Here is a 288,358-nt window from a genome sequence, read left to right on the forward strand (position 1 = left end):
CTGTAAGGTATGGCCATGAGTTTTCCATCTGGCCAAGAAGCAGGAGCAGTGCAACAGACCTTACCAGGCAGCTGGCACATGCCCTTCATCCTTTCCCTTTTCTGCTGGTTTGGAATACACAAGTGGTAGCTAAAGCTCAAACATCCATCTCTGTCCCCAAGGTGCACAGGAAGTACAGTGGAAAGGCAAGATGGGCATATGGGTACATAGGGGTCCCTGTGATTGATAGTACAGCTGCCATACCTGGTTGGCTAACCTCTGCACTCCCACGCCTTAGAAAGAAATGTCTCGACACTTCCCTGGTGGCGCAGTGGTTAAGAATCTGCCTGCCAGTGCAGGGGACACGGGTTCAAGCCCTGGTCTGGGAAGATCCCACATGCCGCGGAGCAAATAAGCCCGTGCGCCACAACTACTGAGCCTGCACTCTAGAGCCCACGAGCCACAACTACTGAGCCTGTGTGCCTAGAGCCCGTGCTCTGCAACAAGAGAAGCCACCGCAATGAGAAGCCCGCGCACCGCAACGAAGAGTAGCCACTGTTTGCTGCCACTAGAGAAAGTCCGCGCGCAGCAACGAAGACCCAACGCAGCCAAAAACAAAAATAAATAAATAAATAAATAAATAAATAAGAAATGTCTCATTTGGACCACTTTTTTTCCCCATTACAAGAAGCTGTATTTCCCTCTCTCCTACTGCTACTACCACCCCAATTCCAGCCAGTAAGCTCCCAGAGAGCAAAACTCAAAAACCACAGGCAATGTTTTAATTATGAAGTTTTGTTCCTTTCAAATACCTGCATTCCTGTTTTGTATGTGTTTTAGGCTAAGTATTACAGGTTAGAATTTAGCCCAGAGTAGGTAGAGGTTTTAAAGCTACTCTACCCCCTGGGAAAAGATTTTAAACACTACTAGATAATTCAGTTTTCTTTAAAAACTCTTTAATGTCACATTCAACACACAAGAAAACAAAAGTTAGGTGATTTTTAATTTAAAAGTTACCTGAATTATGGCTGCACAAAGTTTAATTCTAAATGAGCCCCATTACTGCTAAGACCCTGAATGTCAGGAAATAAAGAAGGCTCAGTAGTCACCACAATCATGCAAGTCAACCTTCACTGCAGAACCATCGCAGTTCAGTTCTACTACATCAGCAAGGAACTCTCTCAGCTTCTCTACATTACCACATATGTGCCGCAGCCTGGGACAAGCAATGATTCTCTCTAGGGGTACATAAAACTTATCTCCAATACAGAAGGGTTGGGGAGTCATCTCCATGGCTTTGTCTGCCTCTCTGAGTACTGGAACTGGAAGGTCTGAGATGAATTTTCTTGTTGGGTTGCCAGGGTCTGCGGACTCAGGTTCCAACTCATGCTGTCTCAGACTCACTTGACATCTCCGTTTCATTCTGTGCACCTCTCGGTACACTAGATAAGTCACTACACGTCTACAGTAATTCATTTGCTGTAAACTCGGGTATGAGGTCGTATAAATCTGAAGAGAAAAAAATGCAAAAGACTGGAAATAGAAGAAAATTTTCAAAACCACTAGTAACCTAGTTACCACATAACCTAGTAACTAGTTACCACATTAGAATTAACTGTACATACAGATAAGCATACATACATGACAAACCCTACCCGTTGTGAATGCTACAGTTATAATGGGAGTCCAAAACTATTGACATAGACACTTTTCACCATATTCTTCATCATACATACCTCCCAAAACCAAAAGGGTCTGACAAGCTTGGAGGCTCAATTTCATGTCATTTCCCTAACCAAGCTATAGAGAAACTGCTAATCCTAACAGATTACAAAAGCGGGAGGGTGGTTTGCTGGAGCAAACAGCCTGGAAGTATTTCTAAGACAACAGCAGATCATTCTCTGTAACATGCTTTGAGACACTATGGGGCATGGGATTCTCCTCAAAAAAGGTCACTTACACTTCTCAATAGTAGGGACTCATTTCACCATCCCAATAAATGAACTTGCTCTCAGAGCCACAGAGAATACTCACAACTTCATAAACATGTTCGCCATGGTGCTCCAGAACAGCAGATTCAGTTGCCTTTGCTTTTTTCCGGAAGACCCCTATCTGGGTACAACATCCAACATCCTCAGCTCCTGCTGGTGGTTCTCCCACACCAGTAAACTCCACAGAGTAACTGTAGCGATTGGCCACGTCTAAAGCCCTAAAGTCAAAACAAAGAGAAAAATCATTTTTCTAAACTATTGTTAAACAACCATGTCCAGTAGAATAGAACATGAAACTTACAAGACAAAACAAGCTGCAATTCCTACAACACCACCTAATGCCATATCACGGGGTTTGCTTATTTCTGTTAAGAGCGTTAAGGCAATGACAGTGTCAGTTTCCCAGTAACCACAAGAATATGGAGCAGTATGCAGGGATGGACAAGGAAACCAGAAGGGCTATAATCCCAACTCCTATCTGCGTTTGCAATTATGCCAGAACATGACCATCTGTCATGCTCCTGGGAGATAACTCCTGATACCTTCACGTGAAAGGTACCTGCTGCCCACACACCCTTTCCACACGTGCCTGCCTGTGGGACCTGACAGAGAAAATAATGCCCAAATGTCGTGGTTTCTTAATGATTATATGCAAAGTTGCACTTTGGGAATCAATTTTATTGGAATAAAATAAGAAATAATTGTAGATAATAAGATTTACTTCATAGGGTTTAAAACTCCAGCACAGTCACAAAAAAACAAAAACACTTAAGAACTCACCAGGTCTGAAACTGCATTCTACTCCACTCAAATTTGTGATCTGAATCTCTGAAGGCTGTAGATGGAAACAGGGAATTGAAATCAGAGTTCGGTGTGCTGATGACAATCATGGCTGGAGACATGTACCCAAATACAACTTCAGGAAACTTCGCCAGATCTTCTGAATCAAAATGTTCTATTCTAAAGTGGTAAGTGAGAAAGATATAAGGAAACCTAGCTTCACTTGCAAGTAGTTTCCTAATTGATTTTGCAAAACAACTTCTAAGCATGGACCTCTCAGACCAGATAAGAGAAATATGGTTCAGCATTATTCACAATAGCCAAAAGGTGGCTGTAAACAGATGAACGGATAAGCAAACTGTGACACATACAATGGAATATTCAGCCTTAAAAAGGAAATTCAGACCCGGGCTGCACACGGATGACACTTATCATTGCTCCTTGTCTCTTTAACCAATGCTCTAATGTTCTCCATAAGTAATTTCAAACATTAGGCACCTACTACGTGCCAGGCAACAGGAAATACAAAAGAGAAACACTCTGCTCTAGAGAACACATTACTAAAAACTGGAAATCTGAACACAGTACCAGGTAAACTGACCCCAGAATAAGACCCTTAACTACTATTAAAAGGTCATTAAGAGACATCTTGGTTTCTGAATACCATTTCCCATTAAAAGGAACCAGAAATGGCAGACTGGGAAGGAAAAGTAGACAACCAGCCTGGTACCTCTTGCTACGCCAGAAATAAAGTGCTCAAAAAAGGACAGACATATCACAAGGACACAGGAGTCAGCTTGAAGGGACCCCCACTGACCAATCTTGGGAATATCTGAGCAGCAAAATACAGTAAGTTACAAACCATTAAAAAAAAACAGAAATTCATGAGTTCATACTGATGATAAATAAGTGAGGTGGGAGGGCTCTTGACTAGTAAATACAGAGAAGTGCTGAAATTGCAAAAACCATTTGCCACCATATAATATAGGGAAATTTTGGGGGGAAATACGGATGAGTAACAAGATATGTGTATGGTCTGCAGTCTCCAGACTGCTTATCAGTTGTCAGGGGTGAGGGGGATGAGGGGGAGTAGTAATTGTACAGCTAAGCAACCACACCTTGTCTGGGAAGATCAAAATTAACCTCCCCAAGGACAAACGGATATTGGTGCCTCCAGATGGAATGACCCGAGGATCCAAATAACATCTTCAGTGCTCTACTGTGTTCCAGGAATGCATAGCCTGAGTCTAATCATTAAAAGCCAAAAATGAAAAATATTCTTATTAAAAATAAAGGGAAGGGCTTCTCTGGTGGCGCAGGGGTTAAGAATCCGCCTGCCAATGCAGGGGACACAGGTTCGAGCCCTGGCCCGGGAAGATCCTACATGCCACGGAGCAACTAAGCCCGTGCGCCACAACTACTGAAGCCCGCGCTCCTAGAGCCCGTGCTCCGCAACAAGAGAAGCCACCGTGATGAGAAGCCCGCACACCGCAACGAAGCCCCCACTCGCCGCAACTAGAGAAAGCCCGCGCGCAGCAACAAAGACCCAACGCAGCCAAAAATAAATAAATAAATAAATAAATTTTAAAAGTAAAAAAAATAAAGGGAACTGGGGAATTCCCTGGTGGTCCAGTGGTTAGGACTGAGAGCTTTCACTGGGTTCGATCCAGGGTCGGGGGACCAAGATCCCGCAAGCCTCGAGGCGTGGCCAAAAAAGAAAAGAAAAAAACAGCAACTGGTTATTTAATACTGAATTTATTAGGGGCAAAGGGTAAAACCTACCCTTAAATGGTTCAGAAAAAAAAAAATGTGTGGAGGGAGAGGGAGACAGCAGGAGAGCACATATACACAAGATAAAATAAAGAAAATGTAAAAAAAAAAAAAAAAAAAGAAAGAAAATGTTAATCTGTGAATCAGGATAAAGGATATGGGTGTTCCTGGTACTTTATACATTTTGCATCTTACTTATAAACTTGAAATCATTTCCAAACAAAAAGTTGAAAAAGGCCAGTAAAAAGCTAATCCCAGCTGACAAGCAATTTTATTTACAAATAACTCAGATTATGACAAATATTTAGGACACTAAGTTTACTGAGACTAATTTATTCCGATTTTTCAAATGAATGTATACAGTAAGAATCAGTTTAATACTTACAATTCAATACATGCTACCAAATCAAATCCAAGCAAACGACAGTCTTTCTCCAAAACAGAGCCGTGATACAAGGTAATAACTAAATCCAGCTCTCGAGGATCCAGATGATCCCCCATGCATGGGGACAGCCTAGACCTGCAGAAGCATTATTGCAGAAGGAACATTTGAACACATATAATCTATTTGGAATATCTTACCAGCTACAGAAACTCTGATCCTCTGATAAATTATCTTCTGCCTACATTGGTAAGTCTGACATGGCCTATTTCCATGACTTGCTGTATTAAGCACAAGGTCATAGGTAACTTCCTCTCTCATAGGGCATTTTTTTTAATACATCTTTATTGGAGTATAATTGCTTCACAACGTTGTGTTAGTTTCTGTTGTACAACAAAGTGAATCAGCCATATGCATACATATATCCCCATATCCCCTCCCTCCCTCCCTCCCTATCCCACCCCCCCTGAGCTGATCTCCCTGTGCTATGCGGCTGCTTCCCACTAGCTATCTAGTTTACATTTGGTAGTGTGTATATGTCAATGCACTCTCACTTCGCCCCAGCTTCCCCTTCCTCCCCAGCCCCCCGTATCCTCAGGTCCATTCTCTATGTCTGTGTCTTTATTCCTGCCCTGCCACTAGTTCATCAGTACCATTTTTTTTTTTTTAGATTCCACATATATGTGTTAGCATACAGTATTTGTTTTTCTTTTCTGACTTACTTCACTCTGTATGACAGACTCTAGGTCCATCCACTTCACTACAAATAACTCAATTTCATTTCTTTTTGTGGCTTGAGTAATATTCCATTGCATATATGTGCCACATCTTTTTTATCCATTCATCTGTCGATGGACATTTAGGTTGCTTCCATGTCCTGGCTATTGTAAATAGTGCTGCAATGAACATTGTGGTACATGACTCTTTTTGAATTATCTCATAGGGCATTAAATGGCCAATGAGAACAAGATTTTTAATATTTGATATTCCTCTCATTATTAATACTTTTGGTTCTCTCACCTCACTTTGGATCAGTGATTTTCAATTTTTTGTTCTTTAGAAGAAAAACATTCTTAAAACAATCTGTGGAAGTCATATATGAGTGAGACTCATTCAAACTGAAGGAGGCCTCAGGCTTCTACCCAGGTGCTGTGGCAATTTAAATCCTCTGCTATAAGTTATCTTGGTGTTCAGCATTAGACTTTGCCGTTTGAAATTGAATTTGCAATGCTTTGATTGCTATAATTACTGAATTGAAGCTATACTTTCTACATAGGTAGAAGCAAAACTTCTAGGTATTATTCACAACATACAGGCAAATCACTGTCATGGTAAAGGCATTATTTGGCGAGCCTGGGGCTCTCATAGTGCCTCCCTTTAAACAAGTTATAAAGAACTTGTATAAAAAACACTTCAAAAAAAAAAAAAACAAACAAACACTTCATCTGGGTATAGAGAAGAAACGTTATGAACACCAAGGGTGGGGAAAGTGGCAGGGGGGTGGTGGTGGTGTGATGAATTGGGAGATTGGGATTGACATGTATACACTAATATGTATAAAGTAGACAATAAGAGCCTGCTGTATAAAAAAATAAATTAAATTTTTTTAAAAACCACTTTATCTGGGAATTCCCTGGCGATCCAGTGGTTAGGACTCCGCGCTTTCACTGCCGAGGGCCCAGGTCCAATCCCTGGTCGCAGAACTAAGATCCCACAAGCCGCATGGCCATAAAAAAAATTTTTTTTTAATTTAAAAAAAAAAAACCACTTCATCTAACGATAATTAATAGTGCCACTAGTTTTACAACATCATAAAGCAACTATACTCCAATAAGAATTAATTTTTTTAAAAAGTGCCACTAGTTTTAGACTAATGCATAATTATTTTAGAAACTCAGTATTACCCATTCCATTTAAGTCTCCCTTCATTGATATCCACTCCAACAAGCTCTTCAATGCACTTTTGGTATTTTAATATCACTAGGAGGCAAACATCACCACACCCCAAGTCTGCAACCTGTAGATGAGAAAGAATGTTATTTCAAAGACATTATAGCCAGAAGTCACATATGATCAACCATGTTTTTTTTTTTTCCAGAAGGAGTGGGTATCAAAAGAATTATACAGTATCTTTTTGGTAGAAAAAATAAACAAAAAGGAAATTAACCCGAAACATTGTAAACCCCAGGGGAAAAAAATAAGGCCTGTTAACCTCCCATGACCTACTAGAGTGTTTGGACAATAAACTAACTCAGGTATCAAGGTATATCCTAGGGGCCTGGCACAGGGAGAGCACACTTGACAGGCAAGTGTGCTAAGAGGAATCTGTGCCTCTGAGAACCTTCAACAAGACTTAGAAAAGGATGCTGACCGAACATACCAGGATATAGCTTGATCTTGTTAATCTAATCCCCTTAATACATATTCACACATTCTTAAAGATTTTTATTAAATTTGTTTTCTTCATCACACAACAGTCTTCATTAACCACAGGTGAGTTACCTATATATTTCTGAACCCCACTTTAGGTGAAAAGGGCAAATGAACATAACTCATGACAGACACTTAAAAGTACCCACACCCAAAAAGATGTGCAATCTAAGTTGCACCCATGGTTATTCAGTAATTTTCCTCTTTTGAGGCAGGCACATTTATGGGATGGTGGAAGAAGGGGAACACAGAATTGAAAAATGAAAATCTAGTTTCAGAAAGCAAATCACTGGAAGCAATGAACTGTACTAATTTTTAAACAGTATACCCAATTTTCTTCCAAGCAGGAATTGAGCTGAAACTATATTAAGGATACATGAGCCCCATCACTACCTACAAACTACATAGCGAAAAGAAGTTTGTAGAGTTTAACTTTACAAAACTCATGAGAGAAACCACCATTTTCCTTAAGAAGTCTATCATCCTTTAGCCTGTAACTGACCCTATAGACTTCAGATATTCACTGGGGCTAGCCAGCTCCCTTGGTCCTATGAAATCCAAATACTGACACAGAAGGGAGGTGTTACCCAGACAGAATCCAGTGCCAGCACTGATCATGAACCTTTGCTACAAAGGGAAAGCGAATAAATGCCAAGGGCTCCTTGCCTTTCCCCCACCATTATTATCTAATTAAAAAGAACCACAGTACCCATGTCCACAAGACTAGTCTGCTTGATGTTTGGACTAAATGCTCTAGAAATGTGGAACACATAAAGATCACATCCAATGGTAAAATGTCAAGATTTTCTTCACATCTGAAACTGGCAATGTTGAATTTTACCGGAGCTCTGTGCGCCTGGTAAACAGGTTAAAGGTATCCACCTATGCTTTGTATTTCCAGAAAGGGCTTTCAGAAGGTACCATATTCCCCCCACACTCACAGATGCTGCCTAGTGTTCCCATTCTTTGCCTTGAATGATTACCTTGACTACTTGTCCCAAAATTCTCCTCCCTCCAGGCCCCTGAACATTGGACTGTATTTAGCTAAGGATCCCTCCCAGAAAATAGGCTGGTTTCAGGGTTCACACATTCCACTGTCCAATCATACCACCCTTGTATCCCACTTCCGCTCATCCTCCTCTCTATAAAAGAAAAATCCTTTTTGCCCATTAAGACAGATGCTCTCCCTATGCAACCCTTTCCCTCCTTGCAAAAGTCTTTTTGCATAGTCTCTGCTTACTTGCTAAGTCCTTACTAAGATTTTTTTATTTGACAAAGCATTACATAAGGCATTATTAACAAATGTTTGGAAAGAGAATACCTACCTTCTTGGGTTGATGTTGCTCCACTAAATTTTTAACGAATTGGTAACGCTGTTTGTATAATGGAGGATTAAACTTAATTATCTTCTTGTTGGGGACTTCTTCAACATTACCATCAACCACACTATTGCACTGAAAGTTTACAAACAAAATAAAAGGGGGGGTGGGGGTGGGGGAAGTGTTCTGATCATTCATGACTTCAGGAATTAAATAAGAAGAACGTTTTATGTCCCCCAACCACTTCACAGAACACATAGGCCCTTGAACCATCTCAAGTCCTAAGATCAGGTGGCACTGTGCTTCCTCCACACTTCATTTCATTTAAGCCTCCTCTCATGTCTTTTAAGTGATTATCTGGCTTTAATTCTCCCTATAGCCTAGAGTCGGCTGAAGAGAAAATTACTTATGAATGCACTTAATAAAACAATTGGATGTCTCCTAGCCACATGGGACTTTTAGTGGAGTGAACTGCCAAAGCCTGGGGTCCAGGTTGGCAGGAGGCTAGAAGCTGTATATAACTGACAAAGACTCTCCTTAACCAAACTGAAGTCAGACTGAGCCCTTTTTTTTTTTTTTAATTAATTTTTATTGGAGTATCGTTGCTTTACAGTGTTGTGTTAGTGTCTGCTGTACAGCAAAGTGAATCATGGGCCCTCTGTTGACTACACCTACCTGGACCCTGTCCTATCTTTGGCTGGCCTGGCCCAGTTTTAGCAGGAATCCTGCTAAGTCACCCACACTTGATATGTGCTCAATCTGTATCTGATCAAACACCTCATCCCCCGCCCTCAATGTATGATCAAGCTGGCCCACCTTCAGAAGCCTATCAAGTAGGTTTAGCAAGAACCCCATACCCTTGATGGGGTTCTCCTCTCTTTTCCATCCACTGATTCCCTCACTCTACTCATATGCTATAAATCCCCCCCTCACCGTCTATTGCATGGATTTGGGCCCCACCCCTCTCCCCTACTGCAATGCTCTTATTGCAATAGTCCTAAGCAGTTTTCCTTTTTAATAGTCTTATTTGGAGCCTTTTACAAATGTCAAAATTTCCTTGACATGACCCCAGTAGAAAATAATGTCATGATTAACCCATAACTGCTGTTACTGGTGTTCCTAAATACTAGTCTTATAAAGGAATACAGTCCAAAAGGCACTAGAGCATTGCTGTCCAATAGAAATATGCAAATATGCAACCTTCTCATAGCCTATTTTTAATGTTTTTAAGAAGGTATAATTATATTAACCAATATATCTGAAATATTTCAAGATAAAATCAGAAATGCTTGATCTGTATTTGAATTTCAAAAAAAAAGGTACATTTAAAAAGATTCACATACCCAAGTTACTCCAAACATATTAAATGTTTTCTAATAATGAAATTTTTTAAAACTAATTTTAAAGTCAAGTGAAGTTCCGTTCCTCTGTTCAAGCCACATCTCAAGTATTCAATAACCATGTGTAATATAACCATTTTATATTGTAAAAAGGACTTGAGCATCCGCGAGTTTTGGTGTGCACGGGGCGTCCTAGAACCAATACCCCAGGGATACGAAGGGAGGGCTGTACCTCACAGTACATCGCGGGGATGACTCTTCCGAGTCATACAGCAGGTCACGAAGGGAAGCCTTACCTCTATGTTGTTTTCTGCCATTGTTTTCAAGTTTCGTTGAGACAAAAATGCAGATGTCTCCTTCAATCCCTAGGAATCAGCAACGACTAGGCTGTAAATACAATATATCAGTTTTTGTAGAAGAGAAGCCTGGACTGAATAGCTGCCTAGATCACTGAGAAGGAAGAGAGGGAGCTTTCTTCTTTCTCTTTACATTTAATCCACAGAATTTATCCAGGAAGTTCTGTTTCAGACAATATCAAAGAGGCTCAGGAAGCCTAAGTAACTTTCCGCCACGCCAAACACATGCAATAACACCCATTCTTTCCTTTTACTATTAGTTTAATACAAACTGAGCAATTCTATCAGTTGTGACTCATTAGAGCCCTCAACCTCACTCAAATTGCTTTCAACTACTCTTTCACACATGGTCGAAATGAAATTTAAAGAGAAAAGTGTCCTAAGCAAGTGATAAACTAAAGATGCTCCGGCATATATCCAATTCACTACTGGCCTTGAATTTAAGTTTTAGTTCTCTATTACACATCTGCCTCTATCAACTAGAACTCAGTCTAAAAAGTAGACATGTCAATCTAACTTTTGAGTTATTCTCTAAATCTAACTCCGAAACCCTCCTCAAGCGAGACAGCGTTAAGGCATTTATAGAGCATGGGTCGATGCAACTATTACCTTCGAGTAAGAAGTACCTCCAAATGCACAAGCAAAGCGCGGAGGCGACCAGCAGATACTGCAGAGAAGTGCTCTGCAGAGAAGAGTGGTTCCCTCAGAGCGGCGGCCGCGTCTAACTCCGGGCCCCGCCCTTGACACCTGCGCACGCGCCGCCTCGCCACGTGACGTTACCCGCCCGCCGCCACGCCGGCGCTCTCCGCACCTGCGCCGTCGGCCTGGCCCAGGGGCACCCTACTCCTCCGCCCGAGGCGTCCAGAGCCCAGCCCGGGGACCAGCCCTATTCCTCTAGGCTCCCGGCTCCAAGACGTCGGTTTTGTGTCTCTTAACGACCGCTGTGGCGCATGCCCCAAAGCCATTTCTACGTCTTCATCCTCACCTTGGCGCGGGGACCACGGTCCCTGACACGTCCCTCCTCGCGAGCGGCTGCGACCCGCCCCAGCAGCCCAGGAGCCGCGACTGTTGGATCGAGGCGGCGCCTCGCTCGGCGTGTCCGCGGTCGTGAGCAGGGCCCCCGGCTCCGGCGGCTGTTGGATTCGTGGCTCTCCCCGTGCGCGGCAAAGAGCTGGAAACAGTGCCGGCCAATGGAAGGTGGCAAGAGGAGCGGCCAGGCTGAGCGCGAGCCGCAGAGCGGCTCGTGTCCGAATCAGCCAACGCTCCCATCCCCAGAACAATCCACAAGGGCCTTAAAGTGGACCCTGGTCTGCCTGAAGTTGGGCCAATAACATCTGAACTCAGAAAAACCTTCAGACCTTTCAGGCCGCACTACCACATGCTGGGCACGCAAGTAACTGATCTCTTAGAAAAGTTACTGTATCAGGTCCCCGGTCCCTTGCAGAGATTCAGATTAACACTTCATAAATAAGTTCTTTCTTTGTTGTATGTGAGGGAAGAGTTTAATGAGGAGAGGAGAAGCGAAGCTGCCTTTTTTGGGGGGGGGGGGCGGATTTAGTCCTATTTTAAAAGAATCAATCTGGTTTTACTAATGAATTAATAAGCCATTAACATACCATAAATAATATATTCAGAAATAATATATTTTCAAACACTTAATCCCTACTACATGCAAAGCACAATGCTGTCCCCTTTGGGGTATCACAAAGATATATTGTAAAGTTTTTATTTTTGGTATGTTGAGGTATCTAGTCTCATAGGAAAAAGTTTGTAACTTAAGGGAAGCTTCAGTGTTTGAGAGGTTCCTGTTGGCCCTAGGAAACAAAAGTTTTAACCAAGAGCCTTCCATGAAGGAGCGTATTCCTTATTACAGAATATATAAACAGGACCTTCAAACGTTAGTAAGCTAATTCCACTTCTTTGTATTTTTAAATTAGTTAAATAAGGAGGCCATTAGATGAGGTGGTTCTTGTGCCCTGAAAAGCCTGTATAAGCAAACCAAAGCCAAAGTGTGCAAATGCCTCAGTGTTAAGAAATGGAAACCTAAGGTCAACCAATCATAAGCAAGCAGACTTTCCCAAATAAGGCACCAGCTTAAGCTTGTGAAAGAAAAAACAAAAGGGTGTGGGTAGGGCTTCCCTGGTGGCGCAGTGGTTGAGAATCTGCCTGCCAATGCAGGGGACACGGGTTCGAGCCCTGGTCTGGGAAGATCCCACATGCCGCGGAGCGAGCCCTGGTCTGGGAAGATCCCACATGCCGCGGAGCAACTGGGCCCGTGAGCCACAACTACTGAGCCTGCGCGTCTGGAGCCTGTGTTCTGCAAAAAGAGAGGCCACGACAGTGAGAGGCCCGCGCACCACGATGAAGAGTGGCCCCCGCTCGCCACAACTAGAGAAAGCCCTCGCACAGAAACGAAGACCTAACACTGCCAAAAATAAATAAATAAATAAAAATTTTAAAAAACTAAAAAAATGGTGTGGGTCTTGCTAAGAGAGCTCTCTAAAATGGAGCCTGGAGGCCACTGAAGAAGTATGATTAATGCACATCTCAGCCTGGGTGGAATCTGAACTTAGACCATTTATTGTCTTAACACAGGCAACCAGAACATCTGCCCAATGTTCCAGAAACTCAAGATATTTATTGGACCCTTACCCTAAAATAACTCCTGAAAGAGTATCCCTTAAGGACAAATATTTCCTTTCTTGTGTCCAGTCAATCATAATTCTTGCCAGACGACTTTAACAACTTCGTGTTTGTGTGTGACTCTCTCTTCCCCAAAACACTGGGTTTTACCCGAATCTGTGTTTCTCTTTTTTTTTCTTTCTTTTTTTTTTTTTGGCCACACTGTAGGGGATCTCAGTTCCCCATCGAGGGATTGAACCCAGGCTGTGGCAGTGTAAGCCGGGAATCCGAACCACTAGGCCACCAGGGACCTCCCAAATCTGTGTCTCCTGCGTTGCAATTTCTAAGACCCCAAATAAACTCTTTTCGTATTTGCAACCTTCTGCATTTCTTTGTCAACAAGCTATGGCCGATCAAGTAATTTCCTTGCTTTGCTTTGGTGTCTTCCCTATAAAAGCCTTCCCTGAAAAATAATTTTCAGTAGAGCACTTTTATGGATACTGGATTCTAGTCCTGTTCATTGCCTTTGAGGTTGTGTCATCTACCTACAAATTGGACTGGATCCTGAATTCTTCTAGTTTTCTCCAATATCTGAGTCATCAAGCTAACATTTCCACATTTCTCCCACTCTTCTGACTTGGAATCACTAAGAACAAAAACTGCCCTTTTCTCAAAGCTCTGAAAGCTGAAGCTGGATGACTTGATACAAACTTCAGAGAAATCGCCTCAACAGCTCATGTCCAGACAAATTTTGTGCTTTTTGCTCTGTGAGCCACTCAGAAAGTTCACTGGAACACCTTATGACATCAACCAAAGATAACAGAAAAATCTATCAGATTGCCACTGCCTCTCCTCACTCTGACTGAAGATGCTTCAAGCCTAACATCTAGAAATCTTCTCGATTAACTACTCCCTGGACTCAAAACCTTTGTTTATAGTCTGTTCTAACCATTAACCTTGTTTTTCTTTTGTTTCCATTGTAATGCCTCTTATTAAATACATGACTGCTTGCACCATATAGACCTGACTTCGGGAGTCCACCTGCATCACTGCCTTGAAATGAGATACAACTCTTTAATTCAACTGACCTATTCTCAGGATTAAGAGACTAGTTCAGTGAGTATAGAAGAGTCTACCAACTCAGCTTCTGGGGAAGTTTCAAAGGCAGGAATAAACTCTTGGGGAAGTTTCTAAGTCAGGAATGAAGGGTAGAAGAATATGGCACCCCAAAATATGCCTCTTTGGCATAAGGACTGTTTTGAGCTGATTGTTTAAAGAAACAGCAGACATAGGAGAATCTCTGAAAACATAGTAGAAGTTACCCTTTTGAAATGGAAATTTACGTTTATAAAGTAAAGCTCCATTTGTAAGGGTGTCCCCCTCTCTGTACCTGGCAGAGAAAGATGACTAAATCACATGAAATCTTATCATTGGAGAAAGAAGACATTGATTTGAATGACTTCCCTGGAGGTCCAGTGGTTAAGACTCCATGCTTCCACTGCAAGGGGAGCTGGTTCGATCCCTGGTTGGGGGACTAAGATCCCGCATGCCACGGTGGTGGGGGAGAAGACACTGATTTAAATCTGCAAAACAAATGTTACCCTTTTTACCATGCTTTTTCCTGGTAACTTCCCATAACTGGCCTCTCCCCACCCCCACTCCATCTTTCCTTTGTCTTTACAGAAGACAGTAGGTAAGATGGTAGCTTGGGCTTTCTCAGAGAGTAACTCATTCTTTCTGGGTATAGCCCAGTGTACAGGAGGTATACAGGTTAATAAACTTCTATCTGTTTTTCTCTTGTTAATCCATCTTTTATTACAGGGAATCTCAGCCAAGAACTCAGAAGCGTAAAGGAGAAATTATTTTTCCTCCCGTTTGGTATGATTCTATTTTTACAGGATACCTAGAATAGTCAAATTCATAGAGACAGAAAGTAGAATTGTCACCAGTGGAACAGCAATTTCCTCGGTTCTTGTCCTCTCAAGGGAAAGAATTCAGACAAGAGACATAAAGCAGTTTTAAGTAGCAAAAGTTTTATTAAGCAAAGTGAAAGTACACTCCCAGGAAAGGACGAGAGAAGACTGTCTGGAAACCAGAAGCAGCCCACAATGGGGGTAGAGTTTGTTTCTAAGAGTGGTGGAAAGTCGCTCCCTGTGTCCTGTGTCATTTGACTGACAAGTTGATTGACAGCTTTAGGTTATACAACTTTTCTCCTTGTGTGCAGGTGCTTACCCTTAAGCACCCAAGTGAAACTCATGGCGGGGGGCGTTGGGGGGCAAAAATCGCAATGCTAATTTATTACAAATAAGGCATAATGAACCCGGGTTACTTTGAGTCATGTTTTAGGTCTTGGTGCTCCTGTGCCAACCTATGCTGGCAGATTTTATCTAGCTTGGTCCTAATAAGGCTGGAAACCTAGCAGTCCTTGACCATAGAAGGGAGGATCTCTGGGCATGTTCTGATCACCAGTGTCCAGGTCGGGGAGGGAAAGATGACCCCGTCCAGGACGGGGTGGGGACGTGCTCACGTCTGACTAGCTACCTAAAAGAATGGTAGTTGCCAGGGGCTGGAGGAGGGAATTGGGAGTTGCTATTTAATGGGAACAGAGTTTCGGTTTGGGATGAGGAAAAGTTCTATAGATGGATGATGGGGATGGTTGCACAACAATGTGGGGTGTTTTGTTTTTCTTTTCGGTTTTTAAATTTATTTATTTATTTATTTATTTTTGGCTGTGTTGGGTCTTCGTTGCTGCATGTGGGCTTTCTCTAGTTGCGGCGAGCGGGGGCTACTCTTTGTTGCAGTGCACGGGCTTCTCATGGTGGTGGCTTCTCTTGTTGTGGAGCACGGGCTCTAGGCGCGTGGGCTTCAGTAGTTGTGGCACGTGGGCTCAGTAGTTGTGGCTCACGGGCTCTAGAGCGCAGGCTCAGTAGTTGTGGCGCACGGGCTTAGTTGCTCCGCGGCATGTGGGATCTTCCCGGACCAGGGCTCAAACCCGTGTCTCCTGCATTGGCAGGCGGATTCTTAACCACTGAGTCACCAGGGAAGTCCCACAACAATGTTAATGTACTTAATGCCACTGAACTATACACTTAAAAATGATAAGTTTCATGTGTATTTTACCTCAATTTTAAAGTATTTTAAGAAAAAAAGAATTTAAGTTAATAAATGGTCTGTATAGGATTCCTGGATTTAGAGGTGTTGCTTTGCCTACTGGTTAGCTCATTTATACAATTGAATTCTCATGTCCGGCTTCAGCTCCCTCTCCACATTTGCCTATTTCATCATTCTCTTGGTCTCCTACTCTCTCAGAGCCTGAACATCATACTTGGCTCTAGCCATTTCCACCCTTCCCACATTTGGACAATCACCAAACCTTGACCTCTTCAAGCTGTCAGTTGCATCTGTTCCTTCCCACAGCCAATATTGTAGCTTACCCTTTGTCATCTCATTTTCTCATCATACCTAATCTTACCTTCCTCCACTAGATTCTAAGTACCACTGAGACACAGGCCACGTTATACCTTTTTAGAATGAGTTTTAAGTCAAATAGACCTTAAATCCTAATTTGACTATTACTTTCTAAACTTTGGAAATTTACTTACCCTCTCTGTCAATTTTTTCAGTTGAACAATGAAAAATAAATAAGATTACCTATTCAATAAGTATATATTGTGTACCTATTGTGCACCAAGCACTGGTTTGAATGAAAAAGACAGTTAAAGGTCCTCTCTATGGCTCTTCTTTTTTAAAATTTTTATTTATTTATTTATTTTTTGGCTGCCTTGGGTCTTCGTTGCTGCGCGTGGGCTTTCTCTATGTTCGGTGAGCAGGGGCTACTTTTCCTTGCGATACACAGGCTTCTCATTGCAGTGGCTCCTCTTGTTGCAGAGCACGGTACAGGCTCTAGGTGCGGGGGCTTCAGTAGTTGCGGCACGTGGGCCATAGAGTGCAGGCTCAGTAGTCATGGCGCACGGGCTTAGCTGCTCTGCGGCATGTGGGATCTTCCTGGACCAGGGATCAAACCCATGTTCCCTGCATTGGCAGGCGGATTCTTAGCCACTGCGCCACCAGAGAAGTCCCTTTTATGGCTCTTCTATTCCAGCAGGTATAGATGTCTGACATGAAATAAATGACCAAAAGTTATCCTGGATGCCAGTTTGAGCCTGATGCTCAAAACGGGCTGAAATATTTGAAGGTTCTGAAAGAAGGTGATTGTATTTCGCATGTAAAAGGAATGTAAACAGTTTGTGGCCAGGAGGAAGATTGTGACAGATTAAGGTGTACAAAATTCTTTGACAAGCCTATTGAGAAGTGAGGTCTATTGTCTTTTTGAATCTGGCTGGGTTTTGTGATTTCGACAATGAATGGAATACTGAAGTGTCAGTTTCAGGCCCAGGTGTTAAGAAACTGGCAACTTCTACTTCCTGTCTCTTGGAATCCAGATGCCATGCTGTGAGGATGAACATTCCTACTCCCTTGCATGGGGCCGTGCAATAAAACTCCGTACTTTCCTTCAGCACAACCTGGTGTTAGTAGGTTGGCTTTGCTGCACTGAGGGCGAACATTTTTAGAATAAGGACGAGCCATGAGTACCACCATATACTGAGTCCTGTGAGTGCTCCTAGTGAGATACCCAACCTGAGGGGAACCTTGGGGACCCCTAACATACTGCCTAAAACAACTTCTTTCCTTTGTGTCTCTTTGGAATGCACTCTTGCCCTGGGAGTCTGTTGACAGTTTCCAGGACACGAGGAGATAAAATGCCAGTGTTTCTTTAAAAGGAAAAAGACATATAGGTCATGAGTGCAGAGAATTCTTATTTACTCACCAATCCCAGAACTGTTCTGGGTATCATTCAGACAGCCAGAATTCTATTTGTGTGGGAATCCCTAAGCACCACCTGCACCCCTCATAGGTCTATGAGAACATTTGGTGGTGACAGGATTGATGACGTATCTTACAGTGGGGTGCCCATCCCAGGTCAACGGGAATATATTAAGCTAAATGAGGGAAAGTAAAACATTCCAACATAGGTGAAAGGTATGTCAGTCTTTTGATATCATTGAGGTGGCCACCCAATTCTTTGAGGAATTAAAAGCAACTCTCCTTGTTTTACAAAGCTAGTCTTTATAGGACCAGAGGTGTAGTTCCAGAAATAATCCAAAACCCACCAATCTTTTTACCACTCCCCAGACCTCCCATATTAAGAGGCTTGTTACTTATATTTGTGTTCTGCAGGAACTAAGGTCCCCATGCAGGTGGAGGACGGTAACTGCAGGCTGAGACCCCAGACTGATCAGAACCTAAGGAATGATATCATTTCCCAGGCTGTTACCCAAAAACTGCGTTTGCCTCTTGGTGGTTGTCGAGCCAAAAGACACAATGAAGCCAAAGATCGGGAGAAGGAGGGACTTATTATTACTTGGAGAACACTGGGGACATTTCCCAAAGCCGTGTCTCTCCAAACAGCAAAGTTGGGGAAGTTTTAAGCTAAGGGCGCATGCATATTCATGAAGGGGCTTGAGCAGAGGAGAATTCAACATAGAATTGGGGCAAAGGTCAGCAGAGTCCAAACTTTAGTTGATTAAATTCAGGAAGGTCAACACCATCATTCTGTCCTCCACCTGGGTGGGGGCCTTAGTTCCTGCAGAACTCAAAGACTGTATCAGATTGTAATGTATATCCTTGAGGAGGAACTAGGACTCTGTTTTACCTTGAACTATTATTTCTTGACTGTTTTCCCTTTGTTCCTGCATTCCCTCACTTCCCTTAAGGTCATTAATTACTGAGAACTGTTCAAGGGCAAGCATTGTGGCCAGACTTAGATCCAAAAATGGCTTAGGCCAAAAATGGCTTCTTTTATGTTAAGAAAGCCATGCCTGGTTCTCTTTCTCCAGGGACCCCCCCCCCCCCACTCTACATGCTTATATATATGGTCTGTGTCCAGGGTTCTTGGCTCACAGTTCACAAAACACTTAGAATTTCCTGAGCAATGGGAGCATCTTTTGTCATAATGAGACAGGAGGGAAGGGGGCAGGGCACAACCTTTAAAAGAATGACTTATCCTTTGAGGATATGACAAAAACCGTTTAGAACCAATTAGGCCCAAAATGGCAGAAGATTTGACTTCCAGTAGACCTTGAGCCTCATTATACTGTGCAGTGTAATTGATTAGCTACATGACACACCCACAAGCCCCATGACAGTTCCAAGGCTGACCATAAAAGGCCAAAAAGTGGGCAGTGGCCCAATTCCTGGAACTGCCCCCCTTCTCCAAAAGAGTTGGAATAATCCTCCCACTTGTTAGCCTATGAAATTACCTGGCCCATAAAAACAAACCACCCCCATATTTCAGGCAAGTCTCAAGCCTTTTGAGATGGACCTCATTCTGTTGCAGGAAGGGGGACACCTTCCAGGGCCCTAGAGTGGGCTCTTGTCTAACAATCAGAAATGAATTATCCAGATAGCCTCATCCACCAGAGGGCAGACAGCAGAAGCAAGAAGAACTACAATTCTGCAGCCTGGGGAAGGAAAACCACATTCACAGAAAGACAGACAAAATGAAAAGGCAGAGGACTTTGTAGCAGATGAAGGAACAAGATAAAACCCCAGAAAAACAACTAAATGAAGTGGAGATAGGTAACCTTCCAGAAAAAGAATTCAGAATAATTATAGTGAAGATCATCCAGGACCTCAAAAGAAAATGGTGGCAAAGATCGAGAAGATGCAAGAAATGATTAACAAAGACTTAGAGGAATTAAAGAACAAACAAACAGAGATGAACAATACAATGACTGAAATGAAAAATACACTAGAAGGAATCAACAGCAGAATAACTGAGGCAGAAGGACGGATAAGTGACCTGGAAGACAGAATGGTGGAATTCACTGCCGTGGAACAGAATAAAGAAAAAAGAATGAAAAGAAATGAAGACAGCCTAAGAGACCTCTGGGACAACATTAAACACAACAACATTCGCATTATAGGGGTCCCAGAAGGAGTAGAGAGAGAGAGGGGACCCAAGAAAATATTTGAAGAGATTATAGTCGAAAACTTCCCTAACATGGGAAAGGAAATAGCCACCCAAGTCCAGGAAGTGCAGAGAGTCCCAGGCAGGATACACCCAAAGAGAAACATGCCGAGACACATAGTAATCAAATTGACAAAAATTAAAGACAAATTATTGAATGCAACAAGGGAAAAACGACAAATAACATACAAGGGAACTCCCATAATGTTAACAGTTGATTTCTCAGCAGAAACTCTACAAGCCAGAAGGAGTGGCAGGACATATTTAAAGTGATGAAAGGAAAGAACATACAACCAAGATTACTCTACCTAGTAAGGATCTCTTCAGATTCGACAGAGAAATTAAAACCTTTGCAGACAAGCAAAAGCTAAGAGAATTCAGCACCACCAAACCAGCTCTACAGCAAATGTTAAAGGAACTTCTCTAAGTGGGAAACACAAGAGAAGAAAAGGACCTACAAAAACAAACCCGTAACAATTAAGAAAATGGTATTAAGAACATACATATCAATAATTACCTTAAACATGAATGGATTAAATGCTCCAACCAAAGACACAGGCTCGCTGAATGGATACAAAAACAAGACCCATATATATGCTGTCTACAAGAGACCCACTTCAGACCTAGGGACACATACAGACTGAAAGTGAGGGGATGGAAAAAGATATTCCATGCAAATGGAAATCAAAAGAAAGCTGGAATAGTAATACTCATATCAGATAAAATAGACTTTAAAATAAAGAATGTTACAAGAGACAAGGAAGGACACTATGTAATGATCAAGGGATCAATCTAAGAAGAAGATATAACAATTATAAATATATATGCACCCAACATAGGAGAACCTCAATACATAAGGCAGCTGCTAACAGCTATAAAAGAGGAAATCAAAAGTAACACAATAATAGTGGGGGATTTTAACACCTCATTTACACCAATGGACAGATCATCCAGACAGAAAATTAATAAGGAACACAAGCTTTAAATGACACAATAGACCAGATAGATTTAATTGAAATTTATAGGACATTCCTTCCAAAAACAGCAGATTACACTTTCTTCTTAAGTGCACATGGAATATTCTCCAGGATAGCTCACATCTTGGGTCACAAATCAAGCCTCAGTAAATTTAAGAAAATTGAAATCATATCAAGCATCTTTTCCGACCACACCAGTATGAGATTAGAAATCAATTACTGGGAAAAAAGCGTAAAAAACACAAATACATAGAGAGTAAACAATACGTTACTAAATAACCAAGAGATCACTGAAGAAATCAAAGAGGAAATCAAAAAATACCTACAGACAAATTACAACGAAAACACAATGATCCAAAACCTATGGGATGCAACAAAAGTAGTTCTAAGAGGGAAGTTTATAGCAATACAAGCCTACCTCAAGAAACAAGAAAAATCTCAAATAAACAATCTAACCTTACACCTAAAGGAGCTAGAGAAAGAAGAACAAACGAAACCCAAAGTTAGTAGAAGGAAAGAAATCATAAAGTTCAGAGCAGAAATAAATGAAATAGAAACAAAGAAAACAATAGCAAAGATCAACAAAACTAAAAGCTGGTTCTTTGAGAAGGTAAACAAAATTGATAAACCTTTAGCCAGACTCATCAAGAAAAAGAGGGAGAGGACTCAAATCAATAAAACAGGAAATGAAAAAGGAAAAGTTACAACAGACACCGCAGAAATACAAAGCATCCTAAGAGACTACTACAAGCAACTCTATGCCAATAAAATGGACAACCTGGAAGAAATGGACAAATTCTTAGAAAGATATAACCTTCCAAGACTGAACCAGGAATAAATAGAAAATATGAACAGACCAATCACAAGTAATGAAGTTGAAACTGTGATTAAAAATCTTCCAACAAACAAAATTCCAGGACCAGATGGCTTCACAGGTGAATTCTATCAAACATTTAGAGAAGAGCTAACACCCATCCTTCTCAAACTCTTCCCAAAAATTGCAGAGGAAGGAACACTCCTGAACTCATTCTATGAGGCCACCATCACCCTGATACCAAAACCAGACAAAGATACTACAAAAAAAGAAAATTACAGACCAATACCACTGATGAATATAGATGCAAAAATCCTCAACAAAATACTAGCAAACAGAATCCAACAGCATATTAAAAGGATCATACACCATGATCAAGTGGGATTTATCCCAGGGATGCAAGGATTCTTCAATATATGCAAATCAATCAATGTGATACACCATATTAACAAATTGAAGAATAAAAACCATATGATCATCTCAATAGATGCAGAAAAAGCTTTTGACAAAATTCAACACCCATTTATGATAAAAACTCTCCAGAAAGTGGGCATAGAGAGAACCTACCTCAACGTAATAAAGGCCATATACAACAAACCCACAGCAAACATCATTCTCAATGGTGAAAAACTGAAAGCATTTCCTCTAAGATCAGGAACAAGACAAGGATGTCCATTCTCGCCACTATTATTCAACATAGTTTTGGAAGTCCTAGCCACAGCAATCAGAGAAGAAAAAGAAATAAAAGGAATACAAATTGGAAAAAAAGAAGTAAAACTGTCCCTGTTTGCAGATGACATGATACTATACATAGAGAATCCTAAAGATGCCACCAGAAAACTACAGAGCTAATCAACGAATCCGGTAAAGTTGCGGGATACAAAATTAATGCACAGAAATCTCTTGCATTCCTATACACTAACAACGAAAGACCAGAAAGGGAAATTAAGGAAACAATCCCATTCACCACTGCAACAAAAAGAATAAAATACCTAGGAATAAACCTACCTAAGGAGGTAAAAGACCTGTACTCAGAAAACTATAAGACACTGATGAAAGAAATCAAAGATGATACAAACAGATGGAGAGATATACCATGTTCTTGCATTGGAATAATCAATATTGTGAAAATGACTATACTGCACAAAGAAATCTACAGATTCAGTGCAATCCCTATCAAATTACCAGTGGCATTTTTTACAGAACTAGAACAAAAAATCTTAAAATTTGTGTGGAGACACAGAAGACCCTGAATAGCCAAAGCAGTCTTGAGGGAAAAACACAGAGCTGGAGGAGTCAGACTCCCTGACTTCAGACTATACTACAAAGCTACAGTAATCAAGACAATAAGGTACTGGCACAAAAACAGAAATATAGATCAATGGAACTGGATAGAAAGCCCAGAGATAAACCCATGCACCTATGGTCAACTAATCTATGACAAAGGAGGCAAAGATATACCATGGAGAAAAGACAGTCTCTTCAATAAGTGGTGCTGGGAAAACTGGACAGCTACATGTAAAAGAATGAAACTAGAACACTCCCTAACACCATATACAAAAATAAACTTTAAATGGATTAGAGACCTAAATGTAAGATCGGACACTATTAAACTCTTAGAGGAATACATAGGAAGAACACTCTTTGACATAAATCACAGCAAGATCTTTTTTGACCCACCTCCTAGAGTAATGGAAATAAAAAACAAAAATAAACAAATGGGACCTAATGAAACTTCAAAGCTTTTGCACAGCAAAGGAAACTATAAACAAGACGAAAAGACAACCCTCAGATTGCGAGAAAATATTTGCAAACGAATCAACGGACAAAGGATTAATCTCCAAAATATATAAACAGCTCACACAGCTCAATATTAAAAAAACAAACAACCCAATCCAAAAATGGGCAGAAGACCTAAATAGACATTTCTCCAAAGAAGACATACAGATGGCCAAGAAGCCCATGAAAAGCTGCTCAACATCACTAATTATTAGAGAAATGCAAATCAAAACTATAATGAGGTATCACCTCACACCAGTAGAGTGGGCATCATCAGAAAATCTACAAACAACAAATGCTGGAGAGGGTGTGGAGAAAAGGGGACCCTCTTGCACTGTTGGTGCTGTAAATTGATACAGCCACTATGCAGAACAGTATGGAGGTTCATTAATAAACTAAAAATAGAATTACCATGTGACCCAGCAATCCCACTAGTGGGCATATACCCAGAGAAAACCATAATTCAAAAAGACACATGCAAAAAAAAAAAGACACATGCACCCCAATGTTCATTGCAGCACTATTTATAATAACCAGGTCATGGAAGCAACCTAAATGCCCATCGACAGACAAATGGATAAAGAAGATGTGGTACATATATACAATGGAATATTACTCAGCCATAAAAAGGAAATAAATTGGGTCATTTGTAGAGACGTGGATGGATCTAAAGACTGTCATACAGAGTGAAGTAAGTCAGGAAGAGAAAAACAAATATCGTATATTAACGTGCATATGTGGAACCTAGAAAAAATGGTGCAGATGAACCAGTTTGCAGGGCAGAAATAGAGACACAGATTAGAGAACAAACGTATGGACACCAAAGGGGGAAAGCGGCGGGGGTGGTGGTGTGATGAATTGGGAGATTGGGATTGACATATATACACTAATATGTATAAAATAGATAACTAATAAGAACCTGCTGTATAAAAAAATAAATAAAATAAAATTCAAAAATTCAAAGAAAAAAAAAGAAATTAATTATCCAAGGAGACACACATGATGAAAAAGCAAGAGGCTTTACTGGGAAGGGGCGCCCGGGCGGAGAGCAGGAGGGTAAGGGAATCCAGGAGAACTGTTCTGCCACGTGGCTCACAGTCTCAGGTTTTATGGTAATGGGGTTAGTTTCTGGGTTATCTCTGGCCAGTCATTCTGACTCAGGGTCCTTCCTGGTGGCATGCGCATTGCTCGGCCAAGATGGATTCCAGCAAGAAGGATTCTGGGAGGTTGGTAGGAAATATGGACTGGCGTCTCCTCTCTCCTTTTAACCTTTCCCAAATTCTTCCAATTGGTGGTAGCTTGTTAGTTCCGCATTCCTTACCAGGACCTCCTGTTGTAGGATAACTCATGCAAGTGGTTACTGTCGTGCCTGGCCAGGGCGGGTGGTTTTGGTCAGTGGTTCCCCTAACAACCTTGTCCTTGGAATGTGTATCTCCCAGGACCTCTCGCCTTCCAAGATGGCCCAAACTCTGACTATTGGAGTGTGTATCTCCCTAAATAAACCTGCTTTCCCACTTAGCTCTGGGGCAGAGCCTCTTGCCTGCTCACTTGTATCCATCACAAGCATGCTACATTAATAAATTCACTTCTTACCTATCACTTTGCCTCTCACTGAATTCCTTCTGCACTGAGACATAAAGAACCTGAACTTCAGTAAGTCCTGACACCCCGTGAGTGATTTTAATTAAAAGACAGTGGTTCGAGGGAATTCCCTGGTGGTCAGTGGTTATGAGGCAGGAGATAGATGGGCCCCAGACTGAGCAGCTGGAGTTTGTCCCCTGTGGACAGACTCCAGTGTGAAGACAATAGCAGGAGAGAGAAGCTGAGCCCTGCCCAGGTAAGAGATAAAGAGACCACATATTTCTCATTCTCAAGGTCAAGGAGACCTTCCCAACTACACATGCACAGAAAGGCTCCTTGAAGGTCAAAAAGTGAGGGGGCACCACCCCATAGTAGGTGTTGTCAACCTACCCATAGACCTCTTCGCTAGAATCCATCTTGGCTAAGGGATGTGTCCGCACACGTGGGAGAACCCTGAGATATACCAAATACAGACTCAGAGCCAGGCAAAGCAAGATGATTGGCCAGAGGAAACCTGGAAGAAATGCCCCATATAAGTGATTCAAACTACCACGAGGGCGCAACTCTATCTCTGAGCCCACCCGTGTGAGTCTATTCACACGTACCCTTTTTCCTCCTAATAAACACTTTATTTGTTTCACTACTTTCTGTCTTTTTGTGGGAATTCATTTCTACAAAGCCAACGGGCCAGGGCCTTGACACTGGACACTGGCCCTGGTGGTCTAATGGCTAGAATTCAGCGCTCTCACTGCCACTGCCTGACTCTGGCCATGGAACGGAAATCCTGCTTCAAGATGCTGCCAGCCAAGGCTATTAGAGATCAGTTAGGACTCTCCCTGGTAGGAGAACTAAGATCCCACAAGCCACACAGCGTGACCAAAAACACCAAAAAAACAAAAACAGTGGGTTCGAGTTCCAATCTGAATTTTGGCTGGGTTCAAATCCCATCTGAGTTGTGTAGTTTCAATAATATTTGGTCTCTTGTCCTCAGTTCCTGAAAACCCTGTAGAGCCATAAGGGGTGAATTGGATGTCTTGTTTTTCCTAACAAGCCCCTTTCCACAGAAGCTGGTTTTATGTTAATTAGGTAGTTTTTGTAAAGCACCTAAGGATAGGTGCTGGTTGCCATGGGGGCCAACTGTGTAATTAGAGGGTTTGAACTTTCAGTTCCTCCCTCCCACCTCAGGGAGAGGAAGGAGGGGCTGAAAGGTGTACTGATCTCCAATGGCCAAGGATTTAATCAAAATACCTGTATAATGAAGCTTCCATAAAAACCCAAACACAAGGAGACTTCACGAGCTATGAGAGGGCATGGAAGCTCCATGCCCTTTATCCATACCTTGCCCTATGCATCTCTTCCATCTGGCTGTTCCCGAGTTCTATTCTTCCGTAATGAACTGGTAATCTAGTAAGTAAAATATTTCTCTGAGTTCTATGAGCCACTATAGCAAATTAATAGAGCCAGAGGAGGGGGTCATTGGAGCCTACAATCTATATAGCTGGTTGGTCAGAAGCACAGGGGACAGCTCAGACTTTTGACCAGTGTCTTACTGAGGGGAGTGGTGGCAGTCTTGTAGGATGGAGCCCTTAACCTGTGGGATCTGATATTATCTCCAGGTAGATAGTGTCACAATTAACTTGAATTGTAGGACACGAAGTTGGTGTCTGGAGCATTGCTTGATGGTGTGGAGAAATACCCACCCCACACGCACTGTAATGGGTGATCAGAATCCTTAAGTATGTTTAGTTTTGTAAGAAATTGCCAAACTGTCTTCTAAAGTGGCTGTAGCATTTTGCATTCCCATCAGCAACAAAGGAGAGTTCCTGCTTCTCATCCTCATCAGCATTTGGTGTTGTCAGTGTTCTAGATTTAGCCCACTGTAATAGGTGTGTAGTGGTATTTCATTGTTTTAATTTGTAGTTCTCTAAAGACATGATGTTAAACATCTTTTCATGTTTATTTGCCATGTGTATATCTTCTTTGGTGAGGTGTCTATTCAGGTCTTTTGCTCATTTTTTAATCAGGTTGTTCATTTTCTTGCTGAGATTTTCATTCTTTGTGTATTTTGGATAACAGTCCTTTATCAGATGTGTCTGGTATTTTCTCCCAGTTTGTGGCTTGTCTTCTTGTTCTTTTTTTTTTTTTTTAAATGAGAGATGCAGTTTTAATACAGACATAACTGTATTAGTCTAAAAATAGAGCAAGCAAACTTGTTTAAACATTCTTATTTTAAAATGTTGGCTCCCTCTCCGTGAATGCCAATTCCAAAATGGCTTTATTAACCCAGGAACTAATACTAGTGTTATTGCTTAATCTTACTTCAGATCCAATTATCATATGAAGTGATACAACTTATAAAATGCAGACTTTTAGGGACATGTGCTAAAGGCAATATAACACCTTCTACCGTAAGAGTACTAATAGGAGCAGCTGTTGTTTGAGGGAATTTGTTTCCTAAAAGAGTGGATGTTTCTTTGGACCGAGTGGACGAGCAGACACAATGCATTCACAAATTACTGCAGTAGGAGGTATCAGGATGTTTCAGTTAAAACAGGCCAAAGTTATGATTAATACTGATTTTTTTATATCTTGACCATGTCTCTATGTGATACAGTTCTGTGCTTTCAGAAACGTATGTCTTATTATTGACATTTTTTTCCTACACCTAAGAGACGGAGATTATCCAGCAGCAAGTCATTTTCCAATGTTAATTGCATTCTTTCAAGAAGGAGAAATGCTCATGACAGTAATGTAATTGTACTTTTTCAGCCACTCCAAGCAAAGCAATAGCTTACTTGGGTTGGCACCTGTGAGACCAAATATTGTTTTTACTTAAGTGAATTAGCAGTTATGGATCAGGAAAGAAATATTAAGACCCACTGAGACTTGATGCCTAGCTTATATTTTCCCAGGTTGGGCCTTACATGTGCCAATGGAAAGAAACTAAATTATATCTACCCTTAGGTTTCCCGCCCCGAACCCCAACTAGTTTATGAAGGTAATTAGTACTTTCAGTAATTGGACCTCACACTCTCCATGGCTTAAGTCCCAAGTTAAAGGTATTGCTGCAGAATATCTTTGAGCTTTGTTGGGGATATGGTCACCTTACTATCAAATTTAATAGGATACTTGAGTTTCTGACTTAATAGACTTTTCCAGAGGACAACGGTGCTCCAGTTGTTTAAGTTCACTACAAGGGCTGCCTTCTGGGGCATGAAAGTACGGAGAAGCAGGCTAACGAGTTACTAGGGAGGGGAAACAGAGAACATCCATCATATGCCATGCTTCTCCTTCCTAACGGGCATGCACTGCACTGCCTGGCTGGGAGCTCGGACTTTCCTAAATTACAGTCAGTCCTAAACTCTCGTACAGGAATCCCCTAGACTTGCCTTGGCTTGTCCTACAGAAGAGTATTCCCACAGACAGAACAAGTGGAGAGGTTCAACAGCAGGTTACAGACTTTCAGTCAGCCAGAAACTGACAGTCGTCACATTAGATGGATAAACATGGCTGGTCTGATTTAAACTTTTTTTTAACAATATTATGCCAGTATAAATCTTCCTTGGTTGTTTCTCTTTTGTTTCTCTTATTTTGTTATTTATTCTAACTATCTAGAAAATCACGCAACAATCACATTTTACTGACTACCAGGAGTTTAAAAACTTCTGCCATTTTTGGTTCAGATACCTCAAAAATATATTTTTTTTCACACACACACACTGTATTTTATTTTTACAAGAGATAAGTAGACTGACACCAAGCATTGTAAATGGATGACCACAACAAAAGCAACAATGATTGCAATTACCAAACACGAAACACACTCATACTATGTCATAATATAGACATTCAGTCCAGTAATCCTCCACTGTAACAGCTCCTTTACTTTGCAGTGAAAATTGATTTGTATATTCTTTGCCTCTGAGTCCTTGTGGGATTTTTTTTTTTAATTCAAACAAAAAGTCACAAAAATTATAATCATCCTCATCAGTTCACTCAGTCCCATGTAATTAATTTTTTTTAAAATCTTGATCTTTTGTTAGCACTTTTATGAGTTCATCAGTTTTTCATTAGAGTTCTGAAAATGCTTATTCATTCAGTTCAGCAGTACAATCAGTTACCAGAAACCTGTACTTGTCAGAGTCTTTTCCATGAATTCCTTGAAGATGAAACCCTTTTATAGGAACATATTTGCAAAAGCATCAGAGTACACCCAGAACTGTCTGTAAATGACAAAAGATTCAAAAATGACCACAGTTAAAGATTTGATGAAAGTTCATAATAATGCAATTGACAAGGAAATTTAGTTATTTCTGAGATATACATTTTAAAATAATAACTAGAATTATGACTTATAACATTATACCAGAACATATAAGATTTTTAGAAATTTCATGTTGTCTTCTTGTTCTCTTGATCTCACACATTTTTAAATTGATGTCAAATTTTTCATCAAATGCTTAAGTGGTTGTAACGGATGTAATTTGCTATGTATTATAAATGTTTACATTTGAAAATAATATTTACACCACTTTTAAAAATATATTCAATGAAATTTAATACTATAGCTGATACAACTAGTCATTTTAAAAAGACATGAAAAACCTCCATTTGAAGTGAGAAGTTTTATATTATTCTTTCCTCCTTTATCCAGTATTTTCATTTCACTTATATGAAAGGCTCCAAGTCTTTTTTTTTTTTTTTTCTTCAGGCCCCACCTCAAGGCATTCGGGATCTTATTTCCCTGACCAAGGATCGAACCCACACCTCCTGCAGTGGAAGTGCGGAGTCTTAACCACTGGACTGCCAGGGAAGTCCCTCATTCCACTTACAAAATTTTTTCTGAATGACATATTTTTATGTTCACACATCTCCTAGTGATCACATTATTGTACTTCTCTCTAAACAGAACAATATATGTTAAGGAAAAAAAGGTTTAATTTCCTAGGATTATAAGCCTCTAAGTATTAACTTTTTTCTTCTATATGACTGTTTTAACAGTTACTATTAATGCACAGCTGATCAAAATAGCATATATTATAAATATTGATAAATGATTATTAAACACAAAAGTAACATTTTATTGGAAATACATCTTTTAATGAGATATATCTTTTTAAACAATTAGTACATATAATTGTTCATGAATATTACTGATTTCTAAGAGGAGACACAGGGGACTTCCCTGGCAGTCCAGTGGTTGACTCCACACTTCCACTGCAGGGGGTGCAGGTTCAATCCCTGGTCAGGGAACTAAGGTTCCCGAAGTGCAGCCAAATAATAATAAAAAAAAAAAGATGAGATACAGTATCGTATCAATACTATCCCTTTTTTTTTTTTGGACTCGCCACACAGCATCTTAGTTCCCCGACCCGGGCCACCATAGTGAAAACACCGAGTCCTAACCACTGGACCTCCAGGGAATTCCCACTATTTTTGCATTTTTATATACATAAGTGCTGAAAAACCTCATTCATGTAAATGAGTAGATGTATCTGAAAGGAGTTTTGTTATAGCATTGTAACTTGATTCTTTGAACTTCTTCCAAGTTATATGCCAAATTGACTTGGTGATTTTTCATCAAAAATGATTTTTAATGATCTCTAAGTAGATAATTTGATTAGGTCCTCCTCCTACTTTGTTGAAAGCAGTATGTTGGAAACCACTTAACTTACAAAAGGAATTTTTATCTAGTCATTAGAATCATTCACTTTCTGAACCCCAATGCCAACATCATTATTTAGAAATGGCACTTTGTTAGGCACCCTGAGGTTTTTACACCCCAGGTCAATGCACTGTTGTAAGATTTGGATGGGTGAGATATATATATATACAGTCGGCCTTCCATGTCCAGGGGTTCTGTATCCGTGGATTCAACCAACCATGGATCAAAAATATTCTTTAAAAAATTCCAGAAAGGACTTCCTTAGTGGCGCAGTGGTCGAATCTGCCTGCCAATGTGGGGGACACGGGTTCGAGCCATGGTCCGGGAAGATCCCACATGCTGCGGAGCAACAAGGCCTGTGCGCCACAACTACTGAGCCCACAAGCCACAACTACTGAAGTCCACACACCTAGAGCCTGTGCTCCGCAACAAGAGAAGCCACCGCAGTGAGAAGCCCGTGCACCACAATGAAGCATAGCCCCCACTCGCCACAACTAGAGAAAGCCCACGCACAGCAACAAAGACCCAACGCAGCCAAAATGAAATAAATAAATGAAATTGATTATTTAAAAAAAAAAATCCAGAACGTTCCAAAAAGCAAAACTTGAATTTGCAACACCAGCAACTGCTTACAGAGCATTTACATTGTATTTACAACTCTACATAATATTTACATTGTATTAAGTATTGTAAGTAATCTAGAGATGATTTAAAGTATAAGGGAAGAAAAAAAATAAAGTATAAGGGAAGATGTGCAGAGCATATGCAAATACTACGCAATTTTGTAAAAGGGACCTGAGCATCCATGGATTTCAGTATCTGCAGGGGGTCCTGGAACTAATCCCCCATAGATATTGAGGGACAACTGTACCCTTTCTTTTTTTTTGGCCACGCCACGTGGCTTGTGGGATCTTAGTTCCCCGACCAGGGATTGAACCAAGGCCCCAGCACTGAAGGCACTGATCCTAACCACTGGACTAGCAGGGAATTCCCCCACTGTACCTTTCTTTTGCAAACTGGGAGAAGAGTCCTATTATGGAACAGGGAGAGAAGGGAAGAGAGAACCAGTATTACACCATTGACCTCAAGCAGATTGGTTTTAGGAAAGTACAGATATAGAAGTTGAGGATCTGGAAAGCAAATCCCTTAAAACAATATGAATGTCCTGTATGCAGGCATACCTCATAAAACCATGTATTGATATATTGCATATTTATTGACTAAAGGGATTTTTAAAAGGTAATATTGATTATACTGCATTTCCATGGTACACCCACTGCAGTACTTAATCTTTGCCTCATAGGTCCTTGCTCATTCTTTGTTACTGCTCTCTCAGAACCTAAGTATGAACTTGGGTGAATCCACATGGCTTTTTCCCTATCTCATTCCATTCCTTTTGCTTTAGTGCCTACCACTAACCGCTTGATTCCATGTTCCCCATTCAAATTCCTAGGAGGATCTGGAAGCCCCAGCTCATCTCACTCACAGCGAGCCATGTCATGGGTCACTGGGCTGCATGTGGATCAGTACCACCTCTGGTCCAGTGGCTGTGGCCAGAGAGCCAGGGTGCTGGGTATAAATCATGGCCATATGTGGTTGCCCCATCAATAGCACTGTGAGTGAGAGTATTTCACTTAGAAGGGGCAATGTGTGTGCAAAGACCAAATAGAGAAAGGACTGATCGTGACAGTTATTACCCCTTGTATGAGTTTCAAAGGTTTGAGATAAAACCTAAGTATTCCTATTTCTTGTTAACAGCTTAAAACAAATCTGCTATCAACAAGTTTATGAGGGACTTCCCCGGTGGTCCAGTGGTTAAGAATCCGCCTTCCAGCGTAGGGAAGCGTAGGGACACAGGTTTGATCCCTGGTCGGAGAACTAAGATCCCACGTGCTGCGGGGCAACTCAGCCCGCACTCTGCAACTACTGAGCCCTTGGGCCGCAACTACTGAGCCCGTGGGCCACAACTAGAGAGAAGCTTGCACGCCACAACTAGAGAGAAACTTGCACGCCGCAACTAGAGAAGCCCGTGCACCACAATGAAGAGCCCACGCACCACAACGAAAAGATCCTGCATGAAAAAAAAATCCCGCATGCCACAACTAAGACCTGACACAGCCAAATAAATTAATAAATATTAAAAAAAAAAAGATGTTGCAAGAAGAAAGGCAACTGGAAATTCTAAATAAAAAGTTATTAAAAATAAAAAAACAAGCTTATGACCCATCTGCTGAGTAGATCATTCCCATCTGTAACCATGGCCATGCTGTATGGTCGGCAACCACTCAGAAATGTCTCTGACAAAACATTGTATCAGAATTTAGATTCCTAATGAGAAGTAAAAAGTTAACTTAGAGACTTAGGAAGAAAGTTAGACTGCAATAACATTTTCAAGGTGAATTTAGAATATTAAAATATATATATATGCTATTTAGAAAATAGTAATGGCAAACACTAATGCCACAGAATGCGCTACAGTTCTGAGCACTTACATAGATATCAAGAAATTTGATCCTCATGTTACTGAATCGGGTCCCAATGCTCGACTCTTACAAAATCAATACTCACAAGTGTTGATAAAAAGGAAAGTTGCCTTTAATCAGAATGCCAGCAATCTGGGGAGATGGTGGACTCAACGTCCCCCCAAAAAACACCTCCAAAGATTCTGCTCGGCCGTGAAAGCTTTTAAAGGGAAAACAGGGAAGTAACCTCAGTTAATCATTGAGATAGGGGGTCAGAGTCGTTGCCATCCCCCACTGTGTGCAGGCTTGTCAATGCCTCATGATCTTTCTTTAGGTGTTATCTTGCTCACACAGTTTGCTCTCGAGATTACTGAAGGGGAAGGTAGGGAAGAGATCTGGTCATCTGTTAATTACTTATTCTTCATTTCTACTTCTTTGATCTACAGAAAGAACCAACAGGTTAGGCAAAGTACTGTGCGATCAAAAGATTTGAAAGGTGTGCTAGGGCCAGAGATGAGTATAGCATGGGGGTGCCTGGTTTACGGCTAGTGACAAGACAAAAGGGTGCCTCCTGGAGTGAGCTCTTTCCTGCAAAAAGATTTTTCCTACCCAAAGCTGCTTACACTCAAAAAAAAAACTATGATGTAGGCAATAATAACATCCTCATCTAAACAGATGAGAAAAGGTAGAGAAAACTGAAGGCAGAGAAAAATGAGGTGACTTGTCCAAATTAAAATGATAGAGCCAGAATTTAAATCTAGGTATTCTGGCTCCAGAGTCTGTGCTCTTAGCAACTGTTATACTGACTATGCTCCTTTTTTAACAGCAACATCCCAATTATGTGAAATGATGAAGATAAGGTGTTTTCAGATAACTAGGAGTTAATAATTTAAAACTTAAATAACTTTAATAATTTTATGTAAATTTTTTCTGAAATTTACATGCCTTTTCTAAAATAATCCCATGCCTTAATAACCATAATTTAAATAATTCAGGTTCATTCTTATGAATATGTTATCTTACATTGTGGTTACTCCTCCACCCTTGAATAAAACTGCTGCATCTTTGAGAGACATGTCTACCTTTCTCTGACATGGCATAAATTGACTTCCTGGATTGTCCTCACATTCATTGAAGACTTTGGATCAGTCTTACTCTCCAACCAAGTAGAACCAATAATGCATTCATTTGTTTCTTCATTCAAGAATATTGTATATATTGAGAAATATATATATTTGGTCTTCATCCACAGTTCTTGGCACTAGAGCTTCTTAAACCCTTGTTAATTTCCTGAGTGATAGGGGTGATAGGAGAACTTTTGTATAATATTTGGTCTTAGTCCTCAGTTCCAAAAACAAGAGCTTCTAAGATCCTTCAGATCTCTGGAATGATGAACATCTTTTGTGTGTGTGTGTAATGAGTGTCATTTATATGCTAGTGAGGTGACTCTAGGTGGGCCCCTAGATAGCTTCAGATTCAAACTGGTTGTCATTTAAACCAAATCAGGTAATTAGAAGGTTGAAACTTTCAGCCCCACCCCTGACCTCATTGGCCTATGATTTAATCAAGCATCCCAATGTAATAGAACCTCACAAAACCCCTAAGTAATGGAGCTCAGAGGACTTCCAGGTTGATGAAGACATCCATGTGCCCGTATGCTGGTGCACCCCAAACTCCACGGGGATAGAAGCTCCTGCACTGAGGTCCTTTTAGACCTCACCCTATGTACCTCTTCATCTGGCTATTCTTTTATAATAAAGGATAATATCCTTTATAATATCCTTTGTAATAGTAAGTAAAGTGTTTCTCTGAGTTCTGTGAGCTGCGATAGGAACGCAGGGAAGGTCAAGGAGGCTGAATGAAGCCTATTTCCTACAAACAAGAAACAGGGGGCACAGAGAGGACTTGCAGCCAGGAGGGCCCCGCAGCGTCCTGCTCCACTTCACCACTGCTTGTGACTGGTGCCTGAAGTTGGGCAGTTCTGTGGGACTGAGCCCTTCACCTGTGCAGTGTGTGCTAACTCCGAGTAGTTAGTGTCAGGATTTAATTAAATTATAGGAGACGCAGTTAATGTCCAAAGAGCTGGCAAATTGGTTGGTTGGGGCAGGGGAAACCTCAAACATTTGGTGTCAAATGTGTTGTGAGCAGTCAGTTTTCTTTTAAATATTTACTTACTACCCTCAAGGTGTCAATCACTGCCTACTGCTGGGAATAATTAGCTGAAAGACTTAGACCCTCTCTGGTCACTGAAGATGACAAATAAACAGATAATTACAGTGTATTCAGGACTAGCATTTGGCCAGTATGCATTTGTATGGCTGTACTGATTTTTCATATCACCCTGGAAAAAAATTTAAGTACTATAATGGTGACAAACAATTCCCCAAACACACTTTTTTCTTTCATGCCTCAGAAGCCTTTGCATAGGCTAGCTCTAACTAAAATATAATTTTTTGCCTAGATAACTCCTAATAATTCTTTTTTCCCCTCAGTTTTGTTGAAAAATAATTGATATATATCACTGTGTAAGTTTAAGGCATACAGCATGATGGTTTCATTTACATATATTGTGAAATGATTAAAATAGGTTCAGCTAACACCTAAAGTTCTTAAATCTCAACTCATACCTCATCTGATTCAGTACTTTGAAATCATAACCAAGGAAACAGGGGTAGATTTGTCTAACATCTTTGACTGTTGTTATTACAACCTACGAATTGTTTCAGATTTTTAGTTCGTGGGTACTTTAGTCAATGGCTTCTTTTGTTACTTTAGAATTATGGTTTGTTTTGAACAATAAAATGTTCAAAACACTAGAACATCTAATTTATGTTATTTTAGTTACACATGGCAATTATTATTTTAATTCTTTACTCATTTAGTCATAGATGATACATGTTTATCAAGCACCTTCTACATGCCAGGCTTTTTTTTTTTTTTTAAAGAAATTGATGGAGGGACTTCTCTGGTGGTCCAGTGGGTAAGACTCTGTGCTCCCAATGAAGGGGGCCCGGGTTCGATCCCTGGTGGGGGAACTAGATCCCACATGCATGCCACAACTAAGAAGCCTGCATGCCACAACTAAGACCTGGTGCAGCCTAAATAAATAAATAAATAAATAAATAAATAAATAAAAGAAAGAGAGAGAGAGAGAAAGAAAGAAAGAAGTTGATGGAAACACAAAGGACCTAGATTAACCAAAGATATTTTTAAAAGAAAGAATGAAGTTGGAAGACCTAACATACTTGATTTCAAAACCTACTACAGGGGACTTCTCTGGTGGTGCAATGGTTAAGAATCTGCCTGCCAATGCAGGGGACATGGGTTCGAACCCTGCTCTGGGAAGATCCCACATGCCACAGAGCAACTAAGCCTGTGCGCCACAACTACTGAGCCTGCGCTCTAGAGCCCGTGTGCCACCCACAACTACTGAGCCCGCGAGCCACAACAACTAAAGCCTGCACGCCTAGAGCCTGTGCTCCACGACAGGAGAGGCCACTGCAATGAGAAGCCCGCACACCACAACGAAGAGTAGCCCCTGCTCGCCACAACTAGAGAAAGCCTGCACGCAGCAACAAAGACCCAATGCAGCCAAAAATAAAATAAATTTTTTAAAAAACCTACTATAGAGCTGCAGTAATCAAGGTAGTTTGGAATTGGTGAAAAGATAAAGATCAATGGAACAGAGTAGAATCCAGAAGTAGATCCATACATGGTGGGTCAACTGATTTTTGACAAAGGTGCTAAAGCAGTTCAATAGGGAGATAAGTCTTTTCAACAAATGGTGCTGGATCAACTGAATATCCATGTGGAAAAAAAAATGAAAATCAACTCTATCTCACATCATAGGCAAAAATTAACTCAAAATGTGTCAAATCCCAAACTATAAAACTTTTAGAAAATATAAGAGAATATCATTGTAACGTTAAGGCTGGCAGCACTTAGAACGATAAAAGCACAAATCATAAGCAAAACAAAAATTTGATAACTTGCAATTCATTAAAATAAAAAACTGCTATTTGAAAGACACCATTAATAAACTTAAAAGGCTAGGCACAGATTGTGTGAAAATCCTGCAACACATGTATCAAAGGACTTATATCCAGATCATGTAAAAAAATCTTCCAACTCAATAAGACAAACAAACGCATAAGGAAATGGGCAAAAGATTTGAAGTTACTTCACAACAGAAGATATACTAATGCCAGTAAGCACCTGAAATGTTGTTCAACATCATTAGCCATAAGGGAAATGTAAATTAAAACCACAGTGAGATACCACTGCACACCCTTAAGAATGACTAAAATTAAAAAAAAAAATTCATCATACCAAGTGTTGATGTGGATATGGAACAACTGGAACTCTCATACATTGCTGGTGTGAATGTAAAATGGTGCAATCACCTTGGAAAACAGTTTGGCTGTTTCTTAAAAAGTTAAACATATACCTATCATATGTCTAGGTATTTAGCCTATGTCTAGGTATTTAGTCAAGAGAAACAAAAACATCTGCACAAAGACTAGTACACAAATGTTCATAGCAGCTTTATTTGGAATAGCGCAAAATTGGAAAACCAAATGCCTACCAGCAGATGACTGGATAAACAAATAGTGGTAATTCCATACAATGGAATACTACTCAGTAAAAAGTTTCCCAATTGTGATGAATTGGGAGATTGGAATTGACATATATACACTAATATGTATAAAATGGATAACTAATAAGAACCTGCTGTATAAAAAAAATAAATAAAATAAAATTCAAAAATATTTTAAAAAAATAAAAAATAAAATAAAACAAACACACATACAACTTGTTGATACAAGCAACAAGTATGAATATCAAAATTATTCTGAGTCAAAGAAGCCAGGTAAAAAGGGAACCTAGTGTATGACTGCATTTATTTATTATAATTCAAGAAAATGCAAACTAATCTATATTGACAGAAAGTGGTTGCTGAGGATGGAGATGGAAGGAGAGATTGGATTACAAAAGAGCACAAGAGAACTTTCGGGGGTGATGTATGGTTGTTACCTTGATTGTGGTGATAGTTTAATGGGTACTGAGATAGACCTAAGAGCCTCCCTCAAAATTCTAACCCCTGAAGTTAGAATTTGAAACCCTAACCCCAAAAGATGATGGTATTAGGAGGTGGGGCCTTTGGGAGGTACTTAAGTCATGAGGGTGGAGCCCTCACCAACGGGATTGGTGCTCTCATAAAAGAAGCCTCAGAGAGCTTCCTCATCCCTATAATCTTGTGATTACACAACTTGAAGGGGTCAGCCATGAACCAGGAAGAGAGTTGTCCCTTGGCCTTGGACTCTCCAGAACTCCAGAACTGTGAAAAATAAATTTTTGTTGTTAATAAGCTACCCAGTCTGTGGTATTTTGTTATGGCCCAAACAGACTAAGACAATGAGGGTACATGTGTCAAAACAAAGCAAACCAAAACTTCCCAGCTTTATCTATGTACAATGTAGTATTCTTAAGTTAAATATAACTTTTTTTAATGGGGATAATAGTTATATATTCAGACTGTTTTAGGGATTCATTGAATATGTCAAACACTTTATCCTACTACCTGGTTTGATACATAGTTTGATGCCACTGAAACTTAGATATCAAACTTCAACCCCTCTACTAAGCTTTTCACTCAGAGTGTAGGGGTAAATGAATTTTTAAAGATTTAGGCAATTAGTAGGATTTGGCAATTAGTGTCACTGGGTAAACTCAATAAAGTTATTACCAAGGCAAAAAATACACATAAAGGAAGAAGAACTTAGCTCAAAAAAATTTTTTTAAATTAATTATTTTTATTTTTGGCTGTGTTGGGTCTTCGTTGCTGCACACGCTCTTTCTCTAGTTGTGGTGAGCGGGGGCTACTCTTTGTTTCGGTGCACAGGCTTCTCACTGCAGTGGCTTCTCGTTGTGGAGTACTGGCTCTAGGCGTGCGGGCTTCAGTAGTTGTGGCTCATGGGCTCAGTAGTTGTGGCACGCAGGCTCAGTAGTTGTGGCACGCAGGCTCAGTAGTTGTGGCACGCAGGCTCTAGAGCACAGGCTCAGTAGTTGTGGCGCACGGGCTTAGTTGCTCCGCGGCATGTGGGATCTTCCCGGACCAGGGCTCAAACCCGTGTCCCCTGCATTGGCAGGCGGATTCCTAACCACTGCGCCACCAGGGAAGACCCTTCATTGTATTTTTAACTTAGTAACTCATTAGAGGCTGGATCATCTATTTTCCTTGGGAAGTAAGTTGGTATAAACTAATGTATAGAACAACAAGAAATTACTAGGAAGTTAAAAACCACTTCTGAAAGCTTTAGTTCTCCAATGTAAAAGGAACTAAACAGGATGATCACTTCTGTACTGCCCAGCTATAAATATTAATCACTCCAATCATTCATTTATTTCTCATTTATTTTTCCTTGCATTGTCATACCACTGTCTCCCGGTTTACCTCCTACCTCTCCGCTTGTCTCTTCTCTCCTGCTGGTTCAAGTTCATCAGGTGTGGATTTTCCCTAAGGTTTCTGTCTTATCCCTTTCCCCTCCTCTGTGTATAAGCCACAAATTAAGATCTCCACCTTCAAACTTCCTACTTCAACAGTTCCTAGGCAAGAATAAATGATTGAAAGTGCCACGATGAGCAATCAAATAGGATGGAGAATGAAAAACGTCATTGGATTTTGGCAATTAGGATAACACTGAGTGAGCCATCCAAGGTTTTGAGTAGGGAGTTCTGCACTTTTGGAACGATGACTCTGGCAACACTCTGTGAAGAATGAATTGGAGCCAGAGAATGTTATGAATATTAGCATCTTAAAGTGACTTTGGGGTCATAGATGTAACCCTTGGGTTTAAATGTCATTAAATTCCTAATGTTTCATCTCGGCATTCCAGGCACTTAGGTGGCCCAATTCCTCTCTAGTCATTACTCCCCCATAAGCATATTTCCTGGCTCCTGTCAACCAGACTATTTACCCTCTAACAAGCCTGATCTTCCCTTCTTCTATATATACTCAGGCTGCTGTCAATAAAACTGCCCAGTCCATGAATACCTGCAGAAACTTCAGTGCCTTTTGTAGCCTCCTCTTAGCTCCCAAACACCATGAATCTTCTCTAGGTTAACAGTAGCTTTTGAGAGATGAGACCGATTCTGACTCATTCTCGTACCCACCACCTTCTTCCACCTCCTCTATCCCCATTCACTCAGAATGCATCCGCAGAATGGAAGTACTCGAGTAGGGAGGAAAGAAGTCATGTAACATGGGCTTCCCTGGTGGCGCAGTGGTTGAGAATCTGCCTGCCAATGCAGGGGACACGGGTTCGAGACCTGGTCTGGGAAGATCCCACATGCCGCGGAGCAATTAGGCCCGTGAGCCACAATTACTGAGCCTGCGCGTCTGGAGCCTGTGCTCCGCAACAAGAGAGGCCGCGATAGTGAGAGGTCCGTGCACCGCGATGAAGAGTGGCCCCCGCTTGCCGCAACTGGAGAAAGCCCTCGCACAGAAACGAAGACCCAACACAGCCATAAATAAATAAATAAAAATTAAAAAAAAAAAAGTCATGTAACAAATGGCGCTACAGGTACAGTGGCTCTTTTAATGCTAAAATGCTTTTTTAACAGCCAAGCAAGACGTTATCCCCTTACTGTTGAATAAATTTAGGCTCAAATAATAAGATCTCCAGTCGGACACTACAGCCTAGCGGAGGACAGACTTTGCATTGGAATCACATGAAGGTGTGAGGTCCTATCAGCCCTTCCAGAGAATACGAAAACTGTGAACTCAGGAGACTCGGTTACTCCACAGGAGTCAAGAGTCACGAATTTGCCAGCACACAGCCATGCGAACGCCTTCCCTGCTCGGCTTCCGACAGGAGAAACCGGGGCCGCAGTCCAAACATTAAAACATACAAATTGGACCTAAAAACCCCACCCCGGCCTCCAAATTCCGAGCACAAACGTCCTAAGAGTTAAGCAGCTGAGGCCAGCGCCGCGACCACAGCTTGCACTAAACGTGCGGAACTAGGAAGAGGAATCGCCAGCCCCGCTGGGCGTCACTGATTGGCCGCCGGCTAAGCTTGGAACTCTGGGGCGTGTGGCGTCACATCCGCCGGGGCCGCCATCTTGTTCCCAGGGGCAGTTGGCGGAAGAGATCGCGCTCCCAGGCCGCCGGCTCGCTTTCTGCTTGGAGTTCTCGCGGCCCGCGATTCGGCCTCTGCTCTCGATCCGGGGTCCATTCGTCGGTGTCCTGGTTGCCTTCCCTCACCCGGCTGGGGCACAGCGAGGAGGCCCCATCTTCCGACGGCGTTCCATGGAGTAGGGTCCCGGACCGTTGTCCCGAAGAGCGAGATTGAGCTTGGCCCCCTCCCCCTCCCTTCTCCCTCCCTCCTTCCTTCCGCCGCAACATGGCTAACAACAGCCCCGCGCTGACAGGCAACTCGCAGCCGCAGCACCAGGCGGCCGCAGCCGCGGCCCAGCAGCAGCAGCAGTGCGGCGGCGGTGGCGCCACCAAGCCGGCAGTCTCGGGCAAGCAGGGCAATGTGCTGCCGCTGTGGGGCAACGAAAAGACTATGAATCTCAACCCCATGATCTTGACCAATATCCTGTCGTCGCCTTACTTCAAAGTGCAGCTCTACGAGCTCAAGACCTACCACGAGGTGGTGGACGAGATCTACTTTAAGGTACGAAGCGTCTGGACCTGGGAGGTGGGGACTAAGTTCCGAGGAGGGGGTACGGAGGAAACGGGCGGAGGCGGCCCCCGAGGTCTGATCATTTGTAGGTGGGGGAGGGTTGGGCGGAGGGGGAAGCTGTGGCCAGTAGTCCGCCAGGGAGGGGTCAAACTGGGGCCGCCCTCTCATTTCCTTTTCAGATTTTTAGGGCCGGGAGAGCCCGCCGCCATTGATCTCTCCTCCCCCAATCTCCAGCCCGCCCCTGGGGGGGGGGGTTGGACGGGAGGAGTGGGGGAGAGGAGAAACGAGTAACTGAAGTCTCTCCAGTTTACAGCTTTAAATTTATTTATTTTGACGTGGATCTACTCGGCGGCGCCAACTTGTTGGTGCTTCTCCCGCTCACCCCGGGCCAGGGCGTGTATTGACTTCAGTGTTGGCCTCGTGTTGTTGGTATTCACTATCCGATCCAGACAGGGGAAATGGTCAGTGTGTTTGTCGGGTGGGGTGGGAGGGTTGAGGGTGGAGAGGTACAAGTGGAAAAAGATGTACCGAAGGTCTGGAAATTTTCGCAGCAGGAAGTCAGGAGTAAGTGGTCTCAGTCACCTGTGCATTGGGCTTATTTAGAATTATCTGGGCCCTGGGCTTCTGCGGCAGGGTCGGTGCTGGCTTGGCTGTGCTGGGGAGCTCACCTGGCGCCTCCTCACTGCACTCTTGTCTCAGTTCTTGTTTCGTTAGCAGGATTGACTCAGTCTTGCAGCGAGGCTCGGAGCAGCCCAGGGTCGCAGGTAGAGGTATGCATTATTAATCATGCTCAATCGCCATAAATGCATTTCCCTGGTTAAATGAACGGCTAATTAGATTTTTTTTTTTTTTTTTTTTTTTTTTTGGCCATTGGTTTTGGTCTTTTCCTCACGAATTTGGTAGGTTTTCTCCACTTACCTGCAAATTATGTAGTTTTAAAAATATATTCCAGGCCTCCTAAGGTAAATTTATATTTTAAAGGATATTAATAAGTCTTAACAATCTTTAAATACTTAAACTAGGACATCTGATGTAATACAATCCGTTTTGCCTGTATTGACTCTTAAAAACACTTGACAGACCACATAAAGTATTTTCCGTGACCTGAATATATCTGTAGAGGTGTTAAGGAAATTTTCTTTATTTGCTTTTAGGTTTTGTTTTGTCCACCTTTTCCCCAGTTAAGGCCTCCTGAGGGATTTTGAGATATTAGTTACTTTTGATAGAAGATCTTATTTTGAGAATACAGTTCAACTTTGGGTATATAAAGTAAACTGAAATTTTGGTGTTCTCTTACAAGGGTATTGTAAGTAATTGTAATACCGTGAACTAGTTTTTTTAAAAGGTAAGGCCTTTTTCAGAATGGATACAATATGGCGAATATTTAACCCTTAGCTTTACTTATGTAGTAAACTTCAATCAGTTGAAAATAGGGTTCCTGCTCTTTTTGTGGCAGGTTCTGTTTAATAACGTAGGCAGGTGTTAATGCGATAGAGGAAAAGCTTGTTTTCAAATTTCACATACTGTGTTTTGAAACACTTAAGATTCTACTACAAATTACTTAAATTTAGTTATAAAACTAAAGACTCGGGTTTTGTTGTCCATATCAAATAATCATTGAAATACGTAGGCTTCCAATTTTGTAACTCGATTTTGTATGGCATCCACCCCTTTGGTTAGCCTTTAAGGAACTGAAACATCTTTTTTACAGCAAGCTGGGGGAAGAAGATGAAACAGTAAAGCAGTGCAGTAGTACACTGAACAAAATAGTGTAGTGCTTACATTTAAGTGCATGCTTTTCTGTCTGAAGCCACTGAAAAAGACTATGGCGTGTAATCATGGGTGGGTGGAAATTAGGTTTTAGAAATACATAATGAACAAACAGGATTTCATTTTTGTTGTTTCAAGTTGAGAAACAAATACGGATCTTATCTTTCTAAAATACCTTTGTCATATCTGTTGTAGAGCTAATATTCTTTCTTTGCTGTTTTTAGGTGAAGTATGTGGTTTTTATAGGGTGCCCCACCTTAGCAAAGACCTGTATTTTTGAGTATACTGAACATAACAAGTCACAGTTACTCAGTTTTTGATACAGTTTATATTCTGGGAAAAAATTGAATTAGTTCCTATAATTAGGCTGAAAATAAAGTATACAGTACCAAGAATGACATACGTGTAGGTATGGCCTTTGTAACTTCATCTTCAATCAGGAATGAACATAATGCCTGATTGTGGTTTTAAAAAAATGTGTGAATAAGGTTCCATGATTTTGCATCAGAAGTAATTTCTGTTACTGTTTTAGCATGCTTTCTTCAAGTTTCTTCCTTATTTTATAATGTGGAATTTTAAATCACCATAAAATTGAAATATTAAGCTTATTTGAAAGGTTTTTTTGGAATAAATACTTAAACTTTGTTCATACTTTTTGCTTTAAGTTGGAGCATTAAATCCATTTTAAAATGAGAATTATTTTTTAAGCAATTCATAATAAAATACAAAATTGATTATTATCATTTTTTTTTTTTACAAGTGTATGAGACTAGACGTTTCCTGTCTCCACATGTATCTGCTCTCTACAAAGCTACTTTAATGGGATTTCTGCTGTAAGCCTGTTGAGGTTTTGTTAAACCCTAGTAGCTTTATTGATGCTATTTAAATAAGCAGTTTTCAAAGATGGTTTACATACTTAATGTGTGTAAACAAAATACATACATCATGTCAAAATACCCAACTTACAGACTTTTAGAAGAGCTGCTCTGTTATGGATTGGGGTTTACTCGAATCATACTGTTTAAAAAAATTCGAAGTATGAATGTTTGTTGTGTTTCTCTTTTCTATTTTCAGGTCACACATGTTGAACCATGGGAGAAAGGAAGCAGGAAAACAGCTGGCCAAACAGGGATGTGCGGAGGGGTAAGTAGAAGTACGTGCATTTTTCAGTTTTTCTGTGTCTGATAATTAAGTTTATGTTCAGAAAACTGAACGTCTTTCAGTTTCATACCAAATTACAATTAGTTTGTGTTTTTTAAAAATCTAAATTCAAGTGTTCCGTGGGGTTAGAAAAACATTTTCTTATGCTCTGTTTTCAGTTCTGGATTATATCTTGTTATTAATACCTAACAGGATTAATCAGTTGGTTTTAAGTATCTTTGTTAATTATTTTACAACTCTTTCTTAATTCCTTTCCTTAAAGGTTCGAGGCGTTGGGACAGGAGGAATTGTTTCTACAGCTTTTTGCCTGTTATACAAATTATTTACTCTGAAGTTAACTCGCAAGCAAGTGATGGGTCTTATAACACACACAGACTCTCCATATATTAGAGCCCTTGGATTTATGTATATAAGGTGAGCCTGCATTTCTCTACATTTTCAATAAATATCTCATTTTAATTGACCTAAGCTTAATCACTCTTTCATAATTCTAGGTACACACAGCCCCCTACAGATCTATGGGATTGGTTTGAATCCTTCCTTGATGATGAAGAGGTATGTCAACAAGGGTAATAGTTTTCTTCTGATTACTCTCATTTTTTAATAATCTTTTATATATTGGTGGTTTAACATCTTCCAGAATTTTCTGTGCTTAAATTTATTTCACTCACATACTTTTGGAATTAATGTCCTGTTACTAAGACTGGGGTGGATTTTATATGTCTTAGGTTAAATTTCTTAAGTTTGATTTTCACATTTCAAAATTGTTTAGATGTATTTTGGTAACTATTAAAAATTTTCTCTTTCTAATTGTGTTCTGTGTATTGTACCGATCTTGACTTGTACAGTTGATAGTGAGTTTTTAAAATTGGCCATGCTCAAGATTGAGATGGTAAGACATGCACATAGAAATATTAATTATTGGTTTTTTTCCTGGAACTTTTCAGTTCTTTATCCTGTAACTTCTTCCAAACATTAATACTCCCACTTGCATAGGGATGCAGAATTGAGGAGCTGGGTGGAACTTAAATAGGCTGAGGGTTTAGATGACTTGTTTGAGGTGATCAACATATTTCAATTCCAGCTTTCTAACTCTCTTATACTATACATTTTTATAAAGTTAGAAGGAAACCTTCTTTAATAGTTTAGAATTTTTTTAAAATTATGAAACTAGCTTGCCATTCAAGCTTAATAAGTTTGAGCTTGTTACATGTGTTCAGAAAGTTACGTTAGAAAACATTACTGTGTCAGATTTAAATCATACATGTATTAAAGTCCAAGATCTCAAAAGGATCTTAACAATGAGCACTGTTGTCCATATATCAATCCCCACCACTACTTTATGTTTTAAGGTTCATAAAGTAAACTGAGTGGTGTTTTAGTCGACCTGTTTAAAACGTTTATCCAAAGAATTGGTTGAATTAAAGGATAGTTCTAATGGAAATCTTTCTGGTGTGTTTTTATTATTACATGCATAGCTAAAAAAATCTCACTCATGTAGACATGGAGAATTTTTCTCTGCATTTTTTTGGCCTATTTACGAGCTGTTTAATATCTCAGAAGAGGCCAAAAGTGTGTTAGGTGATAAATCACAATCTATAAAGTTTTTTTCTTTTTAGATGAGATTTTTCAGGCTGAGGCACTTTTCCCTTCTATATTTAAAAAGCATGTCCCGCTTCATAATTGGTATTAGGCTTGTTTCTGAATGCTTCTGTTTAATCTGTTTTTTATTGTGTTTACAAACCTGAGGCTCTCTGTTTAAGCTAACTTATTGTTTTCTTCCTTAGATATCTGCAGCGATTATATTTGGAAATACTGTATATCTGAACACTTAAATGTGTGTGAGTGCAAGCAGTTTTACCTTTAGCTCTTGTTTTCCTGTTTAGATAACAAATCTCACTTTCCTTGTGTGCTTGCACTATAGGTTTGGGACTGACAATAGCTGACTAACATGTCCTGAGCTGTGAGAGGGCATAGCAAGAAGGCCTTCATGCGGTAATGACCCTTTTCAGAGACAATGGTCATCATGGATTATGCGTTTCCAATTATTTGTTCATTTATTTATTTTCTACATAACTCTAAATTAGAAACCTCACTGCTTCATGGCAGTTGGTTTGCTATTGCTTCCAGTTTTATTAGGGCTTCATTTTATATTAGAGCTGTTAAAAGATAATCTTTAGACAGGAATTGTTTGAAGTAGTTCATATGTAGCTAGGTTACACTGCTAGGAATGATGTGTGCAAACGTGTCCACAGAAATAAAGTATATACTTAGTAGGTATGTGGAATGTAAATTGTTGATTGTTCCAAATAGTTTAGTAATGTAGGGGGGTGTTTCATATTCTTGTTAACTGAGTGAAGTCACTTCTCTTTCTGTCCATGAGGCTGCAGGGTTTGTTCTCACCTGCATGCACACACTAAGCCCAGATATTTCTCTGTATCATTCATTACCAGATTAGAAAGGTACACAAATTGAAATTTTTCTGTTAGAATTTTTTTGTATTTGAGATTCCAAAGATGGTTATATTTTTATAGTATTCTTGTGTTTATTGAGATAATTTTTTTTGACGGCCAGGGTATCTTTTGTGTTTCTGTAGGACCTAGATGTGAAGGCTGGTGGAGGCTGTGTAATGACCATTGGAGAAATGCTACGGTCTTTTCTCACAAAACTGGAGTGGTTTTCTACCTTGTTTCCAAGAATTCCGGTTCCAGTTCAGAAGAATATCGATCAACAGATTAAAACCCGACCAAGAAAAATCAAGAAAGATGGAAAGGAAAGTGCTGAGGAAATAGACAGACATGTTGAACGCAGGCGTTCAAGGTGATGTAACTCTTGAGTTACACTTATTTATAAAATATGCCTTACACAAAGGTTCTATTTGTCACCTTTTCCCCAGTTTCTGCCCTTCAGGGCATTTTCAACAAAATTATGCATCTGTAAATGAGAACAGGCAAATATTTTGCTTTAATTATTCTTAACATGTAACAATGATGGAAGTTAATTTTTTATGGTATGTTTCATTCATTCAAGTTTTTTTCTCCCCCTCCCCCACTTTCCTAAATATTAGGTCTCCAAGGAGATCACTGAGTCCACGGAGGTCCCCAAGAAGATCCAGAAGTAGAAGCCATCATCGGGAGGGCCATGGGTCTTCTAGTTTTGACCGAGAATTAGAAAGAGAGAAAGAACGCCAGCGACTAGAGCGTGAAGCCAAAGAAAGGGAGAAAGAAAGGCGAAGATCCCGAAGTATTGATCGGGGGCTAGAACGCAGGCATAGCAGGAGTAGGGAAAGACATAGAAGCCGTAGTCGAAGTCGTGATAGGAAAGGGGATAGAAGGGACAGGGATCGGGAAAGAGAGAAAGAAAATGAGAGAGGTAGAAGACGAGATCGTGACTATGATAAGGAAAGAGGTAATGACCGAGAAAAGGAGAGATCAAGAGAACGGTCCAAGGAACGGAGAAGTAGGGGTGAGGTAGAAGAAAAGAAATATAAAGAAGACAAAGATGATAGGCGGCATAGAGATGACAAAAAAGATTCCAAGAAAGAGAAAAAACATAGTAGAAGTAGAAGCAGAGAAAGAAAACATAGAAGTAGGAGTAGAAGTAGAAATGCAGGGAAACGAAGTAGAAGCAGGAGCAAAGAGAAATCAAGTAAACATAAAAATGAAAGTAAAGAAAAATCAAATAAACGGAGTAGAAGTGGCAGTCAAGGAAGAACTGACAGTGTTGAAAAATCAAGAAAACGGGAACATAGCCCCAGCAAAGAAAAGTCTAGGAAGCGTAGCAGAAGCAAAGAACGTTCCCACAAACGAGATCACAGTGATAGTAAGGACCAGTCTGACAAACATGATCCCCGAAGGAGCCAAAGTATAGAATCAGAGAGCCAAGAAAAACAACATAAAAACAAAGATGAGACTGTGTGAAAATTTTTTGTAAAAGTGGATCACATTGAATCCTATAAATGTTGGGTTAAATCTGCTTTTTTTTTCCTCCCAAGTTGAGATTGTGCAGTAGTTACACACTCTTCAAGCTCCCTGTAGGCTGCATTTTCATTTCCTCTTTTGTGTAGGGAAGTGCCTTTGTAATCCCATTTATTGCATTGATGTTTTCACCCAACTGTTGAGTTTGATACATGATGCACAGATTGTTCTTGCATTTTATTGTTTAATTGTTTTTGAGATGTACAGTCTGTACATATGTCCTGGAAATGTTTTAATTCCGTTGGCATGGTTGCCATGTTGGTTAAATTTGTATAAGGCAATAAAATGCCACTAATTCTATTTTTGTTTTGTAGGTGTGGGATTATGGTTTGTGTACTGAAGTTAGCATGACTGTGCTTTTCGTAATAGAATGCTAAAAACTATGAAAATGGATCTTGGATGTCTATTACAGGAGAATTTCGTGCTTTCAGTGTACACGAAGGCAGCAGTTGTAGGATTAACATTCTTGTCCACTGTATATTATCTTGGAAGGCTCTTGTTAATATGTTAAACCTAATATTCTCCACAGTTAACTTTAGAGAGAATTTAGAAGTTAGTTTCTGATGCAGAGGTTTCAATTAGGCTGTGATTTGATCAAAAGTCCTTTTAGCATTCTACCTCAGAGGGACACTATTAGTATGCCTAAAATTTATTCACTTAGTTTTCCTTTTTTATTTGAAAAAATACATGACATGTAATCTTTTTCTTGAATTTTTTCAGAGTTTAAAGTACTATATAAAAGGAGAAATTAATGTCTAAAGCCTAGCATTCTTGCAGCAACCCTATACTAACGTGAAATTGGGAGCGGGTGGGGCAGATGAGTAGAGAAATAGATGTAAGCCTCAAGCTTCCAAAGCATTTTTATAAATGGAAAATACTTAAATTATGAAACAGCTTGATATAGTGTCCTTTTTTTAAATTCAAAACTTTTTTTATTGATAATGAAGTTTGCTGTTTGAGTTTTTAAACTTAATCTAGAACAGAGAAGTATTAAAAGTAATGCTATGCTGCATTATTTAAGATAATCAGCAAATTATTTGATAGATTGTTCTTATGACTTGTATTCTGATTACAGAGAAGGATCATGAGTGTGGAATAAATACTGGATTAAATCCTTTATCCTGGGTGTTGGCTTTCCCCCATTTGTTAACATTTATAAGGTATTTTTACTGTGGAAATAGAATGTTAGTAGAGTCACACTTTGTGTAGAGGGATATCTTAGTGCCCAGATGACAAGTGAATTTTAAATGTGTAGATAGAATTGGATGTATGTGATAGCCAGTAATCCTTACTACAGTTCTTAATGGCAGTTCCCTTTGTCCTTGGGTGTTACGTGTGTCACTAGGTTGTTCTTTGGATGATTACTTAGTTTCACATCAGAGGTCCTTATTGAGGGACTTTGCACTTGGATTACATATTAGAATCATTTAAAATTTGGACTTGAAGGAACTTTTAAAAGATAACTCATCCATTTCTTTTTTGAACAGAGAAATAGAGGTCCAAAGTGATTTGTTCAGTCATTGCTAGGACTAAAAGTGAGTCTCCTCACAGTGTATACCATATTAACATTTTTTTTTATCTCACTGTTCATATTGGCCAACTGATGGGCACCCAGAAGCCACCTTGCAAAAAGTGTTAAATGGAACAAAGGAGTACATTTGGAAAAGTCCTTCATATGTGGGCTTAACATTTGTACCTACCGAACTCCAGAAAAATCTCATTAAATGAAGGAATTCTTCTATGAAAATGCTATGTTTTTTCTTTTAAGAGTATTCAGTCATCTTTTAAACTGAGCATCAAGTGAATTAACACTACACATGTAGAAATTAGAAACTGTTCCTGAGTGATGAAAGCCAATAGATTTATCTTTGAAAATTTTAGCATACCTGAATGGATGGTGCTACTCCTTTGAATATAGTTCTACCTGAAATATAATTAATTCAGTGGTGTGTTTTGGTAAAAAGTGGAAACTATTTTAAATAGAAGCAAAAATATCACACAGCATTTGATTTCCTATGATTTTTTTTTAAAGTTTGCTTTTGAGGAGCATTTTGGTATATAGAACATGTAAATAATACTAGTTAATGCCGGTTATATGCATGACTTAATTTGGAGAGTAGCTTTCTAAAAGACTGCAAAAACAAGTGGCTCTGAAAGATGTCTCAGGATTGTTTCTTGCAATCTGACAAAACTTAAAAAGCTTTTGATAGTTTAATATAACTAGCAGCCTCCATCCAGTTTTCTCAACTTATTAAAATGATTTCACCTTTCCATGTATCAGTATGCTTCATCTGTTTTCTAATGTTCAATTTGCAATTAAATCCTATACATGAGCTAGTATATTATCAGTCTTGAGATTTAAATACAAAATTTGCATTTTAATACTCCCCAATTTATAATCTATCAGTTGGATTTAGTTCTTCTAAGGTAGTGGTTCTTAACCTGTTACAGGCCCCTATTTAGGAATCTAATGAAAGCTACAGATTTTTCAATCTGTGATTAGGTATTTTGTAGTTAGGAATAAACAGCAAATTTGGGACCTGAGAGTGTCCCAAAGGCAATAGCTGCTGGGGTGTTTTTTACTTAAAAGACAAAGTGGGAGGGAAAAAAAGCTAATGTCATTCACTTAATTCCCTTCCCCCTGAAAGTTATTCTTTATGAATAGAAGTAGTTTTTGATTTGAACAGTTGGAAATGAGGCCCAGACACTGGCAGTTTATAAGTTTTTCAGCTGATTTCCAGTGTGCAGCCTCGATATAAACTGACTAGTTGGTCAGTTCTCACTGATTATATTGTTCAGCTGGTGGACTTTAAGTTGGTTCTGGTCCTGATCTGATTCTATCATCTTGTTAATGTTGGATTCAGCCTTGAATGGCTAACCCAATGACAGCATCTAAGGTAGAGCTGAATTTATAGGGAAGGAATACTTCTTGATAGTCTCTGAAATTCCTTCATCATATCCTGTGAGATCTCCTTGAACCTTGCAAATAGTTCTGAAGTGGCATTTTTCACTTTAGGATCATTGGCCATCAACATTTGTCAACTGTAGGAAACATGACAGCATGAATACAATCAACTGGAAATCTTTACCATTGTAGCTGACTTGAAATCCATTATTCTGTTTCTCAGAGCATTGATAGTTGAATTTGTTACATAATCATGATCCATAATGTATTGCACAGGTAAAATGTATTCAGGTTTGGGGGGTGGTGTCTTTTCAGCCTACTGGAAAAATGAGTTACACTTGTTCAAGATGAACAGCTGATCTTTTTTGCAGTTAATGTAACATACAAGCCATGATGTTTTATTACAAGAATCAGGAAAAGTAGGGAATTCCCTGGCAATCCAGTGGTTAGGACTCCTTGCTCTCACTGCCGAAGGTCTGGGGTCAATCAATCCCTGGTCGGGGAACTAAAATCCCACAAGCCGCGTGGTGTGGCCAAAAAAAAAAAAAGAATCAGGAAAATCCTCATGTAAGCTTCCCTGATACGCAAGCACCTAAAGTCCGCTAGTCTATAAAGCTTGTTTTCCTTTGTCAGTACTTTTTCTAGCCATTCTGAAGCCGAATTATTTCTCTATTGAGTCAGTGGATTTAGCCACCACCCACAAATAAATTCCTAACATTTTGAATAAACTAAGTGAAAACAAAAAATGACAGTGCTTGCTGGCAAGAGAAGTACTCTTGCCCTCTCTCCTTCCCTCCTATTTAGAAATTCTATAATCACCAGTGTCCTTGATATTCAATAGTACCAAAAGAGGAAATTTCTTCGATGTTGGACTCATCTAAGCCAATCCAAGTATTGATCCAGTGAACATTTCTTCCGGAATGAAGTGCTCCGTCTCTGACCCCTGTTCTGGGAAATTGCATTATACTGAGCCTTGTGTAGGGACCACCACTGATTTGTGGATGTGCCGGTTATCTATTTCTTGGCTCCTAAGTCCACCCTTCATTGCTCTGCTTTGTGATACAGGAGCTGAGCCCTTTAAATATTTCTCTTTTGCTTGCTGGCAAGTTTTGTTAAGCTTGTCAGAAGATGCTGAAGGGATGCTGCAGAAGAAAGGAGCTTCTCTTCCTGGTTCTTGTGTGTTTTCTTTTTGGTGTGTTTTCTTTTTTCTTGCTTTTGCAGTGTGTAGGGGCCAGTGGCATGTAGGACACCCAGTGGCACCTCAAAAGAGGGTGTTTCCCAGCAGGTCCACTGGTCCCCCTGCCAGCTTCCCAGCATGTCTTGCTGGTGCACCAGCTGGCAACTTCCCAATAAGTCTCGGCACACCCAGTGGGGTGGCTTCCTAACTAGTTTTGTTGACACGCCCTCCTCTCCAGCCCTGGGCTTCAGTGGGTCGCAGCCACACCCTCTCCAACAAAATCTGAATCTCAGCCTTGCAATGGAAACTTCAAAACTTGCCCCTTCGTTGGGTCCTCTGCCTCAGTCCTAGAGGTAGTGGCTGCTCCTATAGCCGCTATTTCTGTATTCTTAAGAGCTTTCTTTACCCTTAGTAATTAATCCCCTGTTGCTGGTTAGTAATTCTTTATATAAAATTTTCCTTGTTCAAATTACTGTGTTTTCTGTATCCCCCCTGACTGATACAGTGGATTAAGATACCAATCATAAGGGAGCCACTTCATTAGTTTGGTTGACAACCCCTGATGTAGTCTGGTATAAAGGACTCAACCCAGTAAGTTTGTTGAGAATTATGTAAGTGAATCAGACTGGCCCCTTCTAGAATTTTGACTGAGAGCTAAGAATTGTCCAGTCCTTAGAAGAATGTATAGTTGTGATATGAAGAGGCTCATGTGAAAGAGATACCACGATAAATAACTACCCTGAAGCTGCCTCGCTTCTTGCTGGCTTTCTAATGTTTTTTGTTTTCCAGTATGGTCAGTGGGTATTCTTGCAATTTCTCTGTTTCCCATAAGATAGCCTGAGTTTCTCTTCCTTGGAACCATGAGCCTAACTCTAGTTTGTTTATTGTTTTTTTTTTTTAATTTTTTAATTTTTATTTATTTACTTATTAATTAATTTATTTATTTATGGCTGTGTTGGGTCTTCGTTTCTGCGCGAGGGCCTCCTCCAGTCGCGGCAAGCGGGGGCCACTCCTCATCGCAATGCGCGGGCCTCCCACCATCGCGGCCTCCCCCGCTGCGGAGCACAGGCTCCAGACGCGCAGGCTCAGCAATTGTGGCCCACAGGGCCCAGCCGCTCCGCGGCATGTGGGATACCTCCCAGACCAGGGCTCGAACCCGCGTCCCCTGCATCGGCAGGCAGACTCCCAACCACTGCGCCACCAGGGAAGCCCCTCTAGTTTGTTTTATTGTAACCACCAGGGATCCCTGATCAGTGAAGGTCTTCCTGTCAATTTCCTTGACATTTAATTCTTATCTGCGCTCGGCACCAGTAAGAAAATGTCATCTACTTGATTGGACTTGGCAAGGAAGTCAAAAAAGAAGTCCTAGGTACAATTCCTTTTCCTTGGTAGAAATGGTCTCCCCAAAAGCAAAAGGGGGAGGTACAGCTATAGTGGAAGAATGGAGTATGAATGAGGACAACCATAAATCTCAGTGTCCAGTCTTTTCCTGGACAATCAAGTCTACTCTGTATTCCTTCTATATCACTAAACAATTCTTTTTATTTCCCCTACAATGGGTATTTCAAATCTTCACTAGTTTCTTAAGTCCCCTACTCCACCTCCATACTCATACTCACTTCACGTAGAGACTATCAAGTGAAAAGTCCCTATACTTGCTGCCTTCTCTTCCCCAAACTATAAGATTAGCTGCAGTCACATCTATCCCATTTTCCTCCTTACTCCTCTCTCTTTATCCTTCCGTTAAATGTTGCAAATTCTGCCCTAAGCTTATGCCTTATGCTTATACCTTATTTGTTCATTCGTGTGGCAGAGACTGCCCACTGTTAAGTCTGCATTCTTCCCTTCTTCCATAGCAATAGAATTTTTTGACTGTGTATCCCTTTTTTTTTTCCTTTCAGCTCAGTTGACATAGCCATGAGACCAACTTCTGACCAACAGGATGTAAGTGGCAGAAGGAACCTTTCTTAAGAGCTTACTGGCATATAGTTCATCTTTTCTTTTCCCTCTCCCCTTACTGAATTCTGCTGCTTAGAAATTTGATATGATACCTGGAGCTTTATCTTGGATCAATAAAAAGAAGGCCTCATTCTAGAGATGGCCAACTAAAGAATTGAAAGGAGCCTGGGTCTCTGACTCCATGGACTAGAATTGCCATACACTCCTGGATGCTCTGCTCCAATATTTTATATCAGAAAGAAACTTCCGTTTAAGCCACTTTCTTTATAGGTGTTCTGTCACTCTCAGCGAAACAAATCCTAGCGTAACAGATTTGAAATCTGGAATTGTAGACTAAGTAACAAAAACTAAAATATTTAACGTTAGCTTAGTAAAGGAGGTTGGATGTCAAGAAACATGGACACAGGTATTGTGGGTTAGAAAGCTGATGACTTGTTATACAACATCCTAAAATTTTCTCTCTCTTTCATTCCAACCCCTTGTCTTTATCTTTTTTTTTAACTTTTTTAAAAATTTATTTATTTTTGGCTATGTTGGGTCTTCGTTGCTGCGCGCGGGCTTTCTCTAGTTGCGGTGAGCGGGGCTGCTCTTCGTTGCGGTACACGGGCCTCTCATTGCAGTGACTTCTCTTGTTGCGGAGCACGGGCTCTAGGCTTGCGGGCTTCAGTAGCTGTGGCTCACAGGCTCCAGAGCGCAGGCTCAGTAGTTGTGGCGCACGGGCTTAGTTGCTCCACGGGATGTGGGATCTTCCCGGACCAGGGATCAAACCTGTGACCCCTGCATTGGCAGGCGGACACCCCACCACTGTGCCACCAGGGAAGTCCTTGTCTTTATCTTTTATTTTTCAGCCCTTCTCTTGGACTTTGGATGATTGACTAATCTTGATTTTCCTAGTATTACCCCATTAGTACACTAAGAATGTTTAAACAGACTCACTCTTATTATTATTTTTTTAATTTTAAACTTGATTTTATTTATTTATTTGTTGGCCACGCTGTGCAGTTTGCAGGATCTTAGTTCCCCAACCAGGGATTGAACTTGGTCCCAGCAGTGAAAGCACTGAGTCCTAACCACTGGACCACTAGGGAATTCCCTAAACAGACTCACTCTTATAACCGCTTCACCTCTTCATCGTCTTAGCTCCGTACCCCTCAGCACCAAAACTCAAGCATTTACTGCTTTGCGGAATCCCATTCCTGAAAGGAGAATTTCAGACAGTTGGTAAACTTAGTAATTCAAAATTTTAAAGTAAATTTATATTACAAAACAAGTGCTTTATATACATTGTTTCCCCATGGAACTGCTCAGCAATAACACATAACCTGTTTGACAACAACTAAGAAGTTGACATTAGCCAGAAATCAGTTACTAACATAAAATCATTGTACTTCCAGATCATTGTTTCTCCCTCTTCCCTGAACCTCCCAGCTCCTCTAAAGTTCATATCATCAGATTATACCATCCATTATCCCTCAGTTGTTCATGTCATTCACAGACCTCAAAAGATACTCCCCTAGTATTTTAATTCTTAGAGTTTAACAAACGTCTCAATACCTCTTTCCTCACTACTGTTAGAATTCTTAGTAATTCCAATACCCATTGAACAATCTTTCCAATTCTTGGGCCTCTCAGTTTCTTGATCACCTGACTTCCAATGATGTTTTTCTTCCACCTGACCTCAGCTACCATCTCCCATAGTTACATCCTAGAACTGGCCCATCACCAATAACTGAAACTTCTCCAGAGTTTCCATTTCAAACATCCCATCCTCTACTCACCAACTCCTCCATTTTCTGCTTACTTCCCTCTCATATCCTTTCCGACAATACTTTAACTCCACTGGGTTCTCCAGCCTATTGCTCCTGCTGACTTTTCCCTCTGCATTGCAGTCCCCACTGCCTCCGTGGTAGTGAGACATGGCAGCGAGCCTCACTTCCTTGCCCACCCAGCTTAGTTTCCACATTCCAATATTATAAATCACTTCCTTGTAAACACTCTCAATTCCCTTGCTGCAGTCTCTCTCCATCATACTTGTCTAGTAATACCCTAGTCCTACTTAAATACAACTCTCAGCCTACTCTGTGCCTGCACATGACCAGAAAAAATACACAATCATGCTGACTGGCATCTCTTTAAATTCATGACCATAAACCTCTGGAACTCTGGGTTTGTGTGAACCTGAGAGTGGGGCCTCCTTAAATTTTGCTCCCTAGGCGCCTCTCTAGTCTCACCCTCCCCCGACCCTGGTAGATGCCATAGTGCACCGTTCAGCTCTCCCCTCCTGAAATCAGGCAAGGCGAAACTATATTTGCTCGTCTCCCAGTCTTTAGATGTGGGCACCCCAGGGAAGAGGGTGTGACTTTGAGCAAGGCAGCTCTTAGCTAAGGGCAAGCCTGAGAAAGACTCAGCTAGACAGTCAGCCACCAACACTCCGGCAGGTGGGAGCGTGAGTGCTCACGTTGCTCTGGCCAAGCCCTCTTGCTCTTCAGGGCCTTTGCCCTTCCTCTTCCCTCTGCCTGGCATGCTCTTTTCCTAGGTTTCCAAAGGATTCATCCTCACTTCCCTGATGCCCATGCTCAAGCACCTCATTGCTGGAGAAATCCTCTCTGACCATGGTATACAAACTAAACTCTATCTCTCAATATTCTCTCCTGTTACTCTGCTTTATTTTTCTTCATAACATTTAGCAACACCTGACATTAGATAGTTGTAACGTTAGCTGCTTCTTTTGGCCTTCCTCTGCTAGAGTGTGTGTTCCATGAGCACAGAGCTCTGGTTTGCTTATGTTTATATCCCCAGTGTCCAGAACAATGCCTGGTATACAGTAGGTACTCCATATATACTTGTTAAATGCACAAATGAAAATGCCTTGAATTCATAGTAGTCAACTCATAGAAGACAGAGTGGTTTAGTGGAAGGATCTTAGAACGCTGAGTTAGACTGATTTTTGTAAACAACTTTAGTGGTGTAAAACTGACATACCATAAACTGCACATATTTATAATATAAACTCAATGTTTTGACATATGTATACACACATGAAACCATGACAATAATTCAGATAATGAACATATGCTTCCTCCCCACTTTTGGAATCCCTTTTGTAAATGGTGGGGAGGTACTGGGGATGGATGGATTTAATGTGCTCATTAAGGACCTCCCACTGTCTTTCTCAGCACAGGGACATGCTGCTGCCCTTTCCCTTTCTTTCTTCCTTTCCCCCTCCCTCCCTCCCTCCCTTCCTTCCTTCCTTCCTTCCTTTCTTGAATGTAATTGACACATAACACTGTCAAGTTTGAGGCATAAGTTTGAGGTGTACAAGTGTTAGTTTGATACATTTATATATTGTAATATGATTACTACAGTAGCATTAGCTAACATCTCTATCGCATCACATAATTATCATTTCTTTTTTGTGTTGAGAACAGTTAAGATTTAGTCTCTTAGCAACTTTGAAGTTTATGGTACGATATTGTTAACTATAATCGCTATGTTGTACGTTAGATTCCCAGAACTTTTTATCTACTAGTTTTAAATTTGTACCCTTAAACAACATCTCCCCAATCCCTCCACACCAGCCGACAGCAGAACCGATCACTTTGTACTGAAACAACAATAAGAACAACAAATAAAGGTGAAAAAGAAAAAATAAAACTGGTCAGGATCCCCAAGTTTAAAAGGATCATTTCACTATGTCAATAATTTCTATACAGCTTCGTAAAATTTTTATTTAGAAAAGAATTTTTAATAGAAAAGGGGAGCATTCTACACATCACCTTGAAACCCATGTTACAATAGCATTTTGACCCGGTTGGCATAGCTTTCTTCCACTCTCTTCTTGTTTTTCAGTCTTTGCAATACCTGTACCTGCCAGTCTCCAGGTGCCCCTAGTTACAGGTCAGCTCCACACACAGAAGGGGAGGAGCTACTTCCCGGGGTCTGTTCCCAGAATCACAGCCCCACATCCCAGCGACAAACAGTGCTGCCCACCTGGGGACCAAAGAGGACCCTGCCCACTTTGTTGTGTGCCATGTGAGTGCTCAGTCCAACAGGATGGCTGGTGGACAGGTGAAATGTTTGTCTGTGATTGGATTCAGTCTTATCTGCCTTAAAATGGTGAGTTCACCATTCCGACCTACCTGCAACTATTTAGGGGGAAAAAAAAGATACATTCAATATCTTTCTCTTTTTTTGAGGGCCTCAGTGGTGGGGAGATGGAAATCAAAATACTTTGGAGGCATACCAAGATTGTATATGTTTGTGTGTTTGAAATTTAATGCAATTTACTAGTGAAAGAAAACAAGAATATCATTATGTTTTAAGAACAAAGATTTCTGAAAAATCCATCAGCAGCTACTGACTTAGTTCAATAGGCAGATTCAGGGAGAGAAATGAAACAGTAATGTGATCTGTCTCCATCCTCTCAATTTCATTTAGGATTGCTTTGTGGTAGATTTGAGCGTTGGGAAATAATTTGTGCAAATAAATACTGTGTGTGGATTGGAATATTGCTCACATTTTGTATAAACATGTTGTGCTAAGTATATTACTGCTCTGATTTAGGTTTTACATTTCCCCAAATGGTGTTTTTCTTTATGGTTCTAATATTCTAAACTTTCCTTTTCAGGTTGCTTCAACAAAAACAGGTAACATTCTCTGAAATGCAAGTTTACCCTCCCCATATTTGATTTTTTTTTCCATTTTTTTGAGATATGTCAGAGCACACGGTTCTTTTTTTTTTTTCTTTCTTTTTAATTTTATTTATTTATGGCTGCGTTGGGTCTTCGTTTCTGTGCGAGGGCTTTCTCCAGTTGCGGCAAGCGGGGGCCACCCTTCATCGCGGTGCGCGGGCCTCTCACTATTGCGGCCTCTCTTGTTGCGGAGCACAGGCTCCAGACGCGCAGGCTCAGTAATTGTGGCTCACGGGCCTAGTTGCTCCGCGGCATGTGGGATCTTCCCAGACCAGGGCTCGAACCCGTGTCACCTGTATTGGCAGGCAGATTCTCAACCACTGTGCCACTACGGAAGCCCCCCATATTTGATTTTAATTTCCATTGTTAATTCCTGGGCTACCCTGAAATATAAAGGCTATACCAGGAAAAATATTCAACATTTTCTGAGCACTCACACTGTAAGTGTAACTGGTAAGACAAATACATGGATCAAAATTTAAAGATACATCCTCATAAGATATTCTTCTTGAGTACTGAGATGTATAGAGTCATGCAGTCATAGATTTTTCTCAAACACGGTTAACCATTAGTAAAGTATTACAATGATCATCATTCCAGTCAAAGAAACAAAATTTTAGTGAAGAGCCTAATTTATATAACTTTTCTTATTTGTCTTCTAAGGAATTAGAGGAGAAAACTAGAAACAGTTTGGATCAAAATTCTCTAATAAAAGATTCTCTAATAAAAAGATTAGATTCTCTAATAAAAAAGGTTTTATACTTCTAATATTGCATCCTTAAAATATAGACAATGAAAACCCAGAGCTGGAAAAAGGCTTTCTTTTAAGAGATTTTATCACCATTTTTCTTGAATAAATGACTGAAGACAAGGATAATTTCTCTACAGGCCTCTCCTGGTTCATGCATTCTAGAAATTTAAGTCCCTAGAATGGAAACTTATGTTTGATGGAATTTAGATGATCTGAAGGAACCATATAATATCAATTATATCACCAATAAACTCTCTTAGTAATTCAGCACAAATAAGAACAAATTTTATTTCTTATTTTGTATATACCACAGAAAAGGAAATATAAATAAGGCAATTAAAATGTTTGATATAGATTTTTGGCTGAGCCATAAAATCCGTGCTATACAATAGGTTTTTAAAAATTATTATTTCACGCTTTATTCTTACTTATTCTTGAGACACCTTCAGGATTGACCAGGAAGCTGTGAGAAGGACTATTTGGCCATAAACAAAGTGATTTTTAAAAAATCAATGGCCCTTCGATTGGGCAAAATCTAGTTCTGCTGTCTCTTAGAGGGTCCCAGGACCACAGGACACACTGAGCCCTCAGAACGGGCCTCTTTTTAGTCCCACGTTATCCACACTATTTGAGAGAAAGAATGGGGCAGACTGGATATACTGGTGATGCTGTTAATTGATTCATTCTGTCTTTTCAATAGATGTGATGTGTTTTATTGATACTGTATAGGAGGTTTCATTTGGGGTGTGTGTATTCTGATTCTTTTTGGGCTCTGGCATCGGCTGTTTATCTGTGTCTGGCCACTGGGGCCACATGGGCTAATTTAGATCTCTGAGTTGGTAGAATGCACAGATGCTGTGACTCAAAGGGTTTCATTTTTGACTAATCAGAGTGGTTGATTGCAAATCTAGGGAATAAATTTTTCTCTTTCATCAGTGCAGTTAGCGGGCCAAATACAGAACAAAGAAAGAGTGAAGAACCGCTGCTGATTTATGGAGACTTACATGTCCTGTTCAGTCTTCTCATCTCTTTAAGGGAAACATAGTACAGAGGTGTTGATCTTTTTTCATTGCTGTTACTGGTCAGATCCTGCTCTAGAACCATGTGTAAACAGGCAATCTGTCTCTCCAGCCTGTGCTTACCCCAGAGTCTCCATAATCCCACCTTCCCTGGCAGCACCCCCTCCATGGCAGTGCCATGCAGCCTGGCTTTTCCAAACCCCAAAATTGCTCATCCTGGTTCACACACACACACACACACACACACACACTAATCCTTCCTACCTTTCAATGTGCCCTTACATTCACTATTTTACTTAATCTTTACCATCTTAAGATGTAAGTATTTTACATTTCAAAGTAAACTCAAAGATGTAAGAATTATTAATATTCCATATACTCAAGGAAGAAAACTGAGACTAGAAGAGGTTAAATCACTTGTACGTGTTCATAGACAGAAGTAAATGGCAGAGCCAGGGCTCAAGCCCAGCATCCTGAAATCCAAATCCTTTGCTATTTTTCCATCATGAAACCCCGCATTTCATCCTGCTGATACTGGCTTCATGTACTACTATGCTTGGCAAATGTGCCCCTCCCAGCTCAATTCAATACGACAAATTTTGTGTAGTCCTCAGGCCCCTTGACAGGCCTGTGGGGAGATAGCTGGTGCCATGCCAGCCTTTTAGATGCCTTTCAAGCCACTCCATGAAGGCACTGTCACGACAATGTCTAGTTTGGTTGTCATTTGTCCAGGAAATTAGTCCATTCCAATGAGCAGGACTGGCTAACTGGAGATAAGATGAACAATGGGGACAAAGGAAGCAGCAGGGATTGAGAGACACTGCAAAGTTAGAGGAAAGAAGGCATTAACAGAGAACAAATAACTGGGCGAGCAGAAAAGAGATGAGTGTGTAGGAGGGATAAATGTGAGACCCCTGCGGGGGCTTTCTATCCTACAACAGGGAGGGGACATAGGCGCTTCCCGCAGAGTCAGCTTCTGCTGGCAAATGGCTAAGATGAGCCCCTGCAACTTTTCCCCAGCATTTATACCCATCATAGTTTTCTTTTGATGGCAAAGGAGACAGTTCTGGGTGATATTGAAGGAACGTCTGGCCAGTGCACAGTGGACTCTTTGTTCATTCTTGCAGCGTGGTTATTTCTGAGATGCTGCCAAAGCCAACTTTCTGGGCTGTGGGTACAGAAAGAGAAGTTGTCTGTATCACGCACATGGGGTTTTGCAGGTTGGGGTCTGTTGAAGGGAGGGAGTTGATACTGACAAATCACACATTTGGACAGTATTTACTCTTTGCCTCTTTGCCCTAGAGTTTTGTTTTGCACTTTAGTTTTGAATTTGGCATATAGTGATTTTACCCAGCAAATGCAGTACTTTAAATATAAAAGACCAATTGCCAGCTTCAAACCTAAAACCCAGATATTTTTGTTTGACCTTTTCTTCTACTTGGACCTCCTACACCCAGGGCATTTTTGAGTCCGTGGAGTTTTGCAGAGTAGTAAATCTGATTACCATGTTGTATCTTCTACCCCATGCCCAAAGTATAGGAATGCCTTGTGTAAACTCATGACATAAGCATTCACGGCCTCCTGGCAAACCATGGCCAGGCCCAGGTGAGGAGGGACCCTGGCATCTCATTCTTAGGCTGGGGCAGATGTTTTGATAGAGAAGGAGAGAATAAAGTTTATTTTTATTTTATATAGAAGAATCTGAAAATTGTTACACTCTGATAATATTAAAGACAGTACGCTCAATTATGAAGCAACTCAATTCTCCCCCTTCCTCCATTAGATTAAATGCCACTTGGAAAATGTGCAAAGTGCATGAGTGGAAGTCACAGCCTCGACAGAGGTGGGGGATGGAGGTGGACCCTTGCTGGAGACACAGTCGCATAGAAGTGGGGCAGGAAGGGGAGACCCATGACAAAGCATGCCGGGGGATTCACAGGACGCCAGACTGGAATAGCCTCCAGAATGGAAGCCCTCAGTTACTCTCTCCCTCCCCTCCGAGTTCTTCTCCCAAATCACTCCCTACTCTTAGTTAACTCTTTTAAAAGTACAAAAAGTGCAAATTATCCGAGAGGCAACTGGGAAAAACCTCTTTGAAGTCCCATTCCTGAATGGGAGGTTTGAGCTTTCTTGCTCTCTTCTGGAGAGTAGCTTTGCCTTTCTTTTCCTCTGTTTTTTTGTTTGTTTGTTTGTTTGTTTCTTGATCTGGAAAATAAGGGCAAGGTTTATGTCTGAAGGATGACATGAGAATGACTTAGTTTGAAAGTAAAATGATGAAAGAAGTAATCCTTACAGGTACCCTAGCTAATGTACACCTTCAAAATCTCTTTCAGCTCCCAAAATACCCACTATTGATCAGGCGTATTCAAAAATCAGCAACAGTATCACTGTGGAATGGGCTACAGTGCCAGGGGCCACCGGTTACCTCCTCACAGCCAGAGATGGGAACACTGTCATTGAAACCGTGGTGGCCAATTCCCCAGGCACTGTGACGGGCCTGAAGGCTGCAACCTTGTACCAAATCACCATCAGATCCATCAGTCCTGCTGGGAGAAGCCAGGCATCGCCTCCAAAACAGGCAAAGACAGGTAGCTGGACGCTCATCCTCTGTTGAGCAATTGCTTGTGACCTGGATCAATTACACTGAGGATGCAAATGCATGATGTAATTTTGTATCATGTGAATGTCTATGATTCAAGGCTCAGAAGTGAAAGCCACCAAGTGACTTTTTTTTTGGAATTCACATGTCTGTGGAGGAGGTGGTATGTAAATTCCAGATGCTTTGGAAAATAAAACCCATTTCTGGGCATCTTTAAAAGCATCCGTGCTTTCAAATCTCTGAAAAAGGGATTTCTGCTTCATTTTTTTTGTTTGTTTGTTTTATAAATGTATTTATTTATTTTTGGCTGCATTGAGTCTTTGTTGCTGCACGCGGGCTTTCTCTAGTTGTGGAGAGCAGGGGCTACTCTTTGTTGTGGTGCGCAGGCTTCTCATTGAGGTGGCTTCTCTTTGCAGAGCATGGGCACTAGCGTGTGTGAGCTTCAGTAGTTGTGGCACACGGTCTCAGTAGTTGTGGCTCGCGGGCTCTAGAGTGCAGGCTCAGTAGTTGTGGAGCATGGGCTTAGTTGCTCCGCAGCATGTGGGATCTTCCCGGACCAGGGATCAAACCCGTGTCCCCTGAATTGGCAGGCGGATTCTCAACCACTGCGCCATCAGGGAAGCCCAGGGATTTCTGTTTTTAACCTCAATTATCAATAAAACCATGTGGAATAAAGAACACATAGAAGAGATTTTGCTGCACTTTGACTTGTTTGAAATAAAACCATTTAGAGTTTGTCATCAGCATGACTTAAATTGATTTGATAAAGTTGTACCTCGGCATATTTCTGAAAGGTTGTGTGCAAGTTAAAATAGTATAAACTATCATTCCCCCCATTGATTTATATTATGATTACAGGGAGGTTTTATCTAATTTCTTACCAACTTCCAGTTGAAGGTATGCCTAATATTAGAATTTCTCTGTTCCCCCTTCCTCTGCTGAGTCATCTGTAATTAATACACATTTAAATAACAATTGTTTAATGGAACTCTGCCATGAATCCTATTGCAAAGCAAATAATTTTTTCATAATATGGATAATCAACCTCAAATTACTATTCCTAAATTTGAATTAGCCTCTCTTGCACTTTCATAACACAAATGCACAGGTTTTTGTCTTTGTAGTGCTGGCTGCACCAATTCTACAAGTAAGCTCTCCAAGTCCAGACTCTATTCTTGTGCAGTGGAAAAGCGTATATATGGCAACTGGATTTTCTGTGTCCATTATGCGAGCTAATGGTTTGGGGAGAATATGGAAAGAGAATACCACCAACACCTCCTTGACATTCACCAGTTTAGACGCTGGGACTCTCTACACCATAAAGGCCTATGCGTGGAATGCCAGCGGAACACCTGGGGATGACTCCACCTGCAATCAGAGAACAGGTAAGGACTTCGCAGCTCAGTCCCAACCTTCTCCTTTTTGATTAGTGAGAAGGGCTGTGCATTGCAGTCACTGAGAGCAGCGTTAAGTGATAAGTACAGAGCAGCTGGCAGCAGCTATTTAAATTGATTATGAGCTTATTTATAGTGTCCTGATAATTCCTCCTCGGTGGTTTAAATGCTTATGGCACGTGTAAAGAAATGCTGCTCAGGGCTTCCCTGGAGGTGCAGTGGTTGGGAATCTGCTTGCCAATGCAGGGGACAGGGGTTCGAGCCCTGGTCTGGGAGGATCCCACATGCCGCGGAGCAACTAGGTCCGTGAGCCACAACTACTGAGCCTGCGCGTCTGGAGCCTGTGCTCCGCAACAAGAGAGGCCGCGACAGTGAGAGGCCCGCGCACCGCGATGAAGAGTGGCCCCCACTCGCCACAACTAGAGAAAGGCTTCGCACAGAAACGAAGACGCAACACAGCCAAAAATAAATAAATTAATAAACTAATTAATTTAAAAACAAAAACAAAAAAGGCAGATGCTTGCTTAAAAAAAAAAAAAAGAAGAAATGCTGCTCAGAGTGCACAGAGCATGGCACCACCTCCCCAGAGCCAACTTATTTTCAGCTTATATGTTCAATATCACACAGCAGGAGATAATTCTTATTAGGTTTACCAGTCACCTCTTGTCCCTTCATAGGTTCAGACCAAGAGTAGAGACAAAAAGAACTGAGCCAAACAAGAATTTATTCAGCAGACATTTAATGAGTGTGTCCCAACTTTCAGCTGGCATTGCTCTAGAGGCACAGCAACAAACAAAACAAACTTCCTGTTATGGCACTTTGTGCCGTGGTGGGAATCAATATTTCAGATATATTTCCCAAAGTCCTCAGTTTGGGCCTGAGGTCAACGAGGTGCTTCCCACCACCTCTCCTCCAGCTGTAGGCTGAGAAGCTGATGCATCGTGTGTGTTCTCACAATCCCCATTGCAGGGATACCTGACCAGGGCGTCCTACTGCATGATAACTAGATGCCCAAACTGAGCTGCTGCTCTGAGCCAAAAGAACGAGATGGAGAGAGAGGGAAGAAGAGAGATTTTTCCTTCTCTTGAGGCAGAGTGAGTCATCCTCTGACAATATGGTCTAGTAGATGCCGGACTCACCAACCAGATTAGCTGTTTCATCTCTTGGGGAGGACCAAGGAGAAAGTGGAAAGAAACCAGAAATGTTCTCTCCAACACTTCCTACTTTGGAGGGGAGTGGAAGCCTCATTGTCTATAGGCCGAAGCAGAACTGTAGGGAGAAGTGAAGGGTTTGCCTTTTATATGACTTTTCCAGGTAGAAATCAGAGCAAGGTGGCCCTAAGGTGATTCATGATGGGCCTGGTGAGTCAGGATGTCTGTAACAAACCAGTCTCTCTGGGCCTCTTCCAAGGCATTCACTCATTCTTTCTCTCCACAAACATTTATTGAGGGTCTCAAGCTTTTTTAGGAGGATAAGCCTGAGGAAAGGAAGGCATATTTCTAAGACTGCAGAGGAAATCGTTTTGGAGATGCTAAAAAACTGCCTTCCTGTGTGACCATCACACTTGATACTTTCCTTCTTTCCCTTTGATTTAGAATAGAAAGTCTGCTCTTCTGTAAACAGCTGTGACCTAAAAGCTCTTACATGTCTTAGCATGTGTCAAAAGTAAAGAAAGAATGTTGTTGAAACTAATCTGTTTAACTTCATCAATCTATAATAGAATATTTGACCTACCACTTGATAATATACCCACATGGCCCTCTTAGCCCTTCACATTTATAACTTCATTTAATTATTTCTATCACTTATCAAATTGTGCATTCACTCATTCATTCATTCAAAATGTTTATTTAGCAGCTATATGTGCTAGGATCTATTTTACAGATGAGAAAAATAAATAAATAACAAAAAGATTAAATAACATGGCCAAAGTCATATAGATAGTTATGAGTTTGCATAGTTAATGGGAGATGTGTTACCAGTTCTCAGGTACCCTAAATCCCAATTTTATGCTTTGTACACTTGCAAGTATCATGTGATTGGAGTACCCCATCCTCCAAGCTCTGCAATATTGTTAGGCCAAATCTTACTTGGGTTCTTGAGGTTACTGCAAAAATCTTAATTGTTTCTCAAAAATGTAGGTCCTCGTGCTCCTGCCAACATTCAAGTCTCTTTTGATAGTGGTTCTCTGAAGGCATCTGTTTCATGGGCACCGACAGAAGGAGCTTTCAACTATACCGTGATGGCTTTGAGTGACTCTTCCAGGCTGAGCTGTAGTACGACTTTCAGTTCCTGCACCATCTCCCCTCTCCAGTGTGGAACCAAGTACCTGATTTCAGTTTTAGCAACTAATGATGCCGGATCTAGCAGATCAATTTCAGCAGTGACCCTGAAAACTGGTATGTAAACAAGAGTGAGATCACTGGGGGGGTTGGCAAGCCAAAGTGACTACCATTAGGGAAACAAATAATCACATGACTGTTCCAGAACACTCTAGAACAAGCAAAAATGAAGGCCTGGTCTAAATGAAAGTGTTGAGTTGGACATTCTGATGAGTTTGAATAATGTTGATAGTGAAACCAGATCTCGTGCATTGGAAAAAACACTGAAATTTAGGAAACCTGGTTCCTATTCCAGATCTTTCACTAATTAGTTTATTTTCTTTTGCATTTGTAAAGTTGTAAATATTCTAGGATCCAGTTTGAGTGATACACAACTCTAGCTGTGCAGTACAGATGGTGGTCTCTTATTTACATCGTGTTTCACAGACCTAGGCCTGGTGGGAGCTATCTTTTTAAGATAAAGATGGAATGTCTATAGTTTGGAATATGTGTTTAGATATCTTCCCACTTTCATTCTCATCAAAGAGACAAAGAGATACATATGTGGAGGTCTACGCTTCAATTTAGAAATATCTGTGTGTTTTGGGGATGAGAACTAACATTTAGTGAAGAGCTACTATGCAAAGATGCAAAGAAAATCTCTTGCAGTACTCTCACAACTGTTAATTATTTATCATTTCCTAGTTGCTTGTGCACCTGGAAGGGTGACAATCCAAGAAGATCCCCCTGGCCACCTGTCTGTGGCTTGGTCCAATGTGCATCTGGGTGATTACTATGTGGCCTTTGTGAAGAGTGACGATGGCTTGGAAGTACACTGCAACACCTCCTTCACCCAGTGCAATTTCTTATCTGAGTGTGGCTTCACTTACTTTATTAGTGTTTTTGCCTATAACAAGGCAGGACAGAGTCCTTTGGGTGATGTGTTTAATTATACCACAGGTGAGTTGCACTTGATGCTTGTAAAGGGAGTTGAGTTCTGAGTTCACTAAACTCAGCAGCAGAATGGATCATCCATTGCACTTATTGACTTACCTAGACCACCTGGGAGCCATTCTAGGGCCAAGAATGGAAAGTGAATCTCTTCTTTCACATTCTTTCCAGACTAGGGAATTTGGACTTCGTGGACTCAAGCTTAACAAGAATGCAAGGTTTAGGAGTGAAAAGAAGGGAGTGTTGTTATTCAAGCTTGCTCTGAAAATTTGAACCCTCCACCGAGATCTACTCAGTGTTCAGGCCTGTGCTGGAAGCTGAAGGGGAGGTGATCCTTAGGTCTCAGAGTTCACTCTTTCCCCAAGCCCAGAAAACAGGGATGCAATGGCAAAGATTCTACATGGTGTGGAGGGCTTTGGAGTAGGACACCTGGGTTTAAGTCCTAACTTGACCACCAACTCATTTGCAAAATGGGAATAATGATGTCTACCTTGCTAAGTTCCTTAGTATCTGCTATTGCAAAATGGGACAAATAATAATGAGAACATGAATATGAAAAGGTCTTTGTATGTGAGAAAAGCACAATGCAAATATTTTTATTAGCATCATTATTATTGTTACTATTATTCTCCACTAGGCTTGGGTCTTCAAAGGGCAGGGATTGTATTTTATTTATCTCTTCATCCTGAATGCTTATCATAGTATGACTGGCATATGGGAGATGTTCGATTTTTAAAGAATGAATGGAGTGAGTGACAAAATTAATTAACTATATTTACAAACAAGAATACTATAATATAATTATATAAATAACAATACATTTTTAATATTTATGTACTTATTTGGTTGCGACTGGTCTTAGTTGCAGCAGGCGGGCTCCTTAGTTGTGGCATGTGAACTCTTAGTTGTGACATTCTTGTGGGATCTAGTTCCCTGACCAGGGATCGAACCTAGGCCCCTACATTTTTACCAAGATGAAGGAATCAAATAATTGGTGCCTTTGGAATTTAGAGTCAGAGGCTATCAATAAGGTCTCAAGAGCACAGGAGGGTCTTCCGGAGGGAGTGGCCTTGAACTGGATCTTTAAGGATGGATGGAATGTAGGTGGGGCAAGAGCATTCCAGAGAAACCCCATGTGAGTTAGACACTTGTCAGAATTTGTCTGTGAGGTAGTGTAGGGCCTCTTCTAAAATCTACTAATACAATGCTTCTTCCCCTCCTCTGCCCCCTAGTTTCATCTAGTTTAGTGTCTGGAAAGACTGATAGGATCTAAAGTTAAACTAAACATGATTTTGTTAGGCAGAAGAAGGGAACCGCATTCCAGTAGCGTGAACACAATCTTTGAGGCATAGGGAAATAAAAGCACGTGTGGGAATTGAGGGGTCTGGTGAGGCAGGGGATGGGGGAGGGGCAGCTGGACATATCGACTGGGTAGAGCTTGTAATAACCTTGCATGTCATGCATAGAGAATTTACCCTCTACGTAGTGGGTGTTAGGCCAGGATTGGAGCTGGACAGACCTGTAGGAGATTGTTGCAGTGACTTAGGAGGGTAGTGCAGAGGCTCTGGGCACGGAGACGCCAGGACTCAAGGCCACTCTGACAGCATGGCTCCTGCACTGACCTCCGCTCTCTCTCTGCTCCTGCTCTCAGCTCCCTGTTGTCCTGGTGACATTAACCCTGTGTTGGTGTCCAGTGACAGAGTAGAGATCGTCTGGTCTCCCGTCCGTGGTGCCGAACTTTATGAAACCAAGGCTGTAGATGGGTTCAGCGTGGTTGAGTGCAATGACACTGTTCCGGCTTGCACCCTTTCTGCTCTAGAGTGTGACACCAAGTACAACATCACGGTGTATTCCTTCAGTGAAGTCCGGGGCAGCAATACGTCATGTACTTCCCGATTTATAACCACAGGTATGATACAGCAAAGATTTCATTCACTGATTCTGAATGGCTCCCCCCAGCTATGTCCCTCAGGAAGGGCATTCGGCAAAAAATGGTAAAAAGGCTAACTGCCAGTAGCCACCCTGTTGTGGTGACCCTGAGAGCCCCTGTCTTACTAAGGAGAGGCAGAAGAGGAGGTGGAAGAGGGAAAGAGGACAAAAAGGAAATAGGAGACCATGGGGAGAGTGGAAGGTTTTGCTAGTGATTACCTAGCCATTCACTTCCTCCTACCTTTGGGGCACCTGCCTCTATTCACACCATGAAGGTTAAGACCACAAATGTTTGTCCTAATTACTTTCGCTTTTGGAGTTCAAATGGCTCCTTAACATTTTCCAATTAGTCCGACACTATGGGAACCCAATACCATACATCAATGTCAACAAGGTTTCCACACAAAGGTTCTATGAATTTGCCCTACATGCATGGTATGGTCGAAAGTAATGATCTCATTTTGGGGGGGGGGGAAAGGTCAGTTTTAGACCAAATGGCACGTGTGATATTTTTGATTCTGACTGTTTCCATTCATAATCTAAAATCTCTCAGCTCCTTGCAGTCCTGAAATCAAAAATGTTTCGAAGGATGCCTTTTCCATGATTAACGTGTACTGGCGATCCACTAACGATGAGGCCACTTACACGGTGACTGCCCAGGGAGAGAAAGGGCTGCACCGGTGCAGCAGCACGGGAGAGTCCTGCACCTTGTGGGGCTTGCCCTGCGGCTCAGTGTTCTCCGTCACCGCTGTGGCTGAAACACCAGCAGGACGGAGCCTGCCCAGCTACAGTGTGCCCTTAGAAACGGGTATGTAGCAACCACAGCCTGAACCTCAACTTCAATGGGGTCCTTAGGAATTGTTTTAGGACACGAACTTTCTTATTTGATTCACCCTAAGTGAGATAGAAATACCTTAAACTCAGAGAGGCCTTTCAAAGAGCCCCAGTCTTAGAAAACTTTCACACACGTTCTGTAAAAGTATCATCTGAAGGCTCTAATATATTCAAATACCAACATCAAAGGAGGAATACATTGACTCTGCAAAAACATTTATTTGAATTCGTATTCCCCCATGACACAACCTACCAAAACTAACAAGTGGCCAAATGAACTAGTTTATTATTTATTTCTTTGGTTCAGCCCTTTCGAATCTTTCTCTAAAAAATGCTTTCTGAGTTTCAGTTTCCTAATTGCTAGAAGGGGATAATGGCTTTATTGGGTGGCTGTGAATATTACGTTATTTATGCTGCAGAGCACTTAGCGTGCCTGATGCACAGTAAGAGCTTGATAAACGAAAGCTGTTATTGCTTCATAGCATTGTGTGTGAATGAAATTTAGCAAATTACTTAAAGCCTTTGGACATTATTTTCTCTTATATACAACGATAGATGGCACCTTAGATAAGTTGAAACGTAAAGAGCGGCAGAATAGAGACAATGCCAAATACGCAAGAAGATTCCAGATATTCTATATCCTGTATAATGGATCTTTGAAAAGTTGAGAATTGGTTGTGGTACTCTTAGGTGGCTAAGAATATTTTGAGCTTTTATATCAGCTGTGTACTATGACATGCATGAGAAAGGCAAAATACATTTCATTGCAAATGTGAGATACATTGGGAGAAAAGGTGAATGCAACCATTGCTTTAAAATTTGCAATTGGAATTGTTAAAGTTGGAGAACAACAAAGCGTTTCTCAATTATTCTGAAAAAAATTGGGGAGAATCTCACATTACCCATAGCCAGTTATTGCACTGCATTCTTGGGGAAAGCACCTGCTATATACAGTGATGTTAAATAATGTATCAGAGAGAATGAGATTTTACTTAACAAAAGAAAATTTTTTAAGTTTTTTTTTAATTTATCTTTTTATTGAAGTATAGTTGATGTACAATGTCATAGAAGTTACAATATAGTGATTCACAATTTTTAAAGGTTATATTCCATTTACAGTTATTAAGGACATTTTGATTAACAGTTGAAGGTTTGAGAAATTTAGGATATTGAATGAAACACAGGCAAAATACCATACTTGGTTAGTTTTCACAAATAACCCTCATTGGAAGTAAATCCCCAGTGTTTTCTCTTTCCTCATTTAAGTGCCGTGCTGTCCAGCCAGTCTGACAGTAACTCCGGTCACACAATCGGTGATCAACGTGAGCTGGACTGTTGGGACCGGCGCCCAAACCTATGTGACAGTTCTGGAGTCACACACTGGACAGTCTAAGTGTCACACCCGTCAAAACCACTGCCTCCTGGGATGCATCTCATGCGGCATCAATTACACAGTGGCATTAAAAGCAATTAGTGCCACTGGGCTGACTGCGGACTGTGGCTACCAAAGTTATTCCTCGAGTAAGTGAATTCTAACCTCTAGCTCTAGAGTATCAACAAGGACCTTGACTATTATAGATCCAGACATAACCTTTCCATCTCATTTTAAAAGATGCTGCATCTCCACCGAGCTTGCATGGTAAGTTCAGATTACTTTCTAAAATGTTTACAGTTTTCCTCTTGACTTAGGACCTCAAAGGTTCAGAGGCTTCTGTTAGTAGTTGGTGAATTAACTCCCCTGGTAGCAAGGTTCAGGTATACTTTTTCTGAAGGAAGGATAGGTTTTTATATGACCCAGCTACCTGTAGCACAGAGTAACTCAGTCTGGCAGAGTTTTCAGAAAGCATTTAGATCACACATTCTATTTGGCTTGAATTTTTCTTTCTTATTATTATTATGCTACTACCTCACTCTTCTAAACCACTCCAGCTTCTTCTATGGTTTCTTATTTCAACAGGTTAACAGAGCACAGTATTGCATCTTGTTCTTCACAAAGACCAAGCCACTAGGAAATAGTGGGAGAAGTAGGGAGTGGTACAGGGTTAGCAAATAAGATTTCTCTGGTGTAATTCTAGTCCACTGAAGTGGCTGCTTGGAGAACTGTTTTGAAAAAATCTTCTGAGGATGCTTCTCAGGCTTAATGGGAGACAGTATGATGACCAGTTAGCTGTATCTTCCCCGAGGCATGGGGTGGGAGAGTTGAAATATAATTTTGGCATCCCAAAGGTAGTAGAGTGAGTCTTCAACTAGGAGTTTAAAGACCTGGCTTCTTAAGCTGCACTGTGTTACCTTATTCTCTGATTCCGTTTCCTCATTGGTAAGAGAAATAGGAATGATCATGATATGAAAGCATTTAAAATGTGCTACACATACATAAGCTGGATTATCATTCCTTTTGGCCCATTAGCTTTCATTAGGTTTGCTGCCTAATTTCTCACCTTGATATCCAGTTCTGGAAATATGGCCCATTGCTTACCTTCACACCTAAAAAACCTTTTTTTTTTTTTAAAGAATAAATCAAAGAAGTCTATCTGTAACTGAATTTTTTTTTATTATTATACAATAACATTTTTATTTTAGTTACTGAGGAATCCACCATTTGACACCTAATATGTGGCCTGCTCAAGGTATTCAAGAAAGGAGAAAGGAAAAGTACCCAGTCAGCTAGCATTGGTGAAGAGTGGACCAGCGACAGGCGTCATGCTACTCAGCTCAGCAAAATAGGTCTTTTCAGTTAATGCTGAATGCACTTAATTATATTTAAATTGAATCCCACTAAAATCATATGAAAATAGGGCATTATGAGGGATCTTGACAAGAATTCTGTGCATTTGACTCATAAAGTTTGAGTCATATACAATACATATCTGCCAAGCGTGGACTTTTGGCCTCACCATTGTTCTCTATTAAAAACTCATGCCCCACCTCACCCTCACACATGGATTTCTAATCATGTAACCCACCACAGAAGGAACTTGAATACTCCCTCAAATCTTGCTCTAATCATTTATTATTGAGTAGGCTACTTATGTTGTTTCCCTGTAGTAACAAAGGCCAGGTTTGTGGTGATGGTGGAATAGTGATGTGTTTGTTTCTGTTTGTTTTATCCTTCAGGTTCCTGCTGCCCTTTGGAGGTGAAATTATATAGGCTGGGCCCTAATGGCATCCGGATCTACTGGCAGGCCTCCAGGGGCTCCGCCAATTACAGCACTGACCTCTATGGTTCCAAAGGCATTTTCACGTGTGCCCCAAGCGCTGGCCTCAGTTTCTGTGATATCACCGAGATACCCTGCGGGGATGTATATACCGTGATGGTCTCCCCAGTTGCTGAGACAGGACTGAAGCTTACTTTCTGTCCAAAAAAAATATATTCAGGTAGGGCAAATTATGACCCTTTATTTAAAACTAGCCCTCAACTCAATCTGTGAATTAAGACTCAGAACAATCACACTTATTTGCTATGTAGGAAGGTCAAAGAGGGCATGGCATTTTGTACATCCTGCAGGCAGATTCTGGCTACTGGGGACCCCAAGCTTCCTTGGAATTGTGATGCTTTATTATTACTTGATTTGGAGACACTCCTCTCATCCCTCTCTCTCTTTTCTCCTTCAGAAAAAGGACCAGATGCTTGCTGCTTAAACAGTAAAGCAGATTTAAAATGATTTTCTGCTTGAGATTTGGGGATAGGTTTGTAACATAGTGTTAGAGATAATGACAAACAACCTGAATGTTTGTAATAAGAGACTTGAACCTTTATTTGCACAGATTCAGACTTATGACTGAGGGAGAGTTGGAGGACCAGAAAAAAACAAATTTATAAATCATAAGCTAGGTTTGGAAATATGAGTGGGCAGACAGTCTGTGATCACAAAACACACGAATGTCAGCCACTGCCATCTCACCAGAGCTGGCAGAAAAACATTAGGAATTCTCCTGCTCTGTATTCCAACGCGTTCTGCTACCTTGCCCAGGGCATAGTCATGTATTTTTCATATATTTCTAAAATAAAATAAAATGAAGAGATGATGAAGCCCTAGAACTTTGCACGTGAACACAAGAAGAGGAATAAATATTGGCTCAGAAACTTTACTAATAACCAGGATCTAAAATTTCCAATTATGGGTTGGTGACAAGAAGGTTCAAGATGGCTCCTGGTGATGGAACCAGGCCTGGTCCTCTTCAGGGGGTGTTCTTGCTGTCCTTGGTTGTCATGCTCTGATTTCTTGCTTTTTCATTATCTTGTCCAGAGGACAAGCTGGCCCAAAGCATGGCCCTATGGGAAGGGCCAGGAATAGGTTGTTGGGCTGAGGATGAGCTCTTAGGAAGAAGAGCCTACAGGTCAACAACAATACTTCACTATATTTGCATAATGTTTTGAAATTTATCAAGCATTTTCATATTCAATATTTCACTGAATGCTCAAAATAACTCTATGAGGTAGGTTCAACAGATTTTATTATCTCCAATATATAAATGAGCAAACTGAGACTCAGAGGCTCCCAAATCTCTACCTACAACCCTTCTCTTCTTCTAACCTCTAAATCCATATGCAAATATGTTATCTCTACTTAGAGATATGACCCAGGCATTTCAACTCCTCAAGGCCAAAAGGAATTTCTGATCTTCTGCAGTTTTTGATCTTCTGTCATCCTTGTTTCAAGTACTCAAGCTGAAAACCCAGGAGTCAGCTTCCCTCTCCTTCACTCTCCATGTTTTAGTAGTCTCCCAGCCCTGTCCTGTTCACTCCATGATGGTTTCTAAACCATCTTCTAAATCCAACTTCTTCTCTTCATTCTTATAGCTACTTCAGTATTTCAGGGTCTTACTACCTCTCCCCTATACTACTACACCAGTCCTGTCCTCCTGCCCGCTTGCCAGAGTTGTCATTCTAGGACACTGACCCAACTGTCTTTCTTTCATGCTTCAAAATCCTCAGAAATGTTCTATTGCCCCATAGAATAAAATTCAATCCTCTGAGCATGCCATTTAAGGTCCCTTACAATCTGTCCCGCATCTGTCTTTCTACACCTGCACTATCCAATAGAAATTTAATGCAAGTTTAAAAAATTTAAATTTTCTAGTAGCCATGTTAAAAAGGTAAAAAGAAATAGGTGCAATTAATTTAATAGTATACTTTAGTTAATTTTAATCCAATATATCCAAAATATTCTACTTTTCAACATGGAATCAATATAAAAATTTTATATATTTTTTTCTATACTAAGTCTTCAAAATCTTGTGTGCATTTATTTAATACAGCATATCAGTTCAGAGTAGCCACATTTGGAATGCTCATAGCTACATGTGGTGAGTGGCTACTGTATTGGACAGTACAATTCTAGGTTCATTCTGCAACATCTCTCCTGAGAAGACTCCATTCTCTAGTCTAGTCACATGGAACAATTCACACACATCTGCCCTTGCCACACACACATACCATGGCACATCATGTTTCTGAGGTAATGCAGCACTCCTCTCTTTGCCTGGATTTCCACCCCACCTCAACCAAGGGAACCCAAACTCCCCCTCCTCTCTGAAGTCTTCTCCAATTCTCATAGTCTGAGTTCGTCTCCCTCCTTTATGACTCCACCTCACTCTTATCTTCACCACACCATATTACTGTGAGTTGAATGTGTGTTATTTCTGCTAAATGGTAATCTCTTGGACTCTCAGTACTTTGCATGTAAGTGTTGCCCAATACATTTTAAATTTAAAAAAGAATGCATAAAAGAGTGTATGTGTTTGTCTATGATTATACAGCCAATAAGTGAGTGATGGAAGTCTTTGTTCTTTCTCCTACTTCATACTCACAATTCAAAACTTAGAGAGTCATTCCTCTGATGGTTTGTTAGTTGGAACTCTAATACCTTTGGTGGGGTGTTATCTCAAGCCTGTAGCCATTTCACTTTAGTAAGGGTTGGGTGTCTAGACTCAAGTTAAGGAATCTACCTTTGCTCTGTCTCCCTAGTAAAAACCATGCATCTGGGGGAAGTTTTTGGTTTTGTTTTTTGGTGTGCGTGTGTGTATGTGTGTGTGTGTTTTTTCTCCAATATCAATGCTGCCTTAATCCTATAATTAGGATGATACTGTAAATGATAATAATGACTAATATTTATTGAGTGCTGTGTGCCAGACACTATTCTAAGGGCTTTACATGTATTAACTCAGTTGACCCTTATAACAACCCTATGAGGTTGACATTTTTTTTTTTTTTTTGGCTGCATTGGGTCTTCGTTGCTGTGTGTGGGCTTTCTCTAGTTGCGGCAAGCGGGGGCTACTCTTTGTTGCGGTACACAGGCTTCTCATTACGGTGGCTTGTCTTGTTGCGGAGCATGGGCTCTAGGTGCACGGGCTTCAGTAGCTGTGGCTCGTGGGCTCTAGAGCACAGGCTCAGTAGTTGTGGCGCACGGGCTTAGTTGCTCCGCAGCATGTGGGATTTTCCCGGACCAGGGCTCGAACCCATGTCCCCTGCACTGGCAGGCAGATTCTTAACCACTGCGCCACCAGGGAAGTCCGAGGCTGGCATTCTTATTCTTACCACTTAACAAATAAACTGAGGTACAGAAAAGTCAAGTAATTTGTCCAAGTTCATACTGTTAACAGGTATCTCCTTCTCTTATCCCCTAAGCTGATTCTTATTCATTCTTTGGTTCACTTTCCTATTATTCTTTCTTAAATTATGTCTTCACCATCTCAAATACATCAATAAATGTATTTTAAATACTTGTGTTTTTATTTATTACAGTAACCTGCTCTGGAAGTACACTTGGAATGGGTAAGTCATTTTTCTCATGGATACAGTAGAAAGGAATTTTTTTGTTGCTCTTTAAGGTGACTTAAGTCAGGATCAAAGCTGACTCTTTAGGGACTTCCCTGGTGGCTCAGTGGGTAAGACTCTGCACTCCCAATGCAGGGGGCCCAGGTTTGATCCCTGGTGGGGGAACTAGATCCCACGTGCATGCTGCAACTAAGTCCGCATGCCGCAACAAAGATCCTGTGTGCCGCAACTAAGACCTGGTGCAGCCAAAATAAATTTAAGAACAACAACACCAACAACAAAGGCTCATGCAGCCCTTGATATTAAAAAAAAAAAGCTGACTTCAATTAGAAAGGCAAACGCTTTCTTTCTGTGATGTGAGGGGTCCTTGCTCTCCTCTCCCATAACATTTTCTCCCCTATTAGATTGTCTCCCCTCAGATTCCACCAGTGGAGATGAACTCCTTTGGATTCTGAAATTTTTTCAGTCTTCCGGGGTCCCACAGGAAAATGTAAATATGTTTCAGAGAGGCAGCCGCTTCATCCCTCACTTCAGAGAGTGGTTTCCAACCCTGCTATACACTGAGTCACTTTGAGAGCTTAAGAGTAATTGATGCCTGGGCTCTATCCCCAGAAAATCTGATTTAATTGGTTTGGGGTAAAGTCTGGGCATCAGGGTTTCTAAGAGCTCTTTGGGTGATTCTAAAGTGTAGTGTAGCCAAGGCTGAGAACTGCTGCTTTAGAGCAGACCTTCTCAAACCTTATTGTGCATCCGAATCACCTGGGGCCTTGTTAAAACCAGATTCTGATTTGGTAGGTGTAGGAAAGATCTGAGACTTTGCACTACGAACAAGGTCCGGGTGATGCTGGTGACGCCGATACTGCTGGTCTGACCTCACTCTTTTTTTTTTTAATTAATTAATTAATTAATTTTTGGCTGCGTTGGGTCTTTGTTGCTGCACACGGGCTTTCTCTAGTTGTGGTGAGCGGGGGCTACTCTTTGTTGCGGTGTGCGGGCTTCTCATTGCGGTGGCTTCTCTTGTTGCGGAACACAGGCTCTAGGCGCCCGGGCTTCAGTAGCTGTGGCACGTGGGCTCAGTAGTTGTGGCTCACGGGCTCTAGAGCACAGGCTCAGTAGTTGTGGCGCACGGGCTTAGTTGCTCCGCGGCATGTGGGATCTTCCCAGACCAGGGCTCGAACCCGTGTCCCCTGCATTGGCAGGCGGATTCTTAAGCGCTGCGCCACCAGGGAAGCCCCTGACCTCACTTTTAGTAGTCAGCTGTTGGAATCTGTTAACAGCCTGCAGAGAGCTAGGATGTCTGCTTCCAGTTTGCATGGGTGGACATGGCCAGCAGAGGAAAAGGGGTGTTGAAAGGGCAGCTGGAGTAAAGATAACCCTCACTGCCACTCAGGTGTGCTCACGGCTGATCCTGTCTAGGCTATTCAGGGTGCCCCACAGAGGCTACTCTTGGCTGGGGCCGCGGAGGTGACCACACAGAGCTGTGTGTGCTGACCCAATAAGTAGCATGTACTGCTTCACGAGGAAGGCCTGCTTGATTTGGGGTCGTGGGAAAACCCCCAGGGAATATTATCAACCCCAAAGTACAGACGGGACACGTAAACACACATACACATACACACAATCAGACATGGCTGACTTCAGAGAGTGTGAGTGGAAATGAAGCCTTCCTACCAGTAAAGCCCACCAGACAGCCTCCCAGCCTGGGCCAGCTCCCCTCCGACAGTTCCTTCCACTGGCAGGACACATGCTTCTCTGCACTGCCTGTTCTCTATTTCCTCTCCCAGTCTACTACTTCTCTGAGCACAGCAGGACACATGCTTTCTAATTCTTGCCCCACCTGCAGGTCTGAAATAAGAATAATCCCTATTAATTTTTAAAGAGTTTCTGTTTCCAGTGACTACAGGGAAACAGACCTGGCTTATTAAAAACAAACTGTGTTAGCATACGGTTTTTGTTTTGCTCTTTTTGATTTCACTTTGTTATACAGCAGAAACTAACACAACACTGTAAAGCAATTATACTCCAATAAAGATGTTAAAAAAAAAAAACTGTGAGGAAAGTTCTAAATTATAAAAAATTACTTTAAAAAACTCCCAAAGTACTAATGACCATAAGCCCTGGTCTTCAGTGAAATGTACGTGGGCCTGGGTCTGCATTCTTGGAAACTATTTCCAGTATTATGGCCATTTTAAATCAGTGTTTCCCCTGAGCCACAGAGGGGTAGTAGAAGTGTCTTGGGGGCCCGTAAGAGGTGAGGAGTGGTGTATTGTATTCTGGTCTTCCCTAAGATTTTGTTTTGTTGTTGTTTTTGGCCACGCCATGCTGCATGCAGGATCTTAGTTCCCCAACCAGGGACTGAACCAGTGCCCCCTGCATTGGGAGCACGGAGTCCTAACCACTGGACCGCCAGGGAAGTCCCTTCCCTAAGATTTTGTTAGAGAAAGAGTCGCAATACTTTTTTTAAAAAAATGCTTGAAAACCATTACTCTTAAACCTTGCTGTTCATCAGCATCACCAGAACGCTTGTTCAAAACGTACAATCTTAGGCCCCACCCAGATTTCCTAAATCCCCAGATGATTCACATGCATGTTCAAGTTCGAGGATCACTGCTTAGACAGTAGTGTTCAAACTCTGGTGTGCATCAGAATCTCTTGGAGAGCTAATAAAGGATGTAGAGAACTAGGCCTGCTGACGTGGGTAAGACCTGGGCCTTCGTGTTTCTGTCAGGTTCCCAGGTGATTCTGACTCTCCAAGTTTGAGAAACACTGCTCTAGGTCACTACTCTCCCCTTCCTCTGTCCCTCTGGGCTGGCTCTGATCGTTGCTTCTCCCTTCCTTAGCAAGATTTCAGTCTTCAACCTGAAGAGATCTGACCCCCTCTTTAAGGAGATTCTTGTAGAAATCCTGCAAGACTCTCAAAAAACGAGTATTTGGGGGCCTCTACATCATACAGAATTCACTGTATTAAGGGAGAGATTCTAAATTGCTTCCAATTTCAGCATTTCTCCTCTCTGTACACAGGACTAGTCAGATGAGGTCCCTGGCTGACATGGGGCCTCCAGATATGCTAAGGGAAGCCTTGGGAATCTTTTTGTCTAGGACTTTTGGTCTTGCTTGACTCTTGTATTATCCTAAAGCTTTTCAACAGCATGAATGGATTTTTTTTAAGAGAGAGATCTGGGTTCAAATTTGGCCACTATCCCTTACCCTGAGGCAACTTGCTTCAATTCTAAGTATAGGTTTCCTCATCTGAAAATTGGAAAAAACTCCTCATAAGATGTTATGAAGATTAAAGGAGATATAAATTGTAGGACACAATGACAGGCCCAAAGTAAGCTCAATTAATAAAAGGACTGGGGGTGGAGAGGAAAGTTCTTTGTCCTGGGTCAGTAATCTGAGCTCAAAGAGACTCTTGGGGAGGATTCATTTCATCAAGCAGGAGAGAGAACACCCTGCTTAGTTAGAACCTGCTGGTCAGTTTCTTCTTGCCCTTTGAACAGTTCAGATTCTCTTAATTTTCTGTTTATTTTCTGTGAAGTGCTGCAAAAATAGCATTTCAAATCAAAATGGTAATCTGAACGTCAGAGACATTTAAGGGCTTTTTAATTTAAGAAAATGTCTGCAAATTTAATGCATTTCACTTCTTCCCTTCTTTGCCTTTTCAGTGATTTACAGAGGGAAGAGAAATGCGGAGTGACATAGTGAATCATGGATAAAAGCAGAGACTTGACTAGTGAGTAATTTAAATTGAAATGGTATATGATTCAAAGGCAAAGTTTTTTTTTTTTGCTTTGCTTTAAAAAAATTCTTCCCATATCTTTTGCAGAGTTTCCTCAATTGTTAGTGTGATTAGAGATGGAAAAGATCTATTAGAGTACAAAATGCCTCTAGGATAGGACAAGCCCTTTTGGCCTTTAGAAGAACCACTCTAGCTCCACTTCCTGCAGGAAGGTGTGTCCTCACCTGCACAGGAGTTCAAGATCGGCTGCGGAGAGGACTCAGTAGAGAAATGAATCCAGAAAGTCCTCTGGAAGGCTGCCAGAGTGAGCCAGCACACTGGGAAAGTCCTGGAAATGTGAAGGTTCTGCTTAGCAGAAATTCTTTGAGATTTCACATCCAGACATACTACAGACTTCAGCACACCCACTTCATAAGCATTTCATCGACCCCAGCACTTGCCGTGCGGTGATCTAGCCATTCAAGAGTTGGACACGTCCACTCCCAGAGAAGTCGAAATCAAGCCACCACACATAGACAGCGCTCACCCAAGACGAACCTCCACCAGGACTTTGGCCGAGGTTGGATAGCAGCAGCTGCCAGGGCCACCTGTAGCAACAAACACCCTCAGCTCAAGTTAGGAGGAAGCTGAGCCACTTGCAGCCTCCACCAAGCCAAAGCATCGTGTGATGAGACCTCTGTGTGTGTGTCTGGGAAAGCAGAGCTGTTGGCCTGTTGCTGGAAGGACTGTGGTCATGTTTTGGAATGAGCAAAGATTTCAGATGGAGGGACAGCCAGGACCGGAGCCTCAGACGGTGGCAGAGTGACATAGGGAAGGACCATCAGTCTTGCTGGCTGTATCCCCCGCTTACACTCTAACTGCTTTTTTTTTTTTGAATCTTTGGAGAGAAAAGGCAATGATATATAATATAAATCTGTTGTACCTAAAAAAATTTTGTCCTTCAAATGCCAGTAACCCTATTAAAAGATAGTGCGAGTAGGACTTGTGTAACACACACGTAACTAAAGTGTTTACTCCCCAGAAGCATGGCTGTGGAACTAAGAACGTCTGTTGTTAGGAACAGCCATAAAACTCTGCCCAGAGGGAACTGGAGCGTGGAATTAGGCTTGAGGTACACTAGGAGGGAGCAGCAAACTTCCTTTTCTACGTCTGCTTTCCCTTTCTGTGTAAGACTGATGAGAGATACTCCCCAGAGCAACTGCACTTGAAAAGGACATAGACAAAGACACAGATCCCGAAAAATGGAATTTGCTGTGTCACAGAGCACACACAGAGGAAGGCCAAGTTTTAGTTCACTTTTGTTCCTAAATACCAGTGTCTGAACAGGAGTCGGGCTAGGTGTATCGACATCAATTGGGGAACCCATTACTTAATATAGATTTCCGGGTACCACCCCTGGAGTTTCTAACCCAGCAGGTTTGGGACCAGGCCTGGGAATCTATATTTTTAACAAACTCACCAAGTGATTCTGACATGCAGCCAGGTTTGGGAACCTTAAAAGGCTTGCCTTGGTGAGTTCTTCCTTGAAGCAACATTTCAGTGATGGGAAGCTGAGACGTGTTAAAAGATAAACTGAGGCATATTAAAAATTTTAAGAGTTTATTTGAGGAGAAATTGATTCAAATTCAGCAGCACCAAAACAGAAATGGTTAGGAGCGCTCCACTGACAGGTGCTGGGGGCAGGGGTTGGTGGTGGTGGGGTTTTTATTGAGAAGAGGCAGAAGCAAAGCAAGGATATTATTTGATTGGCTCTAAAGCTATGGCCAATAGCAATATAGCTACAGTGGTTGCCTTATTTGGGAAACCCTAGTTGGCTGTTTGTGATTGGTTGTCCTTAGATTTTGACTTCTTAACCTCGAGACCCTTACAGATTTAGGTTTTTGTTTGCTTACGAAGGCAGCTACGGTATGAGAACGACCTCAGTCTAATGGCCTCCTTGTTTAATTAACTTAACAGAAGATAGAGGGCTGTGGCATGTGAGGAAAGATTGGTGAGAAGATCTGGAGGGTTCAGAGTGGGTCCATGCCCTGTGAGGGCAACCATGAACTGAGGCAGCGTTCTGGGCTGTGGTTCAGAGCCCCATGTGAGACTGCGTGCTGAGCCCGGTTGCTGGCAGGGTGCGCCCTCTGAAAAGAGTTGTGTCCATGGCTGACTGGAACAGCCAAAGAGCCGAGGGCAAAGGCCAAATGGAAGGCCAGGATCCCTGGTTCTAGGACACAAGGGGGTTGGGACCAGTACACTCATACCCTATAAATACCAGAACACAGAAAATGAAATGGCCTGCCTACTTAGCTAGGCATCTAAGTCTGGGCTGCTTTGGTCAGAATTCCACAGAAGACAATGTGGTCCCCACTGGGTGAACATAAAATCAAAACATGGATGTAGCACATACTACATGCTTCTAAGTGCTTTTCACATACTCATTTCATTCTCATAACAACCCTGTGAGCTAGATAATAATATTATTCCTTTATACATATAACAAAAATGAGACCCAGAAAGGTCAAGGAATTCATCCATGTTCTCACAGCTAACCAGTTGAAACACAAATTATCAGGGGGCCATTGATCAGACCTGCTAATCCATGATATTTTTATGGAAAATATTTCTCTGGGTTATCATGATTAAGTGATAAATTATTAGAGAAGAAGACCTGGGAATAGGATGGTGAGAGAGTGATCTGCCCTAACTCAAGAGCTTTTACATTCAGCCCTCAATCATTGCAGCTGTTTATCAGCTCTACAAATTATGCAAAGCAGATTTTTCATCTCTGACCAGCGTTGGTGGATTTTACCTTCCATTCTGCTGTGTCGTGTTTAGGGAATTCAAATTCCTTGTTCAATCTGTTTAGGCAAACCAACTAAAGGAGACTAGAGAGACAGCTCAGGGAGGTTATGTGAAACTAGGGGAGCAAGTGAGGTTAGGCAATGTGGTACAACGGAAAGGGAAATGGTTTTGGAGCCATCTTAAGGTCTTACGTGATTTAACTTCTCTGAATCTGTTTTCACATATGTAAAATGGCAATAAAGATTATCATCTTGTTGGGTTGCTATGAAGTTTGAGATATTATACTCATATTCAACAAATAAATGCAATGACACTGGAGTGTTTCAAGTCACACTACTAATTAGAGGCAAAGCCAGGGTTTGTGGACCCATGTCTATATGCTGCTAACACCCACATTTGCTCCACTATTTCACACTGCCACCTTGGAATCTGGCCTTCAGGGGCATGAGTCATAGCTATACCCCATGTGACCCAAGTCAAACTTCCAACCCAGAAGGGCCTTTCTATGTTATCCCATGGCACCTGGTCATTCTCCTCAAGGGTAGAGGATGGCGGCACTTCCACCCACATCACTCTTCTGTCTTGGTTTGACCCTCTAGGGCAAAGAGCTCCATTTTAGAAGGGTGAGTCTGTACTTTGTCTTTTTCCTATCCCTGGGGCCTCAACCCGGGTACACTAAGCAGAATCTGATTTAAAATTGAAAAGGGAGAGGAATGTAATATGTGCATTTGTTTAAAATTCTGACCACCTAAGTCCATTCAAAATATGTTTGAAAGAGGCCAGAGCTCCAGCTTGGCCCATACAAGACTTGCATGGAAAAACCATTCATGCCATAGGTTTTGCTTGAACCCATTTTATGGCTGTTTTTATTCTTCATTCTCCTTCTCTCTCCTAAAAAGCTAAAAAGCAAAAATTGCCAGTTATCCCACAGACTGCCCTATTGCTTTCTGTGTAGCTCAAGCCTGATTTCTCGTTCCCACTGCACCACTAGCTGTGCATCCTTGGCAAGTTACTTAACTTCACTAAGCCTTAGGTTCCTTGTCTGTAAGGGTTGCTTTGAGGATCAATGAGAGAATCCACTTAGCGTGGTGCCTGGCATATAGTAAGCCCTCAGTAAATGTTAGCCATTGTTATTACTAGTAGTGACTAACCATTTGCAGTTCCCTATGTGACCGACTTGAACCATTGATTCTTTGCAAATGGGTGTGGGAAAGTCTACTTTCCACCAGTATACGATGGTTATGTTACAGTTGGGGGGAGGGGTTCTCAGCAACTAAACTCTTTTAATTCATGATTGACTACTTGTTTTCGTTTTATCACGCAGCTTGCGGCATCTTAGTTCCCGGACCAGGGATTGAACCCACTCCCTCGGCAGTGAAAGCAGGGAGTCCTAACCACTGGACCGCCCGGGAATTCCCCTATGATTGCTTTGATTTCAAGTCTCAAAAGAAGCATCTCAGGAAATAGATCTCTGCCTAAACTTTCTAAGTCTGAGCTCCAATCACCTCCTTTGTGAATCAGCAATAATTCCCTTCTTTTAAATCCTAAAGCACTGATAGCCCCTCCCACATGAATTTATGTTTGTTGAATAATGATTATTTTATTGGTTCATTTATGTGTATTGTCACCATTAAGGCATTCGCTACTTCGACCAGTTTTTGACATCCTTCGGCATGCCAGGAATTGAGCTAATTAGATTTTAAATTCTTCATTAGTGGGTCTCCTTTCTTTGACTTTCCTGAAAGGCCTGCAGAGTTCTGGGCACAGTGGACGGCACCTCATAGTTCTATACAATGATTATGTCCTTGAAAAATGAATAAAATAAACTTTTGGGAGGCTAAATTTTCTATTCGGTAGCTGACTGAGTGAAGAGTCTATTACAAGCCGCTTCGCAAAGTGAAGAACTCTTTTGTAAAGCGAAGGATCCTTCCTTTTTCATGAATCGTATGCGTGAATTCGGGATTTCTTAAAATGGTATTAGCTCAAAATCCATCGGTACGCTTTCGCTTTCTGACGTCCCAGGACGTCGAAATTCGGTTGACAGCCTACCGCTAGAGGGCGCGCAACTGCCCAAGGAGATTCCACCCGCACTGCGCAGCCTCAGTCCAGGGGTGGGCGGGAATCCCCTTACGGACGCCCGTGACGTCACCGGAGGGCGCGGCCCGTGAGTGTGGGCGGGGCCTTCTCCTCAGCGACGGGCGGGGCCCGCCCGAACCCCCTCTAACAGCTGAGGTGGGTTGGCGAGTAGGAGGCAGTGGCTGGTCCTCAGCGGTGTTTGGGAAGATGGCGCCGCCGGTGACGGACCGGGGGCTGAAGAGCATCGTGTGGCAGAGTGAGTGCGGTGGGGCAGGGGCTGAGAGAGGGAAGGCCAGGAGGCCGCGGCGCCGGGCCTTGCTTTCCTGCCCCAGACCAGCAGTCTCTTGGGGAGCCGCCACGGGCACTCGTTGCTTTGGCTCCCACGTCCATGTTAGCACTTCTTCTTGCTTTCCTTCCCAGCCCTCGTTCTGGCAGCACCAACGATGGGCGGGGTGTGGGACGCGGCCTTCTCGCAGGCGTCCGGCATCCTCTGGGCTGGGCTCGGCCGGGCTCTGGCCCCGAAACCCCGCCCTGCGTGAGCGGCCCCGGGCCCCGCTTTTCCGCCGGCGGCCCCTGCGCGGATCCTCGCGCCGCGCTGGCCGCCGGGGCCCCCGCCAGTCGGCGATGTCTCTCCACGCGAGACAGTCTGAGCGCTGTGTTTCTCTATCCCGCCCCTCCCCTTCTCCCCACACTTGAGTTTTCCAAGACTGCTTACTCTGCTTATTCGTCTTAGTGTCAGCGAGAGTTTTACTAACCGTACTTTACAATGCTTGTCCTTTAAAAAAACAAAAAGAAAACCTCACTGTTAAACAGACCCTTCTTCCCTTCTAGAAGAACCCACTTTCTAAAGAGTTCTTGAGAAGGGACCATCGGAATGATTAAATCTCGGGGCAAATCTGCACCTTCACCTCTTCCTTTCACTCTCGGAGCCACTCCTTTCTGCTAGGACTGTACTATAATACTTATTGGTTACTGATATTCTGCCATTCTGCTGTATCATCTACGACTTTCATAAATATCACTCCAAATCTAGGTCTGCCAGCTTAGAGAAGGAATGAAACCGCCAAACAGGAAGAACCATCATTGTTTGGCATTGCTGGGCTCAAAGTAATTACGGTCTAGTAGTGGAAAAGAGGTAACATCTAATTAGTATTTCTGGCTCCAGCTTGTTGAGCAAGGAACAGAAATAGTGACTGAGTTAACAAAATTATGGGAGTCACAGAGTTCCGGTGTAAAATTAAAACTCCAAATCGGTAACTGGCATACTGCTTAACATACTAAAAACAAGGGTATAAATAGAAGGGGAAAAAAAATTATGAAAGTATTTTTTTAATTGGATAATTATAAGGTTAGCATTTTGTTTTTCAGAATTTACATGGGTCCCTTTTAAGGTTTGGTAATGTTTTAAAATCACAGTGGCATTTAAATACATTTATATGAAAATGGGTAATGAATTGTGTTGTATAATTTCCAAGATCGTCCTTAACATCAGCATTTATCAGAAAAAAAAGGTTAATGATAGTAACCTCGGTATTGATAGCATGGAAACTAGGCAAGAGGGAGCGTTTACAGGCAACAAAATTTCCGTCTTGTGCTGTTAACTTGAGGTAGCACCAGGATACCCACATAGAGTGTAAGATAAAGAAGAGGGGACACTGAATGGAAGGAAGTGTTATACAGATTAAAAAAAAATAGTTCTTCGAATTTTTGTGGAAATAGGACATAACTAAAAGATAAGATGATATTCATTCAATACTTAGTTTAATGAGAGAGAAAGAGAAGTGGGAGCCTCTGAGTTCTGTTAGCAAAAGATGACAAAGTCTGAAAGAAATGATGGAGGAATCTCCTCAGAGGTAGGAGAATCATATATTTGACTGGGAAAAGGTTTTGCTAGGGTGAAGGTAGTATAGTTAGGTCAGGTTAGAAAGATAAATAACTTAACCTTCAATTTACCTGTAAAGTAGGGAGAAGGGAATTAATGTTTTTTTAACATAACTTCTGTGCCAGGCACTATTCTTTACAAATATCAAAACAATAAGAATTATTATCTCTTTAACAGATATTAAAGCTGATACATCTATTATCATAGCTGCATAATTCTTAACAGACAAAAAGTCAAAAACAACCCAAATGTCCATGGACTGGTTAATGGATAAATAACATGTGGTTATGTCCATACAATGGGATATTATTGGGCAATAAAGAAGAAGGAAGTACTGAAACATGCTACAGTATTGATGATCCTTGGAAACATTATGCCAAATGAAAAGAAGCCAGTTGTAAAGAACCACATAGTGTATGACTCCATTCATATTAAATGTCCAGAATAGGCAAATCTATAGAGATTAGTAGAAAGTAGATTCGTGGTTTTTTTTTTTTTAATTTATTTTATTTTTGGCTGCGTTGGGTCTTCGTTGCTGTGTGTGGGCTTTCTCTAGTTGTAGTGAGCGGGGGCTACTCTTGGTTGCCATGCGAGGGCTTCTCGTTGCAGTGGCTTCTCTTGCTGCGGAACGCGGGCTCTAGGCGCATGGGCTTCAGTAGTTGTGGTGCATGAGCTCAGTAGTTGTGATACACGGGTCTAGTTGCTCCGCGGCATGTGGGATCTTTCCAGACCAGGGCTCAAACCTGTGTCCCCTGCATTGGCAGGCGGATTCTTAACCACTGCACCACCAGGGAAGCCCTCTTCTAGAGCTTTAAGTTCCAAACAGGCCCTGGCAGAATGCAATGGATAATAATGCTTGTGAAAAGTAAGCAGTGGGGAAAAGAAAACAGTAGATCAGTTTTGTAATTTTCCCCCATTATTCAATAAATATTATTGAATTCCTATGGGAATACAGCAATAGAAGGCAGACAAGTTCCCAGCCTTCTTGAATCTTGCATTCAAGTGGGGAATAATAGAAATAAGTATGTAACAAAGAATAAACTTGATTATTTCAGTCTGTGATATCTGTATATAGAAAGGGACTGGTCAGGTAGGTGGATCAGGAAAACGTTTCTCTGTGTAGGTGACATTTGAGCTGAGACCTAAAACATGAGAAGGAATCAGCCTTTAGGACCACAAACATGAGAAGGAATCAGCCTTTAGGGACCACATTAAAACCCCTTTTAAAACATGAGAAGGAATCAGCCTTTAGGGACCACATTAAAACCCCTTTTAAAAATTTAATATTTGAATGCAAAGGGCTACATTTATTTACAAAACTAATTCCCGTACTTAAAATCAGTAAAAGTTTCTAGTGCTTGGTATTGCTCATTTGCCACTTTTTGCTACAGGGGGAGAATGGTAATAAAAATATCACTGATAAAAGATTTTAAATAAAAATTTGATGAACTTTATTTGAAAAACACACAGCAAAATGATAATAATTAAATCGACCATAAAGCAAGTTGAAGCCACCTATGACGTTTTTTCCTTATTCAGTATAGCCTATTTTCTTTCTTGTCTATAAGCAATAGTCTAATGTCTGTAATTCACCTTGTATATTTTAGAGGAAATGTTAGAGAAAATGAACCTAGTAAAATTACAAATAAAAGTAATCAGAATGTATTTATCTGAGCCAATTCTTTACACATTAAATCATAAGCTTTTTGGGTTTTTTTCACATTTTTCTTCTAGACCTTATATAGCTTCAGATATATTTTTTATTATTTGTCATTTTGTGACTTCCTTTTTTTAAACAGTTAACATTAACATAACTTTTTCCTCCTCCTTCGAAATCTTTGTAATTAACAATTTTAATCATGTTAAATACCTTGATGTGGCAAAAAATTTTGATAACAGAAAAGATTGTAAAATAAAATTAATCTTCATCCCTACCGAGACCCCAGACTCCTTTTCCAGAGACAACCACTCAGGTTTCTTATAAATTCCTTGAGAACTTATTTATGCAAATATAGGCATGTATAAAATATATTTTTGTTTTTTGTTTTAATCAATTATCTTTGTTTTATGTCTTTTTTCATTCTGGTCACTTCTTTATCTTGTTGAGCAAATTCTCTCTTTTACTTTTTGGATATTTGCAGAGTCATGTATTCTTTTAAATCAGTATTTATTGACTACCCTGTGCTGCCCATTATTCTAGGTGCATACTCCTTGACCTCCTGGAGTTTACAGTTCAGTGGGAGGAGACAGGTACATAGGTACTAAGTGCTATATTAGCAGCATGAAGAAGTTTCATGGGAGAAGAGAAGAAAAAGGAATTATTTCCTCTCTGCGAGTGGATCAGGGAAGACTCCAAATAGGAGGTAACAGTGAAAGGTAGTAGGATTTTGCCAGACAGGGAAATCTGAGCCAAGACCCAAAGATGTGAAAGTATGTGATTGTTTATGGAAGAGGGAATAATTCCTTTTGTTTGAGTACAGAGTATTTGTTGCAAGAAATAGGGGGATGAAGACTAAAATGTAGGTTGGAGCTAAATTGTTCAGACATGCTGTAGCAGTGGTGAGCTACTAAAGCTGAAAGGTTTTTTTTCCTCCTTCTCAAACAGCAGTCATCAGCATTTTGGGGACTTACTAGAACAGTGCTGAAAGGAAGTCATTTTCTTGTTCCTAAAGTTTTCATTAAGTATAATGCTAGCGTAAAGTGCACTAATGCTAAATGTGCAGATGGATAAATTTTTTTTTAATTTTTTTTTTATTGGGGTATAGTTGATTTACAATACTGTGTTAGTTTCAGGCATACAGCAAAGTGAATCAGTTATACATATATGTATATACACTTTTTTTTTTTTAGATTCTTTTCCCATATAGGTCATTACAGAGTATTGAGTAGAGTTCCCTGTGCTATACAGTAGGTCCTTATTAGTTAGCTATTAGTCCTTATTTATTTTTGGCTGCATTGGGTCTTCGTTGCTGTGCGTGGGCTTTCTCTAGTTGTGGCGAGTAGCGGCTACTCTTTGTTGTGGTGTGCGGGCTTCTCATTGCAGTGGCTTCTCTTGTTACGGAGCACAGGCTCTAGGCGCGCAGGCTTCAGTAGTTGTGGCTCACGGGCTCTAGAGCACAGGCTCAGTAGTTGTGGCACTCGGGCTTAGTTGCTCCACGGCATGTGGGATCTTCCTGGACCAGGGCTCGAACCCGTGTCCCCTGCATTGGCAGGCAGGTTCTTAACCACTGCGCCACCAGGGAAGTCCCAGATGGATAAATTTTTATTCATGTAACTACCACCTAGATTGAGGTATGGAATGTTTCCAAGCACCCCATAACTCTTCTAAGGCCAAATTCCACCCTTTCCCCCAGAGTAACTACTGTTCTGACTTACATTGCCATCAAGCAATTTTATAGTGGTGGCTTTTTACCTTTACACCCTTATGTTTAAGAGAGGAACACTTCAGGCTGTTTGTTGGTTTTTAAAAAAATATTTATTTATTTGGCTGCGCCGGGTCTTGGTTGCGGTACTCGGGGTCTTTGTTGCCACATGCGGGATCTTTTTTAGTTGCGGCATGTGGGATCTAGTTCCCTGACCAGAGATGGAACCCGGGCCCCCTGCATTGGGAGCGTGGATTCTTAACCACTGGACCACCAGGGAAGTCCCCCTTCAGACTTTTAATTGTAAAGTATTTGCTTGAAGAATAAATATAGAATTTACTAAATTTCTACCTAGAAATAATTGCTTTAATATTTGCCTTTGTATATATTTAGGTGGTCTTATACTAGTCTTCAGTTTTCATATTGTTCATATTGTTTCATAAATTTTTTTTTTAAGATTTTTTTGATGTGGACCATTTTTTTTAAAGTCTTTATTGAATTTGTTACAATATTGCTTCTGTTTTATGTTTTTTGGTTTTTTGGCACGAGGCATGTGGGATCTTAGCTCCTCAACCAGGGATCGACCCCACACCCCCTGCATTGGAAGGCAAAGTTTTAACCACTGGACCACCAGGGAAGTCCGTTTCATAAAATTTTTAAACAATAAACCTTGAAAGCCCTAAGTGGTCTTTCCCATGAACAGGTCAATCTGTTTTTTGTTTTTTGTTTTTAATTTATTTATTTTATTTATTTTTATTTTTGGCTGAGTTGGGTGTTTGTTGCTGTGTGCAGGCTTTCTCTAGTTGTGGCGAGTGGAGGCTACTCTTCTTTGCAGTGCTCAGGCTTCTTATTGCGGTGTCTTCTCTTGTTGCGGAGCACAGGCTCTAGGCGTGCGGGCTTCAGTAGTTGTGGCTCGCGTGGGGTCTAGAGTGCAGGCTCAGTAGTTGTGGCGCACGGGCTTAGTTGCTCTGTGGCATGTGGAATCTTCCCGGACCAGGGCTCAAACATGTGTCCCCTGCATTGGCAAGTAGATTCTTAACCACTGCGCTACCAGGGAAGCGCAGGTCAATCTGTTTTTATTCGACTAGTAATGAGTATTACTTTTACCTCTGTCCCAGGCCCCTGGGATTACCTTTATAAAGATTCTTACCTGTTCATTTCCTGTTTTCCAGGCAAATCAGTTTTTCTTGCATTTTTATCAGGTTTATTAGTTTCTCTGTGATTAAAGATAGTTGTGCAAGTATACCTTGGCATTGCTGATGCTATACACTACTTTGTTAGTTCTCCTTTTATTTTTCCTTTCAGTGTTTTCACATCCTCTTTCGTGTTACAGTTTTAAATACATTTCCTTTTATATATAGGAGAAACAGAAGGAGCAAAGATAGAGTAATTGGTATTAATAGGTCATTAATTGGGTGCCATCTGGACTGGTGGAAGATTAATTTAGCGATTAGGTGGAGGCCAGTTGATGGAGGATGTTGAATAGTAAGAGTCTAGATTTTATTCTGTAGATAACAGTGAGCATTTGAGGGAATTTTGAGGTGGGTATTGATGTAACAGGGCTGTGCCTCAGGAAGATGACTCTGACAACAGTGTGAAAAATGGATTGGAAAAGGTAAAGGGGTTGGAGTTAGAAAGCAGGAAATCCAGACAGGAGATTATTGCAGTAGTTCAATGAGAGATGATGAGAATCAAGGCAATGCTGGTGACAGCGGCAGTCACCAGAATGAACAGTCAGTACAGCCTAATGATTAGAAATGGAGGAAAGAGGAAATAGCCGAAGACTATGACTAAGAAGATGACAATAAAACTCATAGAAATGGAGAAGTCTAGAGCAGTTTTTAGGGCACTTAATCTCAATTTGAGGCACATAGGTGCTTAAACCTGTATTGTGTAATGGAAAGAAGTCCAAGGAGAGATGAGGATTTGTGGAAAATTGAAGGATTCCTGTGGGTTAGGGGGAAATAGGGAGAAGTTGGTCAAAGAGTACAAACTTCCAGTTAGAAGATGAGTAAGTTCTGGGGATCTAATGCACAACATCGTGATTATAGATAACAGTACTGTACTATATAATTGCAAGTTGCTAAGAGAGTAGATCTTAAATGTTCTCACCCCAAAAAAGAAATGGTAATTATGTGAGGTGATGGAGGTGTAAACTAACACTACAGAGGTAATTATATTGCAGTATATGTGTATCAGATCAACACATTGTATACCTTAAAGTTACAAAATGTTATATGTTAATTATATCTCAATAAAGTTGGGGGAAAAATTAAAGGGCAGATCTGTTAGAGGAAACTTTGATGATGAGTATGGTCTCTGAGGAAGAGTATAGAGCAAGCAGAGCAAAAGTAAGAGAATTGAATCTTGGGATGTATCCATATTTAGGGTGCAAGAGAAATGGATTATAAGGTTAAATAATTCTCATTAATAATTAGAGGAAATACCTTTTTAGTTCTGTAATATTAGTTGATGTGATTTCCTTTGACTCCTCCAAACACATTTTACCTGTAACCACATCACTTTTCATGTATGCCCCTAATCTCTGTCCACAAAACTAGTTATCTCTTTATCATTTATTTTTGAGATGCTAACACTGACTGGCTTGGTATCCTCAGATTCTAAGGTATCCTCAGATTCTAGTTAGAAATAACAGCAAGCCACATATGTTACTTAAAGTTTTCTGATAGCCAAATCAAAAAAAAAAGGTAAAAAGAAACATGAAATTAATTTTTAAAATATACTTTGTTTAACCTGATCTATCCAAAATGTTATCATTGAAACATGTAATCAACATACAAAATGATATTTTAAATTTCCTTTTGTACTAAGTCTTTGAAATCTGGTGTGTATTTTATACTTGCAGGACATCCCATTTCGGGCTAACCACATTTCAAGTGCTCAGTAGCCACATGTGACTAGTTTCTGCCATATATGACAGTGCAGTTTCTAAGGTGGTATAGACTGGAATGAGTTCGGCTAGGGAGCTGTTCAGTCTGTTCCATCATAAATTCCATGAGCATTCATTTCTTAAGAAAAAGACATAAATTCGGCAAAAATTAGCAAGATGTCTTTGATTTTCAGCTTGTTTTAGGTATACAGGAATAAAGCAAGCTTAGAAAGGGAAGTACCATAATGTTTCAGTGCCTCAGTGCTACTTGAGAAAATCCTTCCTCTTTGCCTGTAGAATACCAGAATCCACTGCTTTAGGCTTAAATTATGGTTAAATACTTCAGGCTTTTGCCATAAATCTTATATAACATCATAATCTTCCCAGCAAACATATATAAGCCTCAATATATCTTAACACTTTCACACCTTCTCAATCACAATAAAACCTTTCAGATCACAATTTTTATGATGAGTATCAGTAACCCTTATTAAATATACCCTCTGCTTGGACATGTCATTTTTTAACATGGTGCCAAAAACTTGTTGGTAAATTTCCAAAAGCATTAACTTAAATATAAATTAAGAAATAGAAAAGTTTAAATGAATTATATAAGTATCTCATTATCAAGAATTAATGGGGCTTCCCTGGTGGTGCAGTGGTTAAGAATCTGCCCGCCAATGCAGGGGACACAGGTTCGAGCCCTGGTCTGGGAAGATCCCACAGGCCACAGAGCAACTAAGCCCATACGCCACAACTACTGAGCCTGTGCTCTACAGCCCACGAGCCCCAACTACTGAGCCCGCGTGCCACAACTACTGAAGCCCACGTGCCTAGAGCCCGTGCTTCACAACAAGAAGCCAACACAATGAGAAACCCACGCACTGCAACGAAGAGTAGCCCCAGCTCGCTGCAACTAGAGAAAGCCCACGTGCAGCAACAAAGACCCAACACAGCCAAAAATAAAAGTAAACAAAATAAATAAATTTTAAAAAAGAATTTATGAAAAACAAGAGTTACTGTAATTTACATTTAATTGTATTTTATGTGTTACATTACTACAGTTTTCAAAGTTAACTGAGAATTAATACAACACTAAATGTGGGAAATTTTTATCTTACAAAGTAGAATAACAGGTATTTGTGTGAATTGCCTATGTGTATTTTATTTAGTAATTTAAAATATATGTTTAGATTAATTTTGAAAATCATTGCAAGGAACACATTAATAAATATTTACTGATTATAAATAAATTCTGAATATTTGTATCCTAATGCTGTGACACATTTTTGAAAATTGTAGTAAATCAGGAAGAAACTTACTTATCTAGTTTTGATTGTCAGATGTAATTTAGCAATGGGCCAGTTAGGGCTATTCCTGTGGGTTTTTTGTTTTTGTTTTGGCCAGGCCACGGTGTCATGTGGGATCTTAGTTCCCCAGCCAGGGATCGAACCTTGCCCCCTACAGTGGAAGTGCAGAGTCTTAACCACTGGACCACCAGGGAAGTCCCAGTTTCTTGTTTTCATCTTGTTTACTTAGGATTTAAGTAAATAGGAAAAACCAAGTCAGATACTACTTTCAGAAATATTTTCCAGATATGTTTATATAATTAAATATGTTTAAATTATATAATAAATATGTTTATTAATATATAATTAAATATGTTTTAAATATGTTAACCTTTTTAAAAAAAATTTATTTATTTTTGGCTGCGTTGGGTCTTTGCTGCTGCGTGCAGGCTTTTCTCTATTTGCGTCAAGTTGGGGCTACTCTTCATTGCAGTGCGAGGGCTTCTCATTGCCGTGGCTTCTCTTGTGAAGGAGCATGAGCTTTAGGTGCACTGGCTTCAGTAGTTGTGGCTTATGGGCTCTAGAGCGCAGGCTCAGTAGTTGTGGCACAAGGGCTTAGTTGCTCCGTGGCATGTGGGACCTTCCCAGACCAGGGCTTGAACCCGCGTCCCCTGCCATTGGCAGGCGGATTCTTAACCACTGCGCCACCAGGGAAGTCCCTAGCCTTTTTAATAATATTTTTATTCTCAAAGATTAAAAATATATTACAGTTTAAATGTACCATATAGGTTACGTATTAAAGCAAACTGGATTTTTACTTCGAGTTTAACAAGTGAATATGCTTTTTATGTAGCTGAGCAATTCCAGTTGATATTTCCCCAGCCATCTTGGGCATTTTGAGTAGTTATTCTGACTGTTGATTAAGATTCCTAAATAGTTCTCTTTTTCTTTGCAGAGATAAAAGCAACAGTGTTTGATGACTGCAAGAAAGAAGGCGAATGGAAGGTAGAATTTGCATACTCACATAGAATTTGCATGAAGCTAGAAGCCTTTATTGAGGACTTCTATATATTTTACTTATTATACTTCTATAAAAGTATAGGGTCTAGAACCATACTGCTTGCGTTCACATCCTAGCTTTACCTCCTATTAACTGTGGCTTCTTGAGCAAATTACTTGACATCTCTGTGCCTCTGTTTCCTTATCGTTAAAGTGGGGATGGAAGTACCTCATAGGGTAGTTGTAAATATTAAATGAATTAATCCATGTAAAATGCTTAAAACGGTGCCTAGAACAATTATTATTCTACAAGTGGCATTTTATAATTTTAAGAAAATTTGGTGTTAAACATAACATACATTTAAAATGAACAAGTTCTCTCCTTCAAAATGAGAATATTTCTATTTGCTTACTTATGTATAATATCATATGTCCGTATATTGAGGAAATAAATTTCTAGGTCATGCAAGTTAAATGAATTGAGATAATTTTGCCCACTGTCCTAATATTTTAATTTTATGTTATAAAAAGTTTATAAGTTTGAGTAGGTTTAATGCATTAAATTCTGTCTTTTGTGAATTCTTGGCAGTCAAATGCTGATAGTATTTCTTAATTTATATTCATTTAAAGATAATGCTTCTAGATGAATTTACCACTAAGCTTTTGGCATCGTGTTGCAAAATGACAGATCTTCTAGCAGAGGGTATAACTGGTAAGTGTTACAAATACTCATCATGAAAAACTTTTTTTTATTATGATTGGGAGAGTTTGAAGTATTAATAAATTTTAGTAATTGTGTTTCTCAGGGGGTTATGTTTTATTTTTTTAGTAATTCTAGCCGTAATAATTACACTGGACACTCTTTTCTTTGTGAATCTTCAGAATAACCTGTGTAAGTCAGAATTTTTTCCCTCAGCTGAGACATACAATTAAGCACCCCAACCAAGACTAAGTTGCCTTATTGAGTTTGTTCTTCAAATTTTTTACTCTTATGTATTTGTTACAGTTTTGTATGCTGATGCACTAGGTTTACCTTAGTATTTTGATTAATGTTTGTGGTTTTCATATATTGTTTTTAAATGAATAGTAAGATTTATGTCATAAAATCAACTTCTGTACATATTTACAAGTGTATAATACTGACTTTTTAAGTTTCTCTTTATTACCTAGAAATGAGGCTATTAATTGTAAATTTAAATCAGCATTAGTGTGGGATTATGGAAAAAAAATCACACTACCACAGTTGCTATCTTCCACTGGGCAGGATTGTGTTAATGAGATTTTAATTTCTCTTACATTTTGGGGAGAATACCAATATCTTATAACATTCATAATCATATCATCATCTATATAACTCATCTATTTAAATTTGCCTTCATAACAGCCCTTTAAAGACAGATATTAATACCCCGATTTGTAAAGTGAAAACTGGGACTCAAAGTCAAATATAATTCTTTTATATTTTGGATTCTAGTATAGTATCTGTATCCTCTGTCACTCCTAACTTGTGAGGTTCAAAAGTACACCCAGTATTCAAGAAAGCGTGAGCATTGTGTAGAATGAGAGGATTACCTAAAAAATTTAGCAATGTTTACTTTTTGATATTTATTAATAAAATAATCTTTTATTGTTGATTACATATTCAGTTTGTGGTCTTTATGACCTTCAGTAGAAAATTAAGCTCTGAACTAGAAATTAGAAGATTAAAGCCTTGATTTTTCTACTAACTAGATAAGTGTAATATTGATTAAGCCACTTAAGTTTTTTTACGTTCCCAGAGGTCTCTCTGATGTGCAGTTAGAGAACCATTTGATAATATGTGTACAGCACTATGAAGCTACAGAACCATTTTGCACTGTAAGGAGGTTTTATTGAATTTTTATAGACCATTGTTTCTTACTGTGTGTTCAGTGTTGATTGATATTCTTCAAGGAAAGGACTCTGTGCCCACGTTAGTTTGGGAAACAGCATTAAACAAAGCTAACCAGGTTTCTTTAGGACTTTTTGGAGTTTTTTATATGCTAGCAGATAATGTGGATCCCCTGCGAATAGGTATAGTATTCAGTTTTCTAAACTTATTTGACCACAGAAGCTTTTTTTGGGAAGTTTTATATAGGACTGTATATCATGGAGCATATTGCTGTGGATTGTTCTCAATATCCTCCAGTCACCTAGGTTTGCTCTGATTTAATCATAATCATATCTACTAACTTGAACATGTCACATTTCTTTTGAGTTCCACATCAGCTCACCTGCATTGGCCGTTCAGTGATCAGACTTTCTGTCTGTGTTCAGGTCATTTGTGAAAATGTTCAGTGTGTCTTGGAACTTTTAAAAAACATGAGAAAAAAATACACATGTGATGCTACCTCAGTGTCTCCACTAAAGTCAAGTAAAAACCTTTTAAAAAAAATAGACTGGGAATTAGATTATTCCTTTGTCACTATTATAGGAATAATCATAAAAACCTTTCCTTTTTTATCATTTAATAGATACCCACTTTTCAGTGAATTGAAGAAGTGGCACTTTCTGCTATTGATAACCAGACATTTCAGAATCTTTTCAAAGTCTGTGTTCTAAATCATATTACAACATTTTAACACGTACGTTACTCACCAAACATAATACATAGTATGTACAGCATAAGATGACTGTAAGACACTTTATTTTGGGCACTAAGCAATAAAAGTAAATTAACACAGATTTAACCATAATCTTTTAAAGGTGAAATTACAATTGTTGGGAGTGGAGATAAAAATAAAATTAACTGTTTCCTCGGAAATCTTGTTTGATATCCTCTCTAACAGAAGCTATGATAAACCTATACTACACTAGTATAAATTTAGGGATGAGAAAATGAATCATCGTATTTAAAAGAGAAGTCCAACAGTAGCCTTCCTTGCATGTCAGATTAATGTTTTAAATTCTTTCTAGGCCCTTTGCCAGCGTGAATCTTGAAAGATGGTTCTCTTGATTTGTAGAATGATACTTTAAGTTAGTATTTTTTTAATATAGCCTTCATAGTTAATTTGACAATTTAGGGCCTACTAGTTTTAAATTCACTTTGTTTTATATTAGTTATTTATAAAGTTCTTAATTTCAATAATAAAAATATAATTGATTAAATTATGGCAATATTTCATTGTTGAAAAAATGATTTATATTAATGTGTGGTTTTAAAAGAAAAAGAGTTAATTGGCAATTTATTTAAAGAATGTTATAGCAGTTAAAAACTTAGACTCTGGAGTTGGACAGATGTGGGTTGGAATCCTGTCTCTTCTTTCTTACTGTGTAACTTGGATAAGTTTCTTAACTTTTTTAAGCCTCAGTTACCTCATTTGTAAAATACATAAAGGGTTATTATGAGGTTTAACAGATAATTCATGCTTAGCCTGATTTCTGATATTATATTTTCTATTATTATGGTAGAATATTTTTTTAAAGAAGTACATATTTTAATTTTAAATGCATTTTCTTGGTTTCTTCATGGCATGTTGATTGCTTATGCTGGTAGACCTAACTACCAAATAGCTGCTTTATCTTTTTTTTTCATGATGAGCACTTAGCCCAGAGTTTAGGGAAGACACATTTTCAGGACTTTTTAATTTTTCAAATGAAGACAAAGAAAATGTTAAGCCCAGGATATACAATTGTGTTTCTATATTATTATAAATAAAAAAGTAAGGTGAATTTCATTTAAAAATTGTTTCAAGTGTATAAATATTTGGTTATATAAAATGACTTTTTTTTTGGTTAGTTGTGGAGAATATTTATAAGAATCGAGAACCTGTCAGACAAATGAAAGCTCTTTATTTTATCTCTCCAACATCAAAGGTGAGTGTTTTGAATCTTTAAAAAGTATGTTCTTCAAAATTTTCACCATTGACATGATTTTCTCTTAGAAAATTCAAAGTAATAAAATGTCCTTTATTAGATGCTTAGGAGAGTCTCCCTGTGTTAGAAGATTGTTTCATTTGTATTCTTCTCAATGAGGATATTTAAGTGAAAGAATTCCTTTCTCCCCATCTATTAAAGCAGAATTTAATTATATAAAATGATAGAGTTTCTTTCAATAATTTGTACCCATGCAGTTTCTATTCAACCATAATTTTTAGGAGGATGGAAATGTATGTAAAAGAAATGATCTTGGATTAATCTTTCATTTATCTTAGTGACTTCCCTATAGTATACATATATGTATGGGTGTACACACATATGTATGTATATATGCATATATGTATGTATATATATATTTTTTATGGGAAAGGAATTTCTTTATAATCTAACCATGATTTAATTCATACTTAAAGCCAAAACTTTAGAGCCATATAAAGTATCAAATTCCTTTATTCTGTATAGTATCTGAGAATGCATTTTCCAACACATCCTTTGGCTTATTCTTAGAATAAGAATGTTAATTTGGCAATTCCAATTTCATTTCTTCTAACTCTAGCAGAGCAGACAGTAGGGAAAAACCCAGACATTTACTATATGGTCTCTACATATTGGCTGCTGGTGGATTTTAATGACGTTTTATATCTTATCCATAATATAATTTTATAAGATAAAATTCATGATCGGAAAAAATGAAAGAAGCACCATTTTCACCTACTAAATTGGCAGAGGGATTAAAAAAAAGTGTGTATATGTAGACATTTATTTATTTATCTATGTATCCTATTCTAGCTGTCAATACCCATTATCAATGGTTAATGGAGTAGAAACTACTATGTACTGCTAGTGGGAGTATAGATTAATACAGCCTTTTTGGAAAATAATTTGCCATATCAAGAACCTTGAAACGTTCTGAATCTTGGAATTTATTGTAAAAAAAAATCAAATGGTCAAACTAAATTTCAAAAGCAACAAAGATATCCAGATAAATTCTTAGCATTAACAAATACTGGTATGAAAGACCATGTGGCCATTGAAAATGAGGTTTCTAGAAAATTTTAATGATCTATATAAATGTTCATTTTTAATGTTAGTGACAAAAGCAGGATACAAAATTATGTATTCAGTAAAGAATCAAAGGATTCAGAGAAAATGGTACCTGAATGTGACTCCTTTATCTACCACAACCAACTCCAGTTTCTCCTCCTGTCCTGAATCAATTACCTCTTGGGTTCTATAGGCCTCTGGGTGCATGTGAGGCCTTGGGCTCCTTGGGTACTTGTAGAGAAACTTGGTGTGAGATTTCCTTCCTCAGGGGCTGGGTGAGCACGTGGAGACCAGCATCAGAGAGTTCCCAAGCAAGGGTCATAAAATGACAGATTTCAGGAAGAGTTTGTGTATAAGAGATCTGTGAACCCTAGGGTAAAGGTCAGTTGGGTGGTTTTTTTGCTTTTATACCTACAGCCCTCAGGAGGAGAAACTTCTTTGCCTTCCTCTTTGCCTTCTTCTTCTTATGGTACTGCCTCTATTTAGGATACTCCAGCAACTAAACCTAAGCTTCAAGTGAGCTGACAAAGAGAAGCAACCACACATCTAGGTCAGGTGGCCAGAGAGAGACGGTTTAGTAAGAATGAAAAAAAGGGCACATCTAGCAACATATAGGGGCTTGGAGGGAAGGATGATAACCCAAACAGAAAAATAGTACACTTAAGGAGAGTCTGGTATAGCACATAAACTTTCTGAAGCTCAGAAGTGTATTTTCTCAGTTAAATAGTTAATTGAAGAGGATAATCACTATGGAAATTTGAATTAATAGTCTAAAAGATAAAAATAGAGTATCTCAAAGCAAAAAAACAATCATTGAAATCATGAGGGGAAGGATAAGAGACTTGCAGGATACATTCATGAGCTCTAACAGAAATATACTAGTTCTAGGAGTTGCAGGAGGAGAAAAAGGAACAGATGGATGAGAGAGAATTAAATTGTTTGTTCTTCATTTTTGCTTTCAGGCTACTGTATCTTTAAAACTACCAGCATAGAGGCAAATACTATTAGACTATATTACCTGCTCTCCCTCCTCTTCACAGTCTGCCAACCTTTGGCTTTTTCATTCTAATCCCCTTTGACAATTTTAGCTCCTAGCTCACTGTCAGTCTCTTCAGCAGTTCTCCAGTCATAGTCTGGATGGTTTCATTTTCCCTGTAGGTAATACTTTCAGTATGTTCATTGACTTCTCAATTCCTTGATCTGTTATCTTCCAGTGGTCTTGTCTTTTATGTTGCTTCGGCTTCTCAGTCACTTGATCATTCCTAGAGCTCCTCGTCACCAAAACAGCACTCTGTTCATACATTTTACCTTACTACTTACTATGCTTCTAGCTATAACTGGCTAGACAACATAGCATCTTAAAAGATCAGTTTATAAATTAATCTTTTGACAGTTAAGGTTTTACTTTATCATCAAAATAATCTTAGTTATTTCAAAAGCTAGCATATTTAAATTAGTATTTGATAAAATGTATATTAACATCTAACCTTTTTTAAGTCTGTAGACTGTTTTTTACGTGATTTCGGAAGTAAATCGGAGAACAAATACAAAGCAGCGTATATCTACTTCACTGACTGTAAGTAGCTTTGTAAAAGTTATTGCTTCATTATTTCAAATCCTATAATTATGCAGTATTTCTTGTAATGCTATTTTAGTACTAGTGACTTCCTATTTATTGTTTGTTCTAATTAGGTTAGAAAGAATCTAAAAATATAAGATTATTTCTATGCTAATTCATGGTAAGGTGATAGAAAATTAAATCATTCCAAACTAGTTTCAAAAGATAGTCATTTTTGCTGGTATACAGGGGTGAGGGGGTTGATGGAGAGGGCTATCCCTCAAATTCTGTGCCAATAACAGGAAGAATTCTTCTTTAAATAAAAGTTTCAACTGGGGATTTGATTATATAATAAAAAAATAAGACCCTTTGGGAGATGCACTGAAGAAACTGCCATCTGTTTGCTAATATTAAGGGAAAAAACCTATCACATTTCTTTTTCTATGCTGTACATTCAAATAAAAAGCAGCTTTCTATATTATTTTTCCTGTAAATTTTTATTTATCTCATACCTAGTAGTAGCTTGCATTTTTTAAAAGGCCATATCATAAGTATTTGTCATTTAAGTAACCTTATTATACAGAAATTCATGTTTATAGAATTGATAAAATTTAATGAGTATGAAGCCTCTTTTAATTTAAGGAATTTTGAGGGTAAAGAACAACATGTTAAAAGACAGCAGAAGCCAGTGGTTGATACTCCAACCTAGTTTTAGTGAAACTATATAAGCAGTTAAGTAAAAGGGGGGAAAAGACAGGTTCTAAGGTCCAGAACTTACTAGTTTAGAGGCTGAAAATTTCCTGACACTAGAGGATATCCTGTAATTCAAGGAAAAATTAAAAATTTGTGTGGTGTGGCTGCACTTAGTGGCAGATTTAGAAAAGTAGTATAAATTCCTAAGAAGTTCTGTAAGTCCTGTGAAAGTTTATTAAATCCTTAGTTTGGACTTGATTTTCCTTCCTAACAATTTTAGTTTGCTGTGTTAGCAGCTCTCTAAGGAAATATATCTTAGGTTGCAGTGGATACGAATGGGGAAAGTGGAATTTGTATTACAGCCCTCATTACTAGAATGCATCTGTTCTATAAAGTGAAAAACAGTATTTACATATTATCTCTGTCCTCATAGTAAATTACTTTGTGAAAGTCAGTAATTATATATAAAAAATAAATATTCTTGGATGTTGGAATGATTTACTCAAAAGAATGAAAATTTTATATGCTTTGATTTTTTTTTTTTTCCCCTCTCAGTTTGCCCTGATAGTCTCTTTAACAAAATTAAGGCTTCTTGCTCCAAGACAATAAGAAGATGTAAAGAAATAAATATTTCCTTCATTCCACTTGAATCGCAGGTACTTTCTATTTTTATTTTTTTAATTTATTTTTTATTAAAAAAATTTTTTTTTTGAGCAGAGAAAGGTTTGTTATAAGGGTCAAGCAGGGAGAATGGGCAGCTTGTGCTCAGAAGACCCAAACGCCTTTTATTTTTAAGTTTAGTTTATAATGGATTTTAAAATTCAGTTTTATGAGCTTATTTGTTAATAAGGTTTATCCTAAAGATGTTTTATATGTTATGTATTTGGCGAAGTTTGAACAATCCACGAATAAACATTTCCTCTGATGAAGGGAGGAACATGAGTACTAAATTGGAATATAACATTAATAATGAAAGTGGACTCAAATTTCACATCTCCCACTAAGTCCTGTGTGTCAAGGTTTACAGCCCTATCAGATTATGAAACCAAAAGATTTTTAGCATAATGTTTGTTAAATGACTCCAAAGAGATAAATACTTTTAGCTTCTGTAACCATTTGTGATATTAAAACAAAGTTCTTTAATAAACTTTTTACGTAATGTTATATAAACTATTATTTATTTTAATTTATTAAATGAAGGATTTTTGTAGATTTGTTTTGCCTTTGGAATAGTTAATGAGCCTTCAATTAATAATTGCAAGCACATAGTACTTTCTCTGTGTCAGACACTTTCCTAAATGCTTTACATAAATGTATGCATGTAATCTTCACAATAGCCCTATGAATAGATGATAATTCTATCTACATTTTAAAGATGAGGAAATCAAAGAGGTTAAGTAACTTGCCGTAATCACACAGCTAGTGCATTGTTTAGCTCTGTTCTCTGTGTTTGGATTCCAACATTTCATAGAATTGAAATAGTTTACTGTTGTTTGGAACTCTAAGGTCAATATTTTAAGAAATAGAATAGTCCTGGATAATGAATTTTTCTTTTAAGCTGTTGCTGGGTTTTTTGGGAGGGGTTTTTGTGTGGTTTTTTTTAAAATATTATTTATTTATTTGGCTGCGTCGGGTCTTAGTTGCGGCACGTGAAATCTTCGTTGAGGCACACGTGATCTTTCTTTGCAGTGCCCGGGCTTCTCTCTAGTTGTGGCGTGTGGGTTTTTCTCTCTCTAGTTGTGGCATGCGGGTTTTCTCTTCTCTAGTTGTGGCGCGTGGGCTTAGTTGCCCCGTGGCATGTGGGATCTTAGTTCCCCGACCAGGGATCAAACCTGCGTCCCCTGCATCGGAAGGCAGATTCTTTACGACTGGACCACCAGGGAAGTCCCTAAGCTGTTGCTGTTTTTGACAAAGAAAGACCATAATCAAGTTTGTAAAATTTTAAGATATCTGCTTAACATTAAACTGTTTTCCAAAGGTTACCTTTAGATTTATTCTTTTTAATATGATATGTAAGTTCAGTGTAGGGTGAAAATGGGCTTCCTAAAATGATGTGGGATTAAATAGTGGAGTGATAAATATTACAAATGTGTCCAGAGCATCTTGCTGCACAGAAGATAAATATGATTTTAGCCTCAGAATTCAGTAAATTTCAGTAATTGCTGTATTTGAAGGAGAGGTTTGTGTATATATCTGACTAATCTGATGGCTGATGGAAATAACTTGTCTTTGTGTGTATAGACAAATCTCATGAGACTCTGCTACTTACCAGTCTTTGCAAAATGTTGTGATTATTTAAGGTCCTATCTGTTGGCTATGTTTTTCCCCTAAGAAGTTTTTTCTTTTAATTTACTTCCTTGATAAATATCTTAAGGGAGTTTACTTAATAAATTTAACTGTTATGGGGAAATTACAGTGAAAATTATAATTTTCTCAGTTTTGTATTGTGACCTTTTGTTTGTTTGCAAGTGAAGATATAAATGAAATACTGCTAACTGCTTTGAGCTGTAAGCAAAGGCCTATGTGAGCATTTATCAAGATCATGTGCAGTGGACATTGTCTTCTAGATGCAAAGAGTATGCTATGAAAAGATGATCAAGATATGTGCCCCACCCTCATCTGAGAGCTGTGAAAGGGATACAAAGTATTACACATCTTCAAAACAATATCAGTTAAGATTAGGTTCAACTGCATATAACAGGACAACTTAAACTTTCAGTGTGTAACCAAGATGGAAATTTATTTCTTGCTAATATACAAAAAGTCAGGAAGTGGGCTATGTAAGGCCAGTATGCTGGCTCTACAAAATTGTCAGGGGCCTGGTCTCTTAGGGATGGCCCTCATGATCCAAGATGTCTGTAGAGTTATTACATTCTCATTTGAGGAAGGAGGATGAAGGAGAGAAAGAAGAAAGTACATTTTCATTTATATCTTATTAGCTAAAATTTAGTCACATGGCAATACCCAAGTGCATGGAAAATGGAAATGTAGTGTTTTAGCCAAGCATATGGCTGCCTACCCCAAATAATTGGTATGATTACTGAAAAGTAAGGGAACAATGGTTTTTTAGGAGGCAGCTCATAGTCTGCCACAAGAGGAGATTAATTCTTACTAGGAAAATGAGAAAACACTTGAAAAATAGATAGAATTTCGTAAGGTAGTAATGAAGAGGGAAGAAATATTCTAAGAAGTGAGAATAGCGTGAGTGCAAAGATACAGAAGCAGGAAAGTGCAGGGGAGCAGCAGGAATAAGGATTATAATGGGTGATGGTATGATAGATAAGGCTGTGTCTGTAGGTAGGTTGGGACCAGGTTGTAGGAGGCACCAGGTTCCATCAAGAGTGATGGCAGAAAATGGGCTGGTACAGAAAAGTCCTAAAGTCTTTAAGGAAAAGTAGAAGTCGGGTGATCATTGAGGAGAAATTGGTAAAGTCAGATATGATAGTCTTCCGAAGAAGAGAAGTTGGACATTCATCATATTTCCTAGTTGCATAGAGAGAAAAGTGGTTGACTCCTCCTGAATCCATGAGTCAAAGGGATTAAAGAAAGCTCTCTTTCCCTTTCAAAGGGTTTAAGGCAATTAATGCTGTCACATATACCTTAGGGCAGTTAGATGGAAAGCATTAAAGAATATAAGGGAGTTTGTTTACAGTGGACCTCAGGGAGTACAAAAAGTCTGGTATAGTTAGTGGAGAGGGTGCTAGATTGTATCTAGGTAGAAACAGCGCTAAGCTGGCTATAATTTAGCAAGAAAAGTAGGTGGAGGTTGTGGGGCGAGAGTTCCTATGTTTAAGGAGCTGATTGTGGGTCATGGAGATGAAGAAAGCATTTAGTAATAGTCTAAAGGAACATGTCATGGTGGTGATGGAAAGTGGGGGGAGGAGAAGGAAGGAAAGGGAAGATGTGAGTGTAGAATGAAAACCAGCTCCAAAACTGTATTTGGTTCATTAGAGTATTAGATAATAGCTAAGATTAATTTAAGCTGTGGTAACAACTCCCCAAATCACAGTGCATTACAACAACAAAGTTTATTTCTCCTTCATGTTAGTGTCCATTGTGGTTTGACTGGGGCTTTGCTCTACATCCTCTTCATTCTGGGACTTAGGCTGAAGGAGTAGCCCCTGTCTGGGACATAGCAGAGGGAAAAGAGAAATGGTGGAGCCATACAATGGCTTTTAAAACTTCTGTAGGGAAGTGGCACATGTCACTTCTACTCACATTCCAATGACCATAGCAAGCCTGATATCAATGAGTGGGAAGTATACTCCCATAGGGAGAGGCCCTGTAGGGAGGGCAATAAATATTTTTGAACAGATATTATCTACTGCAATGGGATAGAATGCTATGAGAAAGCCACAGTCCAGCTGTAGGGTGCTTGTTGGCAGTTAATACAGCAACTAAGACTTTGTTAATACAGCAACACAGACATAAGTGGATTAGCTTCAGCTAAATCTCAGTCTATGTTCAGGCTGTTGCTGTTAGTGATGGGTTATGTTCAGAGAAACGAATTACTTTGTGTGAAAGGAAGTGCAGGGAAGTTTATTCATAATTCATTAGTAAACCTATAATGTTTATTACATGTCTACTTTTACACTCAGTACATTATCCTAGGCTAAGGGGGATTACTATCATTGTTTAAAAAACAAAATTAAAATTAATTTAATGGGAAAATCTCAACTCCAATTAGAGAGCTTTTTCTTTTGTATTCTTCAAATAACACAATAATAGTAAATCTCTAATCCAATTCTTTGCATGTAAGTAAATGCTTTTGTTAGTTGAAAAATGTCTGTGAGGTTTCACTGTATATGTCATAAGACCAGTACTATGTCTGGCACAATGCTGTGTCTTTTGGGGAAGTATGTCTCTATTTTAAGGACATTAAGAGTATAAGCTAAAGAGTTGAAGATATATATCAACTTTGGAAAATTTCTAGGTTATTCTCTAATGGGTTAAGATTTTAATGTATGTCAAATATATAGACCAATTTTGGCTTTGTTTTATTTCTTTGTGCCAGGTTTTAGATTTTTATTTTTGTTTGACTACCTCAGATTTCTTCATCTGCTGCACAGGTAGAGAAAATCAAAGAGTACAATCTATATATGAAACAAGAATTGAAGGAGAGAGGTAGACTAAGCAGGAAAGGAGAGTGAGAAAAGAAAGGATGAAATCAAGATGACAGAGAAAATGAGATTTGATTAAGGTAAAGACACAGTTGTTTCAGGAAACAGCATGGTTGGTGCAAGTATTTTTTTTTAGAATCCCAAGGAATAGCTGTGTTTTTCTAGATATATATTTTTAGTCTAGTTTCTAAATTGACAGTGTGACTTTTTTTGGCCTAACTTAGGTATATACTCTTGATGTACCAGATGCATTCTATTACTGTTACAGTCCAGACCCTAGTAATGCAAATGGAAAAGATATCATCATGGAAGCGATGGCTGAGCAGATAGTTACAGTATGTGCTACCCTGGATGAAAATCCTGGAGTAAGATATAAAAGGTAAGACACTCAGTGGTGCCTTTATATGTTATGCTGTCTATTTGCTCTTTGGTATAGAGGTAAGTAATGTCTCTGTGCTTTTGTGTGTTGGTTTGCAGAATTTATTTTCTTTATAAAATTATGCTGTACATATAGGAGATTTAAAGTTTAAGGCTTAAATTTCAGAGTAACTAATAGCCTCTATTACTGAATTTCAGAGCTTAAATTTGGTATGGTTTACATGTATATTTTTCATGAGTTTAAGGAATGCTTAGAAGAATGTCTTTGTTGTCCTATGGGGAATACCATCTTACATTTAATGTTTCATTGAATTTCCACCAAATTTAAATAGTCATAGTATCTGGATACTGGTTATAGTATCTAAATATCTATGGTATCTAATTCCAGTAGCCATTTTAAATAGATTTTTGGAGGTTTTTTGTTTTTTTTTTTTTAATTATTATTATTTATTTTATTTTTGGCTGCATTGGGTCTTCATTGCTGCGCATGGGCTTTCTCTAGTTGCGGCGAGCGGGGGCTACTCCTCATTGTGGTGCGCAGGCTTCTCATTGTGGTGGCTTCTCTTGTTGCAGAGCACTGGCTGTAGGCGTGCAGGCTTCAGTAGTTGTGGCACGTGGGCTCAGTAGTTGTGGCTCACGAGCTCTAGAGCTCAGGCTCAGTATTTGTGGCGCACGGGCTTAGTTGCTCTGCGGCATGTGGGATCTTCCTGGACCAGGGCTCAGACCCGTGTCCCCTGCATTGGCAGGTGGATTCTTACCCACTGCGCCACCAGGGAAGCCCGATTTTTGGAGTTTTTTAAAAGTTAAAGTTTGACTTTAGTACTATGTACCTTTATTTATTTGCTTCTTATTAAAAATAAAGTTTACTGTAAAGTGCATAAATTATATTTATATGGCTTGATAAATCATTCCAAAGTGAACATACCCATCTAACTTCACCAAGGTCAAGAAATAGAATACTAACAGCATCTCAGAGGCCCCCCTCATAATCCCCTCTAGTCGTCACCCCCTGTCTCCTCCCCAGAGGTAACTACTATCTTGACTTCTAACACATATTTTAGTTTTGCCTGATTTTGAACTTGGTATAAATGGGGTTATGATGTTTTTTATTTCTGGCTTTGTTCAGTATTATGTTCTTAGACATTCATGTTGTTCTGTATAGCCAGACAGCTTGGATTTTAATCTCTGCTGCTTACTGGCTGTGTGATCCTTCTGCTCTCAGTTTCTTTATCTATGAAATGGGAACAATCGTAGTACTCACCATATAAGGTTGTTTTTAGAATTAAATGAGTTAATATCTGTAAAGAACTCAAAATAGTGTATGACACTAATAAACTAGTAGACGTAAATATACTGTACTACAATTAATAAGTTATGTCACTTGTTTCTGTTTTAAAAGTTTCTTTAACTTAAACATTGACATTTGTCAAGGTAGTTGGATGAATTGTTTAATTTCAAATTCATCTAGTACTTTATATTTAAGTTTCATTATTCTTGATCATTTAAAAAATCTTCTGTTAATTACTTAGAAAGAATATAGTAAATCTCCTTAATTCAGATGTGACCAAACAGGCTCTTCACTCATACCTCAGGTGTTGGAAACATTCTTTTTCTTATAGGTGATATGCTAATTACATTCTGAACTTAAGTTGTTTATCTCCTGCTAGAGTTCAGTCTCTGTTCAAGCTTCTGCTCTTGGTGTTTGGCTCTGTTCAGGGAAATGAGTATGTAATATAGTCAGCCATATATATCCACAGGTTCGGCATCCTCAGATTCAACCAATCGTGGATTGAAAATATTAAAAAAACAAAATTCCAGGAAGTTCCAGAAAGCAAAACTTGAATTTGCTACATGCAGACAACTATTTACATAACATTTACATTGTATTTATGACTATTTACATAGTATTTACACTGTATTAGTGTTATAAGTAATCTAGAGGTGATTTAAAGTATATGGGGGATATGCATAGTTTATATGCAAATACTTCGCCATTTTATAAAAGGGGCTTAAGCATCCATAGATTTTGAAATCTGAGTGAGGTCCTGGAACCAATCCCCTGTGGATACTGAGGGATAACTGAGGCCAATTTATAATTTAATAGCTCACCTTTGGACCTGTTTGGAGTTATTGTAATAGTTAAATAATCAGGCTTTTAGAATCCTACCTGTTCTTTCACAAAGTATTCTTTTATGCCTCATGGACTTTTCAAGTGTAATTCTAACATGAAATTATTTCCTTTTGAAAATATTTTAAAGCAAAATGTGTAATAAATTATTCTTTATAGTTGCTGCTTTATTTACTTTTGAGGTATAAAACCTAAAGGTCCTTTAACACTTTGAAACCCTTTACAAGGAGAGCCTCCATTTTTGAGGTTGGTGTGCTAATTGAAGAGCCTTTTCCAACAATTTCTTGTAGACTCGGAAGTTATACTAATGTCACTGGTCATGAAGTTACAATTTAGAGTATGATTTTATCATTTTAGAAGACAGTGGTATATAAGATTTTATGCAAAAGACTATATTGGAAAGTTGACTGCATGTTAGAGAGCATGTAGGGAGATCTCATACTGCTAGTGGGAGAGATAATTGGTCAAGTAATTTGGAGAGTAATATGGTAATATCTGGAAAAGTTGAAAATGTACATACCATATAATCTAGCAATTATACTTTTAGAAATAATATATCTAGAGAAACATGTACATGGAGATGTATGTACAAAGATATTTGTTTCAATGTTGTTTGCAATAGTATAAAATTGAGAATGACTTAAATGTCCATCTTTAGGGGAATGAATGCATAGAATCCAGTATAAATCATATGATGGAATACTATATAGAACTAAAATGATTAAATTTGATATGTGTGTCAACATAGATAGATCTCACACATATATATAACAGTAAAAACATACTGTTAAAACACATATAAAACAGTAAACATATGTATAATAATAATGACAGGAAGAATACACATCAAATTCATGATAGTAGTTGCCTTGGAGTGGGGGTAGCTAGGGGTGGCGGAAAAGACCAGGAATTGGGAGGGGAATAAAGGGACTGCGGTTTTATTTATAATATTTCCTTCATATGAAAAAAAATCTGAAGCACAAATGAATGATAAGGTTTACATTGATAAAATCCAGACAAATTGATATAGCATTATATTTGATGTATTATCTGAACTTCTCCATGTTTATAAAATCTTTTAAATTAATAAATTTATGGTTTAATTTTAGAATTCAACTTGATGATATTGTAAAGTGTATCTTGAAAGAAAGATAATTGTTTGAACATTTTTTCCGTTTCTAGTAAACCTCTAGATAATGCCAGTAAGCTTGCTCAGCTTGTTGAAAAAAAACTTGAAAACTACTACAAGATTGATGAAAAGAGCCTAATAAAGGTAACATATAAAAGACAGATAGTGGTTATGCATAAAGTCTGTCTTATTTCTTTATAAACCAAGGAAACTGTTCATTCATTTTCCAGTATTGATTTGAGAATCATTAACACAGATCCCCAGTTTTGATTTGGGAATCACTGATATAAGTGGTAGTAGAAGTCTTAATAGACAGTGTGGCTTAGAGGGGAAGATAAGGGTTTTGAAGTAAGCACTTTGTGTAAATCCTGGCTATGCCATTTAATTCATAGATATGTCAATTAGCAAATGATGTAACTTCTCTGTGCCTACGTTTTCTTATCTATAAAATGGGGATAATAAGAGAATACCTATTTTATAAAATAGAGGATTAAATGAGTTAATACATTAAAAGTTTTTAGAATAGTGCTTGCAACTGAGTAAACAGTTAATACACATAATTTTTCCTGTTATCACCAGCTTTGTGTTCTTGGACATGTTATTTACTCTGAGTTGTATTTTCATCTATAAAATGGATCAGATGATATGTACCGTGCTTGGTTGGTATGAAGATTAGGCAGATTAGCTTGTGTTTGGCATATAATAGGAGTTTAATGAATGATAGCTATTACTATCTTATCAAGGTAATATAAAGTAATCTAAGACTAAGATTAGAACCTGGGGAATTCTAGCATTTGAACTTGGGTTGGAGAGTGAAGAGCTTGAGTAGACTGACAGAGGTGGTGCCAGAGGGCTAGGAAGCCATATTACAGTAGCTGAAGAATGAAAAGAAGGAACTGTTGATAGTTTAGAAGAGGAGATGGGCAAGGAAACCACCAATTACAATGCATGTAGTAAGAGGAATGAGAGAAGAATACATGAAATGTAGTGGGAACATAGGCTGGGGCTTAATCTTATTGTAACTGGAGTCTTGGAAGGCATCCTAGAGGAAGAGGCCCTTGAGCTTGAAGAATGAGTATAACAGAAGAGGGAGATTTTTTCTTGGATAACAGGATTCTTTGGGCAGAGGCATAGAGAAAAAGGCAAAATTCACAAACAACTTGGCTAGAATGGAGGGTGTAAGATTAGATGTAATGTTGGTTTAGAACTTTAAAAGTTACTAGGTTTTGGTTTGGAGGACTAGTGAAATCTGTTGTCCTGGTTGTAGTTATGAAGATAATGGCTCGGTATACATAGCATAGTGGGTAGTCAATAAATGTTTGTTGAATGAGGAAAGAGATAAACGATCATTATATTAGTTAATATCCCTTTAGTCCTTCATGATTTCAATGAGAAAAAGGAAAATCCACAAAAACCAAACTTGTCCTTTCCATTCTTTCTGCCTCAGAAATTATACATCTTTCAAATGCTTGATACCTTTTCTTCATTCAAGGACCTGAGAGAGTGTCACCTCCTTTTTGAATTCTTTCCTCACTCTTCAGGTCAAGCGATTCTTCCTCTCACATACTTTCATAACCCCAAGCCCTGATATAGCACTTATATTGCACAGTCTTTTTCCTATTCATATTTCTGAAGACTCATAACTTACATGTATTGAGGGCTTACTAAGTGCCAGGCACTGTGCTAAGTGTTCATGGTATTATTACATTTAATCTTTACAGTAATCTTATAGGGCAGAGGTTCTGATTAAATATATATATTTTTTGTTTGTTTTTTAATGAGAATACTGAGATATTAACAAGTTAAGCAATTTGTCCAAAGTTGTACAACAAGAAAGTGGTCAAGGCTGGGAATTCCCTGGCGGTTCAGTGGTTAGGACTCCACGCTCTCACTGCCGAGGGCCCAGGTTCGATCCCTGGTCAGGGAACTAAAATCCCATAAGCTGTGTGGCGTGGCCAAAAAATAAAAAAAAATTTTAAAAAATGAAAGAAAGTGGTCAAGGCTGGATTCAAACCCAGATCTACCTGATTCCAGAGGCTGTGCTCTTAATCACTATACCATACTATCTCAAGGTTTATTTAAATGAGTGAATGGTTAACTAAAAAAAATTTTAAAGATCTATTCTATGTAGTTTACCTTTGTCTGCTGTAAGTAAATAAATAAGAAATGTTTGTCTTAGTTGTGGTTGTCTCTTACTGCTCCAAATAATAATCCAAAGAATTTATTACTTTTTAAAATGAAGTATGGAAGATACTGATATTAACAATGATTTTTCCCAGCACTATTATTCACTGTTTAATGATTAGTGCTGTTTGTGAGTTAATGATAGCAAAGCTTTCATTGTAATTTACCATCTTAGCTGGCATCAATGTAATCTTTTAAAATGCGTAATGGCTAAGAGTACAGGCCATGGAGTGAAGCTGACCTGGGTTTGAATCTCCCTTCTACCACACACTAGCTAGCTATGTGATTTGGGCAAGTTACTTAATTTTAAGCCTTAATGCCCCCATTGTCAAATGGAGTTAATAATCCCTGTCTCACAGGGTTGCTATAAGAATTAAATAATATGGATATTTCTTGCTTAGCGCAGTGTGTAGCATAAAGAGCTCAAGTAATAACTACTATTCATAATTTATATCAGTTTTAGTGTTTATGGAGCTGAATTCCTAAGGAAATAGATTTAGTGCAGGCCAAATGTTACTTTTTTTAAAGGAATTTTCACAATATTGTATTATTGAGTATAGCCTCTTACTCTAATTATGAAAGCTTTTGGTTTTGTAGTCTTATTTTCTTCCCTGTTATACCACTCAGATTTTTCTGTTTTAATATAACTTCACATTCTTAGGAATGGGGCAGAACTTAGGAAAAGTCTGCTTTTGTTTTCTAAGATACTAAAAATGTGTTCACACAAAGAAATTGAAGTTTCTTAAGATAATTTTATTTTGTTATTCCAGGGTAAAACTCATTCCCAGCTCATAATAATTGATCGTGGCTTTGATCCTGTGTCCACTGTCCTGCATGAACTGACCTTTCAGGCAATGGCATATGATCTACTGCCGATTGAGAATGATACATACAAGCAAGTATAACTTGAAGGGAATATATAGGACATATACAAACAGGATAGGATATTAGCATTTAATGATTCGTGCAGGCACCAGAAATCTAAAGCCCCTGTAACCTTTTTTCTTCAGAGACTTTATCCTTCTCTTACCCCTATAATCATAATCTATTAAAAATGTCTTGACCTTGTTAGTTAATGGGTAATTTAACTGCTTTGAAGCTTTTTCAGTGTATTTGCTTCCTTAACTGTGCCTACAACCAAAAATAGATTTTAAACAGCTGGAATTTGTACTTTTCAGTAAATACCAGGCCCACTACTATATTTATTGAAGTGGAAACCATATTCAAATTGGTTAGGCTGTGATTATTCTGAATCACACATCCAAAAGTTATCTATATGTGCGTCTTGTCAACATAGTGTATTTAAAAAGATTAGAAGACTAGGAACCTAATTAGGATGGTTACTGAGAATAGATACAGGTTTACCAGTTTGGCACCTATTATTGACTTAACTCTGATATAAGCATATTAACTTTAAAAGTAATATCAAGTAGCTAAATAAAAAATGAAATCACTTTTCTGTTAAGGAACCATTTTATTGTACCTTTGTGTATCATTTATGAGTGTGTGTGTGTATATATATATATATACACACACATATATATACATATATATATAACATGTTATTTGATATCATAATTTCTAAATCCAAATTGGCATTTTTCAGCTAAGATCTACTGCTTTGAGCATAGTAATGAAAAAGAAAATTAGTTTTCTGAAATTTTATGTTTAAATTAATTTAGTAATTTTAATAGATTAAAAAGATCCAAAAATTTGTGCCAATTATAATACTTAATATTTTTTCTTAAACCAAATATTGTTAAACTAATTTTGTATTTTCTATTGTATTTTTATTTGCATTCTGGTCAAATCCTGGCTTCTGAGTTTTTCTTTGTTATTTATATTAATGTTAGATGACGTAGATCAACATTTTTCTAATATAAAAGTAGTTTTTCTAATATTAAAGTAGTTATTCTAATATAAAATTAGTTTTTCTAATATAAAAGTAGTTATTCTAATATAAAAGTAGTTTTAAGCAGTTTATTCAGAATTTTCAGAAAGCATGTTGTTTACCTCTCTTATCCTTTAGGTCTCTAAACCTACATTGCTCAAGAGATTTAGAAGCGACTTAAACTGATGGCACTTAAGAATTTGGTTCCAGACTATTGACATAAGTTTCCAACATTTCTGACCTAGCACTTTTTTTTTTAATTTATCTCCCTAGGTTTGCTGGCAAGCAAAGCAAGGTTTAATTTTTTAAGAGTAATGGAGAGACTTATTTAAAAACAAAAACAAAGAAGTCAGAGATTTTTTGAATGAATCAAAAAGTCCAGGGATAAGACTAGATGGAAGCATGAACTCCCTGTGGATTGTGCTCCATCCCAATTTTTAATGGAAATAATGCAGAGCAGAAACTTCTAAGTATCCAGACTGTGTTCTTCATCTTGGTCACCTCTTCAAATGTACTCTTAGGATTGTCATCATCTTTTAGTATTGTCAGGCCTGCTACCTTAATCTTTGTTTATAAATCAAAGGTTAAAGAAGTACAAAGTGGCATTTTAAATGACAAAAAGGCCTCTGTCCTTAGTGCAGTCTTGTAATTAAGCACAGTCGTTCTGCCTTTGGACATCTGTAATTAAGACCAAATAGGTAGATGGTTTTATAGACGGGGCCTGAAATTTGGGGGATTGTAGAAATGATTATATTTATACAGCAGAAATCTCCATTTATTGTCTGCTATCCAGTGCTAGGAAAGCTCAATGCTGTCCATTCTGATCTTGGCTCAGGACGTTGACAGTCCCAAGGATGATTGAATTTTCCAGCGCCGCAAATGGAAGGAGGCTGGCTATTTGCATAAAAAGAGAAGTGAGGAATTACATTTGGGGAAGCAGTCAGGAAGCCCATTTTGAGTAATTTCATGAACCTCTTGAATTGCCTCTCAGTTCAGTAGAACTCATTAAAGCAATCAAGGTTTTTAATGGCTACACTAGTTTTTCTCTCATTTCCTTTCCCATTCTTTAAAGGAGATGTGGTTATAGGGTTAGGGAAGAATATAGAAACAGATGATATATGTTTGTGAATTTTGTACCAACTCTGAAACACCTTCAGTACTTAACAGGCTACACTAGGGGGTGACATTTCTTTTCTTAATGGATGTTTGATAGTTGAGTTGATGGTTATTAGAACGTCAAAGTAGTGTTTTGAGCAACTAGAATACAAATTGTTAGTGTATTCACTCTTGTTCTTAAAGTTGATTGTGGAACGTTGAATTTTTGTTTCGAAGATACCACTTTGCTGAGATAAAACTCTATAATAATGACAGCTAAACCTAATGTTGGAAGTAAAAAGGTCTTGGTAGACATAGCACTTTGATCTTTATTGTATGGATAACAATATGCCTTAGTTTTGAGCATGTATTCATTATCCCCCAAAATAGTGGATGTACTCTTCAGTTTCTTGAGCTGTATCTTAAAATTATTGTTTACAAAAATGTTTCTTTCGCTTTTTGGGTGGGAAAATAATCCAGAAGTTCATACTTCTCTCTACTTGTAGGTATAAAACAGATGGGAAAGAAAAGGAGGCAATCCTTGAAGAAGATGATGACCTCTGGGTCAGAATTCGACATCGGCATATTGCAGTTGTATTAGAGTATGTGAACTCATTTTAATTTTTATTCTACATTTTTAAAATACTAAATACATGATAGTACATTTTGTAATCTTAAAATACTTTTGTAAAGAATTACACCTTAGAAATTTAAAGAATTCTCTCACAATTTGACAGGGAAATTCCCAAGCTTATGAAAGAAATTTCATCAACAAAGAAAGCAACGGAAGGAAAGGTAAGAGTGTTATTTAACTTTCAAGATAATGATGAAGGTGAATTTTAAATTTTGTGTAAAATTTTTTATCTATTTAACTTTCCATTTTGGGAAATTTCTAACATACACAAAAGTAGAGAAAATAAACTTTCATGTACCCATTACCTAGCCTCAACAGTTAGCAACATTTTCTCTGTCTTGCTCCATTAAAATTTATTTTTAAAAGGCCATTTAGCCAATTGCATTAATGCATTCTTGTTAGGTTTTTTATATTGAAGTATAATTTACCTAAGTAAAGTGCACAAATCTTAAGTGTATAGTGAATAACTTTTTACATACATATATATGTATTCATACACACACATACCTGTGGAACTACCACCTAAATCAAGATATAGGACATTTCTATCATTTCAGAAAGTTGCACAATAGTATCTGTGAATATAGAAAATTTAGCCTGATCCTTTCGAATCCGTATACGTTTTAAACTAGTTTTCTTAGTAGTTAATACCTCCTAGCTGTATAATGTAGACTAGAACTGGTGACAGGATATCCTTGTCTCATTCCCAACCTAAGGGGAAACGTGTTTGATATTTCATCATTGAGTATTATGGTAGTTTTAGGTTATTTTAGTTACATCCTTTGTCAGATTAAGAAGTTCCCTTCTATTCCATATTTGCCAACAGGTTTTTTTTTGGTTTTGTTTTTTAAATCAGCAGTAGGTGTTGGATTTCATCAAATGCTTTATCAGCACCTATTGAAATTTTTTTCCCTCTTTTATTCTGTTAATGTGATAAGTTACATTCATTGATTCTCTAACATTAAACCAATCATGCATTCTTGGAATTAGCTCCACTTAGTCATGATACTTTATCCTTTTCCTATATCACTGGATTCTATTTGCTAATATTTTGCTTAGAATGTTTACTTCTAGGTTTATGAACAATAGTATTTCCCTATAATAATTCTTGTGTGTGTGTGTGTGTGTGTGTGTGTGTGTGTGTGTGTGTGAGTGAGATAATCTTGTCAGGTTTTGGCAGCAAAATTATATTGGTCTTTAAATGAGTTGTAATGTTTTCCCTCTCATATTCTCTGGAAGTGTTTGTGTAAGGTTGTTATTACTTGTCTCATCATTGCTTGGAAGACTTCACAACTGAAGCAGTCTGGACATGGAGTTTTCCATTTTTATGGGGAAGTCTTTACGTACAAATTCTTTAATAGTTACAGAACTATTCAGATTTTTAATTTTTTTTATATCAGTTTTGGGATGTTCATTTTTAAGGGATTTGTCTATTACATCTTCATTTTCAGATATCCTCTTATTATCTTTTCAGTGTCTGTAGAACCTGTAGCTGTGTTCTATTTATTTAATCCTAATATTGTTAATTTGTGTTTTAGCCTGTATACTATTAATATGCCCTATATATATAATTAGTATTTCAAAGAACCAACTTTTGGCTTTGCTGATTTCTCTACTGTATGTTAGTTTTATGTTGAATTGATTTCTACTCATTTTTATTTCCTACCTTCAGCTTTCTTTGGCTTGTTTTTCTTTTTCTAACTTCTTGAGTTGGATGTTTACAGCATTGATTTTCAACCTTTTTTCTCTTACTATATATATTTATTTATTTCCTTCTTAACATTGTTATAGCTGCATTCCCCAAGTTTTGGAATAACCTATTTTTATTTCGATTCAGCTCAAAATATTTTCTAACTCTCATTGTGATGTCTTCTTTGACTCATGTGTTATATAGGAATATGTTTTTTAATTTCAAAGAGTTTGGGAATTTTCTACTTGTCTTTCTGTTATTGAATTGTAATTTAACTATATAGTGGTCAGAGAATGTGCCGTGTATGATTTCAGTCCTTTGAAATTTGTTCAGACTTGACTTGTGACCTATCATACGACCTATTGTGGTTAAGTACCCAATGTGTACTTGAAAAGAATACAAATTCTATGTGTGTCAATTAAATCAAGTTGGTTCATCATGTTATTCAAATATTCTATTTCTTTACTCATTTTTTATCTGCTTTTTATATCAGTTACTGAGAATGGTATCGCTTATGGCTGTGAATTAGTCTATTTTTTTTAGAATCTTGTCAACTTTCAAAGCTATATCAACTGATGAAGCCATGTTAATTATAGTCTTTATAAATTTAAGATAGTTATCTTTCTGTTGAATTTATCTTTTATCAATACAAAATGTCATTTTGTTTTTCATTTGCAATATTTCTTGACTTAAACTACTTTGTCTGATTTTAATATAGCCATACCTGCTTTATTTTAGCTAGTGTTTACATGGTATATATCTTTTCTAATCCTTTATTTTCACCAATTTGTGCCTGTATGTTTAAAGTGTGCTTCTTAAAAAGAGTTTGTATTGATAGTTGAGGTTTGTTTGTTTATTCAATCTGACGATCCTTATCTTGTAATTAGAATGTTTAAGTCCATCTGTATTTCGTGTAATTATTGATATAGTTGAATTTGTTACCACCTTATTTGTTTTCTATTTATTTTATCCTTTTCCTTTTCTGCCTTCTTTATATATCGTCCTTTTTTTTTTCTTTAAACTATTCCATTTTGTCTCCAAAATAAACTTTTGTTTTACCTTTTGGTATCCTTCTTGTAGTCATCATGTTGGGTATTACAAAATGTATCCTTATATTATCACAGTGTACCTTAAAGTATACTTTTGCCATGTCCTAAAGAATTCAAGAACCTTATAATAGTTTAACTCCATTTACCTCCCTTCCTCTTTTGTGCTATTGTTGTCATATATTTTACTTTAACATGTGTTATAAAGTCAGGATGTTATTTTTGTTTTAAATTCTCAATAGACTTTTATATTATCCACGTAAATTTGAAATTGTTGTTATTTATTCCTTATTGCTCTTCAGTGTTTCCATCTGGGCTGGATGATTTCTCTCAAGTTTTGTTTTTATCTAAGGATATCTGTGTTTTACAGGTTTTACAGAGACACTTGCTGTATTTAGAATTCAAGGTTGGCAGTTCTTCTTTTCCTTTCAGCAATTTAAAGATTTCAATATGTCACCTTTTGGCTACCATCATTTCTGTTAAAGAAGTCAGCTGTCATGTTACTGTTAATTTCCTGAAGATAAAGTGTCTTTTTAAAGATTTTTGTCTTTATCTTTTAGTTTTAGCAATGTGGCCATAATATGCCTTACTGTGATGTGTTATTGTTGGTATTTATCCTCCTTGGGTTTATTGAGCTTCTTGAATCACTGGGTTTGTAACTTTCTTCATATTTGTAAAATTCTTGGCCCTTATTTCCTTACTTCTTGATTTTGTCCTAGTCTGTCTTTCCTCTCCTTCTAGAATTCCATTCACTTGTGTTTTAGATTTTTGGACCATATTCTACATCTCTTCTATTCCGTTCCTTATTTTCCCACTTTTTTCCTCCTCTGTGCTTTAATTAAATATTTTGTATTAACCTGACTTTGAGTCCCCTGCTTTTGTCTGTTGTATCCAGTCTGCAGTTAAACCCATTCAACATATTGTTTTTTAAACTGCATTAGAAAGTAAAGTTCCCCCTTTATAGTATAAAATTCCATGAGTTTTGACAAATGTATACTCTCATATAACCACAACCAAGATATAGAACAATTCCATCAACACCTCCCCCCCAATTGCCTTGTGCCACTTTGTAGGCAACCTCTCCATTCAACTCTGATCCCCTCAGAACCACTTATCTATTTTCTGTTCCTATAGTTTTGCCTTTTCCAGAATGACAGCTAAATAGAATAATACAATATGGCTTTTTCATTTAATATAATGCACTTGACATTTATCCATGTGACATGTAACAGGAGCTTCAATACTTTTTATTGATGAGTAGTATTCCACTGTATGGATATACTACGTTTTATCTGTTCACAAGTTGCAGAACATTTAGGTTTTTTCCAAGTTGTTGACAATTACGAATAAAGCCACTGTGAACATTCAGGTTTTGTGTGAACAGATGTTTTCATTCAGTTGGATAAATAAGAGTAGGATTGCTGGGTCATATAGTAAATGTATATTTAATTTTCTAGGAAACTTGCAAACTGTTCTCCTAATTTGCTGTACCATTTTACAGTCTCAACAACGATGTATGAGTCATTCATTGTGTTTTTAATTTCAAAGTTGCATTTAATTCTAGGACATCCATTGAATTTTTTTTTAATAAAGTCTATAATTCTCTATTGAAATACTCCATCTTTTCATCCATTTAGTTCATCTTTTCGCCTGTTTTCTTTAACGTAAGTATGATATTTTAAAGTCCTTGTCTGCTAACTCCAGCGTCTGGATTATCTTGGGTCTACTTTTATTGACTGTTTCATCACTTGAGTATCGATCACTTTTTCCTGTTTTACATGTCCAGTAATATATTACTGTATGTTAGACATTGTGGATGCTATGTTGCAAAGGCTCTTGATGATGTTCTCTCTACAAAGAGTATTGAGTTCTGTTCTGGCAGGCAGTTAATTTGCTAGTGAATAACCTTGATTCTGTTGAGACTTCATGTCAGGCTTTTGTTATGTTGAGTGTATTTCACTTTTGCATTTAGTCTGAAGATACAGTCCTTCCAGGACTAAATGTCTGGGATGTTCACTTAGAACTGTCTACTTTGTCTGGATCAGAGAATGCCAATATTGTCTTGCATTAAGACCCCTCTGAAATCTCTGCAGTTGTTCTCTGCTAGGCCTTTAAGAATTATGCCCTGTACATGTGCAGCTTAGTATTTGGCCAGGGATGCTAAGGCAACCCTTTGATATGTCTTTGAGTTATGTTGTGACTGGCTCTTTTCTCTATTAACCCTGGACCCCAAACCCTACCTCAGTAGCCCCAAACTCTGATCTCTTTTTCCTCTGCCCAGAGAGACTTGCTTTCTACTTAAACTCTACTTCCTTTCACTGTGTTTTGGAAAATGTTTCAGGGAAGAGCCAAGATGAGTGCAGGGATCACCGCCTATGCTTTCCTTTGCTCAAGTAACCTAGCTTTGAGCTATTTTTGAAAAATCCTTTGCCTGAAAGCTGTTGTCTTTTTTATTTTGTCCAATTTTGTTCTTGTTTATGGAGGGAGAATAATTTTTTATATCAGTTACTTTATCATGGCTGCAACTGGAAACCTCTTGAATTTGTTTTCTTTTTAAAATTGCCAAATATTTAGTAAATTAATAAATATTTAAGACTACAGGATTTTGAAGTTGTTATATAAAAATAACTGAATCATAAGTTTGTTTTAAAAAATGTTTTATTTTTCCTAGACATCACTTAGTGCTCTTGCCCAACTGATGAAAAAGATGCCCCATTTCCGTAAACAGATTACTAAGGTAAGCAGTATCATATATAAGATGTGTTATCATTTTTAGTTTATTAGTCCATCCAGTTCTGTAGTCAGGTTTAGCAGTGGGTGTCATGGAATACTTGGTGTCAGTTGTCCGCTAAAACCTTACTTTAGGTCTGAGAAATACGCCAAATATCTAAGCTCCCCAATAGAGTTCTCTCTATATATGCTCTTGATTTATTCAGATCCAGCTTAAATTTTTTTATATCTTTGTCTTGAATAGCCAAACAGAAAAAGTTTAATATTTATCAACTTAATAAGAAAATTCAACATTGGATTGACAAGTGGTTGTTGTTATACTTGTTTCGTTGAATTAATAGTTATTTTTTAAATTTTATTTATTTATTTATTTATTTTTGGTTGCATTGGGTCTTCATTGCTGCACACCGGCTTTCTCTAGTTGTGGTGAGCAGGGGCTACTCTTCATTGTGGTGTGCGGACTTCTCACTGTGGTGGCTTCTCTTGTTGCGGAACATGGGCTCTAGGCATGCTGGCTTCAGTAGTTGTGGCGCACGGGCTTAGTTGCTCCACGGCATGTGGGATCCTCCTGGACCAGGGCTCAAACCCGTGTCCCCCTGCATTGGCAGGTGGATTCTTAACCACTGCGCCACCAGGGATGTCTGAATCAATAGTTATATATCAGTAGATTTAAGAGCAATTAAAGCTGTGTGGGCAGGTAAAGTTTTGGTTTTTTGCTGTTCCAGTCCTTCTTACAAGTAATTATCAGAATAATATTTACATATTTTTTATTATATTGCTCCCTAATCAAGAATCAATAACATAAATTCACACTTTTTCTGCTTGACTTTAAGGATTTCACTTTTTTTTTCTCACCTTATTTTTCACTACTCATAAGCCCAACACAAATTCAACCCTTCCATTCTGTTTTTTTGTGGTCTGTTGATTATCCCCTGTAGATCATGGTAATTTTCACTTTTTTCCTTTCTCTAGATGTTTCCCTTGATTTACATGGTACCTCCTTCCCACCTAAGCCCATACTTTCCTTCAGGCCCATCTCAAAAGTTTAATATTATCAGTTACACAGAAAGAAATGAAAATGCTTTAAATGATTGATTTCTTCTGTTTTTCAGCAAGTTGTTCATCTTAACTTAGCAGAAGATTGCATGAATAAGTTCAAGTCTAATATAGAAAAGCTCTGCAAAACTGAACAGGTATGTGCAGAGTCAGAAATACCTATGTTCAGGATAGATTTCCAGAATTAACTTTGTCAGGTAAAATCTAACTTTTTGTTCAATACAGTGCACTAAATCACAGAACCTCTTTTAGAAGGAGACTCACCCACTTGGTTTAATACATCATTCCTTACCAACGCTAACAAGTAGCTACACAGTGTCATAGTAAGCAGTCCCTCCTAATCCGTGATTATGCATTTTTGGTTGAATGGGATGATTTAAGTGTTTGGAGCATTAATTCAGGGTAGCACTGTTGGCAGGCCTTTTTCAGTGGGTGCAGCATTTAAGGCAGCATCCTGCAGAGTACTGTGTAGGCACGTTTAATTAAAGCCTCCTCTATAATGCCAAAACTATTTAGATCAGTGCTGTCTAATAGAAATAGAATGCAAGTCATGTATAATTTTAAATATTCTAGTAGTCACATTAAAAAGGTAAAAAGAAATGAGTGTGGTTAACTTTAATATATTTGATTTAACCCAGTACCTCCAAAATATTATTTCAACATGTAATCAATATAAAACAATTATTGAAATATTTTACATTCTTTTTTTCACAAACAAGTCCTCAAAATCTGGTGTTTTAACTTAGAGCACATCTTAATTCAGACTAGACACATTTCAAGTGCTCAGTAGCCACATGCGGCTCATGTTTACCATATTAGCAAAGGTTTAGATTAATGATTTTCTTCTCTGAATTATTTTTTGACTTTTTACATTTTGTACAGTATTAGTTTACAAGTGATACATTTTCCTGTGAAAAGGCATCAGTGTTCCGTTAAAATTTGGCAAGTTTTAGTAATAGATTTTTTTAAACTGAAAAATGAATTTGGATCATAGACTACTGACTTTTTTTTTTTCATTTTCGTTAAGGACCTGGCACTTGGAACTGATGCAGAAGGACAGAAAGTCAAAGATGCTATGCGAGTACTCCTTCCAGTTCTACTCAACAAAAATCATGATAATTATGATAAAATAAGAGCAATCCTACTTTATATATTCAGTATTAATGGTAATGCAGACTGTTTATTTTCTTGAATATATTAAAATACCCAGCTCTAAAATCATTTTACAATCAGTGGTTTACTATTTGATCATAAGAGAATCTTAGAAAATTCAAAAGTAGTGGCTAAAGTTGGTTAAGATAAATAAAAGGAAAAATGTGAAATTGGCAGCATACTGAAGGGTATATAATTTAAATGTTTGCTTTTTTTAAAAAAGCTTTATTCTTGGGTACCTAAAACCTGGAAATGATTATGGTAGCAATTACTTGACTGTGCACTCATATTTTACTTATCTAAGGAACTACGGAAGAAAACTTGGACAGGTTGATCCAGAATGTAAAGATAGAAAATGAGAGTGACATGATTCGTAACTGGAGTTATCTTGGTGTTCCCATTGTCCCTCCCGTAAGAAATTTTACATTCTGTATATACTTATACATATGCATGTGTGGTCATTTGCATTAAATATGTTTTCTTATGAGGGAATCCATGTGGACAGTCTTCTTAATTTTACTCTGTTGATTTGGTAAGTAAAATATTAAAAATTTCATTTTTTTTCCATATATGAGTAATTTGGACAAGTACATTTTTCTAGTGAATTTATATCTTACAGCTTCTGTTGTAATTTGCTATTTATGCTTTTCTTTTTATGATTCATTTATAGCAGAATTTGAAGAACTCTGTATAGAATCTCACTCTTTCCCATCGAGTTTTATATAAGCACTTTGGAGTAAACATATTTTCTGATACTATCATAAATTTTATCATTAATGCACGAAATACTGTGAAGTTACATGACCACACCTATTCAGATTTTTTGAGTAGGCTTTTCCACTCTTAGTTTTAAGTCAAATGCAACATAGTGTTTGTTGTAAATTAAACATCTTGTTAGAAAACTTAAGAGAATATCACTAAATAAAATTACTGATTTTTAATTTTTTCCTCTATTTAGTCTCAACAAGGCAAACCATTAAGAAAGGATCGGTCTGCAGAAGAAACGTTTCAGCTCTCTCGATGGACACCTTTTATCAAAGATATTTTGGAGGTAAAGTTCATTAAATTTTATTTATACCCTGAGTGCCCTTCTGTAGAATCTTTTTTACTCTTTGTATATTTATCTGTGAGTCTGAGCATATCTATGGGTCAGGAATTATCTGCAGTACTGGGAGAGTTCACAAAAGAAGGCTGTATCTGGTGTCAAGGGAGGAGAGGAAACTCTTGCAGATTCTCTCCTTAAAGACTGCAAATTCATACCACTGACTGACTCAAAATAAATTTTTTTTTAAAAAGTACACACATGCTTTATGAAAAAAACTCTGTTTGAAATAACTATGTAGCAGAAATATAAATAATTTAGTTGAATGAAAGTTTAACAAAATAACATTTGTTTATGACCACTGTTAGAAAGTGTTAGACTCCAGTATTCTTGGAAATGTATTTGTGATTAAAATGTAAACCTCCAATGGAATATTACTCAGCCATAAAAAGAAACAAAATTGAGTTATTTATAGTGAGGTGGATGGACCTAGTGACTGTCATACAGAGTGAAGTAAGTCAGAAAGAGAAAAATACCGTATGCTAACACATATATATGGAATCTTAAAAAAAAAAAAAAATGGTTCTGAAGAACCTGGGGCAGGACAGGAATAAAGACACAGATGTAGAGAATGGACTTGAGGACACGGGGAGGGGGAAGGGTAAGCTGGGACGAAGTGAGAGAGTGGCATGGACTTGTATATACTACCAGATATAAAATAGATAGCTAGTGGGAAGCAGCTTCATAGCACAGGGAGATCAGCTCGGTGCTTTGTGACCACCTAGAGGGGTGGGATAAGGAGGGTGGGAGGGAGACGCAAGAGGGAGGAGATATGGGGATATATGTATAGCTGATTCACTTTATTATAAAACAGAAAATAACACACCATTGTAAAGCAATTATACTCCAATAAAGATGTTTAAAAAAATATGTAAACCTCACTATAGTTTGCTTTTATAGTCAACAGATGGCTGATGCCTTTAGTACTGTTTACTTTTAGAAAATAATATTCAATTATAGGAAATTAGAAAATGAACTAATAAAAATCACATTATGAGCTCAATAAAGTCATGACATTGATTCTTCAGTCATAATCAGATAGTTCTATTTATTCCAATTTGCCTTTAACTTATTAAACTTTAATTTCTATTTTCCTGTGGAAACTAATTGTGTACAATTTATTCCTATGATTTTTCTGTTTTGCTTGACTAATTCTATGTCATTCACACATGCTTAATATAATATAGATGAAAAGTTTAAAGAGTTTAGACTTTTTTTTCTGAAGCATAAGGTTTGTTTTTTTTTCTGATCCATAACAAGGATATAGAACTAAGTAGTTTTTCTTTGCTAGTATTTTAAAAATAAGAATTGACCTTCTCAAACCCTTTAACAAGGATTTGCATATTAAATTCAGAAAACCCACTTTTACCTCAGTGGCAGTCTATGGCCTTCAGGGTTTCTCCTGAAACTTGGTTTCTTCACATCTTGCAGTCTTATTGAAATATTCTAGGACTACTGAGTACCTTGTACCCATTCCTTGTGTCCATTCCTACTTATTGATACCATTTGTACAACCATGCTCTAATGCAGTGGTCTCTAAACTTTCTTGATCATGCACACTTAATCATAATAGATGTGATCAGGAGCCTAGAGTATATGATTATTTATTTATAAACTATATAAATTCTGTATTGATAAAACACTCTGTGTACAGTATATACAATTACACATAAATATATAATAAAACATTAACCCTAAAAAGAAGGAAAATTTTAAAAATGAAATGAAAAGGAAAGCCTCTCTCATCCCATTGGCTTGTCTTGAATACACCTAGGCCAGGATGCACATTCTGTTTTAGAGCCACCGCTATGAAGGACAAGGCCTGGACTCCAGTAACCTAAGAGGTCTGTCAGGATTAAGATGGTATTTAGAAACTCTTAGCACTGGGCTTCCCTGGTGGCGCAGTGGCTAAGAATCCGCCTGCCAATGCAGGGGACATGGGTTCGAGCCCTGGTCCGGGAAGATCCCACATGCTGCGGAGCAACTAAGCCCGTGTGCCACAACTACTGAAGCCCATGTGCCTAGAGCCCGTGCTCCGCAACAAGAGAAGCCATCGCAATGAGAAGCCTGTGCACTGCAACGAAGAGTAGCCCTTACTCACCGCAACTAGAGAAAGCCCGTGCGCAGCAACAAAAGACCCAACGCAATCTAAATAAATAAATAATAAAATAAATTATTTTTAAAAAAAAAGGAACCACTAGCACTCTAGAGATAAAGATCCTTATAAGGTGCCTGGAATTCTCACACCAAAGTGGGAACCCTCCAGATGAAGAAATAACAGGCATGCAATAACTATTAGTTTAATAAGTAAATGATTTCATTAGTTTTTGTAGCAATTAAGATTTGTGAGTTTCAAAAAAAGGGCTAACCTTATTTTATTAAATATATATCCTTATGTTCCTTAATTGTAAACACAAGTTTTGAGTTTTATGTAACACAAACAAAATCCTGGAATTTATAATATTTTCTTGATGGTTTTAATTCTTTTCTTTCCTAGGATGCCATTGATAATAGATTAGATTCAAAAGAGTGGCCATATTGTTCCCAGTGTCCAGCAGTATGGAATGGCTCAGGAGCTGTAAGGTAAAACCTATAAATGAAAGCCAGTGAAATTTTCACTATAAAATTACAGACTAATAACTAGTAACTATAGGTATTCCTGTATTGGTAACTCTTCTTGAAGCATATAGTCACTTAAAAGGCAGTTTTTCTTTAACTGTAACCTGTTTTAGATGAGTCCAGATAAGCAATATGAAAATGTGCCTTATTATAAAAAAAACTTTCATGAAACTAGAGAAGAATTTCTCACTCATCTTTTTTTTTCTTCACATTAGCAGAGGACATAATCCTTTGTGATGATTTTTTTTGTGATAAAATATTTGAGACATTCAGAAAGCTGTAGACAATATTATAATGCATACCCTATACTCAGTGCCCAGCTTAACAAATGAATCATTATAAATACAGTTCAAGCTTCCTATATATCACTCTGATTTTTATTATTCTCCCTTTCTTCACTATCCTGAATTTGGTGTTTACCATTCACCTGTGTATCTTTATACATTTTCTACATATATCTGTATTCTAAATTACAGAGTTGTGTTTTGCAGGATTTTTCTCTTGGTCTTTGGCTTTTAGCAGTTTAACTATGATGTGTCTAGGCGGAGTTCTTTTTGTGTTTATTCTACCTGGGGTAGTTGAGTTTTCTTGGATCTACAAGTTAATATTTTTCATCAAATTTTGGGAAGTTTTCAGTTGCTGTTTCTTCAAATTTTTTTTCTGCCTGTTTCTCTCTCCCTCTTCTTTTGAAACTCCATTACTCATGTGTTGGAAAGTTTGGCTTTGTCTCATGGGTCACTGAGGCTCTGTTTACCTTTCTTCCACCTTTTTTCTTTCTGTTCTTCAGATATGCTAATATCTATTGATCCATCTTCAATTCTTTGATTCTTTCTTCTGACATCTCAAATCTGCTATTGAGCCCATCTAGTGAATTTTTCATTTCAGTTATTGTGCTTTTCACATTTTGAATTTCCATTTGCTTCTTTTTTAGTTTCCATTTCTCTTTTGAAATTCCCCATTGATTAACATAGTATTAGCATGTTTTTTTAAAGTTATTTGATCATATTTATAATAGATTCTTCGAAGTCTGCTAATGCAACATCTGGATTCACTCAGGGTCAGTTTCTATTGATGGCTTTTCTCCAACGTGTGGGTCACACTTTACTGTTTTCTTACATATCTACTAATTTTTGGTTGAAAGTTGGATCTTTTAGATACTGTACTGTAGCAATTCTAAATTGTTTTTTGTTTTAGTAACTTGTATGGACTTAAGCTGTGGGATCACCGCCCCCTGCAGTTTAGCCACTGATGTCATTGCAGGGGTTTTTAATTTTAAATTGAATTTTTTTGCTTGGTTCCTAGTGGTTGCCCTATGTCTGAATAGTTTAGAGGTCGGCCAGTTATCTGGGCAGAGGTTGTGTTTAGACACCTCATGCCTTCCATCATCTGCTGATCAATCCGAGTGTGGGTTAAGAACTACATTACAAGTCAGAGTCAGTTTTAAGTCTTCCCCCCACCACCACCCCCCTTTCTTTTTTTTCCTATTCTTCCCCTGGGCTTTCTCTGGCTTGTCCTGGCACAGGCATAATTTGGCAGTCAGCTAAGGATGTGGGGAGAGTTTGTCTTTATCTTCTTTGGCTTTCGTATGTTCAGGATTTCCCCATTAAATTTCTGGCTGATGTGCCACCTATCCCGTACTGGGACCAAGATGTTGTGCTACCAGAGCTGCAGGTCTTCCTGTTCTAAACCAGGTCTGCCATTTTTTTTTTTTTTTTTTTTTTTTTTTTTAAAGGACTTGTGAACTCTTAGTCACTTTCTTTTTTTTTTTTTTTTTTAATTTATTTATTTATTTATTTATTTATTTATTCTTGGCTGTGTTGGGTCTTCGTTTCTGTGCGAGGGCTTTCTCTAGTTGTGGCAAGCGGGGGCCACTCTTCATCGCGGTGCGCGGGCCTCTCACTATCGCGGCCTCTCTTGTTGCGGAGCACAGGCTGCAGACGCGCAGGCTCAGCAGTTGTGGCTCACGGGCCTAGTTGCTCCGCGGCATGTGGGATCTTCCCAGACCAGGGCTCGAACCCGTGTCCCCTACATTGACAGGCGGATTCTCAACCACTGCGCCACCAGGGAAGCCCAGGTCTGCCATTTTTAACTAGCAAAGCTGCAGGATTTTGTACTCCCTTTGCTCCCTACCTTGAGTCAAGTCTTCCACCTCAGGCAGTAAAGTTGGCGGTTCTCTCAGCCAGCCTCAGGTCAGTAAAGCTATAGTTTTTGCTGACTGAGTCGGAAGAACAGTGCAGGTTGGGTGCAGCCTCAGGCTAGAAGGTCACGTAGTCACTATCACCATTCTTACCAATATGCTAGCATATTTTTTAAGAGTAAATGCTTCTCAATTTGCTGTTTGCCCATAGTTGATTTCCAAGTGACCTGAACTGGTTTTCCCCCCCACAATTTCATCCAGGTTTATACTTGTTTTCTTGGAGGGCAATCTTCTGACCATCTTATTCCACCATGACCACAAGTTGCCTTTGACTGTGTTTTTAATCTTAATATACATGGTGTCATCTTGTATGTGTCCTCCTGCAACTTCCTTTTTAAATTTCCCTCAACATTGTTTGTGAAATTTATCCCAAATTGATAACATGCATAAATTTTTACTGCTGGTTGGTGTATTCTTATGTGAGTATCACAGTTTATTCATGTATTTTCCACACAATGGAAATTTAGGCTGTGTCAAAACTGGCACCATTACAAACAATATGCAATGAGCATTCTTGTACATTTACGTGTGTTTGAGTATTTCTCTAGGGTGATTCTCTTGGTCTGAGGACTTTTTCTTTAGTTTTATTTTTCCCTTTTCTCCTGGCTTGGAAGTTATATAGCCTTTTTGTACTTTTGTAGCTATTATCCTTAGAATTTTAGTACACTTCTTTGACTCAACAAAGTCTGAGATTAGTATCTTTGCCCTTCTCATGAACAATACAGAACTTTAGAACAACTTAATTCAAACTACGCACCCTTTAAATGTTCTCTTAATTCTTTATTGTTTTCACCTTATATCTTTTTTATTTCCCAAATTAATGATGAGCATTATTATTTTTTTAGTTGTGTGTGCATACTAACCAGTTATATTGCACACCACTTCTGCTTTCATCCCTTTTTTTTTATTATTAATTTATTTTATTTTATTTTTGGCTACGTTGGGTCTTTGTTGCTGCGCGCAGGAGTTGCAGCGAGCAGGGTCTACTCTTTGTTGTGGTGCGCAGGCTTCTCATTGCAGTGGCTTCTCTTGTGGAGCATGGGCTCTAGGTGCGTGGGCTTCACTAGTTGCGGCACGTGGGCTCAGTAGTTGTGGCTCGTGGGCTCTAGAGCGCAGGCTCAGTAGTTGTGGCGCACAGGCTTAGTTGCTCCGTGGCATGTGGGATCTTCCCGGACCAGGGATCAAAGCTGTGTCCCCTGCATTGGCAAGCGGATTCTTTTTTTTTTTTTTAAACATCTTTATTGAAGTATAATTGCCTTACAATAGTGTGTTAGCTTCTGCTTTATAACAAAGTGAATCAGTTATACATATACAATATGTTCCCATTTCTCTTCCCTCTTGCATCTCCCTCCCTCCCACCCTCCCCATCCCACCCCTCTAGGTGGTCACAAAGCACCGAGCTGATCTCCCTGTGCTATGCGGCTGCTTCCCACTAGCTATCTATTTTACATTTGGTAGTGTATATATGTCCATGACACTCTCTTACCCTGTCACATCTCACCCCACCCCCTCCCCATATCCTCAAGTCCATTCTCTAGTAGGTCTGTGTCTTTATTCCCGTCTTGCCACTAGGTTCTTCGTGGCCTTTTTTTTTTTTTTTTTTTTCCCTTAGATTCCGTATATATGTGTTAGCATACTGTATTTGTTTTTCTCTTTCTGACTTACTTCACTCTGTATGACAGACTCTAACTCCATCCACCTCATTACAAATACCTCCATTTCATTTCTTTTTATGGCTGAGTAATATTCCATTGTATATATGTGCCACATCTTCTTTATCCATTCATCTGTCGATGGACATTTAGGTTGCTTCCAGGTCCTGGCTATTGTAAATAGAGCTGCAATGAACATTGTGGTACATGACACTTTTTGACCTATGGTTTTCTCAGGGTATATGCCCAGTAGTGGGATTGCTGGGTCGTATGGTAGTTCTATTTGTAGTTTTTTAAGGAACCTCCATACTGTTCTCCATAGTGGCTGTATCAATTTACATTCCCACCAACAGTGCAAGAGTGTTCCCTTTCCTCCACACCCTCTCCAGCATTTATTGTTTCTAGATTTTTTGATGATGGCCATTCTGACCGGTGTGAGATGATATCTCATTGTAGTTTTGATTTGCATTTCTCTAATGATTAATGATGTTGAGCATTCTTTCATGTGTCTGTAGGCCATCTGTATATCTTCTTTGGAGAAATGTCTATTTAGGTCTTCTGCCCATTTTTGGATTGGGTTGTTCGTTTTTTTCTTATTGAGCTGCATGAGCTGCTTGTAAATCTTGGAGATTAATCCTTTGTCAGTTGCTTCATTTGCAAATATTTTCTCCCATTCTGATGGTTGTCTTTTGGTCTTGTTTATGGTTTCCTTTGCTGTGCAAAAGCTTGTAAGTTTCATTAGGTCCCATTTGTTTATTTGTGTTCTTATTTCCATTTCTCTGGGAGCTGGGTCAAAAAGAATCTTGCTGTGATGTATGTCATAGAGTGTTCTGCCTATGTTTTCCTCTAAGAGTTTAATAGTGTCTGGCCTTACACTTAGGTCTTTAATCCATTTGGAGTTTATTTTTGTGCATGGTGTCAGGGAGTGTTCTAATTTCATACTTTTACATGTACCTGTCCAATTTTCCCAGCACCACTTATTGAAGAGGCTGTCTTTTCTCCACTGTATATGCTTGCCTCCTTTATCAAAGATAAGGTGACCATATGTGTGTGGGTTTATCTCTGGGCTTTCTATCCTGTTCCATTGATCTATATTTCTGTTTTTGTGCCAGTACCAAACTGTCTTGATTACTGAAGCTTTGTAGTATAGTCTGAAGTCAGGGAGCCTGATTCCCCCAGCTCCATTTTTCGTTCTCAGGATTGCTTTGGCTATTCGGGGTCTTTTGTGTTTCCATACAAATTGTGAAATTTTTTGTTCTAGTTCTGTGAAAAATGCCAGTGGTAGTTTGATAGGGATTGCATTGAATCTGTAGATTGCTTTGGGTAGTAGAGTCATTTTCACAATGTTGATTCTTCCAATCCAGGAACATGGTATATCTCTCCATCTATTTGTATCATCTTTAATTTCTTTCATCAGTGTCTTATAATTTTCTGCATACAGGTCTTTTGTCTCCTTAGGTAGGTTTATTCCTAGATATCTTATTCTTTTTGTTGCAATGGTAAACGGGAGTGTTTTCTTAATTTCACTTTCAGATTTTTCGTCATTAGTGTATAGAAATGCAAGGCAAGCGGATTCTTAACCACTGCACCACCAGGGGAGTCCCTTGCATCCCATTTTTTGGGCTCATTTGTTTTCTTTTCTGAAATATATCCTTTAGTAGTTTCTTCAGTGTGGGTCTATTGGTGGTAGGGTCTCTGTGGTTTTGTCTGTCTGAAAATGTCTTCATTTTGTCATTGTTCTTACATGATAGCTTTTAATTTCTAGGCTCATGGTAATTTTCACTCAACACTTTGAAATGTTATTCTCCTGTTTCTTGGTTTCCATTTTAGCTCTTGGAAAGGTGTGTGTATGGGGATGGGGTGTTTTCTGACAGTTTTGTCGTACTTTTATAGGTAATTTGCCTTTTCTCTCTGGTGCTTTTTGTCTTTGGTATTCTGTACATTCCCTATGCTGTGTCTACCTGAGGGTTTATTTTTATTTCTTTCCTTGGGATTCAGTGTGTTTCCTATAATCTGAGGTTTCATATCTTTCATAAATTCTTCAAATATTGCCACTTCTGCAGTCTTGGTTTTATTCAAACATCTCATTTTATCTTCATGCCTTGTAATCTCTCAAGTTTTAATATTCTTTTACTTTTTGTGTTTCATTTTGGAAATTTTTCTTTGCATCTAGTTTTCAATTCTTTAGTTCTTTCTTAAATTTGTGCCTAATCTGCTGAGTAAACTATATATATGTATATATTTTTTGAGCTTCTATGTTCATTGACTTTACTTTTCCTTTATTTTAGAAGTTCTCCTTGTTTCTTTTTCAAATATGCTTGGACTTCTTTGTTCTTATTTTGTCATGCTTTCTGTTCTACTTTATTATCATTTATCATTTTCAACATACTTAATTTTAGACTATTTTTTACTAAATTCAACATCTGACATTCTTTGGGGTCTAATTTTACTGCTTTTCATTTCTGCAGACACTTATGCTTGCTTATTTCCTCGTGTGCTTCATAATTTTGGATTCTGAGCTTATTTCAGTAGCCAGGGTTGAGAGTGGGTACCTTCAGAGAGGTTTTGCATTTGCTTCTGCCAAGGTTAGAGACTTTTTTCTTTTGTGTGTTAATTTCTCAGTTGGGGTTCCCCAGCCTATGAAGGTAGTGTAAATTAGAGCTCTCACGAGACAGGCATGTGTTGAATTATCAGGCGAGAAACTTCTTTGTCATCTCCCCTTGCTTTTGAGGGTGTCCTGACCTTATGCAGGGGTGTCACCTCCCCATCTCTACCTTGCACAATATCCAAGACTTTGTCTTCTGTGTTCATTAAACAGGGAAACACCCAGACCCCTTGTTTGCTAAGATTAGACTAACACTATAAGGCAGAGCAAGCCTCAACTCAGTTTACCACTTTAGTTTTTAGTCTCCTTTTTACTGCTACTGGCCCTTGAAGATTGCTCTTACTTGTTTATTTTCAGCTATACTTTTAAAAAGATGTTTGCTCTTATTTTAACCAATGCTTCTAGGTGCTTTCTAGAGTGAGATTTTCAGGATACAGGGATTTAATCATTATTTATGTGTCTTTCAGAGTGTAAAACACTAGCACAGTGTCTTACACATTTATGTGAAACAAATTAAATGTAATCCTATTGTCCTAAAATTGCTATTCAGAAATTTAAAAATCGTTACAATCACATAATCATTTTGAGCAATATTACTTCCTTTTCTTTTGCTTTCTTACTTTATTTCACTCTCTTTGGAAAGTTTTTAAACCAAGGTTGTACTTTTAGTATATCCTTGATTTATTTTGTATGGGAACCAAGAGTGTATCTTGTTCCTGTTTCATCTTTCAAAACCAGCTACTAAGTCTCTTTACTATTTCTGTTGTTTACTACCTCGTCATTCCTTAAGATGGCAGATGGAAATTACCATCCAAAAGGCTAGACTGAGAACATTATTAAAAGTTTACCTTGGACTTCCCTGGTGGCACACTGGTTAAGGATCCGCCTGCCGGGACTTCCTTGGTGGCACAGTGGTTAAGAATCTGCCTGCCAATTCAGGGGACACGGGTTTGAGCCCTGGTCCTGGAAGATCCCACATGCCGTGGAGCTACTGAGCCCACGTGCCACAACTACTGCAGCCTGCATGCCTAGAGCCTGTGCTCCACAACAAAGAGAAGCCACCGCAATGAGAAGCCTGCACACTGCAACAAAGAGTAGCCCCCGCTCACTGCAACTAGAGAAAGCTTGCACACAGCAACAAAGATCCAATGCAGCCAATAAATAAATAAATAAATAAATTTATTTTAAAAAAAGAATCCGCCTGCCAATGCAGGGGACACAGGTTCAAGCCCTGGTCTGGGAAGATCCCACATCCCATGGAGCAGCTAAGCCCATGCACCACAACTACTAAGCCTGCGCTCTAGAGCCCGCGAGCCACAACTACTGAAGCCCGTGTGCCTACAGCCTGTGCTTCACAACAAGAGAAGCCACCGCAATGAGAAGCCCATGCACCGCAATGAAGAGTAGCCCCCGCTCGCCGCAACTGGAGAAAGCCCGCGTGCAGCAACAAAGACCCGGTGCAGCCAAAAATAAATAAATGAATTTATTTTTAAAAAAAGTTTACCGTGATATCCTACATTGCAGGGTCTTAGAGGTCATCTAGTATATGGTTTCCAAAGTGGGTAATAAGATGATCTATTGGGTATTATTTTTACACTAGAAAAAGGACAAATTAAGCTTTATTAGTATATACTAATACACATATATAATTTATAAACTAATATATATTTTTAATAGATGTATGTGTTTATTTTAAAATATTTATTTACTTTTCAAATAAAAGCTCAGAATTTTTACCAGTGGGGTATGGGAACAAAAATAGTGATTTCTATGACCTAGGGCAGTGCTACCCAATACAGCTTTCTTGCAGTGATGGAAATGTCCTATATCTGCACTGTCCTATATGATAACCACTAGCCACATATCATGACTGAGAAGCTGAATTTTTGCTTAATTTAAATTTAAATAGCCTCATGTGGCTAGTGGCTGCTATCTTGGCCAGTGCACAGATCTAGAGCAATCTAAGGGGGGAGGTAGTAGAAATTGTAGTTCTATTTGTTTAGTGCTTTCCTAGTACCAGATTCCATACTTAGTGTATTCTGTACATTATTTCATTTAATCTTGAAAACAACCCTTTAGGTTTAGAGAGAGGTTAAGTTAACTTGCTAAAAATCATAGAGAATTAAAAAGAAGCAGAATCAGAGTTGAAACTCAGGTGGCTCTCTTTTTTTTTAACAGCATTATTGAGTTACAATTGACTTCATAATGTATATTTTTAAGGTATACAACTTGATGTTTTGATACATATACATTGGGAAATCACCACAAACTAGTTAATATATTCATAATTACCATTTTCTTTTTTTCCTTTTTTTTTCTTTTCTTTCTTTTGTGGCATAAAGACTTAAGTTAAGATCTATCCTCTTAGCATATTTCAAATATACAGTACAGTTTTGTTAACTATAGTCACCATGCTGTACACTAGATCTCTAGAACTTACTCATCTTGCATAGTTGAAACTTTGTGCCCTTTGAACAACATTGCCTCTTTTTCCTCTCCACCCATTCCCTGGCAACCAACATTGTATCCTCCACTTCTATCAATTTGGCTTTTTTATTTTATTTTATTTTATTTTTTTATTTAAAACCAGAACATTTATTGCGCGACTAGTCATTGAAGTCCTTAAGATGAACTGATTGCTGCAACAGCTGCCCTCTTGGACTTAGGTGTTTTTCCTTCACGGAACCCATGCCTAAATCTGCGGTATACAATTTTTAGGTGCCTCATTTGACCAGTCCGGGTGGTACTTCGTCTTTTAGCTTTAGCACTCCAGTTATACTTTCTCTTCCGCTTGGCAGGGTAGCCACATTTGCCACAGGTCGACTTCTGAAGGTGGTAGGCCGTAGAGTCACGGCGGCAGCACAACATGTGCGTCTTATTCCGACGCTTTCCAAATGATGACGTTCCCTTCGTCATCTCGCTTCTGCCGCCGAGATCAAAGAGCAGTTTGACTATTTTAGATTCCACATATAAGTGAGATCATGCAGTCTTTCTGAGTCTGGCCTATTTCACTTAGCATAATATCCTTCAGGTTCATTCATGTTGCAAATGGAAGAATTTGCTTCTTTTTTAAGCCTGAATAATATTCCACTGTACATATATACCATTTTCTTTATCCATTTGTTCATTGATGGACATTTAGGTTGTTTTTGTATCTTGACTATTGTGAATAATACTGCAGTGAACACAGGAGTGCAGATATGTGTTCGATATCTCCTATAATCATACTTTACTAGTAGAGTTCCAGCAAGGGGCGTTCCGGTACCACGTCAGCTCCAAAGCAGCACCTGTGCCTCCCCAACCCCCTCTATGTCTTTAAAACCCTATTATTTCAATGCCACCCCCCCCCCTTTTTTTAACTTCAGGAAGTCATAGACTTTTCAGGTATACTATGTCTTTATCTGAAATAAGTAAGATAGGGCCTTGGCTGTATTTTATAGGTAAAAGTGCTGAGCTAGATTATGAGTCATTTGTTCAAACTCTGTAGATCAAAATTGAACTTAAAGTCGGGCTGTCCTGCCTGGCCCTTGGTGCTCCAGTCATACCATAGCTAAGTCATTTCCTTAAAATCAATGCAGTTGGTGCCAAATTTGAGTTTGTTTGAGTTGGGCTCTTTTAAAAGACTACAAGCAGTATGGCTTTGGAAATATTTTTAACATGTTTGTGTTTATTTTTTAGTGCTCGGCAGAAACCCAGAGCTAATTATTTAGAGGATCGTAAAAATGGGTCTAAGCTGATTATTTTTGTAATCGGAGGAATTACATATTCTGAAATGCGTTGTGCTTATGAAGTATCTCAGGCACATAAATCCTGTGAAGTTATTATTGGTAAGACTTGTGTTTTCCTCTTTTCTGTTTTTTTAAAACAAACTCTAAATGCAAAAATATATATGTAAAACTTTATCTTGTAATTTACATTTAGAACTAAATTGTTGAGTGCAAAAAAATATTTTTTAAATCATAGTATGTTTTATCTGATGTACCAGAGTTTTTTCCTGGTTGACTTCTTTGATTTTTTTTTTTTATTAAAATTCTGATTTTGAGAGAATGAGCTTCAGAAATATTATATTCTTTATAATATTCATTATAATATATATTATATAATGTATTATATATTATATAGTATATATTCTTTATAATATTCTAAATATTACATAAAGAATATATCCTTTAAAATATTACATCCTATCCTTTTCTTGCCCTCATGATTAAATAGTTTTTGAAACATACATTTCTACTACAGAAATATTTTGAAATTTTTTCTGGCTGTGGACCTGACATTGGCCAGGCCTGTATGGAATTTAGTTTTAAGAATTTCAGTCAAAGCCACTGATACCGAAACTTTCCTGACTCGTGGAGGTGCCGCGTTTATACACCAAGCCTTGATCTGCGGCACTGCTTAACAGTGCTCTGTGACTGAACTCACAGTGCCTGTTGCTGTTTTGTCAGGAGGACAGACTAACCTCCAGTTTGGGTCTTCAGTTTATCAATATGTAGCACAAAGTGGACGAAGCACTAGGAGTGGGCAGTGTTTTTGAAGGGTTACTGAGTGTGCTCAATGAAGAGGAAGGATTGAAATACTGTAGTTTAGGCAGATTTCAGGAAGGCATCCTATAGAAATTTTGTTAAGTTGCCCCAAGCTACTGCACTTTGCATATTTGAAGGACAGGGCAATATAATTAGCCAAGGAAAATTGATTTAACTGCTGGCCTCTGAAAATTTCTCTTTTCCTCTACCAGGTTCCACGCATATTTTAACACCCAAAAAGCTGTTGGATGATATAAAGATGCTGAATAAACCCAAGGATAAAGTCTCCTTTATTAAAGATGAATAGCATTTTAGCAGGGGAGAGATTTGGAGATTCTTATTAATTTGATCAACTAAAGTAGATCAAGACATTGTGGCTGACATGTAATTTTAAAAATGTAAATATTTTAAGGAATAATGACTTTTCAAGTATATTTCTTAAGGGACTGTTTATGATTACATATCATTGGATTTGCCATTTTTAATTTAAATATTGTTGCAGCTTTGTAGATGATGAGAAGAAATGTTAAAATGCTTTCTAAAAGGAAATATTTTCAGCTTTGGAACAGAATATATTACAGTTGTGGGTAATTTTTCACAGCCACCTATGTACATACTAATTACTTATTAGATACTTATCTGTCTAATGCTGAAGTATAGTGTTTTGGGAAAGAATGATTTTAAATGAAAAGGTTGTAAAAGTAAAAACTGTGAACTTGTATGTATGATAGAATGATTTCCTATAAGTGCAGTTTTTCTTTCAACTGAAATTCATAACTTCTTTTATATGTAAAGTAATTTAGTCATTAATAGGAATAGAATGATTTCACAGCATATACTGTTGCTAGATACTTCTGAAGAACACAGTTTTGTATAATTCTGAATAATGTATGTTTAAATTAGCAAACAAAAATAATCATGAACATTCTAAGATAAAATAAATATATACGTACAAAAATTATCTCTGTTTTTTGGTGGGGAGGAAGAGGAAATCGGGATATTTTAAAGTTCTAAGTCAGAGAGTTACAAAGAAGAAAAAGAATGCATCATAATCTTCCCACCAAGATAACTCCCTTTGACCTAAGAAAATAATAATGTAATCTTTGTATACAGTTGGATAATGTAAGGATATGTGTGCACACGTGTTACGCAAAGGGAACATCTTCATTTCAAATCTCTCCTTTTACCTGGCCTCATAGTGTTCTATCATACAGTGGACTGTAATTTATATATCACTCATCTTCAGAGTTCTGCTCTTACAAATAATGCTGCATTGTTTGGGTACATACCTGTGCAAACTTACACAAATATTTCTATAATATAAATTTCTAGCGAGGACATAGCTGTCTAAAGTATTTGTGCATTTAAAATACTGATAGATATCACCATTTAAAATTTTTATGTAGGGACTTCCCTGGTGGTCCAGGGGCTAAGACTCCACGCTCTCAATGCAGGGGGCCTGGGTTCGATCCCTGGTCAGGGAACTAGATCCTACATGCTGCCATGCTGCAACTAAGTGTTGGCATGCCGCAACTAAAAGATCCCCCACACCACAACTAAAAAGACCCCGCACGCAGCAACTAAAGATCCCGTGTGCCACAACTAAGACCCGATGGAGCCAAATAAATAAATTAATTAAATAAATAAATACAAAAAAAATAACATTTTTATGTAGATCAATCCATCACTTTTCCTGTGTGGCTTGCAAATTTATGTTGTACTTAGAAATATCTTTGCACCCGAGATTGTAAATTCACCCATCGATCTTCTAGAGCATTTTGATAGGTTTATTTTTTACAGGTAACTCTTCTATCCATCTGGAATTGGTTTTAGTATGAGAATGTATGCTAGATATTGTCTCTTAGCACTTGGCATTATGTCCCATGCCTCCCCATTCCATACCACAGGGGATGAAAGCTAAAAAGGAAGTTTTGCAGACTCAAAGGTAAGGGGTTTTGAACAGGTTAGATTCCGCCAACGACTTGCATTTGGTCAAGTTTTGAAGTTAGAAAGGAGGCAGAGGCCATCTGCTGCAGCTGTGCCAATGGACAAGCAAGTTCCTGCCGACAGGAGTTGTCTGTAGCAACCAGACTCCACATTTTAGTGTCTGTCACCTGCTTCATGGGTATGAGGCAGTGCTGGTGGCAACTGGTGGCACTAGCTTCCTGTTCTCTGGATCAGATGGTGATATGACCTTGAGTCTAAAAATATGGCCCCTAGTTTCTGCCCCTACAGCTTTTTCCATGATTTTTAAGGACTTAATTCTCTATGTTAAAACACTTCTTGAAATATCTAGAGGAGTTTCTGTTCCTTCCTTGAACCCTGACTGATACAGTATTTAACAGAGATCCATCCTTACTTCTTTCTAAGTAGATACTATACCAAATTTTATTGGGTAATCCCTTTCCCCAACTGAACTGAAATACTACCTTTCTCATAAACTAAGTTTGTATTTTGGTCTATTTCTGGATTCTGTTTTATTGACTTACAGTTTGTATCTCTTTTTCTCTATTTTATTTTTTTTAATTTTTATTGGAATATAGTTGATGTACAAAGTTGTATTAGTTTCAGGTGTGCAGCAGTGAATCATTTATACATATACCATTCTCTTCCCATATAAGTCATTACAGGCTATTGAGTAGAGTTCCCTGTGCTATACAGTAGGTCCTTATTAGTTATCTATTTTATATATAGTTGTGTGTATATGTCAGTCCCAGACTCCCAGTTTATTCCCTATTTTGATTCATGGTGTGTTAATATGTGGACTTAATCTCTATTCCACCCATACCAAAATTACCATTATTTTTCAGAAATTCCCTGGGTATTACATTTTTTAAAAATGAACTTTAGTCTCATTTTGTTAATACCAAAAGTTATTTTGATATTTTCATTAGGTTTACAGTAAATTTATAGGTTAATTTAGGGAAAATATGACCTTAAGAATCATTATTTTCTTTATAGAGATACTGCATATCGCCATAATATTTTTCATGGTTCCATGTGAATTGGATCTTCTATTATGCTTTTCAAACAGATTTTTTTTAATTATTTTTTTGGCTGCGTTGGGTCTTCGTTGCTGCGCGCGGACTTTCTTTTTAGTTGCAGCGAGCGGGGGCTACTCTTCGTTGCGGCTTGTCATTGCGGTGGCTTCTCTTGTTGCGGAGCATGGGCTCTAGGCGTGCAGGCTCAGTAGTTGTGGCTCGCGGGCTTAGTTGCTCCGTGGCATGTGGGATCTTCCTGGACCAGGGCTCGAACCTGTGTTCCCTGCATTGGCAGGCAGATTCCTAACCACTGTGCCACCAGGGAAGACCTGGATTTTTTTATATATAGGAAAGTTTCTGTTTTTGATATATTAATTTTAGAACTTGCTATTTTACTAAGTAATGATAACAAAATAATAATGTGCAAATGCTTACTTTGTGCTTTATATGTGAGGCACTGTTTTTAAGTGTTCATATTACCTCATTCAGTCTTCTCATTTAATCCTGTGAGGATAGGCACTATTATCATCTCCATTTTAAAGCTGAGAAAAACAAAAGGCACAGAGACGTTATATAATTTAACCTGGATGACATGGCTATGTGGAGAGGAAAGGTGACAGTAATAAACAGCTCTCTTTGTTTTTTTTTTAATTGAAGTATAGTTGATTTACAATGTTGTGTTAATTACTGCTGTACAGCAAAGTGATTCAGTTATACATATATATGTTTTTTTTTAATGTATTCTTTTCCATTATGGTTTATCATAGGATAGTGAATATAGTTCTCTGCGCTATACAGTAGAACCTTGTTGTTTATCCATTCTATGTGTAAAAGCTTACGTCTGCTAACCTCAACCTCCCACTCCATCCCTTCCCCAACCCCCTGCCCCTTGGCAACCACCAGTCTAACAGACAGCTCTCTTTGAGACTGAGCATGAGAACAGTACATTGCCAGTGAGAGGGTTAATTTTTTGGTGTCTGCATTTTATCTGAGATCTTTGTATGCCTTGGTAACTATCTGTCCAGGGTTAGTACATGTGTGGAACAGAGATTCATAGTAATCCAATGCCCTGTGACAAATGGAACTAAGAGTGTGATGGGGCTTCCCTGGTGGCGCAGTGGTTGAGAATCTGCCTGCCAATGCAGGCGACACGGGTTCGAGCCCTGGTCTGGGAAGATCCCACATGCCGCGGAGCGACTGGGCCCGTGAGCCACAATTACTGAGCCTGCGCGTCTGGAGCCTGTGCTCCGCAGCAAGAGAGGCCGCGATAGCGAGAGGCCCGCGCACCGCGATGAAGAGTGGCCCCCGCTTGCCACAACTGGAGAAAGCCCTCGCACAGAAACGAAGATCCAACACAGCCATAAATAAATAAATAAAAATTAAAAAAAAAAAAAAAGAGTGTGATGACAGCAAACATTGGTCCATCCATTCAGTCACTGCACACCTCAGTGATCACTCTGCCGTATCACACTGATAGGAGATCCTTTGAGGCCTACATTTTAGGCCTCAAATTTCACATACATTTTAGGCTTAGAGTTGGAGAGACCCTTTGTTTCCTAAATTTCTTACTGGATTTGAAGACATAAGAGGTCATCACACATAAATTCCTAGTATAAGCTGATTCCCTACCCCACTCCACCCTCAGTAGAATGAGCAGTTACAGATTCTGGTATCAAGACCCTGAAAAAGACTTTTTTCGTTGTTGCTCCTAACTGAAACGATTTCCTATCTCTGAAGCACATTTTTACTTCCTTTCAAACTTTAGTTTTTGCCACACTAATAGGTAAAAGTATATTTCCTTTTTTTGATTTCTTTAATTATGTTAGGAATAACATAGATTTATTTTTAAGCAAATATGTGTTGATTTTGATTTTTAAGAATCAGAGGTCCATTTTTTGTTTCATTTTAGCACATTGTGTCCCCCATTTCTTGCAGTTTTGGTGTTTTCTCTAGAAAGTCATCTTCATAAGTTGTGTAATAAGTAAAATACTTTTGGGGTGAAGACCAAGTTTTCTCTGCATTTTTTTTTAATCCTTGGTTGCCTTGAGTCAAACTAGTATTTCAGTCTATTCCTCCATCTCTGTACTTTGGCAAGATCTTCTGCAATAGTTCTAATCATTTGATCAGTAGTTTGTTTCAAAATGGTTGCTGTCCTTAGGGCATGATCCAAAGACGAGTTTAAAATCTACAGAGGAAAAGTCCACACATTTTAGTTACATAAATTTACTACTGCTTCTGTTAATTGGGTTCCCTCATTATTGAACATTGCAAAGTGGAATTTTTGGAGTATTCTGTTTTCCACCCAGTCTATTTCTGTTTTTGAGGCTTGGTTTCCTAGGAAACCAGTCTGAGATGGAATATATTTTGTAGTGAAAGGGACAGAAAAAAGACCAACACGTGACTGATGAGCATGAATCAGAGGGTGAAGTCAGCAACCTGCTGGGCTGTTTCCCTGCTGTGGAAAAAGAGATCCGTGACAAAGAAGAAAAGCTCTTGGCGGGAGGGGCATTGAAGGAGATTTAGGGGCCATAACCACTGAGAGGTCACCCAGGGATGCAGCACATGCTGTGGCAGCATTTGAAAGTAACCTGATTGAAAATAGAAATCTACTGATGGCTCTAACCCCAGTGTCCCTGGAACAAACTTGTGAGCGGCATGCCTTCAGGTCTGCGCTGGGGAATCCTGTAGCTGAGGCACCACCCACAAAACATTTTCTCCAGGAAATTTCCCTTGGAACCAATTTAGGAATAATACAAACCATGTGGCTGCTCAGGCTGTCTTTATGTTAGTGCTGAGCACAAGTTGTTTTAGCAGAGCATTTTCTGATGCTCTCATACTGTAATAATTTAAAAGCCATCAGTTTTGTGGTCATCAAGACCAAACTTACAAGCTGCAAAGATTCTAGAGTGTTTTTTTCTAAGTCCTCACCTCAGATTCCGTTTCTTCAATACCGGTAAAGTTGCTTGAGGATGTGCTTTCAGAAATCCTGCAGGAGTGGGAATGGGGTGAGGGTGTAGCAAGGTCTGAACTGTAAAAAAGGCAAAAGCACATTGATACTTGTATAAAGTGCCATCCTCAACTCTGTGGTTCAGTAGTGGCTCTGTGTGTGTGTGTGTGTGTGTGTGTGTGTGTGTGTAGGAGGCGAGGAGTTTGTGCACCCTCTGCCCAAGGACACACAACCAAGGCACAAACCCAAGAACTCCCCAGTGGCTACATTCATACACACTGCACTGCACTATGGTAGTGGGTAGTGGGGTTCAGACTGAGTAAGTGTGACTGCACACAGCCTGCGCTCCGGTCACTCAGCTACACTGTCGATTCTGCCTCCTAAGTAGCTCTTGAATACTAGACTTCTCTCTTTCCATTTCTACCACCCTTGGCCAAGCTGCCATCATTCCACCTGGATTACTGTACTAGCCTCTTACTTGGCCTCTGTGCTCCAATCCTTGACTCCTCTAATCCATTCCCTCTCCCTTAGTAGTTAGAGTGATTTTTAAAACACTGGAAAACTTTAAAAAACACTCTGGTTAAAAAATCTCATTGGCTTCCCATTATACCTAAGAGTCTGAAATCCTTCCTGTAGCCGACAAGCCCCTGCACAGCCTGGCCCTGCTCATCTCACCGCCCCATCTTTCCCCCACTGCCTCTCCCTCTTTTAGGCTCCAGCTACATTGTTCCTGAACTTGCCAAGGGCTTTTCCACACCAGAAGGCTCTCTTAGACTGGCATGTTCTTCACTCTTACTCCTCCATCCCCTTGCTAGTTCATTCATACTTATCGTTTGGAACTCAGCTTCCCTAAACCCCCAAATTAGGTAATAGCACTCTGTATGCCCCCTTTTCCTCTACCAAAAAAGTAAGGGCAGGGACAGAAGTTGACTTCGTCACTGTGTCCTCAGCACCTGCTCAGTGTCCTGCTATTTACACTCAAATATTTGTTGAATGAATAACTGAATGATTGAAATATTAGCCAGACTTAGGTTTGAATCCTGGCTCTACTACTTATGATCTAGGTGATCTTGGGCAGGTGATCTAATGCACTAAGCACATTGCATGCATCCAAACATTGGGTAGCCATTTTGTTCATCATACTTACTTTCCTGGTATGAGTTCACATTCATCATAAGAGGATTTTGAATTTGCACTCTGGAAACAGATCCATTTTGGTTTTGAATGAGCTGAAAAATGTTAGCTGTGATCAGATTCAGAGCATCAAAAATGATCCCCAAATGGTGGATATATGGGTATCATTTCCTGAACTTTTCTGTATGAATGAAATCTTTCATAAAATTTTACTAAGTAAATAAAACTAGGGAACATGGAAAATAGCCATCGAGTATTCTGAATTCAAGAAAAGATATTCAACATTTAAAAGGAGTTTTATTAGCAGACAAGAGACCAGGACTCTAGGTTCCCTTGGTGCTAGCTGTGTGACCTGGGCATGTCTACGGGCTCAACTTCTTCATCTGGCAAATGGAGGGATAATATTTTCCAAGAGTTTGAACTGAATGGATTTCTGAAGTCCTCTCCACTACAGGAGCAAGGATTCTAGGAGTCAGAAACTAAATTATGTTACTAAGACAATTCCAGAAAATAGAGACTAAACAGAGAAGAAGATAAATGTCACCATGGAAGACAAGAAGAACGCCAGGGGAAGGAAGAGAAGAAAGTCAGTAGCCAACAAATCTGCCTTCTCTGTCGCTGAGGCTCTCTTCTCCCCCTTCTCTTGCCTCTCCTCCTCTCTTCTCTATCTTCCCCTCTTTCTCCTTCATTCTCCTGTCATATCCACTGGGCTCTAGTAGCTTGGCTTCACTCCCCCTCAGGAGGGTCCCATTTGACAAAGGAACAGGGAGAGACACGGAAGGCAGGGCAGAAGTCAGAAAGTCCATATTTAGTCATGCTGTACCCACCCAGACTTAAGTCATGACGATCAGAGGCACTAAGGAGCTCAGTCTTAACCCCTTGGTCACCTCCAAATATAGTTGTGGATTTTATTTGAAACATAGAAATTCAGAGTTGGAAAGGGTCATAGGGTCATTTGGTCCAGTTCTCACAGTCTACAGATTACAACGTCCTGACAAAGTACATTGTCTCTCAGTCTACAGGTGGGACTCACGACCTCCTGCAATAGCCCGCTCCATTTTCTGTCCGTTCTGGAGGTTCTTGTCTAACACTGAGCAAAAGATGCTTCCCTGGGACTTCTACCCTCTTGGCCACTATATGTTTACTAATGGAGTTCAAGATCACATTTCAAGTGACTCAGTTGCTTTCTTCATTCGTATGTTGGAATAAGAGGTCTCGTGGGCTGTAGGCCCCAAAACCAAGGCGATAGTAAAGAAATCTGCCTGTTGCCTCTGCAGAGTCTTAGGGACTGTCGTCTCAACAGAACACATCCAACTGGAGGATCTGGCAGCTGGGGGTAAGTAGGGGAGACATAGCTGAGGGCAGCCAGATAAACACCATTCTTTAGTCTTGGACATTGGCAGTTGTAAAAGATCAGAAACATTCTCTCTGGTGCCCTGTCCCCAGTGATGGAGAGAAAGCGCTCTGAAGGTATGAACTCACCCATGAGGAAAGGATGTCAGAGAACCAGATACAGCTGTCGTTCAGAAGCAAGACAAGGGTGTTCCCTTCCCTCCTTTGTGTTCCCTTAGCACACTCTGTGCTCCTAGCTCTTATCACATTTTTCCATGAACTTTCCTTATTTGGGTAGGAGTTCCTTTCTCTCAATAGGTTGTAAACTCCTTGGGAGGAAGGAGCCATGTTTTATTCATCTTCATAAATAAATGTTTGTGGGATTTTAGTTATTTCCAAAGACAGCAAAATTTTGCATTGAAATTAGCAATATGATGTTTAAGGAGTGTAAAATAGTCTATTTATGTGCTGAATTTTAGTGGGGATAGATCTAAAGCTTTTGCCAGTTCTGAATAATAACAATAATAGTGACAGTTATTCAGTCAGTTACTTGTTCAGCAAATATTTATGACTTGTTACCAACTTACACTGGTATAGCACTTAGTAACTTTCAAAGTCCTTTATTGCTAGGATTGCGTATCTCCCAGTCCCAGCCCAGCCTCTTGCCATCCAGGTGTCAGGCTGGATGTGGAAGTGTCAGATGAGTGCTGGAGACCTGGCAGCAGACTAGACAGGGCAGGGGCTCCCCATATGGAAGCAGTGGCTGGTATGATATGGGTCTCCCATGCAGGGAGATTAGGTTGTGTACAAAGATGGGATCTTGCAGGAGAGGTACTTACAAGGTGAAGAATTTTTATTTTCATTTAAATAGCGGAGCTGGGCAAAGGCACTTCTTTTGCTGTGATTAAAGAAATTCTGTCCCGGGGTGTTGAATATGTAATGAAATTCTAAAAAGAAAAGATTAAAAATACAACTCATTGCCTGGGAGCAACAGCTGTCCCCATTTATGCCTTGTTTTCTGAGGCGGCCCAGTCACTCTCACCTTTAGATGATGCTTTACCACAGACTCTCTGGGAGTTATGAATCTTAGTGCTGCAGTTCTCACATTTATTACTCTGCAGTCCAGTCCCAGAAGCAGAATAGCAGCTGAGTCCTGTATCAGAACCTGAAAAAGCCCAAGTTACACAAAGGAAGTGTGAGTTTTTTTTATTATAGTCCTAAAATATGCTCTGGAGAGTAGAGCCCTGATCGTGCAAGGTATGCATTAGGCCCCAGAGTGTTCAATTTCCCCAAGGGGAAATTTACCAAGGGGGGTTGCCAGCCTAGGGGTGATATTTGGACTCCCCTTATGACAACTGAGAGATGTTTTGATAGGTAACAGTTCCGATAGGAAAGTCTTAAGATTTGCCTAGCACATGTAGGTGTTTAGTAAAGGTCCTCTGAATGGATGGATCTGTGAGAATTTCGTCCATTGAATTATCAGACGATCTTGCATTTGTAGTTATTTTTCCAGATTAGCCCTGATACATCCACATTCTCTTCTTAGACCCTGCGGTGGCCAAGAGCTTGTGTTTTGTCATCCAGGCAATTGGAAAGATGGTTTTCCTCACATCACGTTCGTAAGTCCATATGGGAACTTGAATCATAGCTTTGCCCTCATCAGTACCACAGAGAGGCTAGCAGTAGAGAGCATGTGCGTCCAGTGCAGATCTGGGTCTTATTCGGCAGGCTGTGGGCAGTGGAGTTCTCCAGGTTAGGCCAGAGTGTGGGAGCATGGGCCCGGCACGTGAGCACATCACACTTGGGTGTCCAAGCAACGCCTTAGCTCCAGGAGAGACGAGGCTTGGAGCCAAAGCTTCTGCCAATGCTACCTGCCTTGCTGCACTCATGATTGCACTCATTTGTAACATTATCTTCCAAAGTGTAAATCACAAATGGAATGAGCTCTGGGAAGGATGTTTTCTTTCCCAAATCTCAGTCAATAGTCATTGAATGCCTTCTAATCCAGAAGTCAAGGAAATTACAAATAGAGGAAGAAGGAGCTACACCCTGGGAAGGTTGTGTTGTACAGGAGAAAGGACATGGGTTCAGATAGGCCTGATTTGCAGCCTGGCTCTGCCACTTATTGGCTATGTTGGTTGACAGTATGTCCACAAATTCTTTAACATGATTTTCAAAGGATAGAGCCTAATTCCTATCTCCTTGATTGTGACAACTCACAATTTAGTGACTTGCTTCTAACAAATAGAATAAAGTGGTAATGATGGTGTATAACTTCCAAAATTAGGTCATAAGAGACATTGAAACTTCCATCTCAGTCTTTCTCTTGGATCACTTGCCTGGGGGAAGCTGGCTGCCCTGTCCTAATGACACTCAAGCAGCCTTTTGGCCCACAATGGTGAGGAACTGAGACCTCTTGCCAGTGGCCATGTGTGTGAACAATCTTGGAAACAGATTCTCTAGCCCTAGTCAAGCCTTCAGATGATGGCAGTATTGGCCAACATCTTGACTGCAGCTTCATGAGAGACCTTGAACCTGAACCACCCAGCTAAATGGCTCCCAAATTCCTGACCTGCAGAAACTATGAGATAGCAAATGTTTGTTGTTTTGAGCCATTAAGGTTTGGGATACATCATTACACAGCAATAGATAACACACCAGGCTCTTCGACCCTGGCAAGTCACTTGATTTCTCCAAGCCTCCATTTACTTATCTATAAAATAAAGATAATAATTCCTACCTTACAGGGGTATTATGATAGTCAAGTGATGTATACTATATGTCAACCGTTCTCAGTTCTTTAATTTCAGAATGCTCTTACTTACACTCTTAAAATTGAGACCGCTAAAGAGCTTTTGCTTATTATAGTTTTTATCATATATCATAATATATGAAATTTTTTATACCTGTAGTAAAAATCCACCCTCCCCTTGCACTAGAGAAGAGCTGTCATACAACATTCAGTCAACTGAATGTGGATTGGTAGAGAGGTATTTATAAATTTCAAGTCATTTTTGCTGTGTAGAATCATTCAGATTTTCCTAAGACTGAAGGGGCAGTCTCAAAGCTTTTTTTTTTTTTTTAGAATTTTAAACTGAAGCATTTAAAAAATACTTTGTCATTTAAAAACAGTAATAATCTTCTTCATGTTCACAAAATAACATTTTTTATGAAAAATAGCTATTTTTGAAAACAAATCAGTGAGAAAAATGGCAGTGTTTTACGTTTTGGCAAATTTCTAAAACATCTAGCTTAACAGAAGGCAGCTGGACTTTATAGCTGTATCTCCATTCAGTCTGTTGCAATATTGTTCTTGCACAGAAAAGAGAGGACCTCATGGCCCCCCAGGGGCCCTCTGACCACACTTTGAAAATCTCTACTCTGTTCTGGTGTCTGGTATACAGTAAGTGTTTGATCAATTAAACCTACTATTATTATTAGAAAATGTGTCATCTACAGAGAAGAAATAGAACTAAATGTGACATAACAGGAAGAATACTGAGTTGAAGGAAAAAAGCAAGCCTGGTTAGCTCTCTGGCCCCCAGCTTCCTGCTGTATAAACTGGGTAGATTAGGCTCGGGCGCTGATTTTCTTCTCAGGAGCTGCCTAAGCCAGCAGGCCTCAACTCCAACTCTTCCTCACCCAGGGCAGTCCTGCCAGGGGATGTTTTCCTGCTTAAATTGTCTTTGGAGAAGGGCCCCTATGACTAAAAATCATTGGATCCCATGCACTGGTGCTCTCTGAGTCTGCTCCCCACTCTGACTTTCTTCGCTCCTATGAAATGTGTATGGACGAGTCAGCAGCAACTCTCCCGTGGCGGGTGAGCTCCCCAGGTGCAGATCACGGGTCATGCTGGGGGGCTGCCATGCAGAACTGAGGCCGCCTCGTGACTGAGTCACGGAGCCCTGTGACTCCAGGCAGAGGCAGGTGTGGGCACTTTCACCCTGCTTGACCACATCTCATTTGAATCAATTCATTATTAATTCTTTACATTTTGCAACAACAACAATAATAATAATAACCAACGGGCAGCACCCTAGTCTAAGTAAAGCTATTTGACGTGGCAGATGGTCTGCTGGCAGTGAGTGGACCCCAAGGAGAGGGATCATGACAACTGGCCCCAGACCCCTCAACTTACCGAGAAGTGAGTCTGGGTGCCGTGCCTTGTCTTGAATGGCAACAGGAAACCTTCCACGGTTGATTCCTCTGTGGCCTTTTTTCTCCATTTTTTGCTTCCTAAATAAGGTGCATAAAATCCCATAAACTTTTAGTATACTGCAAATGGCGATAGTGAGAGGACTGGTAAAACTGAAATGTGAGATTTCTTACATCAGAGCCTGGAATGAAGGAGGGTGCATGTCATCCTCAACGCAGCTATCCCTCTGCCTGCCTGTCTGAGAGCTGCCCTGTGAGAAAGTGCACCCAGCACAATTTGGCCTGAAAAGAACATGCATACCAAACATTAAAAGTAAATCTGTTTTGTTTCCCTGAGGATACTATCTAGTCATGATATACATAAACAATATAGAAATTTGAAGTATGGTATTATAAAATTTGGAGTTCAATTCATTGTCTCAAAACCAGTTCTTCTCAGGGGAAGAAGCTGTACTGCACGTCAGTACCAGATCACGTGGCTTTGGATCCATAAGCACAAGTTGAGTGATCCAAAAAGTCCAGCAAGGTGGATTTTGTCCAGTGTCTACGGGGCTAAAGGCTATGAGAGCGTGTGGGGTTAATTTTAGCTGTGCAAGGCCAACAGGGGGCATCAGAAAGATGCCCTACGACTGTCACTTACCCGGGACACTTCCTCCGACCTGTCTGTAGCTTCTGTCTCCCTCCTTCACAGAAATTCTAACTCCTCCAAAGGAGTTTTAGTTGATAGCAATTCTTAAGAAAGCTCTAGCTCAGCCCACGGAATACTATAATAGCCCCTAGGGAACGCTGCTCATTCTTAGTGTGGAGGGCACCGTGCCCAAGATGTCCTGGATGTAGCCAGTGAGTCAGGAATAAGACTGATTCCCGGGGATGGAGTTTGAGCCTCAGGCCTTGCTTGCAAATGTGTGCATGTCCCGCTGCGCCTGGGCCTGCTGCTGGTGGAGAGAGGCACCGTGCTTGGAGTTTGTGAGGTTGGGGGCTGAGAAACCAGGCCCTTTCCCTCTTCTTGGAAAAATATGCTCTCCTCATGAGTCACATATTTTCTCACACCTCATTTTCTGTCTCCACCCTCCTCCTCTGGGGCATTTGAACATCTGCTCTCCAAAGTGGAAAACTTGGATGGCACTCAAGTGAGTTTAGTCCAACACATGACTTTCTTTTTCTGCCTCTTTTAAACTTCTTTGTGCACTAAAATCTTCTTGCCAAAAACAGCTCAGGGCAGTTCTACTTGAGAAGACAGTTTTTCAACAAGACCAAAAAGCTGAAGTATACTCTTAAATCCAAAATTCTGCATCAGACATAAAGGGATAAGTGTTTTACACGTAGTATATATGTTATTTATCTGCATATATATAAATATCCTTCAAACAGTACGTACATCAGTAGGCTAAATAAAGAACACATCCCATCTGAGAGAGAGCTAATCTTCTAAAAGAGTAAAGAGTATATATAGCCCTCTGTTCAATAAATTCCTCAGGAATGATATAGTTTACCAAGATTTCAATTTATAAATCATGCATATTGCCACATCACACCCCAGCAGTTGATTTACTGTTAGATCTGATTTTACACTTGGTTGTGTTTTGCCTTCCATCTTGTTCATTATAAAAGAGAAAATGTAGTCTAGAACACCAGTCCCTGTCTTGGTACTTTAGTGGCTCTGTGAGGTCTAGACTACGAATTTGGAAGAGAAATATTTAGTACCTTGAAAGCTTAATCAAAATGTTTTTTTAATGTCAAACTATTTTTATTATACTTACTAAAACCTAAAAAAAAATGTCAAAACCTAGGTTTTAATTCAATAAAAAAAAAATAGTGGATCTGGGATGACTCAGGGATTTGGCATCATTTGTGACCTTTGTATTGAAAGGAGAGTCAAAGCTGATGACGGACACGTTGGTTTAAAATAATGGTCCACACCAGATGACACACGGATATTTAACCACAAAACCATGCTGTTTCTTTTTTTAGAGGGCGGAAACTCAATAGGATCCTTATGACAAGTGCTCATTCCCGTGCTGGCATGCTTTCCAACAGGAAACTTCGGTCTTTCAGACCTTGTCATCTGCCTCTATTAGAATCCATTATGTTCATGTAATAGTGGTGGCCAAACAGCCCCTCCCTCCTTGCCTCTCCACCTTCCTAAGGTCAATTAGCCAACCTTTGGCTCCAGTCCACAGTGCCTCTCGAGCTTGGAGGAGGCACCTCTTGCTGACTGATAGAAGCTTCAAATAAATGATTCTGAATCCACGTGGGCTAACAGCTGACCAAAGAGTGTTTCAAAACCATTAAGGATTTCTCCTTAGGATTTCACATCTACAGCTTTTTACCCGATTTACAGCTTGTCACCTCTGGAAGATTTCTTGCTGAGGGATGTGGAGAAGTAAACCCTGGGGCATGGGATTAGGCTTATTTCCAATGGGATTGGGGGGCAGAGGTGGGACCCAACAGGGTAAGTTTTCATTCATTGTGAGGAGAGAGTAGTGAGGCTGCAAGCTGGTACACAATGGTGTATAATAATCTCCCACGTGGGCAAGTTCAAAGGGAGCCTAAAGGTCAAACCACCCTCCATACGCTGTGGTCATGATTCTTAACCAAGAGGCCTATCAGAATCATCTGGGGAGATTTAAAAGAAAGATTCCCGGGCTTCCCAGGTGACGCAGTGGTTAAGAATATGCCTGCCAATGCAGGAGACACGGGTTCGAGCCCTGGTCCGGGAGGATCCCACAGGCTGCAGAGCAACTAAGCCCGTGCGCCACAACTACTGAAGCCTGCACGCCTAGAGCCCGTGCTCGGTAACAAGAAAAGCCACCGCAATGAGAAGCCCGCGCACCACAACAAAGAGCAGCCCCCGCTCACTGCAACTAGAGAAAGCCTGTGCGCAGCAACGGAGACCCAACGCAGCCATAAACAAACAAATAAATAAATAAATAAAAATTAAAAAAAGATTCCCACCAGGGCTTCTCCCCGGGGAGGCTGATACAGTAGGTGAGGCTGAGGCATGTGCATTATTTTCAAGTCCCCTGGTAAGGTTGATGCTCTCCGCAGTTGAGAGCCGCTGCTAGAGGGATTTGCCCATTGGGAGGGAGACCGGGCTGCCTGTCCAGCCCTGAGGTCTGTGATTCTGTAACTCGGCCCGTGGCTGCTGGCGCCTGTGCAGTTAGTTGATGCCCATCCTCACTGGAGTTACTATCCCAGGACCGGCTCCCACCCACCCTGGGAATTTAGCAGCTGGAAGCCCTCACCATTCAAGGACCCGGTGGCAGAAGGCACAGCGTGCACCGGTCGTCTCCGCACCGTCCTGCCTCCCCGAAGCGTTGTTAGGCTCCTCCTGCACCACAAAGCACACACAGATGTGATGTGACCGAGGAAGTGACTCATCCCTCGGCTGCTCAGGCACAGCCCTGCCAGCCGCGTGGACCCCGCCAAACTCACCATCTCAGGACTCCTCCACTCTGATTTCTGGCTCAGTGGGGCCTGTGCTGTAACAGCCTGGGGCTTAGAGAAAGAAAGCTTCCACCCTGCCTTGACTTCCTTCCTTCTCCAGACATTTAAAAATCTAGTACAGATGAGAGAATACTCTCCCCACCCTGTTTTCTCTTTCCTTTAGTTTCAAATTACACCAAGCTCCACCAAGAGGATGAACCAATTTAAGATGATTTTTAAATCCTTCAATCTGACCACTGGTTAGCAGAGTCTAAAAGCCTTTCCAAAGCAATGTATTCAACTATGAATTAAAACAAGGTTTAGGGACTAACTAGAGGCCTAAATTATTGTTTATATGTCCCTGTTTACCACACACAAAAATCACACTGTGGAACTGAAAAGGCTGACACCACCCTTACTATGGTTTTACCCTTTATGTAAACAGAAAATAAACGTACTTTTCTCACCATTATAAACAATAGTGAGAAATAAGCATCATTGTACAGACAGCTTTTTCTATATTTTGAATTACTTCCTTAGGAAATGTCTGGGTCGAAGGTTGCGAAAGTGCTTGTGTGATGATACGTGTGGCCTAACTGCTTTCCACCAAAGTTGTACGAATTACATAGCCGCCACCAACGCTGGCGGCTCGTTTGTCTACACCTTCCTCTGCATCAGGAATTATCCCTTGAAAATGTTCTTGTTAATTTAAAAAGTAGGGGTGGCTCCTTGTGTTATTAACATTTCCTCTGTTATTAAAGGAGATAAACATTTCCCCATATGTTTATTTATTGGTTGTATTTCCTACTTGTGACTTTTAGTTTTAATCTTTTATCCATTAATTTTTTGGAGGGTTTCAGTGTTTTCTTATTAATAAAAACAACCATTTGTTGATTGCTCCTTGTGCCAGGTACCTCTCATATCACCTCCTTTATCCCTTACCACCATCCTGGCATGTCGTCCCCATTTTAGTGATGAATAATCTGCAGCTCAGAGAATTTAGGCAGCTCGTCAAGGTCACACAGAGTGAGTGGCAGAACTGGCATCTGAGCCTTTCCCTGTACGCTTGTGTCCTTAACCACAGAGCTACTCCTCCTTCATGCCCTTGTCAGAGCAACTTTGTATGATAAAAATCTTAATTCTGAACAGTGTTTGCTCTTACTATTTTCCAAGTTGTCTGCCTTTCTTAAAAAGATTTACTGTGGTTTCAGTTTTGCAAACATTAGTTGAAATGTTGATATTGTCAAAGAGGTGGTGAAAATGGCCAAGAAACATATGAAAATGGGTAAATTTCACAAATAGTCAAAGAAATACAAATTAACCCAGGGAGATATCAGTTTTCATTTATCACTTTAGCAAAGGTTGGAGAGAAAAAGAAAACAGATGCCCTGGTTTGGCTCAGGTTGGAAGGCACCTTCATTCCCAGGCACTGTTGTGGGCACCACTTTGCTAAAGGCCAGTTTATCCAAATTTTCACTGTGTATCTTTTGAACCATTAACTGCAATCCTAGGTTTTTATGCAAAGGAATTAATCAACTATGGCCAAAGGTTTGCATATAAAATTATTTTACTGAAGCAGTGTTTCTAATATCAAAGAACTGGAAAAAACTAAATGTCCATCAATAAGGGATTGGTTTAATGAATCAGGGTACACCCATACAATGAAATACAATGCAGTCCTTAAAAATGAAGCTGTAGGTTTATTCAATAACTGTTGAGAGGCCCACAATATAATGTTGAATGTAAAAAGCATATCCTAAAACAATACATGTATGGGGACTTCCCTGGCAGTCCGGTGGTTAAGACTTCGCCTTCTAATGCAGGGGGTGCGGGTTCAATCCCTGGTCAGGGAGCTAAGATCCCACATGCCTCTCGGCCAAAAAACCAAAATGTAAAACAGAAGCAATATTGTAACAAATTCATTAAAAATGGTCCACATCAAAAAGTCTTTAAAAAAAAACCCAATACATGTATGATCCCATTTTTGTAAAAATGCGTATGTGTATCAGAGAAAAAAAAAGACCAGATATACACTAAAATACTAGCAATGGTTTTTCTGTCAATGAAATGTTCCTCTGTATACTTTTCTCTATTTTCTGATTTTTTTGCAATAAGCCTGTATCGCTTTTATAATTTTAAAAATAATGAGGTTTTTTTGCTTCATTTTTCCCCTGTGTTTTCTTTTATTCTGGGCCTTCAGGGAGTATCTCCGCACTTCACAGTTAAGGCAGATTTACATTAGCAGAATGTAGGGGGGGTGCCCTCCGCCTGAACTGGGAGACCTGGGATCCAGTGTCTCCTGTCATTTGCGCTGGGCAAATCTCTTCACCTTTCTAAGCTTCCAACTTTTCTTCTGCAAAAAGTCTATGCAAACAGCAAAGCTCCGAACCAACAGAATTATTACTGCTTATTGCTTATTATAATTTTGTCATTATTATTTTAGACCCAAGGCTTTTAATCCCAGTATTTCTGATTCCTTTTTAATGAAATCATCTCGAAGTGTGGTCCCCAGACCAGCAGCATTGACATCACCTGGGAGCTTGTTAGAAATGCAGAATTGCAGGCTCACCCCGGACCTACCGAATCGAAGCCAGCGTTTCAGTAAGATCTGCAGGTGAGTCCACGGCAGGCTGCAGTTGCAGAAGCCCTGATCTAGAACAGGTACCTCAGGCAGGTTTCTCCTGAGTTCTGAAAGAGTGGAGAGGGTTAGCAATATGGGCAGCTCTCACCAGCACTAACGCCCAGGGCTCTGGTTAGTATAAGAGCCAACTGATCTTAATTATGCCAATTTCAGAGTCACGTTCAGCCATACTGGTTGGTTAAAGAGCCAAGGCAATGAACTGAACGGAGCCAGGACGGGGCTGCAGGACATTACTCCAGAAGCCGAAGACAACCTCATGGTCATTTGATCTGGTTAGTCTAGTTTTTAAAAAAAAAAAAAGCAGTTTGAATTTTAGAGTCAGTCCTTGAGCTTCCTGGGCACCCCACTTTGGGGGATTATTTGGCTTTTGTTTAATCTGGTGAAGTCACTGGGAATTTAATTTCAGCACTCCTGGGACAGTGGGACCAAGTGACCACTTGCCCTGTTCCCACCCTCCCTCCCCTGGGCGTCTCTATGGAGAGAGGGCCCCCAAGGAAGCCAGGCTCCCGGAAGTGGAAGCGGTGGTCCAAGCCCACTTCTCCCTTCTCGGACCCTCGGGAGGGGCCCGTCGCTGCCCTCTTTGCTGGGCTGTGGGACCAGCCTGTCAAGTTCCTCGGAAGAGGGGGCCTCCTGTGTCTGTGCCGGAGGGCGGGGCGCCCTGTCCCCTCTCACCCACATGGCCCCGGCGCCACGCAGGACGGCCAGGGTGCTCCTTGGGTAGCTGGGGAGCCGCATAGAGGGACTTGCCATTAGGGCTGCAGTCCCACAGGAGGTGACTCAAAATTGGTTCTGCTGCGTTTCCACACCACCCCTAAGGCATCATCACATCCTGCCTGGAGTCCCTTTCCCCGGACTCCTCACCTAGCTACCTCCTTCTTATCCCCCAGTACTCAATTCAGATCTCACCTCTGACCCTACCCTCCCACTGTGAGTTACTTTTGGTCATATCCCATCACCTAATTGTCACGGTACCTAACACCCAGGTAATGTGCTTACTGTGAGCCAGGCCCTGTTTTAAGTATGTATATTAACTCATTTAAACGTCCTAATAATATCATTAAAATTTCTAAGAAGCTGCCAGGTGAAGCCAATGCTGCTGGTCTGGGGACCAACTTTGAGATATTTCATTATAAGGGAATTAGAAATAATGGAATTAAAAACCCCTGGGTCTAAAATGATAATGACAAAATTATAGTAGACATAATAGTTCTGTTGGTTCAGACCTTTACAGTTTGCATAGACTTTTTGCTAAAGAGGAGTTGGAAGCTTAGGCAGGTATTATTATCCTCACTTTATACAGGAGGAAAATGAGGCACAGAGAGTTTATATAAGTTTCTTAAGGTCACAAAGCTGATTAGTGACAGAGCTCGTATTGATATTTGAACCCAGGCAGTCTGGCTTCACAGTCCTAAGGAATGCATTATTACTTGCACCTACATAGCACTTTTAACATTCTGTAATTCCACGTTAATTTTATCTGTTCATTGTATGTGTCCCTCATGGAAATGTAAGCATCTTGAGGGCAGGTGGTTTGTCTACCTTGTTTATATTGTATCCCCAATACCTAGAAAAGTGCCTAGCATTTAGCAAGAAATATTTACTGAATGAATGGATAATACTAGAGGTAGACTCTCTTTTCAGGGCTATTTATCACAAAGTTATAGAGTCCTCATCATCTCACAACAGTTGCTATAAGCTTGGGACCAGTTAAGAAGAGCAAACCCAGACCTGAGGGGAGTGCTGAGCAGGAGCCTGGGCTACCTCACTAGGCTCCCTCACACCATGTTGAAGCTAATTTCGGTTCAGGACTAGAGAGAGAACCAGCTGCGAACCTTGGGGATCATTTGTTAAATCCACAGTGGCTCAGAGTTTACTATACTGAGTATTCGCTCCATACCAGGCATTCAGTCAGTTGTTCGGGCTACAAAGATGGGTACAAAGGCACAAGGACAAATGAGACACGATGCTATGGGGACACAGAGGCTGGGGTGAAGAATTCTGCCTGGAGTGGGCGGCTATGCATCAAGGTTATAAAAATGGGCTGACTCGGAAGATGGGCCTTGAATGAATGGGATTTTGCCAGGCAGGTAAGGGTTTTGAGGAGGCAAACATACTTGTTTGGAAGGGCTAACATTTATATAATCTTCAATATCCTGTCCTAAACTCTGACAAAAACCTATTCAAGTTTTGAATAACAGCCACGGGCTGTGTCTTCAAATACAGTCAACTTAAGGCAATTATCCAGATGATTCCATTTGTCAGAATTTTCGTGTATTCTGAAATGTTCTGATAGTTGAGGTTACAAAAAGTACTATAGAAAGACACTGGTAATTGATTTGAATTCCTGGTTTTGCATATGTAGACAATCCAAAAGAATTTAACTTGAGAGAAAGAAAATGTAGAAGTGGACTCATGAGAAATGGTTCTTTCACTGAGTGTGTTATTCTTTATGTAGCAGAGATAGTACAAAACTATTAAGATGAAAAATTATTTCTTCCAGGCACGCAAGATCTACAAAAAATGTTACTATTCATCCAGAAGAAATAGCTCTTCAGCAGTTCATCAGTTTAAGCTGTATTGTTACATCCTAAACCAATAAGATATTTCAAAAACCAACACTTGAAATAGCTTCTAATTCTTAAAAGCTGGTTCCACTTTAAATAATATGATTCATAGGCCTTTGGAAAGTTAAATTTTCATGAAATGTTAAGATAGAATTCAGTGATTCCATTAATTAGGATTCTATAAATACATAAAAACCATTTTTCCTGGCACGAAATTAGGCTGTGGGCTGCTATATTACCTCATTTGAGGATGGGGAGGATGTGGATGACAAGTCATCCGGGTTGATTTGAGAACTCACGGGAAGAGAGACAGCTGAAGTATGTTTGCCTTTATTAATTTTCTCTTTAAAATCTTCAAGTAGCATCTCCAACGTGAAGATTTCACCTTCTACTTTTCTAGGTAAATATAAACACACAGGCATCTTATTGAGTATGCAGTCAACATTCTAATTAGTAACAACAGTTCTTGAGTATAGCATTGATCTACATTTTTAACGTGGTCTATCTTCAGACAGGAAGGATAATGGACACCTGCCCCGACAGGCATCCTGTTTATAGTTTCACTCCAAAGGCCTGGGCTCTAACACTCATTTTTTTCTTCCAGTTTTATTGAGATATAATTGACATACAGCACTGGACAAGTTTAAGGTGTACAACATAATGACATGACTTACATACAACACGAAATGATTATCACAACAATTTAGTGAACATCCATCATCTCATATAGATACAATATTAAAGAAATAAGAAAAAATTTTTTTCCTTGTGATGAGAACTCTTAGGATTTACTCTCAACAACTTTCATATATAACATATAGTAGTGTTAATTATATTTATCATGTTCTATGTTTCTAATTCTCATTTTGTTATTCATTAGCTGTGTATCCTTTGGCAAATCACTGAATCTGTGCCTCCAATGTCTCAACTATAACATGAGATAACAATACTTTGCTTATCTGGATCTGATTATTTTGAGGTCTCTTACAGTTCTAGGAGCTATGATTCTAGGAAAATAGTGATTTATATCAACTGAAAAAGAATGATATGAAAAACCTGAATAACTTAATTAACAAACTTGATCCATAGGTATATGTACATATAGGTATATGTGTATATATGTACATGCATATATAAATATAAATATATGTTTTGCCCCCAAAGAATTAATTTTCCTCAAATTCATTAAATTTATAAAAATTTATCTCATATTACTCCACAAAGAAAAATCTCAACAAATTCCAAAACATTAAAAATTATACCACTTCTTTCCCACTAAGATCAAGAACAAGGCAAAAATATTCCTTCTCACCACTCCTATTCAACATTGTACTTGAAGTCCTAGCTAAAGCAATAAGACAAAAAAAGGAAAGAGGAGGTATACACATTGGAAAGGAAGAAATATAATTGTCTTTGTCCACAGATGACATGATCATCTGTGTAGAAAATTAGAATCAACAAAAAAACTTCTGGAACTAATAAGCAATTGTAGTGAGGTTGCAGGGTACAAGGTTAATATATGAAAGTCAATCACTTTCCTATATTCTTTTAATGAACAAGTGGAATTTGAAGTTAAAAACATAGTACCATTTACATTAAGATCCAAAAAAATTAAATACTTAGGTATAAATCTTAAAAAATATGCACAAGATCTATATAAAGAACATTACAAAACTCTGATGAGTGAAATCAAAGGACTAAATAAATGTAGAGATAGTCCATGTTCATGGATAGGAAGACGCAATATTATCAAAATATCTGTTTTTCCTAACTTGATCTATAGATCCAGTGCAATCCTAGTAAAAATCCCAGCAACTTCTTTTGTGGCTATTGACAAACTGACTCTAAAGTTTATATGGGGACTTCCCTGGTGATCCAGTGGTAAAGAATCTGCCTTCCAATGCAGGGGACTTGGGTTCGATATCTGGTCAGGGAACTAAGATCCCACATGATGTGGGGCAACTAAGCCCGCCACAACTACTGAGCCCACATGCCTCAACTAGAGAGCCCACACGCCACAACTAGAGAGAAGCCTGTGCCACAATGAAAGATCCCACATGCTGCAACTAAGACCTGACGCAGCCAAAAAAATAAATAAAATAAATATTTAAAAAAATAAAGTTTATATGGAGAGACCAAAGACCCAGAATAGCCAACATGATATTGAAAGATAAGAACAAAGTTGGAGGACTCAACTTCAAGACTTACTAGAAAGCTACAGTAATCAAGGCAGTGTGGTATTGATGAAAGACTAGACAAATAGATCAATGGAGCAGAATAGCCAGCCTACAAATAGACCTACATAAAATTAGTCAACTGATATTTGACAAAGGAGTAAAGGTGATACAATGCAACAAAGATAATCTTTTCAACAAATGGTGCTGGAACAACTGGACATCCATGTGCAAAAAAAAAAAAAATGAATCTAGACACAGACCTAACACTCTTCACAAAAATCAACTCAGAATGGATCATAGACCGGGAATAGAAGGATCATGTTTATGTATAGAATGAGTTGGGAAATTTTCCCTTTTCTTTTTATGTTCCAGAAGAGTTATTTAAAGTCTTTGTTGAACTCACCCATAGTCCCACTTGGATTTGGTATCTTTTGGGGGTTTGACTGTTTACAGTCTTTTCTATTTTTCTCTGGTTATTAGTCTTTTCAGATTTCCTACCACTTTTTGAGTAGAGTTTAATAATTTATATTTTCCTAGAGATTTGTCCGTTTCATCTAGATTTTAAACTGTGTTGATATGAAGTTGTCCAATCCTATTTGATCTAAAATTTTTATTCTGATATTTTTCCTTTCTCATTCTTTATGTTATTTATGCTTTTCAGTCAGACTTTCCAGTGGTTTATTTTATAGATATTTTCAAAGAAAATGTTTTATTGATCAAATTATTTTAAATTTCATTTATTTCTCCTTCCTTTTATGAATCTCTTCCTTTTGGGGGGTTTATTTTGCTGTTCTTTTTCTGCCTTCCTGGTTTGAATACTTAGTTTTTTGGTTTTGAACTTTCCCCCCTAATAAATGCATTTTAAAGCTATAAATTTTCTTCAGAGTACTGCTTTAGCTACATTACATTGGTTTTCATGTTATTTTCTCATTTATATTGACTTATAGATTATTCCTAACATCCATTTTTATTTCCTATTTAACACAAGAATTATTTAGATGAGTGTTAAATTTTTCTTATTCGATTTTTGCTATCTTTTTATTATTAATTTCCAGTGATCAGAGAATGTGAGTGGTATAATTTTTTAATACCTTTTTTAGAGAAGTTTTAGCTTCTCAGCAAAATTGAGAGGAAGATACAGAGATTTCCCATATACCCCCTGCCTCCACACATACATAACCTCCCCCATTATCAACATCCCCACCAGAGTTGTACATTTGTTATAATTAATGAACCTATATTGACACATCATAATCACCCAAAGTCTATAGTTTACATTGAGATTTACTCTTAGTATTGTACATTCTATAGGTTTGAACAAATGTATAATGACATGTGTCCACCTTTATCATATCATACAGAGTATTTTCACTGTCTTAAAAATCCTTTGTACTCTACCTATTCACTGTCCTAAAAATCCTTATACTCTACCTAAAAATCCTTTGTACTCTACCTCCCCCCACCCTAACCCCTAGCAACCAGTGATCTTTTTGTTTTTGCCAGTTTTGCCTTTTACAGAATGTCACATAATTGGAATCATGCAACATGTAGCCTTTTCAGATTGGCTTCTTTCTTAGTAATATGCATTTAAGTTTCATCCATGTCTTTTCATGACTTGATAGTTCATTTCTTTTTAGCACAAATAATATTCCATTGTCTGGATAGACCACAGTTTATTAGTGCAGTTCATCTACTGAAGGACATATTGGTTGCTTCCAAGTTTTGATGATTCTGAATATAGCTGCTTGAAATATCCATGTGCATGTTTTTGGACACAAGTTTTCATCTCCTTTGTGTAAATACCAAGGAGCATGATTGCTGGATCATATGGTAGAGTATATTTAGTTTTGAAAGAAGCTGCCAAACTGTCTTCCAAACTGGCTGTAGCATTTTGCATTCCCACCAGCAATAGAGTTCCTATTGCTCTGCATCCTCACCAGCATTTGGTGTTTTTAGCATTCCAGATTTTGGGCATTCTAATAGTGTGTAGTGGTATCTCATTGTTGTTTCATTTTGCCATTTCCCTGATGATATATGATGTGGAGCATCTTTTCATATGCTTATTTGCCATCTGTATATTTTCTTTTGGTGAGGTGTCTGTTAAGATCTTTAGTACATTTTTTAATTGGGTTGTTTTCTTACTGTTGAGTTGTAAGAGTTCTTTGCATATTTTGGATAACAGTCCTTTATGAAAAGTGTTTCATCTTCTCATTCTCTTTACATTGTCTTTTGCAGAGCAGAGGTTTTTGATTTTAATGAAGTCTAGCTTATCAATTATTTCTTCCATGGATGGTGCCTTTAATGTTTTATCTCAAAAACCATCACCATAACAAAGGTCATCTAGATATTCTCCTATGTTATGTTCTAGGGGTTTTATGGTTTTGCCCCCCAAAAGCACCAAATCCAAATGGGATTATGGGTGAGTTTACCAAAGACCTTAAGTAACTCTTCTGGAACATAAAAAGAAAGGGGAAATTTTCCCAACTGATTCTATAGATAAACATTAGGATATTTATTAATATATTTCACTAGATTCATAAAAGAGATTAAATAGATTTCTAAACCCCATTTGATTAAACTTTTTCCTAAATTTAAAAATATCTAATTCTAGTAAGCTAGGAATGGAAGATGGAAACTTTCTCGATAAAGCTTATCTACTTGAACCTACAGCAGCCATTATACTTGGAAGAATTCCCAATACCATTAGGAACATGACAAGAATGATTGTTTTCACTAGTATTATTCAATGTTTTTTTGGAAAACCTAGCAAATGAAATAAAGCAATAAAAAGAAATGTGATATAGAAAAGTTGGTGGGAAGAAAAGATATAATGTATAAATATTTAAGGGGAAAAGGGAAGTTGAGGGGAACTATTATTATTTTCTGATTGTCATACCTAAAAACTAAGACAATCAACTGAAAATCAACGAAATAGTAAGAAGATTGTGTCAGGCAGCCCCGTATAAGTTAAACATACAATTTTCTTTATTTCCTGTATATGGATTAGAGAAAACATCTATTAACAACACACAGAGGGACTTCCCTGGTGGTCCAGTGGTCAAGAATCTGCCTTCCAATGCAGGGGACGCGGGTTCGATCCCTGGTCTGGGAACTAAGATCCCACATGCTGTGGGGCAACTAAGCCTGCGCTCCACAACTACTGAGCCCATGCCCCACAACTACTGAGCCTGCCACGCTCTGGAGCCCGTGCACCACAACTAGAGAGCCCACATGCCACAACTGCTGAGCCTGCGTGCTCTGGAGCCCATGCCACAACTAGAGAGAAGCCCGCGTACTGCAACAAAGAGCCCATGCACCACAGTGAAAGATCCCGCATGCCGCAAGGAAGATCGCATGTGCTGCAACTAAGACCCGATGCAGCCAAATAAATAAATATTTTTTTAAAAGGTATGTGTATAATCTTGACTCTTAAAAAACAAACAGAAAAAGTATAAAATAGCTAAGAACAAATTTGACAAAACATGTAAAATCTACTTGAAGAAAACATGCTGGGGATGTTTTCATGGGAATGGGATGGGAATACTCATTGCAAAGATTTTAATTTTTCCTGAACAGATCTGTAAATTCAACAAAATCCTAAACAAAATTCCAATGGAATTTTATTAAAGAAATTTGGTTCCTAAAACTATATTTCTCAAAAAAAGTGACTCTATCAATGAAAAAAAAGGAAATTTGGTGAGCTGATTATAAAGTTTATTAGTAAGAAGAGTGTGCAAGAATAGCTAAAGAAAGTTTAAAAATGAGAAACATTTAAAAATATACACTAACCTATAGTAATTTAGAACTATGTGGTTAATGTAGAAATAGAAACAGAACAATGGGGAGGATAGACCCAATCCCATGTACACATGGGGGTTTTTTATATGATAAAAGTGGCTTTTCACCAGTGGGGAAAGGCTGCCCTATTCAACGAGTGGTCGGACAAAGATCTAAACATGGAAAACCAGACTGATAAATAAAATATAGGAAAATATGTTCTAGTCTGGCAGGCAGAAGGAAATTCATCAGATGACAAGGAGAGACTGAAAATTTAAAGGAAGTGAAATGACGGAGCAAGGCCTCAAGGTAGCAGGAAGAGATAAGCTCAAGGACCAAGGCTGGAGAGGTTGGAAGGTGAGTGAAGGAAGAAAGAGGAGGTGAAAACATGCAGATCTGGAGGTGGAGAAAAGACATTTTTTGAGGGAATTTGTGATCTTTTCTGTAAAGTAGAAGACAAGAGTGTATGCCGATAGTATCAGGGAGGAGGGATTGATGGAGGCAGAACCCCATTTCTTGACTCCTTGGCTTCTGGTGCTAGTGTGTGAAAGAATCAAATGACCATCAGACTACATTCTGACAAACAAGATACATGAAATCCAAACAATGTTGTTGAATATTACCTTTCAAAGGCAATAATAAGAAGGTTTTAATAAGAGCACAATAGCTGACTTAAGCAATTAGCCAATTAATTTGCAGAATTCTTTCCTTTACAGAAAGCCATCAACAATGGCCTTTGGACCCATCATTTAGAAAGTTCTCGACACACCAAGACCTCAAGGGTTGGATTGGGTTCTGCTTTTTGCCACATTTTGCCCATTTGAGAACAAGAGGAGCTGAGCACACTTTGCTTGCTCTGAGGCAGTTCTGAGGTGAGTTTTGGGAGAGGCTGAGTCCTTCCCTTGCCCCAGTGTTGAAAGCTTCTCCTGTATATGGGATATAATTGCAGTTGGAACTCTTTTGATTTATACTGGGGCCAGGCACAGTGTGGGTGTAACTAAGCTATAAATAAGGCATTGCATAACTTTGGTCTTAATGCGCACAGAGGCCTGTCTTTAAGACGACTGCCAAAACAAGTGGGATTTCTTGGAAAATAAATATCCTTACTCTATTAGTTTTTAAACAAATAGTGAAAGCATGTGGAGATCCTTTTTTCCAAGAAAAAAAAGCCTTTGGGGGAAAAAAATCAATATTAAAACCTCATCCTTGCTGTCTAATTACTCAGTATTGAAATAACAATAGACAGAGATTTCATTCATTTTGAAGAAATAATACCTCAGGACACTAGTGCCAAAATATAAACCATTAAAATATTTTGTCATCAAGAATGAATTCATGTTAAAATGCTATGAATAGAAAGAGCTGAACTTACAAATATTAAGCCTACTAAATGGGTTCTTTAAATTCATCCCAGGAAATTATATGAAAACAATCCTAGCCTTGAGTCCTGGACTACATCTTAAAATTATTAAGATTGGAAAGAGAAGAGCATGGTGCCATCAGAATGGCCAGCTGGAATCTTCATTCAATATGATTGTGCACCCAAGTTTCTAATGTGAATTAATTCAGGAATCATTTGACTTCAAGCTTTAACATTTCGCCTTTATCAGGATTTGTGGGTCCCTCACCCCCACGCTAACCAACATAACAATGATTCATTCCTGCCTGCTGTCTCTCTGGAATTGTCTGTGCATGAGGAAAAAGAGGGACAGAAAAGAAGAACCAGGCAGGGGAAATATAGGCAGGAGTGGGATGAAGGAGAGGACAGGACAGGAGGAGCTTGGAGAGGAGAGGGTCCTCTGGGGTTAACATGTGAGCCTTTCTAGGGTTTCTTGTACTCTTCTGAGTCTCAGAACCAATTATAATGACATCCAACAAAATGCAAGGTGGTGGCACAATGTCTCCCCTCCAGGAGACCATTATTCATTTGGGGCACTCTATCTGGGTCAGTGCCCTGCACAGGACCTTACACATAGCAGGAATTCCGTACTGTTTGTTGCATGGGGTGACACATTCAATGGTGGCACAGTTCTTGCTGACCCAAGACCAATGGCTCTCCAAGCACTAAGCCATCAGCCACATCAGAATCCCACCCGAAGGAGATTACCTCTGACCCTTCCACCTTACACAGTTTAAGCCTCACCTTTCTGGATCAAATTCGTCGACAGCTGGGGATTCATGCTTGTGGACTTGTTGTTTCAAAGTCAGATGCTTCTCCTTATTGGCCAGAAACTCCTGTTCCAGCAGTTCGAGGTGTCCCTGAAGTTCCTCGAGGACCTGTAGCAGTGAAGTCACTGGAATCATTCACAGGTAAGTCTGTGTGTGTAGTTGTTTTTCTCCAAAACACAATGAGGATGTACCCCACAGTAGTGTCAAAACAAAGCCATCATCCTTCTCCTGGCAATTGTTTTGTTTCAGAGTCTGACATCTAAAATGTAGACAACCCAAGAGCCATCTCAGCATTTATGACACCTCATAGCACATAGCTGAAAAATATGGTCACTTCTGATTTCTCTCCTAGAACCCACTCGGAGGTGTTTAAATTTTTGTTAATGGGACATTCATAATCCTACATATTTGCAGAATAATTTTTAGCTCATAGAGCACTTTTCCATTCATTATCTTATTTAATCCATGCATCAATGTTGTAAATGTGGCAAAGTAGATTTATTATCCCAGTTTTATAGAGGAGGAAATTGGGGCTCTAGAAAGTATGTCAGAAGTCACATAGATCTTAGAAAAGAACTGAAGTTAGAGGACCTGGGATTGAATCTATGGCACTTGGAGATGAAATGGGGAAGGAACATCAGGAATTTTAGTCAAAAGCTTCAAATGGGTCTTCCAGATGTAGCCTCATGCAGATGAATGTTTAAACTGTACAGGTCAAGGTCTTATCTCGATGCACAGAGGCTGCAGCCCAGCAGCCCCAGTCACTAAACATTCCCTGAGCACTGCCCATGTTTGGTCCTGGGCCAAAAGTGTGAGAGACACAAAAGCTGTATCAGGCACAGTCCCTGGTCTCAGGGATTTTATTCCAGTTGGGAAAAGAGACTGTGGGATGGAATACTTTGCTATGGTTCAATGGAAGAAGTGAGACTTAAGTCAGGCTTAAAGGACTCAAGAGGGCTTGGATCAGGCAGTATCTGTGAAAATGGAGAGGAAAGGATGAATTGGAGAGATATTGCCAAGGGCAAGAATACTGCATCATGGGATTACAGAATCAAACACACCAGGGTTCAAGTTCAGACTGTCACCTACTAATTGTATGATTTTAGTCACCTTGAATTCTAAGTTTCAGTTTTCTGATTTGAGATAATAATAGCCCTCACCTCATATTGTAAAAATTAAATGAGATAATGCTTAGTGCCAGGAGCATAGTACACCCTCAATAGATGGTAGCTGTCATCTTCATTGTTATTAGTTCTTACTATTATTAAAATAAACAAACAAGTTTAGAAGCATACTGGCTATAGGGGTATAAAAAATGGCAAGTGTGGTAGATGTTTTCCATTTCCCCCCACCCCAGATCCACCCTCCATCTTTCTCTGTGCCCCAGCCAGGAGGCTGGCCTTCAATGGACTGTATCAATAGGCTCCCATGCCTCTGGCTTTGGCTGATTTCAGCCAATGGAAGACAACAGCAGGAGAGAGGAACTGAAGAAGGATGAGGTAGGGTCTTTATTTCCCTGATTTCCTCCTGTGTGTATCATCATGGATTGGCTGTGTCTCTATCAAAAGCCGCAGAACTTGTCAGCGAGCCCTACAGCTACTGCTACTCTCCTTATGCTCCATTATCTGCTCTTCCTCCATCCCTCTGCCCCACTGTTCCTTCCATGAGATGCCTTCTGTCCCTTATTGGTTTCCCTCAACCTTGCCCCTGCTTTTGTAAAATAATGCCTTACTAAGCTCTCCTCAATAACGCCACTGGAGTAAGCCATCTTGTTCTTGCCAGGACCCTGACTGATACTATAAATATCACAGATAACACTCAGGTTTCTACTGTGGGAGGTGGAAAGAATGTGAACTCCCTGACGAAACTGAGGAATTTTGAATGAAGATGTCAATGTTATTGTAAAGCAATTATACTCCAATAAAGATGTTAAAAAAAAAAAGATGTCAATGTTGGACAAGGTAGCATTTTTGGTGAGAGTGGGAGATCCAAAGGAAGATCAACACAAACGTTTGGAGCTCCAGATGAGAAGTGAGGACTAGTAATTTAGGAATTGGTAGCATGAAAATGGTGGTTAAAGCCATGAGAAGGAATTAGGTATTCAAAGGAAAGAGAAAAGTGAAGAAAGCCAATTATGAATTATAATTTGGGATCTTGGAATTTTAATTGTGTTCAGAAGAAGATAGGGCATAGTTTTCTTGCCATAAATGTACCTCATTTAACTCTCTTAACTAAGATAGGAAGACATGCTACATGTCTAAGCTTGTAAAATCAACACATAGAACCAGGATGTTTGCTCCAAAATCCAAATGCTTTCTCCATGTGCTGCTCGCCCTGAGAAAGTTAGTTTCAGTCCTGTCTGGCCTTCCTTCACTGAACCAGATGGGCCCGGAACTCTCAGACCAAGGCTGACACTGTAAAGAGTCACCTCTCTCCTCTTCTCTCAGTCCTGACACGAATCCCCACATACCCTCTAACATAGGAAGAAACTTCCTGAATCGAGGCCTCAAGAAGGCTAATGCCTTGAACCAGTTTCCTCTGCTTTGCTTGGCCTTTTAAAACTTTATGTTCTCCCAGTTTCTGAAAGCCTGGGTTTTAGGAGATCTCCTTTATCATTCACTCCTTAACTCCTGCAATCTGGCTTCCGTAGATCCACCACTTCATTGAAATCAGGGCTGCCAAGCTCCCTCATGACCTCTCAGTTGCCAAATCCAATGCACATCTTGCTTACCTTCCTTACTTGAAGATTTGATGGTGTGGCCCACTCCCTCTTTCTCAAAACCCTCTTTTCTCTTGGCTTCTATAGCTCTGCCCTTCCAGGTCTGCCTCGACCATTTGAGTCTCTCCTTATGGATCTCCTTTGTGGACCCCTCTTCTTTTACCTACCCCTGGTTCTGCCTCCCATGATCCTATCCTTGGATTTCTTCACTGCTTACTCTGCGTGTTTGCCTGAGCAATCGCCTATACCCCACAGCTTCAACATAAAACTATACCCAAATTTACATTTCTGACCCAAACAACTCCTCTGAGGTTCAGATCCATTGCTCTAATTGCCTAGTGGACCTCTCCAATTGGATGTATTATGGGTACCTCAAAATGTCCCAAACTGAACTTGACATCTTGCCTCCTGCCTACCTGGCACGCCCATCCTGAACTGGATCCTCCACTTTTATTCCTGACCTTGGTTACCCAAGCTAGAAATCTGGAATGCATCCAAGCCTCCTCTCTTATTTACCTGGTTCAATCTGCCACCACTTCCTTAAACTCTTGGATTTCTGCCCTCTCCATCGTCACTGCCAGCCTTGGTTTAGGGCTTCATATAACTTGTTACCTGGATTATGGCTTTCTAGCCGATCTCTGTCCCTACAGTCTTGCTCCCATGGTGCTTGCTGTTTCTCAGCTTTAAATCCTCCAGTGTTGCCCCATCACTCCACCTCAGGATGAAATTAATCTAAGCTCCTTAGCGTGGTGTAAAGACTTTTCATGATGTAGTCCTTATCTACCTCTCCAGTCTCCTCCCTTCCCCCTGAGCTCCATCTGGTCAATCACACTGCCACACAGTTCCTCACACTCTCAGCACTTTCTTGTCCCTGTGCCACTGCACCTGCTGATTCCTTTTCCTGGAATACACCTTTGCCCTTACTCTGCCATATTCTTCCTACAATGCCCAGCTCAGAAGTCCCTTCCAGGAAGCCTTCTAAAGTACCCTCTCACTGGCAAGGGTGAGCCTCTTCAGTGCTGCCATTAGCATCATATGTAACCTTTCCCAAGCTGCATGTTACTTGTTGATTTACTGGTCTGTTGTTCCTAGGAGACCATAAGTCACTTGAAAAAGAAATGTTTCTTCATCTCCAAATTCCTAATGCCTGATACAGAGTCTGAGTCATAGAAAGTACCCCACAAATGTTGTCGAATGAATGTATGAGTTATTTACTTAATATGGTGAAAGAGTAATGAACTGTGTCTCAATATTTGCCTCCTCCTAGTTTTTGTCTATACTGCTTGGTTTCTGAAGCACAGACTGCCCTGAGCTTTGCTCGTGTCTTTTATGTCAGGACTTCTGGCCACCTGTCCTGCTGCTGACCCAATGGCCTAAACTACATCTTCAACTTCACACATCCCTGGTTCTAGTAGTCTCAGCTTTTTGCCCCACTGCCATGCTTCACCCCCACTTCCCACGACCCTGACACTGATAACAAGGCTATGGTTACAACATAAATTAGTGATTTGATTAAATGCAACAAAAAGCAAGGATGTGAAAGTCAAAGATTTTGATCTGAAAAGCATGTCTTCAAGATTAATTTTAAGTTTTCAAAGTTTTATATATTGAGTTGCCAGATACTGGCAATTTTTATAGCCTGTATCCCTCAGGACCCATCAAATCTGGATGTGCTTGCCCTTTACAACAGCTGACATATTATTCTCTTGAACTTACCATGGTCTCATATTTATTATGGGATGACTGCTGAGGAAAAACAGCCATAAGTAATAGATCCCCTGAGAAGGAGAAAGGGCTAAATACATATAGAAATAGAAAGCTCTAAGCTCTTTTAGTCCCTGTAACACAAAGATAGTGTAATCTTCAGCAAAGCATTTCTTACCAGAGCATTTCTATTCCCACCGATGTAGAGAAAACATGATACTATAAAGTCATTTGTATTTTCCCATGTCAAATTCCCTAAAAAGATTTTTAAAACTTGATAAAATTTATTACCAGCCTCCTGTCTTTCAAATGATAGGGAGAATCCTGTGCTATGCTTTTGGAAAATTCTTGTACCTGCAGTGAAAAAATGCAATATTTCACTAAGGGCATAGTGTCTTACGTTTGAATTTGGTTATTTCTATTTTTCATAATAAGCTTTAAAAGTATTACTTTAGTCTTCAGTTGATCAGTCTGTTCTTTTAACTTCTGACACATCTGTTTCCCTTGGGATATCTTGTGAAATGTGTAAGAAGAACTTGAGGAAGGGTCTTTCCGAGAAGTCAATGGCATCTTAGAGAGACTTGTCTCAGATTCTATTCCTATGTAAGAAAGAATAAGTTTTGGTTACCATTCATCTCAGCTGCACTGAAGTTTTATGAAGTACAGAAAACAGAAGTCTGTGGCAATCACTACCAATCACTATTTAAAAAAAATTTTTTTTTCAAAATGTATATCTAAATCAAAGAGGTTTAAAAATGCCGGTACTGGGACTGCCCTGGTGGCGCAGTGGTTAAGAATCTGCCTGCCAGTGCAGGGGACATGGGTTGGATCCCTGGTCCTGGAGGATCCCACATGCCTCGGAGCAACTAAGCCCGTGTGCCACAACTACTGAACCTGCACTCTAGAGCTTGCAAGCTGCAACTACTGAGCCCACGCGCTGCAACTACTGAAGCCTGCGTGCCTAGAGCCCGTGCCCCGCAACAAGAAAAGCTATCACAATGAGAAGCCCAAGCATCACAGCGAAGAGTAGCCCCCGCTCACCACAACTAGAGAAAGCCCACACACAGCAACGAAGGCCCAACGCAGCCAAAAATTAAATAAATAAATAAATAAAAATTTTTTTAAATGCTAGTACCTGCAAGATGTTCTTGGTGGATATGTACTGTGGGCTCTGTCTGCGCATTTAAAGGAGAAGAAAACATGACTGTTGATAGTGACCATGACGCCATTACTCAGGATGACTCAATGTGTTCTGGTCATCGTGGAGGCCACCCAGTTGTGTCAAGAGTTGGGGCCCTGATGCCAAAGTTAAATTCCACTCTGACACTTATCTGCCAGGTGACCCAGAGCAATTACTTCATCACTGTAAACCTCAAATTCCTCAACAGTAAAATGGGGATAGTAATAGAACCTACCTCATAGTGTTGTGATGAGAATTAAATGTTACCATAGTATCTGGCACATGGTAAGCGTTCATGTTAGCTGTTACTACTATCATGTTTGATACTATTACGAGGAATACTCACATATTTCTCCTACAGCTAGACCATAGGTTCCACAAAGGACCGTTGTTGGTCTCGTCACCGGCTCTATTGCTGGTGTTCTCACTAACACCCAGACACATGGTAGCCACACTCCAGAGAATAATAACAGTAAGCGTTAAGTTCCAAAATGTGTCAAGATAGTGATTGTTCACACAGCCCTTTTCTACTCACCACAGGCTAACTGGATAAGAGTTCAAATTCTGGAGTGATTCACCTTGAGGGTCTTCCCATTGTTCCCAAACACACGCAGCTCACAAACACGCTAGTGCCAGGGAGCTACTGTAGTGGTCAAACTAGGCTGTGGTTATTATGAATATCTCAATTATATGGTGGCTGTGGAACCTATAGAGTCCAGTTCTCCAACCTGAACTGACAGGATGAGAGAAAATCAGACACCTGACTTCAGAATCCCATTGCCAGAGACAGATGAACTTGATATTCATTCTGCCCCTACTAACCACAGGGCACTGAGAACTGTGCCCACCGAGGGGCGTTCTCCTGCAAGCAGAATGAGGAACGTGGAGACTTCCCAGTGTCACAGGGGTGCAGATTTCTCCATGACTGAGAGAAGCATCCCAGTCGAGGCCAGGTGGGCTGCTGGTTCCAGGTACGTGTGTATGTGTGTGTGTGTCGGGGGGGGGGGGTCTGCTCAAACTCCCCAGAACGTTCAGCTGAAAGAGAAGGCAGCTGAAGCATAAAGAGGTGGAAATGGAAATAGGCAGAGAATGTTCAGTCGGGGGGCCCTTCATAGAATGCTTAAAGGAAAGATCATATAGTACTGGCAAAGTGCCAGAGAACTACAGTGTTTACTTTGATCATTATTGTGAACTTACCTAACTATTGAACCTCAAACAATCAATGAGATCCTGAGCCTCAGCATGTTGGGAAGGTGGGTGGAAGGATGGGAAGATGGGGAAAGGGGAAATAGTATAAATTAAACATTAGCAACATTTTGTACTAAATAGTTACCAATATAACAATCTTGAAGCGTGTTATTAAAGATCTTAATTCAGTCCAATTGAGCATTCATAACCAAGGACATAATATGTGCAAACAGAAGGCTAGGCCTCTGGGGGAACTTGGGCAAAGGAAAGATGAAGACGAGGTGGCTGCCTCCAGAGTCTTCAGATCTAGTGGAAGGAACAGATGTTTCCAAATCGTTAGGATCCAAAGCGGGCTGAGATAAATGCTCCAACAGAATACTAAACAAACAAGGATGGGAAAGACTGTGACTGGGGGCTTCTGAAAAGTCCTGTGGCCAGTGGGGAATTGAAAGAGGCCATGAAAATGAGCAGGTCTTTGGTAAGCAGAGGTGGGAGGTTCCACGTGAGGCAGGATCTCAGAGAGGGCAGGGCCAGCCAGGTACCTGAGGATGACTCCTGGGGTGGGAGGGGGGAGTTTAGTTTAGAAGCGTAGGATGACATAAAAAACGGGGAAACGCAAATTCCAGGTTTAAGAACTTGGATTTTATTCTATTATGTGTTGCTGTTAGTTCGGCCCCTGATTCTTCTCAGGAGAAGACCCACTGAGCTTCTGAGAGGTCAAGGTATTGGGCCAGAACTGGAACCCAGAACCTCAGACCTACAACTCAGTTCTATGCACCCTCCAAAGACCCCCACTGATATAGATGAGCCACGACCCTGCTTATATGTTTGCTGGAAATGGCTTTCACTTACCTCTATCTGTTGTGAGGGTTCAGGAGTTTTCCATTTCTGCTCTTGTTTTTCAACATCGTTTGATCTAGACATGCTTTCTGAAATATCTTGCACAATAGCTGACTTATCTCTCAATTTAGGAGAAAAGCTGGCTTGTTTATCGGTTGTAAGTGGTTTGTCAATTATGTTATTTTTAGGAGCAACTTTAGAGGAATCAGAGAACCAGTAATGAACTTGACCTTGGCCGTATTTGAAGCTGTTGCCTGAACTTGCTTGTTCAGCCTGCTGTTTCTGGGGTGTCTGCCCTTGGCAACTTTTTTCTTTATCACCTGGACTCTTGATTTTAGTTAGAAAATTTGAATTTTCCTGATGGCTGCTTTCTCCAGCAGCGACTGGATCCTCTAAATCAGAGGTGTTTTCTTCTGTCGTGGTTGGAAAACAACTGGGCTTATTGCTGTTTTCACCATCGCTTTTGGAGTTGAGTTGGTCAGTGAGTTCTGAGGTTTGTTCTGTCGGCCAAGAATTCTTAACATGCTGCAAAATAATATTTTTAATAATAGCTCTGTCAAAACTGTCAGCATTAGAGATCTCTGGGAGAGTTTCACAATTAATGCCTTGACCTTTTGAGAATTCCTCTTTGCAAAGATGATGGAGTAAAATATAAGAAATGTTTGACTTTAAAGGGTCTCCTTGATTAGATGGAATATGAAGATTTATGGTGCATTGATTCTCTTTAACATATTTTTTGCTGATAGCATTTTCAGTTGTTTTATCCAAAGTCATGGCCATATCTGCCTTTCTGCAAGTCTCTCTATGTGTGGCCTTTTCTTGAAGGTCATCTTCTGTTAAATTCATTTGATTTGAGACACCAAGGATGTCATATTTTGAGGTAAAATTGTAATCGTTGTACATCTGAATTTGGGAGAAGTCCCCATCATAAGGCAAATCCTCCTGTTTCTTAGAAGTTGCATCTTCCAAGAAATCGGCTTCATCCATGTATGTGCAGCTTGACCTCCTTTATCGGTTGCTGCCTGGTCTTGATGTTCTTAATTGTAGCAACAGACCTTCTGGTTTTCATTGATTGTCTTCATTGTGTGTCTTAGTCCGTGCAAAACAAAAAGAGCCTCATTATTAAATATAATTTATTTAACGTATGAAACCATGCTTATCCTAGTGTCTATGCCGGAACAAAATGGATGCTTTTTGTTTAGAGAAATGTAGTTATAAACATGAAGGCAGAAAGCTCAGTCAAGAGTAACTCATCCTAAAGCCTACATTAACATAATCAGTGGTATATAAGCAAGGAATTAGAAAGGAGGGGGGCTAAATTTTTTATTCATTAAAATTTGAGGGAGACATTGGTCTCTAGTTAATGACCAAATATTTACCAACTTCTCTTAGGAAGTACTATTTGAAATTTGTTCTCCCCAAATAGGAGCTTGGAATGCAAGTAAAGGATTGATTTTTTTGAAGTACCACGGCTGTCACTTGTCTACACATCACTGATGGGCCGCTATGTGTGGCACTGAAAACAGACTCAACTAAAACAAACCACCAGCCTACTCTGTTCTGGTGCTTTTTCATCTGTCCTCCCAGACATTCTGGTCCCCTTCTCCTGATTTGCCCTTGTATATTGGAGAAAGGCAGAGAAGGACTGACAGAAATATGAGCAAGGAACCAAAAGGTCTTTTGGACACCCAGAGGCCAATCTGCCATCAAGCCTCCCTCTTCTGGTTAGAACCCAGGCAGAACCCAGTTCAAGAGGCCGCCTTGCTCTGAGCAGTCCTGTCAAGCTGCCACAGTCTGGTGGTAGCAGCGTGTCTCAGGGATACTGCTGAAAATGTTCAGAGCAAAACCAGCTGCCATTTGGTATGAGTCTTTTATTCTTTTAAATAAAATTTAAAGCATCCATTTAGATATCACTTCTTGATTTGTAAACTTTTGGGACAACTTTTTAGAAGTAGTATAATTACCTCCAGTTTTAAGGGAGTAACTGAGGCTCTGACTCAACCAAGGGACCCACAACCACTGGCTGGCCTCCCTTGCCCATATAATGATGGGGTTGGATGAACAGATCTCTGAGGGCCTCTTCCCCATCTAAATTTTTATGAGTCTGTGGACTTCTGCTTTATTATATAACCTAAAAAGCTAAAGCAATATGTTTGACAAAGAAAGTAAGATTAATTCTCCAAGCAAAAAAAGAGTAAACACTAAATGTGGTAAAGATATCTATAAAACATTGTACAAAAATTTGAATTTATAGATATATGCCAATGTTAGAGAACTCAAATAAAAATATTTTGTTTAAAGTGAGAGGGAGAAAGAGAGAAGAAAAAGAAGAATTATCGTCATCATCATCACTGCAGGATTACTTTACCAGTCTAATATTTACTGTAAAGTGAGGGTCATGAACAAAATTGCAGGCTACTCAACTGAACTTGAAGAACAAGGGAAATGCTTCCCAGGAAAGTCAAAAGCACAGAGGGGAGGCAGGCGTTGGGAGACCTGAATTTGAATTCCGACTTTTCCACTCTTTAGCTCTGTGCCATCAGGCAAGTTCCTTAACTTTTCGGAGTCTTAGTTTCCTCTTCTGAAAAATAGGAATAATAATACCTAGCTCACAGGATTGCTAGATGAACATGAGATAAGCTATCTAAAGCTCTTGGCATAGTGCTCGGCACAGAGTGAGCAAACAATTATGGTAGCTTAAAAATGAAAAAACCAGTCTCAGTGTTGGAGTGCTGAAGAACGCCCAGGTATGGAAGGCTAGGTACTCTTTATCTGTGGGATATTTACAGGATAAAGGAATAAATGGCATATATGAGACATGATCTCTATAGGAGCCTTAAAACTACTTTAAAAATCTACCTGGAAATGAATTTATTGTTTGATGGTGAAAACTATCACCAAATAATTTTAGATAAAACATTGTCTAAGTCGTCCAAATGGCCAACAGGTACATGAAAAGATACTCAACATTGCTAATCATCAGGGAAATGCAGACTGAAACTATAATGAGCTATCACCTCACACCTGTTAGAATGGCCATCATCAAGAAGAAAAGAGATAACAGATGTTGGCAAGGATGTGGAGAAAAGGGAACCCTTGTATACTGTTGGTGCAGCCACTATGGAAAACAATATGAAAGTTCTTCAGAAAATTAAAAATAGATTTACCATATGATCCAGCAATTCCACTTCTGGATATATACCCAAATGAAATGAAAACAGGATATCAATAAGATACCTGCACTCCCATGTTTATTGCATCATTGTTCGCAATAGCCAAGACATGGAAACAACCTAAGTGCCCATCAATGGATGAATGGATAAAGAAGATGTCATATATATACATCCTTATTCATATTCTTTTCCATTATGGTTTATCACAGGATATTGAATATAGTTCCCTGTGCTATACAGTAGGACCTTGTTGTTTATCCATTCCACATGTAATAGTTTGCATCTGCTAATCCCAAACTCCCAACTCATCCCTCCCCCACCTCCCCCTTGGCAGCACAAGTCTGTTCTCCATGTCTGTGTGCCTGTTTCTCTTTCATAGATAAGTTCATTGACGTCATATTTTAGATTCCACATATAAGTGGTATCATATGGTATTTGTCTTACTCTTTCTGACTTACTTCACTTAGTATGATAATCTCTAGGGCCATCCATGTCACTGCAAATGGCATTGTTTCATTCTTTTTTATGGCTGAGTAGTATTCCACTGTATATGTGTACCACATCTTCTTTATCCATTCATCTGTCAACGGACATTTAGGTTGTTTCCATGTCATGGCTATTGTAAATAGTGCTGCAATGAACATTGGGGTGCATGTATGGAAGATGTCATATCTATATTATGAGAAAGAAGGACATCCTGCCATTTACCATAACATTAATGGACCTTGAGCACATTGTGCTAAGTGAAATAAGTCAGAGAAAGACAAGTACTGTATGGTATAACTTATATGTGGAATCTAAAAAAAGCTAAACGCATAAAAACAGAGAGTAGAATGGTGGTTACCAGGGGATGGAGGGTGGGGGGATAAGACAGATGTTGTTTAAGGGTACAGACCTGCAACGAGCAGTGAGTAAACCCTAGAGATCTAAAGCACAGCATAATGAGTATAGACAACAATATTGTATTATAATCATCAAACTTTCTAAGAGACTAGAACTTAAGTATCCCAACCACTAAAAAAAATGATAATTATGTAACATGATAGAGGTCTAATTATCACTAAGATGGTAATCATATTACAATATGTAAATGGATCAAATTAACATGTTGTATACCTTAAAATTACATCTTGTTATATGTCAAATATATTTTAATTTTTTAAAGTTGTCTAATTTTTGAGGGGAAAAAACATCTTTAAATGCCTACAGAGAAAAGAAAGATGAATTCTAGTTTTGCAGGACTTTTAATGACCCAAGCTATAGGCCGAAACTCATCCTCATGCCTTCCTTGTATCTTGAGGTACTCATTGCTGAGCATTTCTTGCTATGGAAGCCCTTCTTGCTATGGAAGAAAAGACCCTTTGTTAGCCAGATCCTAATTTCTAAAATATCATTCTGTTTAAACTGATAAAGTTTAATTTTTGCCATGACTCTTCAGAAAAAGAAAAAAGAGCAACCACCAAGACAAGCTAGAAGCTTGAGGAACTCTCTCATTACACACAGGAAAACAGCTTCTGTTATTATTATAGTTATTTTTGTGTGTGATTGCAAGCTATTAAAAGGATTTTTTCTGCTAAAGGACAAGCTACATCCTTAGAATCATAATGGGCACCTTACAGGTAGCTGGAAGCAACTAGACCATCTTCCCACATCAATAGTTGGCTCCGTCTTAGAATCCTAAGGTGAATCCTAAGAGGTTCCAGTCAGAACCCAACAGAACTTTTCTATAGAACCCAATTTGACTTACAGAGTTCAGGTGAACATATTTGGGGCCATGACTGCTTTTGCAGCTGTCCTGACCATTATGTGCTCAGCAGTAGCTCACAAATCACCCTGAGAGTGAACACTTTGAGCAAAAGAGGCCAGCACATCACAGCGACCTGGCCCTGTGGAAACAGTTCAGTCTGGGCCCCGAATAGGGTTGAACAGCAAAGTGCTCACCATGCTGACCTCTATTCCCTGTGTGGTTTACTTTATTATGAAGTCCGAATTTGGTGCTGAGGTGCTGGCCTAACCTCACTAATATGCCTAGTTTAAGAGAAGAAAATAACCATGGCTGGGATGACTGCAAATCTGATGGATTCAACTAAGAATGTCTATAGATGGATAAACCAAAACTCCTTGGTTGTTGGAGACCAAAGATGGTCAGCGAATCATTGTTTCTGGCTGGTAGGTGATGTTTGTTCTATCTACCAGGCCCATTTAGTGGTAATACAGATGTTATATATGATGTTATGTATCAGAGGACTGTTTCCATCTTCAAAGGAAAACTGTGGGGCTGTGTGCCTGTGACAGTCTCTTAGCCTCATCCCCAATACGCTCTGTTCTGTGTTTAGACCTCTGCTAGCCTCCAACAGGGTGCACCTGGCCCCGAGGCAGAGGAGAAAACAGGCGTTGTTGCCACCAACGCTTCCCTGCCTCCTTCCACTAAAGAACTTAACACTCAGGTCCTGAACCCCACTCTTCTAAGATCAACCCTACTTTCTGTAATGATAATAGGAGTTGACTGTTGGAAACAATGATTCAGCAATCCAAAATCTTCTTACTCCTTTATATGTGTGTCATTAAGAATGTGACTAGATTACAGTTAGGAGCTTTAAGTACATGATCCAATGATATTTTGTGCCCATAAATCAATATGCTCTAAGTCTTCAACCAACACATGCTGCAGTCAACACGAAGAGATAAAACGACAGCAGTAGCAATAGAAACTCACCTCCATCTTGGGGTCTCTGGACATCAAGGAGTAAACTGGTTGAAGGACCTTGAAATACAGATGAGCAACCCTGTCATTCTAAATCACCTTTCTTTTTTTTTTTTAATAGTTAGAAGTTGGCTGCAATTGAATAATAGAGCAAAACCTGATCATGCTGTGCCTGCTTCTTCTGGGTACCTTCGACTGTAAGAAATCAGCTTTGAAGACTACATAGGGAACCTGTGATGTGATCTAAACTTGTCTTTTTTTGTTGCTGTTGTTGTTCTTTTAAGAGCATTCAAAAATACTGAGTTTGACTCTGTTTTAATTTTCAAATTCTCTCCCTCTGTTCCTAGCTCAAGATTTCTATTTACCCATGAAAGCAAATAGGAGATGGCTCTGAGTAGTATATCCTAGGCCACGTCCAGAGGTCAGGTAGTCACGGATTTTGTATCCAGTGTATGGTGTTTCTAGATTAAAATATGTTCAGAGGTAATGTGATAGAAGGCTCCCTCTGCAATGACTGCATTTGATTACGCTCTGGTAATTCTATCAGCTAACTCTATCTCAGAAATGTAGGGTGCCCACAAATGCAGTGTCTGTGACTGTAACCGCACACCATTCAGGGCGATGGTCTGGCTTCATCCAACTATTGTTGAGTGGCGGTAGGAAGACACTGTGAAGGAGCAACAAACCAATCCAATCCTCCCTCGAGAGCCAATAGATGTATTATTCATAGTCAGCAATGTAGGCTTAGCAATGTAGGCTTAGCAATGTAGGCTTAGCAATGTAGGCTTTCCGTGAGTGTACGCAAATTTGATGACCAGCTGCTACAAGTTATTTATCCTGAAACTGTTTTAAAAGAACAAAAAATTTTTTTGAAACTGAGCAAACTAGTGTATGGAGAAGATTCCTCTTGGTGTTTTACCAGCAGCCTTTGTTTATTTTTCTTGCCCTTTGGTGGTCAGTGCCGTCCTTTTATCCAATTTTCCCATTGACATAGCCAGGTAATCATCATAGATTGTTGGATTTGTATTGTAAACAATGGACCTTTGCTGTGCATTGGGAACATTTAGAAAACTCTTACCAGTTGATTTCTAAAAATAATTCTTACCACCAATTTCAAAACACGCTTGATTTAAAGAAGTATAATATTTTTAAAAATACCTCATCCTTTCCCTAAACTTTCTAGCTTGAGTTTGGCAACCTCTGCCTAGAGATAAGAAGGGACAGAATATTTTAGGAAAATTCTTTCTCTTTTATTTAAAGACTTGCCCTTCTTTTCCTCACATTCTACCCCCTGTCTAAGGGAAGAACATTGACTTGAAATTATCAATAAATGTTTTAAAGAATAAAATGTCAAATATATTGTACACCAATGCCTGATCTATGTTCCTCAAAATGATTTCTGAAAGTTATGATTTTGACAAAAAGTCTAACCTTGCATTAGAAAAAAATCTAAGGGATGAATCCCCAAATCTCTATGTGGTAGGATTACAGGTAAATTTTATTTTATTATTAGAGCTGTCCCTTCATTTATTAAACAGATATTTATTGAAAATACCTAGTAGGTGCAAAACACTATGCTAGGTCGTGGACTGAAAAGGAAATATAGAAAATGGTTAGGCGTGTAGATTTTGGTGCCAGACTGAGTTTGTAGCTAGACTCTGTTACTTATTAGCTGTGCAACTTTGGACAAGTTGCTTAACTTCTCTGTTCTTCAGTTTGTCCATCTGTAAAAAGGTGACATTAATAGCACAGAGAGGGTTGTGAGGATCATAGGAGTTGTTTTTTAAAATCATCACTTATATAGTACTTACTATGTGCCTTACACTGTTCTAAGCACTTTACAAATATTAATTCATTAATTGCATGCAAAGGATTTAGAATATTGTGTGTTATAAATGGTGATAATTACTATGAAAGATAGGAAAAGAATGTGAGAAAGGAAGGAAAACTTTCCTGAGTTAGGATAGGCAGGAAAGAGCTTTCTGAGGACATACTTTTCAAGATGGAGCCCGAAGGATGCAAAACCAGCCATGCAAAGAGTTGGGACAGAGTGTTCTGGGCACAGGTAAAATGTATGCAAAGACTGGAAGATGAAAAAAAACTCTGTGTATTGGTGAAGCTAAAAGGAGCTAGCATGGGTGATGGAAGTGAAGATGAAAGAAATGGATGTCTTCAAGACATAAGGCATATTTTGGAGGAAAAATCAACAGAACCTGGAACTGTGCTTGTGAAGGTAGGTGAGGATAAGGGAGGAATTAATCATGACTCTTTGGTCATGCTTTCTTGTATTTCCAAGTATTTTATAATACAGATCATTTGAATCAATAAGGAAATGACCCCAAAGAGCAAAGGACATGAATTAACAGAAAAGGAAATATACATGGCATTGAAAACTATGAAAAGATGATTATCTAAACATATAGAAAAATGATCACCCTTTTTCTATGGTTTAAACATACTTGTAGTCAAATAACATTTACTGAGTACTTAACAATAGTTCTCTATACCTCATACAGACACTTCATGCTCTGGGGACAGTAGGACATGATTTTGAATCCTGGTTCTGCCACTTTCTAGACTCACAATTTTGGGCAATTGACTTATTTTCCTACTTTGTAAAATGGTGATGACAACTCTACCTCAAAGGCTTAATGTATGAATAAAATAAGACAATGCACTTACTTAGTCCAGTGTCTGTCATGTAGTATGTCCAATAAATGGTAACCATTACTATGGAACCGAAGTCCTTATGCTGTATAAATCGTCCTCCACGCTCACCCTCATCCTGATGAACCAGTTATGTATCTGGATATCCATGAAGATAGCAATGCTTTCTAAATCATTGTAGCATGTTGAGGCTGGATTATGCTTATTTTAGCTTTAATGCATGCATAGAGTTCAGAACAGTGTGCGGCACATAATGTCTGATAAATACCACCTTTAAAAAAAATTGTTAACTATTACATAAACTATCTCTTTCAGTACTTCAAAATTTTAGCTTTTTAAACCAATCTGTAGTTTTATCTAAAAGATAAGGATTTAAAATGTAAATCTGTTAAAAATTAAACCCTTGTAGAAAAAAATAGCTGGACTTCCCTGGTGGCGCACTGATTAAGAATCCACCTGCCAATGTAGGGGACACGGGTTCGATCCCTGGTCCAGGAAGATCCACATGCTGCAGAGCAACTAGGCCCGTGCACCACAACTACTGAGCCCGTGTGCCACAACTACTGAAGCCTACGCACCTAGAGCCTGTGCTCCACAACAATAGAAGCCACCGCAATGAGAAGTCCGCACACCGCACGAAGAGTAGCGCACACTCTCCGCAACTAGAGAAAGCCCGTGCACGGCAACGAAGACCCAACGCAGCCAAAAATTTTTTTTAAAAAAGAAAAAAAAAAAATAACAGCACTATTTCCCTAACCCCTTTCTTATTAAAGCACAAAACTCTTCAAATAGTAATCAATTAGACTCCCCCCAAGTAAAGTAAATATTACCTAATTCAACACCAAAATGCCAACTTTTATTGGACAGTTTTAGCTGCTATATTAAAATACTGGAAGTGACAAACATATAAAAAGTAAATAATACTCAACATTTAGCCTTTTATGATAGGCTTGTGTAGGCTTAATAAACAATCATTAATTAAGACTCACAACACTCAGGTGAGGTATCTCTTCACCCTCTCAAGCAATATCATCATCTCAGATGGAACCTCAGTACAGTGCTAAACAATTTAGAACAGGAAATAATTACCTGCTCAAAAGATAACAGCACTTTGCATCTAAATAATGCTTTTTAACCAAGAGCATCTAGCCACATTACAAACTCTAAGAGACTTAATAAACACTCCGAGACTTAATAAAAACACTCTCAGAGACTTAATAAGTATCTCCCTTTAACCTCATGGAATAGGTTGAAGGAGAGGAAGCAGTTTAGCCAAAATTATGCAGCAGGTCACTAGCAGTGAGAATTTAGTTCCTTGGATTCAAGTACTAGGTGGGAAGTAAAGAAAGTGAATGTTTATTGAGGGCATACTATGTGCTGGGCCCTTTGTGTATATCCTCTCATCAATTCTCTCCAGCCCCCCCCCCCCAAAGATAAATACTGTATCATCCCTCCTTTAAGATGAGGAAATGAGCTCAGAGGAGCAGCTAGGATAGGTCAGTCTGACTCCAAATCCAACTTGCTTCCTCTCCTATCAGACCACATGTCACAAAATGGAAGAGGAAATAGAAGTGGTCAGACTCACCATTTTTTTTTAACAGTATTGGTGATTGTATCCGTTTCCTACTGCTGCTTTAACAAATTTTCACGAACTTGTGGCTTAAAACAGCACGAACTTCTTATCTTTCAGTTCTGGAGATCAGAAGTCCAAAAATGGGTTTCACCGAGATAAAATCAAGGTGTTAGCAGGCTGCATTCCTTCTAGAGGCTCTAGGGGGGAATCCATTCCCTTGCCTTTCCCAACTTCTAAAGACTATCTGCATTCCTTGGCCTGTGACCCCTTCTTCCATCTTCAAAGCCAACATGACAGCATCTTCAAATCTCATTTTGACTCTGACTCTCCTGCCTCCCTCTTCACTTACAAGGACCCCTGTGATTACAAAAGTGGTTCCACTCAGATAATCCAAGATAGTCTCCTCATCTCAAGATCCCTAACTTAATCACATTTATAAAGTCCCTTTTGACATGTAAAGTAGTATATTCACAGGTTCCAGGGACAAGCATGTGGACATCTATGGGTACCATTATTTTGCTTATCACAGTACTCTTACATTTTGGAGAAGTCTTAGAAAACTAGAATCTATGCCTCATCATTTCTTCCCCAAGCAGTATCTCTTGTACCTCCAGGGGGGATTATTATCCCCAAAGCCCCTCCTAATGTGGAGCTTTGTTATTCCATGGAGCAAATTTGTTGAGATACAGTAAATACTGTAGGAGGGCATACCTCAAAAGTGGAAAGTTTTTTAAAAATGAAAAATGATAACTACTGATACATGCAACTATGTAGATGAATCTGAAAATAATTATGCTCTTTGAAAGAAGCCAGACCAAAAAAAAAGGAGCACATATGTATATAAAATTCTAAAAAAAGAAAACTAATATATAGTGACAAAAAACAGATCAGTGGTTGCCTGGAGTTGAGATGGAGGTTAGGGGAGGGGTTTCCAAGGAGCATGAGGAAATTTTTGTGGATGGATATGATGATTGAGGTGATAGTTTCACAGATGTGTACGTATGCCATTTAAACATCAAACTTAACAAATTATGCACTTCAAGTATGTGCTGTTTATTATTTGCCAGTTATAGCTCAATAAAGCTGTTTTTTAAAAATCCATGAAAAGAAACTTTAAAATCTACCAAGGCACACAAGAACTTCATAAATGAGGTTATAGAGCCAGAGAGAAACTGCATCACACTGCTGTGACCTTATCTATATAGCTCTTCAGAAAATTCTCAAACAACACCTCATTCAGATGTTATCATTTCAGGATGACTGAAGATTTGCAAGTATAACACATTGGGGAGTTTCTTTTGCATGTTATCTGAGCTCCTTAGCATAGCACATGAGGCCCCTGGTGAACTGTGGCTTCCTCCCTCTTCAACCTGTCTTCCTGCCACACCTTGACTTGAAATTCATGCTTCAACAATGCCAAGCTCTTTATAGCTGCCAAGCTCACCGGGTGTTCTATGTCTCCATAAAATGTGCTGCTGCCCTCTCCACCTGTAGAATGCCCTTCCTCCCTGGCCTCTTGTGCCAGGAGAGGTCATCACTTCCTTCTCTGCCAACCCCGTCCCTTGTACAACCTTCCTTAGTTGCACTTTCCCCACCGTATGGTAAATAATTGTTTCCATCTGTCTCTGTCACAGGCCTGTCTGTACTCCCAACTTTGGCATATAACAGACTCAACAGTTACTGCACGGAATTAAAATGGTCCCTGTATGTCATGGAGACAAACATCAGAGCCATTAGGGTGTCTGTAGGAAGGACATCCAGCAAAAGAGAAGTTTGGATGTTGATAGATGAAGGGATAAAGCATGGTCATGAAGTTGGTGGCAGTGACTCTTGCAGCCCAAACTAGAGCAATGGTTCTCAGTAGGAGGCAGGACCACTCCAGAGGATTTCAGAAATCTGTGGGGTGTTTGGGGTCATCACAGTGCCTGGACTAGGGGGGAGGAAGTTGCTGCTGGCATTTATTACTTCTCTTTTCCAGGAGACCAGCCTGGAAGCAAAGTACAACCAGTCCTGTACATAGAAGATTAATCACATCCAGTGCCAATAGGGCTTTCATTAAGAAACACTACTCTAAAGATAGAAAGTGCTTTCTCAACAAAGACTGACAATACTCCTCTTCCTTAGTGCTTCAGGTGAGTGTGAGGTGCATTCAGTGAAGGACCAGAGTCCTCTCCCCCAGCTACAAGCATTCACTCCCCTTGGCCCCATCTGCCTCGCCGACCACCAAGTTTCCTCTGCCCTCCTACTCTTTGCACTTCATTTCTTTTGTTCCTCGAATACCCTGTCTCCTTCCCACCTTGGGGCCTTCCCTTCATGCTGTTCACTCTGTCTAAAGTGTCTGCCCCACCTTCCTGCTTTCTACCTGCTTATTTCTTACCCATCTCCTAGCGTATCTCTTCCTCCAGAACCTTCCCTCATCTCCTATACTAGTTCTGGTTCTCGTGATATAAGCCCTCAGAGCACTCTGTGTATCTTTAATGGCATTTATCACAATTATAAAATATTGGTGGAAGGAAGAGGGGGAGAGAAGGGGAAGAAAGGAAGGGAGAGGGGAGAGAGGGAGAAAGACCCATTTGGCTGCTTGACGAGAGTGGAAAGAGCACACGTGTTTAAAAAAACAGACTCTTAGCTCTGCTCCTTGTTAATTGAGGACGTTGATTAACTTTTCAAAGTGATTTGAACCTCAGTTTCCTCATCCACAATATGGGGATAAAGGGTATTTGTGAGGATTAAATGAGATAAGTATATAGAGTGCCTTGCTCAGTGTCTGACACATGGGGGGTACTCAATGATTGTCCAGTCTTTCTTCCCTCTTCCTCCTCTTCCCTAGTGGAAGGATATACAAGTATAGAAATTTAATTAAGAAAGCTGGACTTAAAAATTAGCCTTTATACCTAGCTGGATAGAGAGGAGACATGAATAAGCCATCTACATGGGTTTGAGGGGCTCTGAGAACTCATGAACATCTTAAAGAAAGCCTGTGGTCAGTGGGTGGGCGATTGTGACTGATTGTGAGTAAAAGCAATGAAGAGAATTCATAGACGCTGATGTGGTGGTGTTGCTCAATATTCTTAAAAGATCTGCCCTTTTCTGCACAATCCCTCCAGCAAGCAAGCTGGCAAGTATCTGTAGGATGACCACACCTGACTTCTTGGGAGGAATTTGAGCTAACTGGGAAGTAGGGCACCTCTCAAAAGTAACTTAGTCCCTTGTGACTGTGAGTTCTGGGTCCTATCGAGGTCCTACTGATACAAAACAAAACAATGCTTTGGGAAGGGTCAGTGACACCTATCTGAGGTAGAGTCTAGCTACTAAGGTAGAAAGAGTTCTAAGCAGATATAGTTGAGATTTGCATGATTCCGTCCTCAAAGGGAACCTCTGGGCACATTTGCAATCCCATAATTAAAACTGATAATAACGTCATAAAACAGTGGTTATTATCTTCAGAGGAGAACATCTGAGTATGCATACTATCCTAGAGGCAGACAGACTCTTAGAAGTCAGACACATGGAAGATTGCTGGGGGAGTCGAAAGAGAGTCTCGCTTCCTTTCTAAGCAATCCACCCTCCTAAAGTGATCTTTGGAATAACAGGGTAGTAAATAAGTTTCATTGGGCAACTTCTTTCACATGTGATACCATGTGAATTAAGAGCACTTGATTGCTTTGCTAACAGGCAGCATCCAGATCTGCTGTTAAGCTGTGATACTGACCATCTCAACTTTAGATAACCCCAAAAGTTAACCCTGTAAAAGAACACAGCTGTTTCCTGGTTAAAGTCCTGACTACTTGCTTCTCTTTCTCAGGCTTTGTACACCTACCATCTTTGTTCCACAAGTCCTAAAGGTTGCCGTGCTCACCTGCCTTTACCAACTCCTGTCCTGGATTTAAGATAGAAAGTTCTGCATCCTGAGACCCCCTCAATCCAGGAATGGTTAGTCACCCCAACATAGAATGGATTCCCTCACCCCACCAAATTCCTAACCTCTCTGTTATCCCCTTACTCCTAAGCACTTAATCCCATTTCATATCTAAGTATTTTTTATACAAAGCCACCAGAAGGAAATGGCAGAGAGGCACACTTATGGGGGGATGGGGATATGCAAATCCACGGTAATTTTTCTTAGTTTTTAAACCTTAAAAAATTCCTTTATGTTTTTCTGCTTATTACAGAATATGTGAAAAGTAGAGAAAAGTGTAAAGAGAATGCTTCAGCATAATTCTTTCTAGTGTTTATTAAACATTTTTTACATACTTGGGATCATAATACACAATTTTGCAACATGCTTTTTTCACTTAACATTGATTTCCCCATGTTATTAAAAAGTTTGAAATAAATACCTTTTTTAAATAGTTATATCCACCCTATAGGTATACTGTAATTAATCATTTCCCTAATGACAGACATTTACGTTGTATCCAATTTATCAATGTTTTAAAATAACATAACAGTGAACATTCTTGCTTGTATTTTAAATTATTTCCTCTGGATAGAGTCTTATGCAGGAAAGTATTAGGACAGAGTGTAAATATTTTAATGCTTTTAACATGTATACCAAATTAGTTTCAAATGGCATATATTCTCATTAGCAACCTGGGAGTGATATACTAATATATACTCTGTAACACTAAACAGTAACATTTTTAAAATCTTTGTCAATTAAAAAATAATTTCAGGGAATTCCTTGGCAGTCCAGTGGTTAGGACTCCATGCTTTCACTGCTGAGGGCACGGGTTAGATCCCTGGTCGGAGACCTAAGATCCCTCAAGCTGCACAGGGCAGCCAAAAATTTAAATAATAGTAATAATTTCAGTGTTGTTTTAATTTGAAGTACTTTGATAACTGGTGTGGTTAGACATTTTTCATATGTTTATTGGCCTTTTTTTTTTAATTTATTTTTGGCTGCGTGAGGGCTTTCTGTAGTTGCCGCGAGCGGGCTTTCTCTAGTTGCCGCGAGCGGGGGCTACTCTTTGATGCAGTGTGCGGGCTTCTCATTGCAGTGGCTTCTCTTTGATTCAGAGCACTGGCTCTAGGCGCACGGGCTTCAGTAGTTGTGGTGCGTGGGCTCAGTAGTTGTGGCTTGCAGGCTCTAGAGCTCAGGCTCAGTAGTTGTGACACACAGGCTTAGTTGCTCTGCGGCATGTGGGATCTTCCCAGACCAGGGCTCAAACCCGTGTCCCCTGAATTGGCAGGTGGATTCTTAACCACTGTGCCACCAGGGAAGTCCCTATTGGCCATTTTTATTTCTTCATTTGTGAATTATCTCAGTACTTTGCTCATTTATCTATTATCCATAATACGACTAGTTATTTTATTACAAAAGTAACTAAAAAGTAATGAACACGTAAAATGGGTTAGAACGTATTAATATTTATAGTGTTTTATAACTTGCTCTTTAAATAACTCAATCCAGTACATTGAGAATATCTTTCTATGTCAACCAGTGTATATCTAAGCCATCATTTTTTTTAAACAAACAACTTTTTTAAACAATATTTATTTATTTACTTTTATTTGGCTGCACCGGATCTTAGTTGTGGCACGTGGGGTCTTCATTGCCACGTGCAGGATCTTCATTGTAGCAAGCAAGATCTTTTAGTTGTGGCATGAGAACTCTTAGTTGTGGCATGCATGTGGGATCTAGTTCCCTGACCAGGGATCAAACCCAGGCCTCCTGCATTGGGAGCGTGGAGCCTTAACCACTGGACCACCAGGGAAGTCCCTAAGCCATCACTTTTAATGGCTGCATAATATTCCATTGTATGGATTAACAAGAACTGTTTTCACCAATCCTCCGGACATGTAAGTTGTTTCTAATATTTCCATATTAAACATGACTGTGATGAATGTGATGAACATCTGGTTCATTTATTTTGTGTACTTGTCTGATCATTTATGTAGGTAAAGTCCTAAAAAATGGAATTATTTGGTCAAGAGGTACTGAAGTTTTCGACATGTATTACAAAATCTTCCACAATGGTAATACCAATTTCCAGCCCCAAAAGCAGCACGTGAAAGGACTAATTTCACATACCCTCACCAACAGTATTATCGTTCTTTAAAATCTGCAATATGACAGGCAAAAATGGTGTCCCATTGTTTTAATTTGCATTTATTGAAACACTAGTGAAGCTGAAGTTCACATGTGGGCTCATTGTGGTTCTTTGAATTTCCATTGTAAAGTGTTGGTCCCTGCCCTTTGCCTCTCTATCAGGTTATTGCCTTTTTTTCTGTTGGGTTGTTTCATTATAAGAGCTCTTTAAATACTAAGTATTTAGTACTAACCCTTTGTCAGTCACATCTGTGTCCATTTATCATTTTCCTTTTGACTTCACAAGAGGCAGTATAGGCAGAGACACACTGGCTCTGCTATTTACCAGCTGTGGTGGATGCTGTTTAGATGCCCTGTTCAGAGGCCCTTTACTGAATACACATCTCCCAGCTGCTGTGAGGTTGGCTACTAAGGATTACAGCTGCCCTCCTCTCTGTAGAGTTTGCCCTAGAGGGAGCTGTCATACCTGGGGAAGTTACATTTCAGCCCATCCCGATACAGGGGAACTAAAAGCCAGCACCCTTCTCTAAAGTGCGTGAGGTTTATGCTCTAAAAATTCGACAGTGAGGTTTATGCTCTAGACTCTAGAGCCCTCTCTCTATGAATCAGACCAAGGCTAAGATTTCCTTGGAGTTATTCTTGCTCAGCTCTTTTCTGTTCTCTATTCTGTTTCACTCCTTTCCTTACAGGTGCCTCCTGTAGAGCTTTCCCTCAATAAATCATGTGGATCTAAATGTCCGTCTCAGGATCTGCTTCTAGGGAAGCCAATCTAAGAGTCTGTAAAATGGGGATAATATTAGTACCTACTTCATAAGGTTGTTGTGAAGATGAAATATTAATTAAAATAATAGTAATAGCAAAAATTATCTAGTATTTATTACGCACTAGGCATTGTCCTAAGCAATTTACATGTATTAATTCATTTAGTCCTTACATCAGTCAGGGTCCAGGTATAATCCTTAAACAAGTAAAGTGCTTAGAACCGTGCCTGGTACATATTTAGCATCAATTAATCTTATCTATTATTATTGATTGATTCACTCTCCATTTCAAATCAAAGATTAAGCCTGTTAATAGGTTGTTTCCCCTGTATTTTGAGGTCTCCTTCCCATGCCCCTTTTCTTAGGTATTCCTTTGGAAAGCTCCTTCCCCTTCATTTTTTTCTCTTTTATTCCAAAAGGTAGAGCTGCCAAGTCTATATTCTTGCTGAGGAACCTCCACACCCAACATTCTTTTTTTTTTTTAACATCTTTATTGGAGTATAATTGCTTTACAATGGTATGTTAGTTTCTGCTTTATAACAAAGTGAATCAGTTATACATATACATATGTCCCCATATCTCTTCCCTCTTGCATCTCCCTCCCTCCCACCCTCCCTATCCCACCCCTCTAGGTGGTCACAAAGCACAGAGCTGATCTCCCTGTGCTATGCGGTTGCTTCCCACTAGCTATCTGTTTTATGTTTGGCAGTGTATATATGTCCATGCCACTCTCTCACTTTGTCCCAGCTTACCCTTCCCCCTCCCCGTATCCTCAAGTCCATTCTCTAGTAGGTCTACATCTTTATTCCTGTCTTGCCCCTAGGTTCTTCTGACCATTTTTTTTCTTTTTTTTTTAGATTCCATATATATGTGTTAGCATACAGTATTTGTTTTTCTCTTTCTGACTTACTTCACTCTGTATGACAGTCTCTAGGTCCATCCACCTCACTACAAATAACTCAGTTTCGTTCCTTTTTATCACACCTAACATTCTGACTTTCTTTCAGTCAAGGGAGCACTGTTATTCTCTGATAGAATTGTTGGAAAAGGAAGCAACAAGCATCATCCACCGGGTTATTCAAATTTGTCTTGACTCAATGGTGTCATTTATAACTCAGAGAAAAGTCCAGCTACCCAGCTTCAGCTTTTAAAAAAAGAAGCTAAGCTTGATCTATCCTAACAACCCAGCAGGTTTAAGGTTATGCACACTTATTGCTCTCTCCCTTCTTCAAGGCACTGGAAAATGGTCAAGTAAGCCTGTGTCAACACCAGGGCATTCATCTAGTAATGTGGAAATGGTGCAGTAAGAACCCCACTGCTGTTTCCCTAGTACCCAGCGTAGTGTTTGGCACACAATAGGCATTTCAACATATGTGTTATTGAATGGATGACTGAATGAATTTACAAGGCAAGATAGAGCAATGACATCAGTTAATAGTTGTTTATATGTATCTATTTATTTGCCACTTAATATGGTCACCATCTCCTTCCTGCATCTTTAACCATCCAAGATCATTTTCCTTCTCGAAGGAGAACCCATATAGCTTCAGTCAGTGAGGGTCTGTGATGGCAAAATCAGTTTTTGTTTACCTGAAAATGCCTTTATTTCATCCTCATTTTTGAAAGATATTTCCACTGGTTAAATAATTCTAGGTTGACAGTCATTTTCTCTGACCGTAATGTCAAAGATATTCTGCTTCTGGTTTATTTTTTTGCAGTTGCAAAGTCACATGTCTTCCTAATTGTTCCATTGGTGTTTTTTTTTTTTTTTTGGCTGCGTTCGGTCTGCTGCTGAGTGCCGGCTTTCCCTGGTTGCGGCGAGCGGCAGCTACTCTTCGTTGCGGTGCGCGGGCTTCTCACCGCGGTGGCTTCTCTGTGGCGAAGCACGGGCTTCAGTAGTTGTGGCGCACGGGCTTAGTTGCTCCGCGGTATGTGGGATCTTCCCAAACCAGGGCTGGAACCCGTGTCCCCTGCATTGGCAGGCGGATTCTTAACCACTGCACCACCAGGGGAGCCCTCTCTCGCTGGTTTTAAGGTTACTTTGTTTTCAGTGCTCTGCATTTTCATTATCTCATGTCTAGGTGTAAATTTTTTTCTTTTCTTCTTTTTAAAAATCCTGCTGAAAGTGTTGTCTATTTCTCTTCTCATCTTAGAATTTCAATCAGACATGTGTTAGATCTTCTCAGTCTATCCTCTGTGATTCTCTTTTATATAAAAAAATTAGCTCAGTTCTATCTTCCAATTTGCTCATTCTCTCTTCAGAATGTCTAATCTACTGGTAAACCTGCCCATTGAATTTTAAATTCTATTTATTATGGATTTTTTTAAAAGTCTAGATTGTTTTTAAACCTGCCCATTCATTTTTTGCAGAACTTCGTTATTTATATTTTCAATCTTTTATTTCTTTTATATTAAACATACTTATTTATAGTCTATGACTATTTATAATCTATGACTGTGATCTATTCCAGTTTTAAAGTCTTTATGTGTTTGATTCTGTTATCTGGTTTTTTGTTTGTTTGTTTTGGGGGGGGTTTCCTGCTAATTCTTGTACAAGATGCCTTGTCTCTTTGTATGATTTCTGATTTGACTGAGAGTTCACATTTCTTGGAAGTTTTTCTGTGGAAATGTTTGGGGTCTGGCTTAAGTTGGTGTCATAGTCAACTTGGGTTGACAAAATACTGTAAAGTAAAATACCATTGCTTAAAACATCTATTCCTCACAGTTCTGAAGCCTGGAAACCCAAGATCAAGGTGCTGGCAGATTCAGTGTCTGGTGAGGGTGCCTTTTCTGGTTCATAGAGGGCTATCATCTCACTGTGTTCTCACATGGTGGAAGGGGTGAAGTTGCTCTCTGGGGTCTCCTTTATAAAGGCACTAATCTCATTCATGAGGGCTCCACTCTTATGACCTAATCACCACCCAAAGCCCTTATCTCCAGATACCATCACACTGGGGATTAGGTTTAAACATATGAATTTGTGTGTGTGGGGGGGGGACGCAAACATTCAGCCTATAGCATTTGGATTTCTCTAAACCTTTGCCAGCTGCCTGGGGGCACCACCAACCTGAAACCACTTTAAGGTAAACTATGTGCTTGAGTTTTTCAGACAACTCAGGTAGAGAAGATAATTGCCTTTGGTTAAAAAAAAAAAAATCTCAGAGGAGATATTTCCCCCTCCATCCTATGTTAAGGCTGATTATAGGCAATTTCCTTTTGTAGTCTTCTAGAAAGAGGCTGAAGAAGCCTTTTGGGAGATCCTGGCTTTATGTGTGGAGTGTCTTATGAGATTCCTCATCTTGGCAGGAAACTGGCCTTTGTCTCTTCTTTCCATGCCTCATGAGACCATGACAGCTAAAACTCAAATTCATCTGATTTAGCCAAGACAAAGCTTGACTTCACGGTTCTACTTATCTCTTTTACTAGTTCTTAGCTTCTGAGTAATCAATCCTTACTTTCATGCTAGCTCATTGATAAATTTTCTATTTTTTTTTAATATTTAAAAGCATTTTAAGTTGCTTTCAGTCTGAGTTGGACAAGGTATCTATTTCATTACTGTCAGAAATGGAAGTCTACAAAGTGATTTTCTTCCCTACTTTTTATTCTGAAAAATTCCAAATTTCTAGAAAAGGTAAAATAATAATACATGAATAGTAGAGTACAAGAATAGTAGAATAGTATATATATATATATATATATATATCTCCCCATACATCCTCACCGAGATCCAATTGTTAATATTTGGTTTGTATTTCTCTCTGTCTTTTGCTGAGCCGTTTGAATATAAGTTGCAGAAGTCATGGCTCTTTACCCTTAAATATTTCAGCTTGCATCTTCTAAAAATTAAATTCTCCTCTAGAGCCATAATTCCATATCTTAGAAAAATAACAGTAATTCCATAATATCATCTAATACACAGTCTATATTCAGATTTCCCCAATTGTTTCTTAAATGTCTCTCCCTTCTTCTCTCTCTCTCTCTCTTCTCTTTCCCCTGTCTCTCTCTGATTTAGAACTCCATCAAGATTCACGTACCTTTTTTTGGTTTGTTTTTTCTGACAATGATGTTTATGAAGAGTCTGGGCTAGCTGGCTAATAGAATGTCTCAAATTCTGGATTTATTTCACAGTGCTTTTTAAAAAAATATAAACAGATAAACTTATTTCCATGTTTAAAATCTCCCACTGGCTTCTGTAACAATAAAGCCCAAACGCATTCCCCTGGTTTACAAAGGCCTGCACGAGCTGTATGCTCTCCTCTCCCTCACTGCACTTAAGCCACAGTGGCCTCTTTCCAGTTTCTCAAACCCACGAAGCTTGTCCTCACAGGCATTAGCTTTAGTCCTTGCGTTAGCTGTTCCCTTTGCCTAATGTGCTCTTCCCTGAGCTTGGCTGGAAAGTTGGCTCCTTCTGATAATTAAAATTTCAGTTTGAATACTGTCCTCTCAGAGTGGCCTCTCTTACCTTGACCCTCAATGTAAAGCAGTCCTTCAGTCACTCTCACACCCCCCAACTTTGAATTCTCTGCATGGTCCCTATCACAGCCTGATATCTTTCTTGTTATTTTTTTTTAATTGAATTCCAGGAGGGCAGGGCTGTGTTCTTTCTTGCTCATTACTACATTCGGGCACCTAGAACAGTTCCTGACACATAGCAAAACGGAATAAATACTTGCTGAATACTGTGATGAATAAGCTGAAAGCTGAGGACTGAAAAGAAGCCAGGCATTTAAAGAGGCTGGGGTAAAAAACTCGCAGAGGGAACTGCCAGGGAGAAGGCCCTGAGAGAACCCTGAGGCTTAGTCTATTCTAGTGTCTTAGGAATGTCCTGTGTCCTTGGAGGGAAGTGAGCTAGCAGGAGAAATGCAGGAGAGTGGAGAGGTGGGCAGGGAAAGATGGTTTCGGTTTTGCGGGTCGTGGCAGGGGATTTAGATTTTATTTTAAATCAAATGAGAAGTCACTAAAGGTTTTCAAGTAGGAGTAGGAGTAGGCCATCTGATTTATACCTTTCAAAAGATAATTTAAAAGATAATTCAACTTGAGTAATATGGAGATAACTAATATGAGTGATAGAAAGTCATATGTGTAAGAGAAGATTTGCAAGGGGGAAATAATGATTCATTTCCGACATGATGAATTTGACATATTGTACTTCCTTTGTGGCTTTCATATCAACACCCCAAAAAGAATTTATGAGTAAGAAGAGATTATAATACCTATCTCTGAAATAGTACAGCCAGCTAATTCAGTTGTTGCTTCTAAGCACCTGATAGTAAGGGTAGTTGTTGATAATAATGATAACAGGTACCATTTATTGAGCAGTCAGGCACGATGTTAACCGCTTAACAAAACTTACCTCACTTAAGCATCACAACCACCTTTATTAAAAGAGGATTTACTATTTGTTTTACAGTTGAGGAAACTGAGGCTAAAGAAGATAAGGATAACTCGTTCAAGGTCAATCAACCAGTAAGTGGCAGAGATGGAACTCAAATCCGGGTCTAGTTTGATGCCAAAGCTGTTATTTTAACCCCTTTGCCATTAACACGTTCTCAGTAAGAGATACTGAAAGTGGAGTTTTCTTAACACAGCCTTAAGCCTGTAAAAACCTTTAAATTTCATTTCAGTGGAGAAATATCTATTTGAGAAATAATCGGATTAAATTCATCAGATTAGTTAGCCGAGAGAGATTATAGTCTTAGTATTTTTGTAAAGCACAAACAGACCTATTTTTCAGTTAACTTGACGCGAAGAGGACGGGAATGGAAATAAAACTTAGCCTTCCTAGTGTCTTTGGAATGTAGTTGCTTGAAACTGAGCAAAGCTGCCACCCAACTTTCCCGGGAACCAGTGATTCTGCAGTCAACACAAGTTTGCTTTTTTAACAGCTGGGAACGCCAGAATTGTGACACAGCCTCAAGAACTGAGGCTGCCTTGTTCAGACTTTCACACGGGTCCCTCTGTTCCTTTCATAGAGCCCTCTTTTTCTTAAACATCCCGCAAATGCCGCTGGGGGACTCATTCTCCGGGCCGGAACCAAGCCTTCAGGACCGGCGGCACTTGCTTGGGCTTCCCATCTTTTAAAATGCTCTGCGCCAGACGCCGTCTGAAGGACGCTTTCTGGACGATATTTATCGCCCACCCTTCAGCGTCTGAAGAAGAAACAGGAGGGCAGGAAAGCAACTTCAACTTGGTGGTTGAGGACAGACGCCGAGGCCGCGGAGGGACTAAGAGTCCCAAGGTACCCCTCAGGCCGACACGCAGTCCTCAGGCCGACACGCAGTCCCCAGCCCACCCCAGACGGCGGAGGCAGCACGCCGATGGCCCCGCCCCGCCTCGCCTCCCGCGCTGGCCATTGGCGTGTCCGAAAGACGCGGGGCGTTGTCGGTTTGAATGGGAGCTCCTGGAGCTGTGGGGCGCAGGCGCAGAGGAGGGGCGCGGCAGTGGGCGGGCGGCGCTGCGGGACCCCTGTGTGGCGGCCGAGTGGCCGGGAGGCGAGGAGCGCCCCGAGTTCTGACCCACGTGACCTGTGGGGGCGAAGAGGGGGGTTGCGCGCCGGCCTCCCGCGGAGCCTCTGCCTGGGGACCCGCCGGGGGAAGGGCCGTGGCCACCCGCGCGTAGCCCGGGTGGACCCTGCTGCAGCTTCGCCGCGCGCGCCGCGCTCCCCAGACTCGCCGGCCCCCGCGAGGTGAGTTCGCAGGGGAGTTTGTGGGCGCCCCGCGGAGGGAGGTGACAGGGAGGGGGCGTGTGTGTGAGTGGGGGGCGGGCTCCTTTGTTCGGGGCGGGAGGTGCGCGGGGTGGTCGCGGGGGCGGGCGTCGAGAAACCTGAAGCTCGGGGTGAGCAGCAGCAGCTCGCTCCAGGTCGAGCAGTCGGGTGCTTTCAGGTTGGAGATTTAAAAAGAAGAGTACGTTCTAAGAGCTTCATTCCCTAGTTTTTTTAAAAATAAAAAGTACAGTAGGATACAACGACTTCTTACGTATTCGGAGTGTAACAAACATTAAAAACCCGAAACCCTGTGGAATTAAATCCGGGGCGGGTCGCGTTCACTTGTAGTCGTGAGTTTGGTGCCTAAAGCGGGCAGTCTTTTTCAGACACCTGTGTTTACCACATTGACATTCATGGACTTTGGGGAAACCAACCTGTCGACTTACCGTAGGAATTGATAGTTGCTGCAAAAAGTTTTAGTAAGCATAGAATGTCAAGAAAGCGCTTTCCTGAAAATCTATAGAATATCTTCGAATACTAAAAAGTGGAAAACCTATAATTTCCTTGTATTGATGGTAACCAGTTAGCTCATTTTACCTGGTATCATTTGAACTCTTAAAGAAAACGAGTAAGGATGGAAATTCTATTTGCCTTAATGCATAATTTAACCCTCCCGTGGAGTTGAACGAAGTAGATTCTTGGCTTTCCTTTCAGTCGGCTTGTATTGGAGTCGCTGGTGGCGTGTGTGGGAAGCTGAATTTTCAAGCTGCCACTTTAGAAGAGTGCACGGAAGATTTCTGGCTTGATATTCACCAGTGTGATCACCTCTGATAAATACCACTTTTGCTCGGCTTGTCATTATTCAAGAAGCAGCTTTGGTTGATCGTTTAGAAGTCAGTAAGCAGCATTAAAAAGGGACAGATCGCTGTTGGTTGACCTGTGTGTGTGTGAGTGTGTGTAGGTGGGGACTCAGGGGAGGAGGAAGTCTCATACCTACTCTTCTTTACACCCTACCATGGATTCCTTCTGGCAAGCTCTTTCTCAGGCCATTATTTATAATATGAGGAGTGGAGCAGATACAGAGTAAAAAGTTGTGTGTTATTGTTTTAGAGGCATTCCCTCCAAATCCTCTTTGGCTAGATAAGCTGTTTAGTTGTATTTCCTTATGTTATTAAATCAGACATGCAGTGTTACAAATATTATATTTTAATATAAATCTCAGACTTGGTATTAGGCTAATTAAAACAAAGATAGGTTATAGTAGTTTTTTAAATGGCCTTGTTCTTAAGCATAAAATGTTAATAAGATTTACCTAAAAGATAAAAATTCTGTAATTACTTCTCTGGAATTTTAAAACTGAAAACCTGACATAGATTTAGACTAGTGTTCTAAATCTATTCTAATAGATGTTATTTTTTATAATAACAATGGCAATTATCAGTATTACTACTCTATTGAGTACTTTTAAGTACCAGAGCCAGGCACTGAGGTGCTTTTTATAAATCATATCTCTAATCATCATGACACATGTTGGATAAGTATCATTACGCCAAACCAACACTGAGAGTTTAACTAGCTCAAGATCGTATAACTAATAAGTCACTGTGCTGAGATTCAAACCATGGCCTGGTCCCAAAGCACATGCTGTATTGCTTCTGTGTTTGTTTAAATCTCCTCCAGGTCTCTGGATTCCATCTGTAGAGACATAATCCTACTTTTAAGATGCCTGTATGTGCTCTGTTTTGCTGTGCACCGTGCAGAAATATTTCAACCCTTCTTTTAGGACAGCTATTTTCCTTTCAATGCTTTATAAGTCACATAACATTTTCAGTGTCCTTTTAATCATCTTTATAAAAACAGTAAAAATATAAGAGTAAGACTTTCCTAAGTTATTTACGTGACTATGAATATACTCTTTACTTTGGAGCAGAAATGTATTAAAGTCTGGTTTTCTCACTACCATAGGATTCTTTGCTGCTTCATAGTTCTTATCTTCTTCCCAGGCAAGAAATCAAAAAAATTTGTTGGACATCGGTTATGTGCAAAGCAATTTGCTTGGTGATGTGAGATAGCGGAGAGAAAGCTTCCTTTTCAATAATAGTTTCTGGAGTTTTTGCAGTAACTTCCTTCTGTCCTGCTCCATCTGTTGCTGCCAGTTTATCTTCCTGACACAGATCCAGCTTTGTTTTTCCTTTGTTGAAAAAATTACAAGGTTTCTCATCATATAAATACGAGGCCAAATACTCCTTCAGCCACGTACATATTCAGTGTCCCTCACAATTTAGCACCTTCTTAGACTTCTCTTTTACTACTGCTAACCCAGCGTGCTCATCCTGGCACACTTTATCTGCGATCCCACCTCCTTACTTTTGCTTGAGCATTCCCCATGACTGGAACGCCTTTTCTGGATTTGCCTAATAAGGTTTACCCATCCTTCAAGGTGCAATACAGATTTCCTTGCTTCCAAAAAGCTTTCCCTAGTCCTTTTTACTTAGAATTATTCTTCCCATATCATCTCATAATGTCACTGAATTGAACAGAAACATTTTTGCACTTAATTGTGATAACTTTCAGAAGGAGAAAACAGTTCTATTTTCCTATGAAGAATTCTGAATTCAAACTCTCTAGGGATTCTTTTTAGGCATTTATAATCATTTTGCATTTGGGATTTATTTCTCCTTAAAAATGTGTTTGAAACCAATTTTGCCATTTCATAGTTCTTCTGTTAAGAGAACTGATTTATTGTCATTTACTGACTCAAGAACAATGCTCAGGAAAAGGGACCACTTCTTTTCTCCTTCACTATTTAGTTCTTCATACATATATTAATTGATTTAAGCTGATGGCTGACCATCATTGGTAGTAATAAAGGACTTTTGGTCATATTTTCTGGTGACTTGGTGACGAGTTTTGCTCAAAGTAGTGTTCTCCCCATTGTTTACTAATAAGTATTTATCTTTTTTTTTTCTGACATAGTAATGTCCTCATAAGATGATGTTTATTTTGCATTTACTTCTTTGAGCTCCTATTAATTGCATCATGTTTGTCCAATAATTTGTTTATTTATTAACAAAAGATTACAGATTGGAAAGGGCAAAGATTAATGTATATATTTAGGTTTGGTTTTTGTCTTTTTTTTTTAAGAAATTGGGCTTAGTGTGAATCATCAGTGTTTTGGGATTGCAGACATTTTCTTGTGATCACCTGGCCTTATAACCTGAGTAGTCATTTGGAATGTACTGAAAATATAATTGGGGTTGATTGAATTTTTAAAAAAAATTATCATTGTGTCTTCTATAACCTTGATATTAAAATACTGCTATGTGTCCAATTTTATGTGTTTACAGTAATTAACTAAAAATCATTTATGTGTCTAGTTGAAACTCTTCCAAAAGGTTATTAATTTTACTAATGGATTAAAAGTACAATATATTTTAAATTGTTTTATAGGAGGGAAAATTAACATTATTTGTAGACTCTGGGCTTCAGTTTGAGGAAAAATAAAACCAAGTAATAGGTAGAAAAATACTAATTCTTTATAATGAACATATATAAGACTTTTCTCCTTTAGTTGGACATACTTATATTCTTAAATATAAATAAGTAATCTTGTTGAAATAGGATTTTTGATTCATTAACTGCTTTGCAGGGAAAAAAGGTAACCAAGATTAGAGCTGTTGCATAAAAGAATCTTCCTTTTGTTCTTGAAATTTTTAAGCAACTGTTTCATCCTCTATTAAATTATTGTAATCACTAAGGACTGTAATTTCAGAACAGCAGTTTTAATGATTAGCATAGTCACTGGCATAATTCAGATTGGCTCCATGTTAATCTAAAAATAGATCCCCTTTCTAGTTTATCACCCCCTGCCCCCAGGAAAATATTCAGTATTCAACTTCTTTCTGATTTATCACGGGCTGCCAAACCTTAAGACACTAAGAGGCTGCCTGTGCAGTAATGATTATATCTGTAGTGCTTCATGTAGAGACGGTTGGAAACTACTGTTGAACTACAAACTTTCAGCCTATCTCATAAGTAGACTCATACACTTGGTCCTTTCTCACCGTTAAACATCAATGCTAAGATGAAGGCTTGAAATATTCAAATCCCTTTCTTCTAGGTTACATTTTGTTTTAGTATTTATCTAATTTGAAATTTCATATATGGTGTTTATTAGTGTTTTGTTTATCCAGAGAACATATTCTTTGAAGTCCTTTTAGCTTTATGTGATGGATAAAAATATAAATGCTCTTCAGCAAAAAAGGAAGTTTATATATAGTTGTTTAGAATGGTGAGCTTTTAGGTGTAAACCTTGGAAAAAAAGAAAAGGAATTCTTATTTTATATTACTAAAATTGTTTTTGGATTATACAAACTTTGAAATAGTTGCATTCATTGTTTTACCTTTTTAATGTCCACAGCTCTAGACCTGAATTTCTTGTTTTCTAATCTGCCAAGAATAAATATGAGAGTTTAAAATCAATAGTGCTTTTACTTTGCATGTATTTGCTGTTTTTCAGAATGACCCGTGAGGTTTAATTTCAAATATACATGGGAACCCTTCTGACTGGTGATGTGCCTTTAAGATATAGATTTACTTGGAATCTAGAACCATTATTCTAATCTATTCATTGAATTTATTCTATTTATTTAGCTGATCAGTAGTCACAGTTTATTAGAAAGTTTTTATAATGAAATATGTATTTATTTAACAGTTACACTGTTAGTTACACTTGTTTTTTAACCTAACTTGGCCTAATATCTTACAGACTTATATTTATTGTTGCAGACTTAAAGGTTAGCAATAAATTGAGATGTAACCTTAATTGGAGCACATACTTTAGGATTATATATTTGCTAAAGGAAAACTTTACTGATACAGTTTTTATAGCATACTCTGTGGCAAATTCTCATTTCTCCAGAATGATAGAGAATAGAATCATCTGCTTTACTATGTACTATGATTGTTTATTTTGTTAATTTCAGATTGTGTAAAGTAATTTACATTTGATATATATAATTATCAGTTAACACGAAAACTATGTCCAACACTATAGATAGACATAGATAGATACACACATGCGTATAATCTTGAGTTCACAGTATTATGTGACAGTTTGATTATATTATTGGTTTAGAAATTTAGTACGTTGAGTAAAGAATCAGACCTTTTATGCATTGCTTTATTTTTTTTTCTCCCATTGCAATTTCTCCTTAATTTTGCCACTGACGCATCACAGTTTGTTTTTTTTTGTTTTTGTTTTTGTTTTTTTATTTATTTTTGGCTGTGTTGGGTCTTCGTTTCCGTGCAAGGGCTTTCTCTAGTTGCGGCGAGCAGGGGCCACTCTTCATCGCGGTGCATGGGCCTCTCACTGTTGTGGCCTCTCTTGTTGCGGAGCACAGGCTCCAGACGTGCAGGCTCAGTAGTTGTGGCTCACGGGCCTAGTTGCTCCGCGGGCTGTGGGATCTTCCCAGACGAGGGCTCGAACCCGTGTCCCCTGCATTGGCAGGCAGATTCTCAACCACTGCGCCACCAGGGAAGCCCCCACAGTTTTTAACATTGGAATCTCATTGGTACTTTAAAATTTTTTAGTTTTAAAGATGTGCAAAATTAAGAATTAGTCACTCATTCTACTTCCCCTCCGCGTCCTTCCCCATTTATCAAATTTTATCTGATATCAAATTTTCTCAAGTTATCTTTTTGTTTCTTTCAGCTATTATTTGTGAACATAGCACTTTACCAAGTACGAGTTTGATACAAATAGTCCTTTTTTTTTTTTCCTCTGGAAGTATCACTCTTGAAATCCAATTTGTCAGTTACTGTGCATATTGCTGCTGTTCCATCTGTCCTCAAAATTGGAAATCTTGTAAGCTCTCTGTCACTGCTTGACCTTTGCCTCTCACCTAGCCAGTGGGCATTGTTTTCATTTTTCTGTAGGTACTCTTAGCTAGATTACTTAATCAAGTACCCAGTCATTCTTGATCCTGACTTCCCTTGCTTTAGGCACTAATTTCCCACATCAGTCGTATATTCTAATGTCAAAATAATTTTTCTTGCCTTTGGCTCCTCAACACCTGCTACACTACAATCAAGCTCTGAACTCTATGTTGGACTTTGCTTACTACACCCTTTGCTTTTTCTTACACTCTTCATAGTCTTCTATGTAAACTTCCTGCTTTTACCTTCCTACTCCTGATTTTACATGTATCGTTCCTTATACCTGCCACCTTGTTTGCACTGTAGCTTCCAGATAAAATGTAATTAGAAATACATGTTTGGATTAGGTGACAAGCCATATTTAGACCATCTACAAATAAATTAGTGTCTGCTTACTGATACATAATTTGACAGAAAATAACCAGTTTACCTAGGGTAGTTACCTGAGTTTATAAGTGGATGTTTTGGCATCCTACTTTGCTACCCCCATTAGTACTATGATGTGTATTTGTTACTCTAACCTGTACCCTGAATTCTCATGTGAAAGAACTTTATTTTAAATGTGTTCTTCATTCTTCCTCAGTATTTATCCCAGTTCCAATTTATAAAGAGCTCCTGTATCTGATTTGAAACATTACAGCTGAAGGGATTTGGAGAATTTGAGCATTGTACCTTAGAGGGAATTATTAGGATAAGAGGGGTTTAAAGAATTTAGATTATCAAACCTGGAGGCAAGAAAAGTAAGTTATATTTATTATCTGATGGGTGTTACCACTTTATAGAGACACTTAAATGAAAGAATCAGGCCAAAAGTTATTGGCATTTAAGTTGCAGTCAGGAGTAGATAGTTTAGATTAATTGAAAGAAGGACAAAAGATACACAGCTGACTCGTGAACAATGTGGAGGTTAGGGGTGCTGACCCCCTGGGCAGTGGGAAATCCGTGAATAATTTTACAGTTGTTCCCCCATATCCGTGGTTCCGCATCTGCAGTTTCAGCCATGTGGATTGTGTAGTACTGTAGTATCTATTTATTGAAAAAATTCCCCGTTTAAGTGGACCTTAAACGTGGACCCAAAGTGGACCATTCAAGGGTCAACTGTAATTGTAACTGTCTATCCCTTATTTTTCACAGTCACCTAGTTTGAAGATACTTTACTGCTAATCGAGTAAAGCAGGGCTGGGATTTATTGTTTCCTCTGATTGCATACCTTGGACAGTATCTAGAAGTCCATCTAGGTATATAACGGGAGTCTGCCTGTTTTGACCTCCTAATCAGGTAATTAGACATGAGGTGATCAGAGTTCTCTACTAGTTGATCTTTCTATATGCTTCTGTCAGTTTCTGGGATATGGAAAATAATTATTGCTTTCTCTTTATCTATGGTCAGACCAAAAGATGCTGTGAGCTAACAATTTTGTTAGCAGTGAGGTTTTTGGAGCATTGTTTGTTAAAACCTGGGAGATGCTATTAAGGGCATATGTGTTTCTTGCAAATTATTAGTTGTAAGTCTTAATGGAGGTTGGAGGTTAAACTTGATAACTTCTTAATATTCTTTCAAACCTATAATTTCCATTCCATTTCCTGGTCCTGTCATTAAATTTTATTATCTTAATTATTTTTAAATATTAAAAATAATTTAATATTTGTTGTAAATTTTATTAGTGTTATCTAGTAATATGTAAACTATATGTTAAATATGAAGTGGGTTTGTTAACTCCATGTGGAGCATGAATGAACACGTTAGTAAATTGGTTAGAGAGTTTTTGCAACATGAATCATTGAATCAAGAATTGCTTGTTTGGGACTTCCCTGGTGACACAGTGGTTAAGAATCTGCCTGCCAATGCAGGGGACACAGGTTCGATTCCTGGTCCGGGAAGATCCCACATGCCACAGAGCAACTAAGCCCATGCACCACTGAGTCTGCCCTCTAAAGCCCACAAGCCACAACTGCTGAGCCCACGTGCTGCAACTACTGAAGCCCGCATGCCTAGAGCCCATGCTCTGCAACAAGAGAAGCCACCACAGTGAGAAGCCCATGCACCGCAATGTATAGTAGCCCCCGCTCGCCACAACTAGAGAAAAGCCCATGTATGGCAATGAAGACCCAACACAGCCAAATATGAAATTAAAATTAAAAAAAAAAAAAGGAAAAAAAAAAAAAGAATTGCTTGTTTGTTCAGTGAATAATTGTAAGGTAAGAAATGCTACTTAGGGACTTCCCTGGTGGCACGGTGGTTAAGAATCCGCCTGCCAATGCAGGGGACACAGGTTCTATCCCTGGTCCGGGAAGATCCCACATGGGCAGAGCAACTAAGCCCGTGTGCCACAGCTACTGAGCCTGTGCTCTAGAGCCCACGAGCCACAACTACTGAGCCTGAGTGCCACAACTGCTGAGCCCGAGTGCCACAACTACTGAAGCACACGTGCCTAGAGCCTGTGCTCTGAAGCAAGAGAAGCCCCTGAAATAAGAAGCCCGTGCACCACAACGAAGAGTAGCCCCCACTCTCCGCAACTAGAGAAAGCCCACACGCAGCAACGAAGACCCAATGACGAAGACCCAGCACAGCCAAAAATAAATGAATAAATTTATTTTTTAAAAAAATGCTACCTAATTGTTATAGAGATTGAAATTTAAGAGTGACTTTTGTGGTGGGGGGGGATACTCTTCCTTTGAAGATAGTAAAGCCATATTATAAATTGTCTTTGGTAAAATGGTGAATTGTGTTCTCTGTTTTCGTGCTTATTTAAAAAGTTTTTTTAGTGGTTCTGTATGCAGTCCTAATCAAGTAAGGTATTTTGCAGCTCCATTTGTGTACATTTGTTAATTAAATGCTTACATTTTAATAAGTATGAAGTTAACATTTTTTTAACGATTGGTGAATTTGGGGATTTCATTATGATCTCATGGCTGGAAAAATATTTCAATTAAATTAAAATTTAACTTAATGCCAAGTTAAGTTAATTCTAATACCTCACCTTCTGGCCCGTAGTATAAATAACAACCTAAACCTCAAAGTGGTAGTGGAAGACAGTTTAATTGACAGTATAGGTGTTGTGTAATTTAGATGCACTTTGGAGCTATTGCTATGAATATCTACACTAATTCCCTTAATGTTTTTTATTAAGGAAAAAAAGTACAGTGGAATTCTGAACAAAAGGAAAAGAGAAGATTTGTTGGATTAATAACTGCTACCTACCTTTTCATCTTTTCTTAAGACACTGCTTCCTCTGTTGGCCAAGAGAGAGGATAAGAGGAATAATATTTTGTATTTCTTATGTGCCAAACTGGTATTAATATGAAAACCTCATTCCCTCTAGGAAGCTTGTCAGTGTTCCCAAGGCTAATCCTTTCCACCTTCCTCCTCCTGCTCTGTTCCGTACTAACCTCTCTCTAACTATACTTAATTAACAAAGCAGCAGGAGTGTATTATTTAGAGTCTAATTTATGTTATAGCTGAAATACTTAAAAGGATGTGGAAGAGGAATTAGGCTCTATTGGATGGCAGCAGAAGGGAGAAATGGGTAGAAATGGAAAGATTGCTCAAAGTGTGGAACAACTGTCTAAAAGGACTATTCAAAATTAAGATTAGCTGCCTTGTAACCTTTCTGGGAGTGTTGTAGTAGTATGTTGGACTAACTGACCTATGAGGTTGTTTATAATGCTGGATTCCAGGAATGAATGAATGAATGAATAAATAAATAAATAAATTTTATTTATATAAGCACATATATCTTAATTTTACCTTATTTGTCTCTCAACTGTTACCTTAAAGATTATAGTTTACTTTCGTCTTTGATTCCATTGTTGACCCATTGGTTTTTTAGTAGCATGTGTTTAGTCTCCATGTAATCATTTTTTTCTCATTTCCTTTTCTGTGGTTGATTTCTAATTTCATGCCATTGTGGTCAGAAAAGATGCTTGAGATAATTTCTATACTCTTAAATTTGTTGAGGATTTTTTTTTGTGCCCTAGTATGTGGTCACTCCTAGAGTATGTTCCATGTGCACTTGAAAAGAATGTGTATTCAAGTTTTTTTGGATGTAATATCCTGAAACTATCAATTAAGTCTAACTGTTCTGTTGTATCATTGAGTATCTCTGTTGCCTTATTGATTCTGTGTCTGGAAGATCTGTCTATTGATGTGAGTGGGGTGTTAAAGTCTCCTACTATTATTGTATTCCTATCGATTTCTCCCTTTATGTCTGTTAGTATTTGCTTTATGTATTTGGGTGCTCCTATATTAGGTGCATATATGTTGACAAGTGTAAAATCCTCTTCTTGTATTGATCTTTTATCATTATATAGTGTCCTTCTTTATCTTTCTTTATGGCTTTGTTTTAAAGTCTATTTTGTCTAAGTATTTTGACCCCCACTTTCTTGTCATTTCCATTTGCATGAAATGTCTTTTCCATTCCCTCACTTTCAATCTATAAGTGTCCTTTGCCCTAAAGTGGGTCTCTTGTAGGCAGCACATTGTACACTCTTGTTTTTTTAATCCAGTCTGCCACTCTGTGTCTTTTGACTGGAGCATTTAGTCCATTGACATTTAAGGTAATTATTGATAGATATGTATTTATTGCCATTTTAAACCTTGTTTTCCCATTGATTTTATATTTCTTCTTTGTCCCTTTTTCTTTTTCCTTTTGTGTTTTGGTGATTTTCTTTTGTATTATACTTATGTTCTCTTCTTTTTGGTTTTTGTGAATCTGTTGTATGTTTTTGATTTGTGGTTACCCTGTTTTTCAAGTATGTTAACCCCTTCCTATATCTACTTGCCTTAGACTGGTAGTCATATAGGCTCAAACACATTCTAGGAGAAAAAAAAATCTACATTTTCTTACTCTCCTCCCCCACATTTTATGATTTTTTTTTAATATTTAATTTTTAAATTTATTTATTTTATTTTTGGCTGTGTTGGGTCCTCGTTTCTGTGCGAGGGCCTTCTCCAGTTGCGGCAAGCGGGGGCCACTCTTCATCGCGGTGCGCAGGCCTCTCCCGTTGCAGAGCACAGGCTCCAGACGCGCAGGCTCAGTAATTGGCCCACGGGCCCAGCCGCTCTGCGGCATATGGGACCCTCCCAGACCAGGGCTCGAACCCGTGTCCCCTGCACCGGCAGGCAGACTCTCAACCACTGTGCACCAGGGAAGCCCACATTTCATGATTTTGATGTCCTCTTTCACATCTTCATGTTCATCCTTTTGCTGCTCATTGTGGTTATCATCACTTTCACAGAAAATTTTTTGATTTTTTTTTTTAATCTGTGTACTGTCTTATTTAAGTGATTTATTTTCCAATTGTGATTTTCTCTTTCCTTTAGATTCTTACTTCTTTTCTATTTAGAGAAGACCTTTCAATATTGCCTTTAGTTTAGGTTTAGTATTGCTGTATTCTTTTATTTTTGCTTGTCTGAGAAGTTCTTTATCTCTCCTTCTATTCTAAGTGATAATCTTGCTGGGTAGAGTATCCTAGGTTGCAGATTTTTCCCTTTTAGGACTTTGACTATACCTTGCCACTCCCTTCTGGCCTGCAGTGCTTCTGTAGAGAAATTAGCTGATAGCCTTATGGGGGTTCCTTTGTAATTAACTCTTTGTTTATCTCTGCTGCCTTTAGAATCCTCTCTTTATTCTTAACTTTTGCAATTTTTATTATAATATGTCTTGGTGTAGGTCTGTTTGGGTTTATCTTGCCTGGGACCCTCTGTGCTCCCTGTACCTGGATATCTGTTTCCTTCTTTAGATTTGGAAAGTTTTCAACCGTAGTTTCTTCAAATACATTTTCGATCTTCTTTTCTCTTTCTTCCTCTTCTGGCATCCCTATTATGCGTAGGTTGGCATGCTTTATATTATCCCATAGGTCTCTTATGTTGCTTTCATTTTTTTTTCATTTGACTTTCTGTCTGGTCTCCTGATTGGGTGATTTCCATTATTCTATCTTCCAGGTCACTTATTCATTCTTCTGCATTATTCAATCTGCTCTTCATTGCCTTTAGCTTAGCTTTCGTCTCTGCAAATGAGTTTTCTAATTTTTCTTGGTTCCTCTTTATAGTTTCTAGTTCCGTTTTACAATACTCTGCATTTCTGTTGATAGCCTTTCTTAATTCCTTCAGTGTTTTCATTAGCTCCGTTTTGAAATCGGTGTCTATTAGACTGAAGAGGTCTGCTTCATTTTCTTCCAGGGGAATGCTCTTGGTCTTTTAACTGGGAGTGGTTCCTCTGCTTCTTCATTTTGCTTATATTTCTCTTACTCTGTGAGTTTAGGAGAAACAGTTACCTACTGCGGTCTCGGAGGGCTGTTTATATGTGGGAGTGTCTCTGTGTTGCTTGTGTGGGTTTAATATATTTGGTGCGCGGGCTGTTTTAGTATGGATGTCTGTCGCCTCTTTCCTCAGCATGTGCTGGTTGTCATCCTGTTGATAGAGGGTGTGCCCATGTGGTGGCAGGTGCCCCGTCCTGGGGTGCTCGGTGGTGGCGGTGGTGGCTCAGGCACGCCCCTGGAGCACACGATGGCAGTGGAGGCGGCTTGCAACCACTCTTGGAGTTCGAACAGGCGGTTGTGGGGACCTGTGACCACTCCTGGGGTCCAGGAGAGTGGAGGTGGGGACCCCCGACCACTCCTGGGTCTGGGAGGGCAGTAGGGGGGGTCCCGCGACCACTCCTGTAGAGGTTATAGTTTATATATGATGGTCTGTTGTTTCTCTGTGGTATATCTGGATATTGATTCATTTTTATTTGTCCTGCTTAGGACTGAGTATGCTTCTTCAATCTGCTAATTAATGTCTGTCTTTGATTCTGAAAAATTCTCAGTGTTTATCACTGAAGATTTTGCCTTTTTCTGTTTTTCTCTTTGGTACTCTAGTTAGACCTCTGTTAGAGCCTTTCATTTTTGTCTTCCTTTTCTCTGAACTGCTCTTTAGTATTTTTCATCTCTATCTATTTGTGTATGTCTGGGTAAAAACTCTTCAGATATTCTTCTAGTTCACTCATTCTCTCTTTAGTTTATCTGCTGTCCTGTTTAACCAGTAATTTGAGTTACTGGTTTCAATGTACATAGCAGAACTTTTCATAGTAGCAAAAAAAAATCTGAAAAACTACAAGCCGAATGCCCATCAACAGCAGAATGAAAAATACATTTGGTATACAATGGAATGTGATACAGCAATAACACATGCAGATTGTATCTATGTACAACAACAAGCGAGGTGAATCTCAGAAACATAATGTTGAACAAAACCATACAAAACTAAACAATATATAATTTAAACCTATACAGACAGTTGTGGCAAAGTTATACAGAGAAGCAAGGAAATAATGATCATAATTCAGTTTAGAGATCACCTTAGGTGGGTTAGGTTGCAGCACCTGGGAGACTTCAAAGGCAGTGCTAATGTTCTTTATCTTAAAGTGGGTGCTATTGTGTCATTCTACCATACACATATTTCCTAAATTTCTTTTGTACTTACTCAGTGAAAACATTTAAAAATCCTTAAAGATTTTAAATAGGATGTGCACTGAGAACAAATGAATATAAGTGTAATATAATTATCAGCACAAACATCTTCTTTGAAGAAATATGTTTACAGAGTTTAGGATTGACTTGTTCAAATGAATTATTGAAATTTCATTTTACTTGTTAATAGCAGTTTTTAAAATCTTGAAGTATCATAATTTTAAGATACTAATATACATATTCTTCTATGTTTGTAATAGAAAATATTACATAAAATTATTTATTTCAAACCAATTTAAAAAATTAAAGTACAGGTCTCAAATAAATATATACTCACATCCTTATTTAGAAGCCCTCTGACATTTAAGCCCTCTGCTGTTTTTCTCCCGTAATTGACATGACAGCAGTCTGTGAAGTTACCTGTGTGATTATATACAGCTTGGAAGTACTTTAGGTTATTCTTTGAAAATAGGACTTCAAGCAAAACATCTTGTATTCCTTTTGCAGAAATGTTGCTGAAGTGCTGCTGAAAGGGCCAGAGACGCAAGGATTTGGGACACATTTTGAACCTTTAAGCTGTCTGACATTGACCTCCTTTCATTATTAATAAAGAAGAAGCAGGAGCTTAGGATGTATTAACACCAACTCATTAATATACTAACCGGACAATGTTCTGCAACAACTCTACATTGTAGAACTGGATTGGCACAAAATAAAATAATTTCTTATTATACCCAGCTTATAATATGACTCGATGGAGGAAAATCTGATAAGCATGAGGGAAGACCATTCTTTTCATGTTCGTTACAGGTAAGACTACTGCTTTCTTAGTGGGTAATTTTTAATACTTATTTAAACGTGTATTTAACGCTGATCATTTCAGATTTAAATTTGAAAGTACTAAAAATATACTAGCCATAGTTAGAATCTCCTTTAAGTAGTGTTTTCTTTTTGTTGTGGTTGTTACAAGTTTTTATATTCTTTCTATAGGAAAATGGTAGTAGAGACCAATTATTTACTATAGTTTGTTTATTAATGTTCTGTGGAAGAGTTTATGAATAGTTACTTTAAACTTTGTTACTATTTATATAATGCAAATATAAAAATGAAATATATTTCTGAATCTCTGAGGGCAGAGGATGGATTTTGTAGTGTGGTTGGCTGAATGACCTAATTTTTCTGTTAAAATTTTTAGTGATCTTTTATAAATGAGCTTTTAAAAAATGGGTATTAATGTTGGAATGGGTGGGTACTTTCTAAACATGATAAACTAATAGTTTAATATTTAGTGGTAAAACTGCGGGCTTCCCTGGTGGCGCAGTGGTTAAGAATCCACCTGCCAATGCAGGGGACATGGATTTAAGCTCTGGTCCGGGAAGATCCCACCTGCCGCGGAGCAACTAAGCCCGTGCGCCACACCTACTGAGCCTGTGTGCCACAACCATTGAAGCCTGCACACCTAGAGCCCGTGCTCCACAACAAGAGAAGCCACCGCAGTGAGAAGCCCATGCACTGCAATGAAGAGTAGCCCCCGCTCGCTGCAACTAGAGAAAGCCCGTGAGCAACAACGAAGACCCAACGCGGCCAAAAAAAAAAAAATTTAGTGGTAAAATATTAATGACATTTCTGATACATTTAGGAAGAAAACAAGAATATCTGCATCATCATTATTTAACATTATTTTGGAATTTCTGGTCATTGTACTAAACTAAAATAAAGACAATATTAGAATGGAAGACAGTTATTAGTAAGGTGATTAGATATTAATAGATTCCTTATCAAAACTGTTATAATTTATTGAATAATATTTAAAAAACATCAGAACTTATGGCTTTGAATTGTATTCAAATCTCTAATGAGCGAAAATGTTTGATACCAAATTTTGGATGTCTTAACACATGCATAGGAAATAGTGAGGAGATTTACTGTCCTTTGCTTTGGAGCAGATGGTCCATGTTAGGGCATGGTGCCAAGGAAGTTTATATAGCTAAGCTGAGAGCATTTCTATTAAAAATTTAAAAGTTTCAAATAAAAGAAAATGGAAGACATTCACCATAATTAAAATGAGCTTTTAATAGAAATGCTCTCGCTCTGCCCTCTGGGGCATAGTTCCAGAAACCTCTGTATCCATTGTGAAGTCTTGCCAGTTTTACCTCTTAAATGTTGCTCAGATTTATCCATCCATCTAGATCCTCCCCACCACTGCTACAGTTCAGTGTAGCAGTGAACTAAATCGTCTTCCCTCCAGACTCCCTGCATTCTCCGTTCTCTCCACTTGGAATCTGTCTTTTAAATTTGCCTCTAGAGGGCTCTGTCTAAAAACACAGAGTTAACCATGCAACCTGTGCTTTAATCCCTTTGGTGGCTGCTAGTCACCTGTAGGGCAGAGCCACACTTAATATAGCACACAAGAGCTTCCAGTGCCGGGCCTCTACCTAGTCCTTCACCCTCACTTCCTTCCAGTCCTCACCTTGCACTTTGAGCTCTGGCTCCCTGTGCATGACTCAGTGCCTTTGCTCATGCTACACCCTATGACTTGAATGCCCTTCCCACTTCTTGGTTTAGCTAATTCTACTCAATATCTAAGATTCAGTTCAGAAATATTCTCGTCTTGGAAACCATTTCTCAACTCCATAGTTTGGCTATATGCCCTCTCTGTGCTCACATATCGTGCACATATCTCTTTCTTAGCACCAACTGTATTAAAATTCAGTGTATCTGTTTATATGTTTGTCTCCTCCTCCCTGCCACTCCCTTCTTTTCTTTTTTTTTAAAAATTTTTATTTTTTGGCTGCACCGTGTGCCATGTGAGATCTCAGTTCCCCTGACCATGGATAGAACCCACGCCTACTGCAGTGTAAGTGCAGAGTTTTAATCACTGGACCACCAGGGAAGTCCCCGCCACTCCATTCTTTGACCATTTAGCTCCCTTAGGGCAGCCATGATGCCTAGCCTGTGGTCTGGCTTGTAGTCTACATTTGATGGAATTGTCCATTGAACTTCACTGGACATAACCATCAGATGAACCTGGTAAGGTGCTTATCTGTCTTGCTAAACGTTTTCAAGAGTGGTTTTCCTCTTAATACTGTAGCAATAATAGATAAGCAGGAGCGGATTGTACCTCTGCCTATAAGAAGGTCTTAGATTCATCCTTTTTTCATGGTATAGCATAGGTCAAACGTGGTTATACATTGATATAGGACTTCACCAAAAGAAACTTAAAACTCAACTGTTTGTAGTAAGACTATACCAAACAAATCTCTGGTTTCATCAGTGCTGTAAGATCAGCATTCTGTACACTGACTGGATTATTGTGTAACTGCAGGTAATAGTTTGTATCCCTTGTGTTAGGAGTTACGGCCCAATATAGGTTATTTTTTTACTCTGGAAAACACTTAGCATGTAAAGGTTTATCCATCTGGTTCTTTCATTGAGGAGATCCTCATCTATCTCTGGAGGAGCTTCTGTGGCACAATAAGTTTGTAATTTTGAAGTGGAATAATTCTTCAGACACTAAGAAACCTCCTGAGAGATATCAGAATGCTTTATGAAATAGTTTACAACTTATTTGTGGAGGCAGAGAGAAATGGAAACTGATAGTAAAATGGGACTTGTTTCTAAACTTTTAAAAAGTGTGCAATTGATTTTAAATAACTATCGTTAAATTTTTTAGGAATGATAATAGTACTTTGATTATATATTTTTAAAAATTTATTTATTATTTATTTTTTGGCTGCGTTGGGTCCTCGTTGCTGTGCACGGGCTTTCTGTAGCTGTGGCGAGCGGGGGCTACTCTTCATTGCGGTGCGCGGGCTTCTCATTGCAGTGGCTTCTTGTTGCTGGAGCACGGGCTCTAGACGCACGGGCTTCAGTAGTTGTGGGACGCAGGCTCAGTAGTTGTGGCTCGTGGGCTCTAGAGCGCAGGTTCAGTAGTTGTGGCGCAAGGGCTTAGTTTCTCCGCGGCATGTGGGATCTTCCCAGACCAGAGATCGGACCCATGTCCCCTGCATTGGCAAGCGGATTCTTAACCACTGCGCCACCAGGGAAGTCCTGATTATATTTTTTGAAAATGGCTCCTTATCTTTTAGAGTTACATAACTAAAATAATTACTAATGAAATTATATGCATTCTGGAATATACTTCAAAAGAATCTGAAGTTGTAGGGTGAGGGTGGAAGTAAAGATGAAATATATATTGGTAATGTATCATATATTGGTAATTGTTGATGTAGAAGGATGGATGTATCAGGTTCATCATACTAGTTTCTCTGGTTTTATATTTCTTTGAGAAATGTCCTTGTTCATACTTGTTACTGTGAATAACAAACATGTCAGTACTTTAATGTAAAAATTAGGTTTCGCACATAAGTTGTAAAGGAATACAGTTTTGGTGTTGAATTCTTCAATTTTGATAGATAAATATAGTTGTTAATATTCTTTCTGAAGAATAGTTTGAGGTAACGTGGAGTGGTGGAAAGAACAGTGGATTTGGAGACAAAGACAGGATTTCATTTCTCAGATTTGTCATCGTATGATCTTAAGCAGGTCACTGAGCATCAGTTTCCGTTTCTGTAATAATACCCATCTCAGAGCATCATTTTGAGAATTAAATTTGATATAATATATAGTAGAATGACTTTAAAACTAAGTTACCAATCAAAATTTAAATTTAAATCAAGATGGTTTTGCACTTTCCCTTTTATAAAGTAAACTGGAATAATTAGATATATGTGGTAAATTGGATGGGTGAAAATTGTTTATGGGGGCTTAGGACTGGTAATGGAAAAGATCCACGCCCAAGTAGAACACAGAGAAGGTGGAGCTAAGGGCTGTAATGAGAGTGTGGACTGCCACAGAAGACAGCACAATGGAGAAGGTGCAGGGCACTCTTGCTTTGACCTTAAGTCCTGAATCCCATCATTTATTCTTAATTAGTATGTAAGCCCTTAGAAGGGAGTCAGATTTGGACAAAATCGGTTATTAAATTTTTTTAAATGTTGTAGCGTCAAGATTTTAATCCTCTTTTGCTTTCATTGATATACTATAAACACAAGAAACCAAAAATAAGGAGGTAGAAAAAAAATCGAGTTGTAGAAGAAAAGTAAAAAATAATAAAATAAAAAAATTAAAATAAATTGAAATGATGTGTTTGTGCAGAAGATGAGGAATTAAAGCTATAATGTTCAATCTGTTAACAAAAATGAAAACATTTCAGTCAAGGATAGTAATACTGTCTTTATAGTTATTAGAAATGTACTTTTTTGATTATATAATTAAATAGGCCATTAGGAAGAATAAAAGAAACTTTGTATGTGGGATGTACTTTAATGGAGAGCTATTTTCCTGGCTTGTCTTCTACTCTGGGTATGTTCTTTGTTTTCAACCCAACTGGTAAACAAATGAAGTAATTCTATTCTCTCATAGAGACAGAGAGGATATGAAATTACGTTCTCTGTTACTATTTCATGATCTTCTAAAAAATTTATAAACCAACCTGCGTTGGCTGTTTTGCAATTAGGTATATTTGAGGTGTTGGAGATTTTGCCAGAATATTGACTTATTTTCCAATAAAATATACCAGAGCCATAATATATGTCAAAATAAACTCTAATAAGCTAGAGAGTTTTGAGCTTTATTTTGGGCATTCGTTACTGAAATGACTTTTCTAAGGTAGGTTCTCCTGTAGCGCAGTCTCACCTCATGCACTTTAAGGTCAGCTGTGTAGCCAGCAGGGTTCCAGGTGGCTATCACTGTTTCCAATGAGAATTATGTAAAATACCTTTTTAAAAATTTGTAGCTCTTATGATACCATTCAGCCTTATAGCTAACTTTTGTTAGATTCAGCAGCATTTGGATTGATGGTTCCATTGTAATGTATAAGTTTAAGTCCAGAAGGTCAAATATTTGTGGTGAAGATATTTATTTGAAGAAAATGCTTCTCTGTTTTATATGGATATACTGTTATTAACTTCCAGTTTTTACCTATGAATAGTGCTGACAAAAAATTAATCAATAGTCAATCTTAGAAAGAAAGGGAAAATTTTATTTGCACCAACCTGACTGAGGATTATAACCTGGGAGAAAGTCTTTCAGAAAGCTTTAAGGACTGTTCTGTCTTTGAGAGGTCAGTGCACAGTCATAAAAGTTTTTGAGACAAAGGGTTTTACATCAGAGTAACATGTTGACAGTTTACATGGTCCAGCAAGGTGAGTAGTGGATTATTGTGACCCTTACAGGATTGAGAAAGGAATGTTGTGTCTTTACTGAGTTACCTGCTGGCTCCAGGAGGAATTGCCTTTTTTTTTTTTTTTTTTGGCAAGTAGGCATTCCTGTGTCTTCTAAGGGGATCTAGTTAATGTATAATGCACGTGCACAATGCACACTAAAGGGGAGAGGGTAGTGGCTCAAACGGCAAAGAAAATTTTATGTTAATTTTTTTTGTCCTGCCTTAAAAATAATTTTGTTACATCAATAGCCTTATCTCTAATTTCCTGGCCAGCAACCTAATCGTCCTGAACTGATGGTTCTGGTGTGACTATTTCTCTACCTCTCCCTCGGTGAAATCATGTGCCATCATTAGTATTACATTGTATGGTGGCATGTAATTTTTTTTAAACAATACTCTAGTGATGGGCATTTAAATTGTTGGTAGTATTTTGCTGCTGTGACCATCCTTTTACATATATCCTTTTGAATTTGTGTATGTGTAGCTTTAAGATAAATTCCTAGCAGTGAAATTGCTCAATATATAATATTTTTCCATAATTGGTATCATGCTTAAATTAAAATTTGTTAATAGGAAAAAAACAATGTATTTTATATGTAAAAATATCTTTTCCAATTTTTTTCCCTATGATAATTCTTAGAAGTTCAGTGGTTTTAGTAGACAAATAAAGACAAGTAGTTCAGGTACTTCATCTAGCAAAAATAAAACCACATTTTTACATATTAATCTTTTGCTGACTCATTTCTCTTCACACATGCAATACACCAGTAACCTCATAAAACCTTAAACAAAAAAACCTTTTTTTTTAACTCTTTCATCTTCAAAAATACAGTTCCAAAGGGCAGTTGTCGCTTGTGAAAGACAAAAATAGGCTTTTTTAATTTGAAATGACCTATAAAGAAAAATAAATACAACAATTTAAGGTTTCCAGTAAACTGATTTATATTTCCACGTGCTTTAGCTCTCTCCCCACCCCTGCCCCCTAGTCTAATGTTGAAGCAAAATGTTAAAAAGAGGTTAACTTGCATTATTTTACCTTGACCCATAAAGTGAGGGTAAAGTCACTAGTCTAACTGTGAACAAACAGTAGCCTTTGGCTAAATTACCTGAATTATTAAAAAAAGATACCTGGATGTAAAACTTAAAAATTACCTGTCAGAGATGACTACTTTCATCTGCTTATTCTGAGCCAGAAGTCTGCTTTGAACCTTTGTTAATTGGCTCTATTAATCTTAGTCCAGACTTCTCATTTAGCTTCACCTGGTTCATTTTCCACTTTTACAATTCCATTTTAATTTACGACTCTAAGGAAACTTAAAGTTTTATAGACTAAAAGACAGCACCTGAAGAAACATATTAATTGACCTGCTACTAAAAATACAAAGTGTAATCATATTTGAATGAGTTTAGGGTGAGTGGTGGTTTAATTCATATTTCCTGTTAAAGCAGTGATACTCAACCCTGCCTTGTACATTGGAATTACTTGGGGGCTTTTAAACAATACTGGGGACAGACCTCACACCCAAGGGAGCGGGACCCAGCGTTGAGTTTTAAAAAATGCTCCATGTGAGCTCTGCTGTTGTGCAGCCAGGATCAAGAACCACCGCTCTGGTAGAGTTGCTCAAAGCTAATTGTAGTAAGGAATAATTTAGTGCTGCTCCAAAAATTAAAATGCTTGATGAGCTAAATCAGAGTCTTCCAAAGGATGGTGTTATACCACTGGTGGAACATAAGGTAATTTTACTCGCTTTTTAATTTTAATACTTCCATATTTGTTTTGCGATGCATTAGAAAATGAACGTAAGTATCACATCAAACTCACAGTTTCGTAGATACTGCTTTGGGTGAAACTAGATTTTTTTTTTTAACGGCATGTGCCAATTTAAAGGAATTTGCCAAATTTTAGAAACACATTTAAGTGAATGATTATGTAGTACATAGACATGGCAGAAATCATGAAAATGGTGAAGAATCACAATGGCAACTTTGGTGAAGGGCACCTACTAAAGGTTAGGATTAGAATCGGAAGTAATGGTGCTTTTTCTCCTAGATATATTTATAGTAACTTAATTTTTCTGGCTTTTAAAATTCAGTGACAGACTTTGAGAATTAGAATTTCTGCAAATCTTTAAATCATTGCTTCCTAACGTAAAGTTTCTTAACACTTAGTTCTTTCATAGAACTGTACCTTGTGCATCAAGATATTTTGCTCCTCTATTTTTCTAAGGTATAGGTGATCCTGTGGTGATAAGACGGGGAAGGGGGGGGTGTGTGTGCTCGTGCACGTGCATGGACACGAGTATGAGATAGGGATGTGTGGTAGGAGGGGTTGATGGACAGGTTGAGTAGATCACCTGCATACCTGGATAGAGAAGAGTATTAGTTATAGGACTTCACCTCCCACAGGCACCCCTGTTCTCCCCAAACTCTCAGAAAGTCTGTAAGTCTGCCACAGTTCAGAACAGTTTAGGAAAAACTACTAGGTTCTCTCATTGGTAAAGTAGGTTGCTCTGGGTGAGCCAAGTAAAATGAGCTCTGTCGATGAAAAAGTTAATCAGTGGATCTAAGAAAGAAATGGAAAATTTTATTCAAGCCAAATTGAAGATTATAACCCGGGAACACCTCTCAGAAAACTCCGAGAATTGTTCTACCTGTTTGAGTTATGTAAGTTTTTGAGACAGAGGGCTGTACGTTAGATGACGTATTATTGACATTTTACACAATCCAGATTTACACGTACAAAGCAAGTAATGGGTCAACAAAGCAAGTAGTGGGTCATGGGGTCATCGTGGCCCCTGATTAAGAAGGAAGGTTATCTCCTAAGGAGTTGTGACGCTTGATGAGATTAAGAAGGAACGTTGTCTCCTAAAGATGTCTGGTTAATGCAGATGTGCAATACACAATAAAGGGGAGGAAGGAGGCCAAATGGTCAAAGAAAAATTTTATGTTTAAATTTTTCTCATCTTGCCATAAAACACGAATTTTATTTCATCAGCTCCATATAGAGGTCTTTAGCTATCATATAAAAAAGACCTCTGTAGCTGAGAGACATTTGAATAGGCAAATAAGCTTTTGCTATAAATAATAGTTTACTCTTTTATCAATAATGTATATATACTTCAATTATAGAGGCTGCTGTTGTAAGCAAGAGTAGCCACAGTCCACATTTAAATTATATTACTGGAAGTTAAAACACTGTGGTGCATTTGTAATGTAATCTTGTAAATGTCTGTCCTATATAACTTTATAGAATGGAAGCTTCTTGCCTAGAACTGGCGTTGGAAGGGGAGCGTCTGTGTAAATCAGGAGACTGCCGTGCTGGTGTGTCCTTCTTTGAAGCTGCAGTTCAAGTTGGAACTGAAGACCTAAAAACACTTAGCGCTATTTACAGCCAGCTGGGCAATGCTTATTTCTATTTGCATGATTATGCCAAAGCATTAGAATACCATCATCATGATTTAACTCTTGCAAGGTAATTAATTTAAGCTGAATTCTCCCTAAATTAACTGTCACTTTAAAACACATTTTCATTCAATTAAAAAACTAACAATACAGTACATTTAGTGAGTCCTAATTTATTAGCATTGAATTTTAAAACTAATCTTTAGGCTGAACACAATTTAATTAAGTAAATGAATAGTAGTGAAATGATGCTAGAGTTTAATTAAATGAATGAAAATTAATTAAATTTAAATACAGAAATGTAAGTTTAAGATTTTTATTTAAAGTAGGTTTCAAGGCTAATGGGTCTTTCTTACCTTAAGCATGTCAACTGTTCTCTAGGGAAAACTGTATTCTGGCTGCTTTATATTTTAACACACCATTTGCTTTTTTTCTTTTTTTTTTCACCCCAGGACTATTGGAGACCAACTGGGGGAAGCTAAAGCTAGTGGTAATCTGGGAAACACCTTAAAGGTTCTTGGGAATTTTGATGAAGCTATAGTTTGTTGTCAGCGACACCTAGATATTTCCAGAGAGCTTAACGACAAGGTAATAAGGAAACATTAGATGGTAGGCCAAATGTTTTCATTGAAATTGCTTTGTGTTTTAATCCTACTTAATTATACTGTAGTTTATCTAAAAGTTAATACAAAAAAAAAAGTATTTGTAGAAAAGTGGAAGAAAAAGAGAGACATAATGAAAAATTTTTAATAGATGAGAAAAAAGAAATAACGAGAGGTCCTTCTTTCATAAGTAGTCATGTGTTTGGTTCTGTATGGATGGCTAATGTAAACATTTCTTTCTCTTGACCGTAATATCAAAGATATTATGAATAAATATATGTGATAGCATTATAATACCTGGCCTCTGATTTCCAGTTGTAAACTGCTGTTATCTTCATCTAGGTGGGAGAAGCAAGAGCACTTTACAACCTTGGAAATGTGTATCACGCCAAAGGGAAAAGTTTTGGGTGCCCTGGTCCTCAGGACGTAGGAGAATTTCCAGAAGAAGTAAGAAACGCTCTGCAGGCGGCCGTGGATTATTATGAGTGAGTAGCATCAGCAGTCATGTGGCCCACCCAAGCCAGTAGTAAGTTTTTAAGTTCGGCGAAGGTTTTAAAATCATAGACTAGTAAGTAAAATAAACCATCAAATCATTGCGAAAATGTTATAGTGTTGTATTAGAAGTAATCCCCTCCCTCCCCAGGAAAACTTTCATTTAAACTGCAGACCAGTGCCACTTAGTGGCACAAACAAGAAGCATCAATAGTTAGTCTAAGTTATTAGGAGTAAACTTAGTCTTTTATCAATAGAATTTCATAGAACTTTTTAGCTATAGGGGTTCTAAGATTAACTCTGTCCTGGACTCTGGGCAGAAACCTATGTGAATGGTTGAGTAAAATGTTCCCAGTTATTTCCTATAATCACCCTCCAGCATAGCTATGTCTTTTAAATGTGGCACATTATGGTTGTAAGCTTATTTAAATATTTTTTTCCTGATAAAGAGTTTAGATTTGTAAATAAAGTCAATAAATGTTTTTCTCAAACTCATTTTTTCACAACTTTTTATTATCACTTAGGGAAAACCTATCACTAGTGACTGCTTTGGGCGACCGAGCAGCCCAAGGACGTGCCTTTGGCAATCTTGGAAACACGTATTACCTCCTTGGCAACTTCAGGGATGCAGTTATAGCTCATGAGCAGGTATGATGCCAGGCTTTGGAGCCAGGTCGTTTTCTCCATCAGTGTTTTGAACAGTGATTATATTATTCTTTAGTTTTATTATAGTTACATCTAATTAAAATTTTCTGTTTCAGCGTCTCCTTATTGCAAAAGAATTTGGAGATAAAGCAGCTGAAAGAAGAGCATATAGCAACCTTGGAAATGCGTATATATTTCTTGGTGAATTTGAAACTGCCTCTGAATACTATAGGTTAGTCTAATATTTCTGTAGATAAATGTAAAATGGGTAGTTATGCAATCCAAAGAATCATAGACTTTGGGTTTAAAACTTTTTTGCTGCATACAAGCAGCAGAACCTTGGGCTTTCTAAGTCTCAGTCTTCTCATCTGTAATGGAAGATATCAATACTTGGCTTTTGGAATTGTTATGAGGATTGAATGAAAGAATATATTAAGCACTTATTTAGCACAGTACCTGGCACACGGTGCTCAATACATATTATTGTACCTAATATTTAATAGCAGCAGTATGGCCCCTTTATATTTTTTTTAGCTTTTATCTTTAAAACATTATTTTTAATGAGATTCTAAACATTTAAAATCCTTTACACCTGTTTAGCATGTATGGTGTGTATAGTTATATGCTCCCACACCACCACCACCACCAGTTACGGGTTTGCAGAGAGGCCACAAGAAAGCTTGGTAACAAATAGATGCCCTAGTTTCCTCCAGTGATCACTGAATTTCCCACCATCATCCTACCATCTTATCAAGCAGTTATCCTCCCACCCTCTCTGCCCAGCTTTGATCCTCGCTGTAAGCTGAGGCCCCATTCACTTACTCGAGGAGTTAGTACCCCCAGCTTCTTCTGTGGCAGGGTCTCTTTAATCTATCTGTAGACTTGAAGCATACATGATAGCAAAGTTTAAACTGCTTCATATTGCCTGCCCTGTGCTTTCTAGATTGTTCAGAGTTTTCTCTAACTAGTGGGAACTGAAGGCCCATACAGACCTTAGGCAGAAGCCAGTTTGACGGAACCAAAGACACAGTCTTGATTGATTTATATTTTATTGTTGAAAAATCCGTGAGAGAGTTCTGGAAAGTTTATCATCTAAAAAAACAGGTAAAATTGCTTTAGGTCCATCTAAAAAACTAGAATGTCATCCCATCCTCCTTTAAACTTCAACTAATGGTTGATATTTGTTGGTTGACTAGCTATGACTAGTTAGATGTGAAATATCCTTCCAAATAAAGTACATCACTATACAAGGAGCATATGTTTTGATTTTAAATACAAAAGTTTCTTATATTTTAAATCCAAAACACATAGAAAAGTCTTAATAAATGATGTACTTGTATTAAATACTGAAAAGTTCTGTAATAAAGTGGATGGTGGCTGTCTGACTAAAGAAGCATGAGTATAAAGTAATGAAATTTACCCCTGCCCCACACACCCACAAACAGGTAGAACTCAGAACTTTACACATATTACAAAAATATTGATTAAAAATATTTTGGAACTCTTCTTTGGAATTGTTTTCAGGGCCACACAAGAAAACTCTTAACATTATAGATCCATAATAGAAAGGACAGAAAGCAGTAGTTTGGTAAACCTACTTTAGTAACTGAGTTTGGTTTCAGAAAGACTTCCAACCATTTACAAATTAGCTGTACTCTCAAAGAATAACAGTGTGCCAGAAAGGGTTGTGCCACAGGGCCAGAAGCAATTCCAAAAGTCTTCCAAAAGTGTTTGAGAGGGCGGGCAATGTTAGAACAAGTGTGTAGCCTCCCAAAGTAACAGCTTTAAAGGTATCATCATTAAACATATAATTTCAGGTTTGTTTGCTTAAAAAAAACTATCACATTATCATATAGTTATAAATGATATGAAGTATTTATACTGTTTGGCAGAAATCATAGGAAAGAGTCATTTAAATTACTGGATCCAAAAAGCATCTGTAGATTTAAGCACTGATGATAATAATAACAAAACATATTAACATTTATTAGCATCTATTGTGAGCAAGATGCTATTCTAAGCACGTTATATATACTAATTCATTTAATCCTCACAAACCCCCGTGAGGTGTTTTCCCCATTTTATGTAAAAGGAAATTAGTGCATAGAGAGGGTGAGTGACCTGCCCCAGTCACAGAGCTACTAACTGACAAAGTTGGGATTTGAACCCAGTCAGCCTAGCTCTAGGGTCCATGCTCTTAATTGCTACACTAGCTTCTCGTTGATTCTACAAGGTAGAATTTGGTTAATATTTAAATGTAGCATTTAATATTTTTCATGAATCAGTGACTAATGGCCTATACATAACAATTTTAACTAAGTATTTTCAGTTTTGACAAAATGTAAAGGCAACAGCATGATTGAAAAGAGAGGGTATGTGGACAAACTTACTTTACGTTATTGCACTGCAACAGCGAAAGTTTTTTTTTAATGTTAAAAATACTGTGTTAATCTTTAGAGGCACTTGATCTCATGCATCTGTTCTCCTTTTCTCTGGGGAATTAATAGGACTCCTACATTTATTCTAAAAGTCTGGATTTGCTTTTTGTGTTTCAAGGACATCTTTTCATTTTATCTAGAAGTAATGGAGAAAATATGGGATATTAGGATCTAAAACAGATTTACTTTAAAGGCAGGAGGAAAAGAGTTTTATTTTATGGTTATTATAGCCAATATAGTTATAATAGCCATTATGTAAGAATTAATTTCTTTTTTCAGAAAGACACTACTGTTGGCTCGACAGCTTAAAGACAGAGCTGTAGAAGCACAGTCTTGCTACAGTCTTGGAAACACATATACTTTACTTCAGGACTATGAAAAGGCCATTGATTATCATCTAAAGCACTTAGCAATTGCTCAAGAGCTAAATGATAGGTAAGTTATATACCTTTTTACTATAGTTATGATAAAATATAGATACGTTGTTGAATCCCTAGAATATTTCCTTTAAATTTCTTTTTTTGTTTCCTTTGTTTTCTTTTTAATTCCTTTTTAAGGAATTTCCTCTGTTTCAGTAACATCCTCTGTATGTTACTGTTTGAAGGGCTAGAGTAGATTAGAATGGTTCCGTATAACCTTGAACCAAGATCAGTAAATAGGTCACAAACTCAATTGCCTGCAAAGGTCCTCCTGACTAGATCAGAGTGGAAATTGTAGTGAAATTAATAGGCCCAACAGCATTAAGGGGACAGCTGCTATTCAATTCCAGCTAAGTGTTGCCTGGCAGGAATGAGTATCCAGAGCCGCCTCTTTTTTCAAGAGAAGCTGGAAGTCCTGAGTTTCATATAAAATCTTCTGATTTTTAAATGCTGATGGTTAATTATTCTTTTTTTTTTAAACTGTATGAAAAAACAGAATATCTGTGCAGGACTATAGTCTGTGATGTTTGCTTTAGTAGGATAGATTTTTATCTCAGTATGAAGAACTCTGTACAGTTATTCAAAATGAAGTATGCTACCTCAAGAGGTGAGTTCTCTCTTCCTCATGGTGTTCAAATACAGACTGAATGATTACAGACTGAATCCTGGTAAGGATGCCATGGAAAGAAAATGGGGTAGTTGAACTGCAAGACCTATCCCTGAGACTTTACTTATAATATACTGCATGTTTAAAAAGGATGTTTTCCATTTTAAAGCTTGACTCTGAGTTCATTATTATCTGGTTATTCTAATACAGTCGTCCCTTGATATCTGCAGGGGTTTGGTTCTAGGATCCCTGTGGATACCAAAAGCCATGGAAGCTCAAGTCTCTTATGTAAAATGGTGTAGTACAGTCGGCTGTATCCGGGGGGTTTCTCAGATCACGGTTGAATCCACGGATGTGGAACCTGAAGCAGGCCAACTGTATGTCTCTAGTATTATGATAGTTTGTTCTTTATAAGAAAGACCAAATAAATCCAAAGCATTGTTTATGCCTTTAATTACTACTAGATAGATTTTATTCTTCACACAGACCTCCTTTCAGATAACTGCATGTTAGCTTTGAATTATTTTATAGAATTGGTGAAGGAAGAGCATGTTGGAGCTTAGGAAATGCGTACACGGCTCTAGGAAATCATGATCAAGCAATGCATTTTGCTGAAAAGCACTTGGAAATTTCAAGAGAGGTATGAAACTAAAAAATTGTTATCTGTGCTATTGTGATTCACAGATCTGCAGCCCTGTTATTTCTCTAGAATGCTCCTATATGGCTTAGTAATAAATTTAGTTATAAATTGTTCTCTTGGCATACGAACTGCACAGAGCATTTTGAGATACAGATCAGCGGTATGTTTGCACTGGCCTTGATGTAGGAAGACAGGAAGGAAAGGCTGAGCATGGAGGAATGGGAGAATTACTAACATGTGCCTCCACTGTCCCCCCCATCTCTGCGTGGAAAAGTAGCATGGTATGAAAGGAAGAACATGGCTTTTAGAATCAAGGACTGGTTCCTGTTATATTTCTGCCATTTGCTGGCTATTTGAGCTTGGAAACTTTTCTGAGCATCATTTCTCTCATCTGTAAAATGGGAATAATAATAATATCTGCTTTGCAAATTGTTATACAGATTAGAGATAAAGTATATAAAAGTACCTAGTATAATGTCTAGTGCTAGCTTAATAAATACTGTTACTATAGGATGGAAATACAGTATTCTAAGGAAATTGTATTCATGTGATGCCAAGTTAACGTGTCACAGAGTAACCTACTTTATTATTTAAGGTGGTCATAGAGATTAAGAGCAATCTAATATTTAGAGAAGTAAAGAATTGGTAGAATGTAATTATCTGTCCTCTTGTCATATTTTAGTAACTTTCCTTCTCTTTCTTCTTTAAAATACTATTAATGAAAAAACCCATTTCGTTCATAGTATTATAATTTTAAAATAACTATTTTCATCTCTCTTTTTTATTTTTTTTAACACACACACACTGTATTTTATTTTTACAAGAGATAAATAGACTGACGCCAAGCATTGTACATGGATGACCACAACAAAAGCAACAATGATTGCAATTACCAAACATGAAACACTCATTCTATGTCATAATATTGACATTCAGTCCAGTAATCCTCCACTGTAACAGCTCCTTTACTTTGCAGTGAAAATTGATTTGTATATTCTTTGCCTCTGAGTCCTTGTGGGATTTTTTTTTTTAATTCAAACAGAAAGTCACAAAAATTATACTCATCCTCATCAGTTCACTCAGTCCCATGTAATTAATTTTTTTTTCATCTTGATCTTCTTTTAGCACTTTTATGAGTTCATCAGTTTTTCATTAGAGTTCTGAAAATGCTTATTCATTCAGTTCAGCAGTACAGTCAGTTACCAGAAACCTGTACTTGTCAGAGTCTTTTCCATGAATTTCTTGAAGGTGAAACCCTTTTATAGGAACATATTTGCAAAAACATCAGAGTACACCCATAACTGTCTGTAAATGACAAAAGACTTAAAAATGACCACAGTTAAAGATTTGATGAAAGTTCATAATAATGCAGTTGACGAGAAAATTAGTTATTTCTGAGATATACATTTTAAAGTGATAACTAGGATTATGACTTATAACATTATACCAGAACATATAAGATTTTTAGAAATTTCATGTAATGTAATCATCTCTCTATAGTTTCTTCCAGTTTTAGGTTGACAACATTTTCAACTAATCTTCACCATTCTTTACTTTAAATACTACTCTAAAGTATAAATGCTTGTGGTTGTAGGTTGGGGATAGAAGTGGTGAACTAACAGCACAACTCAATCTCTCAGATCTTCAAATGGTTCTTGGTCTGAGCTACAGCACAAACAATTCAATGATGTCTGAAAACATTGAAGTTGATAACAGTTTGCATGGTAAGTATTAGGTCTTCAAAACCAAATTTCTTTATCCTCAAGATTTACATTTAAATTACGTATCTCATGTTTACCATATCCAGAGAGATACGTAACATAGGAAGCTCAACTTTTATACTTTTTTGCTTTACCACTGTCCCATTAATTTATCAGTATGGAATACAGTATTTTATAGCTTTTATCATGAACTTAGAAATGGTAAAGGTATAACTATTTTGTTTAAAAAATTTTTAAATACATTTAAATTCTGTATCTCTAGGTTCACTCAAAAATTTATAAATGTGAAGGTGTGAAAATTAAAACATTTTATTGTTTAACCTCTTTGTTTCAAATGTCTTTACGTATTTGATTTTTGTTTAGCTTTTATTCCCCCCGTTTCATTTCTAAGGGGGAATCTCTTAGGATTTTTTTTTTTTTAATTCAGAAAACCCAGAAATTTTCTTTAGGTGCTGATTTGGTTTTGACATTGCTATAAGAAAAGAATATGCTATAATGTCTCTGTTTCTAAGTGAAAAAAAAAACACCTACTTTTGATTAAAAAAATAAAAAGGAACAAGAGTAGAACCACATTTTTGGATGCCATCTTTATGTAACTCTATGTGAGATCCATTTTAAAGATCCAGCCGAGGCTTAAAACATTCTCAGTCTGAAAAAACAATTACTGACACAGACAGATATTTTGAACTTGAAAGTCAGTGAAAAATCTAGCTTTTATCTTCCCAATTTCCTCCTTTAATCCATATAAAGAAAAGGAAGAAGAAAAAGAAATTAGTGGTTAGTCATCTAAGACTTTGAAAGAACATTTAATTGAAAAATGATACTGAAGTATGAACAGTATAGTAAACTGGACCATGTACTTTGTAATTGAATAATGGGCTAAAAGGTTTTCCTGTGTTTAATTTTCAAGTTGGTTCAGTTGTAATAGCTCTCATATTTTAACAAATTATCACTTGTCCTCATGGACCGCTCTAGCTATAGACCTATTCCTTTGTTCCCCTTTACAACAAAACTTGAAAATAACATCACTGTTCCTTGTCTTTACTTCCTCACCTCCCATTCTCTCTTCAAACCACTGGACTCTGGCTTTTGCCCCATCATGATACTAAAACCTTTTCAAGGTTACCAGAGAACTCCATTTTACCAAATACGTTGATCACTTTTAGATGTCAGCATATTTGATTTCTCAGCAATATTTCCTATAGCTGATCATCCCCTCCTCATAGTACTTTGTTCGTTTGGCCTCCAGGGTTACCCTCTTTTTCTGGCTTGCCTCCACCTCACTGGCCACTCCGTCTTCATAACTCCCCTCTCTTCCTCATCTTTCCAATCCTTGACATTTGTAGTACCTGGGGTTCGGTTGCTGGACCTCTTCTCCCTTCCCTCTTCCCTCTCTCCTTCTCTATTTTCTGTCCATCCATATCCTTCCTTCCTTTCTGATTTTATCCTTTTTCCGCTTATCCTACACTCTAGATCAGTGCTTCTAATAGAACTTTCTGTGAAGATGGAAATGTTCTGTATCTGTGCTGTCCAATATAGTAGCCTCTAGCCGTATGTGACTGTTGAGCACTTGAAATGTGGCTAGTGCAAAAAGAAGTGAATTTTAAAATATTATTTAACTTTAATTAGTTAAAGTTTTAAAAGTCACATGTGGCTAGTGGCTACTATATCAGACAGCACAACTCTAGATGATTTCGTTCAGTCGGTTGGCTTTTATATCATCTATATGCTGATGATTTTCAGATTGATATTTCCAGTCATAATTTCTCTCTTGAGTTGGAGTTTCATATATTTAACATTTCCACTTGAATATCTAATTGGCATCTAAAACTTAACACATCCAGAATGGATCAATTGTTTTTTGCTCCCCAAACATGTTCTTCCTTCAGTCTGCCCTGTCTCAGGAAATGGTACCATGATTCACACCAGTGTTCAGGCCAAAAACCTAAGGGCCATCCTTGTTCCCTGTCTCCCACCCACTCCTACATCCAACCTATCAGAAACCCTACCTTCAAAATATATCCCTAATCTCTCTTACAATGTACACTGCAACAATCTTAGTACAGGCTGCCAACATCTCCCAGTAGAGCATTAGCCTTGCAACTGTTTCTTTTGTTTTCTGCTGTTGATCCCTCACACTGACTTCCACAGGGCAGCCAGAGTGCTTTTATAAAATGTGAATCAAGTCATGTAATTTCTCTGCTCAGAACCCTCCAGTGACTTCCCATCGTACCTAGAACCAAATATTCAGTCCTCATTGTGGCTAAAAGTTCCTGTAATCTGGGCCCAGACTGCTTTATCATTTCCTCCCACACCCCCTGCTCACTTTGGCTCCATGAAGACAGGTATTTTTTGGTCTCTTAGGTTCATTGCTGTATCCCTAGTGCCTGGAAAAGCCTGCTGGCTAAAGGAACTGCAAGAAAACTTGTATAGGGACTTCTCTGGCAGTCCAGTGGTTAAGACTCCGTGCTTCCACTGCAGGGGGCACGGGTTCAATCCCTAGTCGGGGAATGAAAATCCCACATGCCATATGGTGCAGCCAAAAGAAACAAGAAAACTTGTATATTTCTGGTGTTGGCTCAGGGTGGAGAAAAGGAGTCTCCCATAAGAATCTGAATTCATAAGCCTGTCTACACACTGGTTTGGAATTTGATTTATTCTACCTGCACAGTATAAGAAAGCCCAATCCATTAAAGTGCTTTTGGGTTAGAAATGCTCCTAGGGACTTAGCAGAAGTAAGATCAAATATTTTCTGGAGGTAAGCAAGCCATCCTTTATCCAGGCCTATAAAGGCTCACAACAACAACAACAAAATTACCAAACACCTAAAGAAACAAGCCAAAATGAGTAAGAAAACAAACAAAAGCAAAATCAGGTCACCAAGATCTTCAGAATATAAAATGACTATGATTAAATGTTTACAGGAATAACAGAATTGAAACAAAGGAATAGCAAAAATGATCATGCAGATCTGAAAAAAATAATAATAGCTAACAATTATTGAGTGCTTACTATGTGCCCAGGCAGTGCTTTGCCTGTTTTAACTCATTTAATCCTAACAACTCTAGGAGGCAGGAGAGGTTAAGTAAATTTCCTGGGGTTGCCTTTGTAAGTGGTAGAGATGGGAGTTCAACCTAGTCAGTCTGGCTTCAGAGTCTGTCTTGGCTGATACTTCTAGCTTAATGTGATTTTAACATACCTCTCAGTAATTGATAGGTAAAAATCAGGAGTCAGAGATCAGTAATAATATAGAGGATTTGACCAGCACAATTAATGGGCTTGATATGTTTTTCAGATTGTGTGTTTGACCCATTTAATGAGTTATAAAATCAATCTCAGGTGTTGGAACTAACATTAAATACACACACACACATACACATACATATAATGGGGTTATCATACATAATAAGGGCAAGTACTGTTTTGTGGAGATTTTGTTCTACATTTGTGTAAGTGTATTTAGGGTTGCAATGCAAATGTATTTTTTAAAGTTATAGTTGATCTACATTATTATGTTAGTTTCAGGTGTACAACATAGTGATTCAAAATTTTTATAGATTATATTCCATTTAAAGTTATTATAAAACATTGGCTATATTCCCTGTGTTGTACAGTATATCCTTGCATCTTATTTGTTTTATACATTGTAGTTTGTACCTCTTAATACCCTACTCCTAGCTTGCCCCTCTCCTTTTCTCTCTCCCCACTGATAACCATTAGTTTCTTGCCTGTATCTGTGAGTCTGTTTCTGTTTTCTTACATTTATTCGTTTTATTTTTTTAGATTCCAAACGTATTTCTTAATATGGGTCACAGTTAAAAATACGGGTCACACTGATTTAATGGACATACAGAATGCTGTGTCAAGCAACTAATCAATTCACATTCTTTTAAAACATTCATGAAACAGGTCCAAAAATTTGACCACATGCCAAACCAACAAATTTGAAAGAATCTGTATCACATAGGTTTCATACCCTGAGCACAGTGCAGTTCAGTTAGAAATTAACAAGAAGGTAATGTATAAAACATATTCATTTGAAAATACACACTTCTAAGTAACTTATGGTATGATTTAAGAAGAAATCATAAATAAAATTAGAAAATAACTTAGGACTGAATTATAATTTATGTGATACAACTTATATTAGTTCTTAGAGCAAAATTTATATTGTATCATATTTTAAAAGGAAAAAGACTCAGTGACCTAAGTATCCAGCTTTTAAAAAGTTAAAAACAAACCAAAAAACAAAAAACTCAAAGTAGAAGGCAAGAAATAATAGCAGAAATTAATGAATTTAAAACAAAGATTCAATAGAGAGAATTTTTAAAAACCCAAATTCGGTTCTTTAAAAAGACTAACAAATCTACAGCAAGATTATTTGAGGAAAAAAAAAGAGAGAGAGAAGGGGTTATAATGTAGATGCAGCAGACATTAAAAAGAGAAGAGATTATCCTGAATAATTTTATTTGAAAACCTAGGAGAAATGGACAATTTCTAGAAAAGCAGCTTACCAAAATTGAATCTAGAAAAATCTAATGGTAGAATGTAATGTGAATGGATGGCATCTCTAATGCCTAAAGCCATAGGGAAATTTGATGAGTCATTTAAAATCTTTCCACTGAGAAAATACCTGGCCAAGGTGATTTTACACGTGTGATCTACCAAACATTTAAGAAAATTGATTCCAACCTTCCATAAAATTTTATAGGTAACTAGAAGAGTGGGAACACTTTATCAGTCTTTCTGAGAATAGTATAACCTTGATATCCAAACTACACAAGAACAGTATGTACAAGAAAGGAAAATTACAGGCAAATCTTTACTCATGAACATAGATGCAAAAATTTTAAGCAAAATATTTGGAAACCAAACCCACAATGTATTTAAAACAAATAAACAGGAATTCAAGTGGACTGAATATCAGGAAATCAATTAATGTAATATACCAGTAAACATAGTAAAGGAGAAAATAGCTCAAATATCCAAATATATCAGTAATTCTATTCAATGTAAACGTTCCGTGTAAAGGACCAAGAGTATCAGATTGGTAAAAGAATAAAATCCAACTAAGCCTGAAAGTAAAAGGATTGAAAAAACATACCATGGAAAAACTGATCAAGAGAACGCTGGTACAGCTGTATTAATATCAGATAAAATGTACTTTAAGGCAAAAGACTTTGTTAGAAATGAAGACAGTCACTTCACAATGGTTAAGAATTCAATTCACCAGGAAGATGAAAGCCTTAAATTTGTATGTATCTAGCAAGCCTAATAACAAAGCTTCAGTGTTCATAAAGCAAAACTGACTAAACTAAAAGGAGAAATGGGAAAATCCAGAACCATGAGGGGAAATTTAAACACATTTCTCTCAGGAATTGCACCTATCAGAAAACTAAATATTTTAAAGATGTCAGTTCTTCCCAAATTGATATAAATTCAGTGTGCTGCCAAGCAAATAATGACAGTTTTTTTGTGGAACTTGACCAGGTCGTTCATGAATGTATATGAAAGAAAAAAGGGCTAAGAACTCAAAGCCAAAACATTCCTGATGAAAAACAAGAGATGAGAAGTGCTTTCTCTACAGATATAAAGATTATAAAGCTACAGTAATGAAGACAGTGTGTTACTGGCATAGAGACAAATAGACCAGTGGAATGGAATATAGAGTCTATAATCCTTGCATATATGGAAATTAATATCACACAAAAATAAATGCTTGATGGATCAAGGATTTAAATATGAAAGACAGATTTAGAGCAATAATTATGATCAGCCAGCTAGCACTTGCTGAATGCTTGCTACTTACCAGGCATTATACTGACCGCTTTACCGATGGTGGTGCATTTATATCTATGAGGTAGGTATTGTTGTCCTTTACAAATGAGAAAATCACAGAGAGGTAGTTGCCCAAGGTCATATCACAGTGAGTGATTAGTCTGTTCAATCAGCATGCTGTGCTACCTCTGAAAATAAAGGAGAATATCTTCATGATATCAGAGAGGGGAAGGATTTCTCAAAACACAAAAACAAAGCCATTACAGAAAAGATTGACACTGAAATTAAGAACTTCATTTCATTAAAAGAAACCGTAAAGAGATAAAACACAAACTGAGAGGACGTTTGCCACACAGATGATTAAAAAAGGATTTGTATCCTCAATGTATAAGAACTCCTATGAATTAAAAACAAGACAAATAACCTAACTAAAAGATAGGCAAAAGTGATGAACAGAAGAAACACAAATAGCCCATAAATATGTGAAAAGAATCAGGGAAAACCATAGTGAGGTAATATTGGTGGATGAGAGGGATGAAAATTAAAAGGCCTGATAACACCAGTATTGAAACAATACAGGTAATAGAAACTTTTATGCAGTGTTGATGGGAGTAGAAATTGGTGTATTCAAAAGAGTAGTCTGGCAATATTCTGGTAGAGTTGAAGATGTACCAAGCGTATGATCTAGCAGTTCCACTCCCAGTTACATGCATCTGACATCCAGACTGGAACAAAGGCTTGCTCATGTACACAAGGAGATATTTCCAAGAATTTCTGTAGTAATATTGCTTATAATGACAAATGATTGGAAGCAACCTAAATAGCTGTCACCAAGAGAAAGGGTATATGCTTTCCTAGTCCTAAAATCGCAATGAAGATTAAACTACTCATACCAACTTGGATGAATCTCACAAACATGAGGTTGCTCAAAGAAAGCAAGTTAGAGAACATACACAGTATGAGACCACTTATGTAATGTTATGTAATAAGCTCCATTGCTTAGAGATACATACATATGTAATGAAAATACAAAAAATTAGGAAGAGGGAAGTTATGGGGGGAATTACAAAAGGGGGAGTTAATTTGTTGGTCATGGTTTCTTTTTTTTCTTTTTTTTTTCTTTTTGCTTCTCAACGTTCTTCTGTTTTACAAAGTAAGCACATGATACACAATTTGACTGAAATAATTTTCAGAGTTGGAAAAGTTACAGATTTTTGTGACAAGAAAACCCAGGGCAGGAACTACTTATGGAAAGAAGACAATTTGTTGAGAAACTACGTTCCCTTACCCCGCCCCCGTCAAGTAAAAATCTCAAATAAAAGGACTGAAAGGGTAGCAACTGGAGAGGTTTACAGATTCACTTTGTATAAAAAGAATGACTTTAGATTTCATTACTTTCTAGTGCATCCGATTTCTTTAAGAAAAATTTTTTCTCTTTATGTGAAATAGCTAAGAATAAATGAAGTAAAAGGCTTGTTACAGATGATGATTCTTCACAAAAATTTATAGCCATAGTTCAAATTACCTTCTCAGTGACTGTGTTTTCCAGTTAAACTCAGAGCACTACAACCAGCCTCATTATTTTGTGAGCTTATTGTTTTAGAAGATGTATTTATTTCATTCTTTATCTTCAAGAGTTTCTTATCAGGGAAGAAAATTCTTGACATCATAAACAGTAACAACCACATTATGTGAGTATTTGTTTTCTGATGGTATGTATTCAAAAGTAATTTAATATTTTTAATCTATTTCCTGCAAAACTATTGCCAGAATAAAACTGTCTGAATAGAATAAGGTGTGGGGAGCCAGTTCCTCCTATCACCATGCCTCAAAGAAGATCGTTAGAGTACTTCACATTTAAAATGGAGCTTATAGGGTTTCCCTGGTGGCGCAGTGGTTGAGAATCTGCCTGCCAATGCAGGGGACACGGGTTTGAGCCCTGGTCTGGGAAGATCTCACATGCCACGGAGCAACTGGGCCCGTGAGCCACAACTACTGAGCCTGCGCGTCTGGAGCCTGTGCTCCGCAACAAGAGAGGCCGCAACAGTGAGAGGCCTGCGCACCGCGATGAAGAGTGGCCCCCACTCGCCACAACTAGAGAAAGCCCTCGCACAGAAACGAAGACCCAACACAGCCAAAAATAAATAAATAAATAAATTTTAAAAAATAAATAAAAATAAAATGGAGCTTATAAAGTAGAGCAACAATCTTTTTTTTTATCTTTATTGGAGTATAATTGCTTTACATTGGTGTGTTAGTTTCTGCTATATAACAGAGTGAATTAGCTATACATATACATACATGCCCATATCTCCTCCCTCTTGCGTCTCCCTCCCACCCTCCCTGTCCCACCCCTCTAGGTGGACATGAAGCACCGAACTGATCTCCCTGTGCTATGCAGCTGCTTCCCACTAGCTAGCTGTTTTACATTTGGTAGTGTATATATGTCCATGCCACTGTCTCACTTTGTCCCAGCTTACCCTTCCCCCTCCCCGTGTCCTCAAGTCCATTCTCTATGTCTGCGTCTTTATTCCTGTCCTGCCCCTAGGTTTTTCAGAACCTTTTTTTTTTTTTTTAGATTCCATATATATGTGTTAGCATACGGTATTTGTTTTTCTCTTTTGACTTACTTCACTCAGTATGACAGACTCTAGCTCCGTCCACCTCACTACAAATAATTCAATTTCGTTTCTTTTTATGGTTGAGTAATATTCCATTGTATATATGTGCCACATCTTTATCCATTCATCTGTCGATGGTCACTTAGGATGCTTCCATGTCCTGGCTCTTGTAAATAGAGCTGCACTGAACATTGTCGTATATGACTCTTTTTGAATTATGGTTTTCTCAGGGTATATGCCCAGTAGTGGGATTGCTGGGTCATATGGTAGTTCTATTTTTAGTTTTTTTTTTTTTTTTTTTTTTTTTTTTTTTTTTTAATTTATTTAATTTATTTATTTGGCTGTGTTGGGTCTTCGTTTCTGTGCGAGGGCTTTCTCTAGTTGCGGCAAGCGGGGGCCACTCTTCATCGCGGTGCGCGGGCCTCTCACTATCACGGCCTCTCTTGTTGCGGAGCACAGGCTCCAGACGCGCAGGCTCAGTAGTTGTGGCTCACGGGCCCAGTTGCTCCGCAGCATGTGGGATCTTCCCAAGCCAGGGCTCGAACCCGTGTTCCCTGCATTAGCAGGCAGATTCTCAACCACTGCGCCACCAGGGAAGCCCTATTTTTAGTTTTTTAAGGAACCTCCATACTGTTCTCCATAGTGGTTGTATCAATTTACATTCCCACCAACAGTGCAAGAAGGTTCCCTTTTCTCCACACCCTCTCCAGCATTTATTGTTTGTAGTTTTTTTTTTTGGTTTTTTTTTTTTGCCTATCACATCTGCTTGGCAGCTGTATTTTCTTTTTTTTAATTAATTAATTAATTTATTTATTGATTTATGGCTGTGTTGGGTCTTCGTTTCTGTGCGAGGGCTTTCTCTAGTTGCAGCAAGTGGGGGCCACTCTTCATCGCGGTGCGCGGGCCGCTCACTATCATGGCCTCTCTTGTTGTAGAGCACAGGCTCCAGACGTGCAGGCTCAGCAGTTGTGGCTCACGGGCCTAGTCGCTCCACGGCATGTGGGATCTTCCCAGACCAGGGCTCGAACCCGTGTCCCCTGCATTGGCAGGCAGATTCTCAACCACTGCGCCACCAGGGAAGCCCTGTAGATTTTTTGATGATGGCCATTCTGACCAGTGTGAGGTGATATCTCATTGTAGTTTTGATTTGCATTTCTCTAATGATTAGCAAAGTTGAGCATCCTTTCATGTGTTTGTTGGCAATCTGTATATCTTCTTTGGAGAAATGTCTATTTCGGTTCTTCTGCGCATTTTTGGATTGGGTTGTTTGTTTTTTTGATATTGAGCTGCATAAGCTACTTGTATATTTTGGAGATTAATCCTTTGTCAGTTCATTTGCAAATATTTTCTCCCATTTTGAGGGTTGTCTTTTCGTCTTGCTTATGGTTTCCTTTGCTGTGCAAAAGATTTTAAGTTTCATTAGGTCCCATTTGTTTGTTTTTGTTTTTCCATTTCTCTAGGAGGTGGGTCAAAAAGGATCTTGCTGTGATTTATGTCATGGAGTATTCTGCCTATGTTTTCCTCTAAGAGTTTTATAGTGTCTGGCCTTACATTTAGGTCTTTCATCCACTTTGAGTTTATTTTTGTGTATGGTGTTAGGGAGTGTTCTAATTTCATTCTTTTACATGTAGCTGTCCAGTTTTCCCAGCACCACTTATTGAAGAGGCTATCTTTTCTCCATTGTATATTCTTGCCTCCTTTATCAAAGATAAGGTGACCATATGTGCGTGGGTTTATCTCTGGGCTTTCTATCCTGTTCCATTGATCTATATTTCTGTTTTGTGCCAGTACCATACTGTCTTGATTACTGTAGCTTTGTAGTATAGTCTGAAATCAGCCTGATTCCTCCAGCTCCATTTTTCTTTCTCAAGATTACTTTGGCTGTTCGGGGTCTTTTGTGTTTCCATACAAATTGTGAAATTTTTTGTTCTAGTTCTGTGAAAAATGCCATTGGTAGTTTGATAGAGATTGCGTTGAATCTGTAGATTGCTTTCGGTAGTATAGTCATTTTCACAATGTTGATTCTTCCAATCCAAGGACATGGTATATATCTCTCCATCTGTTTGTATCATCTTTAATTTCTTTAATCAGTGTCTTATAGTTTTCTGCATACAGGTCTTTTGTCTCCTTAGGTAGGTTTATTCCTAGGTATTTTATTCTTTTTGTTGCAATAGTAAATGGGAGTGTTTCCTTAATTTCTCTTTCAGATTTTTCATCTTTAGTGTATAGGAATGGAAGAGATTTCTGTGCATTCATTTTGTATCCTGCTACTTTACCAAATTCATCGATTAGCTCTAGTAATTTTCTGATAGCATCTTTAGGATTCTCTATGTGTAGTATCATGTCATCTGCAAACAGTGACAGTTTTACTCCTTCTTTTCCGATTTGGATTCCGTTTATTTCTTTTTCTTCTCTGATTGCTGTGGCTAAAACTTCCAAAACTATGTTGAATAGTAGTGGTGAGAGTGGGCAGCCTTGTCATGTTCCTGATCTTCGTGGAAATGGTTTCAGTTTTTCACCATTGAGAACGATGTTGGCTGTGGGTTTGTCATATATGGCCTTTATTATGTTGAGGTAAGTTCTCTTTATGCCTACTTTCTGGAGGGTTTTTATCATATATGGGTGTTGAATTTTGTCAAAAGCTTTTTCTGCATCTATTGAGATGATCATATGGTTTTTCTCCTTCAAATTGTTAATATGGTTTACCCCATTGATTGATTTGCGTATATTGAAGAATCCTTGCATTCCTGGGATAAACCCCACTTGATCATGGTGTATGATCCTTTTAATGTGCTGTTGGATTCTGTTTGCTAGTATTTTGTTGAGGATTTTTGCATCTATGTTCATCAGTGATATTGGCCTGTAGTTTTTTTATGGTATCTTTGTCTGGTTTTGGTATCAGGGTGATGGTGGCCTCATAGAATGAGTTTGGGAGTGTTCCTCCCTCTGCTATATTTTGGAAGAGTTTGAGAAGGATAGGTGTTAGCTCTTCTCTAAATGTTTGATAGAAGCCATCTAGTCCTGGGCTTTTGTTTGTTGGAAGATTTTTAATCACAGTTTCAATTTCAGTGCTTGTGATTGGTCTGTTTATATTTTATGTTTCTTCCTGGTTCAGTCTCAGGAAGTTGTGCTTTTCTAAGAATTTGTCCATTTCTTCCAGGTTGTCCATTTTATTGGCATAGAGTTGCTTGTAGTAATCTCTCATGATCCTTTGTATTTCTGTGGTGTCAGTTGCTACTTCTTTTTCATTTCTAATTCTATTGATTTGAGTTTTCTCCCTTTTTTTCTTGATGAGTCTGGCTAATGGCTTATCAGTTTTGTTTATCTTCTCAAAGAACCAGCTTTTAGTTTTGTTGATCTTTGCTATTGTTTGCTTCATTTCTTTTTCATTTATTTCTGATCTGATCTTTATGATTTCTTTCCTTCTGCTAACTTTGGGGTTTTTTTGTTCTGTCTCTAATTGCTTTAGCTGTAAGGTTAGGTTGTTTATTTGAGATATTTATTGTTTCTTGAGTAGGATTGTATTGTTATAAACTTCCCTGTTAGAACTGCTTTGGCTGCATCCCATATGTTTTGGGTCATCGTGTTTTCATTGTTATTTGTTTCTAGGTATTTTTTGATTTCCTCTTTGATTTCTTCAGTGATCTCTTGGTTATTTAGTAATGTATTGTTTAGCCTTCATGTGTTTGTATTTTTTACAGATTTTTTCCTCTAATTGATATCTAGTCTCATAGCGTTGTGGTCAGAAAAGATACTTGATATGATTTCAATTTTCTTAAATTTACCAAGGCTTGATTTGTGACCCAAGATATGATCTATCCTGGAGAATGTTCCATGAGCACTTGAGAAGAAAGTGTAATCTGTTTTTGGATTGAATGTCCTATAAGTATCAATTAAGTCCATCTTGTTTAATGTATCATTTAAAGCTTGTGTTTCCTTATTTATTTTCATTTTGGACGATCTGTCCATTGGTGAAAGTGAAGTGTTAAAGTCCCCTACTCTCATTGTGTTACTGTCAATTTCCCCTTTAATGGCTGTTAGCATTTACCTTATGTATTGAGGGGCTCCTGTGTTGGGTGCATAAATATTTACAACTGTTATATCTTCTTCTTGGATTGATTCCTTGATCATTATGTAGTGTCCTTCTTTGTCTCTTGTAATAGTCTTCATTTTAAAGTGTATTTTGTCTGACGTGAGAATTGCTACTCCAGCTTTCTTTGATTTCCATTTGCATGGAATATCTTTTTCCATCCCCTCACTTTCAGTCTGTATGTGTCCCTAGGTCTGAAGTGGGTCTCTTGTAGACAACATATGTACAGGTCTTGTTTTTGTATCCATTCAGCCAGTCTATGTCTTTTGGTTGGAGAATTTAATCCATTTATATTTAAGATAGTTATCGATATGTATGTTCCTATTACCATTTTCTTAATTGTTTTGGGTTTTTAATTGTAAGTCTTTTCCTTGTGTTGTGTTTCCTGCCTAGAGAAGTTCCTTTAGCATTTGTTGTAGAGCTGGTTTGGTTGTGCTGAATTCTCTTAGCTTTTGCTTGTCTGTAAAGGTTTTAATTTCTCCATCAAATCTGAATGAGATCCTTGCTGGATAGAGTAATCTTGGTTGTAGGTTTTTCCCTTTCATCACTTTAAATATGTCCTGCCACTCCCTTCTGTCTTTCAGAGTTTCTGCTGAAAGATCAGCTGTTAACCTTATGGGGATTCCCTTGTATGTTAATTGTTGCTTTTCCCTTGCTGCTTTTAATAGTTTTTCTTCGTTTTTAATTTTTGATAGTTTGATTAATATGTGTCTTGGCGTGTTTCTCCTTGGATTTATCCTTTGTGGGACTCTCTGTGCTTCCTGGACTTGATTATTTCCTTTGTCATGTTAGGGAAATTTTCAACTATAATCTCTTGAAATATTTTCTCAGTCTCTTTTTTTTCTCTTCTTCTTCTGGGACCCCTATAATTCGAATGTTGGTGCGTTTAATGTTGTCCCAGAGGTCTCTGAGACTGTCCTCAATTATTTTCATTCTTTTTTCTTTACTCTGCTCTGCAGTAGTTATTTCCACTATTTTATCTTCCAGGTCACTTATCTGTTCTTCTGCCTCAGTTATTCTGCTATCGATTCCTTCTAGAGAATTTTTAATTTCATTTATTGTGTTGTTCATCATTGTTTATTTGCTCTTTAGTTCTATGTCCTTGTTAAACATTTCTTGTATTTTCTCCATTCTATTTCCAAGATTTTGGATCATCTTTAGTATCATTACTCTGAATTCTTTTTCAGGTAGACTGCCTATTTCCTCTTCATTTGTTTGGTCTGGTGGGTTTTTGCCTTGCTCCTTCACCTGCTGTGTGTTTTTTTTGTCTTCTCATTTTGCTTAACTTACTGTGTTTGGGGTCTCCATTTCGCAGGCTGCAGGTTCGTAGTTCCCATTGTTTTTGGTGTCTGCTCCCAGTGGGTAGGGTTTGTTCAGTGGGTTGTGTAGGCTTCCTGGTGGAGGGGACTGGTGCCTGTGTTCTTGTCAGTGAGACTGGATCTTGTGTTTCTGGTGGGCAGGACCGTGTCCGGTGGTGTGTTTTGGAGTGTCTGTGACCTTATTATGATTTGAGGCAGTCTCTCTGCTAATGGGTGGGGTTGTGTTCCTGTCTTGCTAGTTGTTTGGCATAGTGTGTCCAGCACTATAGCTTGCTGGTCGTTGAGTGGAGCTGGGTCTTAGTGTTGAGATGGAGATCTCTGGGAGAGCTTTCACCATTTGATATTACGTGGGGCCGGGAGGTCTCTGGTGGACCAATGTCCTGAACTCGGCTCTCCCACCTCAGAGGCTCAGGCCTGACACCCGGCCAGAGCACCAAGACTCTGTCAGCCACATGGCTCAGAAGAAAAGGGAGAAAAAGAAAGAAAGAAAAAATAAAGAAAGAAAATAAAGTTATTAAAATAGAAAAAATTTATTAAAAATAAAAAAGTAATTTAAAAAAAAATGAAGAGACCAACCAAACCAAAAAACAAATCCAACAATGATAACAAGCTCTAAAAACTATACTAAAAAAAACCCGAAACAAAACAGACAGTCAGAACCCTAGGACAAATGGCAAAAGCAAAGCTATACAGACAAAATCACACAAAGAAGCATACACATACACACTCAGAAAAAGAGAAAAAGGAAAAAGGAAAAAAAAAAAAAAAATATATATATATATATAAAATAAAAAAAGGAAGAGAGCAACCAAATCAATAAATTGCCAATGATAATAAGCTCTAAATAGTAAACTAAGATAAACATAAAACCAGAAACAAATTAGATACAGAAAGCGAACCCCAAGTCTACAGTTGCTCCCAAAGTCCACCTCCTCAATTTTGGGATGATTTGTTGTGTATTCAGGTATTCCACAGATGCAGGGTACTTCACGTTGACTCTGGAGATTTAATCCGCTGCTCCTGAGGCTGCACAGAGAAAATTCCCTTTCTCTTCTTTGTGCGCACAGCTCCTGGGGTTCAGCTTTGGATTTGGCCCCGCCTCTGCCTGTAGGTCACTTGAGGGCATCTGTTCTTTGCTCAGACAGGACAGGGTTAAAGGAGCAGCTGATTCGGGGGCTCTGGCTCACTCAGGCCAGGGTGGGAGGGAGGGGTACGGATGCGGGGCGAGCCTGCAGGCGGCAGAGGCCAGCATGACGTTGCAGCAGCCTAAGGCGCGCCGTGTGTTCTCCTGGGGAAGTTGTCTCTGGATCCCGGGACCCTGGCAGTGGCGAGCTGCACAGGTTCTCGGGAGGGGAGGCGTGGATACTGACCTGTGCTTGCACACAGGCCTCTTGGTGGTGGCAGCAGCAGCCTTAGCATCTCATGCCCATCTCTTCTGTCCATGGTGATAGCCGCGGCTGGCACCCGTCTCTGGAGCTCGTTTAGGTGGTGCTCTGAATCCCCTCTCCTCGCACACCCTGAAACAATGGTCTCTTGCCTCTTAGGCAGGTCCAGACTTTTTCCCGGACTCCCTCCCGGCTAGCTGTGGCGCACTAGCCCCCTTCAGGCTGTGTTCACGCAGCCAACCCCAGTCCTCTCCCTGGGATCCAACCTCCAAAGCCCCAGCCCCCGCCCACCCCGGCGGGTGAGCAGACCAGCCTCTCGGGCTGGTGAGTGCTGGTCGGCACTGATCCTCTGTGCGGGAATCTCTCTGCTTTGCCCTCTGCACCCGTTGCTGCGCTCTCCTCCGTGGAGAAGCTTGAAGCTTCCCCCCTCTGCCACCCGCAGTCTCTGCCCGCGAAGGGGCTTCTTACTGTGTGGAAACCTTTCCTCCTTCACAGCTCCCTCCCATTGGTGCAGGTCCCATCCCTATTCTTTTGTCTCTGTTTTTCCTTTTTTCTTTTGCCCTACCCAAGTACATGGGGAGTTTCTTGCCTTTTGGGAAGTCTTAGGTCTTCTGCCAACGTTCAGTAGGTGTTCTGTAGTTGTTCCACATGTAGATGTAGTTTTGATGTATTTGTGGGGAGGAAGGTGATCTCCACATCTTACTCCTCCGCCATCTTGAAGGCACCCCTCACCACCCCACTGTGGTTTATTTCTTAAGCTGGCTATCAGGTATCATGTATTTCTTATATTATGCCTTTTAAAATATTAAAGACTGAATGGATATGAAAATTCTTCATATTTAATGATAACTTTTTGAAAAAATATTTTGAAGATCTTTTTATTTAACTTTTTTCCTGACTAGCAGTAAATTTGTCATCTAATGAGATCTTAAAATGGAAACGGGTTACTCAGAAGAGTAATAATATAGTATTGGGGATGTTATTTTGGTTCTTACCTCAAATTTGAAGGCCTTAGGTTTTCCTTATGTTTCTACTTACTTAAACCTCTCTACAGTTTGTTTGGGTTGTTTTTAGGAGACTGTGTGTATCACATAAAACCAGTTATTATAAAAATGCCTTTTCTAAATTAAGGGGTAGTTAGTAACCAAAGTTAGTTTCCAACCAAAACGTTAACTTCCTTACATCAAAACGTTTTAGAGGGAGTGTATATTTTAATTTAGTTGGTGTGGAAAATTATTATTCTTGAAAGAATACATGTTTCCTCCTTCCATGTGGGTTTTTGTAGCAGACTTTAAATTTGAATAACACAGTGATGCTGAATTTTCAGTCTTAAGGGCTCCCTGGCTTACTTAAATTAACTTTTTTTTACAAAGGTGCACGCCCCAAGTTTGGACGCCGACACAGTATGGAAAACATGGAACTTATGAAGTTAACACCAGAAAAGGTTGGCAGTTTTTATTTCTTGAACTGTTATAACAAAATATTTTAGCAACTTTTAATTTAAATAAGTCTTGTCGTATATGGGTATCACTTTAACATTTTCCTTTGAAAAGAATCGAGTACAATGCAAAAAGAATGTGTACAGTATGCTACCATCTGTTTAAGAAAAGTTTTATGCATATATATCCTTTGTAGATGCATAAGACATTTCTGTAAGAATATATAAGAAACTTGCTAGTAGCAATTACCTCTGGGAAAAGAATTGCTGTCTGGGTTAAGAGAAACACTATATACTAATTTGAACTGTTTGAATATTTTACTATTTTACCATGTACAAGCATTACTTTGTTTTTTTAATTAAAAGAAGAACAGGAAAATCAGAAAAGGATTAGGAAGCTTTTATCAACTAAATAACAGCAACATTATTGTCAAGATTAATGATACATATGATCAAGGTAGGTTTTTTAGCTGCATTTTTGAAAAGCAGTTTTTTTAACTAACAAAGAAACAACTCTGTTCAAGATGCATCTTCTCTAGGTTTTTTTTTTTAAGTAACAGAGAATGGACTTTATAATTGGAAAAAGGTTATTGAAGATCAAATCTAGGCTGCTTTCTTCCACCTCCATTTATCTTAATTTTACATTGTTAAGGTATGCTCTTACTCCTTTATGGTGTATTTCTTGAAACACTTTTTACAAAATGTGTTTATTGTAGTAACTTTGGAAACTTCCAACAAGGAAATTAAAATTATCAGTAATCCCACCTCCCAGTAGTAACCAAAATTAATGTTTTTGTATTTATTCGTCTTGCATTTTCATATGAATATCATATTATAGATACTATTTTATAATACATGGTAATATATCAACATCTTTCCATGTAATGAAGTATTCTTCTGCCCTATTATTATAATAGGCATATTATTTTTTAATATTGACATTTTTTGTGTAAGTAGTCTTCATGACACCAACATCTGATTTGAACTAATATTCAATATTTTTTTATTCCAGTTACAGAGTTGGTTTTTTTTTTGTCTTTTTTTTTTTGCAGATAAATTGATCTTTATAAAAATTAAAAACTTTTGTTCTTTAAGGGATACCATTGAGAAAGTAAGAATACAACCCACAGGATGGGAGAAAATATCTGTAAATCACATGTCTGATAAGGGACTTGCATTCAGAATATATAAAGAACTCTTACAAGTCAACAATAAAAAATGCAATTAAAAATAGGCAAGGAATTTGAATAGGCATTTCTCCACAGATCACATACAAATAGCTAATAAGCCATGGAAATATGTGCAATCACCATTAGCCATCAGAGATAAGCAAATCAAAACCGTAAGATACCACTTCATACCTACTAGATTGGCTATGATAAAAAAGACAGATAAAAACAAGTGTTTGGTGAGGATGTAGAGAAACTGGAAAAGTCATATACTGCTGGTAGGTATAGAAAAGAGTCTGGTGATTCCTCAAATGGTTAAACATAGAGTTGCCATATGATCCAGCAATTCCTCCCAACCAAGAGAAATAAAAACATACATCCACACAAAAACTTGTACATGAATGTTTATATAGCAGTATTTTTCATAATAGCCAAAATGTGGAGACGGTCCAAATGTCCACTAACTGATGAATGGACAAATCTATTTATTAACAGATAATAAAATCTGACTTATGTAGATAGTGGAATATTATTTGTCAGTAAAATGTAAAATGTAATGAAGTGCTGATCTCTGCTATAACATAGATGAAAGTCAAAAGCATTATCCCCAGTAAAAGAAGTCAGTCACAATAGACCACCTGTTGTATATGAAACAATGTTAGGCAAATTTTGGAGACAAATATGTTAATGGTTGCCTAAGGCTGGGGTGTCTGGGATGAGGGTACAGGGTTTTTTTTAAATTAATGGTACAAGGTTTCTTTTTTGAATGATGAAAATGAACTAAAGTTAGATTATTAGGACAGCTGTGCAACTGTGGATATCCTAAAATTAATATAAAAAATTCATTGAATAGTTACAGAGTTTTAAAAAAACTTCTGGTTAACTTCTGAAGGGCTTTATGATTCCCCCCCATATATTTACCTCTTATATTGGTGAGTGGTTCTCAAATCCTTAAATCTATAGATTATTTTAAAAAAAAAAACAGAACACAAAAAACTTAAGTCAATTTAGATCTCCTTCGTTTTTCTAGTAGGTAGGAAACTAGTAATAAGCAGCAAAATTAATTTGGTGCATCTGTAGTGGTACCAACAGTAAATTCCATGAGAAGCTGACCAGATTCAACCCTGTAATTTTCCAAGAGCCTAATGATGATAAAGCTTTATGTCTAATTTAAAATATGTTTAAGTGGAATTAGTTCTTTGTGATTTTTTTTAATCTCATAATAAATATTTATTTGTTTGTTTTATTTTTGGCTGCCTTGGGTCTTAGTTGAGGCATATGGGCTCCTCGTTGTGGTGCATGGGCTCTCTAGTTGTGGCCTGTGTGCTCAGTAGTTGCAGCGTGCGGGCTTAGTTGCCCTGCGGCATGTGGGATCTTAGTTCCCTGACCAGGGATCAAACCCATGTCCCCTGCATTGGAAGATGGATTCTTAACCACTGGACCAACAGGGAAGTCCCTAACTTCCTGTTTGGAAGTCATAATAAAGTCAAAGAGTTCAGTACAATTTTATCAACAAAAGATTACTACTGCTGTGTAAGTTTTAGATGTTATTTTTTAGGGTTATAAATTCTACATACATCCAAAATTTCCAGTTGTAACAGATTTCTAAGTAACTCATATCAAGAATAAAACTTTGGCTTCTTCTCTGACCATTTAAATTTTATTTTTATGGACTTTTCGCAAACTTTGTTTTCTTTTCTTAGGTTTTTTTTTTTTTTTAATTTTTTTTATTTATTTATTTTTGGCTGTGTTGGGTCTTCGTTTCTGTGCGAGGGCTTTCTCTAGTTGCGGCGAGTGGGGGCCATTCTTCATCGCGGTGCGTGGGCCTCTCACTATCGCGGCCTCTCTTGTTGCGGAGCATAGGCTCCAGACGCACAGGCTCAGTAGTTGTGGCTCACGGGCCCAGTTGCTCCGTGGCATGTGGGATCTTCCCAGACCAGGGCTCGAACCCGTGTCCCCTGCATTGGCAGGCAGATTCTCAACCACTGCGCCACCAGGGAAGCCCTTTTCTTAGGTTTTTAACAACCTCCATTTTAATATTTTGATAATGAGAAATCCATAACACACACATTCGGTACAAGCTGTTGAAAACAGTGAGTTAGGGACTTTCCTGGTGGTGCAGTGGTTAAGAATCCGCCTGCCAATGCAGGGGACACGGGTTTGAGCCCTGGTCTGGGAAGATCCCACATGCCACAGAGCAACTAAGCCCGTGCGCCACAACTACTGAGCCTGCGCTCTAGAGCCCATGAGCCACAACTGCTGAGCCCGCGTGCCACAACTACTGAAGCATGTACCTAGAGCCCATGCTCTGCAACAAGAGAAGCCACCGCAATGAGAAGCCCGCGCACCACAACGAAGAATAGCCCCCGCTCGCCGCAACTAGACCCGCACATAGCAATGAAGACCCAAATTATCTTTGCAGCCAAAGATAATTAATTAATTAATTAATTAAAAAAAAAAAACAGTGAGATATACTGGCAAAAAGGAATTTATTAAGAGATCTAAGCCACTCACCCCCCTCCCCACCCCTAATTACTAAATGGCAGGTTATATATAGCTTTGGTGTTCTTTTTTTCATGTCCTGCTTTCCATTTATAATTTTGTAGGTACAAAACTGGAACAGTGAAATTCTTGCTAAACAAAAACCTCTTATTGCCAAACCTTCTGCAAAGCTCCTCTTTGTCAACAGATTAAAGGGGAAAAAATACAAAACTAATTCCTCCACTAAAGTTCTTCAAGATGCCAGTAATTCCATTGATCACCGAATTTCAGATTCTCAAAGGGTATGTTTAAAATAAGTTTTTGAGTGTTGTGTTTTGAGTTTTTTATATTCATACTGGATTTTTGTAATATATTTTTAAATATTCAGTATAAAATATCTTTGTTATTCAAAGAAGTCTTCTGTATTTTCCTATCTTTTCTGTGTTCTTCAAAGCTAGAAACTATAATTACTCCATTCATAGATAAGTTGCTCCACTACCTTGGGCAGTAATTATTTCTTTGTGTTTTAAGTCACTGTTGTTTGCAAAAATACTACCTTCATTTCACCAGAGTGTCTCCCAGTGAAAATGTCCTCCACTCAGCCTAGAAGTCAGAACAAATTAAATTCAGATGTTCAAGGAGTTTTAAATACTAATTTGAAATGAAGAGTGTCTGCGTGCATCAATTTCTATTTATTTCTATTGTTAAAATTATAGAGTTAAAAACGATTTTGTTGAAAAGTGAGCATAGAAATCAGATTATTAAATATAAAGACATATTTAGAAGTTGAAAAATACCACGGGTTTACTGGGAAGTATCAGGGGTGTCTCTGGCTACCCTACACTCTGATAAAAAGATCAAAATAAACTACAAAGAAGATACTTCAAATTAGCAAGTTCATTTTTCAAGCAGTTGAGAACCTTTGAAAAAATTGTTAGCCTTTGATTTTTTAACAGAAATTTCTATTGGTCCTGTTGTCAGCATTTTTTTTTTTTTTTGTATCTGCACCCTTGTAGTGTCCTTTGCCTTGGTTTTTTATCAGTTTTTTACATGTTTCTTACACATGTATGACTAACAAAAGGAAACATTATGGGGTATATAAAAATGGTCCAGGAATATTTTTTGTAGATCTGGAAGGCATATCTTTGTTCAAGGTTTGAGGTCTTAACTAAGCCCACTTAGCCCAACCAAAAATGTATTTTTGGAGCCTGTCTTTTGATATTCAGAATTTTTAATTAGAGGCTTTTTGCCCCTAGGAAAAAGTCTTTTTGTTAGTGATTAAGGCAGTTGACTATAGCTTATGTACATACTTATTCCCAAACCTCAAGCTTGACATGTTAAAAATTGTGCTGTCTCAAGCCCTCCTGTTTTCCTTACTTCAGTTAAAGGTCTGCCATGTATACTACACTGTCACCCAAGCTAGGAATGCGGGTGTCATTCTAGACTCCCTCTTCTTCATTGACCACATCCAGTTAATCCCTATATCACTCAGATCTGCCCTGACCACCCTCCCCCGACCTTTAAAAAAAATCTCTGCTACTATGTCTTAGTTCTTAATGTACTGCTTTATCTCTTACCCAGATTTCTGGAATAGGCACCTGAACTGACCCCTTTCCTTGCATTATTAACCCTTGCAATCAGTTGTAACGGCCAGTTCTGATTCTGTACAAAACCCCTTAAAATTGGCTATTACCAGTGTTTCTCTTACATCACATAGGATAAGTCTTAACTTGTTAGCATGTCATACAGAGGTCCTTGTGTTGGCCTCTTCTTCCCCTCCCCTTTTTTTTTTTTTTTTTTTTTTTTTTTTTAATTTTTTTTTTTTTTTTTAAATTTTGCTTGTGGCCTTTTTTCAAGTTTATTTGTTTATTTTTGCTGTATTGGGTCTTCGTTTCTGTGCGAGGGCTTTCTCTAGTTGCGGCAAGCGGGGGCCACTCTTCATCGCGGTGCGCAGGCCTTTCACTGTCGCGGCCTCTCTTGTTGCAGAGCACAGGCTCCAGACGCGCAGGCTCAGTAGTTGTGGCTCACGGGCCTAGTTGCTCCGCGGCATGTGGGATCTTCCCAGAGCAGGGCTCGAACCTGTGTCCCCTGCATTGGCAGGCGGATTCTCAACCACTGCGCCACCAGGGAAGCCCTCCCCTCCCCTTTTCACCACCCCTGCATACCCTTCAGTTCATTATCCCCTAAACACTACAAAGCTTTGGAATTGCGTATTAATCAGTGTGAAACATCTCTACCCTGCAAATGCTTATTCACTCTCCAGGAACCAACTCAAATATCACATAAGTTTCTGCTGTTTCACTTAAGAATTAGTTACACCTTTCTCCCAAGGCTCGTAACAGTTTGTATATATGTACTTCTATTATAATACTATCATTATGAAAAGTAAAATAATTACTTTTATTAAACATTAGTTATTTTAGTTTTGAAGCTTTCCAAATAAAGTATAACTGGTACCCCTCTGTCTCAAATATTCATTTATTTGAAGTTGATATTTTTTCAGAATCTTCAAATCTTTAAATACAATAAAAGACCTTAGAAATCACTATGCCAGGAAAATATACATGCCTTCTTACTTAGTTTATCAGTTCTTAGAAAGATTAGTTTACTTACATTCTGTTGTAGAATCTTAGAACTGAACTTTGAACCTGGGGTACATGCCTGTATCACTGATATTTGCATAATTCATTCAGTATCTGTAGCAGTTCCCCTAAGTCTGAGGTACATTTATTTAGCTTTAGGAATACAAGGATTAAAAAATAACTAGAAATGCTTTTTGTTAGTTGGATTGAAATAACTTTTTATTACCAAGTGGTTGGCATCTTGTATAAAGAAAATGTCAATTTTTTATTTTTAATCTTCATCGTTTACCATTCACATTTGAGGTATATATGATAGTGTTTCACTGATGATCTAAGGATAATGCTGAAATATTTAGGTTTTCTCTCAATATTTTAGAAAATCAGTGCAGATACTATTGGAGATGAAGGGTTCTTTGACCTATTGAGCCGATTTCAAAGCAATCGGATGGACGATCAGAGGTGCTGCTTAAAAGAACAGAACTCCGGATCAGCTTCAACAGCAGCTTCTGCCACTCCCCCCAGAATGATGCTAGAAAGTAAGCTATCTGTGCTTCTCCTGAGATTTGAATAGTTCCCTTTGATATTCTTGTGATTTATTTCTGAGAATTTAGGAGGTAACAGTAAAGGAGCCTGAATCAAGGTATATCTGAAATGCTGGTATTTGTACAGTTTCAAACAAGGTTTTGTTTCAGTTCCCCTAAGTTTATCTGTATTTCTAGCCCAGTGCACTTTCTACGAACTATATCATACTGCCTCCCAAGTTTCCTAGGGGCTGGGGAAAAAAATCTAACTTAAAAAAAATAAAAATAATGAGGAAAAAATCATAGTTACACATACCTTATGATTACATGTAAAATGCAGATACTTCATATGTGGATTAAAAAAGAAAAGCCAAGACAGACTGAAGAGGAACCTATGGCTATGGCTGAAGCTAAGGCTTGCCTGAGCCTTCGAAAGATCTAAAATAGGTTACTTAAAATTTTCTATTTCAGCTACCAAAAGACTTCCTCCCCCATAGACCAAGACTTGCCAGCAGCACTTAACTCTAAGTTTAGTTAGTTAGCTGAATGTCCTATCCAGGGCATGGGATAAAAATACTGTCCATTCATCCTGGTCTAAGAAAGTATGTGAGAAAAACAATTTAGTTACCTTCTGAAATCTATCCCCGATAAAGTTACATATTGGGTGGCATTAGATAAAGGGAAATATAGTCAAGTCCGAATTACCTCCAAGTGGACCATCTGAAGTACTCTGGGATCCATTCTTCCCTCCCCACCCATCTAGTCTGGCCCCAGCCTATCAGTGACTCAGTGACAGAGCTAAAGCAGGAGGGCAGAAAGGGTGTTGGGAGTGAATAAGGCAGAAAGAAATTGTATGTATATAATAAATATGCTTAAATAACTTTATTATTTTTGGATTTTTTTTCCTCTATTCATAGCACCATCTGTTTCCATGGTATCCCCCAACACAGATGAGTTTTTAGACCTTCTTGCCAGCTCACAGAGCCGCCGTTTGGATGATCAGAGAGCCAGTTTCAGTAATTTGCCTGGGCTCCGTCTGACACAAAACAACAATCAGTCAGTACTTGGCCACCTGATGACTAATGACAACAAAGAGGCTGATGAAGACTTCTTTGACATCCTTGTAAAATGTCAAGTATGTCTGCATATTTTTGTCATTCCGTATATATAGCTCAGATGTTGTTGAGAGCTTTGGCAGTATTATGATTCTAAATTGGGAAAAGCTCATTTTGTTGTTAGAAAGGCAATAAGTTGATTATTCAGGGATCCATCAGACATTGTAGCTCCCTTATGATTGCTTCTTATTTTGTGTTCCTTTTGGCTGGTGAGGTGGGATGTTGCTGATGACTCCCTCTGAGCTGTAGTAGAGACTACAGGAAGAGCCCCTCTTCTGAATTTTAGGAATAGCATCAGGAGCAACCAGTATTAACATGGAGAGAGTCTAGCTGGGGCCCTTTCTAGACAGTTTACCATTTGGGAGAAATGTATATATTGAGATAGCTTTCATATTTTAGCTGTTTTAATAATTATTAACCAAAGTGGTTAAGAAATATCTCAAATGGCTTGGACAGGACCATGAGAAAAATAATGCTTATTTTCACTAAAAAGAGACATTTCCTGTGCCTAACCCTAGTTCTGTGTTCTATGTCTCAGTTTTCTCATTCATAAAAAGATGAGATGATGATCTCTCATTCATTCAATCAAAATATTACCAAACACCTTTTATGTTCTGGGCACTATTCTAGATATTGGGGATACACTGCTTTTTAAAGTATCCTACATTTTAGCGTGAGAGACATTGAATAAGAGTGTGTGTGTGTGTATAGATACATAGATAGGTAGTATATGTCAGGTACTGATACTTGCTATAAAGAAAATTAAAGCAAGATAGATAAAGAGGTAATGGGTAACCAGGGGTGGTAGTGGTGGTGGTGGTTGATGGAGTGTCTGTTTTAGACGTGGTGGTTAGGCAAGAGCTTTCTGGGTTGACACTTGAACACAGACCTGAATGAGGTAAAGCAGTCAGCCATGTGCATATTTACTGGAAGAGCGTTCCACGCAGAGACAGCAAGTCCCCTCTTGGATATAGAAGCTTAGCAGGTTCAAGGAATGGCAAGGTGGCCAGTGTAGTGTGACTGGTGTAGAGTGAGTAAAGGGTAGAGGAAAGTGCTACAGGATGAGGATAGAGAAGTGATCAGTGCCTAGATCATATAGGCTCTTGTAGGCCGTGATGAGGTCTTGTGTTCCAGATGTGATAGGAAGGCATTGGAGGGTTCTGGGAGATCATCCTGACCATCGTTGAAAGAATGTAGTGGCAAAGGGTGTTTGTTAGTAGGAAAACCAGCTAGGAAACTAATGTGGTAATAAGGCAAAAACTATTGGTGACTTGGACTAGCATGGTGAGAGCAGTGATGATAAGTGGTCAGAACAGGGATATAACTTGAAATTATGGTTGGTTGGCAAGACCTGTTAATAAACTGGATGGAGGGTATGAGAAAGAGAATCAAGGATGATTCCTACCTTCTTGGCTTGAATAACTGAGTAAATGGATGGTACCATTTACTGAAATGGAGAAGACCAGAGGAGAGACAGGTTTGGGGAGGAAAGTAAGAGTTTTACTTTAGATATGTAAATGTGGGAAACCTAATTAGACATTCAAGTGGAATAGGCACTATTAAAAAAAAAAACCTGGAGCCCCAGAGGGAAGTAACTTTAGGAGTCATCAGCATATAGCTGGTATTAAAGCCCTGGGAAAGAGATTACCTAAAGAATAGATAAGGAAATAGGAAGACTAAGCCCTGGGCACTGGAAAACCACTAATTGGATAAAGGAAGATGAACCACTGAAGCAGGAAATCAGCCAGAGATTTGGAAGAAAACTTGGAGAGTGTGGCAGAAGCCAAGTGAAGAAAGTGTTTAAGGAATGTTCATCTGTGTCAGATGCTGTTAAGAAGCTAAGTAAGATGATGGCTGAGCCTACTAGATACAGCAACATTTATAATTGTGTAAGATACTGTTTTAGTGGCATGACGGGGCAAAGGCCCGAGTGGGTTGAGAAAATGGGAAATGTAAAAGGGGAGATAGATAGTACACAGAAAAAAAGGAAGGCAAAGAAATGAATCATTAGTTGGAGGGGGTTATAGGATATAGGTGGGTTTTTTCTTATTTTGAGAGGTAATATACAGCATGTTTGCTGATGGAATGATCACATAGAGAGGGGAACCAGTGATGCAGAAGAGTATAGGATAAAGAACAGTTTTTGCATAGGTGAGAAGGAAAACAGAGTATATGTGTACAGATTTGGAGGTAGAAGCAAGTAGGAATTATCTCTGGTTGCTTTTATTTTCTTAGCAAAGTAAGAAGTAGAGCTATTTAAGGCAGAAGACCTAAACAGACATTTCTCCAAAGAAGACATACAGAGGCCAAGAGGCACAAGAAAAGATACTCAACATGGCTAATTATCAGAGAAATGCAAATTAAAACTACAGTGAGGTATTGCCTCACACAGGTCAGAATCCCATCATCAAAGAAAGAGTCTACAAATAATAAATACTAAGAGGGTGTGGAGAAAAGGGAACCCTCCTACGCTGTTAGTAGGAATGTAAATTGGTAAAGCCACTATGGAGAACAGTATGGAGGTTCCTTAAAAAACTGAAAATAGGACTTCCCTGGTGGCACAGTGGTTAAGAATCCGCCTGTCAATGCAGGGGACACGGGTTCGAGCCCTGGTCCGGGAAGATCCCACATGCCGCAGAGCAACTAAGCCCGTGTGCCACAACTACTGAGCCTGCGCTCTAGAGCCCATGAGCCACAACTACTGAGCCCACGCGCCACAGCTAATGAAGCCGGCGTGCTGCAACTAGTAGCACAGCTACTAGTGCCCACGTGCTGCAACTACTGAAGCCTGCGCACCTAGAACCCATGGTCCTCAATAAGAGAAGCCACCACAATGAGAAGCCCACGCACCACAACGAAGCGTTAGCCCCTGCTCGCCACAACTAGAGAAAGCCCGATGCAGCAACGAAGACCTGACACAGCCAAAAAAAAAAAAAAAAAGACAATTCAATTCAAAAATGGGAAAAGAGGCACAACACTGTAAACCAACTATACTTCAATTAAAACAAACAAAAACCAAAAAACTAAAAATAGAGTTACCCTGTTATCCTGCAATTCCACTCCTGGGCATATATCTGGAGAAAACTCTAATTTGAAAAGATAAATGCACCCCTACGTTCATAGCAGCACCATTTACAACAGCCAAGACATGGAAACAACCGAAATGTCCATTGACTGACAGATGAATGGATAAAGAAGATGTGGTACATAAATACAATGGAATACTACTCAGCCATAAAAAAGAATGGAATAATGCCATTTGAAGCAACATGGATGGACCTGGAGATTATCATACTAAGTGAAGTAAGTCAGAGAAAGACAAATACCATATGATATCACTTATATGTGGAATCTAAAACGTGATACAAATGAACTTATCTATGAAACAGAAACAGACTCACAGACATAGAAAACAAACTTATGGTTACCAAGGGGGGGAAAGGGGACAGGGGGAGGGATAAATTAGGAATTTGGAATTAACATATACACACTACTATATATAAAATAGATAACCAACAAGGTTCTACTGTATAGCAGTGAACTGTATTCAATATATTGTAATAAACCATAATGGAAAAAAATATGAAAAAGAAAATATGTATAACTGAATCACTTTGCTGTACACCAGAAACTAACACAACATTGTAAATCAACTATACTTAATTTAAAAAAAAAAAAAAAAAGAAATAGAGGGACTTCCTTGGTGGTCCAGTGGTTAAGAATCTGCCTTCCAATGCAGGGGATGGAGGTTCGATCCGTGGTCGGGGAACAAAGATCCCACATGCCAAGGGACAACTAAGCCCACATGCCAGAACTAGAGAGCCCATGTGCAACTACAGCGCCCACACGCTGCCACAACTAGAGAGAAGCCTGCACACTGCAACAAAAGATCCTGTGTGCTGCAACTAAGACCTGATGCAGCCAAAAGAATAAATAAATAAATAAATGAAGGAATGAATGAATGAGTGAATGAATGAAAAATAGAGCCATTTAGCAGAGACTGAGGTTGGAGCACAGTAATTATGGGGAAAAAAAAGGAAGTGGCGTATAGTTGACTTGGAGGAACTAAAAGCATGCTGACCAGGGAAAATAGGGTTGCTGAGCTGTGCTGAGGTTCACAGTCATGGAACTAAGGCTGGTCAGTGCAGTTGTATATTTTCTCCAGTCATAACCAGCTGCTTAAGGAGGCAGAGAGATAGATTTAATCAAGCTTTGTATTGCCAGGAGAATAGGATAGAGGGGGAGAGCAATGTCAGGAAGTGCTTTCCGTAACAGATTTTGGAACCTGGACTGTGTCTAAGAAGGGACGTAAGGGAAGGTGTGAAAGTGAAAAGTGGCAGTGGTCTCAGTGGATTCAAGAAATGCTGAAGTTACTTACCTAATAACACACCATCAACATATATAAAGCAAAAATTGACAGAACTGAAGGGAGAAATGGAGTTTTTTACAATAATAGTTGAAGACTTCAATCCCCACTCTCATTATTGGGTAGGACAACCAAGCAGAAGATAAGAAAGAAAACAGAGGACAACAACACGATAAACCAACTACATCTAACAGATTGGAATAATACACAACAGAACAGAATACACATTCTTACATGTATATGAGACCCTCTCCAGGACAGACCATACGTTAGGCCACAAATTAAGTCTCAACAGATATCTTAAGATATCATACAAAGTATCTTCTCCAACCAAAATAGGATGAAGTTAGAAGCAACAGAAGGAAAAATTGGAAAATTCACAAATTTGTAGAAGTTAAACAACCAGTGGGTCAAAGAAGAAATTAAAAGGGAAATTAGAAAATACCTAGGGACTTCCCTAGTGATCCAGTGGGTAAAACTCCACACTCGAAATGCAGGGGGCCTGGGTTCGATCTCTGATCAGGGAACTAGATCCCCCCATGCATGCTGCAACTAAGCGTCCACGTGATGCAACTAAGAAGTCCGCATGCCACAACTAAGAGCCCACCAGCACACAACCAAGTGTCCACATGATACAACTAAAGATCCCACATGCCATGAGGAAGATCCTGTGTGCTGCAACTAAGACACAGTGCAGCCTAAATAAATAAATATTAAAAAAAAAAAAAAAACCTAGAGACTAATGAAAATGAAAACACAATTTACCAAAACTTATGGGATGCAGTGAAGGTGGTGCCCAGGAAAATTTATAGCTGCAAATGCTTACATTAAAAAAGAAAGATCTCAGATCAACAGCCTAACTTTACAACTTAAGGAACTAGAAAAAGAACAACAAACTAAGCTTAAAACTAGCAGAAGGAAGGAGTAATAAAGATTAGAGCAGAGACAGATACAACAGAGAACAGGAAAAAACAGAGAAAATCAACAAAATCAAAAGGTGGTTCTTTGAAAAGATTAATAAAATTGACAAACTTTTAGCTATACTAAGAAAAAGAGAAGGTTCAAATTACTAAAATTAGAAATGAAAGCAGGGACATTACTACTGATTCTACAGAAATAAAAAGAAGTATAGGAGAATGCTATGAATGACTGTATGCCAACAAGCTGGATAATCTAGATGAAATGGGCAAATAACTAGAAACATAAAACCAAGAATGAACCATGAAGAAATAGAAAATAGATCCATAATTCATAAGGAGATTGTATCAGTAATTAAAAACCTCCTGACAAAAGAAAAGCCCTGGACTTGATGGCTTCACAGGTGAATTCTACCAAATATTTAAAGAACACCAATTCCAAAAATTGAAAAAAAGGGAACATTTCCTATTCCTAAGTCATTCTATGAGGCAAATATTGCCCTGATACCAAAGCCAGTTAAGACTTTGTAAGAAAACTACAGACCAATATCCTTTTTGAATATAGATGCAAAAATTAGCAACAAAATACTAGCAACCAGAAGCCAGTGGCATATTAAAAGGATTATATGCCATAACCTGATGGGATTTATTCCTGGAATGCAAAGATGGTTCAACATGTGGAAATCAATCAATGTAATGTACCACATTAATAGAATGAAGGAAAAAAACACAATCATCTCAGTTGATGCAGAAAAGTCACTTGACAAAATTCAACACATCTTCATGATAAAAAGCAAACCAGGAATAGTAGGAAACTACCATGACATAATAAAAATCATTTATGAACCACATACACAGCTATCATCATACTCAGTGGTAAAAGACTGAAAGCTTTTAAGATCAGGAACAAGACATGGATGCCCACTTTGCCACTTATATTCAACATAGTACTGGAAGTTCTAGCCAGTTTGGCAAGGAAAAGAAACAGAAGGCAGCCAAATTGGAAAAGAAGTAAAATGATCTGTTTGGAGATGACAGGGTCTTATATGTAGAAAACCCTAAAGATTTCACCACAAATCTATTAGAACTAAGAAGGAAAGTTACAAGATCAACATCCAAAATCAGTTGCATTTCTATACACTAATAATGAACAGTCCATAAAGGAAATTAAGAAAACAGTTCCACTTACAATAGCATCAAAGAGAATAAAATACTTAGGAATTAACCAAGAAGGTGAAAGACTTGTACAGTGAAAACTACAAAATATTTCTGAAAGAAATTAAATATGACATAAGTCCCTCCCACTGGAAGACTTAAGATTGTTAAAAAGTCAATACTGTTTTGACACCTGACATAATCCCATCACTCCTCATTTGTGGGATAGTGTGAAGGAATGGTCAGACCAGTATACTGGTCTGACAATTATTTAATAAAATGAAAATTTTTTTTTAAAAGTCAGTACCACCCAGAGTGTGATCTACAAAGTTAATGCAATCCCTATCAAAAATTTCAGTGATGCTTTTTTACAAAAAGTTAAAAATCCATCCTAAAATTCATATGGAATCTCAAGGAAACCCAAATAGCCAAAACAATCTTGAACAAGAAGAACAAAGTTGGAGGAGTCACACTTCCTGATTTCAAAGTTTATCACAAAGCTACAGCAATCAAAACAGTGTGATACCAGCATAATGAGACCCAATGGAATTGAATAGACAGCCCAGAAATAAACACTCTCAGATACTGTCAAACAATTTTCAACAAGGGTGACAAGACCATTCAATGTGGAAGTCTTATCAACAGTTGATGCTGGGAAAACAGGATATCCACATACAAAAGAATTAAGTTGGACCTTTACCTAATACCATATACAAAAATTAACTCAAAGTGGATCAAAGACCTAAATATAAGTGCTAAAAAACTATAAAGCTCTTAGAAGAAAACGTAAGGGGAAAGCTTCATGACTTTGGATTTGGCTATGGTTTCTGGGTTACGACACCAAAGGCACAGGCAACAAAAGAAAAAAAAGACAAATTGGACTTCATGAAAACTTAAAACTTTTATGGATCAAAGGACACCATCAACAAAGCAAAAAGGCAACCCACAGAAAATATGTGCAAATCATATAACATAAAGATTAATCTAGAATATAGAGAACTCCAAAAGCTCAACAACAAAAAACCTGATTCAAAAGTGGGCAAAGAACCCAAATAGATATTCCTCCAAAGAAGATATACAAATGGCCAATAATTATAGGAAATGATGCTTGACGTCACAAATCATTAGAGAAATGCAGATCAAAACCACAATGAAGGACTTCCCTGGTGGCGCAGTGGATAAGACTCCATGCTCCCAACGCAGGGGGCCCGGTTCGATCCCTGGTCAGGGAACTAGATCCCCCATGCATGCCGCAACTAAGAGTTCACATGCCACAACTAAGACCTGGTGCAACCGAATTAAAAAAAAAAAAAAAACCCCACAGTGAGATACCACCTCACGCCCATTAAGATGGCTATCAAAACAAACCAAAAAATGCAGAAAATAGCAAATGCTGGTGTGGATATGGAGAAATTGGAACCCTTGTGCACTGCAGGTGGGAATATAAAATGGTGCAGCTGCTATGGAAAACAGTATGGCAGTTGCTCAAAAAGTTAAAAACAGAATTATCATACGCAGTCCCACTTCTGGGTATGATTGAAAGCAGGGACATGAACAGATATTTGTACACCCATATTCATAGCAGCATTATTCACAACAGCCAAAAGGTGGAAGCAACCCAAGTGTCCATCAGCAGATGAATGCATAAACAAAATATGGTGTACATACACAGTAGAATATTTTCAGCCTTAAAAACATGCTGCAACATGGATGCTGAGAAATATGCAGTCACAAGAGGACAAATACTCTGATGCCACTCATGTGAGCTAGTTAGAGCGGTCCAATTAACAGTGACAAGGTAGAACGGTGGTTGCAGAGGCTGGAGAGAGGGGAGAGTGGGGAGTTGTTGTTTAATAGGTTTAGAGTTTTGTCTTGCAAGATGAAAAAAGTTCTGGAGATGGATGGTGGTAATGATTGCACAACAATATGAATGTACCTGATACTGAACTGTACACTTAAAAATGGTTAAAATGGTAAATTTTATATTTATTTTACCTCAGTTTTTTAAAAAATGATTTACTGGGGGTAGACTGGGGAGCCTGATCTGGAAAAACAGGAGTCCATGGTCAACATGAGATATTTTAAAATCATGATTTCAAAGACTGTGCAGTTATTGAGAATGACTGTGTCTGGCCTCTGACCATGGGAGCTAATGGATAAGGCAGAGGGCAAGGATGAAACACCAGAGGAGGGGAGGTCTAGGAACTGAAGCGCCTGAGTGTTGGATAAACTTAGGGGACAGTGAAATGACCACGAATCGTGACGGGAGAGATGATGAAGAGTGAACCAGGTGTGTGTGGAGGGTGGGATGGCGCTGACTAGGAATCCGGGCAGCCACGGCACACTCACGGGGCGGCGGGGTTAAACGCTCGGGCGTGTTAGTGCACAGCGCCTAGCAACACGGGGCACTCCGATGTCAGCCATCACATTCCTACTCGTATTCTTGAGTTACAATACCAGACACTGTCCTGTAGACTTTTAAGTGCTTTCATTTCATCAAAAACATTTCTAACGTACTTCTAATATAAGAATCGTTAAGTCAGAACTTGAAGGAAAAATTCACTCTGGGTTATTTATTTCCTTAACAGATTTTATTGCCTAAGACGAGGGTAGGCAAACTTTCTCCGTAAAGGGCCAGAGAGAAACTATTTTAGGCTTTTCGGGGCCCTATGGCCTTTGTTGCAACTGCTCAACTCTGCCCTTGTAGCAGGCAAACAGCCATACACAGTTCATAAACAAACAAGCGTGGTATTGAAACGAAAGTACTGTTTACAAAAACAGTGGGCAGTGGGTTACAGTTTGCTGACCCTTGGCCGAAGACAGTATTTATAAGGTAGTGATGTAGGGTTTTTGTACCTCACATGATATTCCTAAGGATTTGGTACGTTGTATTTGGCGATGCCTATTACAGTAAGATTATAATCTTGAACTGTTATCTTGGACATAGGTGACCTTGCATCTTAACTAATCTTACCAAAGCCATGAAGCTATGGCTTCATAATACTTGTTATACACAATACTTGTTATGCTCTGATTATATAAGTCATTTCAAAGAAAAGATCTTTCTTACTAGGTTTCAGGTCTAAAGATTGAGTAAATTTCTAAGAGGCAGTAAATGTTTAAAGCTACATTTTCTTGTTGTGAATGTCAGACATAACATACCTTGGTGTTCTCCTTCCCTGCAGTATTTGTATTTTAATCTCTCTCTCGTAAATTTTTAGGGATCCAGATTAGATGATCAAAGATGTGCTCCACCCCCTGCTGCCACAAAGGGACCAACAGTACCAGATGAGGACTTTTTTAGCCTTATTTTACGGTCTCAAGCAAAAAGAATGGATGAACAGAGAGTTCTTTTACAAAGAGATCAAAACAGAGACACTGAATTTGGGCCGAAGGACCTTTTGCAGAGTAATGCTCTGTTGGAACTTGAAAATTCAGGAAAAAAATAAGCAAACCACTAGTATACTATGAATATCTTTTTTAAAGCGACCTTATTTCCTTTCAGAACACTGCAGGAAAATTCAATCTATTACTTTTTTCCTTCAAAGGAGAAATTATAGCACTGTACTGAAGCTTAAAATGTTTTTAGCATGATGTAAATATTTAACCTTTGATAGCATAGTATTAATTAACATTCCTCTGGACACTCGTTTCAGGGTAGAGGTGTCTTAAAAGGTGCTTCATCAACTTTTGTGATTACTGCTTGGGATTATGTTCTTCAACTTGTTAGATTCCTTTACCTAGTATTTGTAAAGTAGGAAGTTAAACGAATCTAGCCTAGGATTTAATCCTCTTGCTGAGGTAGATTTTTTTTTTTTTTACTCTTAATTGACAATGGCTCCTTTTTATACCGATGTAGTGAGAAATTATGCTATTTCATAAAAATAATATACTTGACCAATGTGTAAAAAATTATACAGTCTATTAAAAAATCTAGATTTTTTTTCCACTAAGAAAGAAAATCTCTATTTTCAATATAATTTTAGGCCAAAACCATTATAAAAGAAACTCTTAAAAATAAACTTCTTTAGCGTGTTTTGGCCTCTGTGTAATTTTTTAAATAACTAATTTTTATATATATACATATGTAAGTACAGATATGTATATATGTACATTTTGTGTGTGTGTGTGTATATATATGTATATAAAATGGTTTAAAATTGCATGTTCTGTTGCAAAATACTGTTGTAAAACTTTTTAGGACCTAATGTCAGAAAATCCAAAACCCTCATGTGACTCTGTCAAGAACCTGGGTCACAAAAATTAAGTACGAAAGACGTAGGTTAAGCCCTCAGTTGTCATTAAGCCCCTTCCCTCCTCTTCCCAGAAACTGAAGGTGGTTTACGAGGGGACATAATACAACATAAATTAAGTTTAGCAAAAGCAAGTCAACAAGGATGGGACAGAGCTGGGCCTGGACTAAGGCTGAATTGCATAATACAAATGCCCATGCCTGGAACAAGTTGGCAACTCATTCACCCCTGGTTGCTTCTGATTCTACACAGCTGGGATGGGATCTAGGGATCTGGGCCTTTCTTTGTTCTTTCTAAAAATCCTCCAGGCGATTTTTATGGGCAGTGAAAAGCACTTCTACAAATAGCCAATGTTTTAAAAAATGAGAAGAAAGATAGTTACACAATCTGGACTCACATTAAGGGCTCAGAGGAAAAAAAAAAAAGATTACTCTTGGTTCTGAGATCAGACACAAATTTTGTCAAAAGTACTAACACCTGGATTATATTATGTTTTATGTATTACATATAGGGTATAATGTCCTGGATTAGCATCCTTTTAAAACCTGCACTTAAATTCCATTGGGCTTTTTCTTACAAGCATATTTACTGAGCAAAGACAGCATACCAAACCACAATAATGTAAAAATAGCATACCAAACCACAATAATGTAAAAATAAGTGTTTATTTTGTGCATATGGTAGTTCTCAGACCCTGTAAACATTCAGCATTATCCATTCCACTTAAAAACTGCTTTTGAAAAGCTATCTGCCCCACTCTGATTTTCCTAAAAGCTCGTTACTATAATCCTTGGTTTTAATGATAAAATATTGGCTAGACAATAAACAAGCCTGTTTCTTCTAGTTATAAACTGGCCTTGATATGTTCAATTTGCTTTAATAAGTCTTCCCTGAATTGCTGTCACCTTTCAACAGCAGTACCTTGCTGCCTTGCTGTCAAAGTAGATTTCATCCCCAAATGGTTATCTGTAATGAAAGAATACAAAGATGAACTTTTTCTTAAATTTTCTTTTAAAGATTCATTTTTGGATTGATAAAAAGCAGTCAGAAGTGCAAAACAACATTAACTGTACTCTCACAGTTACAGTCTATCAACTGAGGCATTCATTTCACAGCTCAGAGGATAATTAGCACCTTCGGAGCATACAATCGGTGTGAACAGGCCTAGCCCCCAGAGGACTACTTTATATTCATCAATGTTCACAAATCTATCCCAAACTGCCGGCATCCCTACATGCCTACTATGGTATAAAGTTTTATATAAAATCCTTTTGCATTTCTTGGAAAAAATTACCTTTCTGATGAAATACTAATGTTTGCAGTACTAAGCTAGAAAATAATATTAACACATAAAATTAAATTGTTACAGGCATCTAAGTGATGCTTCTGGGAGCCAAAAAGGGGTATTTCTGCATTTCACATAAAAAACATATCAAAAAGCAAATGCTTTAAATACATCTTTTTTTTCTGAAAGAAACGCCTGCATGAAAATTTTAGGACTATTCCTGACTGGTATCATTTTTAGTAAGCAGCTGAATATAAATTGTCGTGTGAAGGTTAAAATAAAGGATAACCAAATATGTGTAATATATGTGCTTCCTAGTTAGATCTCGTGCAAAATTTATAAATCCCTTTTTTAGAAAGTTTAAAATGAAGACTAGTTTAAAAATCAGAATAACTAATTTGAAATGTTGATTGTATCACCTGTCTAGGGTTAAAAAAAACACCCTACTCTGTTTTCCTTACTGTGGTATTTATTCCTCTCTTTGTATAGATCTCTAAAAATTAGAACTTCATATGGCTTGGACAATATGGTTTACTGTAATACAAATTAGACAATCGCAGCTGCTGGGATTCTGAGTAGCAAGGAAAACAGGTCTTATAAAGCCTGTGTACTTCATTTGCTGGGGAAATAAAGCCATTCTCAAAGTATGTAAAACTGAGATTACTGATTTAACAAGCTATGTAATCTAAATTCCCCTGACAATCTTCAGTTCTGTCTTAGCTAAGGATAAAGTCAAAGGGGTGATAAGGAAGCAGGCCCAGTAACAGCGGTAAGAGTTTAGAGACGAAGGCTGATCCGCAGGCAGCCTACACGAGGCAGACTGACACTGGTGACGCAGACTCCGTGGCTGCACTAAAATGCCGAAGTGAATGAAGAGGGGAAGCATGACTACAGTGACGTTCCTTACATGTTGTGTTTGAGCACCTACCACTTGAAATATTCTGAGTCCAGGGCACAACAAATAATTCTGTTAACAAAGTAGGTATCACAGGACTTCCACGAGGCAACACACACTTTGGTGAGTTGGTTCCTATGTATGCCTGTAAACAACAGAACTTCTTTTTCAATGTCCCCTAATTCAAACTGGCCTCTTTGATTATTCAAAATCATTAATGCTTGCCATATGTCATCTATGAGATCCTGGTCCAGAATTAACACTTCAAAACTTTATAGGATGCATCTTAATATCAAAGAAAGATGAAATTAAATAGAGATACATGCGTGCTTGTTAATCCTGATTGTCAGTAAAAATACTGATGTTTAAGTTGGCATCTGTGTAGTAAATAACAGAATATTTGTAGAGAAGAAGAAATAGCTGGGAAGAGTATACTTTACAAAACTCAAAGATGACCTCAGAGCTGTGGTCCATGTCTGTGTTCCTCTAGCCACATGGGCTGCAGTCTGGATCCCTTCCACACACCCTCACTGCAGTGCTTGCTGGGCTGGACGTGCTGCCTTCCTCCGGGCCGCCCGTGGCGTCAGTCCTGAGCTGGGCCTTTTCCACTGCAGGGGAACCTTCCACACTCTCTGGTATCTTTTGGCCAGAGACAGGCTTAGCAGACTGGCTGCTTTCAGTCAGTGTGCTTTCTCCTGAGATTCCACCAATTTCTTTGGGCTTTGTATCCAAAACAGGTGATTTATGCTACAAAGTAGAGAATTACAGTGTTTTAATTGTTTAGTTAACATAATGTGAAGGTTTGTAATAAACATGTTCAACAAGTTCCCACACAAATCTGTTACAGCAAACGCTGAACTCTTTCAAGTCCTGGTTCCAGTGCTGGATTGTAATTATATAAATGTTATTAAGCCTCACAGAACTGTACATGGAGGAGTGGGAAACTCAGGATATGCTAGGTGGTCTAGTGATGCAGCTTAAGGAAGGGTCAGGAAGACTGGTGACCAGTACTGCTAACTCCTCTTGCTAGTGAGAATAATTCATTCAACAAATATTTACTGAGCATACATTAAGTTCTAGGTGCTGGGGATACAAGACAACAAACAGACAAAAACCCCTGCCCTTCCTGGAATTTACATTTAAGTTGGGGAGAGAATCAGGCAATAAATTAACAAAGTATCATGCTGTGGGTGGGAGGGTTGGATAGCTCTTTAAATTAGGGTGGTCTGAAAAGATGACATGAGCAAAGGCTTGAAGAAAAGAACCTTATGAATATATGGGGAACAGCATTCTAGATAGTGAACAGCAAGTACAAAGGCTTGAGTTCAAGGAATAGGCAGGAGGCCCTTGTGGCTGAAGGAGAATGAGGGTGGAGGGGGCGCAGGAGGAGAGATCAGTGTGGTAACAGAGGTGGGAAGCCCTAGGCCATCTTGATATCTTTGGCTTTCCCTTCGAGAGAGCCCAGAACTCACTGGAGGATTTTTGAGATGAGTGACAGATAACCATTAACTATTAAAGCTGAAAGGAACATCTTAATTTTCTAGACGCAGGCAGGTATGTTTCTTCTAAGGAACTCCACGGGAAGGGATTCTACAATTTCCTAGATTCTACTGCGCTTGTTACTATTTCTCAAAGGTTTGCGTCTGCAACCTAAACTTTGCAAATGACAATACAAAGTCCTCTCTCAAACAGAAATGGAAATGTCCCTTTAAATGGCCAATAATGGTGGAAAAGAGGCCTCACCATTCCACAGGTAAAAAGTATAGTCTAGCCAGCCAACGATATAAAAGATTTGGGAAAGCGAGGTTTTTGGTCCTTTCCCAGCTCACTCTTCCATCTAACTAAGGCTTCAGGGCTCTCCTGCAGGTTGGCTCCCTAAGGCTCCAGGCCTTCAGTGAGGACTTCTCTCTGATCTCTTCGAAGGTAGAAATTTCAGTCATGCTCACTTGTTGGTTTCCTATGAAATGTCATTATGAATTACCATCTGTTCCAACAAAATTACTGTTAAATACTATTTAACATAAAAATTAAATCTCATTTCTTCTGAGGAGGCTGGACTAACTTTCGACCAGAAAGGGGGGGAGAGAGTGAATAATTATTATCACTGGTGATATGATTAACCATGAAAAGTAAGAGTAAAAACACTTAACCAAAAGCACTATAGGAAGCACTTACACCTAGTATTTAGGGACAGCGAAATAAACAGTTGCTGACTTACGCTGGGTACCACCTTGGGATGCTCTCTCGCCTCTGGGTCTGGTAAATCAAATGCCGGAAGCACTTCAAGGCTCTTGTTGCCAGTCTGAAATCTCAAGTCAACATCTCTCTCTCTCAAAACCTCTCTTCTACCCTCACATGTTTTGTCATTAGGGCCGTGCTCAATGGGGCCAATTTGGCCCCTATAATAGAAATCTGCATCACCTGCTCCACCATGGGGTCTATAATCAATTTCCTGCTGCCATCTTCTTTCACCTGGCTGAAGTGCCTGGGGTGGTTCTCTTTCAGGACCACCCACATGTCTCAGCATATTAACTGATTTTCCAGCACCATAGCAGAAACTCTAGAAGGAAAAGAAATACATATTCCTGAGTACTTAATGGCTGACTTACAACGAAATTCTGAGGTGCTTTCCACGGTGCCAACAAAATTTCATAACTTATGGCGTTTATAGACATAAACATCTTAATTTCACTGGGTTTTCTCTAGATTAATACAGGGCCAGAGTAGCCAATAAAATTTGAGAAATCGCCAAGTATTAAGTAGACATTTCAATCAGCTGGACACATTTTTATTGAATTATAACAGCAGTTAGGCTAAAGCCTAGAAATTTAAAAGGTATTAATTGTCTGATCATTGCTCATGTGTTGTCTACATTCACACGCATCATATAAGGTAAATGCTGAAAATTAAAGTTATACACCATTATGTAAATATTCTCCTGTAGGTTTATTTTTTTACAAACTCGCGTTAGCTACAGCTAAAATTCAACAGGTTTTGAGTCACACTCCAAGGGAAAAACTAGGCAGCAGTTCTCAAAGTGTGGCCCAGGGACCCCTCAGGGGATCTCTGAGACTCTCAGGAATCTGTGAGGTCAAAAGTTTTCATAATACAAAGACATCAGTCTTCTTCACTCTCCTCTTGTACAGCAGAGTCTTGTGGGGCTAGAGTGACTGCCTCACTCTGATGGCTCATGCACTGTGTGCTTGTGTATACTTGTATTTTTAAAATTTCTGGTAAATATCAATAAATAAACCTCCCACAAACAAGTGCTCTTTGTGGTGTTCAATTCTGAAGAATACAGAAGGGTCCTGAGAACAAAAAGTTTGAAAACCACTGTACTAGAGATACTACTCTTTGAAGACAGAGCAGCAAAAGGCCTTTTCTTAGGCAGCAGATGAAGCAACAAGCGATGAAGGGGTTTTGCTTATAATTTCAGTCTTAGAGACTAAACTACTACTATACAACTAATGTCACCTAACAAACCCATATCCCTAAACCAATGAATCCTAATCACAAGCCAAAAAACAAAACAAGAATAATTTTTAAGTAAATAGATCATAGTGAATTTTGTATCCTTAAGGGAAGACAATTCTTTAATAATTTCCCCTGGCACATCTGAGTTCTTTGCATTTTGTTTTATGAGACAACTGCTTTATTAGGGTAAGGGCTGAAAATCAACCAAAAAAAGTGCTGAAGAGATGACTCTTCAGTCATCTGATGGATGACTGACAAGTAATATTGTAATATTCCTTAATAAATGTCTGCTCCTGGATCCCCCAAGTTGTTTCTTAGTACACCCACCTCTTTCTACATCCCTTTCTGATTCTATGTTAAACCCAATGTTCTTCTGTTCTCAGTGTGGTAAAAATTCAGACTGAAATAAGGTACCCTTTCTCAAAGAGGACATAACTGATATCATGTGTATTAATTCATGAAGTTTAAAGAACAAATGTTAAAAGAGGGTATTATTCTACCGCTTTGACATCTACAATCAAACTTGAGAACCGTTTTCTTGCTTAGAGGAATGTGCAAGTAAGTATAAACAAACATTTATCACTTAAAAATCATCTTTTCATACCATTAAGCATGACTTAACCTGATTTACAACATAAAAGAAACCTAATAATTTCAGAATTGCCTTTTTTCTGTAAATCCTGTTCATTGTTAACAGTGCTATATACTAACCAGGACAGCTAATGCCATAATTATCAGCACTGGAATGTGTAGTAACACTGGGATCTCCTTCATGAGTGCTTTAATAAATTCACCAACTCCTTTTCCAATATGCTTCAATGGTTCCGTGACAAAGTTGGTGAATGTAACTGCTAGTGCCTACAACAAAAGATAAAAACAACTTAATTTTTTTCCTCGAAGGATTGAGGCATATAGAACAAGCCAAAATCAACTGTACTGAGGCTGAAATTATGAAATTCCATACATTTAAATGTTATCATATACTTTTCATGTGAAAATCACTGTGTAATGGAAGTATTTTTTTCTAGAACAAAGGTTTATTATTAGCAAAATGATGGTAAAAAAACACTAACAATTTTTAATAAATACAGAGACTTTTTACTTGCTTTATGTAAGTAATTTTCACAAAATATATTCTAACCTTTGTTGGTGGGACCAACCAAATAGGGTTGACTAATAAGAGCTCATAGTATTTTTGGCATGAGTCATCCTTATAGGTCCATGAACTTCTAAGCCATTCTATTTAGAGAAACAGACAAAAACAGAGTCATTTTTTTAAAAAGTCGCATTTCATTCCCAAATAAGACAGTATTTTAGTTTTAACTGTCCCTCTCCCCACAACCCCCAATCAATTTTAAATTGTTTTGCAAACAGACTCCCAGTAACAGTGATTTTTTAAAATTTCATCTTATGTCCAAAATGTTTATTTTAAAAATCCATTCAAAGTATACAAGTCTTATACAGGTAAAATATATTTTATTAAGATTTCTAAAAGGTAAACAATTAAAAACAGTTCTTTACACACACAAAGGAATCCAAGTAAAACTGGGGAAATCTGAGTAGGATTGGTGGCTTGTATCAAAGTCGATATCCTGGTTGTGATACTGCACTATTGCAAGTATGCAAGATGTTACCAGTGGGGGAAGTGGGTAAAGGGTACACAGGATCTCTCTGTATTCTTACAGCTACCTGTGAATCTACAACTATGTCCAAAAAATTTCAATTAAAAAAGTCAGTTCTTTACTTATTTTACAAAATAAAGTAGAACATTAGTTCTCTTACTTTTTCTAAATCAGACTCACGTACATTATGTACTAGCATGAGCTACAGGAGGCATTTAGTTGTTCCCTGAAGCCAGGAAGCAAGGCTGGGTTGGTTTGGCTCCCATATCTTTTCAAGAAAATTAATTTTTTGGACACCTTGATTTGTTGCTGAGATTCTATTCTGGGTCAGTCATTACGGACTTGCATTTATAAAGAGACTTTGATCATTAAACCATTCCCACTGTTAGATACCTATAACTAAAGGCAGTCAACATTAGTGAGAATGTTCATAAAATTTGTAAGAAAAAGTAAAATAATTCCTAATAAAAAAAAAACAGTATAGTTAAGCTACAATAAGATTTCACAAGTCAATATAAGGAGATTAAATTGAAGATGGAAATGAATTCATATATACATTGATTCACTTCTCTAATAAACTTCTGCTGAGGACCCAGAATGTGCTAGACACTGTGCTAAGGACTAGATGAACAAAAGTGAGTCTAATGCAGGGAGACAGATAATATCAGAGCCAGCAATATACACACTTTCTACCCCTTTCCTGTCACATTACATGAACACAGAAGTCACTGGTCTGAAACCTAAGACTCTTCTTGCCTGTTCTGATACTAAAGATTCAGTCATGGAAAGCCTCCTTCTGGCATGTTATCATTTCTTTGTAATTATTAATATGCTTTTTCATTCTCAGAAATTCTACTCAAAATAAGGCCAAGGGAACCAACACCTTACCGAAGAGACTTCCAGTCCAATCCATGTTCTCAGCACACACATTGTTTAATGGCTCCATCTTGGCAACTTCAGCCTGATGCTGGGCAAAGGCTAGCTGACCAACACCAAAGGGAACCATGAAAGGCTGCTAACAATGAAGGTTACGCCTACACATCCTAAAAACCTTAGTTCAAAGTGTGTCTTCACCATTCACCCAAACCAGATTATTTAAACATTTTTCACAGAAAAAAATACATATTATTTTTAAAAAGTGGCTCTTTTCAGCTCATGGCAAAACAGTCTTAATGCAACAGGTAAAGAACTAACTACAATTGCCTTCTTTGTAAAGTAATTATGAGGAGGAAGGAAAACCTTTTTACTAAAAGGATTGTTTTAAAAATTAGTTCAAATATAGCTGATATCATACCCCCAAATATAGCTATACATATTAAACGACTACTCATTCTCTTATACAATTCATGACAAAATGGTGTTTGGCTTTGGATGATTTTTAGCACAAATGACCAATATGTCTTTTATAAACAAAAGCCCTGGGGGAAATCACTGAGAGAACAATTTTCAACCAAACTACCTTCTTTCCTCCAATTTGTAAATACTTAGTTCTAGAAGCTATAGAACTTAGAGCTAAGGAAATATCACAATGATTTAATCAGATGAATTCATTGAAAATAGTTGGCTACTTGACTCACCCTGCTAAAAAGGTCTAAAATTTTCCTTAAATGATTATGTTATTTTGACAGGAACAATAATGCTTCTTCAAATTTCTATATATAACGTGGTCCTGATTTTTAAAGAATTAAAAATTTGGAAAAAGTTTATAAAGAAATACCTCAAAATATCGACAGTGATTATCTCTAGGTGGTAAGATTATAGACAGTTTTATTTTATTTTTTGGCCATTGCACGCAGCTTGCGGGATCTTAGCTCCCCGACCAGGGATCAAACCCAGGCCCCCGGCAGTGAAAGCACCGAGTTCTAACCACTGGACTGCCAGGAAATTCCCTAGACAATTTTTAAGAATTAAATTTCTCTGTATCTTTCTATCTTTCCTATCTTCTCTACCATAAATATACCACTTTTATATTCAGAAAATAACCTAACTTTAAAAAACAGTATTTTGGTGTCACTTCTAGCAAATAAAAAGACATACCCCAAATTACCTACATGAGAATTTTTCAAGTGTGTCTACATAATTCTATTCTGATTTAGCTGTCCAGATGCCACCCGTCATCAGGAATTGGGTTATGAAAATCAGGACTGCATATTTTTCCCCACTAACTGGTCAAGGACCCAAAACACCAGGGACACCTGAGCAGCTGCCAATTTCCTCACCATCACCATCTCTGATCACCGCCTCCTGCCCTCATCTGAGGCAAGATTATATACTAGCAGTAAATGGATTACAGTCTTTCATTATGAAATAACATTTGAAAACTTAAAAACCTTCTATCTATACAATACCTTATATAAATACATCCAATTCCATCCCAAGCTGATGAGAAAACTGATGAATAAAACACGTCTCAACTGGGTGTACCAACGAACATACGTCCACAGCTCAGTAGCTACTAACATCACGATGCAGAGCAGACACAGAAGCATCTCAAAAACAGAAACAGAACAGAAAGAAGAGTCACCGCCAAGCTATCCTTCCCAACAAAAAACACTGATGGTCAGCAAAAACAAAAGAACTGGACTTGAATACGCAAAATCATTTGTACCATTTTGCTGCATGTTCGTCAACCCAGTATCAGTGACTTAGTATGAGTTCTCAACATAATTATGGTGGGGTTTTTAAAGTGTTTTAAAAAATAAAAACATGTTAAAAATAAAAACATGCTAATCATGTCCCCCTCATCCCATCTTACCATCAATACATTATATGGATCCACTCCAAAGGAATCTTCAAATTGCCACTTCCATGTTTCAAAATTATGAAACTTAAAATTAATTAAAATATCACTTAGTGCATCATCCAAGGCTCCTGGCTTCCAATCCTCTCCACTGAGAAACTTTTGTATTTCTAACAAGGTTTGTCTTTTAAGGATAATCTCGGCATCATAATGCATATCAACTTTGTTTTCATCAGGCTGAATTAAATTTGCCAAAAAAAAAAATAAAACAGAAAAGGAGAATTTTATCATTATATTACTCAATGAAATATTTTAAGACAAAAGCTAATTTGGAACTAAATATATAATTAGTTCACAATATTTCACAGGTATAAAATAAGAGTAATAATATCTACCTGTCTGTCTCACAGGCCAACATGAAAACCAAAGATAATACACGTGAAAAACACTTCAAAAATTATAAAACTCTATGCAAGTAACATACAGTACATTTTACTAAATTACAGTTGATTCCTGCTATCTGCAGTACTTACATTCTATAAAGTCACCCTGAACACTAGTTAGCAAATACTGAACCATGGCTCCTACAGGAAATACAGGGTTAGGTTCCTGCAAGCACATTTTCATCAACCAATCACTTCATAACCTTTTTATGTTACTGTTTAAAGACACCTTAATATAGGGACTTCCCTGCTGATCCAGTGGGTAAGACTCCGTGCTCCCAATGCAGGGGGCCCGGGTTCAATCCCTGGTCTGGGAACTAGATCCCACATGCATGCCGCAACTAAGAAGCCCGTGTGCTGCAACTAAAACAAAACAAAATCCCGCATGCCACAACTAAGACCCAGCGCAGCCAAAATAAATAAATAAATAAATATTGAAGGAAAAAAAGGAAAGAAAGAAATTTTAAAAATAAATAGACATCTTAATATATATACTGTGGATCCATTAACACTGAGCTCATAGCCAACAGCACTATGATTCATGACTGAACTAAGCTTAACTAACAAGGGAATTTTCTTTAAGGCACATCTCAGCCTTCTTGTGCTTAGGAACACTAGACAGCATAACATTTGGGAGATTTTTAAACAGCAAAATTTTAAAAATTAAAAAATGAAAGCCCAAAAACATAAACAGACCACAGAAAACTACTTGTTTATAACATGAGAGCTGAAAACAAGAAGGCAAAAAATGGCCTTGTTTCACCTCAGCTGAGAATGGGCTCACTGAGCAACTCAAACGTTTTGTCACTCCGCGCATGTCTGAAAGTGACCACAAAAGCAGGAGTACTGATTCTGAGGTTACAAATAAAGTTTAATATTTGAAATATTTAAAAATATGGAATCCACAAATAATGAGGATAAACTATCATTATTTTATGATTCCATTTATGACTTTCCATTTGCTGACACAGTTTTCAAATAGCCTAAAATTTGCAGTAGTACAAATAAGAAAAACAAAAAGGATCTCAAAAAGCAGCAAAATCTGGGTTTCCACAAATATGCATGACAGTCACAACTATCTTACTGAGAGTTCAGGTTAGCAAAATCATTATAAACATTACCTTTTCTAATAGTAAATACTGATATTTATATTAAAAAGTAAATATAAAATGAGAAAAACCAAAGTGTCATGTAATATCACAAATCATCAGTAAGTGTAAAAAAGCGGCCATTGATTAATACTTCTAAAAAACCAGGAAAGAAATGTTCCAAGCTTCTCCATCTTGAGTATTTTCTGACTCTACCTGTTTCCTCATCTATAAAATAGACTCTTTTCCACCTTGCACTCAGTTATAAGACTCAAACTGAAGGGTGTACATGTGAGTACATCTGCTTTTACATCTCCAAAATAAGGTGGGATTACTATTCATCTAACACCCCCTTTTTTTAAGTTTTCTTGATGTTTCGACTCCTCAAAGTGAAAACAATGACTCTAAAAGATGGAATCTTAACATTAATCATGAACAATATGTGCCTGATATGTAATTTCTATAAAGCAGCCTTGCCACAGTAAACAGCTAGGGGGAAAAAACTACTTAAAACACACTTTTCTTTTTCTCAATATATAATGATATTACACCATCTGAATAAGAAAGTGTGGAAGTGGTAGAAAACAAGAAGTAAGGACTGGGATAGAATTTCCTTACCAAGTCATGAGTTTATTAAGTTTCTAACTGTTCAGGAAAGTTCAAATAGCAAATTTAAAACAATCTCCCTCTGCACTTCCCCTTCACCTTCCAATACAGGGAGGCGTGCGTTCAATCCCTAGTTGAGGAACTAAGATCCCACATGTCGTGCAGTGCAGCCAAAATTAAAAAAAAAAAAAAAATCTCCCTCTCCCTCCAACCCAATTAAGTGGTAGGGCAGTGCACAGAGTAAGTAAATCCCCATGAACTACAGGAAAAAGAGGAGGGATCTGCACTGCTCACTTGCCTTCCACCAAACCACTGTAAAGCAGGCAGCTACCTTCAATCCTGCATGAATAGGTTTTGGTAAAAGGGTGAGTCAGGTATCCTCTGTTGAAGCATAATGATGCTTTGCCACTGCTTGATATAATGTGAAATTAATAAATAACGAAAATATCCACTACACTGATTAGTATCACACCACCAAATACTCACAAGGCCAAGCTTTCTGGTTTCAATTAAAATCTTATTTAAGTATCTCCTAAAAACAGGATTGCTTTGACTTTCATAGTCTTTTCTCTTCTGCTTTTCACACTCATCAATCTGTAACCACAAAATAAATACAACATTAGTTAGCATCAAAGTTTAATGTAATAAGGGTCAAGTTTCTAGCCTAGTGGCCCCATCGAGATCAAAGTAAGGAGCTTGTTATTTTTTATCAAGCTTGCATTAAAATGTAGATCTCACCTGCTTCCTATAGGTTCTCTTTGCAAAGGGCAAGTAGGCAACAAATAAGGAACACATGTCCCACACTGCGCCCTGACTGGCAGTTTTCTTGCTGACTTTTGGCAATTTTAAAACTGAAGATCATGAAACAAGGAAGCAGAGATGTGGATAAGCAGAACATCTGGACCAATCTGCCTCTTCCTAATTCCAAAGTAATGGTTTAACAAAGAAAGGAATGAAAGGAAAAAGGGGGGAAAAAGAAACCCAGAAAGAGAGGACAAAGAGAAACAGGGATAGCATGAAGCCGGAAAATGAAGGACACAGCAAAGATTTTCCTGAATGTGCATATTACTTTTGGCCTTTTATTAATTTTTCCTGCCAACTATCGATCACCCCCTACCATATGTCAGGAACCATGGCTTCTCCCAAGTGTCCTACACATGGCAGCCCCTCTGCACAGAGTCCTTCATTAGAACAGACTTCCTCTGAAATTAGCTCTACAAACACCACAGTGGCCTAGTCTCTGAGGGAGGGTAGTGCACATCTTACAGACATTCAGAACCTGTGAAAAGTACTTTTTACTTGAGTGTGGACCACAAGTTGCATGGAGCACTGAAGTGGGCTTCAGATGATAAACACACAATAACTGAGCAGCACACACAGACTCAGGACAGAAAGACACTCAAGAAGTCACAGGGCAGTCTCCTCTGCTTTCAGGCAAGGTTTACAAACCCTAAAAATTTTTAGTTTCTTTTTAAGAGAAACAATTTTTTAAAAACAAAGACTAAAGACTCCATTTTACCAATCATGTTGTTACAACGTTTGAACCAAAGGCACAAACAATGGAATGAAAAATGTCAGTAAAAAGGCGTTTCTCCATTTCCTAACATCCAGCCAAATTAATTCACTACACCACAAAATGCAGTTAAGACTGAAGCAAATTTTATCCAAGCATTTCTTTGCTAGCACTCAGGTGAGAAAACATTCACATTTGATAAGAAACACAAGCAGCTGCTTATAGATCTCAAATTGGGATATATCTGGATCTCAATTAAAAAGCCCTCCCAGGGGCTTCCCTGGTGGCGCAGTGGTTGAGAATCTGCCTGCCAATGCAGGGGACACGGGTTCGAGCCCTGGTCTGGGAAGATCCCACATGCCGCGGAACAGCTGGGCCCGTGAGCCACAATTACTGAGTCTGCGCGTCTGGAGCCTGTGCTCCGCAACAAGAGAGGCCGTGATAGTGAGAGGCCCGCGCACCGCGATTAAGAGTGGCCCCCACTTGCCACAACTAGAGAAAGCCCTTGCACAGAAACGAAGACCCAACACAGCCATAAAATTTTTAAAAAACTCAAAAAAAAAAAAAAAAAAAAAAGCCCTCCCAGTCTCTCAAGCTGGAAACCTCCCTCATTCACGCTAGCCTTCCCTATCCTTTTCCCCTCCTCCCTCAACCATCACAACTTGCTTATTCTACCACGGAAAAGTTGCACGCTTTCCTCTTCTCTTCACCCCATCACTGCCTCAGTGTGAGCCTCCAGTGTCGCTGGACCTCTGCCATCCCCCCCATCCCAGCCCCCTCCACAATGCCACCAGCACCCTGCCTCACAACCAACTGAGGTGGGTTCCCGCAGCATAACCTGTGTTCAAACTCCCCAGCAATCTTGACTTGCTTCCTTTCTCATAAACTCTACTTCAGCCACATAAAGAAAAGGACTGAATAAATGAATAGCTACCACACACTAAATTATAATAATCCCTTATATTTATAAGAGCAGCTCTTATGCTTAGAAACTAGCAGTAGAGCCATTTCTTCATTTGCTGCATTTGCTGTGAGTTACTACAGCCCAGCATTGCAACAGGTGATAGAGCATCACCTCGTCCCATTCCTTGTCCCAAGAAGTTTTCAGTCTGGTAAAGAAATAATTACAGCATAGTGAGATGTTATTACAGCAAAATAAAAGTACTACTTCGAAAATCAAAGGCCAGAGTAACTAAAGAAAAAAACCATATATATGTAAATTGTAGTTTAGATAGAAACACAAATAATGTTAGCAAAGACAGGAAAACAGAGAGCAATTTAACATACTATAAATAATACAAAAATCATGAATAAAAAAACCTAACCTTATAAGTTAAAGAATCAAGTCTGCTGTAACATTCTGACAATTCATCAGCATGTGATAAGTCAGGACTGACCTCTTCTTTCTCTGATATACCATACTTCACCTAAAGCAAAGGAGAGAGAGATTTTCTTTCTTTATAGTTCAGTTGTAAAAATAACCTACAGTTAATGAGACTAAAATTTTTACTTCATCATTTTATGGCTTTGCTCGTTATATTCCTCAACTGTATTAAACCACCAAAAAAGTAAGAGCCTCAAATTTATACCCTAGCTAAGAACTAAAATCAAATTAGTTTGTTTCTCGACGGGCTTTACATTCAAATTTGAAACAGAAATAAACAGGTGGGGTTGAAATCATCTTAGACTAGGAGGCAAGAAGACATTCTGCATGACTGCTAATCATTGATATAGGACTCTCATAGCTCTGTGAAAAACAATAACAAAAGTAGACTATTTCCATCACAGGACTGATAAGGTGTTACACACACATGCATTTTTTAAATACCTGAGATTTTCTCATTGTTCCTGAAGCAGCATCATAGTTAAGCATGTCTGTGGGGTCAATCCAGTCATCATCATGAGCATAAGCAGTTATCAGCCACAGACATTCACAAAAGAGCACAGAACACAGCATCCTGCATGAAGGCTACAAAAATTAATAGATATAGTGAAGTATGATTACTTTTGGAGGAACCTGTTTTAATAAAAACAATCTACTTCCTTCTAGTGTTAAGATAATGCTTTCTTAATAATAACTGAATTAAAAATACTCAGTAAAGTGGTATTAGCATAAAAACACATACACACATGCACACATATTCTCACTGAGACAAAAAGTATACATAAGATTTTCTAAGTGATTCAGCAATTCCACTTCTAGGTATATATCCAAGAGAAATGAAAATATACGTCAACACAAAAACTTGTACATAAACATTTATAGTTGCATTATTCACAATAGCCAAAAAGGAGAAAAAACCCAAATGTCCCTAAACTGATGAATGAGTACCATACAGTGGAATATTATTAGGCCATAAAAAGGAATGAAGTATTGATACATGCTACGACGTGGATGAATCTTGAAAACATCATGCCATGTGAAAAAAAAACAGTCACCAAAAACCATATATTATATGATTCCATTGATACAAAATGTCCAGAATAGGCAAATCTATGGAGATTGGTAGGTGTATAAGTCTGAGGATATAATAAGGGACAGAGGGGTGGTAGTTAAATGGTACAGGGTTTCTTTTTTTTTTTGATTGAAGTATAGTTGATTTACAATGTTGTGTTAGTTTCCGCTGTACAGCAAAGTGATTCAGTTATACATATGTATACATTCCTTGTTATATTCTTTTCCATTATGGTTTATCACAGGATATTGAATATAGTTCCCTGTGCTATACAGTAGGACCTTGTTATTTATCCGTTCTATATATAATAGTTTGTGTCTGCTAACCCCAAACTCCCAATCCATCCCTGCCCCACCCCTTGGCAACCACAAGTCTGTTCTCTATGTCTGTGAGTCAGTACAGACTTTTTTGGGGTTTTTTTTCAATTTTATTTATTTAATTTATTTATTTTACTTTTGGCTACATTGGGTCTTTGTTGCTGCGCGTGGGCTTTCTCTAGTTGCGGCGAGCAGGGGCTACTCTTCATTGCGGTGTGCGGCCTTCTCATTGTGGTAGCTTCTCTTGTTGTGGAGCACGGGCTCTAGGCGTGCAGGCTTTAGTAGCTGTGGCACGCAGGCTCAGCAGTTGTGGCTCACGGGCTCTAGAGCGCAGGCTCAGTAGTTGTGGTGCACAGGCTTAGCTGCTCCACAGCATGTGGGATCTTCTCGGACCAGGGCTCGAACCCACATCCCGTGCACTGGCAGGAAGATTCTTAACCACTCTGCCACCAGGGAAGTCCCCGGTACAGAGTTTTTGATGAAAAACTCTGATGAAAAGTTTTAGATCGTGATGAAAAACAATCTAAAATTAACTGTGGTAATGGTTGTACATATCTGTGAATATACTAAAAACTGCTGAATTGTACAATATAAATGGGTGAATTGTACAGTATGTGAATCATTTCTCAGTAAAACTGTTTTAAAGAAAACAGGTATTTGAACCAAACCCTACTCATCCCCCATTTTTTTTTAACAAATGGGAAATTTAAAAGGTGCAAAATTAAGATTCAAATGATGTGACTGAACTCTCTAACAGTCAGAGAAAACAGCTTGCTTCATCTAAGCCTCTGCATAAACACCGTCAAATCATTTCAACACAGTATCTCCTCTATTCAACAGTGTCCAACACAGTAGTCATTAGCCACATGTGGCTACTGAAATTTAAATTAATTAAAATTAAGTTACATTGAAAATCAGTTCCTCATTCTCACTAGCTGCATTTCAAGTGCTCAGTTGTCACATACGGCTAGTGGCTACCAAACTGGACAGCACAGATACAGAACACTTCCATCACTGCACAATGTTCTGTCAGACAGCCTCTCTTATACCTACTCTGAATAAGGATCAGGTAAGGGATTTCCAAGATGAGAATGCCCTGGGCCCTGCCCATAAATGGCTTACACTCTAGCTGCAGGAATAAAAGCAACTCCAGGCTAAACTAAACACTCTTTTGTATTCCTGGTGTGTTCTGTTTCTTCTTCTAGAGTATCACACACTGAAATTAACCACTTACTGGTCAGTCTCATCCCTTAGCACGGTGGCTCTCAGTCTTGGCCATGCATTAGAATCACCTGGGAAGCTTCTTAATCCTCCTATCTTCTGGCCATATCCCAAGCCAACTAAATCAGAATCTCTAGGCGAGGGACCCAGGCATTGGGATTTGTAAAGCTCCCCACCTGGTTCCATCACACAATGAAGGTAGAAAATCACTGCACTGCAACGTGAACTTTTCCAGGGAAGGTAACATCTTACTCAAGTCTAAATTCACCTTCCCAATGCCCTCTCCATCTTGCCCCCTCCACCTCTCCAAGCCCAACACTCAGCCCAGTGGCCAGCAAGTGAAAGACATTCAGCAAATGTTTGTTAAGCCGCAAATGCAAATGATCAAAGCCTCAGCAGGGATTCAAAGGGTTTTAGGGGCTCACAGGATGAAGAAGCACATCTGACTGGGAGAAACTGGGAAGATTTCATGGAGGAATGGGCTTGGGAAATGGACTTTGAAGTATGGGCAACATTCTAAGAGTACGAGATGAGGGAGGCAGAGACAGAGAGCAAAATGTACTCCTCAGAAACTGGAAACACGAGGATGGACGTGGTGGAACACAGAGGCGGAGAGGTGGCTGCGATGACTCTGCAAAAGTAAAAAGGCTTCTGACTAACTTCACGGGCTGACAATAGCTTTCAAGGGTGATGGGAACTACATTTTGGGAAGATGAAACTAGCATTAAATATACACTCAGAGAGTTCAACAAGGAGGCTTGAGAAGAAAAAGGATGTTGGTCTGAAACAGTGACGTCGATGAGAACAGAAAGAACCCATCGGACATGTTTTAAAGATTAATTCTATAGACCTCAGCAACTGAATGCACGTAGAAGGAAAGAAAGAGAACGATGGCAGACATGACTCCAAGATTTTAAGGCCTACCAACAACAAAAATGGTGCTATCATTAACTTAAGAAGGAAATTCAGAACGAGAATAAGGTTTTGGGAGAACGTTCAGCACTCTTGTGTTCAACGTTTACAAAATACCTGCTGGATACTGGGCACTGTCGTAAGTGACAGGGCTACCAGGAAACTAGACCAGCCAGGTCTTCTTTAAGAAACTTACACTCTAGTGGGGGATGACAATGAATTGGCAAAAAAAAAATTTCAGATAGTGATAAGTCATATAAGGAAAATAAAACAAGACAGTGGTGTAGATGCATTAGGTAATGCTGGGTATTTTAGAGAAGGCCTCTGAGGAGATGAAACATGGCCTCAAACTCTTTATCATTTCCCGCACTGAGAGATGGAGTTTATTTCCTTTCCTCCTAAATCTGGGCTAGCCATGTGACCAGCCAAAATACTGGGGTAGAAGTAATGCTGTGTTGGTTCTGGGCCTGGCCTAACCTATACCAGGATCAGCTGCTTCTACTTTATCACTCTGGAACACCTGCTTTTGGGACACCCTCTTGGAACTCAGCCACCACGCTTTGAGAATGCCAAGTCACCTGGAGAGACCACGTGCAGAGAGGCACACTGAGCTCCCAGTTGGCAGCCAACATCAATGACCAGCCATGTGGGTGAGCCTTCTAGGTGATTCCAGTCCAATCCCTTGGTAACTGACTTGGTGATCCTGCCAACATCATATGGAAAAAAATAACTACCCAGCTGAGCTCAGTCAAGCCCCACAAGCCACGGAATCATGAGAGATGATAAAATGGTTGTTGAAAGCCCCTAAACTTTGGGGTGGTTTGTTACACAGTGGTAGATAACCACAACATTTAAACAGAAAAATGATAAGCTAACCTTAGGAAGATTTAGGAAAAGAAAACCCAGAGAGAGAGCATAGCAAGCATAAAGGCCCAAGTAGGGATTATGTTTGAAGCATTCAAAGAACAGGCAAGAAGGCCAGAACAACTGGGTCCTGGGAATGAGTTGGAGGGGAGAAGGGGAATTGGCCACAGTAATGAGGGTGGTTTTTACTCTAAGTGTAATAGGAAGCCACCCACTATAGAGTTATTTTTTTTTGAATTTTTGAATTTTATTTTATTTTTTATACAGCAGGTTCTTATTAGTTATCCATTTTATACATATTAGTGTATACATGTCAATCCCAATCTCACAATTCATCACACCACCCCACCCGCCTCCCGCCGCTTTCCCCCCTTGGTGTCCATACGTTTGGTCTCTACATCTGTGTCTCCACTAGAGAGTTTGAGCACAGACGTGATAGGATCTGGGTTACATTCTAAAATCACTGGGGCTGCTATGTGGAGGCTGGAAGAGAAGAGCAAAAGCAAGAGACTAGAAAGGAGGATTTGCAGTAGTCCAGTTGAGAGATGAAGGTGGCATGAACTAAGACAGCAACAAAAGCAATGATAAATGATAAGATTTTTAAAATTTGAGGTAGATATTACCACATGTGGCGAAGACCAGCTAACAGGTCACCAAGCACATTCCTTCTTCTTCCTTCTGGACACATGGTAACTACACATCCCAGCCCGTCCTCCAGTTAAGTATGTGACAATTAAGTCCTGGCCAGCGCAACAGCAGTGGAAGGGATATGCACCACATCCATGAAAGCCTCCCACGCGCGACCCTCCATCAGCTGGCCCCCTCGACCGTCAGGGAATGGGGAGGACACTGAGCCCTAGAGGAGGGCAGCCAAACTAAAGGAGCTGGGACCCTAACTGACCATATGCAAGGCCACCTACTAAGTGGGAACATGTTTTTTGACTTTCATGTGAACAAAAATACATTTCTTTTATGGTAAGCCCTGAGATTTGGGGGTTTGTTTTTTTAACACCATCTTGTGCTACCCTAACTAATAGAGAAATACACTGCAGAAATTGCTGGGAAATTGGATGTAAGAAGTAAGGACAAGAAAAGATTCAGGATGACATCAAGGTTTGTGACCAGGGCAACTGGGAAAATGGGAAAGACTGAGGGACACTCAGGTGAGCAGATAGCAAGTTCTGACATATCAAGAGTTCTGTTTTAGACACAGTATATTTCAGATGCCTACTAATATCAAAGTGGAGATGTG

At 38.8% G+C, this 288,358-nt stretch overlaps 8 protein-coding genes across 16 annotated transcripts in view; 4 read left to right on the top strand and 4 right to left on the bottom strand.

The window, feature by feature from the left end:
• Positions 1 to 945: 945 nt before the first annotated feature.
• On the bottom strand, positions 946 to 11,437 carry HENMT1 (HEN methyltransferase 1). Of its 3 annotated transcripts, XM_036866973.1 has the most exons (9): positions 11,333 to 11,437; positions 10,957 to 11,029; positions 10,288 to 10,378; positions 8,658 to 8,786; positions 6,807 to 6,919; positions 4,906 to 5,040; positions 2,751 to 2,930; positions 2,014 to 2,188; positions 946 to 1,488 (listed from the first exon to the last, which is right to left on the bottom strand). In XM_036866973.1, the coding sequence occupies exons 3-9, from the start codon at positions 10,306 to 10,308 to the stop codon at positions 1,078 to 1,080; spliced, it is 1,164 nt and encodes a 387-aa protein (XP_036722868.1). In that variant the 5' UTR covers positions 10,309 to 10,378; positions 10,957 to 11,029; positions 11,333 to 11,437; the 3' UTR covers positions 946 to 1,077. The 3 variants fall into 3 exon arrangements, with proteins under 3 accessions (XP_036722868.1, XP_036722876.1, XP_036722884.1); XM_036866981.1 differs by lacking the exon at positions 10,957 to 11,029; XM_036866989.1 differs by lacking the exon at positions 4,906 to 5,040 and having other exon boundaries at positions 10,957 to 11,437.
• A 29,667-nt stretch (positions 11,438 to 41,104) lies between these two features.
• PRPF38B (pre-mRNA processing factor 38B) lies at positions 41,105 to 51,152 on the top strand. Its single transcript, XM_036864803.1, has 6 exons — positions 41,105 to 41,958; positions 44,812 to 44,880; positions 45,161 to 45,312; positions 45,393 to 45,453; positions 47,495 to 47,718; positions 47,966 to 51,152. The coding sequence occupies exons 1-6, from the start codon at positions 41,683 to 41,685 to the stop codon at positions 48,816 to 48,818; spliced, it is 1,635 nt and encodes a 544-aa protein (XP_036720698.1). The 5' UTR covers positions 41,105 to 41,682; the 3' UTR covers positions 48,819 to 51,152.
• Positions 51,153 to 54,115: 2,963 nt separating this feature from the next.
• FNDC7 (fibronectin type III domain containing 7) lies at positions 54,116 to 83,249 on the top strand. Its single transcript, XM_036854047.1, has 15 exons — positions 54,116 to 54,326; positions 54,859 to 54,901; positions 58,766 to 59,032; positions 59,544 to 59,562; positions 63,711 to 63,965; positions 65,101 to 65,361; positions 67,512 to 67,769; positions 68,397 to 68,651; positions 70,294 to 70,551; positions 71,125 to 71,379; positions 72,672 to 72,926; positions 74,520 to 74,780; positions 78,151 to 78,180; positions 81,849 to 81,916; positions 82,010 to 83,249. The coding sequence occupies exons 3-14, from the start codon at positions 58,970 to 58,972 to the stop codon at positions 81,878 to 81,880; spliced, it is 2,202 nt and encodes a 733-aa protein (XP_036709942.1). The 5' UTR covers positions 54,116 to 54,326; positions 54,859 to 54,901; positions 58,766 to 58,969; the 3' UTR covers positions 81,881 to 81,916; positions 82,010 to 83,249.
• Positions 83,250 to 86,890: 3,641 nt separating this feature from the next.
• STXBP3 (syntaxin binding protein 3) lies at positions 86,891 to 142,291 on the top strand. The gene is made up of 19 exons (XM_036861311.1): positions 86,891 to 87,041; positions 97,164 to 97,213; positions 97,838 to 97,919; positions 100,965 to 101,041; positions 103,646 to 103,724; positions 104,955 to 105,055; positions 109,744 to 109,898; positions 113,208 to 113,298; positions 116,109 to 116,233; positions 118,831 to 118,926; positions 119,062 to 119,119; positions 124,366 to 124,431; positions 125,537 to 125,617; positions 126,508 to 126,646; positions 126,937 to 127,043; positions 127,591 to 127,683; positions 130,232 to 130,317; positions 140,486 to 140,634; positions 141,546 to 142,291. Exons 1-19 carry the CDS (start codon positions 86,993 to 86,995, stop codon positions 141,638 to 141,640), a joined length of 1,779 nt encoding a protein of 592 aa, XP_036717206.1. The 5' UTR covers positions 86,891 to 86,992; the 3' UTR covers positions 141,641 to 142,291.
• LOC118899542 (60S ribosomal protein L37-like) lies at positions 138,854 to 139,813 on the bottom strand. The gene has a single exon (XM_036861319.1). The coding sequence runs from the start codon at positions 139,721 to 139,723 to the stop codon at positions 139,430 to 139,432; it is 294 nt and encodes a 97-aa protein (XP_036717214.1). The 5' UTR covers positions 139,724 to 139,813; the 3' UTR covers positions 138,854 to 139,429.
• A 3,423-nt stretch (positions 142,292 to 145,714) lies between the features above and the next one.
• On the bottom strand, positions 145,715 to 179,254 carry AKNAD1 (AKNA domain containing 1). Its single transcript, XM_036863537.1, has 18 exons — positions 178,280 to 179,254; positions 176,195 to 176,234; positions 175,510 to 175,658; positions 175,351 to 175,413; positions 170,611 to 170,744; positions 162,753 to 162,909; positions 160,622 to 160,670; positions 159,889 to 159,996; positions 158,723 to 158,815; positions 157,564 to 157,609; positions 157,318 to 157,420; positions 157,128 to 157,213; positions 153,866 to 153,963; positions 150,770 to 150,892; positions 150,567 to 150,674; positions 148,409 to 148,490; positions 147,243 to 147,342; positions 145,715 to 146,499 (listed from the first exon to the last, which is right to left on the bottom strand). The coding sequence occupies exons 1-18, from the start codon at positions 179,252 to 179,254 to the stop codon at positions 146,368 to 146,370; spliced, it is 2,646 nt and encodes an 881-aa protein (XP_036719432.1). The 3' UTR covers positions 145,715 to 146,367.
• Positions 179,255 to 201,627: 22,373 nt separating this feature from the next.
• Positions 201,628 to 267,460, top strand: GPSM2 (G protein signaling modulator 2). Of its 3 annotated transcripts, none has more exons than XM_036849876.1 (15): positions 201,628 to 201,882; positions 216,027 to 216,098; positions 224,765 to 224,986; positions 225,369 to 225,504; positions 225,861 to 226,003; positions 226,535 to 226,658; positions 226,772 to 226,887; positions 229,373 to 229,528; positions 230,651 to 230,759; positions 232,354 to 232,483; positions 249,047 to 249,117; positions 252,887 to 253,063; positions 255,720 to 255,879; positions 256,782 to 256,999; positions 266,639 to 266,866. In XM_036849876.1, exons 2-15 carry the CDS (start codon positions 216,043 to 216,045, stop codon positions 266,864 to 266,866), a joined length of 2,046 nt encoding a protein of 681 aa, XP_036705771.1. In that variant the 5' UTR covers positions 201,628 to 201,882; positions 216,027 to 216,042. The 3 variants fall into 3 exon arrangements, with proteins under 3 accessions (XP_036705771.1, XP_036705779.1, XP_036705761.1); XM_036849866.1 differs by having other exon boundaries at positions 201,746 to 201,882; positions 215,796 to 216,098; positions 266,639 to 267,460; XM_036849884.1 differs by lacking the exon at positions 216,027 to 216,098 and having other exon boundaries at positions 266,639 to 267,460.
• An 856-nt stretch (positions 267,461 to 268,316) lies between these two features.
• CLCC1 (chloride channel CLIC like 1) overlaps positions 268,317 to 288,358 on the bottom strand; it is a 25,998-nt gene continuing 5,956 nt past the window's right edge. For 3 of the 5 annotated variants that reach the window (XM_036849919.1, XM_036849908.1, XM_036849898.1), the window contains exons 2-12: positions 283,165 to 283,305; positions 282,662 to 282,763; positions 280,310 to 280,417; positions 277,702 to 277,923; positions 277,295 to 277,435; positions 275,835 to 275,928; positions 274,466 to 274,563; positions 274,036 to 274,182; positions 272,069 to 272,410; positions 270,307 to 270,597; positions 268,317 to 268,636 (exon numbers count right to left, since the gene is read on the bottom strand). In XM_036849919.1, coding sequence (XP_036705814.1) covers positions 270,337 to 270,597; positions 272,069 to 272,410; positions 274,036 to 274,182; positions 274,466 to 274,563; positions 275,835 to 275,928; positions 277,295 to 277,435; positions 277,702 to 277,923; positions 280,310 to 280,417; positions 282,662 to 282,763; positions 283,165 to 283,293 — 1,644 coding nt within the window. In that variant the 5' untranslated portion in view covers positions 283,294 to 283,305 and the 3' untranslated portion in view covers positions 268,317 to 268,636; positions 270,307 to 270,336. Of the gene's footprint in view, positions 270,598 to 272,068; positions 272,411 to 274,035; positions 274,183 to 274,465; positions 274,564 to 275,834; positions 275,929 to 277,294; positions 277,436 to 277,701; positions 277,924 to 280,309; positions 280,418 to 282,661; positions 282,764 to 283,164; positions 283,306 to 288,358 lie in introns of all 5 variants that reach the window. The other 2 variants (XM_036849936.1, XM_036849926.1) reach the window with 1 other exon arrangement.

This window comes from Balaenoptera musculus, chromosome 1 (genome assembly GCF_009873245.2).
Source record: "Balaenoptera musculus isolate JJ_BM4_2016_0621 chromosome 1, mBalMus1.pri.v3, whole genome shotgun sequence".
In the NCBI taxonomy this organism is placed as follows: domain Eukaryota; kingdom Metazoa; phylum Chordata; class Mammalia; order Artiodactyla; family Balaenopteridae; genus Balaenoptera; species Balaenoptera musculus.

Coding starts and splice junctions, on each gene's coding strand:
- HENMT1 (XM_036866981.1), bottom strand. CDS start 10,308: ATGGCAGAAAACAACATAGAG. Junction 6,920..8,657: donor AGCAACATCAACCCAAGAAG/GTAGGTATTCTC, acceptor TCTCATCTACAG/GTTGCAGACTTGGGGTGTGG. Junction 5,041..6,806: donor GGGAGACTTAAATGGAATGG/GTAATACTGAGT, acceptor ATGCTTCTGCAG/GTCTAGGCTGTCCCCATGCA.
- LOC118899542 (XM_036861319.1), bottom strand. CDS start 139,723: ATGACGAAGGGAACGTCATCATTTGGAAAGCGTCGGAATAAGACGCAC.
- STXBP3 (XM_036861311.1), top strand. CDS start 86,993: ATGGCGCCGCCGGTGACGGACCGGGGGCTGAAGAGCATCGTGTGGCAG. Junction 97,920..100,964: donor TCTAGCAGAGGGTATAACTG/GTAAGTGTTACA, acceptor TTTTTTGGTTAG/TTGTGGAGAATATTTATAAG. Junction 113,299..116,108: donor ATGAAAAGAGCCTAATAAAG/GTAACATATAAA, acceptor TTGTTATTCCAG/GGTAAAACTCATTCCCAGCT.
- FNDC7 (XM_036854047.1), top strand. CDS start 58,970: ATGGCTGGTGGACAGGTGAAATGTTTGTCTGTGATTGGATTCAGTCTT. Junction 67,770..68,396: donor AGCAGTGACCCTGAAAACTG/GTATGTAAACAA, acceptor ATCATTTCCTAG/TTGCTTGTGCACCTGGAAGG. Junction 68,652..70,293: donor TGTGTTTAATTATACCACAG/GTGAGTTGCACT, acceptor TCCTGCTCTCAG/CTCCCTGTTGTCCTGGTGAC.
- AKNAD1 (XM_036863537.1), bottom strand. CDS start 179,254: ATGGATGAAGCCGATTTCTTGGAAGATGCAACTTCTAAGAAACAGGAG. Junction 158,816..159,888: donor GAAACGCTGGCTTCGATTCG/GTAGGTCCGGGG, acceptor ATAAAAACCTAG/GATTGCAGTTAATGGTTCAA. Junction 150,675..150,769: donor TGGTAAAGCATCATCTAAAG/GTGAGAGTGACT, acceptor TTTTCTTTTTAG/AATTTCATTACATATTCAAC.
- PRPF38B (XM_036864803.1), top strand. CDS start 41,683: ATGGCTAACAACAGCCCCGCGCTGACAGGCAACTCGCAGCCGCAGCAC. Junction 45,313..45,392: donor CTTGGATTTATGTATATAAG/GTGAGCCTGCAT, acceptor TCATAATTCTAG/GTACACACAGCCCCCTACAG. Junction 47,719..47,965: donor GTTGAACGCAGGCGTTCAAG/GTGATGTAACTC, acceptor CCTAAATATTAG/GTCTCCAAGGAGATCACTGA.
- GPSM2 (XM_036849876.1), top strand. CDS start 216,043: ATGGAGGAAAATCTGATAAGCATGAGGGAAGACCATTCTTTTCATGTT. Junction 226,888..229,372: donor ACTGCCTCTGAATACTATAG/GTTAGTCTAATA, acceptor TTCTTTTTTCAG/AAAGACACTACTGTTGGCTC. Junction 230,760..232,353: donor ACTTGGAAATTTCAAGAGAG/GTATGAAACTAA, acceptor TTGTGGTTGTAG/GTTGGGGATAGAAGTGGTGA.